Source organism: Passer montanus, unplaced genomic scaffold (assembly GCF_014805655.1).
Source record: "Passer montanus isolate IOZ18808 unplaced genomic scaffold, ASM1480565v1 scaffold26, whole genome shotgun sequence".
Lineage (NCBI taxonomy): Eukaryota > Metazoa > Chordata > Aves > Passeriformes > Passeridae > Passer > Passer montanus.
Window position 1 is genome coordinate 9,730,694 of NW_024367261.1, and position 286,865 is coordinate 10,017,558.

The 286,865-nt window shown below is 41.6% G+C and overlaps 9 protein-coding genes and 2 long non-coding RNA genes across 39 annotated transcripts in view; 7 read left to right on the top strand and 4 right to left on the bottom strand.

The window, feature by feature from the left end:
- Positions 1-30,958, top strand: part of CTDP1 (CTD phosphatase subunit 1) — a 97,828-nt gene extending 66,870 nt beyond the window's left edge. The window contains exons 12-13 of the mRNA XM_039712265.1: positions 389-564; positions 29,933-30,958. Coding sequence (XP_039568199.1) covers positions 389-564; positions 29,933-30,074 — 318 coding nt within the window. The 3' untranslated portion in view covers positions 30,075-30,958. The remainder of the gene's footprint in view (positions 1-388; positions 565-29,932) is intronic.
- A 130-nt stretch (positions 30,959-31,088) lies between these two features.
- On the bottom strand, positions 31,089-37,780 carry LOC120503607. The gene is made up of 3 exons (XR_005627800.1): positions 37,200-37,780; positions 33,678-33,728; positions 31,089-31,268 (listed from the first exon to the last, which is right to left on the bottom strand). It is a non-coding gene; the product is annotated as an uncharacterized LOC120503607 (long non-coding RNA).
- A 6,314-nt stretch (positions 37,781-44,094) lies between these two features.
- Positions 44,095-61,453, bottom strand: LOC120503606. The gene is made up of 5 exons (XR_005627799.1): positions 61,316-61,453; positions 59,479-59,650; positions 48,690-48,882; positions 44,414-44,588; positions 44,095-44,203 (listed from the first exon to the last, which is right to left on the bottom strand). It is a non-coding gene; the product is annotated as an uncharacterized LOC120503606 (long non-coding RNA).
- KCNG2 (potassium voltage-gated channel modifier subfamily G member 2) lies at positions 61,232-112,601 on the top strand. 4 transcript variants are annotated; one of them, XM_039712268.1, is made up of 4 exons: positions 62,029-62,122; positions 65,980-66,080; positions 90,619-91,442; positions 111,729-112,601. In XM_039712268.1, the coding sequence occupies exons 3-4, from the start codon at positions 90,687-90,689 to the stop codon at positions 112,521-112,523; spliced, it is 1,551 nt and encodes a 516-aa protein (XP_039568202.1). In that variant the 5' UTR covers positions 62,029-62,122; positions 65,980-66,080; positions 90,619-90,686; the 3' UTR covers positions 112,524-112,601. The 4 variants fall into 4 exon arrangements, with proteins under 4 accessions (XP_039568201.1, XP_039568200.1, XP_039568202.1 ...); XM_039712267.1 differs by lacking the exons at positions 62,029-62,122; positions 65,980-66,080 and adding an exon at positions 61,232-61,720; XM_039712266.1 differs by lacking the exon at positions 65,980-66,080 and having other exon boundaries at positions 62,003-62,122.
- Positions 71,387-183,552, bottom strand: SLC66A2 (solute carrier family 66 member 2). Of its 8 annotated transcripts, none has more exons than XR_005627796.1 (8): positions 183,438-183,552; positions 182,728-183,084; positions 173,820-173,953; positions 169,555-169,608; positions 140,906-141,122; positions 120,240-120,342; positions 114,890-115,041; positions 112,482-112,602 (listed from the first exon to the last, which is right to left on the bottom strand). XR_005627796.1 is itself a non-coding variant. In XM_039712271.1 (7 exons), exons 2-7 carry the CDS (start codon positions 182,928-182,930, stop codon positions 71,402-71,404), a joined length of 777 nt encoding a protein of 258 aa, XP_039568205.1. In that variant the 5' UTR covers positions 182,931-183,084; positions 183,438-183,552; the 3' UTR covers positions 71,387-71,401. The 8 variants fall into 8 exon arrangements, 6 of the variants coding, with proteins under 6 accessions (XP_039568205.1, XP_039568209.1, XP_039568208.1 ...); XR_005627797.1 differs by lacking the exon at positions 112,482-112,602 and adding an exon at positions 136,755-136,882 and having other exon boundaries at positions 114,914-115,041; XM_039712271.1 differs by lacking the exons at positions 112,482-112,602; positions 114,890-115,041 and adding an exon at positions 71,387-71,467.
- An 11,637-nt stretch (positions 183,553-195,189) lies between these two features.
- Positions 195,190-196,906, top strand: HSBP1L1 (heat shock factor binding protein 1 like 1). The gene is made up of 3 exons (XM_039712192.1): positions 195,190-195,273; positions 195,375-195,441; positions 196,306-196,906. The coding sequence occupies exons 1-3, from the start codon at positions 195,229-195,231 to the stop codon at positions 196,416-196,418; spliced, it is 225 nt and encodes a 74-aa protein (XP_039568126.1). The 5' UTR covers positions 195,190-195,228; the 3' UTR covers positions 196,419-196,906.
- Positions 196,907-200,107: 3,201 nt separating this feature from the next.
- On the bottom strand, positions 200,108-208,620 carry TXNL4A (thioredoxin like 4A). Of its 2 annotated transcripts, none has more exons than XM_039712190.1 (4): positions 208,503-208,620; positions 208,212-208,385; positions 201,357-201,460; positions 200,108-200,671 (listed from the first exon to the last, which is right to left on the bottom strand). In XM_039712190.1, the coding sequence occupies exons 2-4, from the start codon at positions 208,362-208,364 to the stop codon at positions 200,500-200,502; spliced, it is 429 nt and encodes a 142-aa protein (XP_039568124.1). In that variant the 5' UTR covers positions 208,365-208,385; positions 208,503-208,620; the 3' UTR covers positions 200,108-200,499. The 2 variants fall into 2 exon arrangements, with proteins under 2 accessions (XP_039568124.1, XP_039568125.1); XM_039712191.1 differs by lacking the exon at positions 208,503-208,620 and adding an exon at positions 206,827-206,904 and having other exon boundaries at positions 208,212-208,350.
- LOC120503567 (probable 2-ketogluconate reductase) lies at positions 208,599-226,196 on the top strand. 14 transcript variants are annotated; one of them, XM_039712176.1, is made up of 11 exons: positions 208,599-208,689; positions 209,922-210,006; positions 210,300-210,535; positions 212,596-212,980; positions 214,213-214,384; positions 215,184-215,362; positions 216,080-216,176; positions 216,560-219,439; positions 219,625-219,657; positions 219,951-220,009; positions 223,650-223,772. In XM_039712176.1, the coding sequence occupies exons 3-8, from the start codon at positions 210,347-210,349 to the stop codon at positions 216,714-216,716; spliced, it is 1,179 nt and encodes a 392-aa protein (XP_039568110.1). In that variant the 5' UTR covers positions 208,599-208,689; positions 209,922-210,006; positions 210,300-210,346; the 3' UTR covers positions 216,717-219,439; positions 219,625-219,657; positions 219,951-220,009; positions 223,650-223,772. The 14 variants fall into 14 exon arrangements, with proteins under 14 accessions (XP_039568110.1, XP_039568117.1, XP_039568106.1 ...); XM_039712172.1 differs by having other exon boundaries at positions 208,617-208,754; XM_039712178.1 differs by having other exon boundaries at positions 208,617-208,754; positions 215,187-215,362.
- A 2,816-nt stretch (positions 226,197-229,012) lies between these two features.
- LOC120503568 (probable 2-ketogluconate reductase) lies at positions 229,013-233,940 on the top strand. 2 transcript variants are annotated; one of them, XM_039712188.1, is made up of 7 exons: positions 229,013-229,112; positions 229,552-229,605; positions 230,103-230,487; positions 231,225-231,396; positions 232,390-232,568; positions 233,111-233,207; positions 233,584-233,940. In XM_039712188.1, the coding sequence occupies exons 3-7, from the start codon at positions 230,106-230,108 to the stop codon at positions 233,735-233,737; spliced, it is 984 nt and encodes a 327-aa protein (XP_039568122.1). In that variant the 5' UTR covers positions 229,013-229,112; positions 229,552-229,605; positions 230,103-230,105; the 3' UTR covers positions 233,738-233,940. The 2 variants fall into 2 exon arrangements, with proteins under 2 accessions (XP_039568122.1, XP_039568121.1); XM_039712187.1 differs by lacking the exon at positions 229,013-229,112 and having other exon boundaries at positions 229,119-229,605.
- A 337-nt stretch (positions 233,941-234,277) lies between these two features.
- Positions 234,278-242,764, top strand: RBFA (ribosome binding factor A). 2 transcript variants are annotated; one of them, XM_039712158.1, is made up of 7 exons: positions 234,278-234,460; positions 235,456-235,498; positions 236,118-236,294; positions 237,564-237,676; positions 239,194-239,278; positions 240,906-240,976; positions 242,056-242,764. In XM_039712158.1, exons 1-7 carry the CDS (start codon positions 234,351-234,353, stop codon positions 242,447-242,449), a joined length of 993 nt encoding a protein of 330 aa, XP_039568092.1. In that variant the 5' UTR covers positions 234,278-234,350; the 3' UTR covers positions 242,450-242,764. The 2 variants fall into 2 exon arrangements, with proteins under 2 accessions (XP_039568092.1, XP_039568093.1); XM_039712159.1 differs by having other exon boundaries at positions 234,322-234,460; positions 235,460-235,498.
- An 11,159-nt stretch (positions 242,765-253,923) lies between these two features.
- On the top strand, positions 253,924-274,913 carry ADNP2 (ADNP homeobox 2). 3 transcript variants are annotated; one of them, XM_039711979.1, is made up of 5 exons: positions 253,924-253,985; positions 259,392-259,549; positions 261,265-261,384; positions 265,588-265,677; positions 269,632-274,913. In XM_039711979.1, the coding sequence occupies exons 3-5, from the start codon at positions 261,277-261,279 to the stop codon at positions 272,599-272,601; spliced, it is 3,168 nt and encodes a 1,055-aa protein (XP_039567913.1). In that variant the 5' UTR covers positions 253,924-253,985; positions 259,392-259,549; positions 261,265-261,276; the 3' UTR covers positions 272,602-274,913. The 3 variants fall into 3 exon arrangements, with proteins under 3 accessions (XP_039567913.1, XP_039567914.1, XP_039567915.1); XM_039711980.1 differs by having other exon boundaries at positions 259,392-259,545; XM_039711981.1 differs by lacking the exon at positions 259,392-259,549 and having other exon boundaries at positions 253,942-253,985.
- The last annotated feature ends 11,952 nt before the right edge of the window (positions 274,914-286,865 follow it).

Below are 286,865 nucleotides of genomic sequence, written 5' to 3' on the forward strand. Positions count from 1 at the left end.
CAAGTGATATATGTTATAATAATGTAAAATGTATCTCGTAGAAAATATGCATCAGTATGTTACAATAGTATAAATCATTTATCCCTTTAATTTCAGAAGACAGCATGCTTTTTATAATAGTTTCTTGTGTGACTATCATGTATGTGAGTATATGTCTATCTGCCTTAAGCTAATCATAAAATAAATATACTTTATTGGAATAAAATATTGCTAGAGTTGTTACAGAAGCTGTGTTGAAGACACGGGGGTTTAATTTAAATTTTGACAGAGAAAGCAAGGAAACTTGAAGCATATTCTTAATGATGATTTAAGAGTGATTCAATGATTATGAAAGATTAATACAGAGTAGTCTGCTGGAAGATAAACTGGCTCCTCCGCTCTTTGGCAGGTGGATGACATCTTAGGAGAAGGCAGTGACGAAAGCGATACTAAAAAAAAAAAGCCAGAAGAGGAAGGTGAAAAACCTCAGACTAGTGCAACAGAGACTCTAGGGAGGAAGGCAGATCAGAGACCTGGATCATCATCATCGTCATCAAGTGAAAGAAGTACAGGCAGTGTACCCAGGTATGAATTTTTCAAATGTTAGAAGTGTTCATGATATTTCACTGTGTTTGTGCTTTCTTACAATCTGGTATTTGCCACCTGATGTTAAACTATATGTAGGCAACCTTTTCTTGTAAGTCTGTGAAGTTGTCATGCTTATCTCTGCAATGTTTTGGGATTTGTTTAAGGAAGTGGTCTTAGTAAATGTCATCTTGAGAACCAGGGTATTACTGGTTCAGAAAGAACTGAAGGCAACTGAACTGCACTTCTTTTAAAGTTGTCTCAATCCTGTGTCAGATATAGACCCATGTCCACTGCAGTGTTACTGTGAGTAAAATAAAGCATGGTTTGTAAAGTTGTGCTTTTTTTGACCTGAATTTTTGAGATAATTTTATGTTGTTCATTCATAATACAGAGTAGTCTGCTGGAAGATGAATGAGGTTGTTACAATGAGGTTGTTAGATGCTTTTCTACTTAGAAATTTTAATTTGGTAGTCTCTTCTTCAGAATTGATTTTAGTGTCCCACCACTGACTGTTGGATAATGACTATCAACCAAGTTCTAGTATACTAGAACTTAATAAACAAAGTGCTTATGTTAAATATGTTAATGAATGGTTTTCAATTTGCAGCCTGTTAATACTTTTTAAGCTTAACAATTTAGAGCAAGCAATATAAGATTTTAATTTAGAATTACAGGGGTCATCATCCTGTACTATAGGGTGCTGAAAGTGAAAACATGACTCAGATTACTCAGATGTGTGTTGTAGTTCCTTTCTGCTCTCTAACCAAACTCAATTCCCGACTATAAGACTTTAAGCTCTAACACTTTTTCCTTAATGAGGGTAAAAGTTGTGGGAATTTGATTTGTCTCAAATGGGGTAGAAGAAAAATTTTCTCCCAAATGAAGTTTGAAAGAGGAAAGACAGGCAAATGATGAATGTTTTAGAACACAGTTTGAAGCAGCAAGGCATGTCACTGTTAAGTCATCCTAATACTGTGATGTTTCATTGTGTGGAAGACATACCAGTTCTTGGAAAACAAAAGGAAGAAAGAGTCACATTAAGAAATGCTGCTAAATAACTGTTCTCCAAGTATGGTGTAAAAAGAGCAAGTGCATTTGTAATTAATTTTTGTTCTATATACAGAAACATTTTTAAATAAGCTTGGCAATTTTTCTTCACTCAGAAACTGTATAGACATAGTACTGTCCTTACTGGGATGAAGTCTTTGAGCAGCTTCTTAAGTAACTTTTCTCTTCACCTCTTAGGAGCTTTCTTGTCAGTTTGCTAAATTGTATTCAGTATTGAGCTTGATAGGTGCTTGGAAAACATACTCACAAAGTGCTGGTTCAGATGCTGACCCAGTGTCTACTAGGCAGGAAATTCTGCTTGATAAGAAAGGAGCCAGTCATTCCAATTACATTTTAAGTTTGAAGCTTTAAATTGATGTTTTCATGTTCAGTAAGTTTCATGTGCTAAAAAGGTACTGTATAAGAGGGGGAATGCAAGAACATTCTCTGAAAAACAGCAGATGAACAATAAACAGTCCACCTATGATCCAGTACTCCTATGATCTGGCTCAGCTCATTCCTATTGGAGATGAGGCCTACAGAGACTACAGGTTTCTGCTGCTCCTCTACACTTTTCCAGTAGTTACTGACACTGGAGCCATAGCACTTACAGAAAAATCTAGGGCTTACATTTAATGTTAGTCTTCAACTTACAGAATACCATGATCACTTCTCTGCTTGGTGCCACTTCTAAAATTCTCAAGCATGGAGAAAAAAATAATCTTTGAGAAAACTGATAGCTCCTGCTGGAGGGGAAATGCAGCCTTTCTCTTAGATCCATTGCTAATTCATAATCAAGGAAAATTGAGCTCAGAGCCTCAGAAATCCCACAACTTATCTTTTCTGTGCCTATTTACTAGAATTTTAAAAGGAACAGTGATATTTTGATTCCTAAGTGTTTTCTTTCAAATATAATAGTACTTCCTTACAACAGCCACTCTTCTAGAAGACAGAAATTATAGTTTTCCTTTCTTACTTACTGACAGAAAAGACTGCTGCAAACTCTGGTGCAAATTGTTGTCAGTGACATCTTTTATCCCAGTTGAATGAGTATATTCAATGTCACTGTAACTTTATTCCAGTTCCCAGTCTTGAGACACTCTACTTTGAGAATCTCGGGACCTAAGTTTTTTTACAGCTCAGTGCTTCCCAAGCTGTCAGACTCAGGTTTGTTGTAGTCTGGGATATTTTTTATAAACAATTTCAGTGACAAACTATTCAAAACATATTAAGGAACTATCTGGTATGTGGTCAAAGTCCCCTTGAAAGTACCCTTAATAGCCAGTAGCACATTTCAAACATGGCTGACAAAATAACTGTAGAAATTCAACCATTTTGCCAAAGAATGATGGCTCTTCTGTTTTCTTACCCAGGCAATTAATTGCATTGTTTCACTAGTAAAGTTGTAATGTTATTACACTGAACAGTCTTCCAAAATTCCTTTCTAGATGATGTGAGTATATTGTTTTGATTTTCACAGTATAGAAAAGCTGAAGGTCTAAATTTAGAAATATTGGTGATTTGAAGTCCTCATTTCCTGCCTCCTGGATCATTTGTTGCATGTATAAAGCAATCTGTCTGGTAAAGAGCTTCTGTGTAGGGTCACCCTAGGAAAAAATATGTGTTTTGAAGTTAGTTCTAAGAACTAAATCTTTCATTATCTCCTTTCCCTTAGAATAGATTTAAGGGGACACTCAGTGATGTCTAACTGCAAAAGGAAAGGGGATCAAAATTTCTGTATGTGGTCACTGCTTGGATGTTCAAGAAAACATTTAGGATTTGCCCACTCTGGACTTAAGATTAAAGTAAACAATTGCTTGCATTTGCAGGTAATTGGAAAGTGCTGTTTGTCTGAAGAAAATTCAAATTCATTTGCCCTTATTGGTAGAGCTTCTCCCACATAATTGTTTCAAACCTGTAATCTGAATTCTGTGGTGTGTCATTATTCTAAACTATTTGCATTTCTGGAGCCATTAGAGTTTTGCCATGCATAATAGTAAGGTCCTTTTGAAAAATCTCTTGTTCAGACTCCCTCAGTAAGAACCAGAGTTCATTATTGGAATTGGCCAGAACTAGGGGATCAGCTAATTTCTAAAACTGCACTGTGGTTTTGGCTGTGGGCCTGCCATGTCAGTGGCCATGGGATTACAGAGGAACATGTCTCATTTCAAAGACTGTCCACTCAAAGCTTATTCCCTCTATCTTCGTGTTGCAGAGTCAGCACTTCAGTTAAGCGTTGGTGAATGAGGCTTCATCTTGCAGCTTGTTCAGGGGGTTTAAGATCTCTGCATAGAATTGAGATTGCTGGAAAACTACAGAAAGCAAATACGACCCATTTATTGGTTTTGGCAATGAGATAATGAATCCCAAATCAATGGCAGTATGTTTGATAGGAGCAGCAGCTCATTGTTCCTTGATGTAATTTGGTAAATAAATGCAGTTTTCCTACTTGAGTGTATTTAATCCATTTTAATGAGCATCTCACTCTATTTTGGAGAGATCCAATATGTCTCCTTAGCAAAGCAGGAAACCCACTCAGCTTTTAAAGAGAATGTATAATCATTGAGGAGGAAAAAAAAAACCAGCCCTAAACTTGGCAAAATTAGAGATCCTTGACAGGCAACCACATCCTCTCTCAGTTGTGAGAAAGACTGATTTGCTTTTAGAATTTGCTGTGATAGGTGGCATTTGCCAGTTGGAAGATACTTCCCTGGAAATACTTCTCCTAAGGTGATGCAAGTTAAGTTCAACATAGATGATGTGATGGCTCCAATCTTATAGATTATTACACGTACAAAGTTGCAAATTTTGTTTGAGTCTGTTTCACAGAAAACCGCCAGAATTTGTCTTCCTTGATTAATTTCCTGTAAGTTCAGCATTCTAAATTAAACATCTGGGAGAAGAAAGCATCCTTCAGGTAATAAGACAATGTGATGAACATTTTTATACATAACTAAATTCTGGCTGATTTTTTGCAAGGTTGTAAGAAGTACTTTTTTCTTGTGTTTAAAGCTTAACTTACATGGGTAATACACCACCTGGATTGGCCAGCATGTTCCAAGTCTTGTGATTAAATGGCTATTCAGAGGGATATTATGAGGCGTTAAGAGCTGAAACTTTCACCACCTTCATTTTTCTCAAAACTATTGATTGCATTCAACCTCCAAAGTAGAAATTTTTCTTGATTCCTTTTGCTACATTTTTTTCCTTGGCATAACAATTGTTCTTATAGTTACTGCAAACTGAGAGTATGTTTAAATTCCTGAATTCCCTTGTATTTCTAACAGTTTGGAAGTAAACAGACTCTTTGATGTAGTCCACATAAGCAAATAAAAAATTACTGCAGTTTCAGTGAGGTTTTTTTCCCAGAAGCAATGGTGAAACACTCCAGACTGAAATCCAGGATCAGCCTCTAAAGGGAAGTGCTTCTGTTGGCAGCACATCTTGCTGTTTTCACATGAGCCAGCTGTTCTACAAAATTCTAATGTCATTACTGGTTGGAAGTGATTTTGATCAAGACTCTAAAATGGAAGAGGATTCTGGGCAGGCAAAGCATAATTTGCTTCTCTACTTATATATTAAATATAGGTTTTCATATAGGAATGCTTTTATTTGAAAGATCTCGTTACCCAAAATTTCCACGTGAGAAAATCAGTACTGAGGTAGTAACAGCTTTTTGAAGCTACTTTAATTAATTTTTTTTTTTTCCTCCAAAGGTAGGGGTTTTTTTCCCAGTGTGTGTAGTCCCAAGTACTCTACCCTGTGCTGCATTGAATCAACTTACTTTCAGTTTGCCAGCTAGAAAATTGTAGATCCAGGTTCTAGAGGATTGAATAAATGGAAAGAAGTGCTGAATCTCAGTTTATAGTTTCTGTATAAAGAATGTGCCTTTTCCAGGCCCTCTTGAAAGTTGTCCAAATGTCCTGAAAAGCAGGAGTCCTTCAGGGTTAAGATATGATTAGTGACTACCTCCAAAGTTTCATTAGGGTTGCTTTAGACAACTGACGTGCTTCCCATCCACTTTTAAGCAAATTCTTTGGGTTATTAAGACATTGTGTTTTTGACAGTTGGTACTTTTGTTTTCTGTGTTCTGTTTAGGTTGATTCTCAGCTTTTTGTCTTTGTCTCTTCCCTAATCTGTATTTCTGAACCAATCACTCCATCCCCCCCTCTCCTTGGAGAGAAAGTAGTTTGGAGATAGGTTGTTTTGCTGACTTGAACTTTCTGCATCTGTTAAATCCCACCCTTTGGTTCTTGTCTTCGTTACAAAGTACAAAAGATGGTTTTAAGAGCAAGCGGTGCCAAGGATGTTTGTGCTTGAAAAGTGTAGTTACAGACCATGCTTTGTTTCATTTGAGTAGCTTTCTTAATGAAAAGTAGATTTAAGTGAAAGTGTCCAAGCTCTTAAGTGATTCCTTCCCTACAGCAATCTTTTTCATAAACCTTCAGTAAATACTGGGGAGTTATTCTGAGTGTGTCTTTACCCATTGATCTGTGGAACTTTAGCTGAAACCTGAAAATTAAGGGGCTTTTAAATCAGGAAAGTACAACAGTATTAGAATGTAATTGGAGATGTCTAGAGAAGTCACTGAGAAACTCATCTGTTCCAATATCATATTGGATGCATCTTATAATTACCAGTGAAAAATTTAAAAATCCAGTAGGAGGAATTGGGAACTGGAAATGTTACTATTCAAACTGCGTGCCAACATGTTTTTGTTTATCGCCCCAGTTATTATTTTTAGATCCTTTTTTTTTAAAGATGCCAATCATATCACTTGGCTGTAAACACACTTCTAAAAAGCATCATTCTTATACTATGGCCTCTCAAATATTATATATAATGAATAGTGCTTCATTTGCAAGTGAAGTAACATAGATTGCTAGGACAGTCCTTCTTTTGAAGGAGTATTTGAAGGCTTTTACAATAGAGAACACAAGCATTCAGATGGCTATGATAGTGCAAGTCCTGTAATAGTGCCACTAGAAGACAGATTTTTCTTCTCTCTAATGAGGTTAAGCATCATTGGGTTTTCTTATAAAATGCTGAGTTACTCAGTAATTAATTTAAAACTATTACAGAGTATTGTTTTTAAGCTCTCTGATAAGAGAAACTGTTTGCTTTTTTTTTTTCTTCTTGTTCGAGCAGGATGAGGGATCCAGCATGACTTCTGCCCTGAGGAAGCTGTCAACTCCAGGCAGTGCTTGTCTGTGTGTTTTCTCACACCAAAGGGCAGGGCAAAGAGTCAGGATTTTTCTACCATGTGAAATAATTTCTTAAGAGGAAAAGTACTTTTTATGTCTGCAGCAACCAGAAGAAGTGTGAGGCCTGTTTTAACTCATGGCTTAAAAAGCAAGTTACTATGCTGGCCACTTGCTGGTCTTCGGTGTCTCCTCATATAAGAAGTTACCAGTCGTCTTGTATTCAAGAGCAGAATTGTTGTGGGCAAGTCACTGTCAAGTGAGGGGAAAGGAGTGTGTCCTGTGGAAGGGGAATGCAGAATTCTTCTTTCTTTTTCAGCTTAATATGCCAGTGTTTCTCCACTGGGGAGATACCTACCTTCTAAGCCAGCTATGAAACAGTTTATCTGCCTCTTAACATTTGCCCTCCAGTGGGGTTTGCCAGGCTCACTGAACAGGGTTAACAGTATGAAGGATCCCTAACTCCTTAGGTGCCTTCCAGCTGGTCAGACAGTATTCAGCCTTCAGCTATTTACAGAGCATTGTTCACTTCAGTTTAAAGTCTGCTTTTGTTCTGGAGATTGTCTTCTATGAGCAGAAAGGAGTACAAGGAACACACAGATTTGGTCAAAGTCACAAGGGAATCGTTCTTTAGGTCTACATTTCAGGTTATCTAAGGTTTTAAATATGTTGCATTCTGTTTCAAAGCTACTGCACTGATTGTCTTTCCTTAACATTTCAAAGAATATTTTTGAATTTAGGATTGAAACATTCAACTCTCTTATACACAATATTTGAAATAATGGCATTTTCAAAATGGCAGTAATATTCTACTTGTTTACTGTGTCTGAACTGGATGATATGTCTTAGTTGGATGCATTGAAGGAGTTTGCTCAGATGCATGTTGTTGCATGCTTCTTAAATAGCTTTTCACAAAGGATTCAAAATTCCATTGCTATGAAAGGATGATACAAAATTTGCTGTGCTTCCTAGGAAGTCTTTACTAATGGAAAAGTCTCTAGGTTTTTCTATGCCAAAAATACTATTTTCAAGCTTTTATCTCAATATTAAATATAGTTAAGTCTGAATTCTGCTATAATGAATGCCCTGTAAAATTAGGGCTTGTGTTTTTTCCTCCTTCTCCAAAGCTATGAGGTGTATCTATGGCATGTTAAGCCTGAAAGACTAACTTTAAATCACATGGGAATAATTGGGTTGAAAAATGCATGTATGAGAGTTATTTCATGGCTTCGTGGCATTCTGTCAGGAGAAGATGAAGATGCAGAGGGACGTTCTACACCTAAATGCACAGTAGGGTAGAAAGATGCTGGAAGTTACTGGCAGGTAGGTGTGCTCTAAGGAAAATGTGTGATGCTATTTTCAATAGACTATTTTATTTGATAGTAGAGAGGACAAAAATGTCTGACATGCTTAACTAAATTGATAGTTTAGGGGAATATTTCATTTCTGTTTTAAAACAAAAAATAATTGATTTCTACAAATAAAGGGTATCTGGGAGATCTCTTGCAAGAGGGAACGCTGTTAGAAAGGCGTTCCCTTTCTAACACTTTAGAAAGGCACTTTAGAAAGGCACTACTTTTTCAAAAAATGTAATGGAATTCTCAAATACAAGTAAAAAACACTCAGAGTTGGTGAAAAATGTTTTCTTCTTCATTTGATATTCTGTGCTGTCTGATAGATTTCATTTCTGTTTTAAAACAAAAAATAATTGATTTCTACAAATAAAGGGTATCTGGGAGATCTCTTGCAAGAGGGAACGCTGTTAGAAAGGCAGGTTGGCACTACTTTTTCAAAAAATGTAATGGAATTCTCAAATACAAGTAAAAAACACTCAGAGTTGGTGAAAAATGTTTTCTTCTTCATTTGATATTCTGTGCTGTCTGATAGAGTGGACTGTTTCCATGAGGGGTTTTTGCGATAAAATTTATATAAATTTGTTAGGTTTTTGATGAGAAATTATCTTTCCATTTATAGCTTAAACTTCCACATCTGGTCTGTGTATCCTTTACTTCTAGATTTTGTGTTTAGTTTTCTTCTGTTGCTGTGGTAGAGGAGCTTTTTATTTTATTCTTTATTTAAATGAATTAAGCTTTATGATCTCATGTAGAAAAATTCATGTGGACAAGTCTAAAAGCTTATAAATCATAAAGTATGGTTAGAACTTCTCTACCTGTTCAGGAAACAATTAGCAAAAGCATAAAGATATTGGATATATTATTTGTTTCAGATTTCCTCAGAGGTTAATCAGAGAGGAAACTATAGGATATTTAGTGGCAAATGTTTGAAAGCACTTGTGAGAAATGGAGTTTGTGTTCAAATAAGTAGTACTCAGCCAAGAAGCAAATGGTTGCAGTGAGGATGCCTCTGGTAACTGGCGGTTGTATCTCCTGCAGTGTTTTAGCCCAGCTGAGGAGTGTGCCTTTGAAGCAATGTTTTGGTGTGGCTCCCAAAGGGATCTTGGGGTTCACCATTTCCTTTAGGTCAGTGTAATCTGGGGCTTCATTCCAAGAGCTTGCTGTAAGCCAGCCGCTAATGCACCTTCAGTCCAGAGAATGAGTTGAGTGGTTGTCCAGCATAAGGCCCTATGTGTGCCTTAATCAGCTGTAATGCCCACATGCATGAATGCCAATGTATTGTCTCAGTGCATACAGTGTCAATAGGACAAAAGTTAAAAAGTCACTGGAATTACTCCAGTTTTATACGATTACAGAGTTGGATTCCGTTTTTCATCTCTTTTGATATTCATATATCTAGACAGTGAACACAATATTGCAGTTATTTCTTGATCATTTAAAGGTTGGGACTTTACAATATGCTATTTTAAAATTTCAGGTGGTTAAATTACTTAAATTATAAGCATGACACTGATAAATGGTAAAAACAGCTGTATAAGCAAATGAGTGCATGGCTCAGTTTCTTTATGAAAGCACTTAAGTAGATGAGTCATTCATATCTTCAAGCTTGTTAATGATTTTAATGGCCTGAAGTTTCAAACTGTTACTGAAAATATGCCTATTACAGCTTCAGTTAAGCTGTAGACTAAATTACAGTTGTGTTTCCAGCTGCTGATTAGACTTGTTGGTAAACAGAGTGCATCCAGTTGTCAAGAAGACTAAAAAAAAACTTGAGAAAAGGAATCTGAATATTCAGTATGTAGGGGAAAGTTTGCCTCCTGGTTTTTTTTTCTCAGAGAAGTACTCTCTGCAGTTTTTCAGTTAGCTTTACTCCTGTAATGTTGTCTGTTAACACTCTACTGTCATCCAGTTACACTGAAAAATTACAATTTATATTGGAAAGTCTTGGCTACATATATAAATTGCATTTGCAACCTGCAAGACTTAGTCTTCCTAAGCAGAAGAAAGGACTTGTCACTTCTTACGTAGGAAAAGAAGCAGTCCAACAGCTTAATTATCTGTAATGTGTACAAACATTTTCTTGCACACTCAGGGAAGAGCTTAATAGGCACTTGGTACCACCTTCAGCTTCAGATACATGAGCTTCTGCTGCATTGAGAAAATCAGAAAAATGTATGTGATTCATGTATTCACTCTGTTATTTGTAGAGTCTTAGTCATTAATTTCCATAATCTGTGTTTTCAGTGATCATGTGGTGTTCTTGCTTGAAATTGTGTTTTATCCACATACAGAAAGGTAGGCACAAAACCAGATACATTCAGATGGATAGAAGGAAGTTGTAGAAAGCAAACGTCTGGGATTCTATAGTTTTTTTTTCTAGAAACCTTGTATAGCCCCTGAGAAGTTATTCCTTTTGCAGAATTCTGCAAGGAACCCTCTTCCCAAATTCATAATGAGACAGATGACACTCTGGAAGCTCTTCCATCCACAGGAATCTATTTCTATTTTCTGGTTTTTTCCACTATTTTCTGGTATTATGAGTTGTCCAGGGAGAAGGAATTCAGATTTTCAGCAGATTTGCAGAGACAGATCACTTAATGTCTTGTCTTTATCATGTATAGCCTGGGTTGGTTTGGCTATGGCCCTTTTTTCCCTGAAAGCTAATGTATCAGTATGTAAAACACTGGAGTAAAACACCTGGGAATCAATGGATTGGGCTTGAGGCAATGGAGAAGGAAAACAATGGGAAAGTAGATCTCATTATAGCAAGTCTGCCCATCTCTGTGTTCTAGTGCTGTGGTGGTGGAGGCAGGACCAGCATGCTGCTGGGTTTTTTCTAAAAGTTTTGGAATATATTTAGGTGAAAGATGGGGAGAACAGTCAAGAGTAATGGAGTGCCAGATGTATCTCCTCAAGTTCTTCTGGCCCACAGATGGATGCTCAGGTGTTCAGCACTGGAAGCAGCTGCCATAACAGAGAAGATTAATAATTTCATGTCACTGCAAGCCTAATCTAGCATTTGTTCTCCATCAGGTTCTTCACATGATCACAAAGTTTCTGGAGTTTGATGGCTTCCCTGGTATTGGAGAAGCATGTGCTACTTTTGTAAGACAGGAGTTCGCAAAAGAGCTAGAGAGGCAAAGCAATAGTGCTGCAGGTTTTAGTATCAAACATGAAGCCTCAACAGCTTCTCAGGATAAGCTGTGCCAGTGCTTAATAATCACCATCACAGTGAGAAGCTATTCCCTGATGTTTAGAGGGAACTTAGGTATTTCAGTTTGTGCCTGTTGCCTCTTGGCCTGTCACTGGACACCACTGAGAAGAACCTGGCTCCATTTTCTTTACATTATCCATTCAGGATTTTGTACATGTTCATTAGATCCACACTCCACTCCTCCATCAAGAGTCTCTGAGGATCTTGAGACACATAACCAAAGGCCTTAGTGAAGTATCCTCTGCTTTTCCCTCATTTGCCAAATCAGTCATTTCATTCCAGAAGTGTGTCAGGTTGTCAGTCAGTATCCCCTTGATGAACCTATGTTCAGCACTGCTAATCACTTTGTCCCTTATGTGACTAGAAATGGTTTCTTGGATCAGTTGCTCTTTCAGCTTCCCAGGGACTGAGGTGTGGCTGTCCTTCCCTCAGTCCAGCTCCTGTTCAAGGTAGGGGTCATATTTGCATTCCTCCAGTCATCAGGCACATTTCTCAGCCACCCTAATCTCTTAAAGACTGGGCGTGGCCTCACAGTCACTCGTGGGTGCATCCCATTAGGGGCCATGGAGTCTGGTATGACCCATTTGCTTAAGAGTCCTTCCCTGTGCTGTTCCTCTTCCACCAAGGGTACCTCTTCCTTTCTGCAGTCTTTAACCATCTTCTCTGGCCCCTTAAGGTTTATCTTGCTTGTAAAGAAAGACTGAGGCAAAGGAGGCACTATTACCTCAGTCTTCTCTGTGTCTGTGTCACTGTCTCCCCTGCCCCATTCAGCAGCAGGCTTCTGTTTTCCCATTTCCACACTTTTCCATTTCATACTTACGGTACAAGACCTTCCTGTTGTCTTTGACAACATCAGCATCTCATGGTCATTGCAGCTAAGGCTGCCTTCAGCCTTCCCACCCCCAAGCCTCTGCCTCATTTATGCCTGAGATCCAGCAGAGCAGCTGTCCTCCCTGGCTTCTCTGTTGCTTGGGATCAGCACTGTGCAGTGGTGTGACAGTCAGGCTGAGGCCATACTGTGCGCTGAAGGAGGGGCGATATTTGAGCAGCGTAATTAAGAGGTGGATACATACTAATGGACCCTGAAATGCTGGAGTCGAGCTTGTACAAATTCAGGTCTAGTACCTCCAAGCAGCACAACTTCCAGACTGGCAGCTTCTGTTGAATAGCTTGTAATCCCTCCAGAACTAAGGATGGGATGCTTCCAGTGTGCTATCTCTAAAGGACTTCTTTTGAGTGTATTTTCCATTATTCCACTGCTTTTGCACCCATCTGGAATATTATGTGGAGTTGCAGTACATATATCTGGGTCTTGTAGTGCACTAGCTTCTATCAGGGGGTCTAAATTTTGCTTGCAGTCTCCTGCAATGTGCTCATGTTGCACCTGATAATACTCAAATAACATGAGTTTTCTGTTGTCAAGAATAATCCAGCTTTATCCTGTGATACTGATCTGATCTTTGTACATCTTGCTGGGAAGAAAAGGAGGGAAATGATCCTCCCCATAAAGTCTTGTTGCCAGTTTTGTACAGGTGTGAAAATTAAGGAGCATTTTTGTAAGAATAATTTTCTGTGAAAATATTTGATACAAAGCTAGCTATCAAAAGCTGTTCTCACTAAAAATAGCTTTCTCTAGATACTACTGACACATTGCATCGAAGTATGGAAGAAAGAAGGAGAAATACCATGTTCTCAGTAGAAAGGCTCATCTTCCAAAAGATCTCAACAACAGTGACATAACCCCTAACAAATCTTGAAAGTTTTCTTTTACTGTACCAATTAAAAGAGTTTTGATAATTGCTGTCACCTCCTGCTGAGTTTTAGCATTGCTAAATCTTTTTACATTAAAAAATAACCCCACAAACTGTTCCTATTGCCTGTGTTTGTGAAGTTTTCCTTTCAGCTCTTCATGGATTGAACCTCCTTCACTGTTCATAAAGGAAAATATATGAGCTTTAAGGTAATACTTTACAGCAGAAGCTTAGAGCACAAGTATAAGATGAATATTAAAGTGTAATAACTATGACATTTATATTGCCTATCCAGGGAATGTCCTTTTTTCCAGCAAAACACTTAGCAATTCTTTTGAGTTGAGGAACCCTTCTCCATTTCACCACTTCTCAATTTTTACATGGCTGGGTGTCTTAGGAAGAAGGCAGGTTTTTCTTGTGAGGATGAGGGAGAATTTGAATTAAGGAAAGTAGAAATTCTAGGGAAACTAATAGAAAAGGTGTTAAATGTCAGGGATGATACCTTTACATAAGGAACTGGATAATTCTGGGGGATCAGAGGAAAGGCAACCCAGCTAAATCAAATCCTAAAGACAGTAGAGAGGAAAATATGTTCTTGTAAATCAAAATTAGGTGCTTTGGGTGTAAAGCACCACATACCTTGCATGGCAAAGTCATTGCTGGAGATTCTTGCTGCTGTGGTGCACCCTTTCTGTCAACAGTACAACCCTTTCAGGGATAATGGAATGATTGCATTTTCTTTTTGGTATGTCTTTCAGTGTCTCCCAGTCTGGAGGAAGAGAAGTTTCTGAATCACAATGTTTGAATGTCTTAAGAGTTTGGGTACAGGAGTGCCAGTCAGATATTCTGTCAGTTACTCCTGCTGGTAGTGTTTTACAGCTCTATAATTGGTTAGTCTTCCCATTATCTGAAGCTATTCTTCTAAATGAATATGCTATAGTATCTTTATATAAATAAAAATGTGAATGAATAATTCCCATGGGCTGGCTGAGGCTTTTATAGTCCCTTGAATGCTTATACAACATCATCTCTCTTCTCTCATCACTCTCTTCAACATCATCTGTCTTCTTTTTTTCCTTAGGCTTCAGAAAGTTGTCATCAGTTTCCATTACATAAGAGCTTTTAAATAATCTTAAGATTTCTGAAAGGACAATTGATAAAACCCTGTCTTGATTTTAAAAGGAGACTGTCAAGTCTATTATGCCCTTCAGATGGCTTCCTTTTAGAAATTAAAGTTCTGACTGTGTATGTGTATGTTTACCTATGTATTGACTGTCCTTCCTATCTGGGGATCATAAAATACCATAAGACAGATACTGAAATCCATTATTTCTTGGGCAGCAGGGACAAAAAGCTGTGTTCAACTAGCAAAAAAAAAAAATCAAATTACAATCTCTGTAAGAAGAAATTGTGATTGCTGTATCATATGTTTTGAAGAAAGCATTTTAAAAGCAATAGTTTTCATATTGGAAGTTAGATATATTGATCTAAAGAGATCAGCTTTTAATGATATAAATATTCATAGCTTCTTTTTATCTTACGCCGTTACTTATAAAAATTTAAAGGGGGATGGAAATGGACAACTCTCCCTAAAACCTAGGCATCAGTTCTGAGGAATAAGCCTGTGTGTAATGGAAAGATCTCTGCAGTTCAGCCTGGGCAGTTTTGCCCTGAAGACTCATCAATGAATCTTGTAGGAAAATGACTGTGTATTCTTATTCAAATATATTTCATTTGCTTCTCCAGAATAGACTGTTGTATATTTTTTGTGCACCTATCTAATGCTTTAGAAAAATATTATGAATATTATTAAAATCAGGAGGTGTAAGAAAGGCATGCTGTGTGATTAAGCAAGCTTTATGCTTGCAGCTCCATTTGGGAAGCTTGCACTGCTTTAGTTTTCTTTATTTTCATTCTTGATGGTGACATTTATGAGATTAAACAACAATGTTGACAGCCTGTAGCCTTAGGTTTCTTTAGAAACTTAATTATTCTGTGAGGGAAATTAAAGCTATAAGAAATTGCTTTAGGAAAAATCACAGAAGAACATTGTTCACTTCATTGCTGCTTCTGACATGTTCAGAAATACTTGGAGTTACTGTGAAGGTCTAATATAATATCTGTTAAAGAGGAACAGGCATTTTGGAAAGCCTCAGATCATTAACTGGATAAGGGGAAAAAAAATCACAGGAGAGAACTGAGAGTGTGAACTTTCACACATCTAGACTATTAACTGCAGCTAAAATTAACCCAAGTGCTGGTTCACATTTCGATCATGAGACTTCAATCTTGGTCTTGCATTTCTCTGTATTTTCTACAAGGAGCAAATGCACAGCTTGTGCATGTTTGCTTGAAGTGTCAAGCTGCTATATTTCCATTGCAGGTCTTTTTTTCCTTTTTTAAAATGGAGATTCTTATTCTCCTAAAGGCTTTTAGAAAGTGAACTGCACAGTCTAAAAGTTCTCAGGTCCAACCAAGCGAATCTTGGCACAGAATCAATGTGCACTGGGAGAGCCTGAGTTGATCCCAAGGTGTCTCTTCAAGGTGTAGCTGGGCCTTTTCCACAGTCCTAAAATGACCAGAGTTGTAGGTATGCCTATTACATCTGTCAGCTGTCCTAAGAGAGCTGGCTCTTCTCACAGCTGCAGCAGCAGACTGGAACACATCCAGTGTGCTGCTGGCTTACTGCCTGGTCAGTGGTGCTGATCTTGTCCTTGATAATTATCACAAATACCTGGGGTTTTTTCGCAAGTCTTACAAAACAGGTGCCATACCTGAAGTTGAGTAGGACTGAATGACTTCTGCTGATTTCTCCTAGGATGTGTCTTTTTTGGAAAGAATATCTGAGCTGTTTTTCTTGTACAGTGTTCCTAAACAACTTGAATAAATTGTTTCTCAGTAATATTTATATCCTCAAATTAGAAGATTTTTTTCACATCAAGCCTATCAAATATAAGCAGCAGTTGAATTTTTTAACCTTCTTCTCTTTTCGTAAGAGATTTTATCCAAAGCCTTTCTCTATGGATATATGTTGCTGCTTTTGGCAGGTTTCTTTAGCATTTTGTGGTGTGAGTGAGGTGTTCACCACTTGAAACTGTCACCTAAATCTATTAAGCTTTATGTTAAGACTAATGTAAGTTGTTACAATTGTTCTAAAAAGATATTTTTTCATTGTTCACCAAAAATCTGAACAGTGGTGATTTTACCTTTGTGCAAGATAGTTTGACATAATTCTGTGGTATCTTCATGTTCCCCTCCACAATATGTAAATTTCCAAAAGACATATAAACTGCGCAAGACTACTTTTCTCACAAAGTGATGGGTTATAATACTTGTGCTTGTGTTAGACCACATCAGATGGGAAATGAAATACAGTGTGGTTAGAGTGAACATCTGCCTTTAGCCTCTTTTACTGTATAACTGTGAAAATACCTAGAAGTTGTTCAGGTGCAATAATACAATATTATTCAGTCCCTCTGTGTCTGTGTGTGCAGTTATTACTACTGATACCATGGTTGTACCTGTTAGTTAATATAGCAATTATGTAATTGAGATCAGGAAAATAAGTGTCTTTGGAAAAGTGACAAATAACATAAAGCTCTCTTATGCTGCTTTCAGTATTGGATTTGAAAGCTTGTTTGTATTAGTAGGTTTTTCTATCAAATTCTCTATAGACTAAGTCATCAATACAATTTTTTGGTCATGGGTTTTCCTGTTCCTACGTAGATTAACTGTGCAAGTCTACATGACATTAAGTTCTAACAGTTCTGGTACTTCAGGGGAAGGATACACAAGCAATTAAAAGTCTCTGTGTTACTAGTATGTTACAAGACTTAGGAAAGTGCTGTTAAAATATATCCTTCTTTTTCTCAATTCACTTTAGGACTCAATAGGTTTCACTTGTGCTTTTCAGTAGACGTGTGCTGGCGTCTGTAAAATGAACTGGGGAATCTAAGTTGCCATTTTTTCCAGGGGCAAAAATTTGGAATCATAATATAGGTGATCAAGCAGGAGAGTATTTGTTCTTGTTCTCCTTGTCTCCTTAAATGTGTTAATAAATGCTAAAGTATCTACAGGAATTGCTGTTATTCTTACATTTCTCTGTTCTAACTTTTGCTGTCTATAATGATTCAGTGACTCTGTCTATAACTTAAGAGCTCTGAGTGAATAATGAGATTGATTTCTCAGTAATGCCTCAATGTATTTGAAGTAGAAGTCTTTCTGCAGTCATTGCCTTTTATCACTGCAGAGCCATTAACTAATAGCTTCCATCCTGGGACAATGGAGTGACTAGAGCCTGAGGGAAAATAATTTTCTATAATATATCTGCAAGAAACACAAGTCTACAAGAGCTGGATTTTTGAAGAAGCAGACTTCAGAAATCATTTGTTATAATCATTTTGGGAAAAGTGAGGGCTGAAAAATGATGAGAGGCATTCGCATAATCGGAAAGAAAGAACAGAAAAAAGAGAGATGCTTTCTAGCAGAGAATTCTTGTTTAACTGTGAGGCCAGCTGAAGAAGAAAGTACGAAGCAATGAAAAACAACACTTCAGCTTGGAGAAGAGGCCATATGTGGCAGGGATGACCCTGGCACCCTTCCAGGACCCCAAATTTAGGCTTAAGTAGTGATCAAGACTAGTAAGAAGAAAATAGGCCAACGTGTTTGTCTTTTCATCTAGCTCTGTTTTTCTTGTGCTTGTGCAGTAGCGATGAGTTTGTCTCAGGATCAAGAATGAGTGTAGTGTTAATTAGTATATGACAGTTCTCTAAAATCCACATTGCTGAGATCCGAGTTGAAAGAAAATACATGGATTAACTACCTGGGAGTCAGAATAGCCCTGAGCAAGTCCTGGGAGCCTACAGCAGAGTTGAGTGCTTGTGGTGAAGAAAGAAGAGAGCTTGTGTTGGTGAGATTCCAGTCTAACCCTAACCCAGGATACTAGGGGCAGTCTGACCCTGTATGAGAAGCTTCCAGACAAGGAGAACTCTTGATAATGTAACCCTTGAGCTTCTAGGTTGTGGGAGTGAAGAGTTTTCAGAACAACACACAGATGTTCATTAACTGCCAGGTAACAGGTATTTACCTGATGCTGGTTCCTCTAGCCCAGTTGGGAGAGATGCTATTGTGTGAAACATTTCATGTAGGCATTCCTAGATCCAAAATTTTTGCTTGAATAAATGAAGGCTGCAAGAAACTAGGATAATGGGAAAAGAATTTGGAAGTTACTGGCTTGATCTGCTTAATGGTCTGCCACCTTGAAGAATGAGCAGCCCCAGCTTGATTCATGTGATTGCCAGGGTAGGAGGGTGAGAACTAGAACCCTGAGTGAATTTAAAAACCTGAGCTCCTAGTGTTCACTCACAAAGGCAGGAGGAGGAAAACCATTTCATTCTGTTTTCAACTTCAGAGCACTTGTGACACACAGAGGGAGCAGTTCCTTTCTCTGATGAAATCTGAGTTCCAGTAAGAAACTGGAGCATCAGATTGTTTTGGATGTATTTCGTTCCTGCACAGGAGTAATTAACTACACCACTACCCCAGGTTCCAGTATCCTGCTTCCACTGACATAACAGTTCCCCCAGCACCACTAGCCCATTCCAGCAGTCCGTAGATGTGAATGTTGTTCTGCATGTGGATAATGGTGTGGGATAAGAAAGAGGTAAAGCAGAAGTTCAGGGTGAGGCAAGCCTCATGCTTGCTTTGGTTTGTATGTTGGTGAAAGAGCTGCACTGGGAACTGTAGAAGAGCAGGAGGTTACCCCTCAGGTAATTTAGGCAGCATTTTTTCCTTTAGGCAGGCCAAATTCTTTACTGCAATTCATGAACTATTAAACAATTTATGTTTTTCCTTAGTAAGATATGTGGATATCTAAATATCTCTTGAGAAAAAGGAAACTAAGAAGTACATTAAGATGTGTCAGTGAAGGTTTTTGATCCTTCATTGTGTTGAGAGCTAGGACATTAGCGGGAAACTGTAAGGTAACATTCCGATCAAGAAAAATAGCTCTAGTTTCCCTAATGAATTCTAAAAGTACTTTAAATTCTACATAATAACTAATGTACATTAATCTTGATCGCTTTAGTCTTTAATGGCTACTAAACAGCAGTGTGTTTCTTCAATTAAAATGCTAGCTTGAAGCATGTGCTAAAAAGCTTAGTAGAAGAGAAGCAGTACTGCTTCTTAATGGAAGGGGGGAAATCTAGGAATCAAAATGGGTAGATATTCCCATTTCCAAGTAGTTTATTAATCACTCCTAATAGGTTCTTACATTGGAAGAACAAAGATATTTTGGAAACCTTGGAGTTTCTTCAGAAGACTGTTGTATCTGTATCAAGCCAGTCATGGAGATCTGTCCCTGTGTTGTTGTCAGCCATGCATGTGAAAAGCAGAATAGGGTTGTTTTGATTCCCTACACCACTGCAGATGTCAAAGCAGCAAAACATGTCCTTTACTGTGTGACCCAAGCATATTGCCACTGCATTGCACAGAAGAGGTCCCTGTTTGCTGAGGGAAGTCTCCTGTTCAGAGACTCCTTTTGCTGTTTCTCAGACTATCACTGTGGCTGGAGTGTGCCTTTAGCTATCCCAGTGAATATTTACTGGAAAACACAAATAAATACATGACAGTATATGTTTTGCCAGTTGCAGTGAAATAACCCATCAGACAAACCACATCACGTTAAATGTTCTTGCAAAGTATGTTCCTGTTAGGTAGAGAATCTGTAAAGCTTGCAGATTAACACCAAAAAAAGGTGTGTCTCAGCTGATGTTGCTGTTTGCTTCACACCAGAAAGTTTTTAGTATCCCAGGTGTTAGCAAGGGTGGATAAACAGGCTCTGAGCAGTGGGGCCAGAACTGCCTGCAAGACCTTGGTATGTGGCAGGCTTTCTCCTCTGTGCCAGAGCTGCGCACAGGCCCTGCTCCTCATCCCTGAGGGTCACCTGTGCAGGCTGAGAAGGAGACAGGGATATCTGAGTGAGGTCAGCTGTGACATGTGTTCTGGCAGTCTGGGAGAGGGCCTGTAGAGTGCTTTTATTGCTAAAGTCAAACAGAGAAGTGTCTCATCCTCTGCCTGGCATTTCAGACCTTGCTCCTGCCCCTCCATCCATGTGGCTATGTCATTATTAGATAGCCATTAGAAGGAGAACAACTTGTTGCAGTCTCAGTTTTTGTTACGTGTTTGAAGTGCTCTGTCTAGTCATTTGGCACCCAGAGAAACAACTTTTCACATTTCCCTTTTGTGCACATCCATATATCAAGGTAAATTGATATTTGTACTTTATCAGAGCCTGTGGCCAGTACCATTACCATTACCTGGATAAGACCAGGCTGTCATGGTTTAACTCCAGATACTAAGAGCCACACAGCCACTTGCTCACTTCCCCCTGCCCTGTGTGGCAGAGAACCAGGAAAGAAGTAAACCTATGGATTGAAATAAGAACAGTTTAATAATTGAAACAAACTAAAATATTATAATAACATCATAATAATTTTAATGAGGAGGTGGGTTTAATTTCTCTAAGGGAAACAGGTGATGCACAATACAACTTCTCACCACCTTGCTGCTTCTCTCTCAGTAGCAATCAGCAGCTCCTGTCCAATGTTTGTGTGCTGGGCATGACGTTCTGTGGTCTGGAATATCCATTTGGCCAGTTCAGGTCAGCTGTCCTGGCCATGCTCCCTCCCAGGTCCTTGTGCAGCTCCTCACTGGCAGAGCACAGGAACCTGAAAATCCCCTGGCTCAGAGTAAGCACTGCTGAGCAACACCTGAGCCATCAGTGTGTTACCAACATCAGTCTCACACTGAATTCAAAGCATCACATTGTACTGGCTAGTGGAAAGAAAAGCAACTCTCCATGACAGAGGGTCTGTAGCTGCCTTTTACTCTGGACAGATAAAAGATAATGAGTTGTTTCTCCTTCAGATGCCTTCTTCATTAGTGGTATGGGGGAGACTACAGCTGAACAATACCTTGAATCTAAGTTTTGGACAGCACTATCATAAAAAATTCATGTTTTTACACCAGAAGGTACAGATCAAGTAAAACTGCCTTTGCTAGTTCAAATTTATTCCAGAAATATCGACAGAAGAAATTGTAGAGCAGACTGTAGAGGAGACCAAGACTGTGAGCCAGGAGAGCTGCGATCTCCTGCACTGGGTCGTTTGTCACATCGTAGCTGGTGTGAAAACAACAGGTACGGGGAATTCTCAGCGCTGTGATTCCATTTGGCACATAGGCTGGGGGTTGGCACATGCCTTTTGATCCAGATTGAATTGGTGATGCTCACTGACCCAGTATTGTAGAGATCCAAATTTAATGAATGCAGACCCACTTTTTAGGGAGTTTGTTGGAATTACACAATTAAAAAATATAGCTGGCATTCTGTTTCAAATGTATTGCATGTATTTGTATGCTGTATATATCATTTATGCTAACCTTATAAAACTGATGTAAAAGTCATGTGGTTCTAGCAGATACTCTTAAAACCTCAATTCAGATTTTTCTTATTTGTAAATCAAGCCATGTCACTACTTTGCTCTAATTGAAACCTAGCAAATGTCTAGCAAATTTTTGAAAATTTCTTTTACTGAGAAGTGACTTCCTGCCTTGATGTAATTTCATTTTGTAATTTACTAGCTTTTCTAAAACACCCTGTAGCAAAATGGACTGTCTGAAGTCAAGTGTTGACCTTTTAATGCTGATAAATTATTTTCTAGGTTCTCTGTAGCTTTGTATTATAATGCAGTTGTGTCTCCAAAACAGTCTTCTGAAAGCTGTTTTAATGCATGAAAAAATATTTATTGTTTTGAAAAAATTGTACTGAAAAGGTATTGAAAAAATATTTTATTTATTTGTGTATTGTTTCAGCAAATAAATAAAGAAAAATCTAAGTTGTCAGGGCTAGGAATTTAGGGAAGGAAGAATTGAGGAGTGCCAAGATAACATGTCTTGCCATTAGGATAAAGAAATAAGTAGTAGAGAAATGTAATATTGCAGGAAGATGCTGTATGATACAGAGAAGAAATCTTGCAGCCTGTTGCTAGATGGAGCAATCTTATCCCAGGTACTATGGTGTAACCCACAGCCTCACAACAGCTCCAGTTCCCCAACTGCTGTGCAGTAAATACTCATTGGAAGCCGATTACAGAGGTGGTGGACTACTGGCTTACCAGACTGAGGCAGGCAGCAGAGTCAGTAAACTGGGGGTTATCCAGTTAAATCACATGGCAGTGTGAGGAGGACAAAGGTTTGACTGGTTTTGGCAGGCGTGACCTAGTGAATTTCATGAAAGAATATACCTGTGTGGGAAGGGGGTGTGTATTTTGGCCCACAGAACACAAGAATTTGAAGTTTGTTTTTTGTGCCTCAGTGACAATGACAGTACTACCAGTATCCATATAGAGTCAGGGATGTGTTTTGTCTTATTTTCAATATTTTGCGATGAAGCAGAGATATTCTTAGTTAATATTCTTGTGAGCAAAGTAGTGAATGAACATTGTAGAAGGATGTTTGGTTTACTTATTTGCCATTTAATCTCAATTATTTATTGAAAACAAGGATGAAATAAGAGAAGAGTTAATAAAAATCAGAGTTGAAGGCTTTGACGAAATCATATTTCAGTATAACTTGGTGTAGTATATAACCTACAGATTAAGATATCTACGGATATCTTACTTAAAAAGCCACCATATACCAAATCCTACTTCCAACATCCTTGATTAGCACAGTCAGTGTGTTATCAGCTAAATTCCATCTTAACAATTTAAGAAGCCAAATAATGCATTTTGGAGAGTATTCTCAGTGCTTGTAAGTGATGCTGGCAAATCCAGTCAGGATTTCAAGCGTTACTTCGCAGTGTTGGGGGTCTTCAAACTGGAGTTGGTTCTCCCTTATATTGGTACGGGGCTACCTCCACATACACATTGTGCTTCTGTGAGAAAAATGAAGGCAGTTTTACTTTTCTCAGATAAATTAGATGATGTTTCTTTCCCAACTTCTTGTTTTGATGTATGGCTTTGAATTTTCTAAATTGCCCATACATCCTAGTTCTTTTGCCCACTTTTCTTCTTAATTTTTTATTGCATACAACCATTCTTTAATCAATTACTCATATTTGGATCTCTGAGGAGGGCATTATTCTTCATCACTATCTGAGACTATTGCTATCCTATACAGAAATTAGTTTGAGGAATTAGACCATTTTCAAAAGACATTTTTCAAACCAAATCCCAATAGAGTTGGTTTACAATGCCTACCCAGGTGCTGGGAAGAAAGGCTTGAAACTGTCTTTGCTCTCTTCTGAGCCTTGGTATTACAGCCTCCCAGAGTTACCCAGAATCTCTACAGAGCTACAGAACTACTGTCTAACTTTTATTGTCAGAATAGGTAATATTTGTAAACTAGAAGAAGCTGGAAAGAGAATTGATGCAAACAACAAAGGCCTGGTTTAGCTTTCAAATAGGATTAAGAAGTGATATGCTAGAGTGCATCTGTGCATTTTCCCTTATGAAAGTGTCAGGTAACAGTCCACATAGTGAAAAGTATATTTAATTGTTTGCTGTCTTCTATATGTCAGTGACAAGATTATTTGTTGTCTGATATAAAACTGCCACTCTCACCTTCACGCTTTGAAGAAGTAATTATATTGCATGTTGTATGTCTTATAACTACATGGATTATTTTTAAACAAATAATAACAAATATAATAACAAATAATATTTTATGGACACATTTTCTATTTCTGTGATTTAATTACAGAAGGAAAATTGCAGGTTCAGCTTTCCATTATCCAATTTAATTGTTATCTGTATCTAAATTAGTTCAGTACAGAGAAGATCATACAAAATTTAATTTTAAAGTTTTATTGCTGCACTGTTTGGTTTTGGAATATCACAATGTTTAACTAGAAATGACCATTTTCTTAAAGAAAACATTAATATTGTCAAGAAACCACTGTTGGAGTGATTTTTTTTGTTATTAAACTTTGCCCTTGATCTGAATATTAAGAAAACACAGGTTCATCAATGGAACAATTTTAGTAACATTTACCAACTATCCTTGTTAAATCCAGAAATTACTACCATATGTTATTTTAAATTTTCTGTGACTTCCTGACTTAAAGTACTCTAAATTTAGATGTGCATTGAGTGTTTAGTTCAGAGAACTACCTATAAAGCTGTTGTAGGATGTTTTCAGTTTCCAGAATAGTTTCTCACCATTGGAATTGTGCACAGGTGCGCTAGATTTTAAGGCAGAAAGGCATTGGGGCTGTACAGAATTTAATTAGCTCTCACTTTACTGTTGTGTTAGTTAAAATACTCTTCGGAGGTGTCAGTTAGTGGAATTGGTGGGAGCCTGGAGGTTTTTATGAGGAGTGTTGAAAGCACACTGCTCCTCCAACTGCAGGGGCTCTCTCTGCACCTCGAGGCTGTGCAAGGAACATTCTCCGTGCATAATTTTTCTGCATATTAGATTTCTGGATCACCCTGTAATCCTGCAGACAGCATTGGATGAGTTCTTGAGGAAGTATATGAGGTGTCTGGCATTTGTTCCTGCAGCACTAAACAGTATCCTGTTTGTCCCAGCAGGAGCAAAAAGTGAAAACACACAGTGCAGCTTCCCAGTAGTGCTGGGGTGGTGTTGTTCATGGTTCCCACGGCTGTATGCCTGGCAGTGTGCTCTGCTAGTGCCAGGGAGGAGCACCGGGACAGAAAATCCAGTGTCCCTGCACAGATGTTCCAGGGAAATTGCCAGAGGGTAGACACCTGAGTTACAGGCAGGCTGTGGACAATTGCTTACTCTTGTATCAGGTGTACATGAAAGGGCATAGAATCAGAGTGGTTTGGCTTGGAAGGGACCTTAAAGATATTGTCACGTATCCCATGTTAAAAAACATAACCTCTCTGAAAACTTAACCATCTTGTCTGTCTGTCCCATATAACATACTAATGCTCACAACATTAATTTTCAGTTTGTGTGTTCTCTAAGCTCAAGGCATTGAAGCTTGTTAGCTAAGTACTGGGGTGGAATCTTCAAAATTAGTTGAAGAGTTTTACTGGATAACCAGCCCTAATTCATCATAACTGAAGAATATTGCCAGAGAACTAATGTAATACATTGTTCCCACAGTCAAATTCCTGTGGAAGGAAGTCAAATTCTAGTTGCATTACCAAATGCCACATCACCCTCTATCCATTGTGGAAGGAGTTTACAGAAAGCTGTGGTCTAGGTGTATATGGAATCCAGGACAGACCTTCCACACAGAGCTTTGGAGGCGTGCCAGGGGCAGTGTAATTTGTGTTGCAGGGCTGTGATGATGTTAGAAGGCAGCACGCAGTTCCAAAATGCCCTTTCCAAACTACTTACAGCTACTGTGTGTGTGTTCTCATTAGAGAGAAACTTGGCTAAGTATTTGGTAGCAACATGAAGTCCTAATTTATAATGTCAGTGCTGTAAGCTGATTGCTTGTAAAAGACTAAACATATTTAGTCTGCAGACTCTGCTTTGTTATTGTAGTGATTTTAGGAGGTATAGAAAAAAGTCAAGTCAACTTGCGAAAAATAAAGGGTTTACTCATTATCAGAATAGTGATGGGGATTGTGGGTATTTGGAGTTTAAAGGCTACGTGAACATGTATTTAAATACTTTCTGTAGTTTTCATTTACAAGTCTAAAATAAGGTTTGGAATTTAAGATTTAAGTTTGCTTTGTTTAAAGCAAGGGTTATATTGCCCTTTGAGTTCCTTTGCTAATTAGATGTTTCTATTTTAATGTAGCACTGTATTTCTTAAAGGGCTGACATTGGGATGCAAAAGAAAGAGAGACAATCTGCTCTTCAGTTAAGAAAAGAAGAATGTTTTTCCAACACTATTTTCAGCCAATTATAAATTAAGACATTAAGATAATAGGAGCAAGAAATACTGGACTTCTTTCACTTTGTTCCCTGTGTCTCTCATAGTGAACTACATTTAAAGTGAATTCATGAAAATGGAGTTTTCATTCGACCTGTACATTGTAATCAGATTTTAGTGGTCATTTTAACAGATCAAGAGCTAAATAAATTTTCATTTTCAGTAAATTTTTCTGTGCTATTTTTATAGGTATGCACCTTGTGCTATTGCAACTCTGTAAACCTGTCTCTTCATTTGGAATATCACTATTTCTTACTAGCATTCTGTGGATGAAATTTTCCTAAAAACTGCTTTATGTATATGTATATAATTACAAATAGTTTTTTCTTTTTATTTTTAATGTCATTGTGTAGTTTATTTATTTATTTAAATAAACTACACTTGTAGTTTATTTAAATGTCTTGACGATTCATTTAAATATGTGAGATTTTATGAAATGTAGTTCTCTTTTGAAAGGATTTTTCCAGCACGTGAACTGGTGGGCCTCCTAGAACTGGGTATTACAAAGGAAAAATACTTTGTGCAAAGGAAAAGGAAATCTGGATTGTAGAAGTTCTTTCACAGAGTTGTCAGATATTTAAAGTTCTGCATTCAGTGTTTTGGCAGTTGTTCATATGTGAGATTAAAGATACTCAGTTATTATCAACGCGTTTGGCTTTTAATAGCAGTCAAGCAAAATTCGTTACAAAAATGCAAATCAGGCATGGAAGCCTGCAACGCTGCTGAATCATTTTCTCTAAATAGTAATAAGGAATTCTGTATGAGCTTAACTTTTCCACTCAAAAGTGCTACGCACTACAGCTCTGAAACTGGAAATGACAAAGGATGGGCACAGAACAGTGAGGAAAATATACATTTTAAATTATTTGTTATGTTAATAGATAAGCCACCATGGGGATATACTGCTTTTTCTCTGAAGATAGAAATTATGAACAGCGTGGTATCTCTCTTTTCTGAATTTGCAAAGAAAAAATACAGCTCTGTGTTCCTGATGTCCTTCCTCTATACTTCTCTCAGGGTTAGCTTTTTATTTGATATCATAATACTCATTTAAATGTTTCTTGAATAACTGTGAAGCTGCAGAACACAGTACACAAATACTGAAAGATTTTTATATCATAATAAAAAAATGCTAATGTTCAGGAGTGATTTTTTTTTCTATAGATATTTAGCTGTGTTTTCTTTTTTGTTTTTCTCATGTTTTTTTCATCCCCATAAGTGACTAATGTTTCATATTGAGATTGAACAGAGTTGTCATTCTAGCCTTACTGAAATAACAAGAACTGACAAAACAGATAATGGTCAGGCTTTTGGATTTCCAAAGATACTGTTTAATACAACTGAATGAGGGATGAAATATAGGAAAGGCATCCATTAAGGTTTCTGGAAAGTCTTTCTGTGGGCTGGAGCTCCATTCTTTAATTAATTAGTCACACTGAGTATTTCAGAGCTCTGTATTTAGTTGGTTGTCCTCACCAAACTCTAGTTGCTGTGAAGTACATTGACATTTTAAATGTTATTTTCTTGAATAAATTAATAATTTTGCTAGTCTTTGCTGTAATTATTTAGTAAATTAACTGTTCTGCACTTTCAAGAAATAATGAACTGGCAGTGAGGTATTATTTCAGTGAGCTGTTATTTCTTGTATTTCTTCATAGACTCTTTTTTTCTTTTCTATGAGATCTGTGCTATTGATTTATGTCCCAGTAAATTACAGTATTTGGTCTCTAAAAGCCTGCTTGTCCTGACATAACCTTTTACCTGCAGTAGTGTGTACCTCTCATATGTGTAAATGACAGCTGTCAGATTGCCAGTGTCATTTTTCTGTGGGAAATACCATCAGATTCCATGGGCGCAATCTTACAAACAGATGAATACAAATGTTTTCAGCTGTGAGCATTGTGGTATTGATTCCCTTGATGACTTCATATTTATTTCTCAGTTAGCACTGCTTGTGTACTTCTTATCCTCTGCTTGTTAAAGATGCACTACTCATTTCTTTTGCCATGTAAGACTCAGGTTTATTTAATTCCTAATTAGCTTTTCTTCACTAATAGTATCATTAATGCCTGAAATAGCACTGTAGCTCTGAAGGCTGAAGTCATCACTAAGCAGGTGTTGCTCAGGCCCCATACATTTGTATAGCTTTTAATGAAAATGTGCTGAGATTTCTTTCAATTGGGCATTTTAAGCATGGGAGCTTCCTTGTCCAAACTGCATGTTAATAGAAGCTGTGTGGAAATAATCACTCTTAGCCTGAGAAACTGCTTTTTATTGTGAATTAGGCTACATTTAGTACCCTGAAACTGCTTCAGCACACCACATTTGACTTTCAGTAGCAAAGTATTCAGGTAACACTTTTACTTCATCCCATTTTTCCTTGTTAGGGATTTAGAGCCCAGAGTGTATCGCAGGGTTGCAGCCTTGCCTCCCAGGAATATTACTTCTACCACCCTATGCTCAATAGCAAAACCCACATGACATCAGTGGGAGGAAGTGCTCTGTAAAGCAGCCAGCAGTGTCTCTTTTTGCCCACAGCTGCAGCAGAAAGGGAAGATAGAACACAGTACTGCTCACTTCCCATTTTGGTTTGGACTTCCCTTCTGACTTCCCACCACACCTTGTCCATCTCCGTGAAAAGTGAAAGGGCAGGTCAGGTGTCAGCAAACCAAACCAAGCAGTTTGGGCTAATGAGCTTCCCTCTTGGAAAACAGCAATCAAAGTGTCTGTGTAGATAAAATTTGCTTTGTATTTCAGCATTGTTTACAAGCTCACAGGTTTGACTCTTAATCTCTGCCTTTATTTCTTTTGGATATGTATAATTCATGCTAGTATTTATCGAATGTCTTTCTTTCTTGCTATATTCTGTTTCTCCATGCTCTCAAAGTAACAGGATTATTGTTAAATTACTGCTTTTATCTAAAATAGATCATTTTATGAGTTTTTCATTACTGCAAGTGGGTGCATTCTCTTAATGAAACCCCACCCAGCAAGGAAAGTTATTTGAGAGATGCCTGCCCCTCTGCATGTATTTTTCTGCTTGAAATTTGAACAAATTATCCAGAAGGATTTTGAAGGTGCTTCTACATCTTATTATGAATTCTGTGCAATGCAAAAATCTCAACTTTATTTTTGTCTTAGAAGTACACGTCTGATGTATAATTCCCTTTGGCAAGGAAAAGAGATTTTAGGATTCCACAAATCCAAATTCTTTTGCTTATGGCTATGTCCCAGTTGAAGCGTTAGATTTTCCTCGGAGATCTTTCAGAACCAAGAACATGATTCTTTCAGCAGGGTATGGTGCGCATCAGTTTCCTGTTTAAACTGGTTCGCTCTCCAGAGATGCAAAGAAATGTGTTGTTCAACCTGGCAGGACTAATCCAAAGAGACACAAAAGGGAAGGATGGGATCCCAAAGTTTGGAAGCATGGAAGTGTACATGCTGGTGCAGTGAGATTTGGTTCATCAGTAATGGTTTTATTTTTATAAAAAAAGCAGAAACTTTGATATTTCAAAATCATACAACATTTGTATTTTGGTACTATCTCTTTTACACAATGGCTTTCTTCTTTCTTTTGGAATGCAAGAGGAATGTAAATCTCATTATTTTCGAACAGTCTCATACTTTCTTCAGAAGAATGGAAGAAACAAATTAACGCTACTTTGTTCTTTGCACCTACCGCTGACAGAACATAACAGCAATTAAAAACTGAATTGTGTGAACTGGCTACTGTTAGTTCATGTAAAAGCAAGTGCTGTACTTTTTGTCTAGACCTGAAAAAAGATGAGTCCTTTAGCCTCACGTTTTCTGATGTTGAATAGGAGTCTCTCAGTAAGCACTGAGACACCTCCATTCATGGGCCTTGTCTCTGTCTGTCCTTCCAGGGGTCACAAGCGCAAACTGGATGAAGATGATGCTGCCAGTGAATCCAGTAAAGAATCCAGCAATGAAGATGAGGAAGGAAGCAGTTCTGAAGCGGATGAAATGGCAGCAGCACTTGAAGCTGAACTGAATGACTTCATGTGAGATTCATGCCGAATATAAAATTTTTAATTATATTTACTTCTCATAAACAGATCGGACTTCAGATGAGTTCATGTCAGTACTCAGTGTTTTTCCAAAATATGTGTGTATATTTTGCAAAGCATCTCAAGAGGTGATACGTTATTTTACAAAACCAGAAATGGATGTTTTTAAGTTGTTTAACTAAACAAAATATACTTTTTTAAGCAAAAAAAAGGTATTAAATGGGACATGGTGTGCTATGCCAAAGATGTTAGGAGCTCTGCAGAACCTTCATGTACGGGACAGTGGTACAAAGACTTGTGATTAAACATATATCAAGTTTCTAAAAATATTGCAGGCTGTGGTTTATGGGTTACAATTTTCAAAAAAAGGAGGAGATAAAGAAGATGGAATTGTCTGGGTAGTACAGCAGGAACCTGACGAACTGGTCATCCTTTTCCACAAATAAGGCTATCAAAAATAAAAGGATTTTTGAAATAAAAAAGAACTATTTATATTTGTATAGAAACAGAGAGTGATATGCAAGCTTTGTGAACTCTGCACTTGACCCACCTGTCATTTGCTTGTAAGAGAATACATAGTGGTCAGCATTCAACATGTTTAGGTTACTTCGTTGAATAGTTGAGTTCTTTAGAGACATCGTTTAGATTTTTAACTTTTCTTCTTTGTAACCAGAAACTTAGCACAGCAGTCTATGTGGTCCTGTACTGCCATAAGATGCATATTCACCCATTCGTGTTGTCTTGGAAAGAACAAGTGCTACTTCATTCTAGATAGAATTTAATTTGTTTGACAAGAGATCTGATGTAAAGTTTTTGTATATTCTATTTCATATTTGACCCACAAAACAGATTTTCTTTCATTTAATAAAGGTTCATTTTGTATGCTTTGTTTCTCTTTCCTGTTCATTTCCTTCGATCAAACATAAGGTGCTTTTCTGTATTATCTTTTCCTTTATTCTGCATGAAAATAATGAAAAATGTTGAAAGCGGATGCAAATCCGCTTTCAGGCAGGTGGCTGAAGGACAGACGAGAAACACTGGCTCAGAAGATTGATGGACTCTTAACATCAGACTTTCCTCAGGTGTCTTTGACTGGTCTCTGAAGTTACCATAAGAGTTGTTGCTCCAGTATTGAATTTCTGTGGCTAGGACCATGGTTTATTCTCAATTGTTAGCAACTGGAGATTGAATCCTTTTAACAATGTGTTTGCAAAAGAAGACTTGTTAGTTTGTATGTCATGGTTAAAAGGAATACTGGTGCAGAAATACTTTATTTCTCCACTTAGCAGCAAAACAGAACATTTCAGTAGAATTTCAGCTGCTTTACAAATAGCACTCTAATTTTAAAGCTTCATAGTGACAATAAAAGGAAGACTGAGAAATCTTCAGATTAATACTGTTTTTCCACTTGAAAATGCAAAGTCAGCATCCACAGACAAAAATAGTGGATTTTGTGAGAAACTGCTCAGTTTTCTGGACATTTACACAGGTACCGCACAGCTGAATGCTACAGTGCCCTGCCTGCTGTAGTTCTCCATGAAAACAAGCAGGATGTCTCCAAGTGATTTTTCATCATATAACAGAAGAAAAAGACTATGCTTGTAAAATGGGAAGTCAAAATATTTTCTTTCAGCAACCTGAATACAGCATCCCCAGCTACCAGAGGATGACTCCTTGATTAAATACTAAAATGCATGGGGTTCTGGGGTGTGTTTTGTGTTTTCTTAAAACCCCACTTGAAATAATGTGAAATAACATCAGCTTTCTGGGTCACTGTGATGCTGCAAAGGACTTGACAGCGCAAATTTCAGCAGAGACTTGTTCTGGCTGATGGTCTTTGCCAGTCACGCAACTCTGGGGCAGCATTTAAGCTCTGAATTTAAACACAGCCAGCGAGCAAAGCCAGGCTCTGCTGGGTGCTGCATCCCTGGCACTACAGCTGCCTCCCACTGCTCCTGAGGGGATTCTCTGCAGACAAGCTGTCCAGTGGGAAAGGCTGTATCTGTCTCCCAGTGTTATTTTATGGATGATGGTTTAACTGGTGAGAGGGGGTGGTCTTGGCAGGAGTCCTAAAAGTCATCAGCACTCCAGTATCTCTTAACAATCCCTGCCCTCCAGTCCTTGTAGTAGGAGGGACCTGGCACAGGGAGGATTGAGCAACTCCTTGCTCACTGTCAGAGCAGTGCAGGAGGCATCAAGCCTGCTTTCTGCTGAAAAGTAGCCTCAGGTGGCTGTGCTGAGGGCACTGGTCACCAGTCTCTGTCCAGGTGGGAGAGAGAAGTGGAAACTGAAGATTTAATGGATGGTAAGTTAAATGCCCATTCTAACCTGGCAGCGAGAAGTCTGGATGTATGAAGTTGTCACTCACTCCCACTAGCTTACACTTTTTTGAAGGTGCAGGAGCATCCTAGGAAGAGCAACAAATGTGCTTTGTGAAAGGAGTTTAACTCTTCATTAAGTGACCTAGATATTTTGACTGGGTGTTTTATCCTGCCTTTTTGCCCTACTTCTGTACCTTCGGTTGCTAGCAAGGACCTGCTGCCAGCAAGGGCACTGTGACAGCTGAAGAGGCTGGATTCCTAGTGAGGCTGTTGAACTCACTGGGCAGAACTGGTTTCTGAAAGGGTGCTAGGTGTGTAAATGAGCACAGAAAGGACACCTGGCTTCGTCACGCTTTCTGAGCGTGTACTATCACTGCTGGCTAGGAAAGATGGCTCCTAAGAGCTCATGGTTATTTAAGAACTGGGAAGAGCCATCATTTTGATTTAAAGACCAATAGTTGTACTTTCTCCTTGACTCGCCCTCACCAGTTCTTAAGAGAATGAGAAGATATCACAGTTCTGATGAGAATCATAGAATAGTTTGGTTTGGAAGGGACACGTAGTCTATTCTCCCTACAATGAGCAGGAACCTCTTTAACTAGACCAGGTTGCTCAGAGCTTGGTCCAACCTGGCCTCAAATGTTTCCAGGGATGGGGATGTAGTGGGACCTGTGATAAAGGCAAAAAGCATCGCATAGTGGCCAGGCTTTTCTCCTTGTGCCTGTGCTGGGGACACGGGAAGAAAAGGGAGCCATTGCTTAGCACTGAGATGTGGAAAGCTCCAAGCGTGCAGACACTTTCCCTGTTGGGTTTTGTGCATAAAGTTTTCTCAGTGTTACATAGTAACATCCTCTGTGAGGGGGTGGGAAGACTCAATTTTCTTTCTTGGCACTACTGCTTGCAGAATAGGTGACTGTCTTACAAGTGTGAAAATACACATACACAAACCTGGAGCTGTACCTAAAGATTTCTCAGCTCTGCCTAGTTTTACCACAGTGAATATTGCAGTAGGTGACAAGTCGAAGAATAAATACATAGTGGTCTTGTTAAGGAAGAGGATCTCATCATGTAGCTGAAAATTCAGCATGAGAAGACTCCCAGTTCTCACTTCCAAGCTTTTATACATTTGTTTTTCCTATCCAATCCCACCTTCTGTTGTCATTTCAGAAGTGTTTGGAGCCCAGCACCTGGCTCAGCCTCCTCCCCCTTCTCTCTCCCAGGAGCGGGAGGCAGCAGTACCCAATCCCCCAGGCAGCATCACCTACAGCAGGCATACGTACCTGTGCTGATGGGCTGCAGCTGAATATCCTGTGCTCCTTCTGCTGGCCTGGCTTTAAGAGAGAAAGACAGAGAGATGACCTGTAGTAACAACAGTAACAAATAGTACAGAGAAGTGAAAATACTGCCTTTTTGTAGGCTGGGTGTGAGTGTTTCTGTGTGGAAAAAGGAGTATCTTTCTTCTAGGAATTTATTCTTCAGTGTCATACAGTTCATAACCTGTTGAGGAAGATGATACAGGAAAGCCTTATAAATATGATTGTCTGGCAAAAGATTTTGAGAATATGGAAACTATAAGTGAGATTGAAATGAAAGCAAGCTTTCAGGTACCTTAGTTACTGAACAACTGGAAAACAATAGTATGGCCAGTTGAAGGTAATCCCCATTTGATGAAACAATACCCTCTGCTTGCAGACAGGTCCAAGGGTCACAGCAGACCCTACTAGCTTAGCAGAAGGCATCCAAAGAGTAGTTTATAGGGTTTAAAATGTAACACAGTATGTAATGTTATGATTCTTATAAGCTGTATGTAAATGCTATAGGATTTGTATCTTGTATTAGATTGGTTAGTAAGAATTAGAATATTCAACACAGATTTATTGTATTGTAATGGGAACCATTAATTCATTCTCTCTTCATCTTTTCTTTACCACACTCTTGCATTCATTCTCTCTCTACCTCTCTCTTTGGGGCCTGCTCCGAGCTGTGGCTGGCAGCTCCAAGCAGGGCCCCTGCACCCACGCCCTCAGCAATAAACCACAAGTCCCAAGACCCAGCTTCAGAGATCTCTCATCTGCGCTTGTCCCGGCTGTCCTGACCCCCTGCAGCTCCTACAATAACCATAAATGGAAAAATCTTTGCTTCTGGTCTGGCCTCCCCTGAAGATCAACTCAACCATTCCCAGCAGCTGTTATGTCATTGTCCCCAGGAACCAGGCCAGCTGCTTTCCTGGATCTCCTCAGGGCCCACATGAATCCTGTTATCTTTCTCCTTAAAGGAAAAAGTAAGTCTGTTGTTACCAATATATGCATGACAGAATGGCTGAGGTGGGAGTGGACCTCTGGAGGTCATCTGGTCTAATCTTCCCTGCTCAAGCAGGAAGGCTCACCTGTCCATGTCCGTGTCAGTGTCTGGATGTCTACAAGGATGGAAAGTCCACAGCCTTTGCTCAGTCACCTCACACTAAAAAGATACTTTTTTTTAAACTTTTTTCTTTTTTTTAGGGGATGTGGAAAGGAAAAAAGTGAGCACAAGGAGCATGATTGCAGACAGAGAAGGAATAAAGCGGGTGGGGCGGCCCTCACCCCCAAGTTTGTCAAGGAGCTGAAACTTCAGGATGCATGATTGCCAGAAGCTTGTTGTTCTTTCAAGTCCAGAACCAGGTGCTGTACTGGAGAATCCCCTACCACATGTTAATGAGAGTGTGAATTTTAATAAATATGTGATGGGTTTTTGAGCCACTTGAGAGTTTATTTGGGAACAGGATTTGAGGAGAATGTCAGGCACCTGGAACACAGGATTGCTAAACTGTGGAGAAACAGACATGAACTATAAACCAAGCCCTCTCTTGCGCAAACTCTATTTCTGGTACAGCAAATTATTCCTTTCACTCCTCATTCTTCATGATTCTCTTTTTGCTGGAGAGTAGCAGAAATGCCCCATGACCTGATCCCAGGGAAGGGTGGGGTTGGCACAGACCCCAACCCCAGAGCACTCAGATAATTTACTTGGTGAGATGGGGGCTGATTTTGACTCACATTCTGTCGTGTGCACTGAGCAGAGGGTGGGTTTGATGTGTTTGCAGTACTTGACATTGCTGACTTCCCAGGGCCTTTTTAAACCCCCTGGAGTTCTCATCCCTGCAGATCTCATGCCCACAGAGCCTGTGCTGCCACCCCATGAGTCAGAGCTGCCTTGGCAGAGGATGATTAATTCTCTTTTCTTTCCACACTCCATCCTAACTCTGCTCCCTGAAAAAACAAGGAGCCCTGTCTGGTAGCTGTGTGTATGGCACTTCTAAAGATCTCCATCCCAAGATGAACCTGGGCTGACTTAATCATTAGGTGGGCTTAGAGGAACTTTACAGGTCGAGCAGATGCTAACCTGAAACAACAGAGGTAAAAGTGCCTTTTGTTGCCCTATCTGTGGAACGGACAGCTGTGTTCGTGGGTTCCTTCCATGTGCTGTCCTCTTCCACTGAGCAGTCCTCCATGAGTCAGCATATCGTGCCAGAAGACTGGGAAGCAGAATAGACCTTCCTCCTGAGGCACCACTGCCATCCTCCTGAGCCAAACTCTCACCAGAGCTGGCAGACAGTAACTGTATTGCAGAGCCATATGGGTTTAATAGGCAATGACAAAACACTCATCCTTCTCCAAGTCTGCTCTTAGAGCAGTGCTGTTCTCCTCTGTCCCTTTTACATCTGCCAGGGGAAGCCTTGAAAAAGTGAATCTCAGTGACAGGCCTCTACTGACAGTAATCCTGAGGGGGAAACTTTGACCAAGGACTGTCAGAAGAGCTGAGTCCTTCCTTCCTTTTCTTTCTCTGCAGGAGACCAGCATCTCTAAGACTGTCTGTCAGATTTTAGATGTTGTTGCTCCTTCACAACAATCAAGCTGTTCTTGCTGAAGCACAAACTACCATTGCTATTGATCAATTGTAAGGGTCAAAGCCCACAGGCAACAGCCTCTTCCTCCTCCTCCTCCTCATGCTGCCTTCAGACCAGGTGCTGGAACTTTTCTGGCAGGAAGCAGAGCAAGAAGTCAGAAAAGCTTCTTATCTTTTCAGATCTACCACTATGGATATGCATGACCCTTTCAGGACATGAGTAATAAATATGTCACTTAGTTCAAACACAAATGGTGCTTGGGAGATTCTCTGTTTTAATTAAGTGGATGAGCTTGGTCCTCAGAGAGCTCAACATGTCCTTGGGTGAATAAATGTATTAGTGATTCAGCTTTGTCTCTCATAATCCTATAGCTGCAACCCACAGAAAAGCTTATTTTCCTTGATACTGAATACCAAATAAAGAACAATCCACCTGATTCCTTTGCTTTTTGCTTTCTGTCCTTGGATCCAAGCTCTCAGCCATCCTGTAAGACCAAGGGGAAGCCCCACCATAGGACCCATATGCACAGCAGCCATGTGCCAAGCCCACGGGCCACATCAGCTGCATCCTCCTTGAGTCTCCTCCCTCCAGGGGCTGCCTCTGGAAGCTATGTCACCTCTGAGCCTGCCTCAGAACAGCAGCTGTGCATCTTCCAGCACCCATCTACTTCACTGACCATCACTTTTCCCTTGCTGGTGGAAGAGGCTTTCAGCTTGCTGGCACAAAGCACATCTTCCCCTGCAGCTGGCTCCTCCTGTCAGCAAGCCAAGACACTTTTCAGTGATTTGGATTTTGGCACTTCAGATCTCTCTTCCTTTTTAACATTCCCAAGACAGCTAAGGAGGTGAAAGCAGACCCCTGGTGGGCTGTGGGATGGGAAAGAAAGAAACACAAGAATCTGAAAATTCTGCATTACCAGAAGAGCTAATCTCTCGCTACTGAGGCCATGCTTGGTGCACATCCATCTGAACACACCCATCAGGCAAGGAAAGGGGAACAAAGGCTGGACACTGTTTCCTTACATGAGAGGGTCCTCAGTCTATAAGGGGAAAGAAATGGGCAAAACAGAGGTTCATTAGATCAGAAATTCTCCTCTACAGAGTGTGCGCAGGCCTGTATCAGCCCAACACCTACTGCTCTCCTTGAACCGCAGCCCACGCACAGGGCACCGAGCAGAGCCCCTGGCTCGCTTCCTTACAGGAGGGTGCCTGCAGATGCAGACTGGGACACAGCAGGGGTTAATTTCAGCTATGGCTTTAGGTAGCTTTAAATTGCCTGCATTTGACATCTGTGAGGCAGAGGCTCTAACAGCCGAAGTGGAAGCGCTGAGGAACAAGTCCGTGAGTAATTCCTGTTTGATCCCCAGCTTATATCGTTTACCTCGTTACGGGACCGCCTGCAGCCTCCAGCTGCTCTCTGCTTCCCCAGGGTTAATAGATTCCTCTTGCCCCGGTGCCACGTCCCTGCCCCAGCCGAGCTCTCTCCTCGCAGACACAGCGCGGCCTCCCCCACGCCCGCCGGCTCGGTGTGAGGCGAGCCCAGCGCCCTGCGGCCGGGCCGCAGCGGCTGCTGCCCGAAAAGGTGCGGTGCTCAAAAGAGCCCTGGCCGCGGTGCTTTGCTGCGGTGCAGCACAGGCTGAGACACGAGTGGCAGCGCAGGAACAGCTGCTGCTTTCAGAGAGCAAATCACAGAAACGCTGCCCGTGCTGGAGAGGGACAGCCTGCCGCTCGGCCCCTCGGAGAGCAGCCAGCCCGGAGCAGCCCGGAGCGGGACATTTCGGGCCCCTCGCTACAACACCCACTGAGGTGCTGCAGCGTGTCCAGAGAAGGGCAGTCCATCTGGTGAAGGGTCCAGGGGACAAGTCCAATGAGGAGTGGCTGAGGGAGCTGGGATTATTTAGTCTGGAGAAAAGGAGGCTCAGGAGAGACTTTATCACTCTACAACTGCCTGAAAGGAGGGTGTAGCCAGGTGGAGGATGGTTTCTTTTCCCAAGCAGCAAGGGATATGACAAGACGAATGCACTTTGTTGTGCTGGAGGAGCTTTACTTGGATCTTAGGAAAAAATTCTTTACAAAAAAGATGGTCAGACATTGGAACAGGTTGTCTGGGCACCAGGAAACTGTTCAGTGGTGGACTTGGCAGTGCTGGGTTAGCAGGTTCAATGAGCTAACAAGCCTTTTCCAACCTAAACCATTCTGTAATTCCATGAGACAGCCCCTGCAGGTCTCTGCCTGGGTTTGGGTGGAGCAGGTCCTCACAGTCAGCATGAGCTCCATCCCCCAGCAGCCTCATCTGGAATCCAGCTCATGACATTAGGGGCACAAAAGGTGTTGCTTTTCTTAGATCTCCCCATTCCTTGGTGTCTTTGTGCTGCAAAGGGCTGTGGGACACCATGGAGCTCCCAGACAGGCAGTTCCTACTGAGTGGAAACTGCTTTGTCTCCCTTGATGAAAACCCTGGAGCCCTCCAAGAAGCTCACGAGGGTCGAGGAGGTGCTCTCTGGCATCTCTGGAAGCTATTATGGACCACTTTTCAGGTCAGAAGTAAGAATTTAACACTAATTCAGGATCCTTTTCTGGGTCATTGTAGAAGTATTTGGAAACCTAGAGAGCACAAAGGAAAAACTGCCTTCATCATGCAGGCTTTCGTAACACAACACTGAAGGCTCACTGCTTGTAGCTCTCATGCTATGATGTTCACTTGGCTTTCTTGGGAGATATTTAGCTCATCATTATCATTTAATTCCTTTGTATCTGTAGATATTGCTGCAGCACTCTTGTGACACACTTCTGTTACTGGCTGCTACCAACTCTCTTTCCACTTAAACAGTGGAGTCTGTGAACTACAGGAATTTCAATTTGCACTTTAGAAAAAGATGAATATTCTTCTCTACTCCTTCAGGTTGTGAAGCAAACTTTGAAATTCTGTCCTGGCAGTACTGTGAAAAAGCTTAGCAGCTCAGCTCATGAGAATACCTTGTGATTTTTAAGCCAAGCTCACAGCTTCATGGGGGTTTACATGCAATTTTGAATGTGAGGGGCTATGAATAATAATAGTAGTCCTGAGGCAACGAGGTGTAATGAGGTAAACAATATGAGATTTTTCCACTGAGCTGAAATGAGACTCCTTCAAATCTTTTGTGAAATTTTGACACAGCTCAAAGAAACGTTTTCTGAGGAGCACGTGGGCTGCAATATTGGGAACAGATTCTTCCAATGTTAACAAGGATACTGCCTCAGAAATTACATGCAATCATTTTCAGAGCTGAATATCTTATAAATATATTCTTTATATTCTGATGTGTGAGATTGGGCACGGGAGGGTGCATATGTTTTCCAGCAGAGAGGATCTGAATGATGCAGTTTGAAGAGAGGAGTTACAGCTCAAAGATGAAATTGTGTTATGAAGTATCTTACAAAACAAGAAAGCTAGATCAAGATTCAGAATATTTGGGGTGAGAGGGACGCAAATCATGCCACACTCCAGTGACTTAAATGCAATGGCGTAAATAAAAGTCCCTCACAAAACTCATGAGATGAGTATCCTTTGGTTCAGACAATTCTTGCCCCCATAAAGACTACCTGAGATGAAAAATCATCTAGGGCAATCAATAGAATTTCCACTTATTCCCTTTCCATTATCCTGTCATTTTGGGCCAAATGTTTTAAAATATTTCTTGAAACTATCCACATGCAGTTCATCTGTGCTTTCAAGAGGCCCAGGTTCAGCTGGCTGCCTGTGTGCACACAGACTGAATAGAGCAAGACTATATTCTTGTTTGCATCTGCCTCTCCTCTGTCTTCTCATGCTTTAAGCCAGTTGGCCACCCATGCTAAAAACTGTGTGAGGTGCTGCACATGTGTGAGGGCAAACCCCAGGACCACCGCAGGCTGGGGGTGAAGAGATGGAGTGCAGCAATGTGCACTTGCCATCTAGGAAACAAATCTTGTCCTGGGCTGCATCAAAAGCAGCGTGGGAAGCAGGGCAAGGAAGGGGATTCTGCCCTTCTGCTCTGCTCTGGTGAGAGCCCTCCTGGAGTGATGCATCCAGCTCTGGGGTCCTCAGCACCTGTTAGAGCAGGTCCAGAGGAGGGCCACAAATATGGAGCATCTCTCCTATGAAGACAGACTCAGAGAGCTGGGATTGTTCAGCCAGGAGAAGGGAAGGTTTCGGGGAGACCTCATTGCAGCCTTTCAGTACTTAAAGGGGGCTTATATAAAAGGTCAGAACAGACTTTTTAGCAGGGCCTGCTGGGATAGAACAAAGGGTAGTGGTTGTAAACTAGAAGGGGATAAATTCAGACTAGATATAAGGAAAAAATTTCTTATGGAGAGGGAGGTGGAACACTGGAAGAGGTTGCCCAGAGAAGCTGTGAATGTTGCATCCTGGGGGACATTCAAAGCCAGATTGAGCAGGGCTCTGAGCAGCCTGATCGAGTTGAAGATGTCCCTGCTTAATGCAGGGAGGGTATTAGACTAGATGGGCTTTCAAGGTCCCTTCCAACTCAGACTATTCTATCATTCTATGAAAAACATCAAGGCCCTGAAGCTGAGCTTCTGCACCAAGTTGATTTGAAGAATAAATTTTGAAAATATAAAAATAGGCTTTTAGCAGCCTGCCTGACAGAGGCAGAGACATTGTGTGGGCAAACTGTTCCAGAACACAGCTGTGCAATGGTTATTAAGAGCTGTACTTCCATAATAACGGTGCTGGGAGCTTTCCTTAGTAAAGAACGATAAGCAAGTTTCAGCTTCTTCCTTGCTGAGACCTGGAGGCAGCACTGTGCTTGGTTAGCTCGGGTGCATTATCCTGTAATAGCTAAGCAATATACTTTGAGTGAAGGTTGAATAATAGAGTGTTTTCTCTGTCCTCTTCCCCACCCCCACCCACCACTTTACTTTCAGAATAGCATTTTCCATTGTTGGTTATTGTCATTATCAACTGATTTCCCCAATGACTGCTCTAACCATCATTTCTAGCTTCTGGGCATTAAGCAAAGATTGCTGCTGCATAATTGGATTAATTTAGAGACTGACTTTGAACAGCATAATTGATTTGAATTTTATTCTGTTTTCTCTAGCCACTTTTTTCGCTAAGAATCACAATGCCTGTGAGCCCAGGCATGGGCTTGAGTCTCCTACAGGAAAAGCCTTCATGCGTGGGAGCCTCTCCTTGCTAGGTGGGTACCTTCACCCGTGCTCCATGCATCCCTCCACTGGGGAAGGGTTCCTGCTGGGCTTCATGCCCCTTCCTTTTGCCCTCTTTGCAAGGGTTTTAGGTGCCGTAGGAGTCATGAACCGACTCACTTCTCCACCATCACTGCAGGGGTCGCTTCGTGCTGCAGGAGGGGTTTGTTCCCTGGCACAGGGTCTGTCACTGCTGTGACACGTGGGGACTGGCCTGCCCAGCTGTCCCCACATGGACCCTGCTTCAGAGATGCTCTGTGGCACACTTGATTCTAACATCACAGGGGATGTTAGAATGTTTCCAGGCATTTAGCAATGCTGCTGCTGTACCCAGCACAGCAAACCTTGTGTCCTGCCATGGTTTCTGACTGGCTCACAGATGTGGGTGTGGAGTGCCCTGTGGATGCTGCAGCAGAGCCAGTGTGTGCCTGGTCAGGTCTCTGAAGCAGCCTGCACTCACCAGGGATCCCCAAAACCTACTTCACAGTTCACTGCAAAGCTTTCTTTTTCATTGCAAAACATCTTCTCTTGGTTTTCACCACACATCTTCAGTGTTGTTAGAGAATGAAAATGTTTTTAATTATAAATTAGAATAGTAGCCATGGCTGCAGACCATCCTCCTGAGCAGCTCTGGGCTCCCTGTGCCATTCCAGCTCCTCCCAGCTGACTGCAGGGGTTGGCAGAGGTGCTCAGTGTGTGCCCTTCCTGCAGTGGGAAGGGTTTTCTCTGGGATATTTGGGCAGTGGTTATCTCAAAGATGGAACTGCCCAGCACTGGATAGGATCCTAGCATGAGTCACTCAGGTTTGTGTTGTGACACATGTCACCATTTACACACAGCTCATGGAAGATTTGCATTCCCAACAAGCCCAAGGTTGCCATCCCACTAATTTCAGCAGACCTGGGATGTCGTTGCCACACTTTTGGAGAGCACCTGGATCTCATATTGATGTGTGCAGCACATGCCATCATGTCCTCTCAGAGTAGAAAAGGAAAAGGGATAAAACTGTGTTACTTCTTCCCACTTCAGTGCCAAGAAACAACAGAATTAAAAGGAGTGTTGGTCCTTGTCCTTCCTATTGTTTTGGTGAAAGGGAGTGGTGCTGCCCAACATACAATTCAGTCCTCTGAAAGCCACCAGATTTTGTGCCTGCAGCAACCTGGTATCCCATTTCCAAACAAGTCAGAGGTAGAAGGAAGAGACAAGTCAAATCCCATTGCCCAGTTATGCAGGACACTCCCTTGGAAAATCAGCTGCTCCTCAGCTGTCAGCATCTGTGACAGGCATCAGCCTTGGGATGCACACCCCCTGCCTGCTCTGCTGTCTGCAAGTGCCACAAGGCAAAAAAACACCCACTCTCCTGCTTTTCCATACAAAACTGTATATGTGCACTTGCAGGTGGAATTCATGTCCTTTAGCACATAAAGGCCATGGTCATTGTAGGAATGTTCATACAGGCATAGTTGCTGTAAGGCACACAATAGATTTTCCCACTTCTCCTCCTTGGTATTGTCTTGTAATAAAGTTCTTGATATTTAGTTATATCCACACTAGCAACATTAGCCTTTTCCTTAAAGTAATGTTTTGCTGGAGTAGCATCCAGCAAACTGATGCCCAGGAAGCTTTTCTTTCCAATATCTGAGCAACAGTCCTTAGGGTTCAGCTTTGTCAACTTTCACTAACCTTGCTGCTTGTACTCCTCAGATGCCAAGACTGTCACAAACACTTCAATCTTTTGTGCTCTTATCTCTCAGCCTTTTGTAAGAGATGCAGCTTTAATTGTGAGCCTTTTGGGTTTTGCTTCCAGCTTTCCATGTTCTAGAGGAGAGACAAAGACAAGAAGAGAAAGCAGGACTGCAGAAGTGATGCTGTTGGGCACACGCAGTGCCCCACAAAAACTCCTCTGCCCAGTGCCTGGAAAACTTTATGTCTTGCTCATATTCACCTATTCCTCCTCTTCTGTCTCAGTTAGTCACGCTCCCCTCCTTACATGCGCACTTATTCCATGCAGATGTTAAAATTGTGCATGCACTGGAAGATTTTCCTCCTCCATAAACATCTAATCTTATCCCAAACTACCTTGATAATCTGTCTGTAAGATCCAAATATCCCCAGCATTTGGGGGTGTTTGGGTTTGGGATTCTGATTCAGGCTTATCTAGAGAAAATATTGAAAGATCACTGAGTTTTAATTCATCCAGCAAATGAACCTTGAAGGCGCTTGGTGCTACTGTAGGAATGTGCTGCCTGAAACTAAGATCTACTTGCAAGTCTGGTGGGACTAATTCAGGTCTGACAGAGTCTTATATAAGTATTGTTTTACTTTTAATGTTCTCTTTACTTCTCATCACTTCTTTATATTCCGCCAAAGACAGGTTTTCTCACAAGATAGTGCTTTGGCATGTTCACTCAATGATATTGACTTCCCAGTGGCAGCAGGGGAATAAACCAGGGGATTAAACTGTCCAATCAATTGCCCTCCTGCCTGTGTTATGTGTGTTATTTCCCACCGTGCACATTCAACATTACACTCTGTGACCATTAATGCAGTGGGTGCTGTTAGACAATGAAATGTTAGACAGCAGCATGCTATTAAAAGGTTTAATGAATAACATTATATCCTTACCAGCAGCTACAGAAGAGTTGGTCTGGGGAAACAGAGACTGTGTGCTGGGAAGTGTTGTACATGAAATAGGGACATCCATGCTAATCAGGGCTGGTGTGGAAACATCGACCTGGAGAGAAAACTCAGTTTGAGGGAAATATCTCACGGATTAAAGAGGTAGACAGAGCAGGCATTACCTCCCAACAACTTGCTTTTTGATGTTGTATGGCTTAACATCTCAGGACGACATTAATGCCAAGGAATTTAACAAGACATTTTCTGGACTGCCAGGTTGCCAAGTGTTACTCTTTTTTCCCCAACTCTCCCATTCAAATCTTACCTGCTGCTCTCTTCTGCTTTGTGAAACATGACACAAAACTGTACTTCTTCCCAAGGAGAGGTTTCATCTCTGCAGCTGCCTCATTAGGGCTTCTCACTCCCAGCTGACACCCTTTCCCACGGATGCTCTTGTACTTGCCATGCAAGAGAACACCCATGGGCATCTTCTGGACAACCTGGAATTGGAAGAGCTGGAGTTGTGAAATGAGCAGCACCATTCTTCTGGCACAGATTCATTGCATGTCTAGGAAAGACTTGAACCAAGGAAGACTGACTTCTAATGGTATATGGAAACTAATTCATGCCCAAAAGAGCCTCACAGGGAGTGAGAAAAAATCATCCAGCCATGGACAGGGCAGGGGCACAGGGATGCCACCAACCAGGGTCTACACATACAACTGGCTCCCTGCTGCCTTGTGACATCCCTCTGGTGAGAAGTGAAGGGCAGAGGAAGGGCAGGGGGACACCAGCCACTTCCAGCTGTGCAGCTGAAGCTGCCCACTCCTAGCTGTCCTTTTGCACATTTTTTCTCAGGTTTTCAAGCAGAGTTTCTTTCATTATGGGTCCTGCAAGATCACTGTGGAAGTTAATGGTGTGCTGTTAGGAAAGGGGCTGTTGACCTCCTATTTACCTAGTTTCACCTATTCATTTATGTTTGCTTTGGATTAGCTGGTGAAGTCTCTTTATCAACATTATTTATAGGTTTTATGCATTTCAAGACTGCTGCTTTGTTCCTAGGCTGTACTTGTCTCTTAATCTAACTAATCATCTAAGATGTTTTGAAGTCTTTTCATTCTTTCTCATAAATCAAATTTTGGACCTTGATGAATCCATTTGCTGTGCTGATCAGAATTCTCTCTCTTTCATCAGATCTTCTTCATCTCATAAAAAAAGTGAACAGGCTATTCCAGGAGTGCCTGTGAAAACATTTCATCTATGTATTCCAGTCTCATTATATATTTCTCAGGCTATTTTACCTTATTATCCTGCATTGAAAGTACAGCCCCCTAAGATTCTTTCCATGTTGTTTCTTTGCAGGATTATTTGATAGCATGTCTTAGATTTTTCTATCCCCTTGTGATTTAGAATAACTTTTCATTTTGATTCTGTTTTAATCCACAAATAGTATCTCATTTTCTCACTTTATCCCTGTACTTTTTGTCTGGGTGAGATCTATCCTATTTTTTTCATGTCTTCTTGGTATTATTAATTTCCCTCAATTTAATATATAAGTGACTTCAATTAATATATTCTTTATTCTCCACTCTAGATAATTAGTAAACACATAAAAGAACAGATGCATGTTACTTAACAAATGTCTCTGCTACTGTCCCTGCCAACCTATAAGTCATTACTTCCACCATTTGTTACAAATATCTAAATTTACTTACAAAAGATGTGTGATCATTTCTTAACCCTAGTAAATCATGTTAAGATGAAGATTTGGTGGGCATTCTCATAAAAATATTCTACAAATAACTCCAAATATAACAGGAGGAGGTCATATGAGATGGCCATTGCAGTCTCTTTTGTCTGAATAATCTGTATTACATGTGTTGTTTTCCCAGAGCAGTTTGTTTTGTAATGTTTCTTCTACCTATTAACCTTGACAAAAAGGGGTACTCAGAAAGGCATGGCATTTCTGTGCTTTGCATTATTGACTGTTTCATTTTTAAGTTAAATTATGTGGCTCTGAAAGGAGCCTTCCTTTCAATGGAAAAATAGATGGTCTTCCTTCTGTAACAAAATTACACCAAAATACTGGAAATAAAAATTACTTTTTTCTAGCTTCAGAAGTTCCACAAAGCCCCTCCATGACTATTTGGGTTTACAGTTGTCATGGTTTAGGAATTTACTGCTCCCAGTGAAACCATGCTCTACTTGTGCCCATCGCTCACTTCCCATTCCCCCTCCAACTCTGCCCTGTGTTGACTGGAGTGGAGAACTGAAGACACAAAAGGCAAAGATCTTGGCTTGAGATGAGAACAATTTACTGGAAAGATCAATGAGATAAGCAAATGAACAGTTAACTGTTATTAACAGTTAATATTGTTAATAATATTAACAACAAAAGTTTACAAGTGAGACACAGAGTGATTCAAATGCAAAATGGTCACCACAAATCCGACCCAACCGCTCCATACTTCCCCCACACAGAAAATTCAGTGAAGTGGTACAGAATAATCTCCAGGTCCTAGCCAAGCCCTCTCCTGGCTACTGCAGAAATCAAACCTGTTCTCGCCAGAACCAGGACAGCAGGGAAATTCATCAAAGTTCTGTTCCATCTGCTATGGAAGTCACCTCCGTGAAAGATAAAGTACTGGGGTTTACAGCATAAATCAGTCTTGTTTTTTGAAATGCAGTTCAGTTCTTCCAATAACTTATTGAAAAATTATTGAATTCCTCTATAGTTTTCTTTTTTATAAATCTTATGCACAAGAATTAAAAAAAAAATTAGATGCCCTGTAAGCATACTGTCCCAGAATTGCAAAAAAGGGTAATTCTTCTGTTTCAAGAGGAAGAAATTATCCTTGTTTCTCCATTGATCTTTGTATAAGCAACAAACTGGTGGACAAGCAGTTACTCATATTGCTTTAGTTTATCTCCTCCTCTGGCACTCCCTGCTTGCAATATTCCAGTCTTTATCAGAAATGGTCCCAAGGCTTTCAAAGACCTGCACACTTGTACAGAGGGCACCTGTTCCTCTCTTGGTGTTCCTGGCTAGAGCAGGAAATCTGAAAACCCTGGACAATTTTTACTGATCTTTAACCTTCTAGAAAGCCTTTGGCCTTGCCAAATTTCTGAAGTTTACATCTGTGACATGGTTTCTTAGCCCATACTACCAGAGACCAGTTGGGTTTCATTGATTCTCACCGGCTAGTGGGAGAAGAAGGATACTTTCAGATCCCTAGGACACACTGCCCATCCTGATACCAAAGAATTTCTGCAAAATCTCTAAGGGCTTGCAAAACAATTCCTTATCAATATTTCTTCTCATAATGGGGGGTGAGGTGGGGCAGGGGTGTTCCTGTTCAATTAGAAACAGACTAAAACAGCCCACACATCTCACATTACTATTATTGGCTTTTTTAAGAGATCACACCTGCATTTTGTGGAAGCAGCGCACACCTTTCCTTTGACCCTTCTTCTTTATTATGGAAGATTTTTCTACACAGCTATTCAGCATCACAGCCATTCTCCATTCATTATTAATTTCACATCCCTTGTAACTTGTAAATTGAATTGCAGAATTGCTTGCAAAAATACTGTAAAAAAGATGATTCAAAGTGCATCAAGGTCTCAGCTGAGTATTCCCTGTCTGTACAGATAGTTGTGCTGAGGGTAGTTTGGTAGGGCCTAAAAGAGCATGAAATATTTCCAAATGTTTGTTTCTGCAAAATCAAACTCACAGGAAAAAAAAAAACAAAAACAAAACACAGTGTCAGAAATGCCTTGAATTAATGTAAAATAAACAATAAGATGGAAAAAAATGTTACTGTGGCACCTGACTGTCTGTACACAACTGAAGTGGTCCATAGGTAGCGAGAGGCTGTCAGGGTACATACATTTGTTCTAGACTTTAATTACACAGACCAAGTGGATCAGTCTGACAAAAGATAAAAAACAACTATTCTCACTCAGTTCAGTGAGTATTCCCCACTGAAGTGATATTACTAAGTGACAGTGCATAAGTTTGCTAGGGCAACTTGACCTTTTTGCTTGTTTCTCCCTGGTAATAAGCAAAGCAAATTAATCCCACAGGTTGAGCTGATGAGTAATGGTTCCTTGTAGAAACAGTGGTGTCACATGCTGGTACATACATCAACATTAATCTCTACTAATCACACAGAGAACAATGACAGTTTACTGAATTTTCATGTTCAGTAAGCTCCACACCAAACCCCTAGACTGCTGAAACATGGCTCAGGAAACAGAACTGCACTGTAAGTTCAAGAAGTAGATGGAAAATCTTCCATATTGCACACAGACCTGCCTAAACCTATGATGAGCTTCAGTTCCAGCTCCAAACAGCCTCAGTGACTGATTTGATTGGAAACCTGTATCACTCTTCCTCTGAGGTGCCACTTCACCTGTCTGCAGGCTGTCTTATAAAAGCAAGTGCACTCCTTGGCACACATTTTTTTTAATGCTCATATGCTCTCCTTTTTGAAAATAGTAAAATATTTAAGCTAGAAGAAAGAAAATAAATAGAAACGCATTCCCTAAAATGCATTCCAGGAGCTGGCCTGCCCATTGGCAGACATTTCTTTTCTTACCTCCTCTGTGGTGCGCTCCTTTCAAATGTGAAATCTCTTTCTGGGAGCAGGGTGCAAGCACTGGCTAGTGCTCACTTGAACAGCTCTGTCAGACAGAGCTGGCTGTCAGGGGCTGCAAACACCAAGCCAGAAACACATGCAGGACCTCGGCTTGTTCTTTAAAACACAGGGCACAGGAAAGCACTCTGCTCACCTGGAGACAGGGAAAGGAGAGTGATGGTCACAAAAAGAGGGACATTTTAAATGCAGTTGATAACTTTGCATTGCACTGTGTCCCTCCACACACAGAAATGGCTGGTAAGTCTTTCATTCCCCCAAGGGATGTTGTGAGCTGCTCCAGGCACGCTGCTGCTTCCCAGAGCTCCTGAGTTAACTCTGTAAGAACAGCAGCAAGCAGCTTTGGAAGTGAACAGTCAATTTGCTGTATCAGTTGCCCTGGCAGTGTGATAATTGCAATGGTGAAAAGTGAGCCAGGGAATCCAGAAGGGTTTTTGGAACAGGCTTTCAGCGGGTTTCTGACTCCTGTTGTGGAACACCTTCAACATTCACAAAAGAGCAGTGACCTAATTGTGAAAAACTGCTTTCAAAAGCCCTGTTTCCTGTTTGCTGTTTCATGTCATTTTGGTGAATTCTTCTTTAAAGGCATTTTCTTTCCATTTTCTTGAATCACTATTCTAGCTTTGTACTTATGCCAACAGCCTTTGGGCTTTGTCTGCTCTGAGTCTGGAAATCTTTCATTCCCCTCTCCCTGAGCCAACCATGTTCAAACAGTGCTTGTGGAGAGGTGCTAATGTGCTTTCCCAGGCCTCTTCAGACATGATTTAAAAGCTGGTACTTAAAAGCATAACACAGAGAAATGCATTTGCAAAGGATACATTTTTCTTCCACTTGGAGCAGAACTATCTAATTTTCTCTGAGAAACTGAGCCAGAAGTCATTTGACTTTGTGCATACTAGCTGAGTTATAATTCAATTGAGGATATATTTTATCTTTGGGGGCTTTTTAATGTTTTTTTTCAGGTTTTTTTCAATGCTTCAAGTTCTGTGATGGCTCTCCTTCAGACTTTACCAGGCTCACCTCATGTCCTCTCCACCTGTGGACCAGTAATGTGAGTAATGTGTGATGCATACTGAAACTGGAAGGGTTTAGGTCCATTTGGAAGATGGTGCCTTCCATTTTAGAAATAAAACTTTATCCTAATTTTTCACTGTCAGTTCCAGATTTTCTGTAATATTCAGCTTTGGCAATATTTCACTCTTTCTTCTAAATAACTCTTTGAGACAATACATTTTTTTCTGTCTGTAACTGTACATTCCTGTTTACCTAATACCTCAATATTCAATCTTCTGCAGAAAAATGTTATTCTATGGTCAAGTTTTCATCTTCCAGGGATTAAATAATTAATTCTTCCTTGCTTCACTGAAGGCTCAGTACTTACTGAACTCCTTTCTTGCTTCGACACCTTTGAATGTGCCAGCACTACTTTTTCTTGGGCTGAAGCTGTTCTCTTGCACTCTCACAGCCACAGTTGCCCCTACCTCTCTCCAGCTCCTTGATACACTGTGCTGAGGGGTCAAGCCAAGTGGCCACTTAGTGGCGTTTGTTTTGGTGACCTTTATTATTTTCTCACCTTCCTTTAGCCTTTGGAGATAGACCACTGATTCCTTTCATATTCAGTCAGTTGAGTCAATGTTCTGGTGACTTGCTACTGTCTCATTATGGCACATCCAGTGCCAGACTGAATACAACTTAGCCTGTGCTGGAGCTTGCAGCAGTGCCTGTTAGATCACAAGCATCTTGTGGTGCCACAAGCAAAGCACTTATTATTAATAAAATGAGACACCTATATGTCTAGGTGTCTAAATTCCAACAGGAAATCTATCAGCTGGAACCTGATCTCAACCCTTACTGAAACTCTTCTGGCAAGGAGCAGGCTTGAAGATACCTTCAAGGGTCTGTGCAGCTGAAGAAATGTTAAGCTGCAAATGCAGCTCTTAATTTGCAGCTTAAGAAATGTTAAGCTGCAAATGTTGCTCTAACACTTTGCTGAGATTAGTTTTCTTCAGATTCTGGAGTATGTTGAGCCTGGAATAGAATAGGTTGAAGTTCCATATTAAACACTTCATACCACAAGGTGGAACAGTTTGAAGAAAATGCCATCTGTACAGCCTAGCCTGAGAAGTGATGGATAAGTGTCTGCCTGCAGCCTCTGTTTCTGTAAACTTGCAAATCAGAGCTGCCTGGCTGCATGAAATTCCCAGGATGACCTCATTAGGCAGGAGCCTCCACTGTCCCTTTTAAGGTGGCTGCATGCCATGTATGTGAGCAGATATTGCTTATTTGGAAGCTAATGACCCATAATTGGTATGTAAGAAAGAGCTACTATAAAATACTTGCAGATAGAAATAATTTTCTCTTCTGTAATAAACTTAATGTGTTTGTGTCACAAATAGTGCAGTACCAGGGAGAGTGCCTCAAGTGCAAGCTTTTAATAAAGGTATTTTTTGTTTGATAATGGATAGGCAGGATGTTATTCTCCAAGAAAAAAAAATTAATTTGTTTGGTTTAGTCAGCAACTTACTGAGTTAATTTACTTCCCGTATATGAACATGTTCACGCTCCTGAGCAATCGTTTGATCATTATAAATTGAATTAAATAATAGGATGGAAAAAAGGATTTGGATGAATGGTGCTGTATATGTGCAGAACATACAAGAATCTTGAGCTTTATTGTGCTGCACTTTTTTAATTGCTGTCCCCTCTGAATGCTTTTTTTTTCCCACTGACAAGCTAGTTGCTAGATGCTGTGGTAGCACAAGGTCAAGTTTGCCCACTGATGGGGCTCTGGTACACGATCTTCTTTAGATTTAACTAGGTGGTATCTCCTAGGGCTTTGGGTCAATGAGGAGATAAACCACTGACAGACTGACAGTGGCATGAATTCCCAGTCAGATAGCTTGGACCCTCTTCCCCAGCTGTGGGAGGTCTTTTTTTTCTCACACAATTTTGCCCTAAGCAGAATGGTACAGTGAGAAACACACAGAAAATTGGTATAATTCCTAGGTGTAAGCTGAGAAAAACCTGCTGGCTTCAATGGGGTTATAAAGAGCATGGTATTTATCTCAAAAATAGAAAACTAAATAAGAAATAGTATCTTTGGTAATGTCATAAATGGAGGGGGGAAATGTCAATGTATTTCTCTTACTCAGAAATTATCATTAGCTTTTTTAAATAAGCCTAGGGAATATGGGTAGGAGGAAAAATTGTAACCCTGTTAAGGTTGTCACCTGATGGCCAGTTGAAGACCAGCTATTGTAGCTACTTCAGCCCTTTCCAGGAACAAAGTCTGAACCTCATATTACCATGGTAAATTCCTGAGCCACTCCAACTCCCCTGCAGCTGATGGACTTTGTGTAGCAAATGAGAGCAAAGGGCCTCTTTTTTTCTGTGCTGCATTGGGGTAGCTCTTTCTCGTAGCAAGACTTAAACACCCTGTTTTCCCAGTATTTCAGCTTCAAAGTTAGTGGGCGCCAAGTGATAAAGATTCAACTGTTTGCTATTAAGTACAAAAATGAAAAAGAAAAAGAAGTAGATGGAGCTAATTGATCTACAATCTGCTTGCTTACAGTTTAGGAACCCCTTGAGGAATAAGATAAGATCTGAGTAGTACTGCTTTGAGAAAATAAAGAATGCACACAATGAGTAGTTACAGAAATTACAAATATTTAGAGAATAGATTTAGAAAGAAAAACATTGTCCTTGCCTCACTGCACTAACTTCCCTAGCAACACAGGAAAAGTTTCCAGCACCTTAGGTGGTTTTTTGTTCTGCACTGGAACAAGATTAATAGTCTCTCAAAATCACGAGGGACAGGACTGCCGACACAATGGTGCCTACCACCCACCAGCAAGGCAATGATTCTCTCTACAGCTCTAACCTGAGTGCTCTAACCATCCAGTTTCACGTGTAACATGGCAGTGAAGCCTGCTTAAACTTCCCAATTAGCATCTTTGTAAACCAGGACATCCTTCTCTGACTTTCTTTGGGGTAGAGGACCTGTCAGATTTTTTAGAATAGGATTTCCAACTTCTGAAACTACTCACGCTCAATTTTCATGCAGCTTTGGGCAGTCTATCAAGTGTTCAATAAATTTTAATTTCTAGTTGGGCTTTGAAAGGATGTTTGCAATGTGTGCTGTAAGGAACCAATGGCACCATCAGGCTAAAATAGTGAAATAGGATTTAACAGCAAATTTATTATAATAAAGATGAAACTTATGCATCTGCTGAGTCACTTCAAGAGGCACTAACTAAAAGGAAAAGTGCAAAGGTTGTTGCTGTCATTTAACCTGTCACCTGGGTTTTAATGAAGACAGATAGCTGAGGACAGGAAAGAGGACCTGCTAGAGGTGATGGTCTTCAGTCATGCAAACTCCCTCCTTCCACGCTGTACCAGAGCTGTCTCAGCTGGACTCACTTGAATGTTTCATACATGGTCTTGGGCTCTAAATGAGCTGCCACTTCTCCATTAAAACAAAAATGCTCAAAAATACTGTCATGAAAAGGATTGCTGGTTTCTGTTTAACAAAACTGCATGTCCAAAGTATCTGAAAGAGGGCAGTGGAAAACAAGTGACATTTTTTCCCTGCAGAGATTCATCTCATGAAAGCCCCATCATGAAGCATTGTTAGATCTGCCCAGTGTGAATGCAGTTGGTCAGGTTATAGCATGGATACATAAGTCAGTTTTCCACTCCCAAGCACTTTTCATCTCTGTCATGACCATTATGTGACAAAAAGCATTTTGCCAAGAGGCAACCTTATCTTCTGGCTCTGATAATTAATTATTGGTTGAGGAGGGGCAGCCTGTCAGCTCCCAAGCAGCACAACACCTTCTTTTTCCTGAGCTACTTTCCTCTGAAATTGGCTGCACTTCAGAAAATGAGCTGAAGGCACCCAAGGAGGCTGCTGCTCCTTGAATATCTGCCTCTCTTCCCCTCCTTGCTTGTCCACCCTTCTGGCCTGAAACTGTTTCCCCTGTAGAAGTGAGAAGGTTCCTTCATTGTGATGAAGTTCCTTCACTGTGTGAACAGAAGGAGCTGAAGGCAAACAGCTCTTTTGTGACACTTCCTGTTGATGCAGCCCCCACTGGTGCTTCTGAAGGATCACCTCAGTGAATTCTGAAAATCATTTTGTGTTGGTTAGGTCTCTTTGTTGCCAAAAATATCACTGACAATTCTGGGCATTCATTTAGTGGTAATTCAATCATTATACTTTTCTGACAATTTTTTGCTTGCTTGCTATGAAGCAGTAAATGTGATAAGCAGTGTAGATAAGGCACCAGTCTTGTTCTTTCAAGACTAAACACTGTGAGAAAAGCCCCAGTTACCACACAAATCTGCTTAAATAATTCTGCAGTTCCCATCACTGAAATTACTCATGTTCTTCACTGCAGTCTTTGTTCAGCTTTGTGCTATAACTCAGCCAGTGGCATTTAAAAAAACCCAATAATTTAGAAATAATTCAATTTTACAACTGACGTAACATACACCAGAGCTTCCTTTACATCCTTAGCAGCATCCTATTTTGCTTTTAAAGACACACTGCTAATGTGAGCCATGATGGAATTAATGGGGTAATTCCCTCCCTCCACATTCCCTCCCTCCCTCACCTCCAAACCACCCTCCTCTGGATGTCAGCACCTTCACTGTGATTCTAACTCTCACTTTTTAAAAAAGTCCACAAGTGACAAAGTTCACAGATGACACTGACCATATTACTGCCCTAAACTCCTCCTTCCATCAGCCGCTCCCACATGCTCTCTCACGTGCTGTTTTCATAGGCAGGAATAGGTTAGCATCCATGTGAATAATGTACAATACAAACAGCCCGCTGGTTGTTCAAAAGCCACCTGAATCCCAGAGGGTGACTGTGGCTTAGGTGGATATTTGAGGTTTGTGTATAGCTGCTTGAGACCCACCTGTGGCCGTCTGTTTTTCTCTCGAGCTTAATTGCTATGTAAAGAGCAAAAGCACTTTGGCAAACCTCACCATTTTCTCTAATCTATGCTGCAAGCTGCTGGAATGGTAGCTCTGTTGGTTTTTTATGAAAAAGATGCCATGCATAACAGCAACGTGATACTAATGGCAACATGAGCAAATCATTTACCTGATTCCTGTCTGTTGGGTGGTTAAGTGGAAGCCAAAAATAGCACATCCATTCCTGATCCCTGAAATTTGTTTCAAAAGCTCTGCAACTTCAGCTCCCACTAAGAAGCTGGAAACATTATTAATAATAGAAAGTCTTTTGAAAGGACCAGGCAAATTCACTAAGCCTACTGACCTCTTGCTTAGTGAATTCTGTGGACTGCATGCTCATTACATATAGGAGTCTGGCATTTCGGATGTTATTTAATTTACTGTTTCTCATGGCAAACAGACTGGGGCAAGAAAAGCTTCAGGGCTAGTTCTCAATGCAGTCTTTATAATGTGGCCTTCACCACAGAATGCTGTGCAGAATGTTAGTTCTGCATCAAATGCCATGACAGACTGAATGGTGCCATAGGCATGAATCTGATGAGTGCTTTTCTGCGTTCTTTTTTCCATCAAATGAAAAATACCAACCTCTCTGCTAACTCAGGGAGTCCCACAGCCACTCTCTAGCAGATCTCCAGGACACTGGTCACCCCAGACTCACAGCACACCCAGGCTGCCATCAGACTAGCCCTCTTGTGAAACCCTGTCCTGTTTCAGAATGTCTACACTAGCAATGAAGTTCAGATTATTCTTGATTCTCCCCACTTAGTGTGTGTTGCTCAATACTGCCCAACCAGGGTCTTTCTGCAGGAGCTGAACTGAAAGATGTGATTCAGGCACTAATGGGCTTTGAGCCCCTGGGAACACACCGCAACTACACTGCAGGAAAAGCTCCTGAAAGACAAATGTTGGACCCTCGGCACCATCTTGCTCCTAATGCAGACACAGCCAAACTTCACTGTTTGGGCTCTGATTCACTTTGTAGCCAAAGTGCTGCAATATGTGCACAGCAAGATTAACAATGCATAAATTCTACTGACCTGGATGCATGTCTGTAGAGGAAGTTACTGTGAAGTTAGTGAGTGGGACTGGGAACTTACTGTACACTAACTCTTCCTGTCGACCACTCGTAGGGATAATTCACTCCTCCCTAAAAAAGGCATATTCTCCTTCAACAAAAATTTTAATGCTCCTTTAGAGCACATCTGGATTCCCATGTTCATAAGCCTCCAGACAATGCTGGGTGATTAAACATTTATCTGAATGAACTTTCAGAGTGATTTTGTTAAACTGTTTTAAAATTCTGTGTATTGACATTTGAAATTAAAGGAGATGTAATTTTTTTTTCAAAATAAAGTTCAGTTTACTGTTGAAACCTTGGTTCTGAATCAAAGAGCCAATACAAGAGCTTATCTTAGTTTAATGATCCGTTTCAAGAATCTGAAACTAGTGAATTTTGCTTAATTTTTTTTCTGAGAACAACAGTGCAAATAAACCCCACAGAAATCATTCTGATATTAATTTTCTCTCACTGTCCTTGATTTTCAGCCAAATGGATTAGGGGAACCCTTCAGACCGCAAAGCCTGTATTGAAGCAAATATAATACTTGAGGTGAAATGTTAAATTTACACAATGAATTTTTTTCCCAAAGCAGTGCAGGATCAAGCTTAACACTGTTGGATCCTTTTTCCATTTTTCTGGCTGCCTGACCGTATCTTTATTCAGTAATTATGCTTTCATCTCAGAGTGTTGGGTGCTTATGTTTGGTTTGAGAGAAAAAAATATAATTTTCAAATTGCTTCCAGTTTATGCTGTGTATTTCTTCCCATTTATAGAATGTTTTCTGCCTTGGGGTTTTGAGCGGGCAAACCCCCACACTAGCAAAATACCTTTTCAGCCTGAGCATGGCTGCTGGGATTTATCATACCAACACGGGGGCAGACATATGTTGATTTTTACCTCCAAACCTCCTGTTGATTTTTACCTCCAATCAATATGTGGCTTTTTACCTCTGTAGACAAGCAATCTCTGAGCACATGGTGTGGCCTGCAGTCAGTGCCAGCCCCTGGGCTTGGCAGCTTGGTCAGATCTCTACAAAGGGTCATGTTTTCAGCATAAGTTTGCATCTGACCTGGAAAAAGTTGAAATCTAACTATACATGTTGTTGTCAAAGGGGTCCGGTTTTGCTAAGTGTTAATATGTATACCAGGGTCACATTTGCAAATCAAAGAGCCAAGTAGCTAAGAGTTTCTTGCTTAGCAGAGTTACTCTCCCCTCCACCAAACTCGTGACTCTGGCAATAAACAGACCCAGAAGAACATAAACACCTTTGTACATAACAAGTTTTGTTTTTCAGGGTAGGTTTGCATATACTACCTTAAAATTTAATTTAGCTATAATTGGAAGGTGACTTGTATGCTGTTTGTTACAGCTGTGCTCTTGCAACTTGATGCAAGAGATTACAGAGATACGAACTCATTGCTGTGACTCTCAGCAAAATTACAAAACCACAACCTGATATCTAACAGAAGAGGAAATACCAGAGCTGTAACTCACAGCAATATTACTTCCACACAAAAAGGATATAGTGTTCACAAGCGATCATCACAATAGCTATCACCACAGTAGCTCTATGACATCTTCTGTAACTTTCTCTATTTCCTTTTGCTTTCTTTAATTTAACTCTTGTGTTTTTTCCAACCTGAGTAATTTCCCCTGAAATAATTTCAAAAATTGGCATTAGTATAAAAGTACATCCTGCTTGCAACATGTTACATAATTTATATAAATAGTTTGCAGAAAACTCTAAATTCTCCCTTTGATACCTTCTTGTACAGAAGAAGATAAGTACAGAGAAAATATTATATTTATGTAATATATACACATGGCCATATTTATGTAACGTATACACATGGCTTCTGTTCTAATAGATAATCAATATTTTGCACATGCACACAACCACTTTAGTCACAAATAACTTGAGGGAAAAACTACTGCATCTGCTGTCATTGGTACAATTATATTGTCCTTCCCTTCTGCACTGTTACCTGAAGTATAATTTCTTAGCTCTGAGAACCTTGTTCTGATCAGCTGCCCCGAATAGAATCGGTTGAAGTCATGTAAATAGAAGTTCAGCTTAATTATTTTCCTGTTTGAAAAATCACTTTTACCCAAAGCAAGAGATGCTCCATTTCCCTTTCCTGTTTTCCCTCCCTTCAGCTACAAAAATAATTATCTCCATGACAGGTACCAAAATTTTGCTATCTGCCTCTCTCTCTCCCTTCAAAAACACACTCAGCAGCACTCTGTGACAATCGATCAAAAGCATTACAATAATAGTGCTCAACATGGTCTTCACAGACATATTCACTTATACATCTCTGGGATTTCTGTCTGCTACGAGAGCTGAAGAGTGGGAGTCAGACTTCCAGGAGTTTCCTTTTGTTCCTGCCACCGTCTCCAAGGAGCAAGCTTCTATAACCATCTCCACAGTCTACACATACCCCAGGTGGCCAAAGTTCATAGCCACCATCACCTTTCTTTCCCTTTTTGTGACACCTTCTTTTAGGCAGATTCCTCTTTTTATCATATAGAAGTCACCTCCTGCCTGATTTTAGGCACATCTTCTGCAAAAGCTTCCAGTTCTCTACTTGGTCCCTTCCAGACAGATGGGGATGTACCACTTTGCAGCTAAAACAACTTGCTTGTCCCTGGGACACCAGGGTGAAACTATAAAATTACAGCTTTAGTGCAAGTTCTTACTGCCCCTCGTCATATACTGTTTCTTTGGTCATTGATGAACTAATTTAACGATGGTGAACTAATTTAACAGGTTCTCCATCTGTAAAACACATGTACTAATACGTGCATAAACTCTTATCCCTAAGACTGCTAATCCCAAATGAGTCCTGAGAAGCTGAATGTATTTGAAGAGGGCTTATTGACACTCAGATGAAGCATCTTATTGACCTGTAAAATAGCTTCTGGATTAGATGACACAAATCCTAAACCAAACATCATGGCAGTACAACAACTGGGATGCTAACATAATCAAAACAAATCAAGAACAACAACATCAACACAATTCTAGGAATTATTCTGTTCTGAATCAAAAGGAAAAGGTACATCCTTTCCCCTTTCACAGCTCTGGGATAATATTCCAGATTTTCAAAAAACCCTTAAAGTATTGCACTTAAATCTGCTTTTTTTGCTTTACAAAAGTAGATATCGGTGAGCAGTGTAAGCAAATGGCTTAATGCTTATTACTTTCTAAAAACATTTAAGCATATTTAAGAAATTTTAAACTAACTGAAGAAGGGAAACAGAGGTATGCTTTGTCTTCTATATTTGCCATGTCACTGCCACTGAAGCTGCCATCTGTGGAACAGAAGCAATAGCAGCAATACTGGGATGGATTGGAAAGAAATGGGTAAACACACCTGCAAAGCATTTAATCATACTCCTCTGATATTTTTGGGACTTCAGATGGTAATTTCATTTGAAGCAGGACCAGGTCCAAGTAGAAAATTAAAATTTTAAACTGGAAGACTGATGAGGCTGCACCCACACACCTGTATAAAGAGATCTCCTCACAGAAAGCCATATAAATGTGTTTTCAATTGCAGTAGAAAGGTATGATTGTAAACCAAACTCAGTTGTATTTACTCCAAGCAAGTCCAGGAGGAAGAGTAAGACGGAATGGTTGCTATCCCAATCTTCTATAGGCATAGACATGAAACAAAGCTGCAAATTTACCTTTTGTGGCCCACTTCTAGAGGTGAGGGTGTTCAGGAAGATTGGAATGGTGCCTGTAGCCTCCCTGCTGCAGCTGTGGGTGCTGTCTGACTCAGGAATGGCATAAATGACATGGCCTTCAAGGAACAGGAGCACAAAGCAGCACCAAAGCAACAGCACTGAGAGAAAAAGGCTGGAACCAGAGACCCAGTTGTCAACAAAAGTAATGCCAAGACTGCACAATTTTGATGCTGTCCAAACCAGTTAACTGCTCTATGCAACCTTTTCCCCATCTATTTAGAAAACTGGAATTGTATTATTTTTAATGGTAAGTGGCACGGACCCCATAAATATCATTCTGCTGCTGATCTTCAATTTTACTCAGTTTCTGGAAATGGGGGGTGGAGGAGATGGAATACTGTTTAATATTTTGGAATTATTAAAAGTGGAATTACACCTGTCCAGTCATGATCATTCTTCACATCTGGGGATGTACAACTAATCTCCAGTGCAAGCTGAAACGTAACCTCTGAAGATAATAGTATCACATCAGTTTGTGAGGAGAAGTGAGATCCTAATCTCCATAGCCTTGTCAAATTACTTATTGGGAATTAGAGGGGGAGGGGAAAAGAAAGAAATACATACCTCTGTGTATTTTAACACACATTGTTTTGAGGAAATACAAGCCATATGCAGGTGGGACAAATCCATGCTAAATAAATAATTAGAACCGGCACAGAAAAGTAACTGCACAAAAATCTCATGCCAGGGGAAATATGTTCCAGGCTATCTGTGCTGTCAAGCAGCAAAAAAATTAAAATAAAAAAGTTTTGCTGTATGAGAAAGACGAGTGGTTTCAAATACTCCTTTAACACTGACACAAACAAGGTCAGATATCGTGGTGCCTGTCTCGCTTCCAGACTTCAGAGGGAGAGCAGTGATTCATGGAGAGCATGCAAGAAGCAGTGCTGAAATGGAGCTGAGAAGGCCATGAGCAAGGTCCTGTTTGTTTGTCTTTACATAATGCAAGACAAACAGAATATGGAATTAAATTAGAAGGCAATTACCAATTACTTCTTCACTGCTATATTGAAAACCAAATACTTAAAGAGCAATGAATTGTTCCCATGAAACTTGATCGATTTTGTAGTGGTTATAAGCAATAACTGGTAAAAACCATGAAATGTATATACATGTACAAAGAGAATCTCCCTAATAGCTACAGATACCATAGGCAGAACTATGTCCTGCTGGCTCTGAGACAGAGCTGGCTCCCTGCACAGACAAGGGGCTGCCTGGGACTGACAGTTTTTATCAAGTTTGACCTAACAAATTCTTGCACTCGATCCACTAACTGAGAAAAAAAACTAATTAATACACACGATCTTTGCTTCAGTATTAAGTTGCAAAAATCATGACAGATGCCAGAACTAGCCAGAATTTTCCCCAAGAGGAAGGGAAGGAAATATTTTTTTTTAATACACCAAAAATTAAAATTAATGAATGCCAGGATAAAAATAAAATAAAATAAAATAAAAAAAAATAAAATAAAAAAAAATAAAATAGTGTTAAGACTGCCAAAAATCTGGATTCAGGTACTAGCTACAGAGGCGTTTTGAAAAAAGCTGGCAGGAGGTAAGAGACACCTTAGGAAATGCAATTCGATCCTTACAAATAGGTTGTAACTTGGTACCGATCGGGGTTGAGGAGGGGAGAGGGAGGAGTCGGAGTAAAGCATCCTCGTTACTAAAACCATAAAAGTTACGAGTGTGGTGTGCTTTAGGTTTGCCCGGTGGAGCGGCATCCTGCGGCGGTGTACATGCGGTGTACGAGAGGGCAGAGCCTGACAGGCACTCACCGGCATCCAAAGACTCAACCTTCCCCCGAGCGCCCGCTCGCAGATCGGAGACATCAAGCAGGGCAATGATGTCTCCGCCCGACCGTCCGTGAACGCCGCTCTCCGCTTTTCCCCCCGCTGGATCCTGGCAGCCCCGGCACACACGAACCCCGCCAGCGCTCGGGACAGGGTCCGAGCTGAGCCGCGCTCTGCCGGGGCACCGTCCCCGCGGGCCGCGGACTGCCGGCACCGCTGCCGGCTCCGGCTGTGCCGGGCTGGGGGGAAACTCGGGGAAAGGGCTCTCCCCGCCTTGGGAAGCGCCTGGCACGCCCCGCGGACAGCGCTCACCTGCCGGCTGCACGGAGCCACCCGCGGGCTCGGAGCGGAGCGGGAAACTCAGCCGGGACCGCAGCGCGGCCAGCACAGGTGCGGCGCCCGGGAGAGCGCGTTCGCCGCCTCAGAGCGCGTCACGGCCGGGCTCGGGCTGAGTGCTTGGGCAACTCGCGCCAGCGGCCCGGGCAGGGGGCCGGCGCTGCCCCGATGCGGGGAGGGGGCTGTCGGTCAAAGACATGAATGAAAGATGAGCGCCGCTGCCCGGCCAGGACGGTGCCCCTGGGGCTCGCAGGGCGGCTGGGGCAGCGGCGCTCGGGGCGGGGGCCGTGCCCCGGCGGCAGGCGGCGCTCCGGGGCTGGCGCTGGGGCTGCGGCGGCGGCAGCGAGCGGGGCCGCGCCAGCGGAGCGAGCAGGGAGCTGGGAGAGGGGCGAGGCGATGGAGCGGGGAGCAACCGGCGCCGTCCCCGGTCCCGTTGGGGAGGAGGCAGTGCCTGAGGTGAGAGGGGCTGCGGCAACTCCGGCGGCACCGTGCGCGAAGTTGCCGGGTCCCGTCCGTGCCCGGGCCGTGCACGGAGCGGGGGGCGCTGCCAGAGCCGGGCGAAGCGCGGCCGCCCCGCCCCGTCCCCGCCGCCTGCCCCGGGCTGGGGCAGCGAGCGCGGCCGGCCCGGCCCGGCACCGCGGCAGAAGGTAACGGGGCGGGGGCGATGGGAGCTGTGCCGGGGCGCAGCCGCTGCCCTGCCCGGACTGCCCCGGGGCGCTGCTTTGTCCGCTTGCCTGCTTGGGGATTTTGGGTGGCGATTCGCTTTCGCTACAGAAACGGGATGTGCGGGGCTGTCAATGGAATGACGGTGGTGTGCCCGTGCATGGAGCTGCACAGGGGCTCCAGATCATGTAGGTTTTGCTTAGGCAGAGCTCCCGCTGGTTTCCCGGGTCTTTCTCAAGGTTTACACAAAATTGAGTCTTTAGTCAGTCTGCAACATCTCCTAAATAATATGTATAGCTAACGTGGTTATGAGTTTCAGTTTGGATCCTAGGCAAAATTTGCTCTGAATAGGAAGGCAGTCATAGTTAATGTTTGTTAAATGCATTTTTATCAATCTGAGTGCATGTTATTAGTATGATCATACCGTAAATTCTGAAGGAATATGAAGGGGCTGTCTTGATTCAGGTCTATACCATATGGTTTGAATATTCCAGCTTTGGCACTGACCCTGAAAACAGTGGTTAAGGTTTGTCCCAAAGAAAAAAGTACCTGACCATAAGACCCATGATGAGCCTGATCACTTCTAGTGGAGTACTTCTGAAAAGGCCATCTCTCCTTTCTTTGAAGCACTTGTGCAGCAGATCCTCTTGCTAGAACTTCTTACTGTGTCTTTCTCCCCAGGCTAAAATTGAATTGGTCCATAAAAAGTGGCAAACCTTCACCTGACAGCATTTTTTTTTTTAGTTCAGCCTGAAGCACCAAAGTTTCTTGAGAAGAAAAGCTGTCTTTTGACTGTGCTCATCCCTCCCCTGGCTATTACCACAGTTCTGAAATGACTTGAGGGTGACCTTCAGAGAAAGAAGTCAGCTTTGCTCAGAGGATTTCAAACCTTTTATTTGCCCTTCTTAAGGCTTCTCTAAAACAAACAAGCAGAGCATTTGGAAGGAAACCTATGACTGAATATTCAGCAGTTCATTTCCCTTGGGTAAAAGCTGATAGATGTTTTCACTTGTTTTGGAAAGGTTTTTAGCCAAGCAAGAAAGATCTGATTTGACACTGCTGAAGTAAATAATGAGGTAAAGCAAAGGAAGGTAGTCTCTTTTTGGTACATCACTCCTGATGTGTGGAAAGAGGGGTTAGAAACTGGGTGAACTGTTGCAGGACTTTTTCCGTTATACTTTTATTTTGGTGGGTTAATTAGTGTATCAGTTTCTGTGAAAATTCAAGACTCCTGCCTTTTAAAAAACATTAGCAATATCACTGGATATTTTCAGGCAGTGCATATCTGAGACACTATGGCACTTGCCAAGAGATGAACAGCACTTGGCCTTGTGCCTCTGGGCTTGTGCCTAATTATACATCGCAGGAGCACTGCATTAACTGTCAATAAATGTTTGCCATCACTTCGGGCTGAAATAAGGAGTGGCTTTAAAACAGCACAGAAAGAAAAGTTTCAGCTCAGTTTTTAAATGTGATACAGCCCTTTGTATGACTAACTTTCGGTTCCTAAATCTATTGTCAGGGTCCCCATTAATATAGCCCAGCTTTTTTTATGTGACTTTGGTTTTGAAGACCTAAAATGAGTGAGTTTATTTCTTTAATTTCCCCTTAGCAGCTCCGTGTTGATAAAACAGATGAGAGAAGACTTTCATTAGAATTGCATTTCTCTGCTGAACTTAGGCAGACTGTGATGGTCATATTCATATTTCCCTTTCCTTTGTTATTGTGTTTGATTCTTGGAGAAATCCTTTTAATGCCTGACCATGATTTCAGGACACTGTAAGAAATTACCCCCACGTAATCAGATTGTGCTTTGCACTGAACACAGCACTGTCTGCAGTCAGACAGGATCAGTAGTCAGGCCAGTGATGGATGGATTTTTAGACACTGTAGAAACCCTCCGACTTCTCCAGCATGAGACCAGACTAACTGGAGAAGCTAGAGCCAGGTGGCAACTGATGATGCTGTAGCTGTAGCTATGCTGACATTGTGCACTGGTTCTTGGTATGGGGTGAGTACCCAGGTGGGGAATTATTCCAGAGTATTGTCTTCTGAATGCTCGGCATAGGTTTTAGCTAGTGAACTTGCATGCACACAGCTATTTGATTGCTTGTTTTGAGCAATTAGGGAAAGACTGAGATGGAATTGATCCTTGTGTCCTCAGATTGTTTGCAAGAAAGAAAAAGAGGCAATATGTTAGGACTGAATGAATAATAAAAATAAATGTTCAATTTTAATAGTATTAAGAGAAGAAACTGGAGGTAGTGGAAGCTCCAAATCTTTTAAATGTCTGAGTGATTGAGTGATTAATCTTATTTTTAAAATGACATGGGCAATCAAGGACCAGAGTGTTAAAACTGTGATACAGATGGGTTTCAGCAAAGGATTCAGAAACTTTCAGATGCATGTAGGTGATAAGGATTGAGATTATTTCTTTTCAAACGTTTTTCAGCTCTACTAAAAACAAGAAGAAACCTATCAGCTCTGGTGCACTACCTCTTTAAATACTCAGTGTGCCTTGAATTGAATGGAATAACTTATTTACTCAGTTAAGACATTAGTTTTGAGTTAACCAACTCGCACTTTTCTCCACTCAGATGAATATCCTCATCAGATTATAAGAGGTGTCATAATCAGCCAAGGGATTTCAATGCTTTGTTTACATCAGGCATTTTTAAGAACCAATTAATTAAACCTGAGAACTTTAAGTTACTTGGTACTGCTTCCCTGGTGTGTGCTGCCTCTGCACCACACGCACGTTCCATTTCAAGAGGCAGTTTAGCCCCATGGAAAGTCAGGGTCTGTTGCTTCTGTTCCTCTTGTGTAGTGTTTTACCTGTGAGAGACTTTTTCCTTGCTCCTCACTTAGTTTTGTTCTTCACTGGACTAAGATACAATTGCAAATTCAGATCTTGTGCCCTGTGGTTAAAGGGTGAGCTGAGTGAAAAAAACAATGTTTGTGAAGGCTCTGGTGCTGGTCATAGTGCCTGATGACAGACCAGTGGCCTTTCTCTGACTTCCCAGTAGAGAGAATGGGCACTCCTATATTATTTAAGGTGAGAGAGGGGCTAGAGTCACTCTGCTTTCTTAATATTGTCCTTTTGCCCTTGCCAATTCAAAAATAATCTGTGATGGTTTACTGAATGCTGATGTGCTTTAGGATGAGTGCTTTACCTCTTCAAACTTCCAGTGCTTTCACTAACCTTAGGTGTATGAACACAATTTCTAGAGCATTTTTCTTATTATTAAATATTTTAAATCTTTGGTTTTTTCACCCTGGAATTAAGATAAGAAGTATGCAATCTCCCAGCTTCTTAACATGAACTGGCATTTCTGATAATTGTTCAGGTTCTACCAATACATTTGCCATTTCACCACTACTTGGTGATAAAACCTAAATCTTTGCAGCAAGTCAGAGGTTAGTGGTATTTTTTCCAAGTGACAAAAAGCTAAAAGAGGAATTTAAATTACTGTAATTGAATTAAGCCGCTGTAGTCTATTTCCATTCCTGAGTAGAAAAGGTCCCAAATGATTTCTTTCTTCTTCTTGTTCAGGGTTCTAAATAACTACATTAAAAATAAGGATAATTAAGACTGTAAACTGTGATACCAACTATTGATCAAAATAAATGTAAAACCACTATGTTTGCAGGGTATCTGCACAAACAATGGGTCTCCATGCTGTGTGCTTGGTCAGCCGGTGTCTTTCAGTAGAATCTGTGATGCTTGTTGAAAACAAGAGATCCAGCTAAAGTAAGTTAAATTAGAGTTCTACACAAGTTGCAGGAGATAAATCAATGTTTGACAAATGGGAAAGGATATGAGCATTTAAAAGAAAAAATGTACTCAAGATTCTAGGAATATTAAAGCAACCAAGATGAAACAAAAATAAAGCATTAAAAATGTATCCTTTCAGTGTTGTTTCAAGAAGAATTACACATGTTGGTGTTTATGGAGATTATTCTCATCTTCTTATTCAAAGCTTTGTGTTTCTTGAAGATACAAATAATATTTAGACTGAGATGGTACCCACAAGAAGCGCTTCTTAAATATTAATGTTGTGGGGAATTTTTGGCAAATGAGTTAGAGCTGTTTGTCTCAGCCATCTATAAATGGTTCTGTGAACAAAATAAATAGATTGATACCAACTGGGCAGGGAGTAATGGGTAAGATCCATCTTTGTCTGTGTACAGGATGCCCACTCAGGAATGGGAGCAGTTGGGGCCATGCTGGTGATACCTTTCTCTGCGTAAGATCCATCTTTGTCTGTGTACAGAGTAGTGCCAGGATGCCCACTCAGGAATGGGAGCAGTTGGGGCCATGCTGGTGATACCTTTCTCTGCCTGAATTCCATTGCTCCTCAGGGGGAAAAGGCTGCTGAGACACAGCAGGATCATATTTAGGTTGCAAAAGACCTTTAAGATCACAAAGTTTGACTGTTAACACTACCAAGCCCACTACTACACTGGTTTTGTTTAGTACACCTGGGATTTGAGCATGGTGGTCTGGGAACTTAGAGAGGATTTATAAACATGTTTATTTGTTTATTATATATCTCTTGCCATCTTGCAATGAATGTTGCGGTTTCTTCTAGTGTTTCTAGTCAGACACATTCTTGGGATGGACTGACAATGTGACAGGTTTTCTAGATGTACTGTGTAGCAGTTGTGTGTTGGCTGTGAACCGGATTCCTCATATCATCATTTTGTGTACATTTACCCCACTGAGTTACAAGACATCTGGGATTTTAAAATGTTTAAGGAGAAACTGGACAGATTAAGAAAAAAGGAGGAGAAGTAAACCAGATTTAGGATAAATCATTCTCCAGGGATTTGGCACAGCTGTGAGAATAATTTTTTTGTGCCTAGCCCTGTACCCCTGAAAACTAAACCTAACTTCTTCAAGTCTAGCACATTTCTGAGACTTTTGGATTTTATCTGTCCAGGATGTTGAACAGAACTGAATCCTGAAATACAAGTTCATTTCCACTCACTTTTTCATTTCTTGAGTTAGAACTGGACCTACACTATTGCTTTTAAATGTTTGTCACATCAAAGCAGCTTTGGGTCAAGGAGAATACTGCTTGGATACCCATTTGTCTGAAAACAGATATCTCTTAGTGCAGATCTGCTTACTTTGGTGACTTGGAGGGTGTATACATTTGCATCCTTTCAGAGTCTCTCCCTTTTGCCTTCTTTTCCCCCTTGGTCCCTCCCTTGCTATGGTAGTACATGGATTGTGAGCCCTGGTTTCTGTGCTGTGTACTATTCCTAGTTCACGTGCCTTTGGCATCACTGGGCTGTTTCTGGCCTGAGCTGGAAGGAATTCATTCACAGCTAAACTGTATTTGTTTACAGCTGAAGCAGCACTGAACTGCATGAGCAATAATATGAGATCATCACATTCAGAGTGAACAAGAGTAGCAATGTGCTGGTTTAACCACACAAGTGATGTAGATTAATGAAGGGACTAATATGTGATTCCCATTAATGGGTCTAGGTCACGTTGTTTGCCTGAGTGGCATAAGGCAGTGTCAGCCAAGAACCTCTCCCACTGTCTGAATGTGGTTATCATTGTGATGGACAGATTTTTGCAGTGTATAGAAAAAAATCTCTAGTGTTTTATTTGGTTTTGGACTTTGGGGTTTTTTTTAGGAGGGAGGGTTAATATGTTTCTAAGAATAAGAACCAGGATCCTGCTTTAGAAATGAGGTGTAAACAATTGCTAGAAAAAGTGCATTGTCAACACTGTGAATCATTGAATGTTCTAAATAATATGATGAAGGATAGGGGGAGCTTGAGGGAAGATAAGGGGTGTTCGAACTTCTCAGAGAATCCTAGGTGCTCCGTGCTGAACAAATTGTAATGGACATGAGGAAAAATTAATGTTTTCCTTCAGATTATCAGCGCCATTTTTTTCAGCTGGTAAAGCCAGGAAGCTAGAGCCTCTATGGAGACTCTGCAATCACAATATAAATTAATTCAACAAAACTCTGAGTGAAACTCAAGACTCTTTAGAGCTTTTCAAACCTTATCCCAAGACTAAAGTCTGTATGGATTAGAATTCTACTTTATTCTGACCTGTCAGGATGAAATTTTTACTTGGTTCTCACAAATTAAAACTCTTCCCTCACAAACTGCCTTTGATAATGTTCCAAAGTTAAAGAAGAGCAACTTGAAAAAAGCAGATATTTCCCAGGACACATCTCACAAATTTTACTTTCTAATTCTGACATCAGAAATTATTGCTTCTGGAGATCACTGTAATGTGGTTCTAGTTAATGAAGATTGTGGTAGACCATCAAGACTGATTCTTGCAGTGAAATTGCAGTTATGCTTAGTTGGCAGAGACCTGCTGTGTGCCTCCATGGACAGTCTAGTACCACTTTGTTACCATTACTGGACCTTTTGCCATCTTTTCAGACTGCCAGACCTTGTTGTTCAGTTGAGCTGTTAAATTTGATTACAGTAATGCACGCAATGTACACTAATGCCTGTTGATTGCAATAATACATATTGACATATTTCTGAATTTGCCTCCACGCTCAGAATAATGACCAGCCTTACCTGCCAGGCTTAAGTAATCAGTGAAGCCACAGGAGGCTTGTCTGTGGTTTCCATTGATGTGCATGAGTATGCTAGCTTTGTATGTATCCTTTATATGATGGCTTTAATGTAGAGGAGCATACGGTAAAATCATGACCCTGTTACATTTAAACAGGGAGTTTCTGTGGCAGTGCTCAATAATATATTCATTCTAAGTTCCCAGCTAAGTTTTAGGGTTTTTTTCTGGCTTGCATTCAGTTGAACTTGTGTTCATTGTTTAAGGGAAAGTCATATCAATTCCTTAAGAAAGTCTCTTCTATTCAGCCTACAAGAAGGCAGGAACAGCCCTAGTCATACCAGTTCTGGTTCAGATAAGGTTGATTCATTTTAAGTTCTGTACCTAGAATAATTTTATTGCCATATTCTTATCTGTTTTGTTTTTCAAGATCATTTATTCAAATTTTGAGGAGTGGTTTTTACTGTTATTATATACTGTAAAGTCATCAAAGGTGTTTCAGGAAGGACTTTTCTGAGTATGACTTTAAAGCCTGCAAAAACTTTTGCAAATATATGTAGATTAAGGAAGCTGATCAGGGTTACATATGAAAGAGAGAGAAAAAAAGAGAAGTTTTGAAAAGTCTTTCCATGACAAATTTAAGTAGTCTAGAATGAGATATAAGGCTCCATTTCATATCTACTGATTTAGAAAAAAATGGTTGAGTTCTGTAAGGCTGGAAAATGCACAGCATACACAACCATTTCTTTATCCACCAGAAGCAGAAGCAGCATACTCTCCAGGCTTTAGAGAGTCCCAGCATTTTGTAATTGTAGATTGTGAATATCCTCTTTCACATGTATATTCTTCAATGTAAATATCACTAAAATATTTCTCAGCTTAGTACTGCATTTAGTGTTTCCCTAAAAGCCTGATTTTGAGCTCAGCCTCTCCTGGTGGTTGTATGAGGCTTCACACCATGAAGGCTTCCTCTGGCATCAGAGGGACTGGAATTTGTTCTGCAGTCTGCTGTTCTGGGCTCTTAATTGGGAGCAATTCCTGGCTGCACGGCACAGAAATGTTCTTCTTGGCTGAGGGTAAATCAAAGAAGCCTGTCCAGACCTACCTTTGTGTAAATGAGAGCATGTCTCAGTCCTAGGTGTTTGTACTTTTATTTCTTTGTACTTGTACAGTGGTCTAGAGTTAAAACCCTCAGTCATGGATGAATAATATACCACCTTGGACCAAGCAAGAGTAAAACTTCTGATTTTATTTCTTTTCTAGCTTTAAAATTTAAAAAAAAATTGTGGAAAGAGCTTACATTCAATGTCTAATCCTGACAGACTTCACCCTTAGAATCATAGAATATCTTGAGTTGGACGGAATCCACAAGGGTCATTGAGTCCATGGAAGCAATTTTTTCTATGGCTTCTCAATTTCCACTGCAATCTGCTGGTGTTCTTCCCTAATTACCTTTCAATTAAAATAGCTGATTCTCACTTGGCTTTCTTCCTCTACTCTGAGTTCCAGTATGATGGTTCTGCAGTTGGGTCAAGTGAGAGCAGCCTCAGGACTGCCCAGCTTGGTCGGTTTGTATGATCAGGGATGCACTTTCCATCTGGAAGTCACTTTGCAAGCTCTGCTTTTCTCCTGAAGGAAGGGAATCAGCATAAATACCTTAAAAACATGCACTAGTTTGGACTTGGCACCGCAGTATTGTGTTTTCTGTAGGTGAAAATTTCAGCAATCAAAGATTGTCCTCTTTTCTGCACTATCCCAGAGGCATTGGATAATAGAATAGTATGAGTTGGGAGGGACCCTTCATGACTAATTCACACAGACTACTGAGTACGGTGGTGTCCTGAAGCTGATGGCTCACAAAAAGTAAGGGGTTTCAAGCGTGGGTCCTTATAGAGCATTGAAAGGCCTTTTATTTATCAAATCTCATACATTCTCTTTTATTTATCAAATCTCATTCATTTTAATGACTAGCTTAGGGTTCTTGTGCTTTGTCATGTTAATAAGTGCAGTGAATCATCTTTAATAACCATTGCATTTCTCTGTAAGCTCTGATACCATCTGTGGGAGACTGTGACAAATAATACCTGTTCAAATGCTGCACATGTGGGTATGCATGCTTTTTTGTTTCGTATCAAACATGGCTCCTTGTTCAACAACATACTACAATTCTAAATACTGGAAAATTTTAATTTTTTTAAGGTTATCTAGAATTTATTTATTCCTCAAACAAAGGGATTCATCTTTACCTTAAGTGAGAGAAGACTAATGTATGATCCAAAACTGATGCTTTGATGCATTTTAATAAACTGGATTCATTGAGCTTCTTATAAAAAAGTCTTATAAGGATGCATTGTTCTATGCATGTGTCAGCATGAAGAACCAGAAAGTCAGATGAGGATTTGTCATGTACAGTGGCAGCCATCTGATTCTTTTCTGAAGCCTCTGAAGTCAGTATTTCTCTGGGGTCTTCTTGCTTACTTCTTGATCAAGAAGATTTTTCAAGCACATTCAGACTATTGAAGTTTACTGACATGATTCCTTCCCCACCTTTTTGCTTCCTTGGCATTCTTCATACCACTCTTGGCATTCCCAAAAGAGAATTAAAGAGAAAAGTATTAAAGAGAGAAAGTAATTGTACAACCAAAAGGTCCTACTCTACAATTTTTAAGTTATTCTATGTATCACTGGAGATTTCCAGGAAAAATCTTGAAGCAAAACACACAACTAAAGTTAAATTCAATAGCATAAGAAAGGTATAAAAGAAATCAAACCCTTTGTTTTCAGAATGTAAATGAAAATGCAGCCTTGGGGTTTAGTGGTAAACTGCTCCCAAAAGCAGGATACATCATGAATGTGCAGGTTCTTTGAACCTTCCAGTGAAGTGTTCTGTAACTACTGATTTTGTCCTCCTATTTCCACCTATGAAAGATAGTAGGCATGGTCCAACTTTGAGGCATCCATTGCTGGACTTTCAGCTGGCCATTAAATGTAGTCAGGTAGTCATAATATAATGAGCCACTTTCACTTAAAATAAATTAGTATAGAATTACCACAGACTGGTGTTTTGACTTAAAATATTGCTAGGTCAGAGTAGAACAACAGTGTTCAGGCTCTTTATCTGTACATTTTGCATTATTTTCTGTCCTCTGTTGTAACAAGCAGGAGTTTTTCTCTGTTCATTTTGTGCATTCACAGGGATAGCAGGTGTCACCTGAAGTGGTTTCAGAGTCACCAGCTGCATAGTCATGGGACTGTCTATGAGTAAAGGTGTGGGTCCTTACCAGCTAGGATCAACAATGCCTGACTTCAGGTTTCTGAATTAACTCCTCAGCCGCATCTAGGGGCTGCATGAAAGGCAAAGGCAAGAGGGAACATGACATTGTGCCCTACATTGGTGGTGGTACGGACCTTGTGTCTTGTACAGTGATAATGAGGATGGAAGATAATGAATGAATGTGATAAGGAAAAGAGCGTCCCTCTGCCTTTTCCATAATTTCATCCAAGCCAACTGGTAATGCTGGAGTGCCAGGAAACAACATGTGGGCTTCCAGGGATGGATTTTGACACATTTTTGTGTTACTTATTTTCCAGTGTTACATTTTTGCTATACAAGTGGGTTCTCAACAGCACAGGAATAAGTATATTAGTACATTTATGTTTAGGGCTTTGTAGCTATGTAAAGGCAGTCGCATTTATCAGGTTTTATTTCCCATCCACATTCCATCCTTTGGTTTTTATTATTTTTTTGAGTGGAGTGACAGGCATGAATGTGAGGGGCAAGCCTTGGTAGCTTTGCAGGGGCAAAACGTGTGGAAAGTGATGCCAAAGTCCCTTTGGAGAGGAGGACAAGGCAGGCAGCCAGGGGATTAGGAATGCCTGCTACGAGCTGGCATGCAGGATGTGGCTGGAGGGAATGCTTAGGTGAGACTGCAAGAGGGAGGTCTTGCCTGGAGTTTCATTTCAAAGCTTTTTGAGCCTGAGAAGGGCTGGAAATGGTTTGTGTGACTGCTTAGCTGTAAGAACTCCATTATTGCACTAGACGCCTGATGGGCACTGGTGTCACAAGACACTTCAAGGAGTCTGTTTTTGCACAGAAGGTACCACTCAGCCTCAATGACATATACTGAAGCTTTTGCTCTTTTTAACATGTTATAGGGATAGATTTAGGCTGGGCCTAGCAGAGCTCTTCTTCCATTGCCTATCCTCCTGCTCCCTTGATGCAGTGCAAGGGAATCAGAACCACACTGACTTCTCTCCACCTCCTCAACCCTGCATTCTTCTCAAAAAACCAGAAACAAAGAGTGTGTTTCATGTCGCTTCATGTCTGTGACTCAGCCTGCCATGGACCCTCAAAGGATCATGTGTCCCTATAGCATCACCTGGTGCAGTGAGTGTGCAAAAGAGGCACCTGCTCCCTTGAAGGGTGCCCAAGGCACCAAAAACCTTTTTCGGTGACTTGAGGTGGGGCAAGAAGACATTAGCCTGCAGCTAAGTAAAGCGCACACCATTTTGGGGGAGGCTGAGCCAGTGGACTGAAGCACACAGAGCTGGTTTCCTCCAGAGGGGATGTGAGTGAAGGAGGGATAGGCAGCAGCATATGGCAGTTCAGCTCTGAAAAGGCGCTGTGGAAAACAGCAACTCCTTATTTAGCAGATCAGCTTCCTCTCTGGATGCCCTGACTGTAGGTCTGTAGAAGACCTAATTCTTTCCTTGATAACTGAATGGATTTGGTCTGGAAATAGAGAATCTCATGGTGCCTCTAACTGAAGATTTTTTCTGAAGTGGAAAGACACTATCAATTTTAAGGCAAATAACATATGTTTGAGGAGAATTTTAGGAGGCAGCATATCAAGATTTTATGCCAAACCCCAAGAAAACATTTGGAAAGCATTTCAGAAGTAAGTAAATGCAAAAGATAGAATCAAGGAGAGGAAAAAAAAGTCTATTTACTTTCCTCTGCTCTTTAGCTGGACAAAGTCACAGGAAAGTCTTTGCTTAACCGCAGACACATCTTGAAAACACCTGCAGGCTGATGCTTCAAATAGCCTCCTTCCTCCTACCCTGAGTGTTCTGGAATGGGAAGCAGAGGTGGGATGAGACTGGGGCTCAGGAGAAAGAGAAATTGTGTTTATTCTGGCAAGCTACACATTTTATTGTCATTTGAAGCTACCTTAAGGTCAATCTTGTGCTCTGTGAGTAGCCTGGAAGAAGTCATGGAGCAGTGCCAGGAGCTGGCAAGCAACTGATAGTAAGTAACTGACTTAACTAGAGTGATATAGTTGGAATTGACCCAGAAGGGCAGATATGACAAAAATAGCTCAGTGTAATTGACAGATTTTGTTTTTCTGTGCATTTTTATGGCCACACACAGTTATTTTTCATGTTTCAAGTCAACGTAAGAAGTACCAATTTTCAAAGCGAGAAGAGCAGGAGGCATGCAGAAGATTTCTTTGAATTTGGACTTCATGGCGAGTTGCTAGTCTAGTATAAAATTTGCTGGCCTCACCCTCCAGAAGGAAAAATGAAAACAAAGAGATACTGAAATACAATATATCCATTTGCCTTAGACAAAGCAGTCGGGTAATATAATTTCACCAAGAGTAGCTGAAAAAGTGATGAGGAGAAGAACTATTCAGGAAGTGTAAAGAAGTATATATTTTTCTAGGGAAAGAATGTGCCTCTGGTTTTAGGGTTTATATAGTGTGCCCAAGTTATATTTCTAGGCATTGAATGACAGATGAAGTAAGACTGGGCAAGGCTAACTAGAGAGGTGTGCTCAAAATTTGTAGTTATCTCTTGTCAGGGTGAGCTTTATATCTTTTTGCATTAGTATTGAATTTCAGCAGACCAATTTTTGAAAGGTGTTAGAACTGTCAAGGATAATGAAATGAGATCAGTCTGTGAAGGGAAAATCAGTTGAGGGACCATAAAAAGTGCTGACACTTAATTGTGACAGTAAACTGAAAGCCTAAGGGGTACACGTGCTACCTAGAAGTAGGAAAGAAAGCTAATCAAAAGAAAGGAAGTTTGATACCAGTTCTTATCCTAGAAGGTAAACAATTGTATGAGAAAGAGGGGCATATGGAAGGCTTAATGTAACTTTTGCAGATAGTCATTGGAAGCTTCAAGTAGTGAAATATTCAGAATTAAACAGGAATAAATGAGAGATTTAAGATAGCCTTTATTTGGAACATGAAACAACTCATTAGAAAAGGTTTTAAGAAGAATAGATAATATGTCAGCAAAACAGAATGACTCTGAAATAAATTATGAATGTACGAATTACACAAGTTTGCGTGTTCTGTTTGTAGAAGCACATTCTGCATTTTATAATAGCCCCTGACCAGACTTATTTTCAGTGGATCAAATGTGATTCTTTTCATGAAGAAACTGAAAATGCATAAAAGGATAGCAATAACTTACACGGTTGCAACCTAGATCGTGTTTCATAATATGCAATATCCTCCAGATTAAATAGCTAAGCCTTCGTTTGCCTTCTGGTTTGTTTGTTTACAGTCATTCAGGTATGAAAAATCTACATTTGACCATGTACAGATGCATTTGAAAAGGCATTTCAGCTAATTAGCTGATACAGTTATGTAGATGTATTTTGAACATACAAATAAGGAGGTGGTGAAAATGTAACCTTAAATATAATTTATTATTGCCACAGTTTTGATAATTTAAAGAGCTGTTAGTCACTGTTTATTGAAAGGATCAGGAAAACATCATATGTTGCCCTTTGTTCTAATAATTATTCACCAACCCTGTTGGGCTGGCACACTCAGCAGTGAGAAAGGATGGAGAGCAGATAACACCAGTGCACACTCCCAGACATGAAAAGTCAGGGTCAATCTCAGCTTCTAAACCAAGCACCAAAGAAAGCTTGCCAGGTAGGAAGGTAATTAAAGTATTGTTTCAAAAATCAATTTCAAGGCCGGTGGGGATGAGATCACAATAGCTTTGAAAGTAGGATCTAGGTAAATAAATTGTAGGTTATTGTTTCCAAAATGCAGCTTCAGTAACCCATATTCAGTTAACTTTTGACTTTATGGCTTAGATTTGAAAGCTATATTGGGATGAAGTTTTGCAGTAGATAACATTTGCAGGTCAATTCTTTAGAACATATGACAATGACTGCTGATTTATATAAGCTATTTCACATAATGTAATTATGCAGGTGTCTGCAGAAGGAAAAATGGACCTGATAATGAGGTGCTGGAACTGATGCACAGTGGGTTGATACTGCAAGACATTTATTTGGGGTGAAAGGGTCCTTAATAAGAAGAAAAGTATGTTGCTCTAGCAAAGAATAGCTTGGAGAGAGAGTAAAGAGACTGTTCAAAATGAGAAGAGATCTGCTAGATCAGTGAGAAAGATTATTAGATCTGCCAGGAAGTAAGAAAAGATACTGCAAGTTACTCCTTTGCCTTTTCAGTACTAGGAAAGCAGCAGAAACTAGGCTAATGGATAAAGGTGTTTTATTCATGCTTTAGAAAAAAAATTTAGCTCAAGAGTTGATTAAGGGGATCACTCATTAAAAAGTGGCATGGACATAAGAGCAGATGTCCATAAGGGAGGTGCTCATCAACAGCTCTGACCCTTTCAGGAGAATTTGGAATGAATATGTCTGTAACTTGTATAAAATTCCTCCCCACTGTCTGTTTAGGATGGCTTGACCGGGGTTCTGCAGTCTTCATTGCTCCTGTCTTTCTGGGTTGGAAATAAAGATGTTAAGGAGTGTGAAATGAGGTGGAAATGAGGCAACATGTTGTCTGTTCTCTCTCTTTGTCCCCATCTTGTCCCCATAATCTGAGACTCAGTGCTTAGGAAGGCTCCTTTGTAGTGATTTCTATGTTGCTTCCTCTTCATCCTTTCATTTAGTGGAACCACACGGAAGCCAGTAGGTCTTGCTGAACCTGAGGGAACATTGATTTTCTCTGTCCAAAATCACCACAGTCTGAAAACTTTAACAGGTTTACATGCAACAAGACATTCTGCATCTTTCTGTATTGAGAATTAAAACACCTTCTTAATTTAGGTGTGTGTAGCCTGGCTGTACTGCAAGGCTTCATCTGCAGTTTGTAGCTGTGTATTTATAAATCTTTATGACAGTCTGACAAACACACAATATCCAGGCATTCCAACACAGCTACCAGTGAGTGCTCACATGATGCCTGTACATACATTATGAAAAGTAGCTTGCTTTACTCTCATAGGCTGGCGAATTAAGTGGCCTTGCTTTTTCTATCACTAACAAATTCCCAGTTTTGTCAGGTCAGTGAGAATGCAGACTATGCATAAAACAGAGGCAGGAGAAAACATGAGATTCTAGCACATGAAAAGGATATTTAGGTGGTTTGGTTTAATTTATATTTCATAGCTGGGCTTTGGTTTTGTATAAATACAGTGAGTAGTAAAATTTCTAGGGTTTGCAGGAAACTGGGACTTTTTTACCATGGTTCATAGAGATGCATTTTAGTTTTAAATCCTTCCACTTTACGAGTCCAGGATCAGGAAGGCTATTTGCTATTTTTAGAAAACAGCATTTATCCAGCAGCAGAAGAGGTAGTACCACTTGACATTAACCCTTTCACTGGCTTCTTTTTTAATGTTTGGCTCTTGGGTGTGTGTATGTGCTTTGGAAGGGTGAGAACCACCAGGTTTTCCATAATGACATTGTGTGACCAAGGCATCTCCAAAAATAAGGAATAATTTGCACTTGTTTTCAACCTGTACACACGTTTGTATGCACATTATAACTAAACACAGACTTACTTCCAGCTGGTCCCCATCGTAAGTACCTTTGTATGAGCAAACACCTGACCGAGGTACAGACACTGGAAATTCACATGCACAGGCTGAGTACGTGCAAAACCAGTATCTGCAGGGATCACATTGAACTTGAGCATTAAGGAGTTATGCTCTGTAATGCAAATCGCTGAATGTGTTCAGCTTGGGTAAAACAGCTATATTTATTTAGTAATAAATATAGCTGCCTAATGTGAATCTTATAGAAACTTCTTCCAGAATAGTGCTTAAATTTAATTACTGAAATTTTCAGGTTTACATGCACCAAAGCATAGTAGAAATCCACTGAGTATCTCATCTGCATGGAGAGATCAATTGGTCTACAGCACTGACTTTTGATGTAAGAGTGCCATACTTTAAAAAGTTATGAATATGGAGGAGATTTTGTCACTGCCAAGAGATTAAAAATAAACCCCAAAAGGCTCTGTGTGCAAAGATTCTCAAAGGACCTGTTTACCTAGGGTAGTTCTGGTTGCTCAAAGATGGCTCTTTTAGATGTACTAGCACATCATTCTTGCCATCCAGCTGTTGCTGTTGTGCCACATCTGCTATCCCCAGATATGCCAAGTGTCTCAAATTGCACTGGGTGCCTCTATGCAGGCACCAGATTCGAGCTGCTCATTTCCACTGGAAGCCAGTGGGAGCTGATGACTGATTTGACCCTCCTTGGTGCTTTCTGGCCTTGTGCTCTTGCGGGCTGGAGCTGTGCCATGTGCGTTTCATGTTGCAGATCCCATATATGTCTTTCCCTACCTGAAATGAGGGGAATATATGGATATCTGCATAGATATGCATATGAATGGGGGAAAATGCAACATTTTCTAGGCGAGTGTTTATATCTGTTTAAGCATGGGCTTAGTAGCAGTTATGCATGTACTTGGTAATGGTTTTATTAGGTGATATAGCAGACTGGGATTCTGATTCTGAGAGCTTCTTACAAGGTGCTTGGCACTTGCTAACTTATATTAAAAGTGCAGGGATTCAGCATATGCTTGAATTAAGCTCTAAGATAATGAAGTATCTGCTTTATACCATATTGATCTCTATCCTTTTATTCTTCTCCTCTGCCTTCACACTGTAAATTACATGTGAGGGTTTTTCATTTAGTAGTTGTAAACATAAAGCCACCAAGTGATTTTAGTCTATGATTATATTTTATCAAAAATAGTATCATTTACATTTCTTAGCTGACCACAAGAGGTTTAGCTAAGTGCTTTCTCTCTCCCAGTCTCTTTCGGCAAACCCATCTGTGTTTGCTCATGTCTCATACGTATTTCACACTTTGTTCCCCTTTCAGATTATGAAGTTATCCTTTACACAAAACCTTCTCTGTAATGATGACAGAGACATAGAAATTTATCTTGTGAATGGGGTTTACTGTATAGCACTTGTAGGATGTTTCCAGTTCTGTCCAGCAAGTCTTCACAGGGGTACCCTCCACTCCAGCTCCTGAAAAGCCTGAGGATGGACCTCTCCAGAACCCAATTCCACAGCCCATTCAATTCCTGTTGATTCAGTTGAAGCTAGGCTTTGTGGAGTATGATTATACACTTCAGGACAAGGTTTCTGAGATGAAATGGGGTTTCAAGTTGCTGTCAGGGTGTAGAAGTTTTCACCAGCCAAATAAAATTTTGCTCTTGGGAAGGGGATTGATTCAACTGGAGAGCAGCTGCTAAATCAGAGTTTAAAATAAATTATTCTGTATCAGTGAGCTACTGAGACTGAATGCATTAAATAAAATAAAAAAAGGTCATTTAAGGTGTAAAATAAATAATATAAAAAGAATTATGCAGTACAAATCAGATTACATGCATTTTTTGAGCATTTTCTTTAAGTAGCTGTTAGCTACTTATTTGTCAATCTTTATTCAGAATTTTAAGTGCTATGCTTTAGATATCTCTGCTTGCTTTTTACTTGATGAGCAAGCAAATTGGATGTGAATTAATATTTTATGAGATACCTTTTAATTAAAAATTTTCAGGAGGAGAGAGAATGAAAGTTATTTTGTTGCTTATTTCTTCAGTGTATCTTTTGTGCTAACAGTAAAGGCTGGTTGTTAGCAAAAGACCCAGTAATAGAATAATGAAGTTTTGTTTTGAACAAATGGCCTAGGATAAATAAAGTTGAAGTAGATAAATCTGGGGTGTTTTGCTGTATTGCATGATACAAATATACAGAGCTGCCAATCACATAATCCTTTTGCCTGAGAATCACTGCTATTCACTGCTGTCACTGCAGAGACTTTCTGTAGAGACCATGCTCCAGATTCTTCAGTGTAGTAGGTAAACCTTATATTTACCAAAGTACAGGCTTGCAGTAGAGAGGGAGCCCAGCCTTTTTGTTAGTAATGTGAAACTCCATTCTGTGATCTTTCCCATTTAGCTGAACATCCATCTTTTTTCCCCTGACTATGCCAGTACTGCAGTGCCCTAGCAAACACAACTTGATGAGTTAGACTAGCTTATTCATCTGCAGAGCACCTTCCAGGGAACATAGTTGGCAGTTAGGGAACATAGTTGGAAAGAAAAAGAGGTGCAAAATTATTCCTACATTTGCCAGTCTCCAGCTTCTTTGAGAGCCCATCAGATCTTCTGGCAACACAAGAAAGCAAGAGCAGCTTCCCATTGCTCAAAGTGAAATAGTCATGGAAATCCTGTTAGCTGCACAATGAACTGGCCAGTCAGGTAAAGGTGGAATGAAGAAGCAATTTGCTCAACTCTGCTGGCCCAGTTCACCATCGTGGTCACCTTCCCGTTTTCCATTGGCAATGGGATTGCCAAGACCCGTTGTAGGCCTAGTTCTGAGCAGAGCCGTCATGGCACGCGCTGGGAGCAGCAGTTCCGCATGGATCTCTATCGTGACCCGGATTTGGGGTACATTGGTCTGTGTAGTCATACTGCTTTTGCTGATGTAAAGCCTGTTGGTGTGTTTGCACAGTACCCCACCATTAGCCTCTCTCACAGAGCGCTGCAGTAGGAACCTGCAGCTGGAAGTTAAAACCAATGAGGCAGCCATGGAGAAGGCCTGGAGTGAATTCTTAAACACCTCCTGAACGAGGCCCTTGGGTTAATTACCTCCTGAGTTTTTAGTGTCAGCACCACAGACTGTGCAGCTCATAGAGTCTTCCTCATGGAAGGGGAAGGCCAGCTGGCAGTGAACTGAAGTAACTGGAAATTCCTCATCATCTTTCTGATGGTAATAAGATTTAAAGAATGACAACACAGAGGAAGAAACCAGCAGCTTTGTAGTGTGCCAGAGATACTGGGATCTGGCAGTGATTTATTGTTTGTCTCACTTTCAGAATGATGTACACCTTATGGCTAACAACATGTCCTTTTGCTGCATGAAAATAACTGCTCAGAAACAAAATGGTATCAGTAGTGGTGGTGCTGTAAAACTAATTCCTTAGTGGTATTTTATCCCAATGTTTCTGTGTATTTGACGGTATTGCAAGTAGAAAGGTGGTGAGCAATCTAGCAGAAACTGAAGGAATCTGGACAGAGGAGAGCTTTCTCATGGAGAACAGGAATTGTTCATTTGCTAGCCCAACTGCAAAGACAATTAGTGAATAAATAGCCACCCTGAGCATCCTTTAAAGATCTGGATTGTTGTCATAGTGTTGATACTATTGCCTGCTTTCATTGCCCCAAGAGCTCACTTTGGGGTTCATATAGACCTGTTGGGTCAAAAACTTCTAGACTGGGGAGCTGGTCTTAGAATTGAGCTTCTCACACATCTGGCATTATAGCAGTTCTCTTGAAATGTTACATCAGTGTTTCTGCATGACATCTGATCTACCAGGGTTCTCAGTGAAATGTTTTCATCTATTGCATATGTGAATAATTAGCCTGTCAGCCTTCCTCTTGTATCTGTTCCAGTGTTCTCGAAAGGAGAGGTGATTTATGAAGGATTCAATGATTGCTGAAGATATTGCACATAACTGGATCGGTCATATTTTACCTGATTTTAAAGCCATCATTTTCACAGTGGAATCCATTCATTCCCGCTGCATTGCATAGACAAGCCCATTGAAATTTTGTAGAGAACAAGGTCTTAAAAAATGCTGTCATCCTCATGAGCTGACTGAAATAATTGCATTAGAGAAAGCGCAAAGTTTTCTAATAATTTTGGCTTTTTATGAAACATTAAAACCGGTAACATTATCAGATTATCTTTTAAGTGAGTGAGTGTGTTTAGTGAATTTGAGTGTTTCTCTATTGAATACAGCAATGACAATTTAGTGGAGGGTAAAGTGGGTTGCTGGTGAGAGAAACTACAGAGATGCCTTAGACTATTACAGGTCATTTTCATCCTCTTCAATAGTAGGGTAAGAATGTGGAAATGCATCTGTAAACCCAAACTGCAAAAGACTCCTCTCTACCTGTTTGAGAGGGGAAAATATAAACTACCTCCCACCTTTCCAGGAAACAAAATAATCAGTGCTTCTCCACAGGTGCTGTGGCTTTGTTCTGTCACCTTTTGTTGGGAAAGTTGATGTTGCTACCATATTTGCCTAGGAGGAATTCAGGACAGAAGATGTCATGAAACTGACATTTTGAAACAGAGTTTTGTGTTAAATTTATAAAAATACATGAGGGATTCTTTGTTAGTCATAGTATTAGTTTTCCTACTTATTTGAGCACAAATTTTAATTTTTTTAATTTACTTCAAGCTGCTGCAGTATTTCCAGTTCACTACAACTGCAAAATGCAGATGTTCTGGGGTAAAGATTGCATAGAACAGAAGTGAAGGGCCTTGGGAACTTCCCGCTCCAGGCAGTGGTGGTCATTCCTTGTGGAAATGCAAGTTGTGTACAGAGCAAGATCTGGAACACCACCTCATTTGAAAACACATCTGGAGGACAGGATTCCTGAATTCTGTCCACAGCAGGTAGGGCAGGTAATTTTGCTGCACTAAGCAGCAGTTATTAGCACTGTGTCAGTATTCCCAGTGCTCAGTGTGGGCATCATGCCACAGAGTTATGAACCCCCTCTGTTTAGGGGTCACCTCCTCCAAGGGCTCTGGAACCACAGCCATATATTAATCTTCTGCAAAACACGTGTGTCACTGTGAGTGTGGGAAGGGATATTGGAACAAACAAGGCAGAACAAGCTCTGGGGACACCAGATGTGCACAAAGAGAGTGATGAGCTAAAGTGGACAGACTTTAGGCCAGGAGCTATCCTTTAACCAATGTCTCTCTGAGATAATTCTACTGCATGTAGAGTTTTATTTGATCCAGTTCCTGTTAACTCCAACCATGGATTAAATATACAATCTTAATGAGTCTAAATTTACAAAGTATTCTATGCAATGATGTTAATAATTAACTACAATCATGTTAAATTTAGAGGCAGAATTGTGTTTAAGTAGAGATGGGAATATTTTTGAGGTCAGTGCACAATTGACTTATGAAACACACATGAGAACAAGAATGTTGTCTGCAAAAAAAAAACCCAACGAAAACACATAAAATCCAGTGTTCACTAATTCAAGCTAACAAGAGAAGTAAAATGCATCTGTGTACAATTTATTTTCTCTGCAAGGGATTTCATGTGGAAATTTAAAAGTCTAGATCTACATCTGAAATCTGTGAGCAGTTAATAAGAGCATTTATTCAGAGAATCCATATGTATCTAACAACCATTCATACAAACCTGTGATGAATGGCCCTGAAAGGGACACCAAACAGGTACAGTTCTTAGGAAGAATGCCCCAGCAAATGTTTATGAACTTGCGAATGTGAAACTGGGCTAAGAGTGGCATCACACAGCCAAACCTTCTTATTCTAGTCAGAAATCTAGTTGGTATATTCTGTATGAAATCAAGCACATTAATCATGTGGGTGGGAAGCTGCTAAGTATAGAATTGCAAAAACCTGTAGGATGGATCAGAAAGAAAAGATCAGTGTTAGGAACAGAGCTTGTAAAAACTGCATTTTTCCCCCTACAGTGATCTGCAGACCAACTGGAACACTTGACTGATAATTCTGTGATTTTCAAAGACACCAAAACTTGTTTGGTTTTTTGTGCTTCCTGAATTTTGGCAACAGAAATGAGACAATTTGTTTAATTTCCTGGATGAGAGGGTAAACAATGCTGTTTCAAAATACTACACAGTCTGTCACTTTTGCATTTAATAGTGCTATTCATATGGTGTCTTAGGCCAGCTGTGTGTATGTAATCATGACGGGAGCAGATACTTTAAAAACTGGATTTTGACTATTTTTTTTTATTCTAAAATACAACAAGCTAAGAACAGGGAAAGAAATATTTCAGATTGGCAACTAACTCACAGTACCTTATCTGACTGGCTGATTTAATGGGATACTAACAGGATTAATCAGTAAAGCTCCTAAAATAAACTTGTGTATGATTCATGGAAGAATAAAAATTTCACCATCTAGTAGCTGCCAGTAAGGGTCAGAGGTACTGGGTTCACAGGGCTCAATCTCTGAACAAGCAAGTGCAGACAGAACACATTTTAATTTTAGGCTCCTGACACTGTATACTTAATCCAAGGTTGCAGTTAACAGGAACTGGATCAAACAAATCTCCATGTCCAATCTAATCTTTCCAGAGTCTGGGAGGTACAGCACTGCTCTGAAGTCCCTTCCCTTTCATCCACTTGGTACATATTTGGAGTCTGTTCACTTGTTCAGGAAATATGAATTGAGGGTGAAAGCACATTTTACAAACCTGTTTTTCTGGTAACCAACTGAGGGTTAATTCACCTAAACAAATAAAGCATTGTTTGAACATGATGCTCTATTTTATTGTAAGTAGTAATAATTCTGTGGGGAAAAGCTTTTCTTTCTAATCCTTGCAGTCTCTGCTTGTTTTTTTATTTATAATTCTTTTTAAGTGGAATACATGTTTAAAGACCTTTGTGGAATCTTGAAGCTTGCTAGCCTGAAGAGAATTCTGTAATTCTGGGTAGAATGCAGAAGTAAGAGGTTCATCCTCTGTCTGTATTTTATCTAGCTCATCTGCCTTTGTCTGCTGTGCAACTGAAGTGTGCAAATAGCTTCACAGAAATAATAGTTTGATGCTATTTAGGGTACAAAGATAAATGCGCACCAAAAGCTTGTGGATGTGCAGAATAAAATTTGGTTTAGCTATGAAGATACAGGTAAGGATCCCATAGCTTCACATAGGTAGTTCAACCAAATCCCTGATTTCTTAAAGATGTCACAATGTTAATACTTTCACTGTAGAACTCTGGCAAGTGCAATGACACAAGATAACTCATAATTTGTCTAATGGAGACAAATAGCTATGGGTGTATGTCAGAATAATTAATGTTGAGTCAAGTTAATTTTTTTATTTAACAAATTGAATTGTTTCAGCTAATTATGTAGTGTGGCCTAAATGTGATGAGGGATGTTCAGAGAAGAAAATTATTACTTTTTTCCTCCACTGAATTAATGAAAATATTAAGGAAATTGTACACTCAGAGTATGAAACAATGTCCAGCTTCACATGCTGAGTTTTGTAGCCTTCATTACAGCATGAGTCTCCTGGGCTTCTTGGATTGACTAATGCAGCATCCTCCTCAAGGCCCCCAAAACAGTCTCTGGAGAAGGCTATCTTGGATATTGTGCTCCACACCTATAGAAGAAACCCTTCTTTCTCTGTTAGGTGGGGGTATCTCAGCTAGATGTGTAAGGTGATGTCACCACTTCCTGTTACTCTGATGAAGAAACAGACAAAATGAAGGGCTGTTCAAAATTCTAGTACCTTTTCAACTTCTTAAGCTACTGCCTTCCCTAAGCAGGGGCTTAGGAGGTTAGGGATATTAAAGTTTATTTACCATAAATACGGAAATATGTAACATTTGACTGTGTCCAAGTTTAGGTCCCCCTGAAAGTATCCTGTGGCGAGGTGTGGTTCAAGAGACAGGACAGGAGGAAACAGCCTCAAGTTGTTCCAGGGCAGGTTTAGATTGGATATTAGGAAGCATTTTTTCACTGATAAGGTGGTCAGGCGTTGGAACAGGCTGCCCAGGGAAGTGTGAGTCACCATTCCTGGAGATATTTAAAAGACCATAGATGTGCCACTTTGGGACATGGTTTAGTGGTGGACTTGGCAGTGTCAGGGTAGTGGTTGGACTCAGGGATCCCCTAAGGGTCTTTTCCAATATAAGTGATTCTATGATTCTGTGATAATGAGTATGTAGGGAGCCATAATCATGTTTGGTGTGGATTAACTCAGAAGCTAATTCCCCAAATCCCATAGGGTCTGCCTTCCAGGCTTAGCTTCATCTGTTTTACCACATCCTCCCAGTCCCCTTTTCAGTTTTGTTTTGTTTTTAAATATGTGTATTTCTCTCACTCCATCTGTTTTTGCATTTTGTAAGCCTCATGGGCAGGTGCTCTCCTCTCCATGTTTCTGCAGTGACTGGCAAGGATTTATTACTGGGAGTCCAAGTTCTACTGAATTGTAATAAGTACAAGAATGACGTGGATCTCCTAAGCCTCTTTGTCCACACTGTTAGCTGTAATATCACCAAATGGAAGGCCACTTGCATGTGTAATGTTTAGTATTAAAGTGATTGTGTGTGCTGTGGTTTATAAATCACATCACGGTAAGAAGCAGGAACTGCTTTGGTCCCAGGCAGCAATGCCAGGTTTCAGCACATCCCTGACTAGAAATGGCTGAGCACTGCAGAACAGATTCACTGACTCAACTCTCATTGGAATTGAGAGAAAATATCTTGTGGTCACCCTAATATATGTTTCATGTTTGTGGCTTTAAATTATGACACAATTACCTGTTCTGTGTCAAAATGTGTTTCATTTCACAAAGGAAATCTTAAAACATTAATTGCTAAAAGGTCTCACAGCTTCCTCTTGCTACTGTAGCCCAAATGTAAACTTCCAATACTTTGTCATTTTACAGCAGCAGTTAAAAAGAGACTGTTCCCAAAATCACAGAGTAGTTCAACTAGAAAGAGACCTCCAGAGTTCATCTATCTGCCACTGCTCAAAGTGGCATCAGCTAGAACAGGTTACTTGGGACTGTGTCCAGATGGGTTTTGAATATCCCTAAAGACAGGCCTCTACCACCTCTCAGCATTCTCTTCCAGTGTTTGATCACCCTCAGAGCAATAGTTTTCTTCTGAGCAACTGCACAAAGGCCTCTGAATTCTCCCTGGTTTTCCTCCCTGGCCACCTGCTTTTGTCCACAGGCCCTTCAGAGCCACCTGCTCTGGGTGGTTTCTCAGAGAAGGTGTGAGTGCTCTGCCCATGACACTTTCCTGTACCCTCATTTATGTGCACAGACTTTATGTGGTCACCCTTCCTCCCAAGGTACCCTGCAGTCTTTGCTCCACCCCTGCCTCCCTTTCATCACTGTTTTCAAGTTCTCCTTGCCAAGCTGCTCTGCCTCTTGGTAGGGATGATTTTACCCCATTTTTCATTCTTACCCAAGGTAACTTGAGAGCAGGAGAACCTCATGCAGAATCACATATGACTTAGATGCAGCAGCACTGATAGAATGGAATAATGAGGAATGCTGATGTGAAGAGAAGTTCTGGGAGCAGGCAAAGTGAAAAGGCAGTAAGCAAGGAAATAGCCTTTTCTCCACTGAGGAAATAATTCAGCAAAAAGAAGAACATGAAGCAGTTTTGTGCTTCTGACATTTATTAAATTTTTTAAATCTTTGATGGGAAATACCTGTGTTGTGAAGATCTCAGCTGTTTGCTGCTGACAAAATGTGGCTGAACTTATGTGTGTGTGTATAGACATATACATGTGCATACACAGATGGCCAAAGAAAGTACTTCTTAGTGAACACTAAGAAGTTGGACTATATTATACTAATATATATACTAATATACTATATACTAATTGTTGGACTATACTTCCAAAAAAAAGAAAGAATCCACACAATGTATGACCCACCCCTATATGACCCTCAAACTGAAATAATCATACAGCATTTCTCCCACAGCACTTCAAATTTATGAACAACAAATATAGAGTCAAAATATGTCCTTCATCCCTGTGATGGGCAACTTATTTCAGACTGTGTTTTAATAGTCTTTCATGCACCCATGTGTCAGATTAAATAGTAGAAATGCCAACTGAATGATAATGTAGTATCATTTCTGGAAGTATTGGCTTTTAACGTTAATCTTCAATGGGATGCTTTACTGCAGGCATGTGCATACATTAGATAACCCTGGCATGCTGAGAGTATTTTAAGACCTACATAATTTTGAAACACCCTTTAATATTTAGTGAAAGTCATGATACATTCCATGCACATAAGATCAGAAGCAGACCTTCCAGGCTTGTTTTACTTCTCAGGATAGATGCCAAATTGGGAGCCCACAGTATTTTGGTTTTCTATAGGAGAGTTAAAATGGCACAACAAGCTGTTCCTCTGACATCTGAGCTCAGTCTTGGGCAGTCAGATCACAAGGTGGAAGTGCCAAGGAGAATAATAAATACAACTGTCTTCACATGCTTATCTTTTAATCTGAGATTAAATATGAGATTTCCAAAACAAATGCTGCCAGCTATTATGGATTCTGGGATGTTGCACTGTGATGTCAGAAAATTCTTTTTAGTTACTGAACTCCAGCCTCTGGTGCTGCCTGTACTGTCCAGAATCAACCTGTTAAATCATAGACAACTTTAATTTGTAAATACTTCTTTCTCGCTTTCTATTTATCCACTGATGATTAAAAAAAAAAAAAAAAAAAGCTGTGTTCTTAGGCTTTAGATTTAAGCAACATAATTTAATATTCACAAAATAAAAGACTAACCCTCCATAATTCATAGATTTTGTAGCAAACAACATGTTTACAGATTTTTACATTGAGTTAGCTGCTGCTTAGAAGGAGGAAGAAGTGAATGTAAGATTAGATTCAAAGCAGTTCTGTGAAATCTATCTGGCCCCTTTATGCAACAACCTGCTACACGGGGGAGAGGAAAAAAATAAATCCTGGCCTTGATGCCAAAACAATATAAACTCCTTTTAGTGTGTTGACTTGTGGAACAAGTGAGGCATGAAAACAAAAGTGCAGAGCCCTCAGTAGTGACAGTGAATATTTTATCTTACCAAGACAAACAACAAGAGACCAAATCCTTAAAGCATATGCCGTGCTGACAGTGCGCTCTCACTGTGACAGTAATGGTATTTGCAATCCCAGCTGCACTCAAGCCTGTGCTGTAAAAGCACCCATTCCTTAGAGTGTGTGTTGCCCTTTACAAGCCCTCAGCCAGATGAACGAGCTCTTCTCTGTTGCTCATGTTGCCCTGTAGAAACGGATGTTTAAACAATTATTTCTCTCCCCCAAAGTGAAATTGTAGAGATTTTGGCATCATTAGCTCTTCTGAAATTTTCACTGTGCTGAAAAGTATCCTTGGGTGACTATAGCTTTTTGCACATAAAGCAATCATTTCTGGGTTTGTAAAATATCTGATATAAGTGTTGGTCTGAAATTCAGGGACTGGATCCTCGTAGAAATGTTGAAGCAAAAGTACCACTGTTACTGCAGTGTTGTTGTTTGAGAGTGATTGGTAAGAATGTTTAGAGGGTGATTCAAGGCTGTGACTAAAAGTATTCACCAGTCTCTGTCAGAGATCATTTTGACTAAGTCTGATGAGGTAAGAGTTGGTGAGCCGATTAAAGATAAAAGAAGTTGCTCCTCTGGGAATGTGTTTGAGTTTGTATGCTCTCCAGCTTTTCCTAGCACCCATTTGTTTGTTGTTCTCTCCCGGTTGAGGCATGGGATTCAGAGGGAATTGGAGAATGTTGCTTATAAATTATGGATTTACTGCCTCACAATTACCATTCTGTCATCAAAAATGTCAGTTTATCCTTCACTAGTCAGTTCTTTCTCTGTTTCTCCATCCTCTGCTTAAAATTGTTCCCCATCACTGCACCCATTCTCAGCCCAGGTCTTTTTGTGGAGACCCAGTCATCCTACACTGACTTCTTATTTCCTACTTCATATTTGAGCAATTCAGGAAGTTTTGGGTGATTTACAAATGTGATTACATGGTAGCATTTCAAGACATCCCAGTATTGCTTTAGAGAGACAGCTTTGAAGAATGCATGTGATGGGCTTTAGAGAAAGTAAGGAAGCAATGTGGATTGTGGTGTGGTAAAGGAGGGATAAGCAGGAGGCACAAATTAAATCCTGGAATTATACATAATTCCTTCTAAATGTGACCAGTTGTGTTCTGAGCTATCCAGAAGTAAGAGCAGCAACCGAGTCACTTCCAGCTTGGCTTAATTCTGAGTTTGATCTCCTGCTTCAGAGCTGCTGACAGGCTGCTTGGAACCCTGTCCACAACTGCAGCCAAGCCCACAGCAGAGCTTCCAGCAGTTACAGGCTCCCAGGCAAGCTCTGGTTTCAGCTCAGCCCCTGCATGCCCTCAGCTCCCACATATTCATTTCTATTGCTACCTAGGCTTGGTGAATTTAGGTTGGGAATTACCCACATTTTTTACCCATCACATTTCTAACTGTACTGTAAGTATCCATTTTATCCTCACCCTATAGGCTCTTTGTAATAGGAACAATATGTAGATGAGCCAAAATAATAAAAAAAAGTTTGCAACTGTTTTTTTTTATTAAGTTGCTAAACTGTAAATTGCTATTTATCCACATGCTTAGATTTCTCTTCTAGTATGCATTGATGTCCAGCATATCGTTTGAACCTCTGAAAATGGTAATACACTGGTTTTGTTTCTACTTACTAAACCCTCTAGAAGTTACAGCATGGCTTCTGACCTGACTGTAGCGTAAGTTCTTTCCACAAGCAACTGTCAAGCTTAGATAGTCCTAAAATAATGGGGGAAGAAGGAATGCCATAGAGAAGAGTTTATTGGGAAGAAGAGGAAAGGATTTTTATCATTTAATAGCACCCCACTTTTCTTGTAATTTTAAAATTCTGTTTTACAGATAGACTTTCTGGTCAAGCTCCAGATGCTTTTGCTTGAGTAGCCTCAACCTCCCTATGGACTCAACAGATGTACCACGAAATGGCATTGCTCACTGGGAATGCAGATCCTGACTTCAGCTCCCGCTCCTTCAACAACTTGGAAAACCTGTGTGAAGTACAAACCAAGAAAGGATTCTTCTACAAAAAGGCCAAACTCCTGCATCCTGGAGAAGACCTGTGCTGCTTAGCTCGCTTGGATGACCGGTCCAGGTTTGTGATCATCAATGTAGGTGGTATTAAGTACAAAATTCCCTGGACCACCTTGGAGAACTGCCCCTTGACCAGGCTTGGGAAGCTAAAATCTTGCAACAATTATGATGAGATCATGGACATCTGCGATGATTATGATGTTAGCTGCAATGAATTTTTTTTTGACCGTAATCCTAGTGCCTTCAGAACGATCATGACATTCCTGACAGCTGGGAAGCTGAGGCTTCTCAGGGAGATGTGTGCTCTTTCGTTCCAGGAGGAGCTTGTGTACTGGGGGATAGAAGAGGACCACCTGGAGTGGTGCTGTAAAAAGAGATTGCGACAGAAAGAGGAAGAGGCAGCTGAGGCCAGGCTGTTTGAAAGGGAGATGGTGTTCAATGAAGCTACGCAATGTGCCTTCCGGGACAGCAGCCGACTGAGTCTGTGCATGCGAAAGCTCAGGGACATGGTGGAGAACCCCCACTCAGGGATCCCAGGCAAGATCTTTGCTTGTATTTCAATCTCTTTTGTTGCCATCACTGCTGTCAGCCTCTGCATCAGCACCATGCCAGATGTCAGGGAAGAAGAGGATCGGGTAAGTGCAGCTTTTCTTGGGGTAGAGCGTGTTTTGCATTCTTGTCTCCTCAGGATAGGTGAAAGGAAAAATCACTCCAGCAGATATGCAGGTATTGTGTTCAGTACATATGATGTGGAGGGCTGGCTGGGTAGAGCACAGAAAGCATTTTGTCACTTAAAACTGAGGCAAGATTGGGCCAAACTCTGCCCTGCTAACACAGCTTAGCCAGTTCACACCAGCAGATAGCCTTGCCCACCAGATTTGTTTTCTAACATGTCTAACCAGACGACAAACTAGCTACTCTGGGGATAAAAACCAGCCTTTCTTCTGGTTTAATGTTTTGAGGTTAAGTTTAGAGCTAACAAATCAATTTTCCCTTAAGGTATTTTAACAATTTGAATGAACTCTCAGTGTGCCAGTGTAAAAACCACATCTAAAGTATTTTGATGCTATAGGGTGATGTAAAGGCCAAGGAAGCTGAGGCAGCAATTTAACAGCAGAAACAGAGCGATTGTCCCAATTTTCAGACCTGCTTAGTATTCTCAAGTGTAAGCTGTGGATGATTCATGCCCTTGAAAATCAAGTCTTAGAGATATTTTGTTTATTCTTTAGTTCATCAGATTTCCTAAGGGTTTAGTCCCTTTTTTGTGCAAGCAGTTCACTTCCCTAGGATTAATTGTATGTAGGCCAGTGACAGCTCATCTGAAAAATGGTAGAGGAGGACATTCACATTTTCTTCACATACGTGCTGAAATGCAATCTGAGCAGTTGGGGGTGGGGACGTGTTGAAGAATTCGTGCCATCTCTAGTTTTACCCAAGTCCAAGCTTGAAATTAAATGTTTGGGCTTATTTCCCAACCCAAATAAATAAATAAATAATGATTTCCCATGTGGTTGTGAACTTCAGCGACTAAGACAGTACTTCACCCCATGAAGTGCTGGCTCTGAGCTGAAGGCTGAGCCCTCCTGGAAGCAGCTCTTCCCATGTGCTGTCACCCAGGGGTTGGATGGCTTGTGCCCTATCGCCACAAGCAGGAAAGAGGGAGATCATCCCCAGACCAGAGGCATTTACTGTTATGTCACCTTGAAAGTAAAAAGCAAGGTGATGGAAAATGGATCCAGCTGCTCCAGAAAGACCCCTGCACCTCGATGAGCACCCTGCGTACAGTTAAACCCAACCTCTGATTGCAAGGTCTGCTCAGGTTACATCTCAGCTGAGGAGTTTGATTTGGGATCAGACTCCTTCAGGAGCAGCCAGGAAAAAACAGAAAACATTTAGTATGTTCACTGATGTATGATTTATTATCAGATCTTTATTTTAAAGGCTTTTTCTGATTTAAAATTTGAGGATGGTATTGGGGACTAGTTCACATTATGTTATCCTAATAACGTTTTTTCAAGATACCATTTCTAAAGCACATGCTTTTTACTGCAATTAACCATCAGGGCTCCAGTATCCTGAATTCTAAGTACAAGAGATATTCTACTGTTGAAAACTGAGATCTATCTAGTGTTTAATTGTTCTCAGGTTTAAGTAAGAGCTGAACTATTGCTTTAAGAATTATGAGTGTTTAGGAACACTATGTTTTTACTAATTGTCTAACATAAGTAGGGATTCATAATAATAGGTTAATAATGGTTTTTTCGGTGGAGCAGGATAATAATGAGGATAGAGCAAGCATATGAGAGAAGCCTGGATTTCTCTTTCTTCCTTCTCTAGAAGGAGCATATTTTCATAGTCAAATGCAAAATTTTGCAATAAAGATGAATGCAAGCTTACTCATGTAAAAGAAGGGACTCTGATTCCCAGAATGAGGCTCTAAATAATATTTAGGTACAAGCAACCATAAATTCCTATTGCAGCATAAAGTCAGAAGGGTTAATGCTCTCCTTGAATGTCTAAGCTGGGGAGTGTTAATAAGAAGCTGGAAGATTCTTTTGCACCTCTATGCAGTATTGGTGAGACTGACACTAGAATACTGCAGTCAGTCCTCACATTCATGTTTTTCATGGTGTTTTGAAAAATTAGGAGATGGCTAAAGCCCTGTAAATCTTAGACACCTGGGGAAAATGCCATACAATAAGAAACTTGAACATTTGTGTTGATTTAAATTATTGGAAGGAAGGTGAGTGGATTAGTCACACAAGTGAGTTGTTTATGAGAGGAGAAGAACTACATCATCTAAAAGACCTTTACAATAAGCAGGAGGATGATGCATGGATAAAGGCTGGATCCTTATACATTCATATGGGAAACTATATGACAGTATTTAATACCAAGGTGATTCATTACTGGGACAGGCTAGGAAGAAAATTAGTGGATTTTGTGCTTTTAGACATTTTCAGTTGAAAGCTCAGTGCCCTTTTGTTTAGCACTCAGCTAAACAGATTTTACTTCAATCAAAAGAAAAACATCAATTGCAGATCAAGTTACAAAGGTGAAATTCTTGCAATACAGAGAAGATCAGAATAAATTATCCAACGTTCTTCTGTGCCCTTAAATTCTGAAAGTACAGAGCTCCTGCAAGTAATCTTTGTTCTGTGCTTTGGACAGGGAAGGTCTGTGGACAGACTGGAAATGGTTATTTTGTTTGAGACAAAGGTGGCTCTCTTGCACAGGGGACTGGTGAAGGATCACTTCTGGTAAGGCAAGGAGGAGGCATCTGCCCACTTGGAGTCACCTGTAGGGTCTGGGGCCGTGGCTGCAGACTCCCTGCATGTACTCCCTATGTGGCTTAGCAAGCCAAGGCAGATCTGCAAGTAACAAGCATGGAGATAAGAGAGCTTATGTGAATTCAAATTCGTGGTAATCATCCTGAGCTGTATTCCCAGTATCTAGATTAAAATTTGTGCCCAGGGATAGCTCTTTAGTCTGGCTTTGCTGTCTCCTAACAAGCAGAAAAAGGATGTGCATCCCTCCTGACTAAGGAACAAATAAATAGTAAATACTATTTCAAAGGCACACCATACTCAGTGTGCACATTTTCCAGGCTTTCTGGCTGGCATTGCTGTTGTTATGGTTCCATGTCAGGGCTGTCATAGGTGCTCTGGCTAGCAAACAGTGGCCTTTTCCTTGAGCTGCTGTTGCCACAGAAAACAAAAGCTCTATGTGCCATCTATCTGTTGTGTTACTGCTTCAAGGAAAGGCAGAGAGGCCAATTATGAAAAAAGCCATGCTGGGGAGCAATTTTCCATACCCTGATCCTTTAATGCCATCTGAACGGACAAGCTGTTACACCAAGTGATGTTCTGCAGAGGTGTGAAAGACCTCACACAAGATGTAAGTTTGGGACCTTAAAAGTTAGAAGTAATTACCAGGTGGGTGAGGAAATTATTTTAGGTGCCTGCCTTTCTCTTTTAAAATAGAGCAGAAAACTCAATCATACATTTTGTTAACTTTATTAGCTGCTCCAGGTATTCTGGATGATAGTGGCAATCCCTGGTGGTTTAACAAGAGTGGGAAGGCTCATGCTCCCCTGTACTGTAAATACTTGTTCTTACTAAAGGTCACCTTGATTCACCTTAAGTGTTACTATTCTTTTGGAAGTAGTATCATGTATTTCAGATGCTGCACAATTGTCAGTAGAGTTAACAGAATCAGATCCTGAGCTACTTTTCACTTACCCAAGTAGGATATATATTTAGTCTTTTTTTTTTCTCATTTAGCTTTTATTTGCTTATTAAATTAAATAAAAGCCACCAATCCAGTGATGTGTATAATAGTTCCTTCTGGAAATTTCAGGAAAGGGACATTCAAGTATGTGAAGAAAACAAATGCGAAGGCAGTCAGGTTCTTCTATGTAAAGTAACAAGACAATGATAAACTTTTTATTTCAAAATTTTCAGAATGGGAGATTTCAATGAGAGATTTAGATTTCATGATGAAAAGTCTCCTCTAAAGGCAAAATCTGCTGAGACAAAATCGTAGCAGGAGCCTTCAGGCACCAGGCTCTTTCAAGACCACCACAAAAGTCATGTCCAAGACATAAAAATAGCCAGAGGCACAGAGTATCCTCAAGGCATTTTAGGCATATCCTACCTTTAAGTGGACTTCTCACCTCTCTAACAAACAGCAGCTATCGAGTGACTCAAAGAAAGTAGCTAATACATCACAGAAGTAAATCAGTCAGGGATGTATTACAGCAAAAGCTGCAAACACACAGTAAGAATTAAACAACCAAAAGACATTCAGAGAGGTTCAGCTGAAAGCCAGATGGCCATCATACTAGACTCTTCATTGTTTTTCTTGGTAAAGACAGAAATGTCAACAATTTGTCTCTGAAGACAAATCTTCTCTTTTTTGTTAGACAGCAGCCTTTGTCATCAGAGAAGAAAAGGTGGAACTTAGAGAACAATATCAAACATTCTGTCCTGATTCAAAAAAGCATTTATAGGCCTGAGACCCCTGAGCTCAGTCATTTGTAGCAGCACAGGGCAAAACAGGAGAAGCAGATCAGAGAGCTCATTCTTTACCGCACTTCGTAAACGTGTTGGGAAAAGATAGCCTAATTAGAGATGCTGTGATAGGAAGTTACAGTTCAATAACCTTCAGCTGAAGAACATTACAACAAAGAGACTTATAAATAATGAAGTTAATAATAGCTTGTAAAGAAGCCAAAACTATTTAACCTTCTAAGCTCAATTTACACACTGTGCTTTAACTTCCATAACGTTGAGGATGGGGAATAGGTAAATTGTGAACGTGCATTTTAAACAATCTTGTGGCTAAAGGTTTCATTTCACAAAGGTACACACAAAAGTAATCTCAGAGATGGTTAAGAGAGTCTTGTATAATGATTCTCAATAGCCTTTCATAGACAAACTGTTCTGTAAGAAGCTGGATGAGCAGACAGTGAGGCTGACTGAAAACTTTCCTAATGGCCATGCTCTGGGCATGGTGGCCAGTGACACAGAGTCCAGTTGGAGGCCAGTAACTAACAGTGTGCCCCAGGGGTCTGTACTGGTTCTAGTCTTGTTAGAATTCTTTATTAGTGGCCTGGAGGGTGAAGCAGAGTGTACCGGCAGCGAGTTTGCTGATGACACAACCTTTGGGCACATTGTGGCTGGACAGTTGTGCTACCACCCTGAATAGCCTTGGCAGGCTGGAGAAACAGGTTCAAGAAGACTGTGGAGCTCAGGAAACCCAGCAAGAAGAAATGCAGAGTCCTGCATTCCTGGTGAGGAACAGCCCCACACAGCAGTACATGTTGGAGACCACCCAGAGGGAAAGGAGATTGGTAGAAAAGGACCTGGGGATCCTGGTGGACACCTGGCTGGCTGTAAGCCAGCACTGTGCCCTCACTGCACAGACTGGAGTATCCTGGGCTGCATCAGGCAAAGTGCTGCCAGCACATCAAGGGAGGAGATTCTTCCCCTCAGCTCAGCACTGGGGAGGCCACACCTGGAGCAGTGTCCAGTGCTGGACTCCTCAGTACAAGAGAGATACAGACATGCTGGACAAAGTCCAATGGTGCTTGCTATCCGAAGATGGCACTCTGCTTGAGACTGGAATTACTGGCATTGTTTTTATGAACTTATCTGTTCAGTTGTTGCTCTGCTTGTGATACTGAGACCTTAATTTTAACTTAGAGCCACATGTGATGCATATATGGTTTGTTTTCATGAATGAAATTATTAATAAAACTGCAGCTTGTGTTTTTACTTTCATTGTGGAATACACTGTTCTAGAAATTACAGTACAGTCAACAAAAAACATGTATTAAAAAAATATCTCCCTGCTGGTGTTACAGATAACTATTTATAGTGTATAGGCACTGAGGGTGACTTTTTATAAAAAGAATCCTGGGGAATTGGACTAACTAATTTCCCTAGGGATCATCTGAGAATTTGTTATACCACTCTCAGCTCTGCTGTTGAAATGCAAAAATCATAAGCTGTAACAGTATCACCAGTTTTGGCATCTGAACTGATCTACTGTACTTGTACCCTTTATTGCTAATTTGCATTTTGTGTCTGCTCCAGACTCCTCAGGCCACAGCTGACTGGAGGCCAGGGAAGGACCAAATGACTCAGTAGCAATGGTCACCTGCCTTTTCTGCATCATGCATAAGGAAGTTTCTGTAGGCACATGAGATTCATATTCAGTTTAACATTCACATGTCCTTGCATAAGGGATGTAGGACTCAGAGCACTGCAGAATATTTTAACTAGAAGTAAGGTGTTTCTTATTTTTTTTCTTTCATAAGCTAAAGTAGGTTTTCTCCTCAGTACTTAAATCAAACTGGTAACACACACTCCAAATTACAAGTTTTGAGAGCATCCTTTACTTACAGTTTCAGTTATCACCAATAAGCAAATATTTGCTTTCTTGTTGAAGTTCTCAATTGGCCTCATGTAGTTCCATCAACTGTTCTGTGTAGTCTTGTTTTTAGTTTGGGAATGCTTCGGGACAGAATATCTTAAACACAATGTCTATGGCCATCATAATAACTGAAATAAAACTACATATACCTGCTGTTTAAGTATATGGACACCTTCCTCATACCTCACCTGCAAGACATGTTTCTAGGCAAGGAAATTCCTTTTTGCAAGTGAGACCAACTCAGTTCATGCTGAATCCAACTGAGGAGTAACTGCAAATTTCTCAAGTCTGAGTCATGCTAGTGTGGTCTCCCAACTCCTTTCTGATGGTCAGAGGCATTTGATGGGCAAGCTGTCTTTCAGAGAGATCAGATTTGTCTGAAAGCAGTGGGAAGTGATGAGGTTTGGTTTTAATAGGTGGTGTTGCTTCTGTGTGTCACGCAGACAGTGTTAAAATCACAGAGTTGAGAACCTCTGCACTGCTCAATCTAAACCTTAAATGTCAAGTTCTGTGAAGCTTTCTGCATCTTTTTTATCTGGCTCCCATGGAGTTTATAAGTGTGAGACCAATGGCAAATGCAAATATCGAGAGGTAGAGATCATATCCTTTGATCATTTTCCTGAGAACTGTTTGTGAGGCATCTCACAGATACAGTCTCTAATGTAAAAGAACACATTTCTTTGGTTATGCTTTGTCGATCTGAATCTCAAGCCCTCCTTTCCTGCTGTCCAAATCCAACTGTTATATGGAGCATATCTCAGTAGCAGTTTATTTTTCCAAGTTCAGGATTGCTGTACTCACACACTGAGGAGACCCACTGGGTACTGGTAGTCCCCAGCATCACTGCTGTACATCTCACTGCCCTCTGCACCAGCTCTGCCAGCCACTGCCAGGGACCCCTGCTGCCTGCAAAACCCCTGGTCAAATAGCACACCATGTGCCAGCTTTGCCAACTCTTTTACAAGACAGTCCTTCCTCTTTGCAGAGCTGACTTAGGCTGCTAACAAATAGAAAACATTTGAAGGAGTGATTGGTTTTTCTTGCTATTGGTTGTGTGGACAGAGTGCTGGATAACAACTGACTGTATTTAATCATGACTGTATTTGGAGAGTTCTCACCATTTCTTCTCTTTGGCTCACTTGCTCTTCTTGGGAAAAAAAGAAATTGCTTTCTGCAGTTGTCCCACCCCTGGAAAAAAAACTGAAAATCCACCCTTCCTTCTTCATCGAAGTTCTCTAAATTTTGGCAGAGGTACCTGGTTGTTCCATCATGGCAGCTGCTTCAAGAGCAGATGAAGGAACCATGGTCCCAGTAAGAAAATCATCCTTTGTTGTATAAAGGAAGATTAGGAGGAATGTTTATTTTATTTCTCTGAGAATTGCCCTTAGATTGAGGGTGGGAACACAGAACTGTGTGACAGGTTCACACAGAGTCCCTTAGTGAGCCTGCAGACCTTCTGCTCAAAATTCCCCCTCTTAGCAAATTCACCACCTGAGCTCTCCATGCTTGGCTCTTCCCAACTGTGGCTCTCATGGCAGCACTTGCTATAGGGTTGCTTTTCTCAAATAAGGAGAGAAATCCTTATGGATCAAGGAGCTGCCCTGGAAGATTTTGAGGACAGTAGGTTACAATATAGACTTTGGGAGCCACCTGAGATTCTCTGCAGTGTTTTAGGCTTAGAAGTCAAAAAAATGGAGAGTGTTTCTCTGCACTGCTTGGGAACAAGGCAAGACTCAACTAAGATAAAATTACTTTTGACTTGTTAATAACTTTATTCTGGGCCAATGAACTCTTTCAGACTGCAGGATATCTTCTCATGAATAAATAGCAAGTTACGTCCTCTTTTAAATATTATATAAATATGCTGCAATGTAACATTAGTGATAAATAATTAAACAGCTAAAACTATTTCATAAAAACATTGGTAACTTTGTCACATTGTTAACTGGTTTATATTTGGTGCAGTGTGGCTCACCCAGCAAAATATGCTCCATGTTTAATTTCTTTTAATATCTCAGTGGTTCCACCCCCATAAGTATCTATCCCTACCAGTGAGTTTGTTCTCCAAACTTCCAGGTAAATCATCCAGGGAATCTGTGAAGCTATCTCACAATAATAGTCTCTTGGCCTTCACACATGTTTGTAAAATTACTACAGCTACTCATCACAGCCTAACATCTTTGAGCTACAGCACAGCTCCTGTATTCCATATATTGCTCCACTGCCTTTTGCAGGAGAGCTTGGGCACTGTGGGCTTATTGAGTACTGTCCCAATGTTCTGAAAGAGAGAACTCTTTCATTTATTTGAAATGAAAATATAATCTGGAAATTTCATTTCAGAACTCCAGGATAGGTTGCTATCAATTCTGGAGGTTTGGAATGAAAGCAAGCAGGCAGATTTACATTTGGCTGCACCTCATATAGCTAGGCTGAGGTAATGAGCTGATTCATGTGTACGGCACTTAGAAGAATTGCATTAAATCATTCAACATTATAAATGCTTACATTTTCATTGCCTAGAGTGTAGCAATGGAGATGAAATATAAAAGTTTTTGATACTGGGGGTTTTTGCAGTGTAGACATTTATATTCAAGACAAATTGGTGGTATACAGATGGGGAAAAAAAAGTTATAAGATTTTTTTCAGAAGTTTTTAAAGAGGCTTGAGAAAGGACCAGGAGAGATCTATAAAGTTGTTAGGTTTTCTAAAGGTAGAGCATGATATTAGTTCCAAGTAAAAACATCAAAAACATGGTACTGAGTACAATCAGTCACATTTTGATCTAGTCTGTGTAGAACACCTCTCATTAATCAAATTTAATATAATTTTTGAGGTTATAAAGTTTTCAGAAGAAAGAAACTTCTGATGTAGGTACTTCTGTAAGACATTTGAATTAGTGCCACACAATAGTCTTCCTTAATAAAAAGGCATTTTTCAAAAATTAGCTTCCTTATTGTTTAAAAAAATTATCTTAGATCTCATAATAGTAGAAAACCAACATAAGATATCAAGTGAGACTTGAGATACTATATCCAGAATGATATCCATTTAGCAGGAAAATTGAAAAAAAGTTTTTAAAATGGTTTAAAATCTCAAAATTCTGCTTTATAGTGAGACACTAGAAGTTTTTTTAATGCAGTGGGAATCATAATAAGAGAACGTCTGTGGGCAACAGTGAACTGAAATAACTGAAAGCTGCAGCTGGACAAACTCAGCTCTGAATTAAAGTGTGCTACAGTGTAGGTAATTAACAATGGAAACCATTTATCTAGACATGCCTGCGTGCATCTCACAGCGTTTTTAATACATTCTGTCAGTCCTTCTAAACGTTATAGCTCAGCTCAGCTGAAGCCATGCATATGATTCATGAGCCACTTGGCAAGATCCTCTGCTCCACAGAGGATCAGCTTAAGAGCCTCTTCTGCCCTTCCAGGGTGGTGAGCCATTGCCATCCTGTCCCTGACTCCTGCTGGTGTAGGAGGTGCCAGCAAGGATGCTGTACATCTTCTCGCTGTCTGGGGCTTCCTTGGCCCTTGTGAATATTCAGGCCTGAAGGCATCAGTAAGATGAAATGAGCAGTGACAGTTCATAATTGTGATTAAAGGCAAGGGTAGCCAGAAAAACTCAGAAGCCTGGAAGCTCTCTGAAGAGTGACATGGCATGAGTCTGGTCCCATGAAGGCAGCATCCTAACCCAGGTGTCTTGTCCAGTACTGACTGTGTTTGTAGGGAGTGCCACAGGGGCTGTGACATGCTACTGGTGGGGCTTAGCCACAGCCAGAACAGGCTGTTCACCAGGACATGTGCCAGCCCATCCCTCTGGGCATTCACTCACTCTACCCTCACCCTTCTATAAGTCACCCACACAAACAATCTCTTTCCCTAGCCCCATCTAATTTCCTGAGCCTGGATTCAAATAGGAAATAGAGAATAGCCATCCTGAGCTGTGCTGTAAACTTGGCACCTGGTACACTGGGTAGAGATAATGACAAGAGAAATTGCAGCACTCTCCTGAAAAGTCCCTGCTCTGACTGAGCAGACACTGCAGAGATTTTCTCCCAGTCTGCAGTTCATTGCCTTCACACACAGTAGAAATGTTGGGTGTGTTAAGGTAGGCTCTTGTGTGCTGCACTGCTGTCAAGAAAGCACTGTTTTTACTGTTACCTTGAGCAGAAAGACAGAATATGAAAGTGTGTGTGGTTTCACCATGGTCACATCCACCTTGTAAAAACCCATCACAACTTAGAGAGCATTTCAGTGCAAGGGCACTGCGGGAGCTCGCTGCCAGCTGTGCCTGAGCTGCTCCCAGCAGGAAGGCAAATCTTCCCACAGGCAGCACAGGCAAATCCTTCCCTTGCTTTCAGATAAGAGGATAAAGGGAGACTGCGGGAGGAGAGATACAGGTTTGGAAAAAAATGTCAAAGGAAATCAGTAAGCTTGACTCTGTCCTCCTTTCCTCCAAGGGAAAAAACAGACACGCCCAGATCCTATAGCAGGTTACAGGGTTGCAGGAACCAGTAAAATAAATATGGGTCAGTTAAACAGAACTAGCAGTGAGTGGGAGGCAGGAGGAGAAGAGCTTCAAAAAATGATTGAAAGAAGTTAGAAATTGGGGTAAATAAGAGGGAAAATACACTTTAAAATTATATTTTAATTAATTAATATAATTAATAAGCAAGAGAGAGAGGGAGAACAAGACACATTATTTTTTTAGTGTGAGACAAGCCTGAGGAGGAGAAGATGGAAAGAGGATGCTGGCTTTAGGAAGACCACGGTTCTAGGCAGTGTATATCTGTGAGCACAGCCAGGTGCCACCACATCACCTTTTCCCAGGCACTGGGTAGGTGTGAAAGCCTTGGGAATGCCACTGCTTTGTCACACAGCCCTGTCCCTTTTGGGCTGGTTCTTTTGGAGTTGTGTGCAGGTGTTCCCATTCCCTGGGGAAACTGTTCAAACTGCACCCAAGTGCCCTTGGCAAGAACTCAGCCCTGGTTCTGCAGTTTGATGCTTGTTTGGTTTAAGGGAGATAGCCCTCATCTTTATTTCTGCAATCTTGCCCTGTCTGTGAGGACCAGGTATGCTGCAAGTGCCAAGTGCCATTGCTCAAGCTTTTCCAAGTGCCAGCTGAGCCTGCCTTGTTTTCAGCACACTAGGATAGAAAATACAGTTCTTCAGAAACCAGATTTGCTAAGTTGCAGTGTAACTGGGCTTCTTCATATGAAAGCTCAGGCTCAAGCATTTGTTTAGATTTGCAGATACTGGATTTTTTAAAAAAACATTGTTAACTTTCAAGGCTCTGATGCCTCTCTCAGAGCTAGAAAGTAGAGGGAGCTGAGGAGGAAGATTTCTAGTCATGTAAAATTAGGGGAAGAGGGGCACACTTGTCAGCAAGGACACTCCTCATGCTTCATTATTCTCTTGGGGATTTTTACTTACAATTTAGGTGAAAAAAATGGGCCAGACTCAAAAAAAAGCATTCTGGAAATCCAAAAATAGAAAATTCCAAGGTAATTTTGGTCAGAAATAGTAAAAAATCAGTGTTTCTAAATTGAAGCTGTTCTTTGGAGGACACCTTGGATTGGTGAAATCACCATTCTTTTTCCTGCCTCTGTTGGTGGCAGTGGCTGATAAACAAATCCTCTGTGCTCAGCTGCCCCAAGGCCAGGCTGGGCAGGTTGTGCTTGGTCCAAGCACAGTGGGCTGTGCAGGAATCCTGGGCACACCTGGACCCCTGTGTCACCCAGGGGTGTTTCCCACAGAGGGCTCAGCTGCAGGGCAAAGACAAACAAGTCATATGGGCTGTGGTCTGTAAAATCCTGCCTCGAATGCCATGGGAGTTGATGAGTTTCAAATACAATACCCTGTTTTCCTGGACCTGTGTCTTCCTGTGTAGCTATTTGTCTTCAGACAGTTTCCCGATGGCACTGAATGGTTGCAAAGTGACCAAAGCAGACCCCAGCCACAAAAGTAGTGTTTTGATTTAGAATATTTGTTCAAGCAAATGGCACTAAATCTGTTCTTTTACATATAGGTTGTAATTGTCTAAGTATTAGTAATAGCCTGCTTATGTCTTACACTCATGAACAGGCAAAAGCTGTGGACCAGCCAGGTGGGGATCTCAGACCCCAAAGGCCAACTCCACCATCACCAAGAGATCATTTCCTTTGCCAGCTGAACCTTATGGGCAGGTAGGACTTGGAGGGGTCCTCTGAGGTGAGCACAGACCCTGTTCTCATGGGAACTACATCACGCCACCAACCCTCAAAAAGGATGAAGCCTGAGAAGCTTCATCTCAAAAGGTGTCTCATCTTCCCTGTTCTTGCAGGGGTCTTTTTTGGAACCTCGTGTGTCTTCTGGAGACCAGGTTCTGAAAGCTGGTATAGCTGCTTCTTCTCTGGCCAACACTGTCCTGCCAATTAGTGAGGTGTTCCCTTTGAACGTAGCCAGCACAGACTGATCATGTAAAGTGCCTTTCCTTTGCCTCCTACCTCCTCTCCTACCTCCCCTGCCTGCTGGTTGCAGCTATTCAGCTGATGGTGCTGCCCTTCCCAGCCACTCCTGGACCTCATCTGCAGAAAATGTTATCCAGGGTATATCACTCCTCCCTATGTTATAGTACAGCCCCTCACTCCTGGTAAGTGGTGTTATCAGAGTGGGAGATAGGAGCAGCTGGCTGCTGGAGCTCACACTGGTTCCTTAAGCTGCTCCCAGCCACAGTCACAGAGTCTGAGGAGCTTTAGAACATTGGATGTCTTGACACTTCCCCCAGCCTCTCTGGATGAGGTGCTGTGCTTGTTCCTGATAGACATCTGAAAATCAGGCAAGTTGACTGTTTCATTGATATTTCATGGTCTGATTTATTCTTTCCGTGTTTTCTGCTTCTTGCTGAGTTTAGGTTTTGGTTGCTTTCCATAAATAGATCCAGATAGCATTTTTTTTCCCTCTAACAAATACTGTTGCTTTTGGAGAAGTGTGTGCTAAAAACGGGCACAGGCATGAGGAGAGCTAGTTCAGAAGAAGGTATTAACGAGAGGGCATTTTGTGCATCAGTAGTACTACTTACCTGCTTTCTGTTCTTCTCAACAACAGCTCTGGGGCAAAAAGAGGCAGGATAGTGGACCAAATAATATATCTCCATTTGTCAGGGGCAGTACATGAAGGAGGCAGGGAAGTGGAAGAAAGCCTTAGGATCACAGTGAGTCTTGATGATCACATCCCTCGTGTCTGTATCTTTCTCCACCATTCAGATGTACATGCCAAATCTGCGCAGTCAGCTGTTAAGACATCAGTAGCATTTCCAAGGAAAAAGGTGTCAGTCAAACAGGTCTCAAAGCTCAGTGTTTATATGGCTTATTAGTGTTTATAAGGCCTAATTACAGTGTCTAATTTTGGTTGTACAGTATGGGGCTGAGATGGCTCAAAGCATCAGCTGCTTGTGGATTGGGCAGAGTAACCCAAGGAGGCACAGCTGGTTCCCTCTGAAGCCTCCTGGATCAGGAGTACCATCCTGATGTGTCTCCCATCTTTGTAGTCCACAAGGGTAGACACAGGTAAAATCCTCACGTGGTCTTCTCTTCTCTCTCATTGACTCCCAGGCCCTTTTTTAGATTTCCAAGCCACCTGGCTTCACAGCTACATGTCAGAGGAGCAATTTGACACAAATTAAAGGCACATGCAGGTATCTCATTAACACCCTGGCTGCATGACTGCAAGTGAATAGCACAGCATGCAATTCCATAAGCTGATTAGACGCTGGCTGAGTGTTTTAGCACACCCTGCAGTTACCTTCCAGCAGCTGCTGTAGTCTTTTGGCATCTCCCTTGTTCCTGTTGGTGTTCCGTGTTTATTTGCAGCTTCACTGGCAGTCTGAGGGGTTTTGAGAAGTGGTGATCTGGGGCTGTGCTGTCTCAGGACCAAGGGAAATCCAGAGGGGTAAGCAGGTGTAGCTCCTGCCCACCTCCTTGCCCTTTGTCCTCAACAAAACAAAGACAAGTTGTATAAGAGCTATCTTGTGTCCATAACAGGTCTGCACAAAGTTGGCAGTAGCCCTCCCTTCAGAAGGCACAGGTAACCTTTGCTGGCAGCTGGGCTGAAGATGAAGCACAAACCAAGCTTGAGTTACAGATCAAACTGTGGACCACAAGAAGCAGAGGACTCTTTCATGGTCCTTTGGTGACTTTAAAAACAGAAATTGTTACTTTGACTTCATAGCCAGTCAGCTTTGAGGAGAGGCTGTGCAGTTATCTGAATCATCTTTGCTCGGGAGCACAAGGAAATATTCGGAGCAGGCTGACTGGAGTTCAGCCTGACCCCAGCGTTAATGGAAGAAACTCCGAGTTACAATCACCGTGTCTGTGGGTGGTCAGAGCCAGGAGAGATGCCTGTGCCTCAGGGCAGGGTGGGATGCTGCCCTTTGGAGGTCGCTCACATGGCAGAACTCCTGCACTTATCCCTGCTGGGAAAATTGTCTGGATGCTTTAACCAGAAAATCACTTTTCATCAGAAAATTGCCTTTCATCAGAAAGTGCCAGCTTGAGCAATACCTTTGAGTTTCGTTGGTGAGGCATGTTTCTGGGAATGTTGCTCTTTTGCTGGAATTTTTCTCAAGGAAGGCTTCTTCATTTTACAATGACAAGAGAGAGCAAATGATCCAGCAGCCAGTGCTCCAGGCACTCCCACGCACTGGGACAGAGCCAGATGCAAGCTTCCACCCTGCACTCATAGGAGTAGGAGCTGGGTCTCTCCAAAGCCCAGCAAAGACTCCAAGTGTTGGGCTGCTGAATAATTGGTAGCGGAGGAGTGTCTGTCCTCTGGGTCACCCTGCAGGTGTTCATTGAAACAGGCAGCTCAGCCTCCCACCGAAATCCAAGGGGAACACCCTAAGCCTATGGAGTGGGGACTGTAGGCAGCCTTGTCAGCAGCCTCAGGGCTGCAGGTCTCTTTGTCTGTAGGTCTCAACATGGATCTCTGATGCTGAGATCTCAGTTGCATCAGAATTTCAAGTTCCACATTGTTGTTAAAAAAGAGTTTGATCTGATGTGCACAGAGAAACACTTGAAACATGTGACCCAAAAGGCTCAAGTAACAAGGGGCAAGTGGACATGTAGCAAAACATAATTTTAGAAATGTCATGATTTTCAGGCTTATGTAAGTACTTTTGTATGCAATGCCTCTCATGTTGGGGTTTCTTATATATATATTTGACAGAAAGGGAAATCTCACTATAGGGTCAAAGTGGGCAGCATTGAAACTTCTTTCTTCAAAGTGCCGTGGAGCTGCTGACCTGACGAAAAAATGAATGGAAAGCAACAAAAGAACTGGAGCGGTTAGAGGTGATCTGGCTTTTGACATCTTCTAATGCAGAGGGATTAGAAGATGGAGTCAAAGCCTGCAAGAATCTAAGGAAGAGTCACAATTTTTTCTCAGAAGACCAGAGGACAAAGGCAGGGCCAAGAAGTCACACAACACACAGTGGAGAATTTTTCTGAGGCTCAGTACAGGGTTCAGTACAAGTGAAATGGACTCTGCAAGCCAAACCAAAATGTTTCTGAAAGATGTCTGCCACTTTTAGACGGGCCATACAGAACAATAAATACAATAAATAAAAGATGGATTTGAACTCCAGTGACACTGATTTTCCTTTTTGTAATTTTCCTTTTGGCAAAAAAAAAAAAAAAACAGTACTCCAGAAGAAAGATGCTGTGCTTGGCTTTTTGACAGCAAATTTCTATATTTCCTAATGAAGGAGACTCACTTTAATATGCCTGCACAGAATTACTCACTGATGTTGTTCTTACTTTCTTTCCTTGTTCCCCGTGTTGACATTGTCTCATGTGTTGACAGTACATAGCCCCCAAATTCTGTGCAACTGCAGATAATTTCCCATATTCAAGAAATTTCTGCATGAAAAAGAAACCCAAACTACTCATAGTTTGAAAGAAACAAATGTACACAGATAAATAAATATACAGACTTTGTGAAAAACAACTGTTTTCCCTGTAGCTCAATTTCGTCAATCTAAATATGAAAAAGTAATGATAAAACTGTATCCATTAGATTACAGCGTGAAGAAAGTTTGTTACTTGGTATGAGGGAGAGCTGTTTTGCTTATAAATAGTAAAAAGCAGTGTGTAGTTGTTAATGGACATGTTTATGGCCACAAGCTGGTATAGCTCGATCTTTTTTGAGAACATACAGATTTGATGAAGATCTATTTTGGGCAGGATACTTTATTCTGTTAGGACTTGTTTTTCTTGTGTTCCAATGGCTGATTAATTCCTGATTTTTTTATCCATTTATGTGTGTGCCTTTCTGAGAATTTTTGCTTTGTTTTCTTGAATGGAAAACCTCAAAAGCCCAAGCAGAATTACAGCATCCATTTGGACTGGAACGCACAGTTAGAAAGGTTTAGAAAGCAAAACTTGCCTTTTTTTTTTTTTTTCTTAACCAATGCTGTAGTCAAGCAAGAAAAAAAAAGCAGCAAGGAAAAGCAGCTGCAACTGAAAGAAATGAAGTGCAAAGAGTATGAAACAAAATTTTGAGTTGCTGTTTTTTATAACATGTGAGGGTAGTACTAGGACACACCTAGATGATGTTGAAACATGGTCCAAGGGATAGGAAAACATTTAATTAGTGGGAAAAAAAGAGACCTCTGGCAGGTTGATTGACACACAGATCTGTTTTCTAAAAGTATGTTCAGACCCTCTTATTCTTAGGACAGCCTTTGGGCAGAGCCTGGCTTGTTCAGATTGTGCTAGGTTAATAAAGGATACTGAGCAAGTTGCTGGAGATAATTATGCATTTGCTGGAAGGGGGGATTGTTTCATCCTGTTGAAGTGAACTCTGTGTAGTAAAATATTATCACTCCACTGTACTGAAAGTAAACATTTTGACTTTCATATTATTTGTCAGCTGTGGAGAGTGGGAAGAGTGGAAAAAAGCCAGGGCCCAGCCGTAGCTCTGGATGGTGGAAATTTCAGCTCCTCATTATCTTGATGGGCAAAGATGCATCTTGGTTCTGCAGTGCTGGATTATCTGAGCTCCAGATTCCACCAAGCTTCTTGAGCTTGGCCGAACAAAGGTTGCCAGGCTGCTCCTGCACCTGCATTCGGGATGTAGCTCTGCAGGATGACTGAAGACATAAATAGAAATATTTAGGTCTGTGAACATACACAGGATAAACATGTCAGAGTGTGGGAGAGCAGACAGGTCTTCCAAAAGTCATCTTCCCTGGTAGCCCATTCGTGTGGAACAATCTTCACTCCTGTTTTCTCCTATACCAAAACTCACACACAAAAGCACTTCTGTGAGTCTCCTTTCCATATGCAGCTAATAGAAAGTGCTGGGGGAATTAGGTGCCAAATTAGCTATTAATCACCTTAGTGACTTTGTAGGTTTATTTTAAGGCTAAATTTGCCATTCACTGACTTTGCCAAAAGTTTTAGTGGCAGTAAAAGTCTATATATGTGCATCAGAATCCAGAACACTTCCTGCCATGTAGGGCTCTTAAGGCAAAGTGCATCCGAGTTTCCATAAGTGGTGTTCCAAGTAATGGTGCACCTGTCAGAGAAAGCAAATTTGGGTGTTCATCTTGTCATTGCTGTTGCTTTGCTCAAGCCAAAGCTATTCTTCTCTACGTTGTCATCCTAACACCACAATCTGATCCTGTAGAGCATCTGCAAGGATAGGGTGAAGAGCTGCAATCACCTGCAGCGACTGCCCTTAGGTGTGAGATCAAGCATATCCTGATGAGAGATTCCCAGGCAGCAGAGTTCTGGGACAATATGGGTTGGAGGGCTGGTTTCTGGGTCATAAGGAGAGAAGTTACAGTGGTACAGGCAGAGTCCTTCCACTGACTTTGTGAGCTTTGTCTCTGGCTCACAGAGCCAGATTTCTGTTGTGGTGTGAAAGCATCTTGATTCTGTATTTGTCAGAAAAGCCTGACAGCATAGTTATGCTGTGATAGGAGGAAAGCTCCTAGAAACAAAATCTTCTATGTATTATGCTTGTGACAAAAATACTTACTTATGACCAAATTAGTTTGGTGAGGCAGATATAAATTAAGCTCCTTCTAGTGTTCACACATATCAAAATTCGGAATTTAAAGAGAGGCTATCCGAGCTACTATACTGGTAAAATAAGATTATCATTCCTCCCTGAAATATGCTTAAAACTTGACAGTAATTTCAATGGAACAAGTAATTTTCCTCTCCATATCAGCATGACCCCCTGGGAAACAGTGGGAGGTACCTCATGTGCCAACTGAAAGTAGAATACAAAACAAAAATCCATAAACACAAGGCATCACAATTTTTTATTGTGGTTACTACAAGGACCATAAATGCTGGCTCTGAGGATTCCTTTTCACATCTCTGTTTCTTGTTGACATTTCTTTAGTTACTGTCTCAATCTCTTCTTAAGTGTAATATGTGCAGGGTGCCTCAGCATTTTGGTTATCACATTGAGGTAACCCAAGGCTTTGCATTCAACGTGATGACACTGCTCTCACTGCTGGCCCTTGAAACATATCCAGTCCCTCCACATTTTGGGGAAGGCTGCAGTTAGTGATGAGGGCAAAAGCCTCATCAGTCTTTTTCTGTCTGTTTTCTTTTCCAACAGGGAAAAAGCCTGTACATACACACTTCAAGAGGAATGAAGTTAGGATGTGCATTAAAAATTTCCTTGTCTCTCTGGAGCAAGAGACTCCTGTAGCTGAGTATGTGGGCAGAACTGCTAATACATGTGCCAGGTTCTCAGCTTCTCCAGTGGTGAAATGGGAACCAGCTTGACACAGCTTTGCCATTCTCAAATGATGTTTTATTGCTATAATTTGGCATAGGCAAGTGAAATAAGGTTGGGCATTGGGACCTAATACCTGTTGCATCCAGTAGGAGTCATGCACCTCACTAGCATGGATTGATTGCTTACAACAAACTGTTTCACAAACTGTTCAAACTGGCACATTGAGTAAATATACATCTCCCTTAAATAAGTATACCCTTGCCTTCCACACAAAGCCCCCAGAGCATTCACACTTTTATATGAGCACTTACAGAGGAAACAGCACTAGCCCTGTAATTGTCCACATCAAAATCTCTTTATTTAGAGAAGCTGTTTATTATTCAGCTGGAGATACCAAGAGTGATATAGCAGGGAATTGCCACAACCGAGGAGGGGCCATCACCAGCATTATTGTTTGTTGCCTTCCCAGTGCACTGAGGCTTGTTTACAAGCGTCCTAACTAAAGAGCCAGAGCTCTCTTTATTTGCCACCAAGTGAGCCTGCAGGGAAGAGCAGGGGAAGAAAGCCTGGGGAAGGCACTGTGGTCACTAGTTGTTCCAGGTGCAGTAACTAAAAACACTTATCTGTCCATACCCCATTCTATCCTGTGGTATTTTTTCTTTTAGAAATGCCTACATTTCTCAGCACTTTATATAAGCATTTGACTGTAGGGGTAGTGTGCTAATAAATGTTCACTGGATTATAAAATATGTACTGTATTTAGTGAATAATAGATTATAGATAACTCCAAGGATATCACATAAAATGTTGTAGGTGTTTATGAGGCATTAGTAAGCAATTTATTATTGATCAGGAAGGGAAGGAAGGATCACATATTTATTACAATCCATGAATCCTGTATTAATCCTTTTTAAAAGGTGTTAAAGTCTTGGTTAGAAATGAAGTGCGAGCCGCTGGCCTTTTAGCAGTAGGCTCTCTGACCAACAGCTGGTAAGATCACACCAAGTTCTTGGCAGCTTTGGGACACTCCAGAGCATGCATTGTTGACCCGTCCTCTAGTCAAACACGTAGCCTCTGGTTTTAGTACCTCTCAGCAGCCGTGATTTTGCCTTTGGTACATCCACAATTCGTATCAATTTCACGTGCTGCTTTCCTTTAAGAACTGACACTCACTTTGTTTCACTCCCTGGCTAAGTCTGTTTCTTCCCTCTTTTATATGTTTCCCACTCCTCTTCTCCCCAGGGTGAATGCTCACGAAAGTGCTATGACATCTTTGTGCTGGAGACGGTGTGCGTGGCGTGGTTTTCCTTTGAGTTCCTGCTGCGATCCATCCAGGCAGAAAACAAGTGTGCTTTCCTGAAAACCCCGCTCAACATCATCGACATCCTGGCCATTCTGCCTTTCTACATCTCTCTCATTGTGGATGTGGTTTCCACAAAGAACAGCAGCAAGCCTGGCGGGGGAGCTGGGAACAAGTACCTGGAGCGCGTGGGGCTGGTGCTGCGCTTCCTGCGGGCGCTGCGCATCCTGTACGTGATGCGGCTGGCGCGGCACTCGCTGGGGCTGCAGACGCTGGGGCTCACCGTGCGCCGCTGCACCCGCGAGTTCGGGCTGCTCCTGCTCTTCCTCTGCGTCGCCATGGCCCTCTTCTCGCCGCTGGTGTACTTGGCTGAGAGCGAACTGGGAGCCAAGCAAGAGTTCACCAGTGTCCCCAGCAGTTACTGGTGGGCCGTGATCTCCATGACAACTGTTGGCTACGGGGACATGGTGCCTCGTAGCATCCCCGGACAGGTGGTAGCCCTGAGCAGCATCTTGAGTGGGATTTTGCTGATGGCTTTCCCAGTCACATCCATCTTTCATACCTTTTCCCGTTCCTACAGTGAGCTGAAGGAGCAGCAGCAGCGAGTGGCCAGCAGGCAGGTGCGCCAGCGGCGAGAGAACACTGAGCTCCTGGGAGGTGACAGTACAAGGGGGCTCAGTGCCACATTCCCACCAAGTGCTGGTGAGCAGGAGGGTCTGATCTTGGTGGACCAGTAAGCCAAGAGAAGTTCCTGACCCTGAACAGCTGAGGACATACGTTGGCAGCCCAAGAAGCAGTGGACAAGGGAGGTCAGTTCTGCAAGAAGAATGCCATAAACTGCATAAATGAGGGGCAGAAACATACAAGGTTTCTCTAAAGACCAACTTCTGATCTTAAGGGACCTCTGAAAAGAACCCCTACAAATCCTACCAAGTATAGCTCTGCTCCATTGCTTTTCTTAGGGCTTTTCTACTGAGCAAGTATTTTTGGGTATGCCCAAGGAGCAGCCATTGAACATAGCCAGCCAGCAGAATGTAATGTGAAGCACAGCCTGTGCCAGGTGCCATGTGGCAGAGCAACCAGCGTGCCACCTCCTCCGTGCCCTGTTCAGTGGCACTCCCTGTGCGAGGGGCTGAGCAAGGGGCTCCCCGTGCTGCAACACCCCACAGCCCATTTGTTTTGGCAGCACCACCAAGGAACACAAACCTCGGACAAGCCAAGGGGCAAGGGCAAGAGAAGGGCAGAAGCATTCCTTCAGCTTTACCAGGGGCTTGCTTTTGTCTTCTACAGATGAAGCAGCGCAGCTAGAGTGCTGGCAGCGCTGCCAGCTCGGAATTGTTTGTGAGCACAGTTTGCATTATTTAGTAGAGATGCATATTTACCATCCTAAGCTTTATATCTTAGTCCCATGACAGAAATATACATACAAAAAATTTTCCTGACTATGGTACTGAATGTTAACTTGGTTATTTTTCCTTTGCTAACAGTCAAATATTAAAAATACCATTACAAAAGATGACATTTCTCCATTTTCTGTTAACTATTTCCATCTCTCATGTATCGAGAAATGAGTTTCACAGGCAACTGAACCAATCTGAACTACACGTAGCTGAAGAAGGGGAGGGTAATGTTAAACCAGTAGTGACTCCCAGCTTTGCATAGTCTTCCTCAGTGGTGGTGGCTGCACTGAGTGCAGCTGTGTGCAAACAGGAGTAGGGGAGCAGTACAAACCCAGTGAAGCCAGTGGACACCTTCAGTGGGCCACTCCTGGCCCAAGCTGCAGTGCAGCAGCTGTGCTCTGCGTCAAGCAGCCTTTTGGTTTTATCCTCCTACTAAGAAAAAGACAATCCTGTCATTAGAACAAGTGTTCTGACTCTTATTCCTGATTCTCAAAGCATTTAAGTCATTTTAAAGGGAAAATTAATCATATTGTGGCATCTGCATGTTTGCTTATTGATGCCAGCCCCAGGCATGAGCTTTCCAGCCCGTGTTCTGGTGGAGCTGCGTAGCTGGTCCAAGTCAGGATCCTGTGTCTTTCAGTGCTCCAACAGGTGGGATGTGGTCAGGGAATGGAGGGAGATAGAACCAAACAGTCTCTTGTACCTACACTCCTATTTGTACTAAAGCCATGCAGTGTCACCCTCCATATTCTCCACCCACTAGGAAGGGAACAAAACCTGATGTATTGAAGATGGGATTTATCTGGTCTGTTTTTTTGGGGTTTTTTTTTTGCCTCAACATATGTTTTAAAACTAATCCTACATTAGCAAACTCTCATATTAAGCCATTCCTTATAGGAATGAAGCAAGGGAAATGGAAAAATTACACTTTATTTTAATAAAAATATAAAGCTTTGTTGCTGACTCTTTGTGTCTGATGATTTGGGTGTGGAGGGAGGTGGTGTTTTGCCATGCTGATGTGAAGTAACTCATGTTACTTGCTGCTGAGCAGTGCAGCAGATGGAGACAGCAAAACTAAGCCCCCCTACCCTGCAGGATGCACCTGGGTCAGCAAAGCCCCAGCTGTGTTGAACTGCAGGCAAACCAAATGCAGGGGCCCACACCAGGGCTCTGCCCATCCTTCATGGCCCAGCAGCACCGGGAACACATCTGCTCCTTGTGCTAGAGAGGAGGGCCAAGGGCTGGTGCCTGGTGGCTGGGCTGACTCAGACTCCTGGCAAAGCAATGCCAGCACTGGCTTGCTGTGACTCATGAAAGATTTTTATTTTATTGTTTTTTTTATTCCCGGTGCAGACATTTCTTTCCTTAAGGATTTTTAAGGTCTGATATCAGGGCTACAGCTTTGGAGCCAGCTGATTGCAAACGAGCAAAGGGAGCAGTGGCAGGGGGACAGTGTGGCCTGGTGCTGAGGAGCAGCACTGCACCTTCTGGGGGCATTCAAATGCTCAGTCTTAAGGTGGCACCCGACAGACTCACTAGATGGACTCACAAGTTCACTCTTCATGGTGATCTGGCTCATGCACACCAGGTGTGTTTCATGCTCCATCTCCAGTGGGAATGAAGTGACCACAGCTAGTGTGCATGGAAGGTACAGAATGCATCTCCTCAAGGTGGTGAAGCCCAAAAATTGCAAGTACCCTTACCTTACTACTAGAAAAGCCACGCTGGAGGAGACATCCTTGCAGAATGAAGAGTTTCACACTTGCAGTGCCAGCAAATAACCATGAATCAATGCAGCTTTTGGCTTTGTAGCATGAAAAAAACAGTGCTGGAACAGCAAACTGCAGCTCAGCAGCTGTGTAGAAAAACAGACTGATGACACCATATTGCTGCTCTTTTCCATCAAGTTGCTATTGTCCTACAATAGTGAGATCTTTGTATCTTTCAAAAGGCACATAATTAATTCCAGCATGCACAGAGTTTTAATAAAGTGACAAAACCCACTCATTATGTCTCCTAGTCAAAGCCTGGCTTTTAATAAAGTTTCATTTTATCTATTGGGATGACAGATGAGGAAACAAATATAAACCAGGAACCTTTTAAGCAAATTATTTTTGGAAGCTATATAAAGTTATGATGCACACATTGCCAGACATAAAAGACACTAAGAGAATAAATTTCACCCAGGGCAGCTGTAGTTATGGGTGATGCTTATTGCTTTTGATCAGCTGCTGGAGAATGTTGGTTTTGTTTGTTGTTTGTTGTATGTGGTGGTTGGGGTTTTTTGACACAGCACACAGATGATTTTAAGGCCATTTATCTCTAACTATAATGCCACACTGCTGTCTGCAGGCACAACAGTGCTAGCAGGTAGTTATACCTGTTTCTTTGAACAACTAAATGCTTCACTAGTAGCACACTAGTGCTGTGCATGTGCACAGCCACTTCTACCACACAGTAGCCTCAGTTAAGAAAAAGCAGTAATGCAAAGAAAAATGTGATGCTGGTGCCATCTCCTCAGCTGTAAGCCAGACTGAAGCTGCTGTCCCACACTGTAGAGGCCAGAACAGGCATGGGCTATGGCAGCCTCACAGCAGATGCTTCAGAGGACAAAGATCCTTGGCACCTACAAGCCACAGCCTTAGAGGACTGTGAAGCCTTGGCATGGAAAAGGACTGAGGCACACGGAAGGGCTGATGGATAGAGAAATCCAGTGTGGTGCTGCTGGCCCATCTGTGGCTGAGTGAAGTCCCTCACTCTCCCAGCTAGCAGCTACCACAGCCAAGTGCATGTAAGCTGGGACACAGAAGGGCAGGAGGGGGGTCTGAAATGCTGTGTTTGCTGCCAGTGCATTTCTAGATGCTGACATCCACTTGGGACTGGCTGGTTTACAAGGCTGTTTACAGGAAGAACTGCCCATGCTTCAGGGTGAACCTCACATTATGTTCTAGTCCCTGTCTTTTATTACTGCTGTTGGCACAGGTACCCAGGAAGTGTTTATTTACTGGCGCACTGTTCACTCTCATATTGATGTCTTCTTTCCTATGGAAAGCCTCCAACAAAGCTACAGTTGTCAGTCAGGTCCTTGAAACCTGCCTGGCTCTCAAGCCTAAGGATCACAATCAGATTTAACAAACAGAACTTGTGGGCCCATTTTTGCTTAATACCCAGTACTAAATGTGAGCTTTATTTTATGTCTTAAATTTTTTTAAATTTCACCTAACTGCATGCATCTCAAACATCTTACCATGGAATTTCTCCCTCCATGGAGCCACAGTGCAGACCACTGTCTGCCAGGCACAGCAGAGGGAGAGATTTGCCCTGAGGGAGGCCTGGGGCAGCACTGCACCAGCCAGCAGGGCTGGGTTGGTGCAGCATCCAGAGATGGGGTTCCCCATTGTTTCCTTTGGGGCCAGCCTCACCATTAGTTTCCCCACAGTGAATGCCAAAGCAGCAGCCAGTAATACCAGCACTGTCTGGGAGAGAAGGTGCAGGCACTGCGAGTGTTGAGCAGGCTTGACTGCTGTGAGAACTGCTTGGTCTCTACTGCCAGCAGAGAGCAGGCAGTGTTTACTCCCCACCCTCACATTCCTCCTCCTTTCCTGCCCATTTTGCTGATTTACCTACCTTTACCTTCATCTTTTGGTTTTCCTTCTATCCCTTTCCTTCAGGAGTATCGCCTTTCAACCCCTTATTTGAGCAAGTTCAGTCTCCCCCACATCTCTCGCCCTGTCCAACCCTCTCTCCTCCCCACCTCCCCTTCTCCAGCTCCGGCAGTCACTGCACACAGCAATAGCAAACCACCTCTCCATGCCAGAGCAGCCCAACATCCTGGATCAGCAGCCTGGTAGGATGCAGGAGGTACACAGCAGCTGCAAGGCTGCTCCTGACAGCCTTGGCTTGTTTTCCCATCCAGAATGAACAGGTAGGGTGGTCAAGACTACTCTTGGGGCAGCAGCTGGCCATGAGATGACAGACTCAGTGTCCTCATCTTCTGTGCAGAGGCTGCCAAGCACATATCCCTCATCTGTATCCCATCTTCAACCTCAATTCTGCAGCCTGCATGACACAGGGTCCTTTTAAAGCTATGTAATAATTTGTTAGTAATTTGTTTTTTACCATGAGCATTGCAAACACAAGTTACCTGGTCTCGATGGTTAAATTTACCCTGGCATGTATGGAAGAGCAAGGAACAGAAATCCAGAATCCCTGCTGTGCATCACGACTTCAGGACAATTTCTGCCTTGTGCTTACTCACCCATCAGAAGGAAAAACCATGCTAGTTATTTGTATCAACAATGCTCCTGACAAGATGATTTATAACAAGAGTTAAGAAGCACACACTTTGTACCAATGAACAAAACAAAGCAACACTGCAATTTATATATAATAGGTAATTTTTATTAAAAAAAACATTGCAACTGACAGAAAAAATAAAGTCTGTGAAATGTGCCATACATTCAAAGAGATGTATTTAAAGTAAGCGATTTCTTATTCTCTGAGGTGATCATTGAAACAGATACTTCCCGGCAACTAGAGAACAAAACAAAAGTTCTGTAACACTTTGTCCCTAAAGTACCTTGCAAGAAGTTCTAGAGTTCCTGGCCAAGAGTCCTACTTGCTAAATGCCACGTACAAAAGATGACTTAGACATGGTTTCACTGGCTTCTCTTCCAGCATTTGCTGCTCTGGTGTAAATGAGACTGGTCCACAGAGCTTGCTGGTTTAGGTACTGATGACAGACTCAAGAACCCACCCAAGGAGGAATCCCAAAAGGAAAAAGCAGAAGTTGTTTTATCCTTAGTAATATCTGTAGTTCAAAGCCAAAGAGGTGGCCAAAAGTGTGCACTCCCAGGTGAAGCTATAACATACAAAAGTATGTTTCTTATGAACCATTAATTTCTTACATCCCTGTTTTGCAGAATGTCTTAGAAAAAGACCACCAAATACAAAAATCTTACCATTACAAGTTATTAAAAAAACCCTTCATACAATTAAAACACACAACAAAGTTTTTGTTTTCTAACAGTAGAAATACAATCCTCATTAAAGCAGCATACCGGAGAAGCCAGTTGTTACGTTTTCAATTAAAAAAGACAAAAGCCCAGATGTTCTTGTAGCACAACCAGAACATTGGAGAAAAGAGAGGAACAAAACATTCATAGTCTGCCATGCTGAGTACATTGTCTTTGTAAGGTCACTTCAGGCCTAGAAGAGTATGGTATCGAACAAGGAGCATGGAGTCAGTGCCTGGGCACAGCGTGATTCCCCTCCCCTGGACAGTATGCCACCAATCCAGACAGTCCAGACTCAAATCGTGAGGTTCCCAAAGAAAGAGCGGTAGGGGAAGTATCTGACTTCACACTGAAGTTACCAAACCTCAGACTTGCTGCCACTGCTAAGAAAACATAAGCTCCTGGGCTATTCTTAGAGAAAAAATTACTCTGAAAAATCTGTCCAACACCTTGCCTGTGGCCAGTCAGGACTCACCCAGCAGAGGGAGGAAGCCTCATAAAGGAAGCAGCACAGCACAGCTGTTCCTGGGACCAAGGGCATTGCTACGGTCTCCTCACATCACCCAGGGCAGTTTCATGACAGCAGTGTCACAACAGGAGGCCAGCAGCTTGGTCACAGCCCCCACAGGTCCACACCAGCAGCAGCTGCGTGTCACAGACAGAGTATGCTGACCTATGCTGGCTAATGGCCTTTAGAGACAACATCTACATGAACTCTGCCCTTTGAGTTTCTCAGTCCCTCTCAGTACAGCCTGCTGATTCTTCTAAAACCGAAGAATCTCTTCTTTAAGAGACTAACAGTTCACAACAGTAAAAGGAAAACACAGACTCCTTCCTTATTGGGCCAATGCAGGAAACACCCCAAAACATAACCTGGTTCTTGTTTGGCATTGAACATGAACACAAATCTCAGCCTCAACAAATCAAGCTGTCAGATGCTGGTCCTACTCCAGGGGATACAGCTTTTTCCCTGTCTCAAACTTTTTCATTTCTGAGCCAATGAAAGTGGACCTGCTTCTACCTTTGCAGCTCAATCACATCTAGAAATACTTGCCTGGCAACACTGGCAATGCCCATCTGCTGGCCCCTTGGTTTGGGAAAGACACCCTACAGCCCAGCTTGGTCCTGTGCACAGCTGCTGGGGCAGTGCTGCCCCCCAGGTGCAGGGCAGGCTATTCCCACACCCACAGTTGCAAAGCATGACTATGTAAGTTCCCAGCAGTCTCCTGTGGCTCCTCCTTTTGCCTGGATGCTTGACTGGCTGTGCCAGCTCTAGACATGACTCCAGCGCTATCAGACCCCCTCCATCATCTCCTCCATGTGTCCTCCTGCAGCAGGGATGAACATTTGCTCACCCTTTAGCTTTACAGCATCTGTGACCGGCTCATTTCTGGCTGCTCACCTCTCTGCAGGGCCTCCCACCCGCACCTTCTCTCACCAGACACCCTTATAGGGAAAGAGAAAGCTTCTGGATTTGCTCTTCAATACTGCTTCCTCCATCGTGGAGATACTGAATGCTAGTATATGCCACAAACTTCCCACCAATATACAGACTTTATATTATATAAATAGGTAGAAGTTTCAGACAAAATATCCTATAATTTCTGTGGTGTAACATTTTTAAATAGCATTAAAAACACAAACCATCCAGCCCTTGTGATTAAATATACAAACATTTGTGAATTAATAAGGCTCATAGGTATGTATGCAAAAATAAAGTGCCCCTCCCCCTACCAAGAAACAGTTCTGTACAGCTAAGTCTGAAAACAGATCAAGTTATTTAACACAGAACCTCCCGAGCTGGATGTGCAGCCGTGTTTTCCATCCCTGTTCTCATTTCTGCTTTCAACTTGGCAACACAGGAGTATTTACAAGTGGAAGAAGAGATGCCATGGCTGGCTCTGCTGACCTGCAACCTGCTCAGCCAAGTTCCTCACAGGGCCTTAGTGCTGGCTGGGTGTGCAGTGTGGGACACGGGCTTCTGAGGGTAGTGGCTGTACAAGTAAACTTGCAACAGGATAGCAATGTCCACAAATACCTGCAGGAGTCCACAGATGGAGAACTGGAAAGGGGCCTGATTCAGGATGAAGTAAACAGTCTTGAACGTATCCCCACTGGTCCACATCAGCACCATCTTGATACTGAAAGACAGAAGAAAGGGAAGAGTGTTTACTGAGAACTTGGTTTTGGATTAGACCTGCTGTGCCAGAAGATCCCACCTACTGCAGGTAGGATTTATACCCATTGTGGGCTGGGACTCCCCTTGACAGGGGCAGACAGCATGCCTAGACGAGACAGGCAGCTCTGTACTTAAAAGGGAGGATCAAAGTCCCTGCTCCAAAACTGCAGCACTCTTATCTCAGCAATTACAGCTCCAAACACCTGTGGCTATGAAGGTATCAAACATTTTAAAATCTCCAGCTAGGATATTTGACTCAGTGGTGCTCTGTAAACATGGCTGCCACATGCTGACAGCATTGACCATAAACTGAAGTACAACAGTGCATGGAAAAGAAGAACAATTCATCCCAGCAGTTACTTCTTGTGTGTGCCATACTGTGCTCATGCAAGGTAAAGTAACACACAGATTGCTCTCTCATGCATGCACACTTTTAGCATCTGCTGAAACAAACAAAACAGCTAGAAGAAACCACCCTTTACTGCAGAAAATGCCTAACTAAAAAAAGCAGACAGGCAGATTGTCCAGTAATACAGAAAGAGGAGAAATTACATGCCTGCAGCTGTTACTGGAAGGATGAACAGCACTAGGGATTTTTATCAAGGACACAGATCAAGAGCATCACTCAGAGCTCCTTTTAATAACCAAACTTGCTTTCATCTTGCTCTTCTGCTAAACATTTCCTGTCCTGTAGTCCAGCTCCTGCTCCCCCACATCAGGAGAAATAGAAGCAATTTCTTCAAACAGACCAAATTGTTTTCAGTGTCCTCAACAAAATGTGAATAACCAAACCTGGAAGGCTGTTTCTGAGCTTCATGGACTTTATCAGGAGAACTCTTTAAGCAGCTGGATAAGCAGCAGTGGACAAAAGCTTTGTAGCTCACAGTATGAGTACTGCACATGATTTGTCATAATTACAAGCAATTTACATTTTGCCAGCAGAGACTCCGTCACACACAGTCAGGCCCAAGCAGCAGGGCAGAACTCAATGTTCATTTTTCAAACACACAGGCAGGAGCTCACAGGATTTGTGTTTTGGGCACAAGCACACAACGCCATTGCAAGCCAAATGCTGCAGGCCCATTCTTCCCCCACATGGGAAGGGTGGACAAAAGCATCAGTTTGTACAGCCCCATCACACCATGGAAACAGGAGCCTTTTGTAACACGCCTCACGTGGGCCAGAGCATAACACAGGTGTAGACCTTCCACAGAATCTCTGTGGAACTGCAAGCAAGGATATGGGGTTAAGCGAGCATTCATTCCCCACCCAAGGTCATTCTAAAAATGCAAATAATCAGAAAAAGAAAAAAACTGCTGAACTCTACACATCATTTGTGCTTGGTGCAAACAGCCTGCACCACCTGCCCTGTGCATGTTCCCAGTCACACCAAGTCACCTTACATCACACTTACAGGATGCTTATAGATGCAGGTGGTGGTCAAGGAATTGATTGATATTTGAATCAGGAAAGCAATAAACTCTTGGGTAATAAAACTGGCACCTTGCTTGTTGGCAGTCAGTATTTCTCCTCCTTTGATTTTAAGTGTATTAGTGTTTGCTGGGCAACTGATCACAATTTAATAGTGAATCCTGGTATGGCTAGGCATCCTCACTAAAAGCACATGCTCAACCAGGCCGACCAAACTAACTGCTCACTGTTGACAGAAGGGCAATTCAGAGATACCATGAGATAGCTGAATAGGAATTTAACGAATATCCTTAATACAAAGGGTATTTGTCACTCATTCCCAATGGAGAAAGCCAGCGGGGTAGTTTTTGAGCAGAGTTAACCCCCTCAAAGAAAGAATAATCAATCACTGAGGGAAAACTTAAGGACACCCGCAGTTCAGCAGCACCACAGGCGCGAAGCACACCTCTAACTGTGGCACATGCTGTGCCAAGTTTGCCAAAGCAAGTTTTGCTAGGAAGCAAGTTTGCTAGGAAACCACCTGTGAACTCAACAGTCTGCAATACCAGCTGGAATACTGGGTGCATGTTCTGAACGTGCAGCTTCTGCATGTTCCAGAGCCCACATTTCAGCTCATACATCTGACACTCAAGGACATCATCATGATGCCTGGAGTTCTAACCAGGACATGACAACACTCCAGACACATGAAAATCTCAACTTGTCCTTGACAAAAATGATCTTAAAAAATGCTACAGGTAGTTTAAAGAGCTAATGCCACTGGTCTGTCTGTGTATCAAAAAACATACATCCTTCTCTGTCTAGTAGCTTGATCAAAGCACCACAGAAAACCTGCAAATCACCAAGGTACAATGAAAATAAAATACAGAAAACACTTGAAATCCCACAAGACTCACTCCTGCAGCTGCATCAAGGTTTTCAGGGCTGATGCAAAGTAGTGACTGTGGGAGTGCTGGCTGCCCTCCCAGAGGAGAGGCTGGGACTGGACAAAAGGAGCATGTCCAGCAGAGACTAAAAGGTGCGTGGGGCAATCACAAAGAGCAAGAAAATGGGCACAGTGTCATGCAAGAGGAGAGAAAAGGCAATGAAAGGCCATAGAGGAAAGCAAGGAAGACAGCAGAGGAGCCAAGAGGTTGGTCAGATGAGAAGAGGATAGAAAAAAGAGACTGCAACAGGACAGGGAATGACAGGAATGGAAGAGAACTGGAAACTTGGTACACAAGTCCTTGAAAATGACCTGAATTTGGGGTAGACAGTTTGTATGGCAAGGTTTTGGTAGCAGGGGCCAGGGAGGCAGGCTACAAAGTGACTTCTGTGAGAAGCTGCCAGAAGCTTCCCCTAAGTCCAAGAGAGCCGATGCCAACTGGCTCCAAGATGTACTTGCCGCTGGCAAAGGCTGAGCCCGTCAATGACAGTGGTAGCCTTCTGGGATAATGTATTTAAGAAAGGGGAAAAAACTGCACTACAGAGCCCAGGTGAGAGGAAGTGAAAACATGTGAGTGGAACAGCCCTGCAGACCCCAAGGTCTGCAGAAGGAGGGGGAGGTTGTGCCCCAGGCACTGGAACAGAGATTCCTCTGCAGCCCACGGAAAAGACCATGGAGAAGCAGCTGTGCCCCTGCAGCCCATGGAGGTCCATGGTGGGGGAGCATAGGACCTGTAGGATGTGCAGGAACCCACCCTGGAGCAGGTGGATGCCCAAGGAAGTTGTGACCCCACGGGAAGCCTGTGCTGGAGCAGGCCCCTGGGAGGACCTGTGGGTGCATGGAGAGTGCAGCCCACAGCAGTAAAGCTGGAGCAGCTTTCTGTCAGGACTTGTGACCCCTGGAGCAATGGACAGAGCAATCCATTCCTGAAGGATTGCACTCCATGGAAAGGACACATGGGGATCCACACTGGAGCAGTTCAGGAGGAACTGCATACCAAGGGAAGAACTCACATTGAAGAAGTTCATGAAGCACTGTCTCCCATTTGGGGAAGAACCCCAAATGGAGTGGGGAAAGAGCATGAAGAGGACGAAGCAGCAAAAACAACGTGATGAATTGACTACAACCCCCATTCCCTGTCCCTCTGTGCCATTTGTAGGGAGAATGTAGAGAAGATAAAATAAAATTGAGCTTGGGAAGAAGGGAGAGGTCTGGGGAAACTGTTTTAAGATTTGGGATTATCGTACTCTGATTTTGATTGGCAATAAATTAAATTAATTTCCTTGAGTGGAGTCTGTTTTGCCTGTGATGGCAACTGGTGAGTGATTTCCCTGTCCTTATCTCGACCCATGAACCTTCTGTTGTATTTTTCGCTCCCCCTGTCCAGCCAAGGAGCAGTATGAGTGGTACAAGGAGTAAGCATCTGGCATTAGCCAACATCAATCCACCATGAGGGTAAAGCTAGGGAATGAGCCAAGAGGTGTGTGCTGGCCCAGGACCCTCACCTCACCACTCCAAGCACCCTGGAATGCCCCCAGCACTCTCTCCAGGTCCGTACATGTCTCACTCCTCCAGTGCCCACTCCAGGGATGGGAAAAGCTACAACTGCTCTTGGCTCTCTCCCATCCCAACCAGTACCCCCACACACAGCCTCAGAGCTTCAGCTTGCTGGGAAACCCATCAAGTGTCTGTGTGGCACCTTAGAGGAAACAGAGCTGGCCCTGCCCCCACTACATCACAGGCCTGAGACAGGCTGGATGAAGCTTACACCATGAACACAGTTCTGTGAAGTCCTAGTTTCCAGATTCTCAGTGTAATAGTAATGGTCCTCCTCCCAGTTTGGGATTTGCAATTGCTTTGTCCTTGCTGCATATGTAGATGTCACTTGCAATGATGCAGTGGTGCGTGTACGACTATGAGGGATGGATGGCATGGATACACTGCCACTGTTCTCATACCTTCCAGCTATTGTGTCACTTCAGGATGCCAAATTGCACAGTTTTTGTCTGCAGCTTCTCAACTTTACCCAGTCACCTGGGGAAGAGAGGTAATTCTTATATTTGGTCTTACTTTTGGGGTAGAAAGACACCATTCTAGCTCGGGCAGATAGCTGCCCCTTACCTTTCCTGGTGGAGAAAAGAGCAGCGTCTGTGAAAAAAGAAGCATTTTACTGCCCAGAAGAAATGGGAATTTTCAACTGGTTGTGGAGAAGAAAGAACAAAAATAGGAGAACACACCTAAGCCCTTGCTTCACTGCTCTACTGTAACCCTGTATTTGCTGAGTGAATCACAGAATCATTAGGTTGGAAAAGACCTTTAAGATCACTGAGTTCAACCATTAACCTAAACTCACCCAACCATGTCAAGTCCACCTCTAAACCATGCCCCTAAGTGGTACATCTGCACATCTTTTAAATATCTCCATATTCAGGTAGATGTCAACCAGCACCCCCAGGTCCTTTTCTGCTGAGGACCTCTCCAGCCACTCTTTCCCAAGCCTGTAGCTTGGGCTTGTTGCAACCCAAGTGCAGGACCTGGCATTTGGTCTTGGTGATGCTCATATAACCAACCTCAGCCCATGGATCTGCACCTTTGCCACGTGCCAGGTGTCATGGGCTGGTAGATCACAGACTCTGGCGCACCAGAGTCTGACCCCTGGCTTCACAGTGCAAGAGAAAATGAGGCACTGCTAATGCATAAAGAGGAGGCTTTGTTACAACAGGCAGTCAAGGCCCACCATCAACACTACTGAGACTGGAGAGCACGGCACAAAGAGGCTGCGTGCAGCAAAAATTTCCCAGACTCCAACCTCACATTCTATCTTCCTGCTATCTGCAAAGTCACACAAGCCAAGCTGTTCCGTGCAGCACTGGCTACAAAGCAAAGCAGGACTTAGGAATGAATATTTCTTTCCTGAAACAGCCCAAAGCTAAGCTGGGGAGAGGTGGAAGGCAGGAAATGTTCACCTTGTCGATATGGAAGATACACTCTAGGAGGACAGCACAACTGCTCTTAGCACAAATGAGCAAGCAGGTTAGGGGTGAGCAGTGCCAGAGAGCAACCTGGGGATGCAGAAATAAGCAAATGGCAGCATTTGTCTGTGTGACAACAGAGATGCCAACAGGAGAGACAGGAACTGTGCTCAAATAGCTAGTATTGCCAGAGGCTGAGGCAGACTTGTGGTAAAAATAGCACTTCCCAGTAATGTACATCAGCACTGCAGTATCCAATGACAACAAACCTGAAAAGCAAGTGCCTTCCTCACAGCTGAGCTCGATAGAAGGAGTTGTTAATGTAGAGTAACAGCCAGGGCCAAGGCTGCATAAATTGCAAATGACCACAAAAAGGAAAAGCTGGTATTTTTTCAACTTTTTTTCAAAATCTGAAAGAGCACTTATTTATTCTGTTGCTGGAATTAATTCTCAGAGAGACACCAGCCCTTCTGGGTAGACACTAGATTAGGGGTGGGTTGCTAAATGATGGTTTTTAATATGGTAATATGAAAAAGCGCAATGGTGCTGCTGTTCTCTACCAATGATAGCAGATTTCATAAATAAGCTGTACCCGTCTTCATTTGCTAAATGATAAATTACATGCTGGAAAACAGTATTCACGTTTCTCATGGAATAACTTCTTTCATTCAGGTTCCCTGAATGATGTATATTAATCATGAAGTGACAGCAACTAGAGGTAACAGCAGCTATCAGTAACATGGTATCTGCAGTCAGCCAGCAAACCTTAATTTTTACAGAATTATTTCTGGAATTATTTAGATGTAGAAAGAGCTACATTCAAAACAGAAAAAAAATCCCAAACCATGTTCTGTTGCTTCTTTCTGTGGAACTATACTTGAGGATGAGTAATTTACAAAATAATTATATCTGCCAGATATTCAGGTGCAATCTTCCTTTTCCAGGACTAATACTATTCTAATCAAAGCTTTTCAGCATCTTCACTCCTTCTGCACAAAAACTGGCTGCAACCAGAGTCTCAAGTCTCTGATTTTCCCTTGGAGTCTTTGCACACTGCTCAACATTAGTCACTTGTGGATCATTACACCTTTCTTCTTCCTTCATCTGAAAGAACAAAAACTACCAAAAAGAAGAATCTTGTAAAAGAATATGAAATGTGAAGCCCCTTCTTCCACTTCCCTGCTGAACCAGTCTGTCTTAAGACTGTTGTCACCCTCTGTGCAAACAGCAGCAGGGCTACAGAGCAGCAGTTTGCAGAACACAGGCTGGGGCTGAGCACAAAACGTGCGGCAGGAAAAAGACACAGAAGTCCTCGCTTCCTGTTTGCACTGCAGATTTTCTCACACTGATGTTATGACTCTGCATGTTTGGAGCTTAACACACAAACCCAAAAATACCCTGCATGCTGGAAGACACTGAGAGAATCAGACATTAGACGGTGACTTCCACTGAAAAATCCTGTAGTGGTTTCAGCAGACATTTCAGTACAAATAGCAACAGGAGGGACGTGCTGCCCTGATGTAATTACATCCTGCTACAGTCAAAAACTTAGGGCTAGCTGTGTTCAGACACTTGATAAACTCAAAACTTCCAAGGTATGTTTGATAAGAGAAAAAAAGAATATAATTTATTTACCTTTACCCACGTAAAGAAGAGAATTAGCTTGGACTCTGTTAAGAATCAGTGGAAGCTGTTCACAACTTCCACACATCATGGTCCCACATCGTGGCTAACTTCCCTATATCTTGGCCATGACACAGGTTTTGCCAAATCAGAAAATCTCATAAGACTGCCACGGTTTCAGACATTTCTTCATATATTAGCACTTGACTTTCATACATGTTGAAACACAGCGACAAATCTTTGAATGATGGCATACAAAAGCAGAATAAAATAATTTAAAAGCTGATAATATAGTATTTCATTCAGGAATAAAGTCCACAAAAAAAGCAGCCTGTCAGTGAGTATTTTCAACACTGCATTTGGTTTTGGGAAGTGAGGAAGAAGGTACAGAAGGTATCTCTCCAGCAACCTTTTAAGCTGCTACCTCCCACAAGCCATTTGCACAGGAATGTCTGGAAGAGAAAGCAGATTAAGTTGGAACATCCTGACTTTCGAAAACTTTCAGTTCCCATTTGCAGCTCCAAAATAGTCTACTTAGGAAAGGCAGCAAGCATCCCTAACACTGCACTTCAATCTCAATCAGAGGCTGGCCCGCCTACAGCAGTGAAACACAGACCAGAAAACATGAAACACAAATGCCATGTTATTTTTAACACTGCACAAAACAAACAAAAAATTAATAAATAGAGCATTTGTTTCTAACAAAATGCCATATGGCTTAACAAAAAAAGGAATCCTCCTCATGCTAACCAATTTGCTTAGCCTGCCAAAAACTACTAAAAGGAAAAGAAAAAAAAAAGAAAACACACGGATCAGATATCCAAAGTATCTGAAGTTTGAAAACATGGAAACTGAGTGTGCATACCCTAAGACAGGTCCTTCTGTGTGAACAAGCAAAGATCTTGCTTTAAATATTGCACAGCCAGCTGGGAATCCAAGCACAAAACCGTTCACCAGTCCTACGTGCCCTGCCTGGTGTGGGTGCCTTACCTCACCTCTCAACAATTCTTCTGAGGCTGGAGCAGCACTGACCATCTCCAGAGAAAGACATTCATTCAGCCCCACAACACTAGCAGGAGTTAAGAGGAGTGTGCAGCAAGAGAGATGCAGCATTTATTTTGGACCTCTGTAATCAAGCTGAAGCAGTTGAGTTAAAGCCATATCCAGAAGCAATTGATACCACAGTCAGCTGCAATCCAAGAACAAATTATCTAAAAGTTCCTGTGATTTTCAAGGACTGTATTCATCAATGAGGAAAGATGAAATGCAGGATTTCACTCTGAAACACCATCAGGCAAACAAACACTGAAAGGTGCATTTAAACAAAAGTTTCACAGAAAAACAGGGTAAATGGGCATTTGTAAAATTTTTTTCTTTATTAATATCTATTTTCTAAACTCCCAAGTATGGCAGTGTCAGGCATTTTCATCCCATGCAGCATATCCACCCAAAAGCCAGTATTTGTTAGAACATGTCTGTGAAAGGATAGTCAAAAGGAAACTACAGGACACGCTGCACAGGGCTGGTGGATAGTCCAGGATCACTAATATGGCCTCCAACTATGCCAAGCAGCTGTGCCTGAAGTTCAGTCTGTAGGGGTCCAGAAACTGGCAACCCTTAACAGCTACAAAGTACTTCTAGTATTCTACAGCTTGTGCTGCAGAAAGAAGGGCAGTAGGTCTTAAACAGCACAAAAACCCCCAAGTTCTATGAAGCAGGTGTGAAAATAAATATCTTCTGTGGATCAGAGGAGAGATTTGAGCCACAATTCACACCAGTGCCCTTTCTGCAGGAGACACAGATGGATGCCAGCCAGACTGCAAAGCTCAGGTCTGTTTAGACATGTGGTATGAACACAGATCAGACAGGCTGTTTCTGCTGCTGGTGAACTGGGAAGCTTGAGATCTGCTGCCATGGCAGGGACCAGATTTTCTCTGGTGCCAGGGCAGAAAATCACATCCTGCACCTCTCACAATAACCAGTCAGCTGCCAACACACATGATACTGTCAAGGTAATGAGAATGGTGCAGAGCACACCTAAGTTACATCATTCTTCAAGATCTCACTCGTGAAGTTGTTCTCAAGGATCTGTCCCTGCTTCCCTGTCTCTCACCTCCCACTCATGGCATTGCAATTGGTGTAGCTGCAAGCACAGCTGCTGCTCATGCCGCTCTAGATGTTCTCCTGCTGCCCATCTTCTCTCCAGCCACTTGGCACAGCCCATGCTGGGGCCCCACAGCATGCACTGAAAGGTGGGTAATAAAGGACTTGCTGCCATGCAAGGGCACAGGGACACAAATCCCAGGAAGCAGCACTCCTTCCCATGGCTCACTTCCCTGCAGGGTGAGTTGGCCTTCCACGTCCCAGTACTTGCAGCCTGCCACATCACTGCTATGACCTGGAAGGCCAATGCCAAGAAGTATCAACATATGTCCCTGTGCAACACCATTCAGTGCATTTCCCACTCTAGTTCTAAATAACTTGGGACAAATTCAGTTTGAAAGGTAATCAAAAAATATGAGAGAACAGAGGTCTGCTTCAGCACAGCTGTGTATCCCAAGGCTCAAAGCAATGCTTTTAAATCTTCCTTTCTTCCTGCCCTAGACAACAAAGAGATCATCAGACTCTTCATTCAACTCGAGGTAATTAGAGCACATTTTCCCATCATCTTCATATGGTAACAATTACATAGCTTGAGCACGCTTCTAGTTTCTACTTCAATAACTGCAATTACCTCCTTGGTCAACATACACAAAGTAACAGTCCTAGCTCCAGTCCTTTCCTTTTTCTAGATGATTGGAGTTCACTTGTCTTCAAAGCCAGCATCCACAAGGACAAAATCTAATGATGTTGCAGTCATTACTTTTTATTAATAATCACATCCTTCAATTAGTAAAAATGCTTCTCACGTTCTAGGAAAACACTGGGGAAATTAAAATCCCAAACACACCAGTGTTGGTAAAATAAGAGTGATCACTCAGGGACAAAGTTCAGATTACTGTCTGGAAAGGAATTACAGATATTTGCAAGAACAAAGCTTGCATTCTCCTCCAAAACATCTTAGCACTGTAAGGAAATAATGGCAGACTTGGCAGTGTCAGGTCAATTGCCAGACTCAGTTATTTTAGAGGTTTCTTACAACCTTATTGATTCTATGAAATAACCCCTTGCAAACTCTATATGAAGTTATGTCACCACCTAATTCTTCATCTGAAATTCCAGGTTTCTCCACTTCCTTCCACATGCTCAAGCGCACACAGAGGTGCAACAGTGAAGTTATTGGTGACAGTGACACACCATACACCTCTGTGCTGCTTCTTAAAGCTAAGCCAAGTGGGAAGGCTGTGCTTTGTCAGCAGGTGCCACCACAAACCAACCCTTTCTGAGCCACTTTCCACATTGCCACTGACCCATGATGGCTGCAGAGCCTTGAAACCCTGTTGTAGGCAGAACTGAATGCTGCAGGGACAAAATAAAAGCATCATGATCACATCCCACACACAGTAGCATGAAACAAATCTTAAAATTTCAGCCCCGGTAGGGTTTTTGCAGTTCAACAAGGACAGACATCCCCTAGCCTATCTTCATTCCCAAACTCTTGCCATTTACTGCTTGGTACAGTATGAATCCTGTTTTAGGAAATTCTCTAATACAAGACTTAGTATCTGACAGGAAAAGGCTTCCACAACTACCCTGAAAGCTTGCCTGACAATGCCAGGATATCTGGTTAGGCATGTAATTCCCTGATGTGATGTAGACATGCATAACTCCTAGCCATCCTCCCCAGAACAAATTAAAACCCTACCTTTTGGCCTTGTTGAAACAGGTTTTTCTTATATATTTTTTTTCCTTCTACATTCCACTCAAGAATACTATGAGCACTTCCTCCCCATCTCAGTTTTTGGGCTCATAATTCAGTGTGTCAGTCTCTGCACTTCCCACTCTTCTGTTTGCTTGTCCCACTGTGTCTGAGGAGCAAATAAACCATTACAGGTCAAAGCTGAAACAGAAAATCTCTATAGTCGACCCACTCGTATCTGCCCGACTCCCATTCTCTATCCAGTTCTTCACTGTAGTCTTTCTGGACCACCCTGCAAAGTCACTTCCTGAGCTAAGGTTCTTTTGATCTCTTTTTTCTGCTGTTCTGGCTCATCTGTTAACTACTTAAATTACTCACCTCTCTGCTGACTTTACAGATCTTCATCACAGTCAATATTACCATTCTGGTTGTTTACATTCTTGCCTCTCAACCTGTATTTCTTCAAACTCAAATGTCAGTTTACTTCCATTCCATATTTCTAATCCCACTCAGTCCTACTGCACTGAGGGAGACAGCTCTGCAACCACTTATGTGAAGGTAACTTAAGCCACTTACACTATTGCTGTGGTGAATTCTAACAAAATACAGGTGCTGAAATGTCAAGAACTGAGGCACTTCTATTCCCAAATTTGTTAGGTAACAGAGGATGACAACATTTTTTTGAAAACTTTCATCTCTCAGGTATCTTCATGACAGGCTCAATTCCCATCTTTTGTGCCTTGGCCTGACCTTATCTATGCAAAATACCTTGCATGACACTTCCTTGCCAGAGGAAGAGGGAGCACCTAAACTTAATGGAATGGTTTTGTAACAGAAGTACAATAAATTTTCTCTTGTAATTCAAATTCTCAGGGCACAGAGAAAAGCACCTACTGAGAGAGCACTCATTAAACATGCCAGCAGAGCTTTATTCCTATTACTATACAGCAGCCTTGAACTATTTGTAAAAGATGAATGCTTTTGGTTTGAAGTCATTTGCTTTGATTATACTTTTTGAACAGAGGGGATGAGGTGCCAGGGGAAGAGAAATGAGAAAGGTTCAAAATGTGCAAGAACTTTAGCAGTCCACACTGTGCTACAACCTTAGAGATGCTTAAGGTAAGTGGGTACTGCTGCTCACACTGCCAGAAGTGCTGGGAGGCTGAGGGAAGGAAGGTCTCCCTCCTGGATTTTTCCACCTTCAGTTCCTGAAATTCTCAGATGTGTTGAGTGAACAGGGCAAAAAGAACCATCTTTGGAGACTCATACTGTGCTGCTGCAGCTCTTGAGAGAACAGCTCTGGGGAGACACAGCAGGCAAGCACAGAGATGACTGCAGTGCTGACCCAGCACAGCAACCCACAGGCCACAGACCTGCAGAGAGTCAAGCAGAAAGTGCAGGCCCTTGAACCTGCGGCATCGATCACAGGTCTGCTCCAAGTGAAAAGACTGGAGAAGAGGAGAGAATCCACTTAATTCCTAGGATCAGAACAAAATAGTTTCAGCCCACCTGTTCACATGCTGACAGGACTCTGCCCTCATCCTCAGTGCATTGAGACCAAGCCTGTTTATTTTCCTGATGCAGTAACACTTTCACGGGAGAAGAAATTAGAAATCTGAGATTCTTCACAGGAGAAGAGATTAGAAATCTTCTGAGGACTACTTTCTTTAATCTCTTAGCCTTAGAACAGGCAGATTTGGAAAGGGAATCTGATGCGCCTGTTGCCCATTGGAACTACAAATGAGAAGGTTAAGAGAGAAGACAAGCTATTTGTAATAAGCCTTACAGTTGTACAAAAACGTCGTCCATCCAGTCATGAAAACAGTTCACTGACTATTATGCAAACCTGGATGTTTGCATAGTGTATACAAAGTCCAGAAATTAAAAACCTTGGAATATTTTATATAAAAGCCATGATAAAGGACAATAGCCACCAGCTGATCAGTGCCAGAAGCAGAAGAGGAAATGTCAGCAAAGCAACACAATCCAACAAGTAAAACTTCCCCAGAAAACTATGAATACTGGCTGGAGCTACAGAAGCAATGACAACAATCGTAGGTCCACACAGAAAACCAATGATATGAGTAAAGAAGAGCCTTTAAGAAAACAAAAGAATACAATCACAGAACTACAGTAAATTATATGTATAGTTTAAAATAGCCAATTTGTAAGCACAGTGACAGTTCTGATTAACTTAGTGTAATAAGAAAGGCAGTAAAATAAGGAATGGGCCATACAACCCTAAGTACAAACCACTTTTAAGTAGAGCTAATAATTTTACATTTACCCAATGTAGTTCTAGCTCATGCTTAAGACCTTGATTTCTCTATTTGCTAGGGCTCCATATTTAACTTTTAGGTCCTAACTAGTCCCTCAAGAACTACTTCCTTTCATAACTTAGTCCCTGTGATTGTCTGCACAATGCTTTATGCAATGGAAACCTGCTTCTTAGCTGGGTCAGATGATTTGAATCCACAAAACTACATTGGGGGTTGTTTGTTTGTTTGAACTAAATGGCCCTCAACTCCCATACCCCTCTTCCATGTTCTCTGTTTTGTCTGTTTAACATATAAAGCAGCTGCTATTTTAAGAATAACAGAAGACACTGTTTAACCAGTACCTGGAGGGTACAATGCCAAAGCCTGTGGGAAACACTTCTCTCTCTATTTGCCATCTTCCTTGGTGTTAGTTCTGGACTGAGCATAATTTACTCCTGACTCAGGTCTCCTCTGTACTGGTCAGTGTCTGCTTTGTGTATGTGGCATACTCAGGAAAGGAAATCTTTCACATAGGCATCCATTATCCCTACTCCTGTGTCTTTGATTTTCTTCTCATCCATGCAATTTCTGACAGTGAGAAAACGGAACTGAAGAGAAAAAAAGCCACGACACTCAATATGCCCATTGCCTGCATCACTCTCTTTTAACTTCCCTCCCTTTTAGCACTTAAGGTCTTTTCCAGTTAATTTCTCTCACTCCTTTACTGAGCCTCCCCAAAAAAAGCACAGATATGTAACAAAGTTGCCATAACAGATGTGAATTGCCTCCCTTTTAAATGGAACTAAATTTATGCTGAAGAAGTTAATACATAGTTGGTGCCTGAGCAGAAACATCCACAAATCTTGCAACCTCCCTCTAGCACAGGGTTTTGTTTTCTTTTAAACAGCATAAAGGAAGTAACTCAAAAGTTACTCCAAAGGAAGTAACTCACTGAAGCTGTTTTACTTAGTCACAAATAAAAAATTCCCTCAGGCTAAAAAATCTCAAGAAACCACAGGAGTAGCATTTTTATAGCACTTGCCCAATCTCCTTAAATCTAAAATCTCACTAAGGGAGGTGGCCAGACATTGGTTAGCCAGTCCTGAATAAAGCCTTCAGTTGCTTCATCACAACAACTGGTTAATACAATACAGGCAGAAAAAATATAGCAGCTTTCATTACTTCACAGCTTTTGAACAGACTCAGGATTTGTCTCTGGGACAAACACTGGTCTCAGAAGTCAAAAGTTTCTCCTGAAAAATGATCTAAAGAACTGCTTGTCTCATAAAGGAAAAAGCTATAGAGAAGTAGTCAATAAAAGCAACCAACAATAAAATTTATCTCTCTAAGAAATACTGTCTTCTAGTATTCTTAATATTATCTATAGAGGAGAAAGGCAAATAATATATTAAATATATATACATATTAGAATCATTTAATAGAATTTATTTCTTTCTTATGTCTTTATACCACACTCATTTCACTGAAAACATTTCAGACAAACACTTGCTCATAACCAGCTCACAGCTGCAGCACACCTTATAAAACATTTCTGAATGAAAAAGCTTTTTATAATTTGCAGCTTTTGACTTCAGCAGCTTCTGAGACAATTAATGCCAATTATTCCTCCATCGGTGATTTGCGCTTTTTAAAACAGGATAATCACTGTGACTGACCCAGCATTGCCACAGGAGGGACTAAATTAATATTTTTCTTTCATAGCACAATAACCCAATTGAGTGAAATCCTGCGATTATCCTCATTCAGTCTTTGCAGACTAGATTTCCCAAGACAGACTCCTATCAACACATAAGCAGAGTCACTGATTGTGTTGGCTGTCTCCAGGCAGTGAAGTTCTGCACCCCCAACCCAATGTCAGCCAAACACAACAGTCAAAGTCGTGCAGAAAGGAGGTTCCTTCCAAGCAGACTGGAAGCTGTCCATGAGCAAGAAGACAGACCTGGGAAATTGCTTGCAGAGGAATGACACAGGTTCCTCCTGGTTGTGTCCTTCTGACCCTGCAGCTGCACATGCAGCCCTGAGTCCGGCACAGCAAGGGCCATCCCATGCCCAGGATGCAGCCAGGGAAGAGACAAAACTGCATATCAGGACCTCAACTACCGCTGCAAAAATACCTTGGTTTATTGAACCCACGTGCTTCCAAGCTGACAACTGACAGGCACATTTGGGTATCCAATGGACTGTGGCTTATGAGATTTCAAGATATGTAGCCCAGCTCTGTCCTACTGCCAGACCTCTTGCTTGGACCTGGGAAGATTGTGCCATGCAGCGGCTCTCACTGAAAAGAAACTGCTTCTCCATGGGGTTTGAGCAGCAGCTGGCAGTCAAAAAGGATTACTGCCAGGTGATTTTCAGAAGCCTTTGCAAAAAACTTTTGATGAAGGGCAGTTGCTTTTTTCTGGAGCGGGGCAGCAGACAGGAATGTAATACTATGCTGGAGCAAATCAACCAGCATGCAGTCTCAATGTTAACATGGTCCTTGGGTAGGACCATACACCCACCACTTGGCCACAGACGTTACAGAGGAACACCCTTGTCCTGTTTTAGGGCAAATTTGGGAGAAAACCTTCAAAAGGGTTTCCCCTAGAAAGCAAACTCAAGTGGCCCCTCCCCCATCTGGTTTGGGAAAGGATTTCCTTGGAGAAAAGTGGAAAAAAGCTGTTTATTTAACAGACAAAGCTTTCATCAGCACAAAAAATGAACAATATTAAACAGTAGAACCTCTTGCTGCTCCAAAAGAGAAGACAAACTCAGAAAAGTTCCCTCTATGAGCTGCAGCTCGGCTCACTCAGTCTCTTATCAGTCCCTCCAGTGCTGGAAATGCCGCGGCCCAGGCCCGGTGGGCCACAATTGTGAGCTGCTGGTGCTCCTCTGGGTGTTCTGACCAGAGCAGGTTTAAACAGGTCCAAGAAAAAGAAAAACCACAGGCCAGGGAGCTTCTCTGCCTCAGCTAGCTAAAATTAACTAAAAGCAAAGAGAGCTCTGTCCCGCTGTCTGCCCATCCGCAGACAGCACAGTCCAGCAGCAGGGTGCAGGGGGGCAAGTGCCATTTCTGATAACAAACTCCGCTCTTCTTCTCTCCCCCTTCACTCTCAGAACCAGACAAAATTTATTTCTGGGCTAAACAAACAAATGGGGATACAAGCATCATAAAGCCAGGACAACCCTCCATCCTCCTCCTTTGGTGGAGGGAGGTCAGATGGGATTATGAGGAGAGCATAATAACAGCAGCGCCTCCCCTCAGAGGCTCTCCCCACACCTGCACAAAAGCACACACTGCCCCCCTACAGGAACTCCACAAAAGCTGCTGTCCACACAAGGATGTCATTCTCCCAATGCACTGACCTCTGTGTGCAGCAGTACTGCTGCCAGATCCACAGCCAACCTTCCAGCCCTTTGCACTGCCTCCTGCTGAACACCACCATTTCTCATGAATGTAGTCCATCAGAAAAAGTGACTGGGAGGCAATTACCCTAGAAGGAGTGTGGACGCAAAGATAAATGACAGACATCCTGTCTGTATGTTTCTTGTCCCAAAACAAAAGCAGTTAATAAAACAAGGAGCATCAGATCCCAACTGTAGTATTCAGCAGCTCTGACTCCCAACAGGTGGTAAAGGAGAGGTGTTCTGGATGTCATATCTTGAAATATTTTACCACATAATATAAAGCAAAATTACAAGTGATGAACCATCTTTTAATGTCATAGTGCCTTTTTTTTCTCAAATACTCTAAAGCTCTTCAACTTTGAGGCAGCTTTTCTCCTTTTTCTAACATAACCGCTTATAATTCTAATCCACTCCAAGAATTAAAGTAATTAAATTACTCTTTTACTAGGTCACCTGACAGAACTAGTTTAGTTCTTGAAAAGAATGGAGATTAAGTGAATATTTTTTTGATAGGTATTAACACAATTCATTACAAAGTACTTCTGTCAAGTTTAGTACCATAATTTATATAATTACTATTGTACTATTTAGGTTTGCAACCATTCAAAACTACTTAAATACTTAAACAGAGCTCCAAGTTTCCATAAAATACTCATTCCAAAAGTAATCAGGTAATTGTCAGAGAGCATGATGAAAATTTCTGTTGCTTTGACTAGCTTAGTTGTTTACTTCATCACAGGAAAAATTCCACCCATCAGTCATCAGCCCACAAGGACATATTAGACTATCTTCACTCCACAAAAGCTGTTACTCAGCATGCATCTCCTTTCTATTTTTATTGTTTCCATTTCTATCTAACTTCTCCTTTGGTCTCTGCTCTGTCAGAATAGAGGAGGAAGCTACAGGACCTAGTAGTAATAATCCTACAAAAAGAAGGAAAATGACAGAGAAAGGGAAAAATGAAAACTTAAAAATAAGATGTGAGGAGCTGTATCCAGCAGAACAGCAATATCAAAGACACAGCAGACTCATTCTCAGGAGCACTACAAAGCACATAGCTGTGATTCCTCCACTCCAGTCATGCTCTATTACAATAAACATAACTTCCTAAGCTGCAGATGCCCTCTGGACATTTACCTCAGACACACTGGACATTTTCAGTAGGGGACTTTTCATGCAGTAGCAAATGGAAATACAGTGGTGAGATGATAGGACCCTTTCCACAACTGCCTCTTAAAGGGTATCCTGGCTGCCACTGCAGCCACCTCTCCCATTTAGCTCTCTCACGGCCCCTGGTCTCCAAGTGGCAGTAGCAAATGGAAATACAGGGGTGAGATGATAGGACCCTTTCCACAACAGCCTCTTAAAGTACGGTATCCTGGCTGCCACTGCAGCCACCTCTCCCATTTAGCTCTCTCACGGCCCCTGGTCTCCAAGTTTGTTTATCAGGAAATGACTGCTACCTCAAGTATGAGATGTCCTCAACTTCTCACTCAAACAGGTGTTACTGGGTGGGGGAAGGGTTGTGGGTAGTGTGGTCTTTTTTCAGAAACAAGAGTATCAGAGGAATCTGGCAGAATACTCTGATCAGATAGGGCCACATACTGAGACCTTATTCTCCATTTCTTTTTCAACAGTTAACCTTTATGAAAAGACTTGTTTGCTAAACAGAATTATGTATCAGCTGCTCTGTCCCACTTCAGAGACAGATGCATGTTACAGCTTTTCTCAGCCAAGCCACGAGGACCTGTGAACAACCACTTCTCCAGCAGTAGTGAAGGCTGTGATCTTTATCAGGGACAGAGACTGCACTCCTTCACTGGGTCAGAATTACTGTTGTTTAAGAAATTACCACCTCCAACCAGAATTTGATGATTGACCAAAATGTCACTATATAGAACACAATACTCATTGCTCTTCCCATTAAGCTTAAAGTCACAGAGACACTAGAAACTAATCTCTTTTTCTGTGCCACTGAGGCTTGCTAAGAGCATGGCTGGCAGCCAGCCATTTTGGCCCAGATCCCCAATGTAATTGCTTCCAACAGTGGAACCAACCACACACATGGTTATTTCTGCCCTGAGCTGTAAATAAGTGCACAGAGCAGTGGGAATCAGCTAACCTGGGCATCAGCCAGCCCTCACCTGGTAAATACCTATGCAAGTAGGCTGGCTGCACTGTTACATGCTCCCTTCAGTGTTCCTGTGACTGGGGTCTCTTCTTGATATGCTCTTAGAGAAGTGAGCACAGGAAGGGAAGTTCAGAGGAAGTATTTCCAACAGTTCCTTCAACAGAAGGCAAAACACTGGGAGAAGTCACTCACTGTTACAGGAGGAACAGCCCAGTAATGCTTAGAGAACATCCAGTCAATTTAGGATTGCATGGTACTACAAAGTGTGTGTGGTACCTGCAACATATATAAAACCACAATTTAACTTGATAAAAAGAAAGAACACCAACATATGCATGAATATCCTCCCACTGTGTACAACAGCACAAAGTTGTGCATTATTTCATCAGTGCCCAGACCCATCAATGTCCAATGCCCCACAAAGTACTGCTTCAAAAGTGGAACCAGACAGAGAAATGCATTCTGGAACCAAGAGCAAACTCATAAGCAGCATGGCTGTGCTTGACCTGGTTCTGTTCCATGACAAGGAAACATGAGCTTTTATGCTATTTTCTCTTGACTAAACACAGCACTCTTTCGCCAAGTAGTCCTAGATGAGAATTCTGCAATTCTATGCTTTGCAGTTCACAAAGAACAAAGGGGCTTTTCAAATCCTTTTGCTAATAGCACATACAAAAAATAGCAAAACTGAAACTCACATCCCCAGGAAGGAGTTAAGGAAAAGCAAAACACTACCAGTGGCCATCATTAATATGGCATTGTAATTCACAGATGAAAAACAGAAAAGGGAAAAAGTCAAACCAGAGCATAAAAACTGTCTAGCAGATAAGTTGCCTTCTGAATATCACAGGTACAGAATTTTCCAAGACTGAGCATATGAAAAACACCCCAATATTCTGGAAGCAAATCCTGACTCTTTCCGTACTAAACAGGCTCCCAATCAGCAAATGCCTGAAACATCAAAGCAAATTTCTGAACATTTCAACATTTCAAGCTAGAAAAGATCTCAGAGTAGCTAGTATAAGCACGCTCAAGCCAAACAAGTAAAGTGAACAATGTGAACAGAGGACAGAATTGCTTTGGTTTGGGGGTGGCATGGTTAATTGTCTTGACCAAAGTAAAAATTATCCCAGCTAATTTTAAAAGGAATGCAGAGAAGTCATAATGAAACAGTGGAAGAGATGACAGAGTCACAAATGATCACAGCACTCTGTGAACTGAATTTGCTGCTGTATTGTTTCTACAGACCAGTGCACTGATGCACCACAGTGAAGCTCAAAAAGCTTCAGAAGTTGCCTTTGTAATCTTAGTGTTACCATTTGAGTTATCCAATGAACAGTGTGAAAAAATAATCTGATTTAATGCCTCAAGAGTGGGCACAAGATTAAAATTTTCTGTCCCACATTTTTACAGTCATGACTGTAAAAGTCACATTGGCGCTTTTGCAAATGTCAGTTTCAAGCTTTGACACAAAAATAAATACTGATGTCATTTGCTACAAATGTAGTAATGGATTATGAAGAAGTGAGGAGCAGACATGTGAGGTAAAGCTAATTATATGAGTTACACTGATAGTTATAGGCTGTAGGCTCAAAATATTTTCATCCTCTTTATTACTTTTGATATGCAAGATCTCTTTAGATCATTTCTAATTACCGGCGTAGCACAGCTCGAGTAGAAGTGCAACATGTTACTAATGGCAACAGTAGTGGTTTCACATGTTTATTTGACTAGAACATGTTTCACTTGGAACTCTCCAGCTGGACTTGGATAATGGGTCAGAGTTCAGAGGTGTCACAGAACTCCCACTGCCTTCAGCAGTGCTGCACTGGTGACAGAAAGTCTACTCTGATTGCTGCTGTGCTTTCAAGTAAAAACTGCAGAGATGACATTGCCCTTCCTGGAAAAGCATTCCACACTGCAGAAACAGCCCCCATGAAGGCACACACATGTGTTTGATGCCGGGCAAGCACTGTACCTCATGCCTTCTGTCGATCTGTTCTGGTAGTTGCGGTACAGCTGCGGGACGCCCAGCATGGCCTCAGTGAACACAGCAAGGAAGCCCAGCGTTTCCACAAAGAGGGAGGAGTCCAGCCACAGGTAAGTGATGTAACCAGTCACACCAGTGAAGGTGAGGACGCACTGCACGTAGTCTGTAAACTTGCTCCAATGCCAAAAATAGTTCAAGTCAAAATCTGCAACAGAACAGGAATGCAAGAAGAATTAAATATGTTTTCCCAACCAAAACCAATTCCAATTCCAAGGGTGGAATTGAGAATTGGGAAGCATGAGGGAGCCACAGTGTTTGGCGGAAGGTGTAACTAGAAAATGAAGGATAGGATTAAAAAAATAAAAACAAAACAACCAAACACACTTGCAATCACCCCCCCAAAAAACCTCTCACAAAACCAAGAAAAATAAAGAATAATAGTCCTGATTTCAAAAACATTTTTTTGGGGAGTGTTCAATAAAGAAACAAGAAAACAAAGGCTTGCCAGCCAACAAAGTATTTACAAAGATAACATTTTAAAAGTAAGCATTTCAAAAATACCTTTCTACATCAAACATGAAGGACTCTGGATACTGCTCTAGTGGAGCTGGCATAGGAAATGTTTCACAAAAACCTTCCAATACTAATAACAGGCCCCAAGCACCGCAGTGCAAGCATTCTTTCTCTTAGGTCACTATCTCTGCCTTCCAAGTGCCTCAATCCAAGCTGCTTAGAAGGTCACCTGAAGTCCAAAGCTCTGTTCCCTAGTGCAGTGCAGCTGCCTGTGGGGAAGGGCAAGATGCCAATGCAACTGCTAGAGTTTTACTGAGACAGGTACAAGACTGAGGCAAGACTTTCCCTGGAAAAAAGCCTCTCACAGACATCACCACTTTCATTCCTAGGACAAAACTTTGCTCTTGCCTTTGCCGGCACCAAGGAGTGCAGGTGTAGCACCCGTTTCTGCATCCATCACAATGGAATCCTCAGCCAGAGAAGGCAATATCCCTTCTCGAGGGAAGGAGAGAAGGAACAAACCAACCATGGCATTTGCTTGGTACACTACCAGTGTATCACTGCAAGATATCTAGCAGTCTTACTGATGAATTGTAAAATACACCACCCCATCGGGACTGATTATGTAACTTCACTTTTAACAAAAATGCTACAATAACTATTTGTTAGTAGGTGCTGTTCCTGCCTTCCTTTCATGGAAGCACCTACTTCAGACCAACTGGACTCTCTGAACTACCAAGGTGATGAACTACTGTGCTAACAGGGATATTACAACCAGCCCAAAGCCATGAAATACACAGCACATCACTAGAAGATCTGTCGCTTCAGAAGCAGTCAAGAAAGCCACAGAAATAGTGCCACTGCTAACTCAAGCAAGGAAGATATCAACCTCCACTGTCTAACACTAACAGAAAATTCAGTGAGATGGGAATACAGGCATTTAGCTGTCTCAGGATACATACACACACCAAATAATAGTTTTACATTCTGCATCTCTTCATACCTTCACATCAGTATCAGTCTGGCCCTCAGACACACTTTATTAGCTATTCTCTTTTTACCTGGCAAACCCACACCTCAGGACACCTCCTGACTGCACCCAGCCGCATCATGTTATTTTGCCACACAAAGAGGAAGGCACAACTGGCCAGGAGCCATACCCAACCTGCAGCATTATCATCCATCACCCAGAATTGAATAAAATTACTTGGGGAAAAACCACTGTAATGTCGATGTAAATGTTGACTTTCAGTATTTTATGGTAGTGGCTCCTCAGCCTCAGAATTCAGGGACACAAGACTAAACAAAAGACTCAGTGCTGGCACAGCCCAAACCACATGAGCCTCATGCATTTCTGGAGCTTTGTGAAGGCTTTACTTTTTGGAGATGAAGGGCCCATGTCCCTTCACTCATTAAACCTTCCTACCAGCTGTCACATTTGCCCTGCATACACTGTTTTTCCTCCTGCGTTCTCCACATGCTCAAAGATCCTTTTTAAAATATCCATCCCTGGACACCCAAGTCCTAATTTCCCCAGTTCATTTTCATAACAGAAATCAAAGAACTAAAACTACATTGAAGGAACAAGAAGTTTAGGAAGTTCATGAAACCAAAAAAATCAACATTCCCACAGCTATTATGAGGCAAGCTACAAAATCCATGGATCCATGCAAACACTTGAACATAGATGAGAAACACACTGTGTGAAACAGGATTTCAACTGAAGCAGGAGAATTAATTACTAGTACAGAGACTCTATTTTGCTCAAAACCATCATGATGCTAGATAATCTCCATTTCACTGCAGAAGTTTATAATATCTGGTTTCTGCTATAAATTTTGCTTACTAATATAGCTAAGAAAGAAGGGAAGAGAAGACAAAAGAGTTAAGAGCAATCATAACCTTGTTAATAGTTTTTACAGAAAAACATCTGAGTTATTGTAAAAACAAGCCAATATATAATCACTAATTGCTCTACTTAAAGATGTATTCTCCAGATGAAGAAGTCTATTTTAGGACACTAAACCTCACCATACTGCATTACCAAAAAAAAAAAAAGTAGAGAAAGAAACACCTGACTTTCCATAAAGTTGTAAGCTGTAATAATGTTTTGCCAAATGATTTCTTTCTTTTTAACCAAGACTAACGTTTACTTTCTTTGAAAAATGGTTTAAAAAATTCAGAGGGGAAAAAGTCACACACCCATCACTTCAAGGTCTGGAAATAAACTGTGACTCATTTTTCCAAGTGGCTCCCTTCTCAAGGGGGTCCAAACACACTAGTTCTGCAATGAGAGTGATATTTTTTTAAAGAAAAAAATGTTGATTGTGCTGAATACAGTGACAGGTATGTGAAAAAAAAATCTTAAATGCTTTAAAAAAAAGTAGTTTTAAAAACAAATAAAATTCATGTGTGTGCAAACCAGTCCTATTCCAAGAAGGGCAGAGAACACCAATCTGTGTCCCAAACCATGTCATCTGAGAACTGAACGAAGTTATACATGTTATTGCAAACACTATTCATATTTGAAGAAGGAAATGTTTCCTTAGAAGGACAAAACAAGAAATCCCCTGTACCACCATTTATTTCTAGCAAACATCTTAAAAACTGTCTTAGTTAAATGTGGATGCATATCTTTCTACTCGCTGAAATGGGAAGACGCTGCCTGCACAGCTCACTCCATCCTGCCCAGTGAGAAATCCCTGACATGGGTTTGTAACTACACTCAGCTGATGCAGTTCAAGAAGTAACTCCCAGTCACTAACATCCTGTGTGGATCAGAATTAGCATTACTGTGCTGAAAGGTACTGTATTTTATTACCCATGGCTGAGGTCTTTAAATCACACAGTGCATTGCATTTTAAGCACATTAATCCATTGATAGATGAGAGATTTATGCTGGAAAATCCTATTAATGCTGGGGGAAGGAGCAGCTCAGTAGGTTTTTTGTGAACTGACTGGAGAAAACTCTACACAGCTTGAGAGTGAAGAAGGATGAGATTAAAAGGCCTCCTCTGAGAGGCACTTCGCATGTCAGAGATGAAAAATGTAAAGCAGGCGAGAGATAACATTGTAAATAACAATGGTTATTAACCAGTCGGGCCAAAATGCAAGTAGTAAATTCAAGATTCTGGTGTGGGATAGATGCCAAGTGACACAAAGAAGAGTCCAGAGTATCAGCTTTCAAGTGAGGATGACACAGAGGTCCAAACAGTTACATTATTTTTAGTCAAGAAACATTTTATACCAGGCCAGATACCATGCTAGTTCCTTTTGGGAAAGTGAAGCAAAGACTTTAACATCCTAGAAATTATTTACTGTAGCTCTCAATTTCTCTTACTAGTTGCATCTTATTTTGTGCCTTGACCTAATTCTGTACCTACATCCTTGCACTACATTCACTTACAGTTGTCCTTAGATATTTGACCCAGCTCCTCCATTTGGTTGGCTCCTTCCTAGTTTTGAGGTCAAGGAAAAGCTTACCATTTCTCCTGCCTGCCTTTGCAAGGTGGGAAAGTTTGCATTTGAGCCTTTTGTATAGCTTTGACAAGGAAATAAACTCTTTTCTTCTTACGAAGATTGCTGGTTTTACCCTCTTTCCCACTCCTTGTTGAACGCCATTACATCACAGTCACTCACCCAAACTACCTTCCATAACTAAACTCTTGGCCTCTTGTATGAAAAGCACTGCTCACTAACTCCTAAGAGCATGCTGAGCAGACAGTCTCTAACCCTGAGTGCCCTCCTAAACAGATGACTCAGTAATTAATCCTCCTGCCCCCTGGTACACAGCTAATTCTTGTATTTTGTGAGACTGTGGTGCTGTTCAAAGGATATCCAATTTCCATCATCTGGCTGTCAACCACCATGCCTGTCCACCTGACCTGTTCCTGCCACACAATCAAAGGAGTCCAGCCTGAGCAGTCAGATGTGCAATGCCTCCCTCAACAACACTGCAATCCAAAACCTGGCTTAGATCCTGTGAAAGAGCCTGATAACAGTAATATATTCAACCTGGAACAGTTATGAAATGCAGTCATGGCTGGGAATGATTTCAGATTATTATCCATGGTCTGTTTCCTGTAAAATGTACACACTTTGAAGATGCAGAAGCCACAACCTGCAACACTGTGCTGCCCGTGGATCTCAGCCACTGAGCTACAGTACAGCACTCTCCTCCTCATTTGCTCTTCTGCTCGTCTCCAGAACTTGTGGTTTCTGCTGTAAAAGAGGTTCAGCTCTGAGCTGCAGGCAAATATGCTGCTGCTCCTCATCCCAGTCCGGCTACAACAGCAACTCGTTGGGCAGCTGGAAGATGTAGACTTGTATCCCCAGGCTGACAAAAGAAACTAGCTCAGACTTCTCACACTTCCAATGAGTGCTCTAAGCTATACACAGCTCCTGCACTCAGCAAAGGCATCTTAAAAATACATTTTGCCACATTCTCTAAAGAGGACTTGCAAGGCACCTGCCACAAGAGGTTGGGCCCAGGCAGTGGATTCTGAAAAGGAGACTTTTATAGTTCCAGTTCTTCAGCTGCAGCAAATCCTCAGACATTTGCCTCAGGCATTATCTGTCTCCCTAGCAATCCTGATTTCAGCTGTCTCATCTAAAAACAGCAACAGGACTGCAGAGAACCATGCTGGCTAGCACTCCTTACCTTGCTTATTCTGAGCAGCTCCCAGACAGAACCCATTTTTCTCTGATGCTCTGTTCTGAAATTCCTGAGTACCTCACAGGGCACCCAGGAAATAGCTGGGGTGATAAGAGCAGTAAGACTGTGCATGACTGTTACTGCATGACGCAAAATTTTTTCTCTCACTCTCATCATCCACATACCCAGCTAGGCACCCTTTCCTTCCAGAAAGTAGAAGGAAGAAAGGAAACAGCATTACAAACAAACAGTGAGAACTGATACATTTGGATTTTCTTTCCTCCTTTTTTAAGAACTGACAGAAACCTGCAAATGCTGTCTGAAGCCAGCATTTCCACTCACTGGGACTGAGAAGGGACTTGTTATGCTTCACTCACGGTACAAAAGAGAAGGAAAGAGAGCTTAGCACAAAAAAACTTCTGGCTCTAATCCAAACCACTGTCTTTTTGAAAGGACACTGTCTATAGACAGACAATGCTCTTCATCTCCATTCCTTCTGTCCCATGAGCTAGGAATTTCTCAAACTCTGAGTTACTTTTAGGTATCTGCTCAGCCCTGTAAGTATCTCAAACATTCCCTTCTATCTTATCTTCACACTGACCTGTACCCAAACATTGCCACTTTTCCCTCTCTAGCCAGTGCAAGATGGGAGCAAAACATTCCGAAGGGTCTTTTCCTTTTCTGAAAGTATTACCCCAGTCTATACCAAACAATTACTCTCTTCCAATGAAATCCATTTCTGACATCCCTTGGCTCATACTGTGCCTTCTCTTGGCCACATCACCAGTTCATTAAAGCCACTCCTCTTAGTATCTGTCTCTCCCTAAAGGCCCAGCACAAGTCCTCTAGTCAACAAAAAGTAACCAGCAGATTTTCATGTGAGGGGGGGAAACGTCAAATCTTATCACATAAAAAAAGGCTGAAAGCCTGACCCACACAAACCTTGAAGATTCATACACAGAACTTTTGTTTTTAAAAGCTCAATGGAGCTTTCAGTACTTGATGGGGGAGAGAACACCTGAGATTAGAAGTTCAAGTGCTATGAAACCTCCTCTACATCAAAATTATCTCTATCTCCCCTCAGTTATCTTCTCTAGTTTGAAGGCAAGTACCTGCCTTAGTTTTCTCTGCCTTATTTTAGGTAGCTTCACAATCTTCTAAAATCTTCTATGCTGGGTTTCTGTTTTGTCACATCAGGTTCATGTTTTTTCTCTCCTATCAGGGTTATCACCCACTCTTCTTCCTCCTTCTCAAAAACTCCACATGTAAGTGGGCTGACATTTTTTTCAGTCCTATCCTGCCCATCCAAGGCTTCTCACTCATATTCCACACTGTCCCCCAGCACACACCTATAAGCATCAGCAACTGCTCTATCCTTCCCCTTTGGGTTCTGTAGGGTCCACTCCACCTCCTCACCAAAGGTAATTACTAATTGCCCAGTTAAGAAACACATGGGAGCTACAACTACTTCAGAAAAATCTGACACAAATGCACTAAATATATGAAAAAGTCAAACAATCCATTCTCTATTTCTTAACACGTTGCCTTTCCCATTAATGTGCTATTTCCCTGTGCTATTTTACAGCCTTCAGTTTAAGGGAATCTTTGAATACCACTTAGCACAGTGGTCCTCAGTAGAGATAATTAGCAATAACACATATCTTGACTATTTTGTGACCCTTAAAGAGCAGCAATTTAAAAGGTAAAATTTATTCTGACAGTTTTACCCCTCCTGCTAACAACACAAATGACAATAGGAATGAAAAGCTAAATCAAAATATTCATACCCTGGGCACCTTCTGTGCAGTTGACAGCCTTTGCTGTACTATCTGCAGTATAATTTGCTTTGTACACAGCTTCAGTTTATGGGAGTTTCACAGTGAAGAAGAAAAAAAATGTAGAGAAAAATGCAGTTATATAAACCCACAAAATTAGGTTGACCTTTACCTCATCTTTGAGAATTTCCACTGTCTCACAAAAGGATGCAGAATTGTTTACATTAGTTGTGCTGCACTGATATCAGCCCTGTCAACATTCTGATTTGTGTGTTTACACCTAAATATGCCTGCATACATGTACAAGCCTCTTCCTCACAGCACTGCTGATACAGAAGCATGAAAAAGAAAGCAAAATTATAAAAGCAAGCAGGGGAGAACAAAGATTTTTTTGTTCTAATACAGACGGAGTTTTAGTAAGTATAGTATCTATGAAGAAGGCTCCAGCTGTTGGGCTCAGAAATTGCTGGTGAATGCCAGCTGAGCTGGGAAATCCTCATGGAGCAGTACAGCTCAGCTCAGCTATCTCTGAACATCACTGCAGAATGAGTGTAACCAACCTGGGGCAGCCAGAAGCAAACTCCTACCCCAGTCCCTCCAACAAAAAGTGTGCAGAAGAGTACTCTGGACTTCTATTCCAAAGCAAGGACATTTTTTGGGTTCCTCCAGATGGAAGATGCTTTAGAGGCAATCATGCAGCAGGTACACATGCAACCCCCTACCACTGTACCTTGTGTAACATATGCTCACATAATTCTTTGCTTTTCAAGTCCAGCTGAGAGAAAGCACTGGGTCTCTCCTGGTGTACTAGTAGGCCAGTAAGATTAGGAGAAGAAAAAAGACAACAACCACCACCATACACATGCCAAGAGCAGGGCACTTAACTTAAGGCTAGGTATATCTAAATCAAGGTACTTACAGCACTACATTACCCCTGTAAAGACTTGCTTCCTCAGTAGCATCACTACTGCAACTCCCTATTGTGTTACTGCTACTCTTGCCTGTTCAGTATAGAAGTCTCTCCTTTCTATTCCAATGTAGTGACTATTCTTCTTAGCCACTGCGTTCATGAGAGAGTCTCAACAGCATGCAAAAGTGGCTCTTATGACCAATGAAGGAAAACAGCCTAATAACTAGGCAAATCATGGGGCATGGAAACCCACTGGAATAATACAGCTGTGGTCCAAAGGATCCAGATCTACAGAAATAAGCTCTGTATTTGAAAGGTGGAGTGAAAGCAATATGAACAGCTTTAGAAGGCTGTTTGAAAGAAGCAGGAAGGAGCACAGACCCCAGGAGGAAATCGTCCTCTCAAGCTGCAGCAGTGGCAGTGCAATGGAAAACCTGGGGAATGTCAGAGCAGAGTTTTGATGACTCAGGGCAGCCTCTGCTTTCACTACAAATATTCCCGATTCTGCTCACCTCCTACACCAGGAGGATCAAAAACTCCAGAGCAAGTCAAACTAAAGAAGTGCCCCAACCCTTCACCCCTAAAGCAGAGCTGTGAAGTCAGGTCTTTGCTCCCAACCATGCCAATGATGGAGGCGGAAGATAAGAGATAAGCTCACTCTTCTTTTGGCCAGATACGCCTTTCTATGCTAACTATAGAAAGAGACTTCTTTTTCTGACAGCAAGATAAGCAGGGATGATGAGAATGTCACAGCAAGAAGAACATGTAGTACCAAGTTTCTATTTCTACAATAATTTTAACAATATTCTACACTATAATCTGCATAGTTTACCAAAGATATCACCCACAGCCCTAGCAGGCAATATACAAAGGCCTCCAAAAAAGACTACAATGAAGTAAGTTAAGGATTGCAGAGCAGGCAGCCTTGACTCTAAAATTCTTGTAGTTGGGAGTTATAAACTGTATATGAAAACAGTTTAATTTATTTTGAATAGTACTGAAACTTATTCTTTGCAGCTTAAGTCTCAGAAGATAGCAAGCCTACTATAATATTAGAAACAATATGCCCTTTCTCATTTAAAGACTGTAATTGAAGAAATGAATAAAAGTTCTTCTAAATATTACAAAACCAAGCTGTGCATTAGACCAGATGCAATTTGACTCAGATTCCACTGTACCAGAGATTACAATGCCAGGTTACATGTATAATGCAGCAAGTCACTCCCAGATCTCTGAAAGTAACTGCCAGGTAAGACTTTACCACCTTTTGAACTGCAGATCTCTGATAAAAACGCTGGTAAGTGATCCCTCTTTTTCAGCCTTGTCTCAGCTTGACTTGCCTGAGACCCCATCTCCTCTGTTGTGAAGACACCACAAAAAGAAGGCATTTGTGATTTTTTTTCAGACACCAAAGTCAGATGGTTACACATTCATAAGTGCATCTGTAAGTATGTTCACAACACAAAGCTAAACACTCTTCATAAAAATACAAACTCATCTCCTTATTTAGGATTTTTGGGGGCAAGTTTAATCTTTGTTTCCTAGGTAACCTACCACCAGCCAAGACAAATTCTAGCCCCCAAACTGGCCCTAGTAATTTAATGTCTAAACAGAAGAATGACCTGTGCAGCTGCCTCCTTTGCTAAAACAATGTGGTCTGCTAAACATCTCTTGGCCATTATCTCAATTAACCTCATAATAACCCATTTTAGTATTGATAATTGAATACTATAAAGTTATCACAAGCATGGAGGAAATTATAGGAAGCTTTCACCTCTTTTTTTCACTCACCCCTCTCCTCTGCCCAGTCCCTGCTACACATATGAAAATGTCAGACAAGTTTTCTTTAATTATCTGAACAGCATTACAAAGATGCTAATATCTCAAAATGATGGCACAGTCTACTCTATTTCATAGAGCTTCCTTTCAAATATCTATTATAGTTAATAATAATAGGGTAGGCTGGTGAAGAAGAATTCTGTATTCAAAAAAAACAAACGACTGTATTTCTCAATTTTTCTTCTATGCTGGAATAAAAAGCAAGACTTTGGGAAATCTGAGGGAGGATGAAGAGAGAGGCAAATATACAGATGAGATCTGGCAAACCAGTTTAAACTTTTAATGTGTCTGATTTGAATTAAGGACCTTCCACCTACGTTTTTTCCATGTCCTATGGCAGCAGGTCATGAAGCTATTACCCACCAAGGTCTGGAAGCAACTCCTACATTCTTATCAATTTTGACCATATTCATTAAAATAATTTATGCATCTGTGTTTGTGAAGATGTGACCATTCACTGGTGACAACCTATATCACCAACAACCAATTAATGAATTTCAGGCCAGCAGTAGCAAAAAAAAAATCTCAATTTATAACTTCTCATTTACTACAATAAACATCATTTAAGTGTAAAGGTGACTATGGAAATTCATCTGCTATTAAAAAAAAATATATATATATAGGTGGATAAAGTTGGCGGTAATTCCAATCTCCATGCAACTTTCTAGGGAAAGGGAATACAAGGATTTCTGGTAGCAGGTTTTCCAGAACCTCTGTGCTTTCAGCGTCCTCTCACAACCACTAAACTAAAGCTCATCCTGCTTACAATAAGTCTGCACAAATCTAAATTACTGTATACGGCCACTGAACAGCAGGAATTTCCACTGCACTAGCAGAAAGAATTTACAGGACAGAAGACCAGTAGAGAGTTTCACTTGAGTGCCTGCAGACTGCCTTACTGATTACAGCACTTGTAACTGGAGGAGCCAAATGAGACATAGCTTCCCTAAAACACAATCAACGCCCTTCAACTTCCCAGCTGTTTAGTTTGACCAGAGATAAATCCCTGTTTTGACAAGAGCAGTGGTTTTTTATGTAAGGCGCACTTCTGAATACCACATTTTCTGAACACCTTGTGCCTGCAGTTCAGTGCTCTGAAGCCAAAAAGCCTTCAAGACATAGATCAAAAGGTAGTTGATTTAAGTAAGCAGCTCTGTAATGAAGAGTTTGGTGGTGACATAGGTGTGCATTCACAAATTGTTCCCATTTCCTAGCAGAAGTTTAAGCTCCTCTTATCCTCCTCAATCTCTAACAGGATAACTCTTTAATTCCGTGAAGCATTTCCCACTGAAGCCACAAAATGTGTGTTTTTTACTTTCTTAAGATTTTACACACAGAAGAAAAGAACAAGCCTGCATTTTAAGCAAGATTGGTTCACTTATTTGGTTCAAAACATAATCCCACAAACTGTTCTGTCAGTACAAGTGAGGGGGCAAGAACAAGAAGGGGAATAAAGATGATCAGGAATATCTTCAGCACTGCTGCTAAGCACCCTGGCACCCAGCCATTGCTAGAGTCAAAAGACTTTGGCTATTACGCCTTTTACAAATATTTTTACTTGTAAAAAGGTCAACAAAAGACCTTCAAACCAAAATAGGCAGAAGAGAGTGCACTGGAAGTGTTCACCAGAGAGATGACTTTGCCACCACAGGGCACCATCCTTTTATCCCTGGCCAAGTGATTCTGGGATTTGCCCTCCACTGCTGTTGTCCCTTTCACATTGTGTACTCAGGAGTGCAGGGGATGTGGAGAATGATGACAGATGAACTATAAACAATGAGCTGCAAACAACAATCCCAACAAAATCCTCACTACTTTTCTGAGTTCTGCTGTGAAGAAATGGTGAATTTCCTTCAGGAGAGATCAGTTCTTTAACAGCTACTGTACACAAAAATTAAATCAGCAACTTGTGCACAAGACTATTTTTAGCCACTTCCATATTAAGTTTGCTCTATTCCCTAAGTGCAGTTACTTGTTCTACTACAACCTACTCTCAACAGGGGGTGAATAAAAGCATTAGGGAGTAAATAGTGTCTCTGAAGACACAGTAAAAAACCTAAGGCAAAAGACATTTTCTTAAAATAACTGCTCCTGATTTTTACATGCCATGGGGTGCAAAGACAAGAAAGGACAGCAGTGGAAAACACTGACATAAGCAAGGAGACACTGCAAGTTTGTCATGGTTTGTATAAATGGACAAAAAAATGAGGGTGACGGGAAGCAGAGAATTTCAAGACCAGCAACTTTTTTCCAAAGGCTATACAAACTCGAGATAAGGAGGGGGAAAATTACCTACCAACAACTGCAGTTTGTGACACTTACAAAGCAACCTGCTAAAAAGCCACTTTAAAAAAGAAGAGGATGGCATAACTTTTATTTTCATAGAGATAGATGTAAGGTTTTAAAGCTTAGTTATGCACACACAAAAAAACCACGGCAAACTTGCGAAGGCTACTGAAGCGTGTGTCACGCCAAAGCAGTGTATGTATTTTAGAAACAGCAGCACTGGTCCTGATTTTGATGGGAAAAAAATCCTGACACTGATACCTTATGCAAAGAAACAGAGATGTTCTGAATATTTTAAATGTTCCATCTCCAAAATTCTCTTCAGACTTCTGAGTTGCAATGGGTAATAGTAAAAAAGACAGCTTTAAGCAGCTTTTAAAAATAAAAAAAAATGTTTCCATGAAATACTCAGGATCTGTCTTCCTTTCACAGATTTCTATTTCTCCATTAAAACGGTCAGGATGAACAAGACCCTTTTTTGTAAATGTACAACACAAGTAAAAATAAATCCATCAGAACTGAATTCTGGGATTTGGAATCTTTCCCCAACCCATGGGAGGGGACATAGGATCCTGATGCAGAGATGTAATGCATACTGATCACAGAGCAGAGCAAAGAGAAAGTAGGGCACATAATAAATGCATCTGAAAGGAGACCTTCATAACTTCAGGAATAATGGTGGTATAGTTGTTCCCTTCTATAGCTGCTCCAGTTGTTTCCTTCCCACATGGAGAGAAACAGGCTGTTTACTAGTAACCCAAGTGTCAGGAGGGAGACTGTGTACACCCTGCCCCTCACCATGAACTCACAATTCACTAAATAAAACACCTTTTCTGCTGCTGATTTGAGACTATACAGGAAGCAGCTTCTCACAAAGAGCTAAGTTACATCCTTTCCTCCCAACCTTCCTCAGTGTTATGTCACCTCCTCCTACAGACAGACACTGCACACCATTCTCTTAGTTACAAGATAACATTCTGAATCTAAAAACATTTGCTCTGAAGCATAAAACAAAATCAAATTTTGAAATATGATTATGCACCCTTCTGATGAGGTCTATATTTGCCGGCCTATTAACATCGCTTAAATCACTACTGCACAGCTTTAGTGAGTCAAATACTACATCTAAAAAATTACTGGCTGGTGCACTGAAGCCAGAGCTTAGAAGGCTTTGTCTGCTTTTGCAAGAACGATTTTTATACTTTTTCAGTTTTGCTTAGTAAAAAATATCTCATTTATTCTAACAACAAGAAACTGATTAACATCTGCTGAGGAGCTGAGTAACATCTGCTTTGTTCTTGTGCCTTTGAATAGCAACTGAGAGTATAAAAGAATGAGAAAAAAGAGTAAATTAATTTTACTAAAAATCTATCTGAAAATAATATCCACTTCATTTGTTTTATAAAAAGAAACATTTTCACAAAATGAACCTTCAGAACAAACACTGCAGCTCATTTACCTTTTTATAATTTAAATTAAGTAATTTTGCACTTCTATTTTAAATCAATTTTCAACCCAAACAGCTTGCTGTAAGTTACAAGTAAAAGTAATGCAATATTTTACCATTTAATTAATTTTTTAAGATGACAAAAAATGTAATTTTAATGGATCATTACTAAAATATAGTTATTCTATTTACATGTATCACCACATGAACCAAACCTTCTTTAGTAAAGATACAAAATAATTTATTTTATTACCATATTTCTTACTTGGTAATTTAAATCATTATTTGCAAAGGCATCTCCAACACTAACCTTTCTTTGCACTAAAGAGAAAAAAGACTTACACTTTCCTGATCAGCTTTAATTTAGCAGAGTGGTTGGAAGCGAAAAGGAGATGGTTTGGGCCTTGAAACAGGAACAACAGTTGGTGGGACACAACTCTGAAGTGAATTCAGGAACTGGTATGACCTACAAAGTAATCCTTCCACCTTAATTCTGCCTGTTCCTTTACACAACGTCCTGTACAGCCCTCCAGCAGTCCTGGCTGCAATCTGGAATGTGGCTGTAAGCCAGCACTGCTCTACACTGTGCTGTCACACCTCTAAATGTCTAAATAATTTGCCCCAATATCTAATGCAACCTGAAATAATCTATATCAGGTGCATGCAACAGTAAAAAAGTATCAAGCTGGAAGGCAGGGCGAAGATGATGTACTGCCTGTCTCTGGATGTTGACTGCCACATCTCAGTGCAGATGAGCACAGTTGATATACAGGCCAAATCTGCTCCACTGCAGCATTCTCATCAAACAGCTTCGTACTTACTGCCAAGGTCTGCACCATTTCCCATAACAATGCCCACCTCCCCAACACACAGGAACAGAACCAACAAATAATTTTTAAACAAGTTTCTTCTCTTGAGGGTTCCTAAGTCACTCTTTGGACATCTGTTAACTGCCAAACATCAGAATTGACAACTTGGCGCCCACACCAGAAGGGTGTTTGGTTTGGTGTTTGCTCTTCAGCACACCTTGGATCATAAAAAATAATTCCAAAATTAAAAGTAGACAAAGCCAGCTGTGAACTTACTATTGCAAAAGAAAATCAGTAAGTAAGTAAAACTTCACAAGGCAGGCAGTTTCCCCTGACACAGTGCTGATCTCAGCACCACAGAAGGCAGTATTCATCTCATCAGACTTGAGATCTGGATTCCATCCCACGAGACTGAGCCTCGGATTCAGGCCCTTTGTAATTCATGGGGAGAGACTGGCTTGCCTTCAGTTCTGCAGGCTACTCAGCAAGTCATGGACAGACCCAGACAGGATGCCTTTTTCTGTTATGGAAAACACTGAGATTTCAGATGTTTCTCCATCCCAAGTCAGAAAAAAATCATGCTAACATTAAAAGATGGGAAACCAGCAGTACCTAAACAGCCTAAAGGGTTAGGATGCAGGCTTCAGGATCCCAGTGAGGGCTCTGTCTCTCCTGTCTGCAGCCTGGCTTACCAAGAAACCATCAGAGCCACTTTGCTCACACCAATAAACTTGGAGTTATCTGTGCAAGCAGGAGCCTCCACCTCAGTCTCTTGTATCCCATCCAAGTGCCATGATACTGCTTTGCAGCCTGTACAACTGGAGTGCTCAGCTCCAGTCTTTACAGGGCTAAAAACATTCAGAGGCAGAGAGACACAAACTAAATGGGCAACGAGGCTAAACAGAGCCAACTGCATGCACCTTCTTGTGGCGGCAACAGGGGATCAAGAACACACAGGAAAGCAGGAGCACCTAATCCCCCTGCCCTAATTCATCCTTGCTCAGTATTCACATGGAATACAGAGTACCTAGTCTTACTGCTTCATTTTCCTGCTTCAGAGATGGGACACAAAATAGTATTTCCCATGTCATCTCTTAAAAGCAAACAGACAAGGGAGAATGTCTAAGATCTCTCTTCTCTCACACTTGAAACATCCTCCTAGAGTTTGAAAATGCTTTTCCAATGAACATTTTGGTGCGTCACTACTTGCAAAGTGGGAGTCCTAAGTGGAGAGAAAATGGGAATCTTTTCAGAAAATAAAGTTATCACAAATTGTTTTCAGTCCAGGATGGTCAATGTACTGCATTACAGGCTAAAAGCATGAAATTTGTGTCAAAACAGAAAAGGGTTTGTTTTCTGTTCATACAGCAATGAAAATGGCAAAGCACTGATGTTTCAGTGATAAGTGCCTTTCAATCTGCAGCATCAGGAAATGCCTTGTTAAAATGGCATTATTTATAAGAGCTTCAGAAGCACTGATTTATTTATTTATATTCCCTACTTCTAGCTTACTAGAAACTAGTAACTTCATATACTCAGTGATTTTCAAATAACTAAATATAGTAAACAAAACTTACAGGACATAAAATGCAGTGAAAAAAAATCCATTAGGCTGTGTACAACAATCACATTGTACCTTTAGCATTACCTCCAAATACAGTTCATAGAGCAAATTATGACAGCTTAGACATCCAATGTCACACCTGCCCCGTGCAGCATTTTAATTGGAGTGAGTGCTGCCACCCTGCCCAGCACTTCAGGTCACCTCATTGTCCATTCCTCCCACTGCATACAGCAGGCTCATTTCCAACAGATGAACATAGCATAACATTTCCCTAACACATCAAATGAGCTTTCCCAAGTGACAACATCTGCCTTTCCTAGGGAGTATGGTTAGAGAGTCAGCAGCAGAAAGTGAGTGCAAGCTATGTCCCATCCCTGTACATGACAGAACTTTAATATTGGCAGATGTTGACTCTGATGATGGGCTCATTTGTTGAATTGTTGATTACATACAACTTACCTAAATGCAAAGATAAGGTTCTTTTAAAAACTCATGAAATCTACAAAATCTGGATGCTCTAGAATTGTAAAAATGTGCTGCAACGAGAAGTTTTCTCCCTAGCAAGCCGTCTAGACAATCCATTATGTCTGAGCAGGCAGCACTGGGCAACAGTGCTTCTTTAAGAACACACCGTGCTGGCCAGTGCTATAAACTACTTAGGAAACTAAAAAAAGCAAGCTATCAATGTATCTGTACTAACAATTAAAAGCCCCTCTGCCTGAAAGTTTATTTTGAATGCTGTGGCGAGTTGAGTCACACTTGAAAAATTTCTTCATTTATATCTTTTGCATTGAATGGCAACTTGGCCAGCATCTGGAAAATCAATATTTCTCTTCTCACTTTTTTTGCTTACAGAAACTGAAAGACAGCTGGCAGGCAGCAAAGCAGGACATCACCATGGAAGCCAGATAACTAATTGTCACCATTTAAACTCACCCCTTGCCTTCTTGCATTAACACTGCTTTAATGTGCTTTCACTGGAGAGGTCTGCCCCCTACAGCTCCTCAGCCCTGCTAGCAAAGACGAGGGAGTGAAGCAGTACCCAGGAACAGGAAAGCAGGAGTGTTTGCACCTAAATTTTCAAGTGTCACAGATACGATGTGGGGATGTTGAGGGTGCAGGTTATGTCTTTGCAAGGCTAGTCCATCATACCTAAGATTATTATACTGGGAGAGATTTTCTATTACTGGGGACAGGGGGAAGGAAAGGCAAAAAAAATCACACCTATCTGCAAGGAGGAGACCAGAGAACTACAGGCCAGTCAGGATATTTATAACCATTATTTATAACCATTTCATCCCTGAAATGGTTATGGAAGAAGTCCTCATGGAAGTCACTCCAAAACACAGGAAAGATAATGTTAGAAATATGGTTCGTAATTCGTGGAAATAAAAGATGCATAAAATATATATATGTAAAATAAATAGCTGGTACACGGAGGGAGGGAGAAATTCTTCCCCAGGATGGCGAAACCGCAGCAGATGGGCAGAGAGGCATCACAACATTTACATGCAAAAGAAACCTCGGCTGCCCAAGAGATGATGGCCCAGACAAGATACCTATCTAAGATGACCAGAGCCATCAACACCTTCCATCTGAATGCCATATTCCGGGAATCAGGGAAGTGTATTATTCAATTCCCGGACCAAGGCTTTGTGCAGCCTGAACCAAAGAAAGAAACCAACTTCAATATGAAGAACTTAGAAAAAAACAAAGGGATTTTGCCGCGGGCAAAATAAATCATATATGAACCGCTGCCTCAGTGCAGCCAGTGTGGACGAGGAGGATTTGGTGCTAGTGAGGGCAAACAAATGCGCACCAAGCTCACCTCATGGGGGTGGTATGCTGTCCGATTGATTGGTGGCTGTCGGGACTGTATTACGGTCGCGAAATAAATTTTATTTTTAATTTTTTTATTAAAATTGGCTGTTTTTCATTTTTCATTTGTAACAGCTAAGAAAGTAACCAGGACAGTCTGCATGGCTTTACCAAGTCCAAACTGCAACTGACCAACCTGACCTTTGAGACGACAACCTTCCAGTATCTGAAAGGAGCCTACCAGGAACTGGAGAGGGACTCTTCAGTAGCTGCAGTGATAGGACAAGGAGTAATGGGTACAAATTGAAAGAGGGAAAATTTAGGTTAGATATTAAGAAGAAATTTTTTACTGTGAAGGTGGTGAGACACAGAACAGGTAGCTGCTGACAGTCTCCTGTAGTACCTTTGTTAACAAATTACCGATTGGTTAGTGGACAACAAAAGGACAGAAAACTGGCTGGATTATCAGGCTCAAAGAATTTTGCCTTTCAAAGTAAAACCATACAATTTACAACTAAAACCATACAATTTACAACCAGTTACAAGGCAGCCCACAGTGATTAATACTAGGGCCAACACTCTTTAATATCTTTCATTAACAACCCAGATGATGGTGAGTTCATGAGTACCAAATTAGGGAGCGTAAGCAATAAACAACTTCATCCTAACATGAAACAGAAGGGAAGATGCCAATCTCTTCTTTCTGCTGACCAGTGTCAGGACCTCAGGAAACAGCATGAAATTCTGTCAGGAGAGGTTTAGTTTTGATATTAGAAAAAAGTTCTTCGTCCAAAGAGTGGTTGGGCTCCTCTGAAAAGTGGTCACAGCACCAAGCCTAACAGAGTGTGAGAAGTGTCTGGATAACACCCTCAGGGTCACAGTATGTTTTTTGGGGCTGTTCTCTACAGGGCCACGAGCTGGACTTCAGGGATCCTTGTGGATCCCATCCAACCCAGGATATTGTATGATTCTATGAACTGAGTACAGCACTGCTATTCAAAGGGATCTTAGTCTGAGGATATGGGCTGACAGGAATAAAGTTCAGGGTTACTGTGCAGCTGGGAAGGAGTAACCACACAGTACTGGCGCAGAGAGCTGCCTCACTAGAGAACAGCTTCACAGAATAGCAGAGGGTAGCACGGCAGGCCATGTGAACATCAGTCAAAGTGTACATCCAGAGTAAAAGCATTCAATGACTTTCCAGGCTGTATAGCTGGGCAAATGTATGGCAAGCAGCTGCGTTCATTCCTCTCTACTCAATGCTCACAAGACACATTATCTGGAGTCATGCATTCAGGGCTTCCAAGCAGAAGAAAGATGTTGGCCAACTGGATTGCGCTCTCAGCAATTTCACAGGTGACACCAAGTTGGGTGGGAGTGCTGGTGTGCTGGAGGGTAGAAAGGCTCTGCAGAGGGATCTGGACAGGCTGGATCAGTAAGCTGAAGTGTATGACAGCCAAAAGGCCAAGTGCCTTCAGTCACAACAACCCCATGCAGAGCTACAGGCTGGCACAGAGTGGCTAGAAAGCTGCCTGGTGGAAAAGGACCTGGGGGCGCCCACTGGCTGTCAGTTGCTGAACATGAGCCAACGTGTGCCCAGGTGGCCAAGAAGGCCAATGACCCTGGCCTGCATCAGCAATAGTGTGTCCAGCACGACCAGGGCAGTGCTTGACCCTCTGTAATTGCCATTGCTGAGGCCACATCTCAAGTCCTGTGTCCAGTTCTGAGCTCCTAACTACAAGAAAGATATTGAAGTGCTGGAGCATGTCCAGAGAAGGGCAATGGAGCTGGGGAAGGCCTGGAACACAAGTCTGATGAGGAGCAGCTGAGGGAGTTGTGAGCGTTTAGCCTGGAGAAAACGAGGCTCAGGGGAGACCTTCTAACTCTCTACAACTGCCTGAAACGAGGCTGTAGCCAGGTGGGAGTCAGTCTCTTTTCCAAAGTAACAAGCAATAGGATGAGCAAAAATGGACTCAGGTTGGATCACAGGAGGTTTGGACTGTATATCAGCAAAAAACTTCTCAGAAAGGATTGTCAATCACCAGAACATGCTGCCCAGGGTAGCAGCAGAGTGACCACATGTAAAGGAATTTAAAAGATTAGGTGGGGTGATTACAGGCACGGTTTAGTGGTGGGTTTGGCAGAGCTGGATTAACAGCTAGACTCAATGATCTTAAGGGTCTTTTCCAACCCAAATAATTTTATTATTCTTTAAATGAGCCCAGTGGTGAGCCACCAAGATGATCAAAGGACTCAGGTATACGGTGTACATGAAGAGCCTAACAGGATCCATTCAGCTTTGAGAGAAGGGTTCTTGCTGCCTACAGCTATCTAAGGGGGAAGTGGATCATGGAGGCAGGCTCTTCTTGAAGGCTCTTGGGAGACAGAACAGGTGATAACAAGACATGAGGTACAAAGGAAATGCCAACTAGATGGAAGAAAAACTTTACCATCATGAAGACAGACACTGGGACAAGTGTCAGAGAGGTTGTGGAACCCCCATCTCTGGAGATACTCACAACTCAACCGGACAATGCCCTGAGCAACCTCACCTAACTGGACCTGCTTCAAGCAGGGAACAGGATCAAATAACTTCAGAAGATCCTTCCAAGCCAAATTTAAAGAATGAAGCTCACCATTCAGATCAAGATGTGACCAATCTAACAACAGCATGTGACAAGCTCAAGAAGCAGGCAACTCCAAAAGCTTCTCACCTCTATCAGACCAAAGCAGCAGCTTTGCTGCACACATTCTCCCTAATGTGAAGGGTGAGCAGACAAACCAGCTGTCTGAACTTTTAGATGTTTCATTGCTGATATTATTAAAGCACCTAATTATTCTGGGTCCCACCAAGAAGGAAAATATTTTTTCAACATCTTTGTTTATTCACTATTTCCACAGCCCTGGAAGAAAGCTCAGTCTCTGAGGCTCCAGTTTAGTGGCTCAGCAGACAGGTTTTGGAAACCCCAGAGCACCCCCATGTGGCTAGATGTTGCCAGAAGTTCTCTTTCCTCTACCTGAATTGTGTAGGGCACAAGCAAAATCCACATTTTATTCAAACCACCAACTGGGCATGATTCTTACACCATAAATAATATTTCTGCTACCACACAGCTCTTAGAACAGACCCTGTTTCAAGTCTCTTCTTCCCACCAGAGCAGAGCTGGATGACAGGCCTGCTAAATGGCTAGTCAGGGTACCAGCAGCCAGAGCAGCACGCATCACAAACACAGTGCTGAACCATGCTCCTGTGAACCTCTAGCTATTATTGCTCATGCCAGGCTGTAAACTGCATTAAGAAGTTCACAAAACCACAGCCTACCCACATTGTCATGTCAAAGCCATTCAAAAGCAGCAGCAAGGCTGGTGCAAAGAAGGGGTCAAAAGACTTAGGTCCAAACATACTGCTCTACCCCCAAATAACATCTTACTGAAATGACTCTAACTCACAAGAGATTGTACGAGTCTGTGGTTGACTATCTTCCTACTGTCTGTAAGCTGAAAACTTAAAGGGAGCTAAATAATAATTTCAAAATGTGGTAGCAGCAAAATCAGAACAATGTCCACCAGGTTCACTGCCCTGGTAACAAGTAAACACAGGTAATACCTTCTCAAATCCCTGTTTTAGGGATAGAGAATATGTATATGCCACCAGTGACAGAAGCCAAGTGAATTAACACGTTATACAAAACATTACAAAGCTAATACAGTTGACAGAGGAAATTACAAATATTTTATTTACAATCCCACAATAGTTTGGATTGGGAAAGCCTTCTGCAGGACATCTGGTGCACTCTGTTCAACAGTAACCTGTAAAAAATTTAAAAACCGAGGACAATTCACCTTACGAAGTGGGACTTTGAACCTTGCTGATTAAAAATGGGTAAATTTTTAAACTGTGAAGAAGAACCAGTTTAACCACAAGTTACTGTATGCACTACAATAAAATATAAGCAAAATGTTATTGTCCACATTACACAAGATCCGAATAACCCCTTCAGTGCTTAAAACTTCAGAGGATTCAATTTAATAACTAAAAGAAGTTGTGGGTGGAAATGCCAATCTCTCAAGTATTTTGAAAGAGCACTTTTTACAATACAGCTCTCAAAGCACAGAAATGCTACTGCATTTGTCGCTAAACGCAAAATACTGTGTACAGTATATCAGCTCTGTCAGTGTGAAACGTGTGGCTAACATGAAACAATCACAAGAAACCATGTCCCACACACAAACTAAGGAGAGGAACATTACTGGCCAGATAAGGCTTCCATTGTCAAAGGTGTCAACTCTGATCTCTGAGTGAAGCCCAAAAGATGAAAATTTTTTTGTAAAGTTGCCAAACAATAAGTCTAGAAACTAAAATTCATCAATGGTTATCAAAAATTACAGACTCCATAACTGTTGGCTTCATTATCCAGTAAAAATATAACCTGAAATGTAACTCATCCCTCCACATTCCGTGGTGGGTGCTCATTCCATTCCCCATCCCACAGGTAACACAGGTGGCAACTATTCTTCCTGCTCAACTGTTGTAACTGATACAGAAGTTAAACTTGGAGAAAAGCAGCTTTCAAACTGAAAGGAGCTTGAAGCTCACTATTTCTATTTCAAACCTGCACAAGAACTTGCACAGCTGAAAACACTTTCCCCCCAAGTTGTCTGTTAAAGGACATTACCTCTCTGCCTACCAAGTCTAGTTTTATCTTAAGTTAAGGTAAAATATCTAAGTTCCAAAACAAACCCCAAAATCAGTAGGAACCTGTTCAACCATCACTGTGCTAACCAAAATTCTGGAAAAAAAGGATTAAGTGTTACCACATAAATAAGAGCTCTCTCCTTTGCATTATACTACCTACATAAAGAAAACAGCAGGTCAGGAGCCAAAAAAACTGTTTACGTGGCAGACATGTCATTCCATTTTCAGATAACTAGGAGACCCAGTAAGAATCCACTATGAAGCATATTGACTAAGATTAGACTTTAACTTGAAAAGGAGGAGCAACGTGCTAGCATGAAGTAACAGGTGCTCCACAGCTCTTGTACACTACTAAACGAGACAGCAGAATTAAGAGAGGAGTCCTTGCCACTTCTTGGGCTTGGAAAAAATGCTGTGGTTTTTTTTGGATTTAAACTACATTTCATCACCTCACCTTTCTTCAAGAGGCAACTCAAGCATCTGTGTTTAGGTGACATAAGCCTGTGATAAGAGGCACCCTATCAAACATGCCTGAGATTACTGCCCTGCTCTGGAGATAATCAAATCACAGTAGAGCCTGCCTCTGCTGGCTCACACATTCATCAAGTCATCACAGAAAGTGGAAGCAGAATGCTCAGGAGGAAGAAGCAGGGATGTCTGAAATTATGGATTTTGTCTCTATCATGTCCTATGATGAATTCCTACTTCTCTAGAAATGTCTGAACATTTGCTGGCCAATGGGAAGTACAGAATTAAATCCCTATTTTGCTTTGCCTGTATTCACAGCTTTTGCTTCACCCTTTAAAGTATCTTCACATCAACGCAGGAGTTTTCTCACCTCTAGCCTTCTGACTCTCCCCTCCCACCCACTGCAGGGGAGTGAGAGGGTGGCTCTGCTGGGAAGAGCTGCCTGCCAGGGTGAGCCCACAACATTATTCCCTGCAGCTTAACTACAACTACGGATAAGTCCGCAGATCATGAACAGAACAATACATCTGAGATCAGTTTAAGACTTAGGAGCTATTGCCTCATACTTTATGTATCAGTCATGCAGGTAACGTCAGTCTCCTCCACTTCTATTGCATCCCATGAAAAGAAATACCCTTAGGTTTTCTAAAGGTGACCACCTTAACTCTCATGCAAAGCCACCACCTGTCTCTCAGGCCTAAGCCCGCTACATGCCACGCCATTACAATAGTGACTTTTCCACCTGGATCCACAGTGATCGGGAATGTGCTTTCACAGCACTCAGGCAGGCAGGAAGCAAACTGGCCTCATGCCTCCACATCACTGCAGAGCATGTGTGTATTTCTGGATCTCCCACCTTAAGGGAACTGCAAACTGCCAGAGGCAGAGATCATAGCTGCTCAGAGGCCTCAAAAATCATTCTCTGGGTTTCTCTCTTCTCAGCTGTCTTTTCTGAAAGGAAAAGGTCTCTCTGGAATACAGAATTTAAACTTATCCTTCCCTTTTATACCTTCTGAACAATACCAGATAAGCCTGCAAAAAGGTATGCCCACCTACTGAACCACTTTCAACATTTTCAAGAGGACATAAAAGGCCACAGAATTATTATTTTGATGTCCATTAGCCTAAGGGGCTGAAGAAAGATTTACACTGAATGGAACTTCAAAGCCTGAAAGAGAGTATCTATTGGGAAACATAAAACTGGTTCCAGTAAACAGATCCAAACCCATTTTTCTCATGTTTTCTGAAAGAAAATTATTTTAGTGTTGAACTTGCAATGGTTCAGGACAAATTCCCTACGAAAATAAAGGAACAACTTTTTAAATTAAACTATTCCCTCTCTGCCTGTAGTCTAACAAAAAAAAAAAAATGTTATCGGTTCAATCTGTTCAGTATGTCAACAATCTTTTAGAAAAACTCAATAGTGTTCTATTTGGACAGAATTATTCTGAAATGTTTGAATAAGAAGTAACTTAGACTTCAAGCACAGACCCATACCTGTAAAGACAAATTATTTTTCAGACTTGTGTTGGTCTCTTTTGCAACATCAACTAAAAATAAACCAAAATTATGTATTAAAAAAGACACCAATGATTATCACTTAAATTTTAAATTGCCCCCATGTGTTTATAATCTTCATTTCTTACTCTCTTTGGTCTCCTAAAAGGTCTTAAAACTGATGCAGAAAAATACATGGGGAAGTAACTGTTCCCATCATATACAGAATTACAACCAAAGTGTTAATGCAGACAGGTGCCATTTTCTAAGGCAGAGTAGACCTGAATTCTTCAACAACTGGAACTCCACTAGTTTTTTTCTTTTAATCCTTTTAAAAAAAAATAAAAAACAAATCACAAAACTAAACAAAGCAAAACAAAAGCAAAGCAAAAAAAAAATCCTTTTGGCATCCTGTTTTCTCACAGACATGCCATGACAATCCCTTCTCCTGAATATCCTCCCCAAAATACTAACAAAAGCACTCTGAAATTAGTCTAATGAGGATACATATAATCCTGGGGAGGAAGGATGGAAATCCTTCCAAAAGCACTTCCATGTTCAGTTATGCACAGACAGAGGCAGTGACACCCCAGCAACAACTCTGCTCTCGTTGTTTCAGCTGTACAGGGAATTCAACCACTGGGCAGCACAGTGCAGAAGTCAAGCACTTTCAATGAAACCCAGGTGCTCTCCACAACCAGCAAGGAAAGCCGTGCCTCTGCTGTGTCCCCAGCTCTGCTCAGGGTGTCAGGGCTGGACAGAGAAGCACACTGTGCACGTGACATAGAGAGCACCCCTGGAAAGACACAGTGCTCGCCCGCAAGCTGTGCAGGACGCCCTGCTGAGCCCAAACAGACCTAACACTGAACAGAAGGCAGCAGAGAGCTGATTAAATCAAGTTTACATCCTTCATGGCACATGTAATAGTGCTGTTCTAAAATATGTCAACACTGTGGTGGTGCTGTTGGACAACACAAGCCAACTGATGTCCGGAGCAAACTAAAGAGCATGGACAAAAGGAGAGGTGGAAGTGTGAGTTATTCACCAGGCTGTCACACTGCCAGGGGAAACATGCAGCAGATGCCTGCACCTGCTCAATTCACATTACTATTTTCTCCTCATTATTATGCAGCTGTAAGTCTGCAAAGTCAACTATACATACATTTTACATTCCCCCCCCCCCCCCAAAAAAAAAAGTTTAGTAGGTTCATTGAATACCTGTTGCAAAAGACTTGAAACTAAGTTTTTGCTGTTCCACTACCACTAGTTCTTATTACTCATGTTTCAAAATTTAATGCAATTCGATTAGGTTTTTTGGAGCCAAAATCAAGGTTCAGGATTTAGTAATACAGCAAATGTTAAAACAATCTTCAGATAGAGAAGGATACCCCAGAATTTTCTTTCTAAACACTTTACCATCTACTTAGAAGGAAAAAAAAAAATCCAACAAGTCCCATCCACGTTGAGGCTCACCTGCCACACACTGAAACCACTCTGAACAAATTTAAACAATACAGGCTTTTTGGAGCTATGGTAGTGTTTTGTTACTTCTTTAGTGATTTTGTTAGCCCAACAGTCTCCAACACTAACAGGGCTCAAATATATATATGGAATTTGTATTTTAGCAAAACAGATTTATACACTTATTCACATTTGTTCTAAATCATCACATCATGAAACAAGAAACAAGCAAAAACCCAAATTTCAACTCAACTGCACCTTGCTCAGTCTCAGCAGTTGCCATGCTACCAGGCACTAGGCAGAACTAGATACCTGAATTAGAAAACAAAGGGAATAAAGCATTAATCCTTCAGAACTGGAGCTATTCTTTTTAATCTTTCCTTCGCCAAGAAAACAAAGGAAAATAATTTTATTTCTGTATGGAATCAGAAAACCCTACACCCTGGGGCCAACCTTACTGTAAATAGTTTAGGTCACTGAAACTGCAGTAACCTTCCCCCACACCCTCAACTCTCTCTCAGTACTGACTGACAGAAAGTCACTTTTTAGAGTCATGTGATAGAGATAAAGGCTTTTCCAGATAACATGTGGAAAAACAGTGGCATTAAGTGGTTTCTTGAACTGACAATAAAACAAACCTAAAAGCAATCTTAGGGAGCTCTTCAGTTCCTATTCAAGGAGAAGCACCAAACAGCCTCTGCATTTATCTAACAAGTTCACCCAAAATTAATCGGTAGCCCAGCATATTTTCAGATCAATTGTTCAACAGCTCTATAACTAAATAGTTTTCAGAGATCATCTTCATTTACAGACATAATTTATTACATGACCAGAAAAAGAAAGTAATATAATAATTTCAGAAACCTAAAAATACATTGAAAAAGTTTTTACACCACTCAACTATTCAAAGGAAATTTAAAAAAACAATTTGCTTTTCTTGAGCAGAAGTTTTAATTAAAACTCATTAAAGGACATCATGAGAATGCACTAGCACATGAAAGTATGGCAAATATTCCCTTCAGCTAATCTCTAAGTATGCTTCCCCAGAGCTGTGGCAAAACACAGCACTGCAGGGCACAGTTCAGTTAAGCCCTATGTAAATTGAGCAAGACATACACTGTGACACATAGCACTGTGCACCCCACTCTTTATCCCACCTGCACATACTTTTGTATGCACATTAAACAGCTCAAAATATTTCTAATTTCTTTATAGCAGTGAGAATTATCATATTTCAAACTTGCCCACCCAGTCTTTAAACTTCAGAGCAGTAGTGTAAGGCCGTCTTGTTCCTTAGAAATAATTCAATTCACCCCAATTTGCTAAGCAACTCCAAAACAAACTCCAAGTAATACCTACTAACCAAATGTTTCAGACTTAGATCAGCTGGATTAAAATGTGTGGTGCTTTATTCTACATCTTTTTAAGCTATCAAACTACCAACAAATTATTTTTAACCAAAAAGACAAGGAAAAATTGATAGAAATAAGTAAAAGGTCGCATTAAGTTACTTATTTCTGTTTAATTTTAACCACTTGAAGCTGACAACAGTTTATAGCTCTGAGACTGTAAATAAAGCATTGATGGAAACTAGTAAAAGACAACAGGAATACAGGCAAAAGGAAGACAGAACTGCTTAAACATTACATTCCAATGGTTAGTGTTGCAAGCCAATGAGAATGACCACACAAACTAGAGTTAAAGACAAACAGAAAGAAAATTGTTTTGATACCAAATCCAGAAAAAAAATAATGCTTTGAAAATACAAAAGGAAAAGGTGCTTTGCAAAAATACTGGTATCAGACAAAAAAACTGATAAATTTCCCAAAGCATGGATTTTGGCCCCAAATCTGAAAGGGGAGATCCAGAAGAGGAATCATTAAAAGAGAATTTTATTTAACCTAAGCAGGTTAAATAAAATGACCTTATGGCTTCAAGAAAGCACTCAGTTTAATACCACTCTAGGGCAGTTTCTTAGAGCTAGCTGCATCTTGATTAACTGTGTGTTGAGAAATACAGAGACTCTTCTTTTGCCACAGTAATTTTCCTCTGTGCCCCGGATATTGCCAGTTGAGTTGATCCCTCTCAAACTCAAGAACTGCAACAGAACACAGCTCGTACCAGTGGAAGATTCTGAATCAGTTCAGTAAAAACCAGTCTGAAAGTTGACTTTGGGGAACTTCTCTGTCAGTGTAACTTCTTTGATGCAATACCCCAACAAATTTAAAACAAAACTACAATTACTTGACTGAAACTGTCATTCCAAACTATTAAGAGTGGAAAAAGAACTGCAAGGCTGGTTTGCACCTAGTATTTCTCGTTCCTTAGGTAAATTAAACAACATAGATTCCAACTCTGAAACTAAAGATTGGAAGCTCTCACCTTGGGCATTACTAATTCCCAAACAGCAATTTTCAGGCTGCTCTATAATGAAAAAGAGAGGAATATTCACAAGGATGCAGGCACTTTGCTCGAATATCCAAGTGAAATATCTGCTGAAAGATAGTGCTGTATATTTCATAGTTTTCTCCAGCATTAGAGCTAAAAAAAAGACCAACTGAGTCTGAAGAGCTGGATCTCTGTTTTGTTTGTCCATTTTGGGGAAGGAGTAAGGAAGACACACAATGTGGTCAATTCAATTGCCTTTAAAGAATTGATTTCTAAAATAGAGCTGAAAGCATCTTTTCCTCTTTTCTATGAAAGTTAAAAGTGGGCAGGGGAAAAATTAAAAAAAAAAAAAACAGACACCAGGTTTTAGTATGTCAAGAAAATGTAATGCAAACATTCTCTATAGAAATGATCATGCAATCATTTCCAAAAATGATCACAAAAAGTAGCAAATCATGAACTGTGTGGTTAAGGGGACAACTTCAGGCAGCATGGGTTTGTACAGTACATACCCAGATAGGATCTCTTGGGTGGAGCTTTGATTTCTTCATCCTTACTATCTGCAGCTACATAAAAAAAGAGTTGAAGGGGAAAAAAAAAGAAAGGAAAGACAAACAGACTTTTATGATTAAATGCAACAGTGGTTATTTGAGTTACAGTTTAGTAGTTAGTACATTTAATTCATTTAAAAAAATAATAGCCAGACCAAAACATGCCAGAAATTTCAATCCCCATGCTTTCTATAAGTCTCCCACCCCACAATGTTAAGATAAGACTGAGCAGCAGGAAGTCCCAGAACACTCTCAGTGCACAACCCAACAGCAGTGTACCTATGAGGGGAAAATAAAGGCTTAAAAAACAATGAAACAAGCAGTTTGATTCTTACTTTAGACTACACAAGTTCTAACTTTTTGTGATCAGAGAAAACAACCTGTTACCTCAGCAATGCTGGGTGTGTGGATATGAATGTATTAACAGCTGAGAGAGTAGTTGCCTTGCCTCTGGTGGAAAATGCTATTCAAAAATATTGACACAAAGCCCAGCAACAAGGAGAGAACCAACCTCATGTGCAGCCATGCTGTATGCTAAACCTTTTTCACTCTAACCTTCCTCTGCCAGTTGAAAACCATATATTACACAAGAGAGTTTCCCAGTGGCAAAAACAAAGCTCTTCAAAGGATCAGAGTGCTATAATAAGATACAAGTTATAAAGGAGATTAAGTCAACCAGCAAAACTGGATTAATGACAAGAGGAAATAATCTTAATGTAAAAACACAGGAGCCCATGTTCTACTTGTGGAGCTTGAGCTGCACAAGTACGGAGAGATGTCCAAGAGTCTCCTTTCAACAAATATTGTCCACTGTATAGTTCAGTATAGTTCATACATTCAAGGGGGTCAAAATCTATCACAATGTCTTGGGCATTACTAGAATCTCTGTTGGAGAGAGGTGGGAGACTGATCTGGGGAGAGTGTCTGTCTCTCTGAGAATATGAAGAAACTGCTCTGGCCCACCAACATTCCCAAAAGTAACTAGAAGTTTTCAGCTGTCTGTACCTGTGACAATCTTGCTTCAACCACGTCTTGGTTCTTGAGTAAAGACATAGCACATCCACATGTTGTATTTCAATATTCAGCTCTTTAGCATGGTAGCATCATCATGCCCCAAAATATTACAATACTTTGAACAAACACAACAAAATTAACAAGAAGCCTGGCCCTTTCCATACTAAGCCAACAATGCAGCATACATATGGCTCCACAGATACAACTTTGAAACTTGGGAACAAATATGGAAAACTACTGTTACCCCAACAATGATACCAGAAAAGCTGCATTAAAGCACTTAAGATGCAGAGAGGTTAATACAAGATAAAAGATAAGAAGGTGTTGTTCATGCCTGCTAATTTCACCTGAAGACCCCATGTAGTTTTCAAAGCATTCTTATGCAGGGGAGGGAACTGTCCTATCACTGGAGGTTTTAAAATCAAATTGGGGTATTTGTTAGTTTTGTATTTTCCCTGATTTGGGTGCTGGCTTTCCCCATCCTAAATTGTTAAAAACAGGCTACACAGTCCAAGTTTAAAAAAAAATAGTAATACAACAGTTGGATATATGAACAGCATTTGTTCTGTTCTCAATTGGTATATACTGAGGGATAAAGTCTCTGTACCCAAAATGAAAAATCAGAGAAGGCAGTAACAGCACAAGATGGGCTGCATCACTTTCAACTTAATTTCATTTTGCAATACTAAAAGGGAGCGGAGGAAAATCCCATAATTGAGAAGTAACTGTGAGAAGGGGAAAAAATTAAGAAAACTCACATAATCTTTTTAAGTTCTCTATGTATAGAGTCTAAAAAAAAAAAAAACCACAGAAAAAAGAAGAAATCAAACATTACTAGAAAATCTAGGAAGACTGCATTTCTCATGCTATGATAGTTACCCTATAAATCAAAGTACAAGCAAATTGACTGAATGGCTTTATATGTTCTGAATAGCTATTGACATTTTGGGTATTTTGAGCCAGTAACACCACAAAACATGATAAAGAATACAGAACAAGCTTGTCAGGATTTGAAGAGATTGCTTCTTAATGCTTCAAGATAGGAAGCAGATTCTTTCTGAACTAGTTATTTCTTAAGGGACCTAATTTGTGAGAAAAATAAAAACAAAATTAAAAAAGACAATTCCCACATAACTGGAAACACACTGGTAAACATATACTTATGCCACTTGGAAGAAATACCACATTTTACAATAATATAAGAAAACAGCAAACTCCCTTCCACTGAAATATTCTACTCTTTCTAAATATTTTGGATTATTTTGCTGAAACATTCAAAGGGAAGATAAAAAAGAAAAATGTTTACAATGAAGACCAGACGTGAGAAATAACAATGTTATTATCATACAGAAATGCTATACCTTCCCTCAGGATTCTGCAAGGTTAACCAAAAACAATGACTTCAAACCTAGCTCTTCGCTGCCCCAGTAAGCTATAAGGAAAGAAAGTAAGTACACAGACTTATCAACTTGCCTAGATCACCATAAAACTTTAGAGATAAGATTAGGTATATGATTAGAAACCCAGTTCTCACTCCTACTTGTATTGTGCTTGAAACCTATTATTATGTCCAGCTTGAAAGGAGCTTTGCATGCATCTGAGTGTTTATTCTGAGCCATCATACAGTTGTCCTTACTAAAAATCAATCCCATTTAAGAAAAATATTCCAACTATCCTCAGTGTTTGTGGGAGGATGCAAGCCTTTCTATGAAAACAAATAATTAAGGACCACAAGTAGGTAAAAATCCATCTCTCCAGCAAATTCCATATGACAAAATGAGTTTTAGAAAAAAGGTTTATATAATACAATGCAACCTTAAAGAGTTTCTATCATTTGTCAAGAGAAGGACTGACCGCCCCTTAGGAGACTGTGTCTTTCAGGGAGAGTTGCTTAAAGAGCACTATATATTAAACTGAAGGGCCTCCCTTTGCTGTCCAAAGGTTACTGAAGGAGCCTGCAAGTGTGTGTGTGTAAATGTGCACAAGAACAATTTCCTCTCAGAAAGGGCAAACAGAGAAACCTCTCTGTCACTCCACAAATTTCTAGCACAAACCGCAGAGGAGGAAGAAAGCATATGTGCCCCACCCAAATGCTTCCTGGATTTTACCTGCTGCTAAATCTGGCTGAAAGCAGTTTTTAAATCATTCATCCTGCCAGACTGAAAACCCCTGTGAACACAGCAGCTTGTGTTTGGAAGCTGGATTGCAGCTCCTCTTCCACATGAATTCACTTACCTGCACAGTTTCTCACTACACTCCACAATGAGCAGGAATGGAAGTAGCTTCCTTAGCTATTAGATAAATTACCCTACTGCACAGCCAGGAGCTGATGCCTTCTAATGATGGCTGTGGATATCTGGAATTGGATCAGACCCTCAATTACTAGGGAGTGTGGAAGAGAACAGATGGAGAGAATAAATTATACATCCTTAATGGCAAAACAACTGACAGAAAGCTGACAGTGTTAATTCTGTTCTTGTTGGTAAAAAGCTGTTACATAAAATGTTGTAAGTCAAAGTCAACACAGAGAAACAAAAATCTACCCATCTCACATTTCTTATCTGCAAGGAAAAAAGTAAGGACTTTACACAAAGACTGAACATTTTATTAAACAGAGAATAATAGTCTGGCCCAACTGAAATTACCAACATCAACCAAAATAAAAAAATATGAGAATATTCCCATAAATCCCAACTAATCTCACACTAAAGCCAAAGGAAATGGTACACAAATAAAAAAAATATATAGTTTTGAAACCATGGTAAGAAGCATCTGGTTCCTCAACGGTCAGTAACTCAAGTAAATAGAAAATTATTATCTACAAAAGCAAATGTTTGCAATTACAACATTTAGATAATAGCATAAGTTCATAACTAACTTGGGAAAAAGTACAGCTGAAGAAAACAACTTCTTACTCCAGCCAAGACCTTTTAAAAAATCCAGACTAGCACAATAACACAAGAACCAGCTCTATATTCAGAATGTGGTGTAAAATACTAGGGACAAGTCCAATTTCTAGACTGAACTAAGACCTGTCTGAAATAAAATTTCAGCTGTACATTTTTATCTTGAAAATAAGCAGTTTCAAAAAAAAGTTCAGGAAGTGCTACAGTGGAGAGACTGGACTGCAACACAGAACTTTTGTACTGAAAGTAGAGCACACCATATTTTTAGAGATATTTATCCTAAAAAAGCCAATTCCCATCACTGACCTGCAAAAGAGCGGCGTTTCACGTTCAGCTCATTGGACACACGAATTTCAGTGCAGAGTTTCAGCATCAGTAACATTGTAATGATCATGATAATGCTCTGCCACAAAAGAGGGGATTCAAAACGCCTTCCAAACCTAAAAAAGGAAAAGAAAGTATGTAAAACATCTAAGCACCTGCAAAAAGAAATGCTGACAGTAACAGGTATGGAAGGCATAGGAAGTCAGAGTCACCAGACAGACCCTAGTTGCTCATACTGGAATTCAGAGCAGAAGTATCTGAGAACCTTTATTTCAAGATCCCAGTGGACTGATCCTAGAGATGCTGAAGAGAGAAACTTAAGTCTTTGCTTCAAAAGCCAGCAGCAAACCTATAGGATGGAAAGGAGAATCACATTCATTAACAACTAAGTCAGTACAGAGAGACCAGAGAGTTATGCCACATTAACACCAGTTATGTGTGCTCTCCACACAAACACTCCAAAGATTTCACATGGACTTCCGTGCAAAACTTCCCTTTCTCAATTTTCCATTTTTAACTTAAGTCATAAAAACAACAGCACTTGGCCTCCAAAGAAATAAATACCCACAGCCCTGTCTAAGAACATACCAACTATTTAATAAATTTTTGCCTTATTTGGACCAAGAGTGGGGGAAGTAAGGAAGTACAGATGATGCGTCATGGGAGCTTCCTTGCACTTCCTTCACAGAATAGAGAGGGTGAAATTGGATTGTAGCCAGTCCTGGCTGAAGAGCTTACTCTTAAGTGATTGCACAAGATTCCGCTATAGGAGAAGGAGAACCCTTCAGTGGAGATCAGTACATCAGTATTCTTCCATCAGTACTCTTTCATCACTTGTTGAAAGCGCACACATAAGTGCATAAGGGGTTAAGGGTGGAAGCATACTGCATTTACAACAGGAAGGTGACACACACTTCACAGTGAGCTGCTTCTCTGTCCTCAGTTCTGCCAGGTTTTATGCCTTGAAGACAGAGATGCTGAGGAAGTGATTTGGTCAGAACATATTGCTGTGCTCCCCAGCTTCCTCACCTGCACCGTGAGGCACACAGGCTTCCTAAATTTCCTAACAGCACAATTACTAAGGTCAATCTTTGACCACATCATGCTGACCGAGCCCCAAGCCTCACAGGCATGGCAATTATTTCCCTCTTCTTGACAGTTCCTGTTTCACAGCACCCTGGCAAAATGTAATTTGTTATGCTTAGGCTACTTTTACGGCCAAGCTCCACGCTAGTAAAACCCAACTAGGTTCACCATCATGTTGTCTCCCACTAGTGTGTTTCCACTGCAGCCATTTCACCAGAGATTTTTTGTTATGAGTCATCTAACAAGGAACAGGACAGAGACTGGAAAGTCCTTGACCAGCTTCCTTGGAAATTGTATGTAGAAGAGCCAAGCACCCCACATCAGTGAAAACAGCCAAGGATTTCCTGCCTAATGGCATACAGCTGAGGAAAAGTACAACTCCTTGAGGCTCCACACTACTGCCAGAGGGCTCACCAGTTACTCCTGCAGGAATAGCAGTTCTGTGCTTCTACCCTCAATGGAGCCTTTACTGTAACAAATTTGGAGGACACTATGAGGAAGGAAATAAAGAACACAGCCGATAAGCATAATCATAGGCAGTGTGTGCTCTGAATAAGGCTTCCACTGCACTAGTTCAAAATGCAAGGGAAAAGAATAAAAGTTTGGCCTAGCCTATGCTCCAGGTTCATGACTCCAGAGCTCGTTCAGCCTGTGTTGCTGACTGTGGCCAAGTTCCCCTCATCTACTGGAATTCAATACTATTATATTTGTCTCTTACTCAGAGATGAGAAAAAATATGGGAAAGACTAACTGACAATTACAGAGCAGTTAACTAAAAACCAGTTTACATCAGATTTAGAAAAACTATCTTCAATTACAAATGCATTTGCATGTAAAAATACAGTAATGCATTTAAGAGGGGCTGAGCTAGCAGCACAAGAAGTTAGAAGCTATTATGACAGTAAATCCAACCACAGGTCACTGCAAGGTTAGCTTCTCCCTGCTGATGAGATTATTGGTCATTCACTAATGGGTGCCTCACAAAAGTACTGCCTGCAGTATAAATACCCACTCACTACAAACACAAATAAGCATAGCCACCTGCTTGTCTGATCACAACAATTTGTCATGACATTCAAGTATTGCTACAGACCCTCTCCCACTAAACACTAGGTGGGGAAAAAAAGTAAAACAAAACTCACAATACACAACAGAGTTAAAATGGAAATTTAAAAATTCTTATGGGAACTTCAAACAATGCAAACCACCTGTAGGGTTTTTGACAACCATCCAGTCAAAGAGAAGAAAGGTTATACAACAAAACATACTCATGTGAAATGTATCTCCCCAAACCTCAAATCCCAGAATGAGTCTTGCAGGCAACACAACCCACTCAAGTAGATCACCTGTACAGGAGAACAAACAGCTGCCATGAAGACCAATAGAGCAAACTACACCACACGGACTACACCACACCACCTGGGCAGCAAGACTGAAGGGAACACCACTGTCAAGGACCACTCTTGGGTTCTTGAAGCTGTAGAAGTAAAGCCAGAACATTCATTTTGCTCAGGGTCATGGACACAAACACCACTCCGAGCTACTTACCCTACTTTGCATTAATATCAGGGCCTGCCAAAGCAACACTAATCCAGTTTAAGACTCCTCAGGCCAGCTGGAGCCAGGAGCACTATGGGATGTAAGCCCTGCAGGGAGAGCATGCCATTCCATGCTCAGTTTCCCTTCTGCTTCACAGGCATTATTCCTGTCTCTGCCTAAGCAGGAGCCAGGAGAGGAGGCACATTAAGGTAATTAGAGCACCGTATAAGAGAAAGGTGAAGAGCCTTAGGATACTAGAACAGGCTTGCGGAAAAGATCAGCTTTGAAGTCCTGGGGGTGAGAGGTCATCACCATTATTCTGCATTTTCATCCCATAACTACAGTGTTGTATAACAAAATGAACAGTGACACTGCAGTATTCAAGGAACTCAGTTCATATGTCAGACTACAAAGAGCTTTTCCATTGTTTACTTCATTTGTAAAAACAAAAGAACCCTTTATTTCCTGTACTAGTCAAATACGCAAATAAAGGGGGGGGAGTGGCTTACATGTTATTAGTATTTCCGCACCCTTCAAATGACTAATGCATGTTCAGGCTGATGAAGACAAGAGAAGTGCACGTCCAAGCCAGAGCAGAGACTAACTAGTTATTGAGAAAACTATGTAATTCCATTGGTACAATTCAATTCTGCAATAATCCTGCTATTCCAGTCCCAGGTCTACTTGAAACAGCAAATGCCAGTTATGAAAAAGAAGCCTAAGCTATACCAAACATAAAAGGTTTGCTTATCGCTTTTCCTAAGACATATTTGAAAAGAAACTGACTGCTTTTGGTGCAGCCAGATCACTCAGCTCCTCCTACACTCCTGGATGATGTTCTGGCTTTCATCTGCTGTCTGCTTTTCAGCTCTTTGGGAAGTTACAGATTCTAGGCAACATGGAAAGCACACAGGATACACCACACACTACCAGGATCATGACAGATAGCCCAGCATAGCAGCACGTCAGCTGTCCTGAAAGTTATCCTACACAATTACAGAATTTAACCCATAGCATTTAAGCAGGTAGAAGAAACAAACTAATTTTGCAATAGCATCTTCTGACACTAGGTTCCTCTTGACATGTAAACTTCCAAGATCATCCCAGATGAAGCTCTGCATTGGGCATACACAATTCTACTTTACTTTCTGCACAAAAATCTTATCCCTGCTCTATGGCACTCATACAAAGGAGGAGGAATTGCATAACACTTTTGCTCTCAATATCTGAGCAAGATTCCACCAGCAGGCCATACGTAAGGCTCATCTTTGAAAGTTGTAGTCATTCTATCAGCTTGATTCATAGCATCATCCCACATGCCACACATGGTAAAAACTGGCAAGATCCATTTTAGTAACAGAAGCCTTAAAAGCACAAGTTTCTCTTTCTTGCAGAAAGTCATTCAGACTTCACTGCTTTGCTTTCCAAAGCCAGAGCAACACAAGACAGAAGGGATCTGGTCCACAAGTAGCACTGTAGATGTTACATCACAATAAATACCTAGGAATCTACCCCTGACAAGAGCAAGTTCACCATTTCTCTGTAAATTACCTCCAGCTCCACACTTGAGTGTCTAAACCTCCATTCTTAAACAGGGAGCTTATTTCATTGATTCCAGCACAGAGAGCTCCGAGCTCTATTGATACTGCTGTTTTAAGAAGACTTTTTGTTTCAGGTCAACTGATGTGGAATGGGTAGAGGGTTACCTTTGATCAAAAATAACACAGACCATAGTCTCCATCCTGTCCCTGGCTACCAGAACTTGTTCCCATGGTTTGCCTTACAGCAACTATTTTGTGAGGACAACTCCAAAACTGGATGGTTTTATTTTCTGTTTTTGGATTTCTGTGGCACTGCTGTATGAGTTTTAGGACAGTGTCCCTTGGAATTGCAGCTCAAAACCTTTGGAAAGAACATTGTCTTCTTGGAAAAGATACAACCCCTATTATATAATGGCATCCATTTTACAAAATGTAAAATTGAAAAAAAATCCCAAAAACTTCTGGGGATAGCCGGCAACATAAGTACTTTCAGCTGCACTTAGTCAAGATATATATAAAAATGTCTATGCTAATTTCTAATAAATCTATAGTTCCTTTTCCTCTAGCTATTTATTCTCATTTTAATATTAGAAGAAACTGTAACATATCTCTTTATAATCTCTGTTTTAAAAGAAAGGGCAAAGAGAGAGAAGAGGTAGAGGGGGAGAACTCACAAGTAAGTTTTTCTGCATCCTCCACCCCCAACTGATTACACAACTCTCACCCGCCTTCTCATTCCCATTCTCCATCATAACAATGCAAAGCTACTCAGCTGGCAGCCTGCAGGCCACATGAACCCAGAAGATGTATGCACCTTGGTCTAGTGCCACAGGGAACTCTGGAGCCATCCCACAACTTCCAAACAGCCTGGGACAGCTTAAACAGACAATTAATCACCTCAAAGCTCAGGGTATCCCTTGAGCAAGAACACAGAGCTAACTCAAGAACGTATAATAAGACATAAAGCACAAGCTATCAAAAATGGTGAAGTGTTTAATTAAAAATGTTGAGGGAAGAAAATTGCTATCAGGTTTTTTTTGGAGCAGGCCACACACTTTCATATGCACCAGAATTACAAAGGCCTGGAGTTCTGCACTGCCTCACGATGTCTAACCACAGTGCAGACTTTCCCCAAGTTGACCAGTCCAGAGAAACAATGACCTGTGGGGCAGCTGATGCACCCATAAATCATATCCAGCAGCTATACTGGCACCCCAAAATAAATACTGCTTTGATGTGTTAGATAAAATTGTAACAACAGATTACTACTAAAAGTAAAGTTAAATTGGTATAAAATTTACTACAGCACAAAATCTGCTCTTCACACTGTTAAACAGAGACTTCCTTGTGTGATGTTACAAGTGCAAACAATTTTTTTTAAGAATCCTCTTCAAAAGGGCAAAAGACTTAAACATGGCCAAACTTCTTTCTTTTTCCTAAACAAATGCCATGCATGCATAAATAAAGTGAAGTAGAATCACACCCATTGCTACCTATACCCTGTCTTCATTCTTCCAGACCAATCCTTTCACACAAAGTTCTGGCACATTGCTGGGATACAACAAGGCCAAACACACATAACTGAAAGCAGAAACAGCTCCTTAAAGACTACATTTTGAGACATTTTGTGAAAGAGTAGCATGAAAAACAGGTACTGTGCTATTGTCATCACTAGCAAACTAAAAGTTCTTTGGAAACACCTTGAAATTAAGCAATTAGATGTAAGAATGCCAAGGAAGATGCATTGCACTGAGTCCTCTTGACTTCAAAAGATGGCTTACCACTGAAGACAGTCTAATCAGAGAAACAAAACTGGTGAGAACAGGTAACTGGAAACAGGATTGTTATCCTTGACCTCAGTAGTACTTTGTTCATTGGCTACTGTCACAGTGCAACCCACCAGCTGAAACTCTATTGACACATAGAACATGCCAAAATGATTAGGAAGCAAATACTCTGTTTGGAGGGGAGATGAAAGGTCACTTAAACCACAACAAAACCAGGCATTAAACCAAAAAAGGATAACCTCTGAAATAACCAAGTACAGTTATAGGAACCTGTGAAATCCGTCATTCCACAAAGAGACTGTGAGGGAATTGCCCTCATTGCTGAGAAGAGGGAAGTATAATAAAGCCATAAGAGAAAGGTGGGAGGACTGGTTCTGTTATGAGTGACACAAATACAGAAACACCAGCACTACCCAAGAGCCAAAATACAGAAGCATAAAACATAACAGGCAGGAACAGTCTGTCCTTGTGAGCTGCAAATTCAGTACATGAAATTTCAGGGAAAACCTGGAAGTAACAATAGAAACAAATTCAAGAAGTGTCTTTGAAGTTAAAAACAAAACAAACAAGCAAAAAAACCAATCAAAACATCAGCCATCCTAGGACATAATTAAGTCCTGAAAAGCAACACTATTAAAACTTGAAAGTTTTTAAGACCTAACAATTGAAGTACTTATTTTTGGATCAGGGTACAGGGGAAGTCCAAAAAAAATTACTCTGGCTCAAATCATGTGCTTAATAATCAGAGGCAATGAAGTGAAACCAAATGAAACCGGAAGCTTTATGGCAGTAGAGTTATCAGAAGAGAGACTTGGATTAATACTGGGTTTGGTAAAGGGAAGGAGAACGTCAAGTGGTACATGGGGAAAAAAATTATATACAAAATTACTTGTAGGAACAATTCTGTCCTGGCACCAGAATGGATTAAATTCTTTAATAAATTTAAAACAAAATAAATAAAAACTTTCTAATTTCCTCCAAAGAATATTACATGTACAATTAAAATAATTTTGCTGTTCATGTCATTATCAAGAGCATTGTGTCCCAGATAATGCATCAGCCATAGGTGACATTAACTACATAATGCAGAAAATTGAATTGCCAAGATGCTCTGTGGGTGCATTTTTACAATGTTCACAGGAATCACAGGCTCTTGCTCTATGATCCTCCTTTAATCATCCAGATACCCGAGGATAACATCCACCCTCAATGCTGTTTTCATGACTTACTGGTGCTTATAACTAACTACCAGGGATGCCTAATTTTTCAGGCAGACAAGCAAAATATTCTCTCCCAGGAACAGTGAATTATCTTTATGCAAGTACTCTTTTGTCTTTTAGTTCAGCAGAACTAGAGAGAGACAATTCATTGCAAGTACAGACAGAAAGGTTTCTGCAGGCTCCTGTGTGAAGCCATTCCATGCCAAGCTCCAAGGTGGCAAGAACTTACACAGTGCTCGTATGTGTCGGGGAGGGATACTATTATGTGGCTTAACTACTCATACATACTCCAATCAATATAACTGCATTCTCTCTCTTTTGAGGTATTGACAAACCTTTCAATATTGATATAAATTGTAACTTTTCACTACTTGCAGTATTTATACTTTCACACATCTCTTAACTAGATGTACTTAAAGTCAATTCAAATTAAAGATCTTTCAGTTTTTCCATAGTCTGAGTCTCACTTAAGAGATGCACTCACCTGAGTTACCCAGAAACTGCCAGCATCTCCATTCAGGTGTAAGCCATTTTTATATTTTGACTGCCTCCAGTAAAACCAAAAGTCACCCTATTTCTCTTTCTAACACAGTCAGCTCAGACTCTTCACTTCTCCTCCTCCTGCAAGTTCCTCTACTTCCCTCCTGCTCTCTGCTTTCTCCATATACTTCTCCCCAGGAAAACACAGTTCCAATGCAACAAGTAGCTCTGTTCTAGTGATGATTCCTGTTTGACTGCCAGCTTGTAGTGCCAAGAAAGGGTCTTCCTGTTTTCCACTTCAGCACAGCATTTACATGTTGCATTTTGCTGCAGCAGAACCCAGGAAGGCATTATACAGAGTCAGAGGAGGTTTCTTTAAAAAGAAACTGAAAACCAACAAATGGATGCAGCCTGTTATCTATCGGTTCTTTATAGATTAAAAAGCATTACTTTGTAGTCAAAACAGAATCACAGAATAACTGTCCTTAGTTGCAGTAATTGCCCAGACCATTTCATCTTTGGTTTCCGAAGTACATTCTCAGTGGTGCAGCACCCATATAATCACAAGTAATAAGCCAGATATTTATAACATTGATTCACAGAAATCATGCTGTAATAACATTTTCTTTGTCCAGCAGCACAAGACCAAAATATGGAAAAAACTTGTTCTTAAGTATTGAAACAGGTGTTGAAAGCAAAAGAAATCTGCTTTTGAAAAGCAGCACATCCTTGCTTATTCAAGAATAAAAATTTTCATCTGTAGTTGTGCATGAAGACCTACAAGTGAACGCCCTCTGAAGCCAGCTGGTATCCTGGGAAAATGCAAGAATATATGACAAGTGTTCCAGTGACACTAATGCCAACCAGACACTAGAACAAGTGTGTGATACCGAGGCTTTCACTCTGAAAATGGAGATAGAGGAGTATGAGAAATGCAAAATACAGTCGGCAAGAAAAAAGGCCTGACTTAGCATAAACCTCTTTACCAAAAAGTTAAAAAGTTTTATCTTGGAAATGAGAGTGCTGATAATCAGATCTGTCAAGGGCAGCAGACCATGCACCCCAGCCCAGTTCATTCTACTTAACAGACACACACTGATGGAAAGACAGCATTTAGATTTTCAAGAGAACGGAAAAGGTACGTAAAACATTATTTCTTCAAACATTCCAATCAAAGCTTTACAGCTGGCAAACAAGCAGGAACCTTTAGAACCGAGCAGAAACACAGCCAACTTACCAAAACAGTATGCGCAGAATGTTTGCGACCAGCAACACCAGGCAGACGTAGGTGGAGAAGCCCTCCGCGTTCTGGGTCCGCCGAATGTCCCGGTACTGGGGGATGTAGGGCACGACGCCGCCGAACACCATGGCCCCCGCGGCGCCCCACGACACCAGCTGCTGCATGGGCACCAGCAGCCACTCCAGGCCGCCCGGCTCCATGCCGGGGGCGCGCGGGGAGGCGCTCAGGCTGAGGGATGCCCTCAGGCTGAGGGTGCCCCGCCGCAGCTCTCCGGCCGCGGCCGGCTCTAGCCACGGGCGGGCTCCTGGCCGGGATGCGGCACCATGACTGCACCCTCTCCCGCGGGGCCCGGACCTGGGGAAAGGGATGGGGCGTGAGCCCGGCTCTGCCAAGGGCGGCTCCGGCCGCTGCCAGCCGGGCGCTGGCGAGCCTGGACCACCGCCCTGCCGCGGGCGGGTCGGGGCCGCCCCCGCTCCAGCCTCAGCCCCGGCCCCGGTCCCAGCCCGGCGCTCCACAGGGGAAGCCCGGCCCCGGCACGGCAGCCGCGCCGCTCCATCGCTGAGAGCGGCCGAGCAGGGCGCGGACACGCGGCTCCGCCGCTACCCCCCGCCCGGCCCCCGGGTCGTGTCTCCGAGGGGGCTCCTCCGCCTCCCTCGCCCACCCGCGCTCTCCCCGCCCCTGGGCAGGCACGGCCGCCTGCCCCGCACCTGCTCCCCGAGCTCCGGCCGCCACCGCCTCCATCCCCCGGCGCCGCTCCGCGGGCGGGCAGCGGCGGCCGGGGCGGCCCGTGACGCACCGGGAGCAGCCCCGCCCCCGCCACTGAGCGCCGGGGCCGCCCCTTCCTCCGGCGGGGAGCGGCGGCACCGGCACCGGGCCCCTCCTCTGCTTCCACCGCGCTGCCGCCCGCGGGCCGTACCGGGACACGGCGGGCAGCGCCGGGATACCGTGGGCGGCTCGGCTCCCCTGGGCGCCTTCTCCTCCTTGGGCTGCGCTGAGCTACCGCCCCGGGTCCTGCTCCCCAGGAGTTACGGAAAATTCCGTCATGCCTCGTGGACAAGGGGAAATGGCTTTAAACTGAAAGGGAGTAGATTTAGATATTAGGAAGAAAGTCTTTGCTTTGAGGGTGGTGAGGCACTGGAACAGGTTGCCCAGAGAAGCTGTGGCTGTTCCATCCCTGCGAGCTTTCCAGGCCAGGCTGGATGGAACCTGGCCTAATGGAAGGTATCCATGGCAGCGAGGTTGGAACTAGATGGTCTTTAAGGCCTACTCGAACCCAAACCATTCTGTGATTTCTGTGGCTCTCTGAATTGCAGTGGGTGGGGAAGGAAGGTGTGCATCTTCGACCCAAAGTAGGGCAGACCCAAAGTGCCCAGGAAGCCTCTGCTGCTGCTTGCACTGGGCCAGGAGAGGACACGTGCTGCCAGTGCTGCACACAGGTGTTTTGTGGAGAATGACAGCATGCACACTGCATGCACCTCCTTCAGCCACACTTAAAAGGATGGATCATCCACCATGTGTTGTAGTTCGTTTTGGGGGGGGACACCCCGGGGTATCCCCAGAGGGCCCCCTAGGCTGTGAGTTGGCTGGCAGCAGCAGCAGGCAAGGAGACTCCACACGGCTTCTGAGGGTGCTGATTAGATGAGGGTTTATTGGGGATCCTATCCCCAGGAGCAGCGTGGTTACTGACGGGGAAGGGGAAAGGGAAAGGGCCTAGGGGAGGGAAGGGCCAAGAGAGGAGGGGAAGGGCTAAGAGGGGAGAAAGGCTAAGAGGGCGACTGATCTCGCTCACATGGTTTAAGAGGGAGATTGAAAATGGGCGCGGAATCAGACTTGTGCCAACGGGTTTACAGATACAGGATGGTTCAGGGCAGGACCACAGGCTTGGGATATACCAGATGTTTTGGAGGGGTGAGACAAAGCATACCATTTAAATAAAATGCAATACTACACCTCACCCTTTTTTCGTTAAAAGATAAAGAGAAATAGGACAATTAACAATTTAAAAAATGAAACAGTAATTATACAGTTTTGTAGCATCAATATAAATATAAGTGCAATACTACAACCATGCATCCAAGTGGCTGCACAGTTGTCCTCAAAGCTTGTTCCTTGGGCCCCCCATAAAACTACCCCAGACATGCTTCCTTCTACCTTGTAAGTAGAAGGAAGGCTGCTCATCCCCTGCTGCTCATCCAACAGGTAGGAAATTAGATGGGTTTTCCTGCGTCTGAGTTATGTATGATTTTGTGTCCTATAGCAGCAACTGCAAATTTTTTTTGTGAGTGTTAAAGGGGAAAAGGAGCTGAATTAAAAATAGAAATGTCTGTTTTGGGATTTCAGAAGCCTTTTGTTTACTTCCTGCGTAGCAGCACCCTGCTCAACTGCAACCATTTCTTCCACTGGGCACTTCTTGCAGCATATGCACATGAGCCTGCACATTACCACAGAATGTATTTGTCAAAGACATTCTTGGAGTACCATTACACAAATACCCAAAACAGCCTCCTATGTAGACTGGGTGACCAGGGATAACATTGAGACTTAGCTTTCCTACAAGGAAGTAGCAGCTTTGCTACTGAACAAAGCTCTATTCCATTACACAGACTTGATAGTTTGATTGTTAAATTAAAAATACACAGTTGATGTTTTGAACTCATGATGTTTTGATTCTTGGATGAGGATCTTGAAGTTCCTGATGTCATCACAACTGACTCACTCAGAGAGACTATAACAATCCAATTATGTATAAACTGCATTATTTAAAACATTTTATTATTTAATGGCTCATATTTCATGTATCACTTGTGCATTATCATCAGGCAGTTATGCCAACTTCTTTACATGCTTTCCTTGGAGCCCTTAGCACATTATTTTTCCTTAAGCACAATGGTCTAAATAAACTTCAATTTGAAAATAGGAGTAGCCCAGGTTAGAAAGCCAATTTTTGTTCATATAAATGCAAGTATTTTGAGAGATCATGAAGAAATTGTCTTGAGAAAACAGGTATTTTGAAGTTACCTAAGTAGAAGAAACTACCCAAGCTGCCACCAGATCTCCAGGTTAGCTTCCAGAATTATTCCAGGAAGCTCTTAAGTCTATTCAATAACGTATACAATATTCAGATTCTAAAATACTCAACTGGAAACAGACAACTGCCTAAACATAGGTTGTTTTTCCTTACTTGAAACTGTAAGGGTAAAAAATGTGAATTACAGCTCATTGCTGTGTGAACACAGTTCAGTTCAGGTCACTAAAAAACGCCCTAGTTGTTCAGGAGTTAATCCATGGATGTAAGCTAAACTGACCAGTGACACCAGACACTGAGTTGAAGGAGGAATGACAGGCTGGCTGAACTCCTGGGGCTGAGCAGCTGCCAGCATCAGGAAGGGACTCTTCAGGTCTCAGGATATTCTAAAAAGCCAGGCTCAGTTTTTTTTAGTAGTGGTGCCATCCTGAGGTTCTTGCTGCCTCCAGTGTAGCATCCTGCCTGGCACAGGAACACCCAACCACAGCAGACCCAGCAAGACTCAAGTAGGAGAGTGTGCTGGAAGAAATTTATCTAAACCTGAGGTGATAACAGGTGATTGAAGTCTTGCCTCATCAAGGAAAAGCTCCGCAACCTGCAGGTCTGAGTGCAGTCACACAAGAATGAGCCTTGTGAGGCTTCATATGAAAGCAGGTTTCTTTCTCTGGGAGATAGTAACTGAGATGGAGCTCAGAAGGACCGCCCTCGTGATGTAAAAGCAGAGCTTACCCTAGAAATAGTACTGCTTCACTGCCAGACAGCAATCCTCTGTTTCAAGTGAGGAGAAAAAGAACGTGTATTTATTTTTTCATACAGACTGGCAAAATTCTCCCATTAGGACAAAAATTCTCTATTTGCTAGAACTACATTACCCATTCCGAAAACAGAGAAGACAAAATTGCACACCAGGTCTTTGAAGACTAATCATTTTAGGACATCTGCTGTAGGAGAACTGAAATTGATTATGTCAGCAGCTCTAGCCACATAGTTATGAACTAGCTTCTAGCAGTTAACATTTCGGTAACAACGTAGTCTCCAAACCTCCAAACACCACAAGAACTTTGATTTATTTCAGATTAAGAAATCTGATAAGAAATGTTCCTGTAGTATCTTTGGGTGTGGTTTAAGCAAGCTGAAAGTGGCAAACAGACATGGGATGTTTTCAAAGGGCTTTTAACTTTAATGTTGGTAGAGGTAGTAAAATTACTACATAAGGTTTAGTTTTTGCAAATAAGTCCACTGACTTTGAAAAAGTAAGCACAGCCCCATTTCTAAACTTGGTTCCATATGGCCATATTCCTACCAGGACTACACAGGAACCAACAGGACACAGGAATGAAACACCCAATGGACCAGTTTTATGACAAGCTTTAGCAATCTCTTTGCAGCTTTTTACAGGAGGAGGAGGACAGCTGTTGGTACTTCACTTGTAGTTACTGCAGTAGCAAAAATAGCAGATTGCTGCAAGTCTCCCAACCAGTCTATTGTTCTGTCAATTGATTTTTACAGATGAGTATTAAAATTATTTTATATTCTACATTAAAGAAATGCTGTTGTGCAGAAGCAAGCATATGAAGTCCCTGCAAGACCCTGCTAAAGTGCAGATAAGCTCTAAGTTACTTCTTGAACACACTACACAATAAAAGGATAAAGTGAATCCCTATGGTAGCCAAATTCCCTTCAATTATCACATTATATATCTCACTCTACAACTAGAGCCATGGGGACATTAAAAAGAAATATTCACTGTACTGTTCATAAAACAAGTAAATGGGTCTTAAGTGTCTTGAAATTGGCCATTCCTACCATAATATATTATCACTAAATCAGCTGTCCTCTTCTCCATTTTTTGATTCTTTTAAAGCAACCCTGCTGCAACTGGTGGTAGAAGCTGCCTGCTGGCCCCTCCTAGCACTGGTGATCCCCTGTTTCAGCAGCTGATGGGTAGGATGAAGATAGCATTAATAGCAGATACAGTTTTATTGCACATCTTCACCACTCTTCCATTTTTCCTTCTGAGCTGGTCTTTGCAAGCAGAACAGTGAATATCAGCATAAGTAGAACACCCACCTGCATACAGAGGAGCACGCTCTGTACTTCCTACAAGGAGCTCTGACAAACATGCCCAAGCCTACAAGTCCATCCCTGGGCAGTAGTCACATGCTTTGCACTGGGGAGGAGGAACCACGACCATGGAGGTTGATGATTAGACTCCTCTCTGTACTTGGACTGCTACCATCTCCACGGACAAATGGAGAAAAAGCCCTAAAGCAAACATGTCAGAGCAGGAATCAGCCTGACAGCTGGCAGAGATACATGAACCCTTCTTCAAACCATTACAGCTTTGTAAACAATGGGCAAAGTTCAGAGTGGGGAAATAAACAAACAGCAGTCCTGGTTCAACTTCTTACCTGAGTAAGCAGCTACACAGGTAAGAAGTTGAACCGGGACTGCTTAACCCACAGCCTGTTCTTCTGTCAAACAGGTCCAGCTGGCTGCAATTAATTCTTCCCCACCTGCTCTTGGGATGCCTTTGGTGTGTTCCATGGCATCAAGGTCACCTCAGCAGTTGGCTGTATCAGAGGAGTCCATAGACAGCTCCCAGTCCACCTGCATATCCTTGCCCATGTCCAACAATGCAGCCATAAGTTCTCACCTCAGCAATCTTCAGGAGCAGAACTGCTTTCTCTCAAGAAGCTATGTAATAGAGGAACATCTCCACAGATGGGATCTGCACTGTGTGCCATGGCAAAGTACCATGCAGACTCCATTCATCACTGATCCAATGCATGGTGCTCAGCATCAGAAGGGACACATTCCTTTTCATTTCATCTAACTAAAATGGCTATTTTATTAAGCTGTTTTTTGTTGAACCTTTCTTGACATGATGTAGAAAGAGCTCTGTACCATCTCACTCTCTCATGCACTTCTCCCTGGAGCAAAATGCTCACTAATTACAGGATCAATTGTGTTCCACAAGAAGCTGATGATACTGGGGAGTGAGCTGGGAAATAAGGTGTGGGTGGGCTGATCCTAGGCAGCAGGGAAGCCCCCACTGCCACTTGGTCACTCACTCCTTCCTAGAGGATGAGGAAGAGAATCAGCAGGGTGAAGCCATGGAAAATTACCTATGGGTTGACATAAAAGTCTTGTAGTGAATAAAAAGAACATAACTAAGTGATGCAAAGTCAACCACTCACCACCTCCCACTAGAGACTGGTGCCCAGCCAGTCTCCAAGCAACAGCTACTTTGGAAGAAACTTCCTGCCCGCAGCCTGCTTTTATTACTGAGTGTGATGCTGTGGGTCTAGCACGTCCCTTTTATCACCTAGGTCAGCTGTCCTGGCTGCTTCCCCTCTCAGCCTCTTGTGACCCCCAGCCTGTTTGCTGGGGGGGAGGACAGAGTGAGAAATAGAGGTGGCCTTGATACTGTGCAACCAGATTTCAGTGCTGGCTAAAGCACTGGTCTGCTGCCAGCGCTGTTCTAGTCTCAAACACAGCACCGTACAGCTCTGGAAAAAGCTGACTCCATCTTAGCCAGAGCCAACACAGGGCATGAGATGCAATTTGGGAGATCCTCAAGCTGGCTTTTTTGCAGAACAAGTGAGGGTACAAATGCAGTGTCCAAAGTGTCAGGAGAACTATCCTTAGCCTGCTCTGACTCATTTTGTCTCTACTGTGGAGTAAATAAGAAGCAGAGAGAGAAAAGAAAAATGACAGAGAAACTACAGCTTCATCATGATTCAAAATACCACCAAGTGACCTGGAGTCAGTAGCATTACAGCACCCAAACTGTTTTTTCTTTCTCTGTTCTAGGACAAGGACAAAGTGCTCCTGGTGGCATTTACACATTGCAGCACACACTGGCTTGTTTCTGTTGGATAAGCTCAACATCTTTGGTACACTTAAAAACAGAACAAAACTAAATTACCACGAGTGCAGAATGGGATAAAAAAACCCCAGACTATCTTTATTGCAAGAGTAATACTCGAGTAGAAGATAATTTAGACAAGACAGACACAAACACTGCGAACTGACTTTTCTGAAACCCCAAGGAGCTGCAGTTACAGGTGTTTTTGCTTCTGCTTAATACAGGCTCTATCCCAGAGAGAAAATTAACATCCTCCTGTGTCGTCTGAGCCACTCTGGCCAGCCCCAAAAGTGGAGCAGCCATAGGGACCCATGCCACTGCACCTCTTCCCCAGTTGTGGAAGGCCAAATCTCCAGCGCTGTTCTGCTCAGCTGACGCTTGTGCTACCTATGCTGGCAGTGTCCCTTGGCACCCTCTGGTGCCTCTGTGCCCTTGTAATTTCAGATGCCTTTTGCTAGGCATGCTTGGAATATGCACCCAAATGTCTCCTGCTGGCAAACACCATGTGGAACACTAAATGGAGCTGATGTGGGAGGGCCTCCAACATTACCCAAGCGGCATAAAATACCTGTCATAACTCTTAGCTCCTCTCCTCTTCCACAAATGTCTCACAGAAGAAGCAGGCATGCCACTGCCAGTCAAGGTTTCAGTCTTAAGAGCATATTTGTAAAAGATCTTTGTTCAGATGAGGAAGGGCAAGGTTTTTCTCAAAAAAAAAAACCCAAAAAACACCCCAAAGATTACCACACTCTTGTCTGTTTTTATTACTGTTATTGCTCACTGACCCACATCTTGCTGTTAGAGCATGTGTCATACACCCAATGATGTTCTCCAGTGTTATTGCCCATTTTTGCCCAAATCAACTCACATCTTATGCAACCATCCTAAGTGCTTTCCATTAATTCAAGGTGAATTTAAACTGTCTGTACCAGGGAGACACTCCAGTTGCCTCCTCTGGGAAAAATTGTGTCTGAAGCTGGAAAGAAACATTAGCATAACTGCAGTTTGGTCACAGGAAATTTTACCCACAGTTCTTTACACCTTCTGGAAATGCAAAATGGATATTTTCCAATGAACCACTCCCTCCTTTGCCCAGCTTCCAGCCTCTTCAGCACAGGCTCTCTTTGTCAAACATTTTAGAAAAATACTCTTTCCATCACGCATCACAGCACATGCCATGTTTAATATCTGTGCACAAAATGCACGTTCTGCTCTGGACCACGACGTCTCTGGAAGAGCCACAGCAGGCTGTGGCATCTGAACATGTGAGGTCAGCTGCCTGTCCTTGTGCCACAGGGGCTGCCCATCCTGCCATCACAGCAGAGCCTCACCTGTCACACACTGTGTTTGCTTCCAGAAAGCTCCTCTGTGCCCGTGTGAGGAGCAAGGCCACGGAGTGGTTTGAACACAGCACCCAGATGCAGTGCCAGGCATGCCAGCAGCATGCCACCAGGCCAGAGAAACAGGCCCTGCTCCCTCTCCCACCAGGGACAAACACCTCCAGCTCCCTCCTGCAGCCTTTCAGGTGAGCTGAGTGGTGAATACTCCTTCACCCTCGCTATCCAAAGACAATGGAACAAGGCTGGAACAGGAAAAAGCATGAGAAGCAACATCTCTTACCAGCCATGTCTGGGAAACATAGCTGGAGATTTCTGGATCAACACATAATAACTCAGTCAACAGCAGCTGGGCGGGTGATTTCACAGAGCTGTGAATTACACAACGCTCTTCACAGAGCCAAAGGATGCCACCACCCACTAGACCAGCCTCCAAAGTCACCTTTCTGCTGCTCCTGCATTTATCCCAGCGCAATATGCTTACAAGAAAAATTATACCCTGTGTTCTGTTACAGCTGCTTAGCAGTACATGATGCCCAGAGCATGCACTGAATATCTGATCAAGATTATCCTTAACCCGTTCAGTTTTCTTTCTGTAGATACTTGCAGAAAGGGGCTGGCTGACATATTTCACAATAAGGGGATTTGTGAGCAGCAGTGCCAAAACAGAATACTTTTATTAAAGGTAGAGCACCTCCATCAGGGATCAGGTTTCCAACGGCTGGAATTACCCTTTTCAAAGATACAGAAGCTGAAATTTGAACCATGAGCAAACACCCAGGCTTTTAATATTCACCTCAAACGACTTTGTCTTTCAAAGGAACAACAGCTGTCAGACACCAATGACCCACATGCTTTTTTCCCCTGCCTGAGGCATGTGCATTCCACTCACCACGTCTTTCCATGCTTTTAAATAACAACTTGTTGGTCTACTGATGTTACCATATGAAAGAAAAGCGATGCCTTCACCAGGAAGTACTCCAGTGGAGCAAGCTTTCAGTGTGCTGCATTATGCTGAATCAAAAAGATTGGGTAAATGTCAGAGTTTGCTACCAGAACCATCATCACCATTTGGGATTGCTGCATATAAAAGCTGATGACCTAGCAAAGCCAGATGTTTTTTTCTGCACACTGTGTCGCTCTGAATCACTACTGCAAAGTGACACAAGAGAAGCTACCTGAAAGGGAAGGACCAAGCACAGCATGACTCAAAGACCCAGCCCAACAATTTGTTAGCAAAAGTACCACGATTGTGCTGCAAGCACTAACTTGTATCTAACCCTTTTCTCTTCAGAGAAAACTTTAGTATTGACCATACCAATGCCAGGAAGAAAAAAAGCAAACCCACAAAATTTGCAGTACCATTTGCATCCTGCCTTCTGATCTGCAGCCAAAGAAGCTGCCACGTTGATCCAGGAGCATTTGCCTCCTTGTCTCCTTCCAGGACTAAATTCCTCTTTTCTCTTTTATCACACATGTAATATTCAGCTTCTCTTTGAGATGTCCTCTCTATGGCCTCACCTCCATTCCAAAGCAACCCTGAGCCAGACATGCTTGGAGCGTGTGACCAGAGGATTCCTGACCCCTGGTATATAAAATCGTGTTTGTCAGCAAAGAGGAGGGAAAGAGGCTCTATGTAACATGCAGACAGCAAGGGTAATGCATTTCTACATCAGTTCTGTCTCACCACACCCCAGCCTTTTACAGCATGGCAGTGAACTTGGAGCTTAGGCTTTATAAATGTTTCAACATGCTTTTATGTCCTATCCTGCTACTATGACTTCTGCTTCCAGCAGTGGAGGAACTGGAATTTCCCTAGGAAAGAGCAAGGGAAACATGCTTTGAATACCATTTCAGTGCACACTGTGAAGAGTTCATAGCACAGGTCTGCAATACTGAAATAGGATGGAAGCAGATGGCACCCCAGCCTCGAGGTCACCCTAATTTTATTTTTACTTCATGTTCTTCATATCAAAAAGACATATTTAGACAAAGTGAATAAAGTCTAAGCTTTTTACTGCAAGAAAGTAGCATAGAGCATATTTTGGAATGGAAAAAGAATTTGTTGTCAAATCTTCTCTTTTGCTCCTTTTTCAAACCTCCTCAGGACCTGTTTTTTTACTCATTGCCAAAATGAACTTTTTGCTATCCTTTTAGTCAATTAAGCATTCTTATTGCAGTAAATACTCTTATGAGCACTGGTGGTTTACTGGTTCTCAGCTAGCCCTCTGCTTTTGAAACAAAACAAAACCAAAGGGTTTTTGCTCAGCTTCCCTTAGCCCATGGGTGCTAGTCCATGCCCAACATGGACTATGCTTTTAAACTATGGCTCATCCTACATCCCCAGATTTCAGGCCCTGGAAATGTATGCAACAGCTCAATTCTGAACTTCTAAGCCCTCTGAGAAGGGAGAGACTAGAGGACAGCAGAGCAAAACCAAGCATGCTAGTTTTATCATAAGTAAATCCATTGTTAAGCAAAGTCTGTGTGATCTTGTCATTTGTCTCTTCTATTCGTAGGCTTTCTGAAGTTTTCCATGGCTACTTTTAGCTTTAAAGACACTTCTGTTTTCATTTCATAAATCCAGCTGTGCACTATTGGCCTAATTCAGCTCCAGATCTGAACTAAGAGGGCCATTCACATCAGATGCTGAGCCCACAAAGTAAAAGGAGACCTTTGAAGGGGGAAATGCATGGTATTTTTCAGTCTCTTTCACAGTTTTCATAGCCTGTCCTTCATTACTCTGCCAGCTGGATACTGTATTTTTTTTCTGTTTTGACCACACTGACCTACCTCACAAAAATGAGGAGCAAATTATAGAAAACCTTTATCAAGTCATGCTTGTTTTCAGTTGAACTCTAACCTGGTCATTGCTAAAACGTGGCACTACAAAGATGTAGTGGGATTCCTGCGAATTGGTTGGCTTTATAATGCTTGCTCCACTGCATTTCCAGCTGGTTCTTTATCCTTGCATGCTCTTCACTACGAATAGGACTCTAGGGCTTTGTTCAAGATAACTGGGCACAAGCAGACAGAGCCACTTTGACTACCTCTGGGGGAAAATATTGCTGCATGAGAGAGAAGCTTTTGTAGCTCTTCTGCAAAGAGGGAAAACCAGGAAGACTATGGCTGTTATCAGAATTAAAAATGCAAAAATACCACAGCTCTACCTTCTACTACTACCTAGCCTTAAAGGAAAGAATATTTATGATCGACAAATAAACAGATAATAAGCACCAATTGTTCTTTTTTAGATATGCAACAGAACAAAAAGGCTGTATGGTTGGAGCTAGTGGCCACATACAAAAGCAAACCCTATCTACATGCATAATATTGTTGAAATTCTTTATCTAGAAGCTTTCTAGAGCAGTAATGCTGCTAGAACACTAAAGCTTTGCAAAACATGATTGATTTTTCTTTCTACAACGAGGACTACCTGCAACAGAGGGAAAAAATAAGGCTGTACAGAGAAGCTACAATTACGGGAAGCAGGTAGCAATGCAGAGGTTTGCTTTGATGCCAGAATTTCACCTCAGCCATTAACACACCCTCTCAAATGAGGTGGGGAAGGTCAAGAAGGAAAACAATTAAGTTTATTACGAAAGATTCTAAGTGGTAGGCTTACAGCAACTGAAGTAATTCCCAGCTCAGAATTTTTTTGTGGATGAAGACACATATTTGGCATATCTAGCATATGTAATTACTCTAAGTAATTGACTAAGGTAATTCATTGCCCAACAGTGATATGCTCCTAACCATGCAGACACAGTAAACTGAAAACCTCTTCATTTACATCAGGCAACAGTCCCAGTATGCAGAAGAAAGACACCTCTGTAATAGATGCACTGGGATCTTTTTGACGCTATGCAGCCCAAAAGCCAGGGATGACCTAGATGCTGGTCCTGCAAGAGGAACCACGCGACTCTTGCTGATGCCTTTGATGTTGTCTCGCTAGGCATTGCAGTGCAAGGAACTTCAACCACCACGGTATTTTTACCACTCCATCTCACAAAACTAATTGCACGGGAGAAAAGGAAGCAGACCTTTAAAATAATAAAATTGAAAGACCTCTTAAGATCAAACCTCGGCATCCTTGTTTAGTTACTGCCGCGCGGAATGACGCTTTCTCCAGCAAATGGAGAGCGGGTGGGTACGGGCTCCGCGGCGGGCGGGGCCGTGCGCTCTGTGCCCGTGCGCTCTGTGCCCGCCCCGCCGCGGAGCCGGAGCCGGGGCCCGCCGCGGAGCCGGGGCCGGAGCCGGAGCCGATGGCGGCCGCCGAGCCGCCGGGAGCCGGGGAGCTGCCGCAGCTGGTGAGCGGGACCGGGCGGGGTGCCCTGGCTGCGGGGCTCCTGCACGGCCGGGGCCCCTGCCTTCTGCTTCCCCTCTCTTTATTTTTCCCCTTCCCCCGCAGGCGGAAAATCTGCTCTGCCGGCTGCAGGAGAATTTTGAGGCTCTGACGGAGAAGTTGACGCTGAGAAATATCCTCTTTGGAACGTGGGATCCCGCGGCTGGGGCCCCTGCGCGCTGGTGGGTGCGGGCGGGGCCTTTGCTTCTAACAGCGGGGTGGGCTTCTTCACTAAACATCAAATTAGCGTAGAATGCGTGATGTGGGTCAATACCTATGACGTAAAGGCACCTGACTTACCCCACCCCTCCCCAGCCTGTTTATAGATGACATTTTCTAAGAAGGAAATCCTAAAAAATGTTTCACTGCAAGTATCAAGGTAGTCAGCAATTCTGGCTTTCAAATAAAATAAGCATCGAATTATGTGTAAAGATTCTGAAGGTGCATTTAAAAAAGCATTCATCTCCAAAAATGCAACTCAAACAAGCCACAGTTTAAAAGCAGCTGTTGGCCTGATCATGACAAGGCAAGCCCTCAAAAGAACAAAATCAGACCTGAAGGGGCTCTGAGCTTTCTTGTTTCATGTGCTTACAGAAATTACCTCTGCTTTCTGAAGCATTTATTAATTTTTTTCAGAAATTTAACCTTTCAGGAAGCAGCTACTTCCTGAATTATGTTTGAGTAGCATTCATATTCTAATTCTGTAGGTTACCTGTATGACCACCTTTAAAGAGTTCCTCAGAAAGAAAACAATCTCTCACACAGTTCACTCATGAGTATTTGCAAAGGCTTTTGATACTAAGAATTTGAATGCTTATCGGTTGTAAGAGAAGGAGGGATTGTATTCTAACACACCTTGTGCACACCTTGTCCACCTTGTGCACGCTTCATCTTACATTAAATGTGAACAAGTAAAAGACTGGCACATCTGGAAGAAAGAAGAAAAAAACTGTAAAAATGTAGAACCCTTATTTATAAGTTATCTTTAACTTTTTACTGGAAGAAATGGGCGAGCGCATCAGTGACCTTGAGACACGTGTTGCTGACCTGATGACAGAGGCTGGGGTAGAAAACAGCGATGAAGAATTGGGAGTAAAGACACTTACTTAAGTTTTTCTGTGTTTTACACATTTCCACTTAGTTTTGAGTGGTGGGCAAGTAATGGTGTTTACATATTTAATATACCTGCATTTTCTTGGATTTGGAAGTGTACTTTTTTAAAACATATTTAATATACCTTGGAAATTTTTTTTTGCCAAGAGACAAAGAACATGACCACTTTTACAAAAGAAAAACTGCATCTTGCTGCCTCTATTCCAGCTGAGTGCAATATACAAGGGGACAGTGCTAACTCACCCCAGTGTGTAAACCGAGGCTGTCCATTCATACTGAAATGTGTGTGGTTTGAAGTGTTCCTGCCCCTCAGGTATGCTAACCTAGCTGAGGATGCTCGCTGGTGTAAATTTATGTACCTCTGCTTTTAAACCTGCTACAGCTTCCCAATGTGGCTTGCTGCGCACCTCTCACACGCACTCTGCACAAACACAGCAGTAAACTACAGTCAATCACTTCATCATATAAAATCATACATTTCAGGATTGTGTTCTGGATTTTTTATCTGTCTCTTGCAAATGCCAGCCCCCTCCCTGATGGATGGCTGACTCTGTGTTCTTATTATTTATAAGGCAGCACTGCTTCCGTGTTCTGTGGATGCAAGAGATGTTGTCTTCCTGTTGCACACTTTCCTGATTCAAATTGAGACACATCAATTATTCTTGTCATTGGAACTTCTTATGCGGTGAAAGACAGGGATGTCTGTAAATATTCTGAAGTAATTTAGGTATCCACTCTGATGCCTTTTGCACAAGGTACACAATAATTTTCAGAAATGCAGAAGGACAATCCACAAAGATGTATTTAACTGTCCACAGAGCTTCCTATCTCCATGCTGAATCACATTCATGAATAAATCACTAACCTACTAATTCACTGTATCTTTGCAGCACTGAAATGACGATGTGTTTGAGGAAGATTAAGGGCAGAACAGCATAGCACTGACTCTGATATTTTCCAGTCTAGTATCACACTGAGAAAAAAAAAAGTCAAGGGAAAACAAATGTGTTTCTATCATGTCATAACCTTAAAAAAAAATTAAACTATTGCCCCAGGAAAAAAAATAGAAAGCTGGGTTTGTTCATCTAAGTGGGGCACTGTATTTCCTGGAGCTGAAAAAGAACTGTTTCAGAGACGGCCGATATTTTCCAGTCTAGTATCACACTGAAAAAAAAAGTTAAGGGAAAACAAATGTGTTTGTATCATGTCATAACCTTAAAAAAATTTTAAACTATTGCTCCGGGAAAAAAATAGAAAGCTGGGTTTGTTCATATAAGTGGGGCACTGTATTTCCTGGAGCTGAAAAAGAACTGTTAGTTTCAGAGACAGCAAAGCCACTGTTTTGGATAGAAAACTATATTCTATATAGTGAATTTATCCAATCACAAATGTTTTCAATGAATGAAAATGTATTTTAGTATTAAAATAGTAAGATTTGTCAGAGACGGCAAAGCCACTGTTTTGGATAGAAAACGATATTCTATATAGTGAACTTATCCAATCCAAATGTTTTCAATGAATGAAAATGTATTTTAGTATTAAAATAGTAAGATTTGTTGCCTTTATAGCTTATATGTTCTTAGAATAAACCATTCTGTACTGAAAAAATAGCAGTATTTGTAGGCTACAATTGCTTGGTTACTCTTTGCACAAGCCCAAAGCTGTGTACACCAGTGCAGGTAACATCACACCAGGTATTTATATTGTGACGATTTCAATTCTTTAATGTTAGCTGTTTTGATGAAAACAGTTTATTTTATTTAAAGACTTGGAAATAGATGAATTCCATTTACCAGGTATGTCCAGAAGAAGAAACTGGTAGTCAGAAAACAGGACATCTGCACTAAATTTAAGGTGGTTGTACACCAGAACATTGGTATACCTGGAAATAGATTAATTCTACTTACCAGGCATGTCCAGAAGAAACTGGTAGTCAGAAAACAGGACATCTGCACTAAATTTAAGGTGGTTGTACACCAGAACATTGGTACTCTGCAGGGAAGATTTAGTTTGAAATGTGATGGGATCCTTTTACCATAAAAATGGAAGCTGAAGCATTGCCAGGTTAACAAAATACCTCAGCTAATGAGGGAGAAATGCTTCTATTACAGCCTTCATTAATATCAAGAAATCATTCCAATTAATGCTTTAATCAGTGTAGACTTGCACGTACTGTCAGACTGGGGGGAGAGATTGGTATGCTGGAGGACAAGCTGGAGAAGTGGGCCAACAGGACCCTGCTGAAGTTCAAAATGCCAAGCTGGGCAGGTGTGAGAGCATGGCTGGCACTGCTTTGCAGGAAAGGGGTCTGGAGGAAAGGTTGATTGAGTGAGCAGGGTGCACAGGCAACAAGAGCTGCAGCAACCCACTGGTCAGTATTAGCACAAAGTAGGGCCAACAAGTCATTCCCCCTCCATTCATCTCACTGGGAGACCAGGCCCACAATATTCTGTCAGTTTGGGGGCTGCCCAGTTCAAGATATGCAGTGGTGTGAGGGAGGTAAAACACAACCACCAAGATAGAGTGGAGTACAGCAGATACAAGGTTTGAGAGAAATCTCTTAGTCCAGCCTAAAGAAAGGACCATGGCTTCTTGCTGCCAACCACCCCATGGCAGAGCACGGGGAACAGACTCTTGTTGAAGGTGTTGCACACCAGGGTTACTCAACACAAGCTGAAACACGTGGAAAATTCCAGCTAGATGCAAGGAACACCTTTTTCAACTATGAAGGTGCTCAAACAGCAGAACAGGCTTTCCAGAAAGGCTGAAGAATCTCCATCCTTAGAGAACATGGAATCATCAGGGTGAGAAAACATTTTGAAGATCATCTAGTCCAATCAAGATACTCATCACTGGATACGATCCTGGGCAACCTGACCATGTGGAACCTACTATGACTGGGAGGCTGACATTCCCTTCCAACATAAATTATTCCAAAATTAATAACCACTCTAAACCAGATTAACTTCAGCAGAAATTGAGACCCTTTTGCTTTACTTTCTTCACACTTTCTAAATCCTCTACAACACACTTGGTAGCAGTAGAAGTAAATTCTTTGTCTTGTAACAAATGGGACTTCTTCTTTCTGGAGAAAGGAGCTAGCCTGGTTTGGTTTTAATTAATCCTGTAAATGTGCATGTATCAGTTTAAAAAAATAAACAAGCCCCCACACAATATCAACTCCATTACCATAAAAGTTGTCAGAAATGCAAATGGAAATTTCAAAAGCTATGCCACAGTGGAATCCAATCCAAGTCTCCCAAGTACATGTGCATTTTGGTATACTATTAGGCAAACTGGAGGTCAAGTGACAGCACAGCTTTTGGTTTCCTCAGCTGCTGTCTGCAGCCAGCTCCAGAAGTGCAATTATGCTTTGGCACCACACAATTCACCAAGCGCTTCAAAGTGAGTGCCCAGCCACCATGGAAAAGGAGTCTGGCACCACAAGTCCATTAGGCTGACGAGGGTGTGGTGGTGAGCAAAGTCACAGGAGATGTTTTCTCTGAGTTTTGCTAAATACTAATAAATGCACTTTGTTTTATTCACATTTTTAGTGGATATAGGGGACTAATATGATATGCAAGGAAATCCCAACAGAAGTCATCTTCAACATTACGGACTTGCACCCAATGCACCCATTTGTACTCATGGTCAAATTTCCTTAGCTGAAAAAAATTAAGGTGAAATAAGTGGAACTCATTTTATTCTTTAAAAAAACTGTAAGTTTTCCCAGATATTTGTGTAATAAAAGCAAATGAAACAATTTAAAATGCTTTTCTGCAAACAGGCTTTTTGTGTACAAAAATATGTAATACCAAAAGGACAACAAAGGAGAGTCTTTAAAAAAGAAAACCCCACAATTCAGCTACTGTATTACTGCAGTAATATTCAAGACAGTTCCAGCTTTAAGTTTTCTGCTTCTCAAACAGAATTCAAATCTTTTAAATAATTCAAATTATGCTCAATATTCTAGGACTTGTAGGTTGTTTTTTCCTTTAATATACATATATGTACACACATACACAGAAATAAATTTAACTGGACATAGGATTATGAAAAAAGGCAGCCCAAAGAAACATCAATATCTGTATTTCGTGGAATAATCTTTCGGTGATACCACCAAACCTCGACCTTTGCGGGCTCCTCTATAAACAGTTTCTATAATGTCAATCATCTCCTGCTTATCTTCCATTGCCCAGTTGATCTTGTTGTTATTACCTGTACCTAAATCAATCATGATGTGTTTGTTCCTTTAAAGAGGGAGAACAAAAAACCAGGTTAATATGGTATTATAATTCAGAAAGAAATCTTATACCCCATCCCAAATGCTTTGTAGGATCAAAGGAAGCCCTTATAACATAAAGAGGCTTGCAAAACAAGCATTACTCCTCTCACTTAAACTGACATTTTACTGCCAATTTTTAAAGCAAGAATAAGGACTCCAAACATGCCCCCAAAATGGTTACTCAAGTGCAATTATCCTTCAGCATATTCCTTACTGTTTGTATTTCTTTTCCACAACTGTCTATCTCCAGAAAGACTTCCACGCTTGTCAGTAGAACTTTTTATCTCATCAATGTAGAAAACTTAACTCCAAAAAAACCTTATTACTTTTGATTTATCTTGAAAACAAGTTTGACAAGTTTGACTGATATGTTACTACAGTATTCTCAACAGGAAGTTTGAGATTTAAAACTAAGAAAAATTGATAATAAACCCAGTTTTCACTATCACTAATTTGTATTCTATTATCAAACACTGTTACCAGGCTAATTGGAAAACAAGCCATTTTCATATAAAATCAGTTTACTCTTCTGTAGAGCAATGTAAATATAGACATCAGTGTGCTATTATGCATTCAGAAATTATCTGCTGAGACACTGTATTTGACAAACAGAAAGTTTAAATGAGTTATATTCCAGAACCATCACATACCTGAAGAAAAACATGACAGTACAGGGATCATACAACTCATACATCTTGTTGAAGTCTGGTACTTCAGTGATATCCACAAGATAAATAACAGCAAAGTTTTTAACCTAAACAGAAGAAAACAGGAAATACAAAAGCAATATATATTACCAATTAAAATACATAAGCTTTCATTATTGCAACATCTATTTTCCAAATTATTAAGTCATAAAATCAGAATAAACAGCCTTGCTTTTATTGATAATCACAACAACCAATTAATATGGAAGATACTTTTTAATATAGCTAAGAAGCTCATTTCACATCCAGTGTCAACTGGAAAGATACTATGCTAAATAAACATCCAGAGAAACAAATGCCCTTTATATAGAACTGAGAACTCACAGTGACATGCACAGCTCTAAACAAGCAGAATAGTTGCTTTGTGCAAGCCAGGCTGACACATTTTGCCTCTGTCATCAGCTGCTTATAGACTTCAGAAAACTAATGATCTACAATGCCCTGGTGCCTGCCTCCAAGCATTTTTCCCCCTCTAAAACACCCAATTTGTCTAAAATTGGAAACTTATAATTTAATTTAAAAACTAAAAGGTGCAAAGCTTTTGAGAGGTGCAAAGCTAGAACTTGAAAGTGTAATTGCTAGAGAAATAAGACCTTGGTGAGAAGCTAATGTCTGGACAATTCTGGTAAAACTGGCTTTCATTTTGCAGAGTTACTCAGATGCAAAAGAATCCCTCCCCTCTAGTGTCACAGTCAATGCCTTCATTCCTGCAAGAAAACCACGTCACATTTTTGTTTCCTAGATGTAGCATACTTGTTATTAAGTGGAATTCGGGGAAATTTGGTTTCTCAACTCAGCTCATAAGTGCACACTAGAAATTAACACACCCACACACATTACATTCTAAGTCAGAAGTCACCCAAACTGCACAAACATTTAACTTTAAGGTATATTATCAAATCTTTTGCACTACACCAGGAGTGCACAATTGTGCCTCCCCATCCTCAGTTACCTGCTAACACAATTTTGGTCCCTCCCATTTGACTGCCCAGCATTACCAGCCTGAGGTAAACACACATGTTCTAAAATCCATGACAAACGCGCTGTTCGTGACAGTACCTCCCACTTGTTAATTCTGCTATCAAAAGTCTGGAAATGCTATGATGAGTATAATATCTGCTTGATGGAACAATATTTTATTTTAGTTCACGGAGCAGGATTAGTTTTTATGAGAAAAATATGACATATTGTGTAGCTTGTACATAGGCATCCTAGCAGGCACTTTACTGAGAAAGATGAAGATGTTTATTTACAAAAAAAACTCAGAAGCGCAGAGTAAATAAATGTTTATGGACTTCTGCTTCAATACAGTTTCAAAACTATAAAAAATAATCACACTTCAAGAATGTAAGTAAGCATTACTAGCAAAGAAAATAAAATCTCTTCTAGAGCGAAGCAGCATTTAAAGTTTTTACTGTGCTTTTATGGAGCCAGTTATAGTCCTAGGTTCAGTCAACATTCCAATGAAAACATCCCATTTAAGCTATGTTCTAAATCAGCCAGGAGGTAAAGCCTTGTAAACTAAAACAGCCATAATATCAAACCCTCTGAAGGGATCCTTCACACCCATTTCAATTTTACATTAAAGACTTCTAAGAACCTTAATGGGATGTTCAGAGGCAGCACAATTTAGCTGAGAAGTGACTGAAGCTAGTCCCTGGTGAGCCCTGGTGGCAGGCAAAAGGCAGTTGTGGGGGTTTAGGTCCTTTTTTGAGAAAACAAAACACCAGAGGAGCCGTTTTCATTTTATCCTATCATTACTTCTTCCACCCTGCTGGTATTTTTAGCATTAGCAGCACACCTTCACCATGTGGGGAAATTTCTATAACACACTCAGCACTTTTGATAGAGCACACCATCTCTCAACAATTACTTAATCTGGAGCTTGCAAAATTATTTTAAGGTAAACCTAGCATTAATAAAACACTCTTAGGACCTGTTTTGTTTGGTGAAAGATTAGTCCAAGGAGATTTACATGTATGCAGAATACTGCTCCATAAGCACTCCTGAACCAAAATTTTACTTCCAAGAACTCTGTACTCCAGATAGTACTGGAACAAAAAAAAACTTTTAAAGTCAGTTTAACATTATATGCATTTAATTTAGTTAAGTTGTTGCAGAACCAGAAATGCTTGTCACTATCAGTGATCATCAACAGCCTAGGATTTCATACAAGAGAAACAGACTATAACTCTTAATTTGTTATATAAATCTTACTAAAAAGGACTGGATCACTCAAATCACCTTAGCAGAGCACATGTGCAAGTGATCACCAGGATCCAAACCTCCAAGACATTAATTAAATCTTCCTTCTCTCTGACCTACTTTCACAGAAGTGGAACTGACAACAGTCACCTGCTGAAAAGCTCATATTTAGTCTGAAAAAGACCTTAAAGCTGGACTCAAATTTTAATTCAAAACTTTAAAAGCTGTTCTATTTTTTCCCCCTCACTTTCCTCATTTCAAATTTGGCAAGATCACCACTCCAAAACAAGTTAGCTTACGAGCACATTGAATGAGGGTGTGCTCCATTGAGTTTGGACACCAACTGCCAGGGATAGCAGCAGGAAATAGGAATTCAGGCCTAAGGAGGGATGAGATAAACACATGGAGAGGCTGATGCAAGAGAACTGCAGTGGCCTACATAATGTTTAGGGGCCGGGCAATTTAATGTGCCAGGGTGGGCAAGCTTGTCACCAAGAGACATTTCATTTCAACATGAGAAAAGCCTTGTAGAGACTCAGATGTCTCTTTTTTCACATTATTGACCAGTTTTAGAGCCTGAAGAAGCAGTTCCTGTCTCAGACACAATACTGGAGCCAAGACAGCAGTACAGAGCAGCATCTGAGCCAGCTTCGCACACAGCCAGCTCTAATTCACAAAAAAGCTTTGATTTAAGCAAAAGCAGTGGAAGTATTTATGCACTCAGACTGCTGTGGATGTGCCCAGTTTCTGGAGACAAACCAAAGGTTGACCTCTTCCTGCTGGGATGTGAATCCATTGCTCAGACAGAGCTGTCAGCTGAAAACCTACATCCCTGTAAAAAACCAGCTTTGCTACCCTGTCAAGGCAGTGGTTGCTAACAAGTTTTCTATCTGATCTGTGAGTTGTAACTGAGAATAGAATATGGACACCTCAGTACAAGAATAAAATACAACTCTAAACATGCAAATCCAACTAAATACAAGCAGTTGCAGTAGTTACAAGGGAGACTACACTGAATTTGTTAATATAGACCAAAATTTTACTGTAGAAACAATATGAAAAAAACTTGTAGTATTTTAGAAGTTGAACACATAACACAAGTTTACTCTGAAAGTGCTTAACCTCATAACATACACTAAATACAGTAAATTTGTTGCAGTAAGTCAACTGCTTTCTGAAGAAAAAAATCAAAATTCTAGTGAGACACCTCCTTCTGGACAGCACCTCACTTGTGCTGGAACTGAAGATAAAAGCATTTCCAGAGACAGATATTAACTATTTCTGACACTCCTGACTTCCCTTATCTGTCTTTCAATTCAAAACTTTCTCTGCCTTACCAGGCTGTTGGAGCTGCTGTTCCATGGGGACAGGGTAGAGTAGGAAACCTAAGTTAAACAGCAGCATGGATTCAAAATTGTGTGACTTTTTTTCACAGGTTGGGCTTCAGTTTTGCTGGTTTTGCCCGTTCTCCCCAATGATGGTAGCTTCATAGATCAGTCTAATCAATCCACATGGCTGAAGATGCACGTAGAAAACCCAGAAGTACATTACTGCCTGGCCACTGTTCTGGGCTGTTTTCATACTTCACAGAATTGTCTCTGCCTGAGGACTGATGAAATCTTTACACGGAATGGCTCAAGACTATAAAGCAGAGGAATCTATAGGACTTGTACCATCAGACAAAGATTCTGTATCCTGTCTTCATGAAGATCGCACACTTTGCTAGTAAATGGGAAACACAGATGTAAGAAAAATCATATGCCATGGGATTCATTTGTCCTCTGAAGCTCTCCTCCCTGACTTCCTTCATTAACAATATCCTTCTAAAAATAAATAAATTCATTCCTACAACATGAGATTAACACTATGATTAATGCCTAGGATAACTGACAAATATCCTGAAGTTTCTTGGAATTTCTGTCAGAGGTAAGTAACGCTCTTGTTTTTTTATTGCTAAGATTTCAACTGCCTTTGAAAAGCAAATCTTACAGCCCAAATATCTAAGGAAATGTGAAACAAGATCCAAGATTCCACCTTCTCATCTTTCTAACCAGTTTCTAGACAGTGTTTTTTTCTGTTTAGAAGAACAGAACACTACGGTCAAGAAACACGCAGGAACTGAGACTAGCATTTGCAACCAAATTACTTGAATTTGAGGTGGCTGGCAGACTTGCATTACTGAACTGAACACAGCAAGTACAAACTTGAAAGTCTGTACTGGTGATATTTATTTGAACTTTTTTCTTGCTAATTATGCTGTAAATTTAGGTGATAAATTTCTAGGGGGAAAGAGAAAGATATTGTACTGCCAAGAGCAGCGCTTACAGCTAATAATTTTGAAAAAGACAGACATCAGTAAATGCACTAACTTTGCTCACCTTTTAATTACAAACACCAGTAGCTAAAATACCTATATGCATTTTTCATAGCTACCTCTTTCTATGCTCCACCTTCTTCTCCTCTCTCACTTTTCATGTAACTTTAGCAGAAACGCAAAGGCATAACTAATGTCTAAGGAAAAACCACAGCTATTCACACTTCTGATTATGGTTAAATAAATATACAACATTTGAAGAATCCTTCCTAAACCCAAACTGATCCAATTCAACAGTTACCTGATTTACACTATTCAGTCATAGATAAATAATTTCTTAAACAAGGTGTATTAATTTAGCAAACCAATCCCTGTATTTTAGGGGACAGGTTTTTACGAGTTCCCTTTAAAGAAAAGAAAAAAGTGTATTTTTAGAAAAGGTCTTTAAGACAAAATTTGTGACTCAATTCTTGCTTCAATCAATGTTTGATTGAAACCCTGACAAAGCAAAAAAAAAATCTATCAACTTACAATTATGATTTGTTTTGACATTCAGTGAAACCTTGCTTTTTTTCATATAACACTAGGGAAAAAAATCCAGTCAGATGCAAGTGGAGTACATTTCAGTGAAAATAAGATACTTTCTACTTTCATATAGCATTCTAGTTTCTTTTTCCACAAAAACTGAAAAGAAAACCCTGTTATCCTATCATAAAAAACAGACAAATATTACTGCTACCCAAAACCATGCTGCAGTCTAAAAGAATATTGCACCAGGGTAACAAATATAAAATACGGCCACGTTGTCTTCAAACGTGGCCTGCAATTATAGCACGTTAACATTCTGTATTATTCTCCAGAATAAACACCTGTACAATTGGAACTTTTACTCACTCTTTAAAACAGCAGAGATCCAAACATGGCTTGTAAGCAAGAGGATGAGGTAGGATCTCCCCCTTTAATTTGCCATTTCTGCAGAGGGAGATTTTTAAATAAGAAGTTACTTTGTTCTTTCTTCCCCCAGTCACCCCTAGCTGCCAGCAGGTCTGCCAAATTGCCAAGCATCCTGCCACAAGTCCATTCTAACAGTATCTGAGCATAACACTCCCACCAGGCTGAATACAAAACAAGAGGATTAAAACATATCACAACTGTTTACTGCATTCTAATACATCTTAACCCCTGGCTGTGGGTATAGATCTTCAGTAGCGGGGATTTTCAAGACAAAAGTTATTTTTTAAAATTTCAGAAGGCAAAGTAAACCACAAAAACAACTCCATGTCAATCTATGCAGCATCCACAGAACTTTCTATAAAGGCAGTGAAGTTCTGGATGCCCCATCCCTGGCAGTGTTCAAGGCCAGGTTGGATGGGGCCCTGAGCAACCTGGTCAGGAGAGCTGGAATGAGATGATCTTTATGGTCCCTTCCAACCCAAACCATTCTACGATTTCTATGATAGCTTTTCCTACCCAGGTTTTCCTACCTAGGCACCTTTTCCTACCCAAGTTACCGTTTCTGATTCAGATATTTCTGCTTCTTTCTTCACGTGGTTGAGTTAAAGAGCTGTCAATATTCTACATCTATCGTGTCGCAAAGCCTTTAGCAAATATATGAAAGGCAAATTGTAGCTGATTGTGTATTCTAACAGTGTAATTTTTCCTATCTATGTATCTTTCTTAAGTAAGTGTTTGCAATCATTCAGTTTCCATCTGAAAACAGCTGTGGAGTTTGCCTCTTAAAACTTAATTCAGTCCATGCAACTCAGCAGAAGGCTACTAGTGTCCACAGATAACACCCCTGACAGATTAATATCACTGATACATTAATCAGAATTATATGAGTGACAGATTAATCAACACCATCCCGCACATTTTAGCGCCTCACCATTTTTAAGAGCCAAAATGAAAGTAACTTTTCAAGTTATTCAGATGGAAACCCGAAGGTACCACACATTTCCACTGTAAAGTGGGTGTCCTGCGTTACCTGGAGCCGCAGCAGCCCTACACCGAGCAATTTCCGCCTGAATGCCGATGCTCACTCAGTCATGGGTTATTAACAGGCAGCACCCTTGGTTTCCGAACATCTGCGATACTCTTTGCACCCCCCAGAACACATCAGAGCAGTCTTTAGGAGACACTCATGAAAGTGAAACCGCACAGCTTTCCCGCTGCCTCCTAAAGCTGCGATACCTGTGCAGAACCCCAGTTATAAGCTGCAACAGGCTCCAAGCAAGCCTGGGGAACACCGAGCTCAGAAGGAGCAGAAAGCTCCCGTTTACCTTCTCGGCGATGCTGTACAGGACCTCATCCATCTTCATGCACGTGGGGTCCCAGTCGTGCCCGAAGCGGATGACCACGACCCGGTCCTCCTCCGACAGGATGGCCTGGTCCACCTGCCACCCATTGTGCAAGTGCGGCAGCATGTACGACATCCTGGCGGCCGGCCGGGGAGCCTGCAGAACGACAGGGATGCCCATGGAGCTAACAGCCCGACCCCTCCCCGGGCCCCGAGCGCCAGCACCGAGCCACCCCCGGCCCGCCCATCCCGGCGCGGCCCGTCCCCAGCGCACCCCGCGGGCGTCCTTCCCTCGGAGACACGGAGCGGCGGCAGCGCCGGCACGGCGGGAAGCGGAAGGGCGGGCACCGCAACGAGCGCTTCCGGCACGGCCCGCACAGCCGCCTTCCCGGCGGGAGGAGTGCCCGCTGCCGGACGGGCGCGCTCGGGCTGGTCGGGGACGCCCGCGTCCCCCCTCGCAGGTGGGATGTGGAGCCGTGCCGTGGGGATCGGTGATGCCGGCTAGCACGGGGAGGATGAAACAGAGGTGATCAGAGCCGAGATCTCCTACTCTCTGCTGCTGACCGCTCTGATGTCATTGCATTCCCTGAAACCTCCGTGGGATTTGATCGTGAGATATGGTCGGAGAAGCTGTGGATGCCCCATTCCTGGGGGAGTTCAAGGCCAGGTTGGACGGGCTCTGAGCAACCTGGTGTAGCGAAAGGTGCCCATGGCAGAGGGCTGGGTCCAGATGCTTCTTTAAGGTCCCTTCCAGCCCAGCAATTCTGTGGTTCTGTGCTATTGCATCTCCTGGCTGTGGGAGGTTTTCTCAGCGTATTCCCCCACAGCAATGACAATTGTCATGCCCCCGGCCCCGGCCGCTGCACTGCCCAGCCGCTCCCAGACTCGCGCTGGGGTTCCATGAGCTCTCCCACGGCTCCGGTGACCAAAGTGCCACCACGGGAGCACTCTGGGAAAACGTTCCAGTGCAAGTAGTCAGCAGCAAAACCAGCACATTCCAGCCCTGGGTTCCAGAATCGAGCTGGCCATTGGCATAGGCCATCCCAGACCAATCTGTTTCCTTCATTCCACAGCAGACACTCATTTGAAAGGTTAGCTTGTGGCAGGCAGGGACAAAAGCATAGTTTCCAGTATAACAATTCCCCACAAGCTGCAGCCTGGCTGTGGGGAACAATGTAAATTGGTGGCAAATAACTTTGTCCCATAATTGCTGACCTCTCCAAAAACTATCCGGGTCCTCGTCTTGCTTTATCGCCTTTTTAGGATGTCCGGGGAGGGAAGAAGGAGAGGGAGAGGGAAAGGAGAGGCAGCCCGGCCTGGCTGCGGACAAGGGCAGAGGCAGCGGGGCGTGATCCCCGTGCCGGAGCTTCCCTGGAAGCCGCCAGCCGCGGAGCCGGCGGTGCCCGGGCAGGGCAGGGTTAAGCGAGCGGGGCTGGGCAGGAGCGGATGTGCCCGGCTCCGAGCGGGAGCCGTGAGCTCCCGGCTCTTCCAGCTGCCGCGGGATCGAGTTGTGAAAGGCGGTCGTCAGAGAAAAACCGGCCCTGGTTAGTGCTTTGGTTGTGCTCAGGTATAATTAGTCTTCTTTGGAGAAGTTAGTGGGAGGAATTGATGCTGGATAACGCAGGCTGTTAACTTTAACTGAAAACTGGGCTAGGAAAAATTACGTCGCTTATTTTGCTATGATTTGTTTAAGTCTAAGGTGATACAGCAGTCCCAGATAACAAATCTGCGAGTGAGTGAAGCTCCGCAAGAGGAGTGAGTCAAGCTCTACAGTTGAAGTAAGTCAATTTCAATTAGCACTGAAGTTAATACTTAAACATATTTGCCCCGTTGTCTCAATTTAATCTCGTTTTTTCAAAGTTTTCTCTGCAATGCTAGGACCAGAACTTAGTGCACTTACCTTATATCAATGATTTACTGTGCTTTTGACTGTTTACCTACATGGAAGCAGATAGTCTTATGTAAATACAAAAGGAGAAGAGACAACTTTAAAAAAGAAAAAGAAAAAAAGGAACTTAGTGATACTGCAGATGGTAATAGTCCAAAACCAAAATTGTCGTATCCTTGACAGGTGTTACATTTAGCACACTGGACAAGACATCTGATAACTGAATAATTATGTTCAGGAGCAAAGCATCGAGTCTGTCAAAACTGATTCCCTCGATGTTTGGCCAGTCACAGTTGGCTTACAAGTTTATTCATCCAGTTATTGCTTCTCATGGACATCACTGTCACAGAAGTGTGATTTACAAACAGAGGTACAGGACTCTCCGACTTAGAAGACGAACAATAAGCACTAGGACCAAGGTTGGTATCTGGAGAGCCCCCTTCCTTCTGTGAGGTTCCTTTAAGTGTTTTTAGATTCCTGCTATCAGTGTGATTTTTTAAGATTGTACCTGGGGCAAACAGAACACCAGGTGCTGGACCAGTGCTGCAGGCAGTGAATGGGTCACAGGTCCATCAAACACAGCTGGAATGGTGGCAGGCTCAGCATGCCCACACTCACTGAAAGATCCATCAACATGCCACTAGCGTGCTTCTAGTGCACCAGCTGTTTTGTTTATAGCTAGAGGCTTCCTCATGGGTCACCCTTCTGCTTCTGAAGTGTAGAAAGTGCTTCCAAGGTGAAAGCAAGTCTGGTTCTGCCCATCATGTGTGGTGTATTGTAATAGGGTAGGAGGTGGTGATGAAAGCAAATGGAGTAATACAGTGCTGCCTCACTGGCATCTGCCAGTCACTTGATCATGTCTGGTGCCCAGTTTTAACAGCAAAAGCTTTAGCTGCCCTCCAGGATTACCAGATTCTGATCATTCATGAAGCTGGACAATGCCATCACAATATGACATCAACTCCTCTTTTATTCTATGTATCATTTACTCTGCAGCACAAATCTAGTTTATCCTAGTAATGTTGTGTGATACTCTTAAGAAATGCAGACTACACCTGGGGAAATTTGCACAGTTTTGACGACTACATGTGGTTAACAACTTCAGCTGGCAAAAAAAAAGATGAGATGTATATAAAAACATGGTCTTCCTTTGCAATTTAGTTACACTGTTCACCTCATTGCTTTGTTTGCTGCAGCTGAGGACCAGATAGTATTATCAGAGACATTGTGGTGAACTGCAGACCTGTCCTAGCATGGAGGCCCCTTCAAGCCCATGTACAGCAGCAGACTGAAACTGCAGCAGAAATGCACATCAAGGCCAGGCTAAAACAGCAGTACTGGTGCCGAGATTGTAACCATTTAATAGATGTGGTTGGGATAAGTCTGAGTTTGCTCAGGACAAGGGTAAATATGGTTGACAAAAACTTCCAACCTACATTGACACCTTTTTGTCCCAGGCTTGAGTTCTGATTACTCACAGAAGGCTTTTGTGAGAGGAGTGAAGCAGCAGGACACAGCTGACCAGCATCGTGTGCCCAGAATAAATCAGCATAGTGCTGTGGAAATTTGTTCTGATTCGGGTAGCAAAACATCAGGTTTCCTGGACACAAGTCTAGGAGATAGAATGAGATGGAGATCAAATGTTAGTAGAGCGCAGCAAAAAGAATTGTAGGAAATTAGGCACAGCTGTTGTTAAGATATGCAGGAAATCTTCAACTACCACTTTTGCCAATAGGAATTCTAATTAGATGTTTGGTTGTGTGTGAAGCCCCTATCTTATTGCAGAGTGCATTTGCCAGAGTACTGTAGAGAGGACTGGGCTCAAAACTCTCAGGGCAGAGGAAAGTTCTAGAATGAAGGACTGTGTTATCAGTGGTATTTCCTCTAGTGCTCTTCCTCAATGGTTCAGCACATAGGTGTGCTAAATTTTGCATGAGGTAAATTCAGGTACAGATCTGGATATTTAAGACACTGAAGGCAAGCAGTCCAACAGCTGTCCAAGGGTGGCCCTTCATTGTGCAAATTTATTAGACATAAACCATCCTTAACAGATGTTTGTCAGACCCACCTGGGCCTCATTGCCTGTAGCTTCACCAACCATAGCCAACAGGCAAGAAACTGAGTAAATTTCTAGCAGCCTCTGTTTCATAGCACTGCTTATAGAAAGTCATTGGTGAATAAGCTACCAGAAAAGCTACTAGTTTTGTATTAAATCAATATTGATTCAGGAGTAAAATGAAACTCTTTGAGAAGAACAGCTTGTAGGACTGGATTTGGATGTAAGTGTGTGGATGTTCCTCGGTGTTACGGTCTAAATCAGCACTTGGTAAAAGTACTTGGAAGTTGTCTGACATACCACGCTAGATCCGTTTCCTGATCTACACATGTTAATTTAAATGATAACTTTTAAAAGAACATCACTGCTCTTTCAGGGTGTTCTCCTAAACAAAGGAGTATTTCTTCTATTCCTCTGTTGCAGGTCATGTCAGAAGGAGAGTTGCCTGCTGTTTTGATCCTGGATATAGGAGGAACTCATGGCGTGCTAGAAGACCTCGCAGAACTTTTGAAGAAACACTTTCACCTTATCACCATGAAGGAATTTCTTGGAAACAAAGAAGAAATGAGGAAAAAAATCCAATCTGTTTTTGTGTTTGAGTGCAGGCCAACTATTGACCGCGAGCTTCTAGAAAGTCTGCCTAATTTAAAGATAATTGCAAACTCTGGGGTTGGAGTGGATCACTTAGACTTGAAAATGATCTCAAGCTTTGGTGTAAAAGTGACCAACACCCCACATGCTGTGGCAGACCCAACAGCAGACATAGGAATGGCCTTGATGCTGGCCTCTGCTAGAAGACTAGTGGAAGGTAATGTTTTCCATTTTCTTGGTCCTAGCTACTTCTTTAGCATACCTCGCTTTTGCTGTGGTAGAGATGATCTTTCTGAATCAATATTTGGGATGCTTTTACGAGGAAAAATTTTCAGAGGCCTTAACTTTCAGAAACATCTACTTATGTCTCACTTCTTTTTAGGGCAACAATGACAAGAGTAAGGCTTTTGTCTAAATTATGTGCTTGAAAGTCTTGTGATATCCTGTTTGGAATAACATCAGGGGCTTAATTCTTCTCTGGCTGTTCAGTGGTTGGGTTGTTTACAGCTGTGAAAACTGAGTACAGAGTGCATCCAAACTGAATGTCACCACTTTCCATTTCCCCTCGAAAGAAGCATTAGAAGCTACAGGAAGATACAAAGCATTAGTGGCCACATCTCCAACTCCAGAGTAATAATTACTATAAATTCTTCTTTTTCCTACCTCTGTGATGAGTTTGTCAAAATCAGTAGGTTGTATTTCCTGAAGAGCATCAGCATTGTTTTTGAAATAGATGATAATCTTTTTGACCAAGCTGTTACAAGTTGTACCACCAGCATTAGTTTGTGTCCCTAAAAGCAGGTTCTTTCCCCGCCCGCTTGCTATGCAATGCCTTTCTGGGGAAGGAAGGTGTCAGTAGAGACTTTCACAAGAAGCCACCTCTGTGTTCAGGGACTCATGGTCTTGTCACTGCTGCTCACATCCCTGAGCATGAAATAACATCTCTTTCCCAGTGATGTTTTCTCACTATTGCATCTTTTTGGACTTCAAGTTCTTTGTATAAAAGCTGACAGAGATCCCTGGCTGAGCTGGAATTTGAAACCTTCACCCCTGTTCAAGCAGTGAGACTGGTTTGGGTTGTGATCCAGGAGAGAAATTATGAGATTTACCCCAGATAAAAAAAAAGTGAAGTCAGTGCTTGCAGAGTGGTTTCAAAGAAGCTATTTTTGAACTTCCAAGAAAACACACCAGCTGTGGAAAAGTTAATTGCCCAAGGAGAGACTCCTTCCAGCACAGTACCCAGCCAGGATCCCACTGTGTTACTGGCTTTAGGCCTAGGTGCAGGAATTGGCACCATCCAGGCCCTTATATAAACTGGTCAAAATCAACAAAGGTGTTTTGTAAGGGGTGCTCCAGAGCCCCACTGCTGTGATGGTGATAAACCTTTTCTTTCCCCCAGGCCTCCATTTATGGCTGATTTGTACCCATTCAACATGTATTTACACGCAGGCTGCCACATTGCTGTGTCTCCAGACACAAAGCATTTTGCTGTTGACTGGCTGGGAGTGGAAGTAACCAGAGCGACACTTGGGATCATTGGGATGGGCAGCATTGGATACAAAGTGGCTCAGAGAGCCAGGGCCTTCAACATGAGGATCCTGTACCATAACAGAAACCGAAGGTAAAAGTTTCTGCATTTCTGGTTTCTGCATTTGTCTAGAGGGCAGTGACGGAAACCACAGCTCTGCTCTGTCCCCAGCCTTCCTGTGCACTTGTAAGCAGTGTAACAAGCACCACTCTGCCACCACTTTCTCACTTTGGCTCCCTCCTGCTCCCTTCAGGAAGCAGTTCCCCCTGCACTTGCCCTGTCCTGCTTAGTGACTACCAGTTTGAAACAAGGACTGGTAAGCATTGGGGAGATGTTGTCCAAGCAAACCAGGTCTTGTGCCCTTGTGGTGTCCCCTGTCCTGTCCTGTCTTCAGGCTTCTGGCAGCATCCCTGCTTCTCCAACCAGTCTCCTCAGCCTAGCCAGATCACACATCACACAGGCACCAATGACAAAGGCCTTAATTTCTCATGGATCTGTAGTTCCCTTTCTTTCACGCTTCATTCCATTTCAATCACAAGTCCTAACTGCCATGTCAGACAAGGAAAAGCTCCACAGGAATTGGCATAGACACAGGAGAGAAAAGCAGGGTCTGACTGCATCCCCAGCCTTCTAACCTCATATTGCCTGCTATGTGCTGTGCTTTCACACATGCATCACTCCTCCAGTGTCTCACCACTCCTATAGCCTCTTGCTCCCTCTAGCCCACATCCTTTCTACATCCATTCTACCAACTGTGCCTATCAATGGCTTATCCTTTACATTGGTCCCAACCTCTCAGTTTCTGTGCTTTCTGGAACTCTCCTAGGGCTGACTGATTGTTAAACTCAGAAACAGTTGTGTCAGTTTGGGGATTTGTGCATTTTTCCTTCAGAAGAAAGGAGGAGGAAGAGGCTGTTGGTGCCCACTACTGTGCAAAGATGGAAGACTTGCTGCAGCAATCTGACTTTGTTATGTTGGTTGTGAACCTGACACCTGAGACTCACAAACTGATTGGGAAAAAGGAGTTGGGGCTGATGAAACCTACAGCTACTCTTATAAACATCAGCCGAGGTAGGAGGATCTGAAATCACTGTTTGTGGCTTCACACTTAAGGTCATGTTTTGTCTGATTGTGTTGATATTCCCCTCTCCGGCCTCAGTCTGTGATATCTCTCTGTTGTTTGAGTCATGAAGTAGTAGTAAGTCACACAAATGTGTGACTTACATGGATCATACGCTATTTCTTCAAAGATCCTATGGAAATTAGGAATACTCGGCAGATGGTTAGTTCTGTTTAGCCTTATTCTAGAGACAGTGGGTTTTAGTGGAAATAACTGAAAGGTTTATCATCAGCAAGGGAGAATGGAGTACAAGGGAAAACATTAAGTAACATTTGGAAAAGCAGTGTAGAAAGGAAGCCTCACATGGGATGACAGATCTGTTGGCACTGAACGAGCATATGAGAGAGATTATCAGTAAACAAAGCAGAGAGATAAAAGAGTGGAAAGTCTGCAGAGATTAAATAATTTGTCTGTTATAATACAGGAAGTGTCAAAATGAGAAAAAGACTAAAACTGCTCTCATCCCAGGAAAAACCCTATGCAGTAGACTATAATCATCCTATAATTAAAGGTTAATAAATAAAATCTTTGGTTAATAATTACTAAAAAGGCATTCTATTATCTAACAAGATAAAGATCGTTTAGTTTTTCTCACTTGACCCTGAGGATGTTCCACCCTCTTATAGGTAAATGTGTTCATTAACTCATCAGATTTAACTTTAATGCAGGTGCAGTTATTGATCAAGATGCATTGGTAGAAGCTCTCCAGAATAAGGTTATTAGGGCTGCAGCTCTGGACGTGACATACCCTGAGCCCCTGCCAAGGTAAAGAAACTTCTTTCCCAGTCTGTTAATCTGAAATGTTTTAAACTGTGTTCAAAGTGTGTTCATAATTTTGCTCTTCACGGGGAGACTCATTATGTAAGGCCAAAATCTCAGGCTATCTTGCACAATCATAAATAAACAACAAGTTATTCCCCTTTCCCACCTGTGTTGGGTCTTTGCCAGTCTGACTCATCGGCCAGGCGATGAGTAAAGTGAATGGAGAAGAAGAAGAAATGTGTAAGCAAGCATCCCATGGCTTCATGCTCGTTCTGTGCTTTGGTCTGAACGTGCTGTTGCTGAGGTTCAGTTCTTCACAACTAGCATGGGACAGCAGCAGAGTAAGTTCCTTGTGTAACACATTCTGTTCTTTCTGTTTCTTCCAGAGATCATCCTTTATTAAACCTAAATAACGTGATCATAACCCCGCACATTGGAACCGCAACAGTCCAGGCCATCCGTATGATGGCAGAAGAAGCCATAGCAAACATGCTGGCTGTTCTCAATGGCCAACCCATTCCAAGTGAAGTGTTTCCCAAATGATGAGTGCTAGATGATGCCACTAAATCTCCTGCCTACAGGAAGACACTATTTCTTACCACTTTTAAGCTGAATAAAAAAGCAGCCTGTTCCTGCACTGCTCATCATGATGCTGCAAAACTGTCAGACTTGATCTGTTCTGTTACTTACAATTTGTGAAAAACACCAATCACTTGCTAGTTGCCAAACGTTTAATAGTAATAAAATGGTTATAAAAATAGTAATACAAAGTAGAGCAATAAGAATTTGGACAATCAGAGTTAGGACAATAAAGGACAATAAAAGCAAAGAATTACCAATGTTTACTTTACTTGCATTTCAAGAGGATGTTTTCCTCTTGAAAGCATGGCTCGCTAACAAAAGATTAACTCTTAAGAGCAATAGCCTATTGCATATTCATATATCTCATACATGATGCATACATTCCTTTCCAACTAGGGATTTCTCTGGTCATTGTCAACTTTGCCCCCCTTAATCCTGTTGGCACCTTAAAGACAAGATCGTGGTGGAAGGTTTGTCTTTTCCAATAAGGGGGCAATAATTCTTCTCTTGGGGATTTAGGTGTCTTGTTGCTGTTATCTCTGTGCAAAGAATTTCTTGAGCTAGTTAGAAAAAGCACCTTACATCACATAGTTTTTATTTTAATATTATGTTATAGCATAAAACTATATTTAGCACGCTACTGAAAAGGATTAATACAGTATAACTTTTTAACCTAACACATATAATATTAATTTTATTATTTGCGAAAAGCCAGTCATAAAATATGCATTTTTCACACAATTCAAAAAAATAAAGTGAAACTAATAAAAGATATTTGTTTGAAGATTTTAACTGAGCAGTTATGCATTTTGGTATCCTCAGTCTATTTCAGTGAATAGCAGTGTTCTGTTCCCAGTTCTTGCAGCTACATAATGATAAGCAAGTGCACCTGGCAATTTGTGTAGCACTCTCCAGTCTGTTGAAGATGAATAAGCATTGATTCCCTGCAGAAATTTGGCTTTTCAGCCAGTATTCCAATATTCTATTTTTACATGAAAACACTGAAGAAATGTTCTTTAAAGTGATTGTAGGCCTAAGGTTTTCTAATTTAAGAAGAGCCCTGCTTCATCTACATGTTAAAGCAAAGCCAGTTGTTGAAAAAGTGTCATTTTTCATGAGGGTATCCTTTGAAAACGAAAGTAAATTCCAAGAGATTTAGTTCCTCCATGAAGACAAAAATTATGCTTTTATCTTGACTGGCCATGAAAGAAAGGTAGAATTACCATTGAAATCATATGGGTGAGGGTATAACCTAAAGCAAAATTAGTGATCAGTGCTGACTTGCAGCCCAGGACCAAACTTCTTACATTGTCTTTTCTGTTAACAATCAACAAATTCAGAAAATTTAATAAAATGGTTGTCACCTTAATAAATTCAAGAAGACTTTATTTTGCAACATGGTCAGGCACCCTGAAGGGATGGTAAAATGAAGTTCTAGTACAGGAAGTGTAAACAGGTCAAGAGTTAGACATGCCGCAGGAAACAGTGAAATAATACTAGCAAGGCAACAGAATTGCTACAGGATTGCTATTCCATGATCTTCAGCTCTTCCCAATGTTGCTGTAGAAAATCAAAGGTAGCTATAAATAGTCTGTCAAAAAACCCAAAGTAACTCAATTCACAGACCCTCTTGGGACCAAAACCAGATGGTCAGGGATTCTGGGGAAAAAAAAAACCAACAAAACAAACAGTTTAGAGTGATATGTCCTTCTTGGAAAACACTTGTCTAAGCATATGTTATTATGTTATTTTATTAATTTACAGTAGGCTCAGGAAAAGGCTCTGCCGTCACTGGGGTCTCTTCAGGACGGGTGACTGCAAAAATCTCTGCAACAAAGCATTAAAAAATTAACCTGATAACTCAAAGTTCATTATGAAACTGTGTAATTTATTTTCATGACATAGATTTGATAGAACATTTTTCCAAACTGAGACAGGGTACTTTTTGATTTCAGGGTAGCAAAGGAGATTTATTGCACTATTTACTACAGACTACTGATGATCTGAAACTAAGTAATTAATCAGAAGTGGTGTATTTTGAGCATGATAGCAGTAATATTGTTGCAGTGCGTGTTTTTGATTGTAATTCCGTCCTAGTAGTCAGTTTTATAAACACCCCCCCCCCCATTTTGTATTGTTATAGCATATTTTATTGTCAATGGCTTGTTCCTTCCCCCCATGTTGTTTTTTTGCCCTAGATTGTTTTGCCCTGTGTTGGTTTTGTTCTAGTTGTCCATCTCCCCAAAGACCTGCCCTTTTGTTCCCTGTTCCTCTTCCCACTGAATGTCAATCCCTCCCCAAGCCTGCCCCTTTCTCTAGAAAATTCCCTGTCAATTTTGTATCCTTCAAAACCGCACTGGTTTAAATTGTTCTCGTCCCCTGTAATCCCGTATTGGTTTAAACATTGTATTCCCTGCCTTGTGTTCCACCCCCAGTTTCTCCCAATTGGCTAAAGATTGTATCTCCCCTGGGGCCTGCCCCGTTTGTAGCTTGTGTATGGCTTTGCTGCTGTGTCCTTCTGTCCCTGGCAGCTGTCTGGGGCTGGCTCACTCTCACTGACGTGTCGGGAGCTGGTTGGACAGAAGAAATCCGGCACCACAGCATAATATGAAACCTTAGATCACGAGGGCAGACCTTGTTCAGACTGATTATGTGAATACCTCTGTGTGTGTCGGGGGGCACCTGTATGTATAAATGACAGCATATTTAAAAGACCTGCTTGCTTGTCTTGGTTTTCTTCCTTTGCGGTTTACAAGATCTCTTGACATAAATGTCATGAAACAGGACATGGCAGTGATTATTCTTTAAAATGTCTGGAAATAATAATATGTGTTTCTTCTGACACTTTGTGTCTTTCTTCTTTGTGCAGATCATGGAAGGAGGAGAACTACCTTGGCTTTTGGTAAATGAAATTGGTGGCATACGTGGGATACTGCATAACCATGTGCCATTCCTGAAGAAACATTTCCACCTCATCACCATGAAGGAATTTCTTGAAAACAGAAAGGATGTAGGCAAAAAGGTCCAAGCAATCTATTTGTGGTGGCACAAACCAGTCATCGACAAAGAGCTACTCCAGAGCCTGCCAAACTTAAAAGTGATTGCGAATTCAGGGGTGGGGATGGATCACTTGGATCTGAAGCTTATAGCTAGCTTTGGTGTGAAGATGGCTAATGCTCCACATGCTGTTTCCAGCACCACAGCAGATACTGGGATGGCTTTGCTGCTAGCATCTGCTAGAAGACTCGTGGAAGGTAACATCTCAATTGTTTTGTGGTTTCTAAAAATCATACAAGATTTGCCTGCAGAAATTTGATTTTTATTAAGGGTTACCTGTAGTGCACACGGTTACATAAAATGTGAAAATGTGAGCATGTTGGCTTGGCAAACAGAATAATCGGTATTTTAATACATTTTATGTATAATAGGTATACTTAAATTACTACATTAGGCATACATAGCATTTATTTCAAGCAGGTATAAATAGAATGTGATGGCATTACAGTGCTGTGACCAAAAGTGGGGGATGCCAAAGATCAGATGATCACTGAAGTCACAAGCTGGCAGAAGAACTTAGTCTGGGAGGCAACAATGGGGCATAACAAGGCTATACAGAATCATGGAAAATCCTGAGTTGGAAGGGACCCACAAGGCTGATAGAGGCATGGGCATATTCTTGGAGACTGAAATGTATTGGTGTAGAATTGTGGCATTTAATGGGCATTAGAGAGTAATAATAGAGGCAGCCTACTCCAGTTTTTGTTAATAGCATCCTTTCTAGTTTCATCAACAATTTTTTCTTGCTGTTCTGCCAGATAGACCTACCCTTGGCTTGGTTAGAAAGCCTCCTTGTTCAGGAAAAAATCCTTCAGATTTATCCTTTTATATTTACCTGACTTTGCCTTGCCATCTGTACCACAGGAATTCTAGAAACTCAAAGGGCATTTGCATCCCTCTAAGCTGGTTTCTGCCTCACAAAAGAGAGACAGTTTAAAAGGAAGATTAATTTCTTGTTCCCTTCTACTTAAACTATCCCTGGTGGCATTTCTGATAGCTTTGAGTTTTCTGATAGACCGAGATTTTTCCTGAGCCATTTTTTGTATCCTTTCACAATATTCTGCTTGTGTTTTAGAAAAGCTGGCAATATCAGATGACTGAAGTATCAAAAGGCTGTCACCTTGCAAGAAGTGCTGACACTGTGTATATAACTGTATTTTATGTGTTGTAGAACTATCCAGAATTGTGCAGGTTTAGCAGGTAATTACAGAAATTACTAGGTTGTGATTTTTAAAAAGTCACATTTTCTTTCCAAGGAGAGTGGCAGATGTGAAGAGGAAACCCAATATCTGGTGGTGTTCTCCACGTGACATCTTCAAACTCTGCATTGTTATTGGCAAGAATTATTTTGATTGTTGATGAGGAACAGGGCAATATTTTCATGAGTCTAAAGCAGTAATAAAATTTTTGGAGGGATTATATCAAAAGGCTTTTTGTAGTATGGGGAGAATAAATAGGAACGTCATACATACATGTAGCAGGGAGTGATGATAGGTTAGGGCATTACCTAAGACATTACAGTAAAAATCATGTGTTTGTAACCATTAGAAGTATGCTATAGTAGCACAAGTCCAGACTCTTTGCCTTGTTGGACCCCATTCATTTCTCATATTTATGTGTTTTTCTTGCAGTCCATAACATTTCAATTTCTCCTAGTATGGACTACTGTGAAGCTGATATTCTGGGAGTTAAAGTTTCTGGAGCTACTCTGGGGATCATTGGCATGGGCCGCATTGGGTATAAGATTGCTGTGAGAGCCAAAGCATTTGAAATGAACATTTTGTATCACAACAGGACACGGAGGTAAAGACATGTCTTTACCCTAATTGCAGCAGAAACTCTTCCACATAGTCAGTATTTTCTTTTCAAGGAGTTATGTCAGAAAAAATAACAAGAAATGAGGGAATAGGGCCAAGATTAAAAGAACAGAAAAGAAAAAAAAAAGAATGGTTGCCTGAAATCAGTCCTGTAAAGAGTTACTCAGTGATTAAACATTTGGAAACTTAATTTAGGTTTTATATTAGAAAATATATTTTATATTTCAGGGTTTTTTTGCAGAAAAATGGAAATCAAGCTTATGCTTTTTTATTCTTATTACATTGTACTGTAGTGACAACATAACTCTATTTGTTGTTTATTTTTTCCCCATATTTTGAAGTTTAGGAGGGATATTTTGGAAACAGTGGCTGGAAACTAGGAAGCATATACTTGGCAAAATATGACTGAGAGCTGTTCTTAAGAAAACCTCATTTCTTCTCAAACCAGTCAGAATTTTGTTTCTTCTCAAACTGGATTTCACCCTTAATTTCTAGTCCCTCCTAGCTTGTGTGTCTGGGAATCTGAACCTTGTTAGACATTCAGCACAGGTAACTCTTCAATTTAATGCGAGCAAGACCCTCATGAACAACTCGAGGGCTTTGCAATCAGGCAAGGTGCAAATAATGAACAGAACAAATATTTACTGCTATAAACTATGGCCTACCCTGAGAGAACTTTACTCCTCTGTGACTGGAGGGAGAAGCTGCAGTGCTACATGTGGCTTTCAGGGATTTTCCCCACAGGCAGACTGCTGGAGAAGGGTCACTGCTTTAGTTAGCTGTAGGCAAATCACAAGGGTGAATGAGGCCAGGAATTTTTAGCTATGCTTGGCATTCCTGTTTCTTCAGAAAAAAAAACAGCTGAGCAAACTTACATTTAAAAGAAAGTACTCCTTAAGATATTTCTGAGTTTCTTCACAAACCACAAAAAAAAAAAAACCAAGTAAAAGGCACAAATCCCTTTTTTTTATGTGTGTCATCCTCAACTCCCTATGTTGAATATTTTTCATTTTTTAAAATAATATTTATGTTAGAGTGCTGTGATGAATTATCAATGCACAGTGCAACAGGAATTAAAAGCCTAAAGTATATTTAAAGTACATTTACACTTCTGGCTTGTGTGCTGAATCAGGGTGCACTCTGCAAGTTGCAAAACTGGCTGCAGTTCCATTCTGTTCTTTTCCCACTTACTCTCTGGTCATTGACCTGAAAAAAAAAAAAAAGTGAAGTGCATTTGTTAGGAGACACATGGGTCAAAGTTAAATTGAAGTTCTTTTCTTAGTGTGATCTCTTTATTTCTAGATTAGGGAGGAGACAACTTAAAGCTCTTCTCTTGCATGTGTACAATAATCTTCTTCTCTAGAAGCATGATAAGACATGATTTCTTATCATTGCTTCTTTATTTCTCGAAGTTCAAACAGCTAAATTTACAAAAAACATGAGAAATAGCAAGTATTCTTCTTCACTGTGAAAAGTGAAAACTAAAAATCTCTCTACTCTGGTAACTTTTTCTGCTGAACACTTTACTTTATGAATGTCCTGGGGCAGCCAGGAGCGCTGCCTTGCTGATTTCACTCATAAAAAAATGACAGGCTTAGTGGGAGTGCCAACAGGATGAGGACCACTGCCATGCCCAGAGCATGCATGGATGGGTTCTGGTACATACCACTCCGCTGGTTTGAGCAGTGATTGTATCCTTTGAGGTGCACAGGGGATCCTGGAGAATGGACTGTGTGCTGCCATCTGCTTCAGTGCTCAGCCTTAGTTAACTTGCAGACTTCATAAGAAGCCCTTGGAATACTGCACTGGAGTGGCTGAGAGGGAGGCATGCAATCTATCCTGTGCTGTAGGGCTTGAAGCTCTCCAGAAGTATCTAAATACTGAGCTGAGGGTAAATTCACCTTTGTTTGCCACCTGATTTCTATATGGATGTGATAATCAGATCCTTTAGTTTGTTTGTATTCTGGTGATAACATTGAAGAAAATGTTTCCGTGACTGAAATGCTTTTTTTCCCGCTAGGAAAGTGCAAGAGGAGCAAGCTGTCGGTGCCACTTACTGCAAAAAGATAGACAGCTTGCTCCAGCAGGCAGATTTTGTGATGCTGGTGGTGAGCCTGACACCTCAGACACACAAGCTGATCGGGAAAAGAGAGCTGGAGCTGATGAAACCCACAGCTACCCTGATTAACATCAGCCGAGGTACCATCCAGATCCAGATCCATTGGCCAGCCTCACAGCGTGCTCCTGCTGTGTCCCACAGCCCGTGCTGCATCCAGCACAGCTGAGGCGCATGGCGAGGAGGATCAGGCATGGCGGAAATTCCTCCCTCTCCCCTTCCCTTCTTTTGCTCTCTGCTCTTTGCCTGCCAGGTGCACTCAGGGACACTGTCATTCCACACCAGGTGCAGTAGTTGACCAAGAGGCGCTGGTGGCCGCTCTGCAGACCGGTGTTATCAGGGCCGCGGCTTTGGATGTCACCTCCCCAGAACCACTGCCCAGGTTGCCATCTCTCCTTATTTCTCTGGAAGCATGGGGGAGCCCTGCTGAGAGCAGAGGCATCCCTGCAGCAGGCAGGAAGCTGCCCCCCCAGTCCTGGCATGAGTTTGGAGAAGAGTGCCATGAATGGGAATGGGATGCAGCCCAGACATAGGGGCTGATAACAGACCAAAGGGAAGCCCGGGAGCCAGGAAACAGCAGGAGGCAGGGAAAGCATTTACACCCAGTAATCACCCCCTGAAGCTGCAGCAGTGCTTCACTTGCAAATTGCTTTATTAGAAAGTGTAGCTTGTCAGTTTTAATGGGTGGAAGCTGCTCGAGGCCTAAAACCTGCTGCATAGGCAGGAGGAGGTGTCCTGCACAGGCTTCTTTCACAATACAAGGCTGAAGTACTGCAAACCTCTTGGGGCCAGAGACTGCTTAGCTTCTCTAAAAAGACAACCAGGATGGTGCCTTTGGGAGTTAACTGTGCTGGCTGCATTTTGGGTTGTGGGGAGTTTGGTCTCCTTTTGTCTGTGTGCAAATAACTACAGCTGAGACTATTGTGTAAGGTGAATGCATCAGGAGGGCTTAATCTTCTCTTCTAATATAGTTCAAATTGCTGCCTCATGGCAGAAGTGTGTTTCTGGAGAGAAGAGCTGCTTATGAAGTCTTCGCATGTCCTATTACAGTCCAAAATTACTTCAATGTAGGTGCTCAGGTTCTCTGGGTCTAAGTGGGACTTGTAAAGTTGTATCAATTAACTGTAAATACAGTGCAAAAGCTAAAGTAGACTCCTCTTAATTTAGATGAACAACAATAGTTAACTCTTTTTTCTTTTCTTCCAGAGATCATGCATTGTTAAAATTAAAGAACGTCATTATAACACCTCACCTCGGCATTAAAACAGACAAGGCCACCTACATGATAACAGAGGAAGCAGTTGAAAACATACTAGCAGCCCTAAATGGTCTCCCCCTACCCAGTGAAGTGCTCCCTAGCTAATGTGTAAAAGGATATTGCATATCTTTTTATTCTTCTCTTTGTCTTTTTATTCTTATCTTTCCCTTGCACATCAGCTCTAAAGATCTTTTTAAATACAAGAATGTCCATACACCTCACTAAAGCTTGGAAGGAAACAGTTGTGTTTATATAGTTTCTGTTGTCTAATACAAGTCCAAAAGGCAGATAAACCAACACCCAAAGTGGCAGTGCTATGCCTTTTCTTATGTAGTGTGACTTTATGAATAGTATGATTATTTATCTGTAAAATTTATAGCAAAGTTGCTATTAAGTGCAGCCAGGATTTTGGCTGGAGCCTTATGCATCTTTACAGAGGCTTTGTCTTGCAGATGGTTGTCACCAGTGCTGGCCAAAATACACTTAGTCCCATCACTTTTGCAGCTCCAGGAAACAAGACATTGCAGTTTTTCAGGAACAGCAAATTGGGTGTCAAGAATTTCAAGACTGCCCCAGGGGCCTCCCTGCTCTCTGAGGTACAGGTGCCCAGTACACATTTCATTGTCACATGTATAACCTTAAAAAAATAAGTTAAATTTATTCAAAAATAAAAGGCTAAGCAATAAATTACAGAGCTGAAAAACAAGGTTACTACACAATAAAAGAGAAAAGAGAATAAAATGCCTTTTCTTAGATTAATATCCTAAAACTGCAAAAAACACACAAGGCTTTTGCATATGCAAACTTTTCTCAATAAGTGAAGAAGCAAACAAAATCAGATACAGTACTTCATATCTACTTAAACAATTGTACATGTTTGGCATTTGCTTGGAGTTTTACTCCTACATCTGCAGATATTTCAAGAATCTGGGCTGATTAGTTTCAGAAGTGCTCCCTGCCAATGGGGTGCTTTAGAAGGCAAGACACATCTGCCTGTCAGTCACCGGAGTGATGAGTTGGCTTACACACAATACCTGCAATTTCATGATTACTGAAAGTTGGTGCAAAATGCAGTGGCCACATGAGAGATGATTCATTATAGTTCACTCCATTGATTCAGGTTTTTTGGAATATTTTGATGTGCAAAAATACATGATCTGCAATAAAGTGCTGATACAGAGGTCTACTGGGAATGCTGGCCTTACCTACAGCAACTAGACAGGCTGACACCAAATAACACTTTATGATGGTTTATAGCCACTGAAAACAAATGCATCACTTGGTTTGGCCTTGCCTGAAGATTTCCTGCCTCAGCTTTTTTTTGCCTGTAATACAATACTGCCTTATAAAACTTAATGTAGACATAGGAAATGCATGTCTTTATCCAGCTTCATGCTTAAGCTATTCCATACAACCCACCTGAGAAATGCATGCATTACATTGTACAAAGGTGTTTTAGGGTGACCCAATACTTCAAAGCCTAATGCTAAGAAACAACTATTATGCAAGCACCTTATTAACACTGCAGGCATCGGCTCACCCTGCAGGATTACATGGATACCAACAGCAATATTTAATGATGGGGATGAAGTCCACAATACTTCTGTCTATGTACCCACATACCTCACTCATTTTAGTGCTCTGTACAGTGCTGGTATATCAGATCCCTTTCTGTAAGAGAAAACTTGCACACAGCAACGATGTACATGCAGTGAAATTCAGCTTAACACATTACATGGAGGTCTAAAAGGTAGTCTACAAACCAAATATACTTAGAACATGATAGTGCACTGGTGCAATTGACAACTTCTTTTCACATATGATGCTAAACAGATAAAACTTCTGTAGAGCTGTATCAGTTCCTGACCTATAGCTTGAAAATTGGATGTTCAAATTGCACAAAACAGATTTGAAAATATGAATTCTCTCCACATGTAACCACACAACATTTTCTTGACATTTGATACATATGTATGTATCATTTTTGCTTGGATTAACATTCCTTTGACTGTTACTTTTTGGATCTTCTGACTAATTCCTTCTTCATTTTGTTCATTCAAATTCATGGATTTGATATACAAAGGTAAACACCACTGTGTTGCCCTCCCAAAGGTTTTTCTTTACTTTCAAGACCAGAATGTGGTAGGCCTCTTTCCTCAGACTTGTGTCTTTGAGAGGAACTTTACAAGGGTCCTTTGATCTCAGCTGAGCAGTAAGTTAAAAGCTTACTCATTACAATCTTATCACCAAAGCAGTTTGGAAACTTTTGATGTGAAAGAAGTAATGTGTAATCATTTTATGTTTGTTGGTTTGGTTTTGGTTTGTTTTTTTTTTTTTTTTTTTAAGGAAGAAAATGCCAGTAAACTTAACTAAGAATCCAGTTAACATTCTGTAACTCCATATTGCTAGTTAATTAAGTTTTGCTTTAAAGCTTAACTGTTTGAACTTGAATTTAATGTAAGCAACTGATACTCAAAAATCATCACCAGAATAACAAGAACAGTTTATGGTTTTGTGTAATTGATATTGTTATCATATATTTTTTTATTAGCAATTTTATAGAGGATTGGTGTTAAACTTGACTGTCTTCATGTTCAGCATATCAAAGTGTATTTGACAGAATTCAAGATGACAGCATTTTTGTAATCCATTCTTTTGAAAAGCACTACAGTAGTCAGGAGACACACAGCAGCCCCTATGGCTGGTTGTTACATAGTGTGAAAGGAAAAAGATCCCTGGATGCTCATAGTAGTGGTGTGTCCTGGCTCCTGAGCTGCTGTGACCCCAGAAACCAGGCATCCTCCTCAGAGGATCACGACCACCTGCACAGCAAGGGGAATGGCTTCAGCACAGCTTTTGTGAACTGAGAACTGAAGCTGTGCTTCCCAGTGCCCATCACTGGATATAGAGATCGAGGGAGGCGATTCTTCCCCTCTGTTCTGCTCTTGCGGGATCCCACCTGGAATGTTGCATCCAGCCTGGGGTCCTCAGCACAAAAAAGATGTGAACCTATTGAACTGGGTCCAGAGAAGGCCACTAAGTTATCACAGGACTGGAGAACCTCTGCTAAGAAGATAGAATGGGAGAGTTGGCATTGTTCAGCCCGGAGAAGGGAAGGCTCAGAGGAAACCTTACAGCAACCTTACAGTTGCTAAAGGGGGACTGCAAGAGAGCTGCAGAGGGACTCTTCACAAGTAATGACAGAACAAGGGGAATGGCCTTTGAAAGAGAGTAGGTTTAGATTAGGTAGTAGAACAGAGATTAGGAAGATATTGTCCTCTTTGAGGATAATGAGGCAACGGTACAGGTGACACAGAGAAGTTGTAGATGCCCCATCCCTATCAGTGTTCAAGACCAGGCTGGATGGGGCTCTGAGCAACGTGGTCTAGTGAAAGGTGTCCCTTCCTGTGGCAGCTGGTTTGGAAATAGATGGGCATTCCAACCAAAACCATTCTGTGATTCTATGATACAGACCAAATAAACTTGTCAGAAAAATTCTCACATATTATCAGCTGAAGTTGGCACAGGGCTGTAGCTGGCCTAACATCTCAGGTGTCTAAGCACCTGAGCCTGCCCCAGCTGCTTAGCTCTCAGAGTTTTTGAGCTGGGCTAACAGCTCAGGTATCTAAGCACCTGAGCCTGCCCCAGCTGCTTAGCTCTCAGAGTTTTTGAGGGTATTCCTAGAATCATATAGGTTGAAAAGACCTTCATGTGCGTAGTGAGATGTTACTGGTGTCTGTCGTCAGAGACAACTCTTCATCTTACGTTAATTCATGTGCACAGACTGTAATGATCAGCAGGAAGGCCAGACCATGTCCCGTTTTCAAAGACAGTATGGAAAACACAGCATGCAGGACGTTAATGCAAAATCCCGACAGTACTGAAATCACGAACAGCACAGAAACACTCCTACAACCACACACAATCACTCGTGAGCTCCCCTTGCTCTCTCTCGGCTGCCCGAGTACCCCGGGTAGCCGTGCCGTGCCCTGGCCCCGCGGGCGGCCCGGGCGGGGTGCGGGCGGCCGGGCAGTGCCCGCCTCGGCGGCCGCTCCCGCTCCGCCCCCGCCGTGCGGCTGGAACGGCCGGGGCGGAGGCTCGGCCGGGGGGTGAGTGCGAGCGGCACCGCGGGACCCCCGCGGGGCTCCGGGACCGCCTCTGCCGGGCGGCGGCGGCTCCGGGGGCAGCACCGGGCGTGCGGGGCACCGCGGCTCCCGCGGTCCTGCGCGCCCGCCCGGGCTGGCAGAGGGAGGAATCTCGCCCGTTCCCAGCCGTCCTTCAGGGCTGGACAGAGCCCGCGGCCGCCACTCCAGCTCCCTCCTATGTTTAGTCGCAGCCCTAGGCCCGCTGGGCCAGCGGGCAGAGCTCAGCCCGTCCTGGGCAAGGAGAACTTCCCGGGACACGGCGCTCCGGGGGCGGGTGGTCGGGCACAGAACGGGAGCTGGCCCGGTGCTGCCGGAGCGCTGCGGGAGCATTGCCCCTCGCAATGAGGGGCGGCGGGAGGGGGTCTCGGCTTTAACCTGGGATCACAGCCTTGGCTCTTTGCAGAGTCAGCAGAGTGAAGAGTTGGCAAAGCACTGAAGGAGACGGAAGAAAGAAAGGGTAAACTTATGTTCGTGGGTAACTCCAAAGTTCATAGTTGACAATTTATAGGTCTGTTACATTAAATGAGATTTTTACTGAGATATCTCATCAATGATAATTGTTTAATATAATTGCAGAAGTGGCAGAATTTGCAGACTAAAAGATACCTTTTTCACTCACACGGGCACATTCTTAAATTAGCAAGACTTTGGCTTGCTAATTTTGAACATTGAACAGGAGTAACAACTGGTTGCTTATTTGTTTGAGTGTTAGCACACTTGGTATGCTAGAAATGTTTTTTTATTAACAAGATTATATAGAAATTGAGCATCCTTCTGAATAACACAGGAGGAGAACCCAAAAGACTTCTGCATGTGGGAGTGGTTATCTTTAGCCAAATCCTTCATCAAGTGGGAAAACAGAACGTAATTGAGCCAATCAATTCCTGGTTTTTAGAAAAAAGATATAATGGATCACTTCAGATCATGTCCTTTTGGTTCTCTTTGCCTTTGTAGGACATGGAGAGTCAGGAACTGCCTTATGTGCTAGTTGACTCTATAGGAGGGAGGCTTGGAGTATATGAAGACCATCTTGGATTTCTGAAGAAACGTTTTCATCTCATCACCATGAAAGAATATCTTGAAAACAAGACGTTTCTCAGCAAAAAGATCAGAGCTATCTATGTGTGGTATCACAAACCAGCTATTAATGAAGAGCTGCTCCAGAGCTTGCCTAACCTGAAGGTAGTTGCAAGTGCTGGAGTGGGAATAGATCACTTGGACCTGAAACTCCTCTCCAGCTATGGCGTGAAGGTGTCCAATACTCCATTTATTGTTTCCACTGACACTGCAGACATGGCGATGACTTTGTTGCTGGCATCTTCCAGGAGACTTGTGGAAGGTAATAACTTAAATGGTCTTAGTTTTTCATAGAAAATATGACTTCAAAACATGCAGAAAATGTGTGCTGCTGCAAAAGTAAGCTTAACACTAGAAATAGAGGAAATAGGGGTAAAGGAAGAAGTTAAGACAAATCTGTCTTGTTGACAATAACTGGCATCCTATTTCCAAACTGGCATATTGGCAAGGCAGAGTTGTTCCTTCCTTGGACAGCTCTAAATTCAGGCCTCTTCTCCCTCAGCCCACAGCCACTTATTCATTGTGGGTGCTCACTGCAGTCTGGCTTTTCAGGTTGCAATAAAAGGGGATTAAAAGAATGTATTTTCAAGGAGGTTTGAAGCGTGTCTTTGCCAAGCTGCCATGTATCCGAGTCATTATGAACAAGCTGTCCAGAAATGTGCCCACCATGCTCTGTGTTTCTTTTTCCTGCTGACCTTGGTGTATCTGCAAGGAGGCTGGGAATCAGATAGTCTTACTGCTGCTTTGGCCTGACCTTCTTTGCTTCCTTTCTTGACAAAGAGAGGCTGGGTATATTTCTCTCCTGAGCAAGAAATCAGTGTCAGCAGTCCTGTGTACAGTGCAGCATTACTCACTTCTTGTCCAGAAACATGATGAAAATACATTACTGCTCCTGTGCTTCTGCCTAGTCCTACGATAAAAAGTGTGTGTGTGGGGGGAAAAGTAACCAGATGCTGGAACATCCTTTAGATTACATAATTCTTCTTTTGCTCTTCCAAGGCCATGAGATGGCAGTCTCCCCTGACACAGAGTATTTTCCTGTTGACTGGCTGGGGGCTGAGGTTTCTGGAGCAACCCTGGGGATCCTGGGAATGGGCAAAATTGGTTACAAAGTGGCTGAAAGAGCCAAAGCCTTTGAAATGAAGATTTTGTACCACAACAGAAATCAGAGGTAAAGCTTGTTGCAGTTCTAAGGCAACTCTATTTTGTCACTGTTTTTATGTGCTATTTGTACTTTTCACTGTGCTTTCACTTTTTAGAGTGCTTTTTATTTTAAGTGGAAAAGTACATACTTGCATTCCAAGATGGTCATTAATTTCCCGATTTATACAGAAAGAAAGTCAGGAAGGAATGGGAGAGATATACCTCACTGTTCTCCCTGTCAGCTGGGGCTCCTGACTTCTTCCTGCTATGGTGGTGACATTGCAATGGACTGGAAAGGAGAAAACTGGGAGGACTTAACTCCTGTGATTTAGGTGAGGCAGGGATTCAGGCAGAGACATCTCACCCTTCCAAAGCCATGTGACAATGAAGGGCCAGACTTTCCAGTCTGTTTGCTATCTTCTAGAAGAGGTGTATGTGCCCTGTGTCCCTGTGCTCCCATCAGGCCCATTCCATTCTTTTCTTTTGTAAGAATTTGATGAGCCAGCCAACCTCGTCCTGATACAGATTGAGTGCGCCAGCAGGTCCTGCAGCGTGTGGTTTCAGTGAATCAGCACTGATGCACAGCACAGTCAGGCTGTTGCTGACATAGATTTGGGAAGATTTAATCCCTGCCCTGTCTTGCGTGTTTCCTCAGTAATTTTCACATTACTTACTTAAATTATTTAATTTTCACAAGACACCAGTGTTGCTTTTGGGTAGGACAAGAATCCCCATTATTAGCAAAAACTGTGACAAAAATGGATTTGGTTTATTATTTATTCAGTGCATTTATGTGATACCCATTTCTTACTTTCCATCCCCACTGTACTGCACATTTGTGTACAGTTCACTTGGTATTGTGGGAAATAGCTTGATCTTTTTTTTTTTTTCTGAGTTTCAGACAAGCAGCTAACTGCTTTGCACTACACAACAAAGATAACAATAAAGAAATATTTCCTCTACTGGTGATATTTCCTTTGTTTCTTGCTACTGCAGTTTAATTTTGGGATTTTCCCTTCAGAAAAAAGGAAGAAGAAAGTGCTGTTGGAGCTGTTTACTGTAAGAAGATAGATGATTTGCTCCAGCAGTCAGATTTTGTGTTATTGGCTGTGAACCTAACTCCACAAACACACAAACTGATTGGGAAGAGGGAGCTGGAGCTGATGAAACCTACTGCTACTCTTATTAATATCAGCAGAGGTAAGGTGCAGAATAAACAAAACTGCATTAAAGTTTGGTGGCATGACAAGTCCTGAGAAAATCTCTAATATAGAGTCTGTCCCTCTGAAATGTTCCGTAAATTTTCTGATTAATAGTTTATTTAGACACTCGTGATCATATCTCAGTAAAATTCAAGTGTTTTTAAGTGTATTTAAGAATATTTAAGTGTTCCCTTAATAATAAGAAAGTAGGTCTCTGAAATGTTAATGACCTTGGAGTGTTAGAAGCCCATGTGTATTTATATATCTCCTACTGAAGCCTTTTATTTATTTAATGCAGTGTTGCTGTTCACACACATTAGGGTGGCACAGCCTACTCTGAGGCCTGGCACTCTGTTTCATTCTGCTAATTCCCTGATGCACATACCCAGGCTTCCCACTCCCACTCCACCACACTCCACTGCTGCTTCTGCACTGTGACCATGGCCTGCCCTGCTGTTTGCCTGACCACTGCACCCAAAAGAATACTGAGAGGACAGTAAGGAACATGAAAATAAACATGTCCTTCTTACTGCAACCCAGGTCTGATAGTGGATCAGGATGCTTTGGTGGAAGCCCTTCAAAACAAAGTTATTAAGGCAGCTGCTCTGGATGTGACATATCCTGAACCTTTGCCAAGGTAGGACACATGTATTTACGTTAAAATTAAAAGGGTCTATGTGTGATGTTCAAACTGAGTAAAATTTTGTGAGCATGTGAGATGTTGCATAATTTTGTTAGTAGGAGTACATGAGGTGTGTGCACTGGTCCTGCTGAAACCATGTCCCTAATCCAGTTCCAGCCAAATAAAATTCACACTCACTCATTTGGAGGATTTGTTGCATAAAGCCCCACCAAGCTAGGCAGCACTTTGAACTCCTCTGAATATGCTTGAGTCATGCAATTAGGTTTTGTTTTATTTTTAATTATTATTTTCCCTGGTGGCCTGCAATACTGATGAAATACTGATGAATGTGCTGTGAGTGACTAGTTCAGCATTTCTTTTCCTCTCCCAGGGATCACCCCTTGTTAAAACTGAAGAATGTTATCATAACTCCTCACATTGGAAGTGCCACCAAGAAGACGCGCTGGGCTATGATGGAGGAGATGGCAGAGAGCATACAGGCAGGCCTGGCGGGTCTTCCTGTCCCCCGTGAGGTGCTGCCCTAAAGCAGCTTGTGTTCAGGATTAATGCCATCAGTGCAGAAGCAGCAATTTGATCACTTTTCCTGTAATTATTTCGTGTAATTTCGTGTTATGAACATAAAATATATAAATCACGGGTTCAATTTATTTAAATACCCAGCAGCAGTTCTGTGTGGAAAACTGCAATGTTTTGTCTTGATCTTCAATGGAAAATTCCAGAGCACAGAGTCTTGCCTCAGTGTCACTTGCTTTCCTCGCACCCCCTTACAGCTGTCCGCCGATGCAGCAGCGAATTTGAGGACATGTACACCGTGTCTTAGAGGGACCGCCCGGCACAGCCACAAGCGCAGCCGGCGTGTCGCAGCGGCTCCTGCCGCCCTCCGGCAGCAATCCCGGCCCTTGCGTGCGTGGAGCTCCAGGGTCTGAGTGCGTGCGAGCCCTGCCCAGCCTGAGGGCGGCTCGGCCTCTCTCCCTCCTTCCCCCTCTCCTTCCTCCCCTCTCCGGGGCCGGCCGGGACACCCGCAGCCGCGGGCCCGGGCCTCCGGCCGACAGGGGGAGCCGCAGCCGGAGCCTGAGCCGCAGCCGGAGCTGAGGCGGGAGCTCCCCGGGCCGGGCCGGGGCCGGGGCCGGGGCAGCAATGTGGGGAGCCCGGGTGGCCGCGGTGCCGCGGTGGTGCCGGGCCCTGCGCAGCTCCGCAGCCCTGGGCGGCCCCAGGAACCTGCTGCGGAAAATGCTCCGCAAGAATAAGTAGGTGCGGGGCCCTGCCGGGGTGGGCTGTGGGCGCTGGGACAAGGGGACTCAGAGGGGCTGCGGGGCTCGGGCGCTCCCGCGGCCCCGGTACCGCGGAGGAGAGACACCGGCCCCGAGCCGCCGATCTGAGCTGCGGCTGAACATGTGCCCAGGTGGCCAAGAAGACGAGTGGCCCTGGCCTCTATCAGCAGTAGTGTCCTGCAGGACCAGGCCACTGATCGTCCCTCGGTGCTCTGTGCTCTGGCCTCCGTGAGGCCACGCCTCGAGTGCTGTGTCCAATTCTGGGCCCCTCTGTACAGGAAAGACATTGAGGTGCTGGAGCATGTCCAGTGAAGGGCAGCGGCGAAGAGTCTGGAGCACAAGTCCTGTGAGGAACAGCTGAGGGGGCTGGGGGCGCTCAGTCAGGAGAAAAAGAGGCTCAGGGAGGAGGGACCTTATAACTCTACAACTGCCTGGAAAGGGGCTGTAGCCAGGTGGGAGTCGGTCTCTTCTCCCAGGAAACAAGTGACAGGACGAAAGGAAATGGGCTCAAGTTGCACTAAGGGATATTTAGATTGTATATGGGGAGAAATTTCTTCACTGAAAGGGAAGAATGGTCAAGCAATAGAACAGGATCCCCAGGAAAGTGGTGTAATCACTGTCTCTGGAAGTGTTCGGAAAATGTGTAGAAGTGATGCCTAATGAAAAGGTTTAGTGCTGGACTTGGCAGTGGTGGTTTAACAGTGGGAATTTATGATCTTAGCCCTGTTTTTGTACCTTAATGATTCTCTGAATTTAAAGAAACCTGAGAGCTGCTCTTTTCCACCCCCTTCCCATCTATGTGCAGCTTCAGCTGTGGGTGGGAAGCATTGTTCCCTGTACCCCAGCTGTGAGGAGACCTACTTGGGTGTTGTGGTGTCCTTTCAGGCAGGTGGAATATTAATTACACAGGGAATCCTTATTTCTCTGAGCTACTTAACGATAAGGCTGATTTCCTTTCTTTTTCCCAAAAGAAAGAAGTTCTGGTATGACAGCCCTACCCTGGGATCACAAACGGTAAGTGCAAGCTCTGAAGGCAATATGTTTATTTGTGCCAGGAGGAACAGACTTGTGTTTCTGCCATTGATTCTAACTTGAACCATTTTCTGATGGAAAAATAGCAAGATTTTGTGAACAATGAGTAGGGCTCCAGCCTGACTGTGACAGGATTGCCATTTGGCTTCCCATGGCTGTTTCCTCTTCTGTACTGATCTTTCGTCCTTGCCAGCATCAATGCTCTCTTGCACACTCCTGAGTACTTATCCAGATTAAAACTTCTATGAGCTTAGTTTAATGAAAATTTTTTAAATTAATTTAAAATTTAATTTAATTTTTTCAAACAAGCAAAACTTTTCAGTCAATGCATGCTGTATTTGAGAAAACAGATCTATGGAGCTTCATAACTTGCTACAAAATACAAAAAGAACTTTAGAAACTTTGACTGTAATACACGAATGTCAAAAATTTTGTGAACAGAAGTATTCTTTATTGAAACACTTGATACGTAGGACCTATATAAAGCCATCACAGCTGCAATAATGAAATAAGAACATACTTAGTAAAGTGCATGAAACTGTATATAGTTGCCTAATGCAAATGTGTAACTGCTTAATGTGTTGTTTGTTTCTTTTTATAGCTGCATAAACCAACCAAGTTGGACTTTTTAATGAAAAATGACCTTACAAAAACAAGGAAAGAAGACAACATGCGCTGCAGAGTTTTGAATGGTCTTATTCATAAAGCTGTGTTAGAGATGGCGACTACCTGTGAAGTCAGTCAAGAATTTTATGATCTCAAGCTGGAAATCTGCAAGGCAAGTGCCAAATCTACAGCTTGTGCTGAGCCACTCTGATTACGTTGTGAGGCTGGCGTGGATGTGCCAAAGGAGCTCCCCTGGGTGTTGTGATGCGTGCCAAGAGGAGTTTTACTGCATTGCTTCTGATGTGGCAGAGTGCAGTAAGGTCTGGCACTGGAGTACACACGAGCAGAGCTTTGCCACTGTAGTACCTGGCTTAGGAGACCTTTGCCACTCTAATGCAAATGTAACTCAGGCCAATTAAATTATGATTCTCCTGATATGACTTTTTTCTGTTACTCAGACATAAACTCTTTGTGTTGCCCTTTCAGAAGGAGGAGCTTGGTTTTACCAACATAAGTGTATCTTTCCAAGAGTCTGTTCTGCTTGCAGCGGTGTGAGAGTTGTCACCTGCTTGTGTGACTCCCCAGCAATGTTACTGGCAGGAGACCTAAGTGATGCATGAGATTAGTTTAAAAAAAGGGGCAAGCCTAAGAAAATGTCATTGTCAAGCCAGATCTGAGAAAGAATTGAAATTTGTATGTAATTGTATCTAGTGGTGTAATAATTTGTGGATTTGAAAGGGATGTTAGAGTTCTGATACAGGAACTAAGTCAGTCTCTGCATTCTCTTTTGTTGTCTGAAGTTTTTATCATCTACATTTGCTGTTTCTGTAAAGATTAAATTATACCAGTGTTTGTCTTAAAAGCTTGGTGAACTTAGCTTTGATATTAGAGGCATGGAAAATGATACCTCATAGCTGCATCTATGACAAAAGGATTGTCAGTCATGACTAAAATAGATGTTTTTTCCAGCTGAATTAATTCTGTTGTCAGACAAGCATTCAAAACTACCTGGGCAAGATGAGTATTTTGGCTGTACATGTGCAGTATCCTTCACAGAGTATTTCTGTCTCTCTAGGGCTTTGGGGATTGCTTGTATCAGATCACATGTCTGCATGTAAAAATGCTGGCTGGTGTGGGCAAGATAGTTCTTTCAGGAGGCATTGCTGTAAATTAAATGACTCAAAAATGTGAGAGATGGAAAGAAACAGCCTTCTTCCCAATGCAATACAGATGTTATAGCTGCACAGTATTTGTGCTGTGGGACATGGCTGGGTGTAGATCACTCCTGATTTACTCATGAACTGATTCTGGTCTGATATCATCACTTCTGTTATCAAAAGACATTTTCTAGTAGGGTTTCTGCAATCCGTTACAGACTTCGTTGTATATGAAGTGTGTGTGTGTGTATATAATTTTAAAGACAGATTTTCATTTTCTGTAGGTGTCCCTGTCATCCAACTTTTCAGCATGCCGTGTGTACTGGAACCCTGCTTCCACTATGGAGAAGGAAAGTTATATTGAAAGTGTGCTGCGAAAGAGCGCTCCACGTATACGGTACTGCTGTGGGATAGACAGGCCACTTCCTACATCTGGGGCCATTTCTTGAGTACTTCTGACAGTCTAGACCTGACCTATTGGGATGCCTTAGGTTTTTAGATACTTGGAGTAGAGCATCTCCTGTGATGAGCCTCACAGGGAAGGGTGGCTTTGTCAGACTGGCTGTGTGATCTCTTGCTGGAGCACAGCTGGCACAGCTGGCTCTTTTGGCTTCTATGCTTTCCCAGAGCAGGAGTGGGCCAAGCAGAAAGCAAGAGGAGTGTGGGTGAGGTCTCACTCCAGTGTGCTGATGGTGGTGGCTTATTACAGTGAATCCATGTTGCTGGTATGTCTGACGACAGAATTCCCTTTTGGTCATCAGACAACAGCCTCATTTATGGTGTCTTGCACCCTTTTATCCCCTTCCAAACTCTCAGGTCAAGACAGCTCATTGGTCTATCTGCATGCCCCCAGACTCTGAAGCAATAAGATGCCTGCATCCTAGGAGAGCTCCCATTGTCTGTGAACTTCTATCAGTCAGCCCAGAGGCTGCTCCATGGAGCTGAGCTGCTTATTATCACTTGATTAATACTACTGCAACTACTGCAACAGTGGCTGGCCAGGCTGTGCGGGACAGTAGCCCAGGATAGGATGCTGGACAGGGGACTGACAGCTGCAAGGATCTCCTTGCAGATTCACTGGGCAGTTCTGATTGCTGGGGATGATTTAGACCTCCAAAAGGGATGACTGTCATTACAGAAGTTTTTCACAATACTGATAGCAAAAAACCTCCCAAATTGAGAATGCTACCATGTATTGTGATGCTTTTCCCTATTTTTCCAACACAGAGTCCGGTGATTTTTCATGGTGTCATTGAAATTTTTGACTCTTCCTCCCTTTCCTTGGCTTTCCTTCTGCTATCCAGCCAGTCAGTTGGAAGTTCAGGACTTCACCCATGTGGCAGGTGGCATAGAAGCATACTTGTAAAGCCATTTCCTTTCTCCCTGTTTCCCTAAGCTGTGTAATTCCTGATCCAGCACAATGCTCTTTTCTACTCCATAGCCTGCACTCTTCAAGAAGGAAAGTTGCTGGCTGGCAAGAAGAGAAGGGGACCCCTGTCAATCCTTCCTGCAGCTAGCATGTGGGATGAGTTGTCTTGCCTTGCTCTGAGGGCCATATCCCCAACTGCTCTTATCGCTACAGAGGGGATAAGGATACCAGATGAAGTGGGGAAAGACCTGTGCCAGACTATGTATACAGATATGGACAATCATATCATCAATATCAGTACCATCAATACTCAGCTGGACCTGCAGCCAGTAGTTTTTGTATGCCATGCATTCAAAGTTGGGGTTCTGCAGTGATGTATTTCTTAGCATCAACCTGAATAGCTCCTCATCAGACTGAAAGTTTTGCAAGCCATATCTTTAAATGTGCAGTACTGCTGGATTTCATTTAACACCTTTTACGTGTCCTGCAGATGATATACTGATATCATACTGATTCACTGCTGGTGAATGCTGTGTTTTTACCAGGTATCTTCTGAAGAGTCAGCAGATTGTAGGAAACGTACCCCCAGTAGTATTTATAAAAGACAAAGAAGCTGCAGCTGTAAAAGAGGTAAATCTAATCTTTGACTCGATGTACAACTATAGTGACAGCAGAGAGCTGATAATTTAGTTGCTCTACCAATTTACATTAAAAATCAGTTTTTCTCTATAGTTGCAAAAATCATTTTAACAAATAGTCTTGAGTAAGATTGATGCCTATACAATATGTAGAAGAATTGTCGGCAGTATCATTAGGCCAATGAAGAATTAAATTACCATTTTAAGTAATCATATAGAATTGCCTGGTGTATATGATTATGGAAATGAGGTTGGAGGAGCTGTTTCCCACATTTTAAATGTTACGTGATTTTAAGACTCAATTGAATAACCAGTGATTTTTTCCCCCCCGTATCTTTTTCTATCTGTGAATTGTTAAAATTTGTAGGGAAGTGCAAATCTTTGCATAGGGGATGTAAGCTTATCCATACTACATATTTTTCCTTAACTTTTAAAATTGTCTTTACTATTTCATGTTTTCTGTCAAGGTGTTGATAGTTTTAACTAGTTGACATACTACTAGAATACTGATGTTTCCTAGGAATTTGCTGTCATTGGACTGTGTAGCGAGATCTCTAACATAGTGAGATTTGCAGAAGAGAAGGATGACACCAATGAGTAGAATTTGATGAGAAATATCTCCTCAAGCTGTTGATGTGAACAGAAGTTGAAAAGAACAGGTTCATGTGTCTGTGCCCTTTAGTGCCTTATTATTTATAATAGTCTTACTGTTACAGCCAATTACTGTTAGACCCTTATGGGCTCCTGCAGTGTGTATGAGCAGAGCTGGAAGGGATAAAAAGAATTTCAGATTCTCTAGAAATGCAATGAACTGCTTGAACTTTCTGTGATCAAAAAAGTTCTGAGTTTCACAGAAGATAAGTAAAAACCCTCTTTGTATCACTTCTGTCAGGGAATGACACTGGGGAGCAGATAGATGGATCATTTTCTCCCACTTCGCAGTTCATCAGATTTATGTCAATCACAGATTCAAATAACACACTGAACTTGGTTTTTAAGTATTGTAAGTAAAGGGAAAAATATCCAGTTAAACTAGAATAATACAATGGATTAGAAGGGAATTAATGTAAAGAAAAGCTGAAATGAAATTTCAAACGAGAAAATTTTCACAATTACATATAGTCTGTAGGCACAGCATATAATAATGCATTAATAATGCATTAATAATTTGTAGCATTTACTGGTTAGATGCCATGTTAAAAGGGATTTGGGAATTCTATCGTTGCCTGTAAGAGAAATGAAAACTTGCAGAAAGGGAGAAGAGGTGAAAAAAATCTGTGTAAGGATGTTATGGAAAAGGATTTGCAAGACTGAGGTAAGAAGAAATAAACCAAAAAATATATATGTCAAACAATCCCTAGCCAAGGGTTCATAATGCACATAAGGCAAAAAATTTTGTAGGAATCTCTGGATCCACTATTTGACAAAAACATCCCAGGCAAGAAGTATAAGCAATTCCTTGTAAAAGAAGGAAAAGGCTGTTTTAAAGTGGTTTTGCTAAATATTCCAAACATAGAAAAGATCATATTTGCTGTTGGATACTTGTCTGTTTCTTGTGTAGATGGGAACAAAGTCAATTTAAACAGGGTCCTTCATGTGTATCCTTCATGTGTTTACAGGTCGAAGACTTACTGGCAATTGCTGACTTTGGACCTCCAGAAGAGGAAGAAATATCTCAAAATGATTCAAGGTGGGTCTTTTGGGTTCAGAATTGTATGAGTGTCCATTTTCATTTCTGCTGGCCAGCTTAAATTGGATATTATTTGACATAAGAGAAAGTATATTTTAATTAGGTGTGTACATTGTTACTTGCAGACCTGATACTTGTTCTGGTTCTAATATATTAGTTTTTATGAATGAAATATATGTAAAACTTCTAAGATTTCAAGACTTGGTGTGTTGATGGTAATCAGAATTTTAAAAATGCTCTGCAGCAGTAATATTTTGTTTCTTGCTGGTAATTGTCTCATGAGGATGGAAACGGCATTTACCAGTACTGCTCTACTCATCCGCTTTTTTCTGATATGTTCAGTTTATTATACATGGATTGCAAGTTTACTGACAAATCTCCCTAAATTAATTTAACAATCTTCTGTGAGGGATTTTTTACTATTGAGAGATAGGGCTGAACAACCTATTGCAATAGTGGTTCTGTGGACTGGATGCTCTCAAAGCCAACAGCCTTTGCACCTGTGTGCTGTAGTCTGTTGGTAGAAATGCCTTTTGTGCCTCAGCATCTCACAGGATGGTCCATCAGGTGTGAATCAGAAATAGCTTCCTGTGGGAAGTCATTCCTGTGACAGATTTCCCAAAAGGTACCTAACACCTTCCTCTATGTCTTGGGGAAATAGTCAAGTCCAGCATAAGGTGTCACATCGCTCTGATGTGACACCTTATGCTGGACTTGACTAACAGCAGCTCTGTTTTAGACAGAGGCTGCTGCTTCTTACTTCTTGGAAGAGCTGGGAGAAGTCTTGAATTCCTTGGATCTCCCAGATACAGTACTCACCTAGGTACATTTTTTCCCAGAGACAGGCAGTTTCACCTAGCATCTTGTTGCTTTATTGGCTTTCTCCCATTAAATCTCCTGACACAGACTGTCCTTGGATGGATGATATGGTGGTATCTCTTTCTTCATAACATAGGGAACACAGGGCATTAATAAATTACACTGAAAAGTCCAGTTTATTTCTGTGTTACTCGAGTTGTCAAAAATTGAAATACATGTGGGGAAAAAACCCAAGCCAATACTTGTTTTCTTTCCCACAGTAAACTCTTCCCTTCAACAACTCAATCTTCAGATTCACCCATGCGGTCTAATCTGTTTGGTGTTGATCATGAACTGCTGAATAAACAGATAATGGACTATAAAAAAATGAAAGTGTCAAGACATATAGAAAACTTTGTCTGGACAGACAAGCAGCAGCAGCAACTTTCTAAGATTCAAAAGAAAATGAAAAAGAAAAAAGCAAGGAATCCTTCTGACGATGACGACGTTACACCACAGGAATACTTACTGGACAGATACGAAGCTGATTACTGGGACGATAACCCTGAATCAGCCTCAGGCTATGAGCTGCAGGATGAAGTACAGGAAGAGGTGAATGAATTGGATGTGGATGATGAGAAAACTTTAACTCAGCCTACTGGTAAAAGGAAATGAAGTGAAAAAGCCACTCCCTTCAAAATGAAGGCTGCCAATAATAAAAGACAAGACTGCCATAGCTACTGAAAGATTAATTTTGTACGTGTTTACCACTTCCTCATTCAAATGAATGTATTTGCCACATGTGAGCAGGTTTCCTAGCAAAAGTATGTAAGAAAAACTGCCATTACTGACATTCTGTTAAGCAGCTTTCAAGCTGCTACAGTTGAAGGACTTCCAACCAGAGAGTAGCTTTGTAATTGGAGCACTGAGTTCAAACTTCTTGCAGTTGTGTGGATTATTTCCAATAAAATTATGATTTCTATGTTTCAATATTTCTTTTAATTTTTTTTAGTGACCTTTACAAAAGTTGCCACTAAATAATGGGGCCTGTTATTCTGATATAAGGAAGGAAGAGGGAAGCAAAATAATGACAGTGGTGTTCAGCTTCATCACACAGAGACAAGGACAGGGTCTTCTCTAGAGGACCAGTCTAACAGGGGAACACTTTCTACAAAAACATCCCAATAATGGTCAATGAAGTTACAACCCTGAAAGAAAATAAATTTATAGTTGTGCAAAGGGAACTGCATCAGAAAAAAAAAATTGAGATCTGCTCATCCATTGGGTAAAATGAGGCAAAACATTGTGACTTAGAAAATGTATTAACAACTTGAAAAGCGGAGAAAGAGCAGCAGGGAAGAATGTTCCAAAAACTGAGATCTGAAAATGAATAGGGAATCATATAAAAAGTGAGAATAAAACTTTCTGACTCAAAGCACATAAAAAATAATAGCATGAGTGTATAAAGTCAGAAGGCTGCAAGCTTCAAAGAAATTACAATGAACAAGGTAGTAAAAGAGAATTCTACCAGAAATACAGAAAATTTAATTCCAGTAGTTAATGGAGAGGTGAAGAAAATCAACACAGGGGAGGTTGCCCTACAATACAGTGGAATCACAGAATGGTTTGGGCTGGAAGGGACCTTAAAGATCATTTAGACCCAAGCCCCTTGCCAGGGCAGGGACATCTTTTGCTGGACCAGGTTGCTCAAAGCCCCGTCCAACCCAACCTTGAACGCTTCAGGGATGGGGCATCTTGGACAAGCTTCTCTGGACAACATGTGCCAGTGCCTCACCACCCTGATGGAACAATTTCTTCTTCATATCTAATCTAATTCTACTCTCTTTTCCAGTGGGTGATCAAACCCTGCAACAGGCTCTCAAGAGAGGTGGTCAATCCCCCAAGCCTGTCAGTGTTTAAAAGACATTTGGACAATGCCCTTAATACCATGCTTTTTATTTTGGTCAGCCCTGAAGTAGTCAGGCAACTGGACTTGATGATCATCTCTTACAACTCAGCTATTTGATTCAATTCATTTTGGCCCAATTTGATTTGATTTGATTTGGCACTTGTTGCTTCCTCCTCCTTTCCTTACCACTAGATGCTCAGGATATCTTTGACGACATTTCTTCCCAGCCCTACACTAGAAAAGGGGATGGAATAGGCAGTTGTGTCCCAGCCTGGGCATTGGCTCTGTCACATTGTAGGAAAGAGGCACGTGCCTTTTCATGGGGGTGTATGGTTCCCGTGGGGCAGAAGCCCAGCGGGGAACCGGTTGTCCAGGATAGCTCACTGAGAGCCAGGATCGCCCAGCGAATACCTGAGTCATTTCTCTTGGAAAAACCTGTTAAAATACAACAGAGAACAACAGTGCTCCATCAGAGCTGAGGTCCATCTGACCCAAAACACTGTCTCCAAAGTGGCCAGCCATCAATGTCTACAGGAGAGCACATGATCAGTGCAGATCTTCTGCCATGGCCCTGGCTGTGCTTATAGGCTACTCTCCCCTCTCCACCCCCCACTCCTGCCCAGGGCTCCAGAAGCATGTTCCAGCTCAGCCTGAGTGATGCTGTAGGTGTCTCTGATTCTGCAGAGAACTGCTCTCCTGGAGAGAACTCTCGGATGTGGGTCATAGCTTGTCATGCAGAACTCTGGGCATAACAGAGCAGAACTATTCTGTCCTGCTCAATCCTATTCTATTCTATTCTATTCTATTCTATTCTATTCTATTCTATTCTATTCTATTCTATTCCCTATGCTCACCATGAGTCAAACAACCACGAGACTGTTATTTTCCTGAAATACCAATGCTTTTTCATCTTCAAAAACATGTTCAAGGACACAAATCTGAAGTTTACAAAGGGAATGGTGTTTTATTTTTATATCTGAATTTACGTTATGTAATTTTCTTTTATTTTTCGGAATCTGTTTCACAGCTGATGCTTGCAAGCATTAACACAATGCACACGTAGCCAGGAGCAGGCTGGTGCATTCTTCACTTTAGATTGAAAAAACATCCCTTGCAATCTAGCAAAGAAAAGCTACAAGGCACAAAGAGCAACAGCAGGAATACAGGTCAAGCAGTCCCTGTTTCCTGAAGAGTGAGGAATGAGAAGAATGAGGATTGGTACTGACCACATACAGAAGAACAAAGCAAAGAGGTGTGTGTTACCATGGGATATTATCCAAAGTTGGACACACATCAATGACAAGCACACTTTTTGCTTTCCAAAATGTGCCCCACTGTGCTTCTTGGCCAAGGATGAATGAAATGTGCTCTTGTGCCTGCCCCACGCTTATACTGTCCTCTGGAAGAGCTGAAAAATGGCAGTAATCCATTTGGCATCCAAGCCTCTGGATTGGGCAGCAAGCCTGGAACCATTCCAAGCAAGGAAGTGTAGTTATAATATTTTATGAAACAATCCTTTGCTTCATAAAGGATTTTTCCCTCCTGAGGAGCTGAGGAGCCTCAGGAAAGAAATGTAAACAGTAACTATCTGCTGCTGTGGAATGCAACAGGTGCATCTGTGATTGGTGGATGTTGGTTGTTTCTAATTAATGGCCAATCACAGATGCAGCTGCATCGGACTCTGAGAGTCAGGAGTTTTTGTTATTCATTCCATTCTTGTGCTTTCTAACTTTCTGATGAATCCTTTTTTCTTTATTCTTTTAGTATGGATTTAATGTAGTATTTTAATATAATATATATCATAATATAATAATCTAGCCTTCTGAAACATGGAGTCAAGACTCACATCTCCACACATGGGGTGTTCGTCACAAGGAAGGAAGGCTTCCAAGGCTGTTTTCACCAGAAGCAAGAACCCTTTGGAAAATTAAGTGATGTGAAGAGCAGAGCTCACTCTTGTTCCAAGTCTGCAGTGGGCAGAAGAGTCAGAGAGAGCCAGAACACTAGTAGGGCCTGGGAAGTGCAAGGGCAGCAGGCAGGAACAGAGCTGTAAGGGCCTGGAGGAGCCTTGGCAAGGGACCGTGCTCAGTGCTGCAGACAAAGGAAAAAAAACAAACAACCTGCTAGAGACACTTGCTAGTCCACCACGGGGGAAAAAAAGCCTTCACCCCTTCAGCTGCAGGGCACAAAAGAGGCCATCTTTGTGGTGCATGAGCAGCCTGGAAGAAAGGGACTAGAGAGTCCTGAACAGTGGTCATGCTTGATGCTGAAGGGGAAGGCAAAACCCCGATAGACTAGTGTCAATCTGCTCTGGAACCTTCCTGATCTCAGTGCTAGCAACTGGCAATTCCCTGAGTGTGCCAGCAAGGCCTGCCTCTTCAATGCACAGACTGGTCACGTGTCCCAGGAGAATCCCAAGCTTTGTTCTCCCTCAACCTGGAGCTCAAAAGCCAAAATGTAGCCAAATGTATTCCACTGGCTGGAATGAACAGTGGCAAGAGAAACCACTATGGAAATAACAGGCTTTGAAAAACAAGGGGGAGGAGATGTGGTGGAAAGGCTGGTTATTTTCAGACCTAGAACATTTGGATCCATGCCCAAAGCACAGTCAGGCAAATTTCAAAAGTGTAAAACAGCCCATTTTTTTTACAACCCTCACTTTCCCTTTTCCCACTGAAACTAAGCCGCCCAGTTGGCTGTATTTATATGGGATTCATCCATAGGGTAAAACTTTCAAAGCTCCTTGGTGACTTAAATCTTTCTGGAAGTTATTTGTGCACCTCCATTCATGGGGAAATGTTCACAATTTATACAAAAGCCTGGTAAGTCTCTTCTTCCTTTAGGATTTAGTATTTTGAGCCTTGAAAGAGGAAGGAATGTACTAGGGCTTGTAATTTTCTCTGCTGGTGCCAAAATGGATGTACACATTCAGACTATGTAAATAAGGGCATATCTTATTGTGGTGACACGAGAGGTGAAAGATACGGTTTTGGTTTCCTCTGTGTGAGCTTTGCAGAGGCACAGAAAGCGCTCATGGTTTCCTCACCATTCTTCCCAATACACCAAGGGACATTTGCTACTATAATGTTGATTGTGAGGTTTTCCTTTTGGAAAGAAATACTGAATTGGTTTGTGTTGTTAAACATAGTTTTCATTGCACTTCAGTAGCTTTTTGCCTTCCTTGGACTTCATCCTTGCTAACTTTCTTCAAAGTGATGACAGTCCTCTCAGCTGTTGTCTTGCCTTGCTAGTTTTCTTCTTATTCCATAGGCCCTCCATGTCCCTACTTAACTGCTTCAGTCTTTGTTTGCCTTTACTTCAGATGGAATTTCTCTACTTGAACCTGAGGAATGAGAAATGTCCACAGTGGTATAGATGAGTTTTCACCAGGGCTTTGGTGTGTGCCTTTCCTACAAAAATATCTTGCCTGACACACAACAAGGCACTGTACTATTTTCGTGTGTTTAGGTGGAGCTTGACTGGAAGCTTTGGTACCTGCTTGAAGACAGGACTTTGATAGTTTTATTAATCTTAGAAGAAGATACAGAGTCTTCTTATAGACGTGAAGCACAGCTCCTTTAAAGGAGAAGTCCCTAGGCAGCTACATAGGATGAGCATTCCAGAGAACTGTGAGGAGGCTGAACAAATGATGTGTCTGGAGGACTTTCATGTTAGTAGCTTCAAACACATTCTTGGTTTTAAAAACAGGAACAGAGCTGGGCTCTTTACAATCACCCCTAGGTGCTGTGTTTGAAGTAATGCTTCCTAATCATTATCACGCTGCTCCTCCCTTGCTGGCACTGAACCCAATTGAATCTGTTCATCTGTTGTAAGGCAAATTTCACAAAACCCACACATTTTCCTCACTTTTCTTGAACACTTTTTTGTCAGCTGTGAATATGCTGCTGTCTGTGACCTTTACAATTTTCCTGAGATTCCAGCAGCCTTCATTTGGACCTCTCTAGTCAAACCAGTGTGTGGAAAAATATCATGGCAAGATAAAATGAAATTCCTAATCTCGATAAGGCAGTCTTGGGATATCATCTAAATCAGCCTCTTCATCAATCTTCTTTTCAAGCAAAGCTTTAAATTTTAAGAAAAAAAAAATTGTATGTGCTTAAATTATCCAGAATTTTCTTTGAGATATTGATGAAATCAATAAATTCCTTTTCCAACCCACATATTTTTAGCCAAAACCAGACATCAAGAAGTCATCTCCTTGCTGTCCTACCAGTTGACATGTGTACCTCTCATACTCAATATAAACTTAATCTTTCACAACTTATAAGGTAAACCTTTCTGTCCACATTAGGAATATGTCAAGACAAGGCATCTGAAAGGTTATAAAATGGAATAATTTCTTCAGCTTTTTAGATATAGTGACTTGGATTTACATGTCAGCTTTGGAAGAGGGAGAAGGTGCACAACCATTTTTTCACCTACCCTGTTGAAGAATCTAATTTCCAATAGCAAGTCTGGCCAGGCTGTCTAGAGGGATTGCAGTGACTTAACAGTAAGTGAGCTTTATCTTTGGGGGCTTGGTTTGGTTTGGTTTTTTCCCAGCACTATTTCAGTAAACCTCTGAATCCATACAAGGTAAGGGATTGTTCAGGGTGCTATACAGCTAATTTTAAATGTCTCTTCTCTTATGCAATGTCCAAAGAGACATTTCAACCCCAGATATATTCAAATGGGATTCTTGTGTTTTTAAAAAGGAACTTAGAATTTTTTCAGAGTCACCATGAACAGTATATTTAATGAAAGTGTTAATTATTTTGGACTTAAAGCTGTTACCTTTCAAATCAATAGGAAAGTTCCTTTATGTGTGACTAGCAGAAGTCAAACATTTAAATATTCACTTAATTATTTCAAGTATGTGTGCAGTATACAGGCTGGAAAAAAAAGAGGCTTTAATTTATTTTGAAGAACTCCAAAACCATTGCACAGGGACTGTCCAAAGTCAGCCCTTCTCAGAATTAGCTGAAATGCATTGATTTTACACCTGGCCAATAACAAGGTGTGCTATTTGCTTGGTTAGGTAATTTAAAAAAACCCTCCTTTTAATGTTAAATCTAGTGGTGATAAGCCATTAATTACTCTTTTATAGGTTAGTCTGCAGCTTTGTTAAACATCAATTGGTTTGTGTTTTAACTCATCTCCCATCAAATGCCCAGCACAGGATGCTGAGCCAAGATGGGGTAACCCAATGTTGCCTGTCCTTAAAGACTACAATCTGAACACTGTGGTTAAATGAATGTGTACATACATGAGTAACATTTTTTCTCAGAATTTGATAAACAGTATTTCTGAATAAAGAAAAATACTGGATATGTAATACATACATAATTCAGAAAGAAGATATCTGATCCTGGTTTATAGCTTTCTCAGAATGCCTGCCTGAGGGGGAACATAAGAGAAAGGCTGAGTAAGTGAATAATGATCTGCATGTATAAGTACTTATTTATCACACAAATTACATGTGACATCTAGCACTATAGGAAAGTTATTTCCAGTAAAACCTGAACAAGGAGAAAATAGAGGTGACAAAATACAGCCTACTGTTTTGGTATCTTTTCTGGCCTGATAAAGTCCAAAATAATGTAGAAACATTGACATTCTAGTGGAATTAATCATCCTTATTAGCCCTACTGTCTGAACCAAATATGCACTCTTATAGAGTTAGTAACCTACCTTTGGTGTTGGTAGACATACACCTCTGTACTTCCAGAACAACCTAGGGAAAACTGGATTAAACTTGAAGGGATGTTTAGCATTAAAAAGACAAAGATTAGCAACACCTAGTATTGTGTTAAAACTGTTTTTAAATTCCTCTTCTAAAAATAGACAACATCTGAAAAGAAAATATCACAATTGCATGTGCAAAGTGTTGGCAAAAGCATTGTGATTCTTTTTTTCTAAGATTCTCTTGTGAAACATTTTCTTGTGAAATTATGACAAGTAGACTGAATTACATCTTCCAATGGAATTATTACAGTAGAATATTTGCATCTACTGAGGAATAGGTTTTCTGCATTACTGTGCAGATGTTATGATTTTTTTAAAATCAGAGATATTTAATCTCTCTAGACATGCTCTTTTCAAATTTGGCTAAAATGCTTCAATGTAATTGAAAATGAAAATTTCCCAATGATATTTGAAATTCAGAAATACTAAAAATTAATGTGAATAATTTTGAGTGTCAATTAATGTCAGGGATCCTAATTAGAGGATGGACTTGGACAGATTCTTCATTCTTTTCTAGTTATCATTCCTTCTCATCTTGTCTGCATAATTAGTTCCTTTCTACAACATAATCTGAATTTTTAAGATCCATCTTTCCTTTAGTCAAATAATCACATAGTTTAACAGTAATTTAAAGTCTAATCTCTTGTAGGTAAAGCCATCTTGATAAACATTGTTTTGTTTAGTAAAAAAAAAGTGGTATTGCTTCAGCCAGAATCACAAGTATTTGAGATAAATTTTTCTCTGGGAATCATTATATTTTTCTTATATAATATGAATATTGAACGAATACAAGTTATTGAATATGGTTACTTTTCGCATAACTTCTGCTTCCTTGGCATTGTTCTTTGTCTTTTCTTTGTGCTTGGCTTCTTGGTTTCCTTTTCTTCTTCTAGAAGAGAAGCTCCTCCTCTCATAATGAAAACTTGTTTGAAAAGCTATGACATTCAGTAAAAGTCTTTCTAGACTTCAGTGGAATTTGAGAAGCTCCTCCCAAGGGAGCAGAAGAGTGGGGTTGCAATGGGAGGCTTGGCACATGGTTCCTTTGGAAACTCTTCCAAGGTCTTCTGTTTCTCTAGAATCATGGCAACACCACAACAAGCAAGGAAACACCTTTTTCTGCTAAATTAAACATACAGATTATACAAAGGAAGACCTTGCACTTCTGCTTGTTGGGAAGAAAGAGTGTAAAGTAATTACATGAACCCTTAAACATCTAGAATAAACCAATGAACATGTTCATCAGTCAGTGTTACAGATGATCACTGAGACCAGTATGTGCTGCAGCATCGTCCTCAAAAGCTAGAGGGCATTACATTAATATAAGCTGATGCTTATATTAAATGTACTGGAGAGTTGAAGGGAAAAAATATTGGCTGCAAATTCCTGTAAAAAGACAGAGCTCCCCTCCATCCTCTTGCACTTCCTCAAAAGAGTCATCTAGGTCAGTACTGGTTGGGGATCTTACACCAAGACCTGGAAGACAGCTGTGGAAGTTCATTCTCCTGACTCTCCTATAGGCTATGAGGAGCCCCTTTTGCCAACCCAGCTGTTGGCTGTACACCTGCAGGTGGGTGCTCTTTGCTGCCCCTGTTCTGCTTGGAGACAGCTAATGGGAAGAGCTGAAACTGTGAATTACCTGCACAGGAAGGAGAGGACAGGGCTAAGGCACTCACAAGTCATTGTGACCTGCCAAAGCACTCTCTTGCTTGTCACTTCCTCCAGACCTGAACTGCCCAACAGTATAAGCAAACATATTACTTAATATGTTACTGTTAGATGTAACCTATTAAGCCATCTAGACAAATATTTAACTCTAATATGACAGCAAACTTACGTTCACCAAATTTCTTGATGTCTTCTAGCTGGAGAAGTACTAATCTTTGAATACATTCCCAAAGAAAATTACTAAGCTGTCAGATTTGATTGATATTACTTTTATCTAAGAAAACCTGATTTTTAAACTTTTTTACTCTTCACACTGCATGTTTCTGACTTCTCTTCACTCTGCTGTCCCCAAGCCCACTTATATTTATATTGCGAAATTGTTGTTGACTTGCAGGAAAAGTGAATACAAACATTGTTCATCCCTCTTAATCTGATCCATTCTTATTCTTCCAAATCCTCTTCTTCAATTGATTTTTCATGTTTCTGTCCTTCTTGGTTTGTCGTGGATTTATTTGTTTGTTTGTTTACGAGGGAAGGAATTTGAAGCCTGCTCACAGGTTTCACTTTGGAAAGTCTTAGGCATGTGCTGGTGGCTGATGAACCTACTTCCAATGTCTACAGTTCAATGCCAGTCCCACAATGTGAAAATATAACTTCCTTTCCCAAGTGAATGAGTGCCATGATTTAAACATCACCCAGTTTTGCTGAGCATGCTCCAAGATTTTGGCAGTTGGGGATAAACAAGTAACAGATTTACAACTAAAGTTATTAGATGTGCACATTTAATTTGCCCCCTTTATAAAGTAGCTCCCGTTTTTACCACTTGATAGAAAACACTTTTGGTTGATCTCAAAAGTCATCTGGACATGATCCTGGGCAACTGTCTCCAGGTGGCTTGGGAATGTGGGTTGGATCAGATAGCTTCCTGAGGTCCTTTCCCACTTCAGCCGTCCTGGGGTTCTGTGAAAATGAGGACACATCCCACAGTTTGATGGGAACGTTCAGCCACGAAAGACTCTTTCACAAATGTTTTCTCTTAACCTTTCGCTTAATCTCTTTAAGCCATCCACTGCTTGAAACACTTTGCAATTATTGGGTCTGTAGCAATGGAAGTCTAATGTTGTTGATTATGTGGGAGCCATTGGGCCTTTCCATACTGGCAGAGCCATGTTCAATTATTTTACTTTATAAATACCTTTATTTTAAATGCTACATTTAAACTAAGTGGGACATATCCCTCCTTGCACTGTGTAGTAACAATTTTTTATATTGTGGTCATATATCAACTATGGATAATTTATCTTTCATGGATGGCTGCCCCTTTTTTCTGTAAATGCTTTTACCTACAACCTTACTGTGCATACACTGAAAGTGCTGAAAGTACATAGCTAAGGAAATTACTAACAGAAAAAAAACCCCATCTAATCTAATTGCATTTCAATGTACTTATTGGGCTGCTGACTGCAAAGGTAAATAACTTTTGTGGCCACTGCTGAAAAAAAACCCAAACAAACAAACAAAAAAAACTTTTCTGCCAAAGTGAATGTTTGATTTGTATTACTTTTTGAGAAGATGCCAGTCAGTTTGCTGCTATGGTCTTCACAGGGGTTGAGTGCGCTGGCCAACACATTAACTTGTGTGTGAGCTGTGTGTAGACCAACAGTGAAATTGTATGGCTGCCAGACCCATGGCAAAATCCCCCTTGGCTTCCATGGATGCATGTCTCACTCCCATGGTGAACACTCACACAATCTCTACCTGAAGTCAATAGTTTGTGAAGCCTTTGGGAATGGCCTGAGGAAAGCCAGGTTAACCTTGTGGGGAAGACTGAGAGCTGTGCCAGGAAGATGGCAGGGATGCAGGGAGAAAGTCCCAATTTGCCAAGGATGGGATCCAGCATGGTCATATAGGGTCTCTTGCCATGACTGGCCTCCTGCTGGCTCTGGTGGCAGGGCCACATCAGCGGTCTTGGTGGTGGAGAGCCACCCACCCTACTGCTGTGGCCACTTCTCTTGGTCCTTGTGATACGGCTGTTGCCTGCCCGCACAAAGGATTGGCTCAGTTTGCATCTTGTGTCCATTGGAAACCATCTGCCATCATGGGAAGAGCAAGACCGTGGAGACAGAGCTTGCAGCGAGGTGTCTTCCATCACACCTCAGAGCCTTCCAGCGCCACGGGCATGACAATGCCATGCTCCCGGGTGGTGCCACCAGACAGTTCCTGCACCTGGGCCCTGCCGCATGTCCCTTCTGGCCCAGGCGTCGTGTCCCAGCCCAGCCCCGCCATGGCGCCACGGTGTGTGAGCCCCGCCCCCAGGAGCGCGGCCAATGGGAAGCCTTCCCACCAGGCCTCGCCTTGCCCCAGTGGCCAGCGGGGTGGGCGGGGCTCCCAGAATGCAGCAGATGCAAATGAGGCTCCACCCATCCCGCCCTGCGGTCCAGCGCCTGGGGGTCATGTGGCAGCCTCGTGTGATGGGCAAGGTGTCACCAGGCTCCTCCCCACCGTGACGTCACGGCTCTCGCGAGAGCGCTCAGTGCTGCCCCTTAGAGGTGTGAAGGGGCGCAGGTGAGCGCCAGGCTGGGCCACGCCCCCACTCGAGGCCCCGCCTCTAACCCCGCCCACCCCGTCCGGAGAGCCAATGGGAGCGCTGGCTGAATCTCTCCCCATTGGCTGGCTGCCTGCCATGCAAATGAGCCTCGGCGTCATTTCCTCTGGTAGATCGAGCGCCATTTTCTCTTTCTGGCGGTTGATGCGGCGCGGGCGGCGGGCGCTGAGGGAGGCGCGCGCGGGGCGAGGCGCGCGCGGAGCCCCGGCCATGGCGCCGCCTCCCGCGGGAGCGAGAGCCAGGAGGAGGAGCAGCGGCGGCGGCGGCTCCGCCTGCAGCCCGGCCGGGTAGGTGCGGCGGGGCGGGGCGATTGCGGCTCGGCGGGCGCTGCGAGCTCTGAGCGGCTTCCCCGAGCGGGCGGGGAGGGACGGGACGGGTCCGGCGTGGCCCCATCGGGAGAGGCGTTTTCCGCGGGGATGCTCCCCCGCTGCCGCGCCGCTGCTGCGGGCAGCTCGTTGTCACCGCACGCCTCGAGTGTTGGGTATTTGATTCTAGGTCGCGCTTCAGCGATGGAGTGTCTAAGGAACCAACTTAATAGCTTGCTTTGAAATCTGGACTAATAATTTTAATTGCTTTTAATGAATTGTTTTGGTTTGAAACAGTCTGTGGCAAACTGCGGCAGGGACAGGAGTGACACACGTGCAGAGCCAGTACTTCATCACCGGTTAATGGAACCAGTTAATGGGACGCAAAATTACGTTGAATACTCTTGTGGTGCCTCAGCAATGCATACATTTAGAAAGAAAGTTTACGAATAATGTAAACAAACACAACGCATACAATGTAAGCCGTGAAAACCATTTGAATGCACTTGCTTTGTGGTCGAGAGCAGGTAATGGGGAGTTCCAATTGTCCTGGTTTGTAAACAGAATAAAAGACACGTATGTACCTCCTGCTGCAGCGGTCCAGAGTCCTGTACCGTCAAAGTTATGAACAACTCACTTTCAGCAGATAACGTTTTGATGGGTTAATTACTTGGGAGGAATTGGATGTTGTCCTTAGCAGTCTTCTGTCAACCAGAAATCTGTGTTAAAAACAGTTGTAAAGAGCTATAATGAAATACTTAAAAATATTCCTGAGATATTTGAATATATTCTAGAAATCCTAGTGCTCCTTTTAATAAACTTAATCTTTAATTTTGATTAAAAAAATTAGTTTCTTTAGCACAATATTTAGAGGAACTGGGTGAGAAATAAAGAATATGATAATCTGTAATAAGTCTTATTATAAGGTATAGTATATATGATAAGCTGTAATAATTTATGTCGTTTGTTTCATGGAGGTTTTGTGGAAAACAACATCTCCCACAAATTACAGCAAATCTTTAGAAACAAGAGCACTCACAGTTTTGGTACACCTTATGTTTTTCCATTGGGAATTGCTGGATTTGGGCTAAGTCTTAGTGCTGGTGGAGCTGGTTTGTGTTTGAACACTTTAGTTCTTCTGGAACCTGTTGCATAGCCCTGGGGGGGTTGAAGTTCAGTTCTGTCCCCTTTCTGACTTGGTAAGGTTCTGGATTGTCTGTGCTCTGGACTGTTGTGTGCATTTGTAAAGTGCAAAGTCTTTGGGTCACACCAAGCTGATGAGTGCAGCACAAATGCAGTGGTACTTCCTCCTGGAATAGCTGCACTCAGGATGTGACTCTTCTGCTCATATACACATAGGGCTGACAAATCCTGCAGGATTTGAGTGGGCTCCATCAGATGCTTACATCACCTAGGATGAGCTTGGATCGTGTTGGATTCAGGTTCTGAAGGGACTCCCAAGGGAGTCAAAGTATTGTGTGAGTTAGTGCTTTAGGAAGGCTCCAGAAGTTTAAATGGTAGTGTCCCTTCATCCCTTAGCCTCTTCTCACCAGTCTTGGATAGCAGGGACTTGGTTGTGTTTTAATGAGCCATCACAATAGCTGTTTAAAGCACAGTAGCTGTATTTAGTGATCTGAATTTGATATGTTAGGTAAGATGTGCGTTGTTGTGCTGCATCTCAGTCTATACCATCACATATCTTATTGCTCTTCATTGTGTGTTAGCAGCTGTTGAGTGATGGTTGTCTTAGTGTTGGGCCAGGTGACCTTTTTAACAGGTATGTGATTTATAGCCATGAAAAGCGCAGAATTATTGCGACTCTTAAGAGATCTATGATTTGAAATGCCTGGAGGTTTCTGATGTAGCTGGACAAAGAAGAGTTAAATTTTTTTCTTACCTGAGATTTCTATTAAGTTGCTCTTGGATAGAAATTTGAATATAAGAAGATAAACTACTTTGACCAGAACTGCTCTTTGTAAGTTTTAGTAGAATATGTTTTAAATTACAACAGATTAAACAGTGAACAAAAATAGCATCCATTGTATTTAATTAACTTTTTCTTTAGGAAGCCTTCTTCCCTCTCCCTCCATAGGTTGGATAAGCTTTGATGGTGCTGATGTACTTGTAAATCTGGTTAGGTCTCTTCCAGAAGGCACAGATAAGAGTCCAGGAAATGGAACTGACAATGTAATGTGTGGTTGAGTAGATACCCAGGTGTGACTTCTTAGAGGCTATGTAGGCTTACCAGAAACAATATAAAATTGGTGGGGGTAAAATTTGGTATGAGCCAAACTCTCATTCTTCTGGGCAGTTTCTTAGTGCACCTGTCCTCCTAGGTGCTCTCTGCCATCCAGTGTTCTTGTTCCTTGGGTTCTTGAAAATAGATTACATGCTGTCATTCTGCTTTCAGGAATGAAGCAGTTTTTATTGTTTCTGAACTAATACTGAATTGTCAATTTCTGATTTACTATAATGAAAATAATTTGTGGGGACCCTAGGAGGTATTCCCTGGGCTGGGGAGACAGGGTTTCCTCAGGGGCTGTTGGGACCCCATTGGCTCCTTCCCCTGTTACTGTCCCTCAGCCACTCTCTCCCTGTTCTCCTATTGGCCCTCATCTTTGTACCGCCCAAGAGCATGGTTCAGCCCCTGGGGAGAGGGGGAAACCGGGACTCCCCTCATGAGTGTGCCTTGGATAATGAACATCTCACTGTGTGGCTGAATTAAACATCTGTGGGTACCATGCAAAGGCTCTTTTTGCTTTCTTAACCTGGACTTTACTAGCAGTGTTCTGGCTGCAACATAATTTTGTATTGGTGCTTGTCAGTTCTGAAAACTGCTGAAATACAAGTTGGTAAACAAACTTTTCAAAATACTCCAACCCAAATGTTCCACACCTGTACATTTTTATAAAGGCCCTATAGAAGGTACAGACCTTATAAAAAGACCAAAGAGATTACAAAAATCTTTCTCAGTTACTAATGCCAGTTACTAGATAAAAGTTACAATAACTTAAGAATGATTCAATTTCCAAGGCAGATACTATGAAAGGACAAAGTTCCATTAGCCTTTCATAATTTCCCTGCTTAAAGCAGTTATTTGGGCAACCAGCAAGTGAAGGCAAACCACTTAGGACCACATCTGGAGATCTTGCTTCTGTACAGATTATCTGGTGTCTAGAAGGGTTACTTTATGGCTATTTTCTCTGTGGATCTTCAAACATTCCTCTTTTCATGAAAATTCTAGAAATGCCTGATTATCTAGTTGACTGGATTTTGCAGGAAGTATTTGCATGCCCTTTGAAGGCACATATGTGCATCTTCCTTTTGCCAGCTCCATACCAACTCCATTTTCATTTGCTTGCAAATGCCTACTTCCTGTAGGAACACAAAAGTGGGGCTTACTTCTTGTAGGGAATAAAGCTCTTGATGTGAACACAGTCTGCCACTGGAGGAGGCTGCCCAGAGAGGCTGCCAAACCTGACTGGCCAAAACAGAGTGCCCTGGCTGCAATTAATGATTGAGCTTGCTTATAGGAAGCTGGACTGGGTGTCCTCTCAAGGTTCCTTCCAAGGTGAATAAGAATGTTTCTAAGAAGTAGAATGAATAGGAATTTAGCATTTTGTGATGACTTCTCATTTTGAAGAGGTGCAGTGTTAGTGTTTTTTTCCTTTTTTTTGTAATGCAGAGAAATAATAGTAAAAGGTAGTTACTTTAAAAATTGGCGTCTTTGTCTACCAAGATACTGTGCAGACTGTTACCTTGTCTTTTAGGCTAGTCTTAAAATACTGCAGTACTGCTGGAAGGGAAGAGTTGCATTTGTGATCTTTGAAAAGTCAGATGTAGTTAGTTAGGTGTTACAATCTATGGTAACAAATACAGAAACGAAACAAACACGTAGTGTTGAATAAAGCTCCACTGTGTATATCATGGAGATGTTAGCTGAATAAGCAACAGATAGGAATAGCTTCATGGCTAAAATGTCTCAGCGAGAGTTGGATGGCCTTGTTAGAACTGAATTTGAGACATCAGCTCTAAAATTATTTTATTTTGCTAAAAACTTGACTTGGTTCTGTTTAAGAAGTGGCACTAGTCTGCTAATCCACTACCTCAGTGGATTATCAGGTTTTCTGGAAACAACAATTAAAAGCTGTGAAGGATAAATTTTTGTCTCTTAGACAGGCAGCACAGTAATACGATCAAGACTCTTGGTGACCCTTGTTCAGTTTAACTGCAGTCCTTTTGTATTGAATTTGCTGATTAAGAATGGAATGTGGACCAACAAATTCATGGAATCAAAGTGCAAACTAAAGCTCGAGGAATGTCCAAAATAAAAGAAAAATTATTAGTATGAAAAATGTGGATAATAAATTTTATAATAATCAAGGAATTAAACTGAGGACTTGAGGGAATAAGCTTAGAAGGTTGATCTTTTGTGACCTTTATGATGGGGCAGTGCTGGTCTAATGGATAGAGAGACTCCAAGAGGGTAGATTTAGGTTGGATATTAGGAAGAAATTCTTAACCGTGAGGGTGGTGAGGCACTGGCAGAGGTTTTCCAGAGCAGCTGTGGATACCCCATCCCTGGAAATGTTCTAGGCCAGGTTGGATGGGACTTGGAGCAATCTGGTCTAATGGAGGTGTCCCTGCCCATGGGAGTAGGTCTGGAACTAGATGATCTTTAAGATCCATTCCAGCCCATACTGTTTTGTGGTTCTGGTGTGAGAGCCTTCAAGATCCCTACTTCCAAGAAGGTTGTTTAAGTGCCTACTGAATGAAATTGCATATGATTGCACATGGTGGCCTTTGGGTTGAAGACCAACTGTTTGAAAACTGGAAAATAATTTCTATTCAAGATTTTTCTGGTATGGTGGAGGTTTTGTTGTGTTTTTCTTTCTCCTGGATGCATAATTTAAGGATAATTAATAATTTTATTTCTTCTGTATTAATAATTTCAGAATGATTACTGGTTAAGAGAACTGTTGAGGTACATAGGATGCATATGCCCCTATTGACTGTTTCTTATTTGTGAGCTAGACATGCTTCAACAAATGCCTGCATCACCTTCTTCAGGAGCATCAGCAGTTGAGTTGGAAGACTGAGATGGGGAAACTGTTTCCATTGGAGCCTAATGTATTGAACCATATTTCCTTCTGGCTGATCACCCCTGGGCATGGTGGTGTCCAGTCAGCTCTGTTGTTACAGCACCACACTGAACTGTGGGGTAGATGTGCATAACCTGCTGTCATAGAGGGACTGATCTTGAAGCTTTAACTAGGGACTCTGCAAATTCCTGGTGACTTCAAAAAGAGTATTTTATGTAAAATTTTTGCTCACTGCATTTTGAGAGAATGCCAGACTGGTTACTCTGATTTATTCCATTCCATATAGGTTCCTGTTCTACACCCACCCTGATGGTATCAGAATGTCTTCTGGACTTGGTGATAAAAAACATTAGAAAACAAGAGTAGTGTCTGTCAAATGGGGTTCTCTCTCCATTTCTCTCTACACACCTTTCCTTTCAGGGGAGAAGAAGCAAAGAATAGTATGTGAGTTGTTTGAATTTTAATCATAAACCCTTCAATTGTATGTTTTGTACATAAATTAAGGTTTGGGGTGGTTACATACAGACTGGAACATTTTTTATATGGTTTGTGGGTTTTGGGGATTTTTTGAGCCTTAGCTTGTAGCTGGTGTCTTATGTGCAGGGGGATTTTGCAACTATTTGCATGAAAGTGCTATCATTCAAAGTAGAGCTTTCGTGTTGGCAGGGAGCTTGCTTTTTTTGGTGAAGTACAGCTTTTCAAGACATTTGAGACTGTATGTGCTGAAGTACTGTTTGGATATTTCCTCTATTTTTTTTTTCCTGTTCAGGTGTGTCCTGAATGGATAAATTGTTTAGCAATAAGAACTAAGATGTTGCAAATGCTCCTGGATCCTTTGTCATCTATTTAAGCACCAAATACTGGAGAAGCTTCCAGTGACCTTTTTCAGTTCAGGCTTAGGGTTAGGTTTTGCTTTCTGTGTCCATTGTAGTTTCTTAAAGCTCAGTCTGATCTTGCTGTAATCTAGGAAGGAGTTGACGAAGGCTGAGCTTTTGTTTACTTCTAAAGCTGTGGAGATACCTTACAAGTTTACAAAAGTAGAAGCTTTTGCAGGAAATCTAGATTTTACTAGCAATCATATTTTAAGCATTTAAATGGTTAATAGCAAACAAAATTATAAAAAAGACTTCTCATCTTGATGCTGACATTTAAGGTGAAAGGTGTGGAATTTCTCCTTAAATGATAATAATTTTCTGAATAGAACTTAACAAAATTCTGGTGTTCATGTTGTTTTACAAAAACCCTACAAAATCAGTGTTCCTGCCATGTAGATACAAGGAGATCTGAAAGAAAAATTTGGAATTTTCTGTAGATAGAAGAAATATAAAGATTCTCCTCCTCCCACTACATTCTGTTTCCTTTAAAATCAGTCAACTGTTCTACTTGGGAAATGCTAATGAGCCCACTTCTTTGGCTTAAGGATTTTGGGGTTTCATATTTAAGAAGTGGCATCCTGGCCCATATTAGCAAGAGTGTCTCCAGCAGGACTGGGGCACTGATTGACCCTGTACTCAGCACTGGTGAGACCTCACCTTAGGAGCTGTGTCTAGTTTTGTGCCCCTCAGTACAGGAAAGACATCGAGGAGCAGGAGTGAGTTCAGAGAAGGGCAGTGAAGCTGGGGAAGGGTCTGGAGCACAACTCCAGTGAGGAGTAGCTGAGGCAGCTGGGAGTGTTTAGCCTGGAGAAAAGGAGGCTCAGGGGAGACATTATTGCTCTACAGCAGAAAGGAGGCTGTAGCCAGGTGGGGGGTTGGTCTCTTCCCCCAAGTAACAGGAAATGAGCAAGTTGCACCAGGGAAGGTTTAAATTGGATATTAGGAAAAACTTCTTCAGAAAAAGGGTTGCCAAGCACTAGAATGGGCTGGCAAGGGAAGTAGTTCAGTTCCCATTCCTGGAGGTATTTAAGACACGTAGGTGTAGTGATGAGAAGCATGGGTAGTGACTGTGGTGGGTTAATGTTTGAACTCGGTGATCTTAGAGGTCTTTTCTAACCTAAATATTTATATGTTCTGACTTTCCAGATTTTAGTTCTTATTTTAACACACTTAAATGCTAGTACCTATGTTCAAGTATTTAGTCCGATTTTTAATTCCTTTTTATTTTTCCTCTTCTTTTTTTTTTCTGTATCTTTTGATTGTTGTGGGTTTTTTTTTCCCCAGGAAAAGTGCAAAATGTTTCAAATTCCTGTTCAAAACCTTGATAGCATAAGGAAGGCTCGAAAAAAGGTGAAGGACATTCTTGTGGATCTTGGGCTTGACAGCTGCAGGGAATTGTTGAAGGTAAAGTATTTGAAAGAATGTAAACCAATCTGAAATGTAAACTCCTGACAAATATTTCACTTTCTGGTGTATCTATGGTAGATTTTTGGTCCTTACATCAGGGGTTACTTATTACTGGCTGCTCATACCCAGGGCATGAATTTGGTGTGTTAGTATCTAACAGTGTGAGAGGGTGTATTTCTTAACGAGATGCGTCATAGATGGTGTCTCATATTCTGTTAGTAATGTTTCAACAAAAAGAAACAGTGCAGCTTTAGGAAAAAAATACCATAGACTAATGAATTGTTATTTGTGTGCAATGCAGCAACTTCTTAAAATTGTTCTAAGATTTCAAGCAGATGAGGACTTGAGTCTCCTCAAAGACATTCCATCACATATCAAGGGCAAGCCTCCGAAGGGACATACAAATCATCTGCGTTTCTGAAAATGGATAAGCCTTTAAACTTTGTGTCTGGTGAAAAATACCAAAATGATCTTACCAAGTTGTAGTTTGTTTCTGTATCTTAAAAAGTATGTGCAGGTGTACTGGGGTGATTAAGATAAACTTTGTACCACTGTTGCCACTTTGAGAAGGAAATTTGTGCATCAGTCAGGAAGAATGCACACCATCAGATTGGCAGCCCAATACCAGAAAAGGTGCAAACACAGCAATGTAACTCTATTTCTTAAAAATAGTGTCTTTCAGTGAGCTGGTGCACAGGCTTTTTTGGCTGTTGAGTACATTCCTTCATGTTGACAAGAGGTTGATTGCTTATGTATGACAGTACTAAAGTAAATATAATATCCTATAAGGGTGCTGTTGTGTGTTTTGTGGTGGTTTCTTTCTGAAGCTCTGTAAGTAATTTGAAAAAAATGTTCAAGACCACATGCATAACTGCTTTTGGAACCTTCTTTGTTATTGCAGTTGAACAGTTTTGTATATATCTAAATATTGTAATAGCGCAAGGAAAATCATAATATCTATTAATTTCCATTTACTTGCTGGTTTTATTTTGTTGATATTCTGTAATCACGCTTGTAACTCAGGAGTCTGTCTTGACCATTGGAAGCAGGAATGTTTTGATGGTGGCAGGTTTTTAGTATGAAATGCTTTTGGTCTCTTTGATTGTTGCATGAACTTCAATGATAAATAAGTAATAAGTTGTTTTGTATTTGGTTGGGTTTTTGGTTTAATGTGCGTTTAGTTGGTTTTGCTTCATTTTTAAGTAAAAAATGGTGGTGGGAAACCCAGCAAACATTTCCACTGTAGAAAAACCTCTATGAGATTGGGGCCAAAAAATACTCTATTAGGTTTTTTTTTTTTTTTGCAAATAATTCTTGCTCAACCAAGTTCATAACTTCAGTTTGTTTTTTCTGGGTAATCTGGGGCTGGTTTTGGTGCAACTTTAGCAGTATAGCTTGATTTGTACTTGGTTCATATGATGATGGTATTTCTTTTTGGTAGCATGGGATGTGTGAGGTTTTAATAAAACTTAGAATCTTAGAAGGCCTGAGTTTGAAGGCACCTTGAAAACCATCTAGTGAGTAGTCCCTAAAGCTTGTTTTCCCAAATATTGAGATTGATTTCTGGACTCTTTTTGAAGGGGCTGGACAATGTAAGAAATGGATTGAAATATGATATGCTACAAACATGACCTGAATCTGGTCTTGTGTTGTTGTAATAATGCATGGACAATAGTTGGTGAGGAAGATGAGGGAATGTAATGTATGACTAGTACCTCTCTGTACTAGTCATACAGGATTAGTTTTTAGGCTAATTTGTCTCTGCTAGGAAGGAAACATGAGCATTTTGGCTGGAGTTTGATTCTCCAAGTTTTGTGTTTAAGCACACTGTAAGGTCAGAGGTTTTTCTTTAATAAGGCATTTTAGCTTCTCTAACATACTGTGGTCTTTAGGGCCATGAAGGTGATTGGAGGGCTGGAGCTCTTCTGCTTTGAAGCTGAAGACATGCTGAGAGAGCTGGGGTTTTCAGCCTGGAGAGGAGAAGGCTTTGGGGAGACTTTATTGCAGCCATTCAGTACCTGAACAGGGCTCATAAAAAGGAGGGAGAGGGACTTTGGATACAGACAGATAGGGGCAGGACAAGGGCCAGCAATGTTTTAAACTGAAAGAGCGTAGGTTTAGATTAGATGTTAGGAATAAATTCTTTATTCAGAGGGGGCTGAGGCACCGGTACAGTTGCCCAGAGGAACTGTGGATGCCCCATCCCTGGCAGTGTTTAAGGCCAGGTTGGATGTGGCCCTGGGCAACCTGGTTTAGTGAGTGGCATCCCTGCCCATGATGGGGCGGGGGCTGGAACTAGATGATGTATAGGGTCCTTTCCAACCCAAACCATTCCATAATGGTTATTCCTCTGTAGGAAATAGCCATTTCAGCAAAATTATCTAGTCGTATTTCCGGTGTTTGGCTTGTGGGAATCTGGTGTTTAAGTGTGAGAGCCTGTCACTCAAACCAAAACAGAACATGCTTCAGATAAGCCATAACTTAAAAAAAAACTTTTTAACAGTGTGTGATTCACTCCAGCATGTTTGTCTGAAAAAGTTTTAGTAAGTCTCAAGTCTCTTCATTTTCTCTATCAAAAATAGTTCACTAAAATTCTGGGATTTCTCTTGTTGCATGCAAGGGTTCTTTCTAAGGTTCCTGGGGGTTTTGTGGTTTGTAATTTTTTTTGTTTGTTTGTTCAGTTGGTTTTTCTGTGGGTTTTTTTTGTTTTTTTTTTCAGTTGGTTTTTCTGTGGGTTTTTTTGTTTTTTTTTTTTTGGTTTTTTGGGTTTTTTTTTTTTGGTTGGTTGAAGGGTAAATATGTGACTCATTCAGTGTCTAGGGTTGATTAGATTGCAGGGGATTTGTTTATTGTTGCCCTGAGCTTTTCTGGTTTCTCTTTGAGCATACTTGATGGTTGAAAAGTGTATTGCAAACTCAGCTGCTACTTTTTTCTAAACTCTTGAATAATGAAGTTAAAATCAAATTATCACTGGCATGATGTTCTGGCTTGCTGTAATCTGCTGAACATGTAGGAATGCTCATCTTTGCATGGTGCAAATGGACAAGAGCCTAGTGCAGACAGAGCCTGCATTCAGTAGGATTAAGTATTTTTTTTACTATTGAAGCTTTGTTGCTCCTTGTTGCTGACTATATTCTGTGTGGCTGCTAAATTTTACGTCACACAAACTATTAGGTTTATGAATTCCACTCCTTTTGTAAGGCCATCTGACCCTTAAATGTTATTTATCTGCTTCTGCTGCAATGGGGATTGGTGAAGAAGTGAAAATCATGCCTTCTCTAAGTATCTGCGGAGTTTTGAGTGAAGAGGGATTTGTGGAAAGGAAGAATGTGAGGGGAGAAGAGATACAGTTTTCTATGGGTAAAGCCTGGATTTGTAGCCTGTGTTCCATCCAAGGCATTCTGGGTGTGCTGTTGAATCTAGTTTAGGGTCTTCAGAAATCCTTAGTAAATAGAAATCTAGCTTGGATTTTTTAGGGGTTTCTTTTTGTTGTTTTTTTTTTTTCCCCATTAAGTTTGTGTTTAAGTATGTGTGGGTCTCAGAAATCTGGAGATGAACTTTGTATTTTTAGGATAGTAACTGGCTTTGGCTTGAGGGATGTGAACTGCTCTGATGGGATTATTAAAAGAAGGCTGTAAGGACAGTTGCTTTCCCTAACACAGTTGCTGTAGACACAGTAATATTGTGCTTTTGTAGGTTCAGGAAAAGCAGCTCTTGGAAATCAGCTTTTGTGAATGTCTTGTTTTTCCAAGTTAGAAGTGTAACAGTGTTACGCAGATTTAATAGTAAAACCTGTTGCAAAGTAAACTGTAGTGGTAAGTTAATAAAGCGATGAACTAAGCAATGAAATATTACCAGTGAAGGAGTAGGAAGGTAGTGAGGAAAAATACTTTGAGTGTTCACTGTGAACTTGGCTGGAAGCAGTGGAATTCAAGTGCAAATATTTTCACTCCCAATATTATTTTCAGTAACTATGAAATGTTCAGAATTCCTACTCTATTATTAGGCAGTCACATGAACAAATATTTGAGGTAAAATAGCTGGTCAAAGAAGTAATTTCTTTGAATGGAATTTAGAGACTTCTGAGTTATCCTCTGTGTGGATTTTCCTTTTTTATTTTTCCTTATTTCCTGTTGAGAATTTCTTTATATCCAGAACAGACTGCCTCATTTTAATTTCTTGTTTTTATTTTACTTTTAGAATCTTAAAAGTTTTGATGCAGGTGAAAACTACTTTTGTAATACTTCATGGAGTGATGTCTCTCCTTGGGACCCTGTGGGCAAAAGGAAGGTATGTATGTTTGTGACACAAATTCTGGATAAATGTGTTGTGTGGACTTGCTGAATTTGACAGTTTTCAGAAATTGGAATGCAGCTTTTTTGTGGAAAAAAATAGCTTTAATATTTGTTTTCTAAGTGCTATTAGTCAGGGAATAATCTTACATTTCCTGTTTGTTTTTCCCTGTAATGCAGGTGGTTGTGAGGACTTCAGTTACCATTTTCAGTCTTTAAGGATACAACCCTGAGCATCAGTGTTTAAGATGTCACACTAATATTTTGCCTTTTTAGCCTAACCTAATATGTAGTCTTCGCATGGTCTTCTCTACAACATGACTCCTGTTTCATTGGAAGGATTTCATAGCTGCAAGTGGATTAAGATGAAATTATTATTAGTGGCTTGGTATGGGGGCAGTGAAAAACTTTCCAGTTATATTTATGTATGTGAAACAGCTTTTAGTTCTATATAGCTAGATTCCACAAGATAGGCAGGATTGAGATGAACAATTCCATAATTGTATATAGTCTCAAGTTTCTAAGATGCTGTGTCTAGAGCAGTGGAGTATGTCCAGAAAAAAATGTAGACTTGTTAGTCTTGCTGAAGAATCTTGGGGCCCCTCGTGGCCTTCTTATGGAAGACCTGTTAATGAAATTCAGTGTGGAATTGATAACACATTGCTGTGGAACAGGTTGTGTTCTAAACTGTGTCTTTTGGATACTAACCTTGTTTGTATCAATTTTCTTTAAACAATTTTGGTTTATTAATGTATATAATTTACATATCATCCTGACTAGATTTGGGAGAAAAGAAGCTGGTCTTTCAGGATGTTCTATTCCAAAGTTGTTGCCATAAGGGGAAAATAAATTGTTTCCTCCTGTAAACTCAGTAGGCTGGAGAAGATGTCTGTGTAAGTGAAGTTGGTGGTTTCCACCGTTTATATTATGTTTAGGGAGACATTAACAGTTCTGGCAGACCTTGGTTTTTTTGGAGGATGTTCTGTCTTTCTGCATGATTCTAGGTTGTGGGGATTGTGAGACTACACAACAAAAAGTACTACTGTGTTCTTGGGTAGGCTCTTTGAAGGAGGGTGAATTGAGTTTACTGCAATGTCTCTAATAAGCCTTCTTTTGGATTCCATTTATACAGTTGAAGGTTGGTCAATCTCTAAGATGCTTTGTTTTTCCTAAGTGGCTTGTAATTCTTATTTGCAAACTTTCTATAAAACTGGCATGACATTGGTAGGTTTTGGTGAACCTGAAAAAGCAGGTGAGTGAACAGAAAAAGCAGATGAGCATGCAAGAACATGTGGCAGAATGGTTTGTAAAAGGGTTTGTGTGGAAGAGCTCTGTTTCATACAGAGAATATCAAAGCAGTGTACTTCCACCTGCTTCTGTTCAGCTGAAAGAGAATTGTTTGGAATTTTTGCTGTGTCATTTTACTCCTTCAGAAGTAGTGAGGCGTATCTTCTTGGTAGTGTTCTGTGTGCTTCATTAGTTCATTAGGGTCAGTGGCCTTTCTCTAGGCAGGATACTTCAAGATTGATGCATCTGATAATTTGCTTTGTTGCGTTTACTAGCAGCTAAGATTAGACACCTGAAGAGTATAAATAGAGGATAATTCAGTGATAACTTTGCAGCATGCTTCTTCAGCAGCCTTAGCCAGCCAGTGGCATTGTCTGACCCAGTCTTTTGAATTGGGAGATTAGATTTTGGTTATCATCCAGAGACTTCCTCGTGTGGTATTCACATTCTCTGAACAGAGAGAGACATAATTCTCTCTCCCAGGATTTTTCCTGGGAAAGGCAGTGAGAAAGCTCAGAGAAGGGAATGAAAACAATTCTTATCTCTATTTGCTGCTCCTGTTGTTTGGTACGTGTGGAATGTGTTATGGAGGTTGTTTACTGAAAGGGATTTGTTAATTGGGTTCTGCTGATGGTTGTTTGGACTGATTGACCAGTTGGGTCAAAGCTGTGTTGTGACTGTCTGGAAAGGGTCACAGGTTTTTCTTTAATATAGTATAGTTTAGTGTAGTATTAGTGTAATATAATACAGCTTAATAAAGCATTTGTTCAGTCTTCTGAATCATGGAGTCAGAGCACATTATTCCTTGGCTGGGGGACGCCCAGCCTCGATACTCCTAGTACTGCTAGGAGATGGCTGGCTGTTGTCTGTAGATGGCTGACTGTAACCTGCATGGTTATATGACATGGCAAAAAAAGCCCACCTGCAGGTGTTGTGTTGCTGTTCTTCAGCAAAATGTATATGGGTGATCTAACTGGGCTGGATGCTGTAGTGGCAGAACAGCTTGTTCCCCTTGGGTTCTGTTTCATGAGAATAGGAATCAGTGAGGTGAAAAACATGTCTGAGGGAACAGACTAGGTTTTTGAGATTGCATATTTGTCACGTGGATGTTGCTATGATTGATTCTGTAGTTTTTGACAGGAGCCAGGGTTAACTTCCTAGGAAGTTGATCAGAAAAAATGGTTTCTTTCAGTTTTTCAGAAAGAACAAATGATGTTCATATGGATATGAAAAGCAGTGCTGTCATGTGACATACAATTGAGAGAGGAAGTCACTAGTTAATGCAAGATAGATATGTTCTTAAGCAGTTAAAGTACTTTTCTAAGAGGAATGTGTATGCTCTATACTGAGCGTTTTTGAGGAAATTTCGCAAAAAATTACTATGATGGGATGTCCAGTATGTATGAGTTAATATAAATTGTATGTAAGAGTTAATATGTTGCTGCTTTATCATAGCAGGGGGTTTTACTACTTTCTATTATTATTTTGGCTCCAAAAGAATGTTCTTTAAAAAATCATTTTTTATGGCTTTGTTGGGAAGGTCTGGAGAGTGTTCAGTGAAGAATAGGGTGTTGCAATACAGAAAAATCCTCGCCTGTAGGAGCTGCAGGGGGTCAGGACAGCCGGGACAAGCGCAGATGAGAGATCTCTGAAGCTGGGTCTTGGGACTTGTGGTTTATTGCTGAGGGCGTGGGTGCAGGGGCCCTGCTTGGAGCTGCCAGCCACAGCTCGGAGCAGGCCCCAAAGAGAGAGGTAAAGAGAGTGGTAGAGAGAGAATGAATGCAAGAGTGTGGTAAAGAAAAGATTAAGAGAGAATGAATGAATGGTTCCCATTACAATAAATCTTCTTCTGTGTTGAATATTCTAATTCTTACTAACCAATCTAATAAAAGATACAAATCCTATAGCATTTACATACAGCCTATAAGAATAATTACATTACCATACTGTGTTACATTTTAAACCCTAAAAACTACTCTTTGGACCCTTTCTGCTAAGCTAGTAGGGTCTGCTGTGACCCTTGGACCTGTCTGCAAGCAGAGGGTATTGTTTCATCAAATGGGGATTACCTTCAGCTGGCCATACTATTGTTTTCCAGTTGTTCAGTAACTTAAGGTATCTCAAAGCTTGCTTTCATTTCAATCTCACTTATAGTTTCCGTATTCTCAAAATCTTTTGCCAGACAATCATATTTATAAGGCTTTCCTGTATCATCTTCCCCAACACTTGCCCGTTCTGCTTTTTGTTTTTTTTGTCCAGTAGATAGGAACTGGTCCTGAACTAAACAAAGCTTTAAAGGTGTCAGATTAAAAGGGCTGCTATTCCTAAGGCTTAACGTCTGTGTATAGTGAGGATACAGATTCTTCCTGTCTTGTTCTGTGATTCCTGTGTTTAAAAACAGGCTTCAGAATTACTTCTTGTGAACTAGGGTAGGAGTAAACTCATGTAAGGCTTCAAATTATAATGAAACAAAAAAGGCACAAATCTTTCTCCCCTTCAGAGTGTAATCTTTAAATCTGCTTTTTTCAAAACCAGAAGAAACTGAGAAGATACGTGCTATACATCCAGTGAAGGCATTTTTGACAGGTGATAGTGCAGATTTAAACAGATAACAGGGGCATAGGAACTGACAGTTTCTAAGAGGATGTTTCTCTTTTGTTTACAGAGATACAGAACAAAGCCGTACTGCTGTGGCTTATGCAAGTTCTCATCCAAATGGCTTACTTCTTTCAAGAATCACTTGCATCGCTACCATGAGGATGAAATGGACCAAGAGATGGTGGTTTCTTGCCCAAAATGTGCATTTTCTTCTCGGCCCAAAGTAGTGGGAGAACACATCTGGATGTTTCATTCGTTTAATAAACGAATACAGAACTATACAGTCAGCATTTTGGATGGCATGAAACAGTTTAGGAATGACATCATAAACTTCACGTGCCTAAAATGTCAATTCACAGACACCTTGTATTACAATATGAAGAAACATGTGCTGATGAACCATTTTGAAAACTTACTAAGTGCATATTTCGGCGAGAAATATGATGAAAGTACACCGAATTCAGTTGAGTTCTACTGCAAAAAATGTAATGCTTCTGCAAACAGCCCAGATTCTTTAATGTACCATGTCTTGACAGCTGAAACACACAGAGACCTGGAGAACAAACTTCGATCTCTGATTTCGGAACATATTAAGAAACCTGGGCTTGTAAAACAAATGCATATCGCTCCAAAGCCTGTCCCAGGTCTAGCAACAGCTGCCCCATCTGCAGGGCCTGTTGTTGTCCCAGCAGGTTCTGTGACAACTCCAGCTTGCATCCAGGTTGCATTTCCACAGAATAATCAAAACCAGAGCATGGTGCACACACAAGCAGTTCAGAACACAGTTGGACCAGTGACTGTCCCAAGTGCCTCTGGCAGCCTCCCAAATACCGCCTGTGCTCCTGCCGCTACATCCTCACAGGTCGCTCTTGTGCCCAGCAATCCTCCTGTGGCTCAGAACAACCTTAGTATTCAGCCATCACCTTCACAGGCTGTCATTGTTTCTCATGGGCTCCGTCTTAATCATTCTGTTGGGACCATAAATAGAGCTGTGGCCCCTGCGGTTCTTCCTCTTAATCAGCCTGTCAGGCCTGGGGTCTTTCCTGTTAATCAAACCATTGGGACTATAAACAGTCTGGTTCCAGCTGGAACGCTCCCTGCTGCTCAACCTGTTGGCCCTGTGAGTCAACCAATTGCACCAGGAGTCCTCCCTGTGAATCAACCAGTTGCTCCAGGAATTCTGTCTGTCAGCCAGTCACTTGGGAACATGAACAGACCCGTTGATCCCAGGGGCCTTCCTGTGACACAGACAGTTGGGTCGGGTCTTCTCCAGCTTAACCAGCCTCTTGCCCCTGGGGTGGTTCCTGTCAGACAGCCTGTTGGACCTGGGTTCCTTCAGCTTAATCAACCTGTTGCCCCAGCAGTTATCCCAGTCAATCAGCCAGTTCAGCCTCCGGTTTCTCAAGGCACAGCTTTTTTGACTGCGGGCTCTATACTGCGGCAGTTGATTCCCACTGGCAAGCAGGTTAATGGGATACCTACTTTCACGCTGGCTCCCGTCTCTGTTACTTTGCCTGTACCTCCCGGTGGTGGAGTAGCAACGATGACACCTCCACAGGTGCCCATCCAGCTCGTGCAGACGGGATCAGTGGCTCAGGTGTCCCAGTCACCAGCCAATGCTCCCTCTCCTCCTGTGGTTCTGACCTCTGACAATGTATCCTTGCAGGCCTCCCCTCCTGCTCCTGAAACAAGCCAGGCTGTCAGACAGGCCAAGCAGTGGAAGACCTGCCCTGTTTGTAATGAGCTTTTCCCCTCAAATGTCTATGAGGTGCACATGGAGGTGGCCCACAAACCAGTTGAAGTAAAAGTGGAAACCCCAGAACCTCACAAACTTGCAGCTTGTGCATCCTTTCTAAGGATGACAGAAAAGGCGATCGGGTGTTATGCTTGTAAATGTTTTCTCTGTGAGGAAGAGCTCATGAAGCATATCTTCATGCATGGCTTATCTTGCTTGTTTTGCACAGGTACTTTCTATGACTTAAAAAGCCTCGTGGAGCACAACAAAACTGCACACAATGGGAGAAAGGAGTTGCATGCGAGTTACAGCAACAGAGGAATTCAGCTAGGTAATGATGCTCAGGGTGGCCTTGTGTTCCCACACTTCGATTTCAACACAGTGCTACCAGATGAAGACATGGGTGAAAGAGAAGTACATTTGGCAGTGCTTGTTGGAATATATTCAACAGTTCTTGTCCCTGTTTACATCAAAGTGAAACCTCAGACAGCACAAGTGAACAGGAGATGCACCAGAAAAATGTTCACCTGTCCCTTTTGCTTAGGTACGTTTGCTGGTAGAGAAACCTATGAAAAGCATTTGAAAGAGAGGCATCATATAATGCCGACTGTGCATACGATTTTAAAGTCTCCTGCTTTCAAGTGCATCCACTGTTGTGGTGTGTATACTGGAAATATGACTCTGACAGCTATTGCTGTACATTTACTCCGTTGTAGAAGTGCTCCCAAAGACACCAATTCGAACCTGAAGATGCAGCTTGAGCGCACTGAGAGGAAAGACCTGCTGTTTGTGAATGGTGAGAAGCATCTTTCTGTGGTACTGAAAAGAAAGCAATCAGATTCCTGCTTTGTTGCAGAAGACCAAAGGAATAAGGAGCAGCAGCCTCTGAGCTTAAGTACTGGCATAGCTCTGACTGCAGAGAACGAAGTAAATTCAGGGGTAGTGCCTTTTAAACGACAAAAGGTTAGGACTGAGATGAGGAAACTTCCTTCTAGTGAGGATCTCCGCTTTCTAGCAGTAGATCCTAATCAGTATGATCACAATTCATATGAGGCACAGAAAGAGTTTTTGTCAGACTACTTTCACAAGAGGCCATATCCTTCTAAAAAAGAGGTGGAATTACTTTCCTTGCTGCTATATGCGTGGAAAATTGATGTTGCATCATTCTTTGGAAAAATGAGGAATACATGCTTAAAGGCAATAAAACATCACAAACCATCTGTGCTGCTTGGTTTCAGTATGTCTGAACTAAAAAATGTTAAGCACACTTTGAATTTAAAAGATGGACTATTGGATATGTAACTCAGCTTTTTGTAACAGCTAGAAGCAATCCATAATGGCATACTTACAATTTAGCAGTTTATTATATTGTTTGTTTTAACTTGCAGACTGGCCTGTTGAAGGGTGCAGTAATACAAGAAGTATCGTTCACTTGTGACTGTTATTGTGAAAGGCACACGTAGCTGTGTATTTTAAATGCTAAAACCTTCAGACTTAAACATCTGGAATTTGTTTTAGCTTTTTAACTTCCCCAGGGGTAGTGTTGTGGGGGTTTTTTTTGTTTGTTTGTATTTTTTTTGTTTTGGTGGGCGTTTTTTTTTGGTTTTTTTTTTCCACTTCCATTTATTTTTCTTCCCCTCCAGACTTCTATTACATTTTTTATACCACCATGTAAAACCCTTGTCCTTGTTAAAACCAAATTTTATTTTATTTTTCAGCAGTGTTGTCTTTTCTAAGTAATTAAAGATGTAATGTGGGTTAAAATAACAAGGTGAACTATGTGAAAAAGATTAATTTGATTATTTGTATTTTTAAGTCCTGATATTTTTGACCTGTTTCTGGTTTATCTACTGAAGCAGTGGCCATTACATCCATTGCCCCATCAAATTGCCAGTGCACTGGTAGCTGTGAAATACATGGCATTGTGGTTTTTCCTTGGTCAGAATACCTGTGCCAGTTTAAATCTGGTGATCTGTGGTTCCTGCTGAGTATTAACGTGAGGGGCTTTTGGGTGCCCATTGAAGTGTTACAGTGAACTGACTTGAAATCGTTGTGTTATCTGTTAAATAGATCTTGCTAACCAGAAGTGTTTATCCTTTTCATTTGGTGTTGAAGCCTAGTTGTTTATCTATTGATCAAAGCAGCATTTTTATTTTTTTTTCAAAAAACAAAGCTGCTTTGGAGAGTGTCAAATTGCTTTGATACATGGAGTATATGACCTCTGTGCATGTCACTTATGTGTGGAACCCCTATCCAAATATTACCCAAATTTGGTGAAAATTCTGACATTTTAAATTGCTGTTTTATGAGGTAGTAACAGAGCAGAGCCTACTCCCCAGCAAATTAGATCCTGGCTTGAAGTCCCTTGGGTCAGAAATGGTACAAACTGAATCTGGATGAATTGGTAGCATTAAGACTTTAAACTGTTGAGTACTTGAGCCTGTGATATTCATGTAGTGATTGGTTCTTGTTGGCCTGGAGAGAGCATTGTATAAAACCCAAACAGACCTCCCTTCAGTATGGACTAACATCTCTTGCAGACTGCAGAAGAGCTGTTGGGAAGGTTCACTTGAGGTGAAGCACAAACTGGTGGCCACATTGAGGCCTTGTTGTGTGCGGTCCTTTCTGGATATGCTTGTTTTCATCTGGCCTGTCAAAGAGTGCCTCCAATACCAACAGCCAGTTACATAATAAATAACCTGTAAGATGCATTGGTTTTATTTCCTCCTCTTCACCCCCCTCTCCCCACCCTCCTCTCTAAGAAGAAAAAATTAAAGTTCACTTGTGCCAGTGTTAGAAGGAAAGGGTGACATGCCCAATGTTATTTCTATTTTTAAGGTAGTAAGTAGACTTTTGCCCTGTGCCGTAGGAACTTTTTAAAGCAGATGCAAAATCTTTTATTGATGTTTCTGAAAGGGTGTGACATTTTTAGCAGAATTTGGTGACTTCCTGCCTGAGGCTTTATAAGCTGTTTGGAGTTATATTTTGGATAAAATCCTAATATTTTCATATTTATTGCTTCAAAGATTTTTAATGTATATGTAACATAAGGTTACGGCTATTTGGAAAAAGCTATTAATTTAATAGCAGTGTTAAACAAACATAAACAATATTTATGGGATCAGTTGCACACCACACCCCAAAAAGTGATTAAGAAACTGTGTTCTTATAGCCTCATAATAGCTCATTAAAAAATAAAATATACTAGGCCATGGCATAGAGTTCATGAAACCGGTTCAGAGGGCTGTGAGTGAGGAAGAGGGATGCTCTCTAGAAAACCTGAAATGTAGGCATTACTCTCGCTCTTACAGCCTCTGTCCTGTGAGCCCTGTCATCTCTGGGGCAGTTCTGCTGGTTCTGGTGAGACTCCAGGACTGGGGTTTGGCAGTGCGCATCTGGGAAAGGCTTGCCATGAATGGGGAATGATTGTAGAGGGAGCAACATGGCTGTGGGGAGCTGGGAAGTCATTTCGTGGTCCAGCCATGCTTGGGGCACCAAGGGAACAATCCAGTCTTGCCAGAGTTTTCCTACATAGTGTCCAGTGTTGATATTAAATGCTTTATTTATTGGATTTTAATGTCATAATTTCAAATAAACCATATTTTTAACTTTCTCTTAGGTGTGTGTACAAATGATTGCCTATCCATCCTCTTCCCTCTTGTAATTCATTCAGAGAATTTTAAGTGAACATTTTTTTGGTGCAGAATGGCTGTTGAAAGAGACAAGAGGAAAGTAAGATGTAGACCTTGGATCTAGATGCTTCAGGTAGTTCTTAGTAATTATGTATTATCTCAAATAATACATTATAGTAATTATGTATTATCTCAAATACTGGTCGCTGCATTTTTCCCTGGAGACTGATATTCCTAAATCTTGGGACTAATTTGCTATCACTAAATGCTTGAGCTCTTGTTAAGTGGGTACTGTAGAAATAAAAACCAGATGAATTTTGAAATGTGAAAGTGGTGACTGAGAACGCAGTATGGTTGTGGTTTTCAAGAAAACCGAGGAGCTTGAAAACAGCCAAGTTAAAAATCAATAGCTTTAACTAAATTGGGCTTTTTGCTGTGGGCTTCTCACAGGTGAAGTCATGTAGATAGAAAGTCAGGAAACACTGCTGCCTCGGCCTTGGCCTCCACATGGGTAGTTGCCTCTCTGGCACTTCTCTAAGGACAGAGCCTCACACTGCTGGGATATGGGAATGGGAAAACAGCAGGCTTTATGATTACAAGTCCTTGAAGCATGTGAAGGGAGCTCTAGTCCACTGTGAAAGAATCCCAGTTGGGAAGAATGCTGGTTGGCTTGCAGGATGATGGTTGCAAGTACTTGTTTTCTATGGAACTGAAAAAGTCCCAAATCTACATGTATTCTGCTTCTGGAATGCATTGGTCTGGAGAGGTGTCTGTGTTTGAGCAATAATACTTTGTTGTGGTACCGTGAGGTTTTTGCTTGTGAAATAGTGTGATAACTTGTTACTTGAATGTGTGTAGTAGGAATGATTGTTATTGTATTGGTCATGTTTCTTCTGCGTATGCTCATGTGCTGGGAGTTAAGTGAATATTGTTTGGTAAACTGGTATTTTGGAAGGGACCAATAACCAAAACACCTTTGTGGTGGGTTTTCAGTACTGTGTTCCTGTGTGGAATGCTGCCTGCCTTCATGATCACATCAAACTTTTTTTCCCTTCAGTGTTTAAAATTCAGAAAACTTCACATGCTTATTCAGGTAGCTGATGAATATAATTTTTGGGTTTGCAATTCTCAACTAAATTATCTATAAAGCTATAATTCTACTGCAGCTGGCTGAGCCATTTTCAAACATATTTCTCAAACTTGAAAACTTGATTGTGGACACCTTTTTGTGGGAAATATATTTGATGTTAAGTAGGAAACTACAGATATATGAAAAAAAAGTTGCAATCTAATAGCAAGGGGCATCTCCCCCCGCAGAAGACCAAAAAAACCACCCCCAAACCAAATAAAAACCAAACAACCAACCCCCCCAACCCAAAAAACCCACCCCAACCCCAAAACTATAAGAAAATGAAAACATTAATTGATTTTTTTTAAAGTCTGGAGACCTTTAACTCCTGCAATGTGAAAAGGACAAATTAAATATTCATGAATGAAGAAAGACTTTGTGGTGCTGCATTTTAAGTCTTAACACCACACTTTTAGTGCCTGCTGTCTCATTCCATGTCTCATTCTGATGTTGAGATCTGACAAGCAGCCTGAAGCTGTGACCATTTCTCTTATTTGGGTACCAGATCCCAAAACATGTGTGACATTGTTCTTTTTGCTCTGCACTTGTCCATTTTAAGGCACTGAGTGCAAGGGGGTGTCTGTGGTGTGCTTACGGTGCTGCCCAGTGTGCATGAGGAGCGTGTTCCGCACATGACCAGGAGGAAGTGCGCTGTGTGCCCACCCTTGTAAGTCCACTTCAGCTGCTGTTCATCAAGGTTTTACCTGGCAGTATGTTTCAGAGCAGCTTGTAATAGAATGAGGGCGGGGTAGAAGTCTCAATAATCTCTGCAGGTATCATTCTTTTTTTATTTTGTCTGCTTGTCCTTGAAGTGGCAGTGAGAGCAGTTCCGGTCGTTCTTGAAGGCTGAGACTGGCAGGTGGGGCGTGGTTTGAGCTGCACCAAGTAAGCCAAGGATGGGAAAAGTGACAGCATGTGTGTCATTGAAAACCATCAGGCTTGGGCATTTCTGGAGAAAGATCTGATTAATTGTATTATCAGAGTCAGTGCCAATTTGGCTTATAGTCTGAACAATTCTCTCAGCCTTTCCTTGTAGAAGAGGTGCTGCATCCCTGTGATCATTTTGTTGATCCTTTGCATTTTGGAGTATGAGTTCATTTTAAGGTAGCTGTCTGGACTGATCTTATTAATTTTATTAATGCTGTGAAAAGTGCAAATCTGTTAACCCAACTTGTTAATGGAGGAAAAGCTGCTAGGCAGCATTGGTGCAGAGAAGAACCAGTATTGTACTTGAAGAACTTGGGTGCTGGGACTTCATGCAACAGCATCATGATTTATAAACATGCATGGATTAAGGTCAGCCAGCATAGATCCACCCAGCCCACTGCGGCTCAAGGCCAGGGGCAGCCTTGGCACATATGGAGGGTGATGTGTGACCACGTTCAGTGTGGGATCCTGCAGAGCCAGCACTGGGTTCGGGACTCTGACGCTGAGAATGATCAAGTGTGATTGGGGCAGGAAGCCGTTTTTGGGTTGAACTTCAGCTGAGGGAAGTGTGTGAGGTGGGTGTTCAGGTACAAAGGGGCTGCCATCCACCAGCGCAGCCCAGGGCTGGGCAGTCTCTAGGACCCTGCCAGGTTCTGCAAAAATGTGTGTCCTCGGGGCAGACCAAAAGTCCAGCTAACAAGGGTGGGACTCCTGCTGGGTCAGAGTGTGGAATGGCATTTGGAAGCTGAGAGGCAGCTCCCTGTTAAACACTGCACCAAGGAAGGCTGCTGTAGGTGAATTCCAGAACACCTCTCTGTGAGCACAGTGGCCATCCCTCCCAATCTGCAGTTTCTGTGTAAAGCCTGGGTTTTGCTGAACATTGACCAGGTCCCTGCATGGGTGAGGAGTTTGAAGAGGACCTGGGGTCCATGGGTGCTGTGGGAATGGGAATTGGTCTCCAGAGGCCCTGTGAGCATGAGCCCAAGCTGGTGCTGCTGCACCAAAGGCACTGGGGCTGGCAGGCCCAAGGAGTCTTGGACAGAGCAAAAGGTCCCTCTCACAAGTGACACTTCTGCCACTGGATTCTTCAGATGCCGTTTTTGTTCTTTAACACATTAATTAGAAAGCTCGCTCTGGAGGCTTTCTAATAAAAATTGTTCAATTAAGAAATAAAATGCCAAATATTTAGACACTATTTTAAGAATAATACAGATATTCAAAAAAATGCACAGTGTTCTGAATGCTTTCTTTTTGGAGAGGAGGAGGGAACCGGAACAACAACAGCAGCAGCAATAAAGACCTCTTAATCATGCGAGACTCTTGGGGAAACAGCTTAGCAAAATGATAGAAAAAAAAAAGACATTTTCTCAGCGCAGCTGCTTCCTACTGTTTCTGTTGCCCTAAGGCACACGTTTCTCTAGGGCGGTGAGGTCAACTGCCATAGAAATACCCCAAAATCTTGGCAAAAACCTTGAAATACCCCAAAATCCGCAATTTGTGTATCTTTTCTGTCTACTTTGGGACTGCTGGAAGAGAAATTAACTGACAGATTTCTGTTACTTGCATAAAACTTTTGCTTTGTACTACTCTGTGGTTGAGGATTGTTAGATCTGGTTGTGTTTTTGCTGGAGTCTTTGTATCGTGCTGAGAAACACAGATTTCTCTTTGGCAAATCTGAAGCCTTAAAACCTTTAAATACAGTGACATTACTATTAGAAGATGTTTAGCTGGTGGGGCCAGTTCCTCTTCCCTCTCTGTGGGTGGACGGATGTGGATTTTTAAGGATATAGGAGGGCAAAAATCTAAACAGGTAGTTTTACACAAAGGAATTCACAAACCTTATAAGCAGACCCAGACAAGGGCAGAGGCATAAGTTGTGCTTGGAAATACTGTGTTGATGAGAAGTCCTGAGAAGGGTGATAAACCCTGCAAGAGGGAATTACTTGGTTTTTCCTTTTATTTTTGTTTGTTTGTTTTGATTTGTTTTGTTTGTTTGGGTTTTTCCTCCTTTCATCCATACTGCTAATTAAAAGTATGTGGTTTTCTTGTTCTGCTTTGTATAAAGCAAAATATTTTAATTTTCTTATTCTGCTTTTATAATAAGTCAGCTGCAAGGGAGAAGCAGAGCATTGTCAGGCATCCAATCAAGGCTCAGCCCAGAGGCACCCCTGCCTCAATTTACCTCCTTTTTCTTTTCTATGGAGATAATATACATTGTGCCCAGGTGGTCACACATCAAGCAAACCAATGTGGCACTAATTGGAGAGCAGGGCACTGTGCCCTCACGGACATTGTTGGGGGCAGGATGGTCATGTGGTGAGCTGGGGCTGGGTCCAGTTCTTTTCCTGGACTCCTCACTGGTTTTCCCAGTCCTCCCCTTGTGGTGGCCCCCAATGCCAGATTTAAAATGGTGCTGACATCTGCTGGTTGTTGTTCAGATAATAATGCAATCATTTGCTTTTCCCTTCTCTTCTGAATTAAGACAGTGCTGAATTTACTGTTACTTACTATAATTTTAGATCCGCATGAGAGTTCTTTGAACAAGCAGGGTTTTCTTAAAAACAAATCTTCAAAATACTCACTTCTTTATTAACAAGCACCGAAACCTTGAGAGTGTGTCTGTGTGCCTGTGTCTGATTCACCTCTGAAGTACACAGTTAAATGAACTCCTTGTATTGCTAGTGACAAAAATTATGGTTGTGGATTTGACTCATTTCCGTGCCAAAAATTTAATACATCCGTACATGTCCTTGATGTCAGATATGCTTCTCAACTGGAAAATTACATTCTTGGGGCAGCCCTGAGTAGGTTTTGGTAGGTATCTGCAGGAGGAAATAAATTTACATAAAGCAAGAGAGCCTTAAGCCTGTGCAGATTTGATCTTCTTGAGATTGAAGTGGCACAGAAAATAGAACTGAAGTTGCAGGAAAGTGTTAGCTTTAAACAAAAACAATTGAAAAATAAAAATCCCAAGGCGGCTGCATTCCTTCTAAATCAAAAGCAGTTCAAGTGTAATTCCCCATGTGCTGTGATGCCACCTACGGGATTTCTGTGGGGAACACAACCCTGGCCACAGCGTTTAGATTTTTAATCTTAGGGTTGAAGGTTTATTTTAAAACCACAAGAGCATGATGTCCTCCTGAGTCTGTCAAAACAAATGTTTCCCACTCTGTAGTTAGCTATTTCTGTATTGAATTTCAGGAAAGTTGAATTCCTTCTCAGAAACTTTGGTGCATTGCTGTCAGCAATTACAGACCTGAGCCCAACACCTCATATACTTCCTGCCCACAGAGGCAATTCTAAAATGCTTAGCGCATACTAGATTTGCCTTCTAAAAAAACCATCAGAGTAATACAATCTATGAAAAATCTTGTGAGTTTCTGCAGACATCACAGCAGTGATTTTGAATCTGTGAAATTCATACGTGTTTTGGAGAGCAGAGGATTTCTGTGTTAAAAGATTAGCATTTGGGAGCCATAATTAAATGCAAACTTCAAAAAATAGATCTGTAATACTAGTCCTAAACTGCAGACATGTGACCTGAATGTTAAACATTCAAAATAGAAGCATCTGGGTTATGGCTGTGAGTCTTTTACTAACCTGTATATTTTGGGCAAGACCTTTCATTCCACAACAGAGAAAGGCTGTAATATATGAGCGAAGATAGGTACTCTTCAAGAATAAGTAGTAATGGAATGCATTTTCAACTCACTTGATTCTTTCCAGACACAGAACTGTTGTCACTAAATTGTGGGTTGAATTGGCCAAGTAAAGCACAGAGCTGTCATTCAAGCCAGGCGGCTGCTGGATGTTGAGTAACCACTTTTATCCCAATTGGGAAGGACTGAACAAATTCAACCCTCTTGCTCAAGTGAGTCCTGGTTTTTTCCAAGTACCTGCCTGGGGGATGCAGCCCAGTGCTGTGGGATGGCTGCAGGTGGGTTGGATACACAAAGGAAAACATTTCAAAGTTATTTCATATTTATTATGAGTAGATGTAAGAAGATTTTTTTTTTTTCTCAGTGAGAACAAGCAGGCATTGAAATAATTTTTTCAGGGCAGAAAGTTGTGGATTCACCTACACTGGACACTTTTAAGGTTGAGCTGGACTGGGTTATGGACCATCTTTACACTGTGCTTTTGCCAGGTAAGGTTGGACCAGATGATGCCTGAGATTTCTTCCAGCCTGGTATTCTGTGATTCTGTGATTACGTGTTGGAATGCAGTGGAACTGTTGATCTAGAATTAACTTGCAGAGAAAAAATACCTCATGGAATTCAAATCCAAACACTGGAAATGACCACATTTTAAATATGCAAGGTAAGTGAGGAGACCAGCAAAGTGGTTAGCATGTATGGTGGTGCTTTTCAGCTATGCCCAGAGCCATGTCCCATCATGTGTTGACTATCTTCAAGGGTGGAAAATACCTTTGTCCTCTCTGGGCAACCTGTGCTAACCTCTGTTTTAACCAATCTCATAGTAAAAGTGATGTTCAGGTGAAGTTTGAGGTTTCTCATTTGTGTCCACTGCCTCTTGTCCTGCCAGCAGGGTCTGCTTTTCCTAACACTTCTAGATAATTAATGAGGTCTTGGAAAATGACATCTGCCAATAACATGGTGAAAAGTCTCCTGCAGCAGGCAGTAAAAATGTATCGAAGATTAGCAGCAGCTGCACAGCCATTTACTATGAATAAATGTTCCTGCTGTGTTCTGGTAGGAAGCTTCTGTGCTGTTAAAAATAAGAGCATCAAAGGATGGCACAGTTGCTACATCCACGCTGCCAATGCCTTTTTCTTCACCTGGAACAGTTCATGGCTAATGGACAGCACTGGTGTACACAGGAAACTTGGGTGAACTATTCAGTTTGGGAAACTTGGGACTGAGAACAAGGACTGAAAAAATTTTATTGCGGAGTGTGGTGCAATTATGTTAACAGTAATGTGCTTATAATTGCATGTATTTGTTATTTATTTACTCATTGAGTGTGAGTGTGCTGCTTCTGAGTACGTAACAGAAAATGAACACAAGGTGTGATGGATCATGGGTCATGAATCACAGCAAGAAGGGCCACAGTAATGGTTAACAGTCTGTGTTTCTGTACTGCGCACGCCCTTGATGCAGCAACAATGATGTGAAAAGTTCAAAGAGCATTTCCAAGGCTGGCCCTTGGTCACGCCTATGTTTGCCTCTGAAGTTTTTTAAACAGTTGCCAAGAGAAACTTCTCCACATGAACATAACAGATGCTGTTACCGGATTGTAATCAAGCCTTTGCATATTTTTGAGTGTGCTTAAATTTGACTACAAAGCCTCTCAGAATAATGAAATGCATCTCAGTTCCACATATCACTGTTTTACAATCTGGACTGTGTTAGCTGCTTTGCCATCACAACTGACTGACCTGCGACGTGGGTAACTCAGCTCTCCTCCACAGGCCGTGACTTCACTTGCTCTGTTCCTAAGCTGTGGTCACTGACCAGCACTGCCTGGCTATGCCATCTCTCAGAGCAGGGAGTCTGTGTTGAGGTTGTTTGCAATGGTACATTCTTATTGCATCACGTATGGATGCAAATAATAGCTTCCATCTCTCTTTTCTGCTGGTCTCTATGATGAGCATTCTGTTACATGGTTTGATTCCTTTGATTCTTTCTGCCTGTACAGTTTCTCCTGTTGAAGCTTAAAGCCAGAAGGGCAAATAAGATAGATTTAATTTTTTTCTACTTTAGAAATGTGTGTTTGTATTTCTCGAATCTCCTTTGACTCATTTGGGCCTTGAGTGAGGTCTTAAAGCTGTGGTTCAGGGACACAGTAAATTCTGCACTATGGATGTCAGCAGCACTTCAGAAAGTACTGCAGCCACGAGATGCTGATCCAGAGTTTACATTGCCACTTCAAGCCTGTTAAAGAAGCAAAATGCACAACCTGCCATGTTCTGCACATGCACAGGGAATGTGTGTGTGTGACAGCATTTGTTTTCCAGCATGGAAGCTGGACAGGCTGCTTGTTGTATCTTGGTTTCTGGCTCAGGCGTGTCCCTGCTTCTGATCTGGATGAAGCTGGTGGTGCCCACAGCCACTGATAATGACAACACAGCCACAGCCTTGCTGACAGCAGCTCAGGTGCTGAATGGAGTTAATGGCTGCAAATATTTAAACTTACCTTGTTATGCCAGAAGCCCCAAATGTGATGCAGTGGTCGGGGCCGATGGCTGCTCCTGACTGATGTCAGCAATTCCAATTGGAAGCTGCTCTTACTGCCCTGAGCAGGAGGGACCAGAGTGAAAACATCAGAGGAAAATGAACTGCTGCAGCTGAATGCACCTGAGAATGAAACCATCCAGGGTTATCTTATAGCCAGACAACGTCGTGTATAAATTAGGTAATAAGTCAGTGTGATCCTGTATCTTTGCACCATTTGTACTTGAAATTCAAACTTAAAAGTATTAACCCCTCATTTTTTGGTTCTTTATCAAGATAATTTGCTAAATTCTGTAAATGGCCAAATGTGCTCTTCCTGAAGAGGCTGATATGGAACATGATACAGAGTACTGTGATATAAATATAATTATATGCATTTTTATATGTATATTTGTGTGTATATGAGCATATATGTTCATATGAATATATCTTTATATTTACCAAATGTTGCTCCTGCTGCTACAGCTTAAAACATGGCTAAAAAGTAAATTTATACACCAAGCAGTAGTAACAACCCATCCACTTCTTCCACTATCAGCGAACAGTGCAGAACACCAAGCTGAAGAGCAGGCTTTAATTTGAAACCTGCCACATTAGCACTGGTGAGAACTTCTGTTCTGCTGTGTATCGTAATCCACTGATTGAATCATTTAACCCCTAGGACTGTTCAGCAGTGCTGCAGAGGAATGCTGGCTTAGAGGTAGAGTCAGAACTGGATAAAACAGATTGAAGACCTTTGTAAATATTGCAGCTCATGGTGAGAGCTGAGCACAAAGAGGCAAATTGAGAAACCTTGCCAAGCACAACATAAGGCATTTGCAAAACACAGGAGTGGCTCTTTACAGCAAGAAGCTATGGAATTATGAAGGAGTGTCAGAATTACAGAGGCATCAACACCCTTTGGCTCAGGTTACTCTCGTTACTGGAACTGGCCAAATGAAACAGAATCCAGCTTTGAGGAAAGTAAATCAGAAAATACTCTGGGGGAAAAATAGATTTATTCTGTTTTAAGAAAGGACTGAGATCTAATAATTCTGTTAACTCTATTAATCTGTTAATACAAGTTTGAAAGTCATTTACAGGTTCACAGATCTGTTATATATATACAGCTATACATATAATCAGAATTGTTCTCATATGTATGGTAATCTAATGAAAAATTTAAGGTTAATAACCTTTCTTTATGTAAGTAATGGTAGGGTTACTGCACTATTTCAGGAACTATTGCATCTTCAGGGAAGGCTGTCCTTTATTTTTTATTTTCCTTTATGTCCTAGGAACTGAAAGGCAAAAAACCCTCACAACTTTTACAAGAGCTTTTACTTAGATATTTCACTGTTGCCTCAGAAGATCATCTGGTCAAACCTTTTGGTTCATTTAGCACCATGTCCAGTTGTGTCTTGTAAACTTCCAGTTGGGGGGACTCCACCATGTCCCTGGAGAGTGTATTCCAGGGATTTGTTGTTATCACTGCAGAAAAAGGTCTTATATTGAGATGAAATGCTCCCAGGTTTTTTCCATCAAGCAGTGCATGTACAAAGTCCATTACAATTAAGAAAGGTTTTAGGCAATTGATGTTTCCCCAGTTTTCAAAGTAAGCACCTTTGCTTTCACTATTGGTTGGACACAATTTGACTTCCATAATGCAAATATTGGTAGCATTGAATTTATATGGAACTGTAGCTTTAAATATAACTGAAACATGCACCTTCATGGTGTTAATTAACAAAAGCTGATGTCCATCAGCATATCCTTTTGACTGTAGTTGTGATAACTTGAGACAAACCAACCTGCTAGGGCTTGGAAACATTTTTCTCACAGAGGTTTTGTTTGTTTATGCACTAAGACACTCTGGCTTATGCAACGGGCTCTGCAGAAGTTTGCAGCCCAGAGAAGGCTGGGAGAGAGCACAAAACAAGCATATGGGAGGCAGGGTGCCTTAGCAGTGGTGCAGCCTCTCTTAGGCGGTGACAGAATTACCTGCAGTTGTCACCTTCATTGCTGACCCACAGGGAGCAGCTGGAGCCACTGTCTCACTGTATAAAAGCACCAGTTCAAAGAACATGCAGGAAATTGCAATCGGGTCTTGCACAACCCTGGCAGAGAAATCTTTTTTCCCCTAATTGTTACTTCTCGGGATTTACTTGACTGTAGGGTCACCTTACAGTCCAGACTTCAAATATGAAACAGGCCACAGTCTCACAGAGCATTCATGTATTTGCTCATGTAAATGCTCCCAGGGCTTCCTTGGACTAGAGATGGTGGGGAAAAGTTGTGAAATATCCTTTGTTATGTGTAAAAGGAAGAGCTGGAGAAGTGTCACAATCTCAGTAGAGATGTATAAATAACATTTATCCTTTGAACTGAGAGACACATGTGCAAATGTCCAAGTGATGACAGTGGGTAAAGCACCATAAAAGCAGAGCAAGGGAGAGGAGCGGGGCTGGAGATGACACTGCAGTTCCAGGTGTGATTTTGTGCCTGCTCACAACTGACTGTCCCTCACCTCCAAAATTCAGATGCCAGCTCCTGCTGGACTCAGAACTCAGCCAGAAATCTCTTGCTTTTACTTGCTCTGGTATTTGTCCCTGTGGCCGATCCTCTCCTGGGGATGTACAAAGTGGCACCTCTGGCATCTCCGCTTCCTGCTGGGAAGCCAAACTAGGCCAACTGCTAGAGGACGGTGACAGCTCTCTGGAGCCAGTTATTGCCATTGCTGGTTTTCAGCAGAGGAGCACATAATGTTTTGTGTTTCATCTGGGTCCTGTTATAAAAGCAACAAACAGGCTTCTGCTGCTTTGAAGTGCCCTTGTGCTGTCTCCATTCCTTTTAAGTGAACCCAGATTTCCACAGAGATGGGGACAGAAGATCATTAGCACCTTTATGGAAAACTCCTCTGAAACCTGCGTCAGATTTGTCCCCCCTCAGGTTCAAATTTCCTAAACTGCAATTAAGACTGGGCTTGGTTTCTTCTACTTTTTAACCCAGTTCAACTGAATTCAAAACCCATGAGTAAGCAGTTTCTTCATTCTTTTGAGGTAGTCCAAGGTCTTGAGAAAACCTAGGAAATACTTAAGTGCTTTTGTTCATCCAGAAAAAAGAGCATAAACCCTGTACAGTCTGAATACTGGACTTCCACTTCAGAATTTTGGATTCTGTGAAACCTCATTGGTTCTGTACATATTTAACCTCACAAAAGCTTCACTCTTTTCTAGTAAACAATGGACAGGGACATAAAAATTACAGAATCACAATCTCTGGGCTTAAATTCTGTGTCTCCTAGATTCATCACACAAATTAAGGCAACTTTCTTTTTTGTTATAATTTCTCATCAAAGAAAATTTTCACAGACATATAAAAGTAAGTTGACTGTCTATTCTATTCCACCAAAGCTGTGCTTTCAAAGCTCTTTACTGAGTTTTCCAGTGCGGTGCATATAAATATATATATGTATATATACATACATAAACACACATGTATGTGTGCATATATATAATATTTTTTTCTTAAGGCATTTATGATTCCTTTTTTAGTAGGCATCAGATTTAAGCTAAATGCTACTCAAACTAAGAAACTAAATACTGAAGAGATATTTGCTAATGATTTGAAAAAAACAAACTGTCTGAATTGTTTGAAGTTTCTGGGGCTATCATCTGAGCCATTTCAGTTCAAAAAGCTTTTCAA

What these genes read in the sequence shown, in the direction of transcription:
- ADNP2 (XM_039711979.1), top strand. Translation starts at nt 261,277, where the DNA reads ATGTTTCAAATTCCTGTTCAAAACCTTGATAGCATAAGGAAGGCTCGA. An exon ending in GCTGCAGGGAATTGTTGAAG is followed by an intron (nt 261,385 to 265,587) that starts GTAAAGTATTTG and finishes TTTTACTTTTAG; the next exon opens with AATCTTAAAAGTTTTGATGC. An exon ending in ACCCTGTGGGCAAAAGGAAG is followed by an intron (nt 265,678 to 269,631) that starts GTATGTATGTTT and finishes TTTTGTTTACAG; the next exon opens with AGATACAGAACAAAGCCGTA.
- RBFA (XM_039712158.1), top strand. Translation starts at nt 234,351, where the DNA reads ATGTGGGGAGCCCGGGTGGCCGCGGTGCCGCGGTGGTGCCGGGCCCTG. An exon ending in CTACCCTGGGATCACAAACG is followed by an intron (nt 235,499 to 236,117) that starts GTAAGTGCAAGC and finishes TTCTTTTTATAG; the next exon opens with CTGCATAAACCAACCAAGTT. An exon ending in AAGCTGCAGCTGTAAAAGAG is followed by an intron (nt 239,279 to 240,905) that starts GTAAATCTAATC and finishes ATGTGTTTACAG; the next exon opens with GTCGAAGACTTACTGGCAAT.
- LOC120503567 (XM_039712176.1), top strand. Translation starts at nt 210,347, where the DNA reads ATGTTCAGGAGCAAAGCATCGAGTCTGTCAAAACTGATTCCCTCGATG. An exon ending in TGCTAGAAGACTAGTGGAAG is followed by an intron (nt 212,981 to 214,212) that starts GTAATGTTTTCC and finishes ATTTACACGCAG; the next exon opens with GCTGCCACATTGCTGTGTCT. An exon ending in TACCATAACAGAAACCGAAG is followed by an intron (nt 214,385 to 215,183) that starts GTAAAAGTTTCT and finishes TTTTTCCTTCAG; the next exon opens with AAGAAAGGAGGAGGAAGAGG.
- KCNG2 (XM_039712267.1), top strand. Translation starts at nt 90,687, where the DNA reads ATGTACCACGAAATGGCATTGCTCACTGGGAATGCAGATCCTGACTTC. An exon ending in TCAGGGAAGAAGAGGATCGG is followed by an intron (nt 91,443 to 111,728) that starts GTAAGTGCAGCT and finishes TCTTCTCCCCAG; the next exon opens with GGTGAATGCTCACGAAAGTG.
- LOC120503568 (XM_039712188.1), top strand. Translation starts at nt 230,106, where the DNA reads ATGGAGAGTCAGGAACTGCCTTATGTGCTAGTTGACTCTATAGGAGGG. An exon ending in TTCCAGGAGACTTGTGGAAG is followed by an intron (nt 230,488 to 231,224) that starts GTAATAACTTAA and finishes TGCTCTTCCAAG; the next exon opens with GCCATGAGATGGCAGTCTCC. An exon ending in TCTTATTAATATCAGCAGAG is followed by an intron (nt 232,569 to 233,110) that starts GTAAGGTGCAGA and finishes ACTGCAACCCAG; the next exon opens with GTCTGATAGTGGATCAGGAT.
- TXNL4A (XM_039712190.1), bottom strand. Translation starts at nt 208,364, where the DNA reads ATGTCGTACATGCTGCCGCACTTGCACAATGGGTGGCAGGTGGACCAG. An exon ending in TGTACAGCATCGCCGAGAAG is followed by an intron (nt 201,461 to 208,211) that starts GTAAACGGGAGC and finishes TCTTCTGTTTAG; the next exon opens with GTTAAAAACTTTGCTGTTAT. An exon ending in ACTGTCATGTTTTTCTTCAG is followed by an intron (nt 200,672 to 201,356) that starts GTATGTGATGGT and finishes CCCTCTTTAAAG; the next exon opens with GAACAAACACATCATGATTG.
- SLC66A2 (XM_039712270.1), bottom strand. Translation starts at nt 182,930, where the DNA reads ATGGAGCCGGGCGGCCTGGAGTGGCTGCTGGTGCCCATGCAGCAGCTG. An exon ending in GAAACGCCGCTCTTTTGCAG is followed by an intron (nt 169,609 to 173,819) that starts GTCAGTGATGGG and finishes TTTTTTATGTAG; the next exon opens with CTGCAGATAGTAAGGATGAA. An exon ending in ACCCAAGAGATCCTATCTGG is followed by an intron (nt 141,123 to 169,554) that starts GTATGTACTGTA and finishes GTTCTGTTGCAG; the next exon opens with ATTTTGACTTGAACTATTTT.
- HSBP1L1 (XM_039712192.1), top strand. Translation starts at nt 195,229, where the DNA reads ATGGCGGCCGCCGAGCCGCCGGGAGCCGGGGAGCTGCCGCAGCTG. An exon ending in CCGGGGAGCTGCCGCAGCTG is followed by an intron (nt 195,274 to 195,374) that starts GTGAGCGGGACC and finishes CTTCCCCCGCAG; the next exon opens with GCGGAAAATCTGCTCTGCCG. An exon ending in GGAGAAGTTGACGCTGAGAA is followed by an intron (nt 195,442 to 196,305) that starts ATATCCTCTTTG and finishes TTAACTTTTTAC; the next exon opens with TGGAAGAAATGGGCGAGCGC.